The sequence below is a fragment of the Colias croceus genome, chromosome 11 (genome assembly GCF_905220415.1).
Source record: "Colias croceus chromosome 11, ilColCroc2.1".
Lineage (NCBI taxonomy): Eukaryota > Metazoa > Arthropoda > Insecta > Lepidoptera > Pieridae > Colias > Colias croceus.
Window position 1 is genome coordinate 10,963,245 of NC_059547.1, and position 288,358 is coordinate 11,251,602.

The 288,358-nt window shown below is 35.9% G+C and overlaps 20 protein-coding genes across 30 annotated transcripts in view; 8 read left to right on the forward strand and 12 right to left on the reverse strand.

Annotated features, from left to right (window-relative positions):
* The first annotated feature begins 11,263 nt into the window (after positions 1 to 11,263).
* On the forward strand, positions 11,264 to 13,889 carry LOC123695893 (peptidyl-tRNA hydrolase ICT1, mitochondrial). The gene is made up of 5 exons (XM_045641849.1): positions 11,264 to 11,512; positions 11,713 to 11,814; positions 12,201 to 12,284; positions 12,611 to 12,780; positions 13,197 to 13,889. Exons 1-5 carry the CDS (start codon positions 11,357 to 11,359, stop codon positions 13,288 to 13,290), a joined length of 606 nt encoding a protein of 201 aa, XP_045497805.1. The 5' UTR covers positions 11,264 to 11,356; the 3' UTR covers positions 13,291 to 13,889.
* A 1,312-nt stretch (positions 13,890 to 15,201) lies between these two features.
* LOC123695888 (clusterin-associated protein 1) lies at positions 15,202 to 24,695 on the forward strand. Its single transcript, XM_045641841.1, has 11 exons — positions 15,202 to 15,307; positions 15,541 to 15,737; positions 16,414 to 16,581; positions 17,261 to 17,356; positions 18,018 to 18,235; positions 18,333 to 18,465; positions 19,585 to 19,669; positions 21,013 to 21,096; positions 21,507 to 21,626; positions 22,203 to 22,283; positions 24,252 to 24,695. Exons 1-11 carry the CDS (start codon positions 15,286 to 15,288, stop codon positions 24,371 to 24,373), a joined length of 1,326 nt encoding a protein of 441 aa, XP_045497797.1. The 5' UTR covers positions 15,202 to 15,285; the 3' UTR covers positions 24,374 to 24,695.
* A 1,287-nt stretch (positions 24,696 to 25,982) lies between these two features.
* Positions 25,983 to 56,725, reverse strand: LOC123695711. The gene is made up of 7 exons (XM_045641619.1): positions 56,247 to 56,725; positions 51,283 to 51,412; positions 48,402 to 48,692; positions 47,616 to 47,819; positions 27,978 to 28,088; positions 27,474 to 27,643; positions 25,983 to 27,077 (listed from the first exon to the last, which is right to left on the reverse strand). Exons 1-7 carry the CDS (start codon positions 56,651 to 56,653, stop codon positions 26,963 to 26,965), a joined length of 1,428 nt encoding a protein of 475 aa, XP_045497575.1. The 5' UTR covers positions 56,654 to 56,725; the 3' UTR covers positions 25,983 to 26,962.
* A 2,845-nt stretch (positions 56,726 to 59,570) lies between these two features.
* LOC123695883 (glucose dehydrogenase [FAD, quinone]-like) lies at positions 59,571 to 62,436 on the reverse strand. The gene is made up of 4 exons (XM_045641836.1): positions 62,318 to 62,436; positions 61,763 to 61,900; positions 61,294 to 61,427; positions 59,571 to 61,190 (listed from the first exon to the last, which is right to left on the reverse strand). The coding sequence occupies exons 2-4, from the start codon at positions 61,890 to 61,892 to the stop codon at positions 59,658 to 59,660; spliced, it is 1,797 nt and encodes a 598-aa protein (XP_045497792.1). The 5' UTR covers positions 61,893 to 61,900; positions 62,318 to 62,436; the 3' UTR covers positions 59,571 to 59,657.
* Positions 62,437 to 63,946: 1,510 nt separating this feature from the next.
* Positions 63,947 to 81,064, reverse strand: LOC123695882. 3 transcript variants are annotated; one of them, XM_045641835.1, is made up of 10 exons: positions 81,048 to 81,064; positions 80,215 to 80,540; positions 79,795 to 79,943; positions 79,410 to 79,558; positions 79,023 to 79,171; positions 78,475 to 78,640; positions 77,859 to 78,122; positions 66,251 to 66,997; positions 65,460 to 65,638; positions 63,947 to 64,923 (listed from the first exon to the last, which is right to left on the reverse strand). In XM_045641835.1, the coding sequence occupies exons 2-10, from the start codon at positions 80,523 to 80,525 to the stop codon at positions 64,806 to 64,808; spliced, it is 2,232 nt and encodes a 743-aa protein (XP_045497791.1). In that variant the 5' UTR covers positions 80,526 to 80,540; positions 81,048 to 81,064; the 3' UTR covers positions 63,947 to 64,805. The 3 variants fall into 3 exon arrangements, with proteins under 3 accessions (XP_045497791.1, XP_045497790.1, XP_045497789.1); XM_045641834.1 differs by lacking the exon at positions 81,048 to 81,064 and adding an exon at positions 81,023 to 81,039; XM_045641833.1 differs by lacking the exon at positions 81,048 to 81,064 and having other exon boundaries at positions 80,215 to 80,583.
* On the forward strand, positions 80,389 to 85,699 carry LOC123695889 (beta-1,4-N-acetylgalactosaminyltransferase bre-4-like). 4 transcript variants are annotated; one of them, XM_045641844.1, is made up of 4 exons: positions 80,389 to 80,487; positions 82,674 to 83,157; positions 84,113 to 84,469; positions 85,214 to 85,699. In XM_045641844.1, the coding sequence occupies exons 2-4, from the start codon at positions 82,727 to 82,729 to the stop codon at positions 85,392 to 85,394; spliced, it is 969 nt and encodes a 322-aa protein (XP_045497800.1). In that variant the 5' UTR covers positions 80,389 to 80,487; positions 82,674 to 82,726; the 3' UTR covers positions 85,395 to 85,699. The 4 variants fall into 4 exon arrangements, with proteins under 4 accessions (XP_045497800.1, XP_045497801.1, XP_045497799.1 ...); XM_045641845.1 differs by lacking the exon at positions 80,389 to 80,487 and adding an exon at positions 82,257 to 82,278; XM_045641843.1 differs by lacking the exon at positions 80,389 to 80,487 and adding an exon at positions 82,268 to 82,431.
* A 3,355-nt stretch (positions 85,700 to 89,054) lies between these two features.
* LOC123695712 (DNA polymerase nu-like) lies at positions 89,055 to 101,366 on the reverse strand. The gene is made up of 7 exons (XM_045641621.1): positions 101,266 to 101,366; positions 94,508 to 94,601; positions 90,944 to 91,121; positions 90,590 to 90,744; positions 90,023 to 90,196; positions 89,636 to 89,761; positions 89,055 to 89,185 (listed from the first exon to the last, which is right to left on the reverse strand). The coding sequence occupies exons 2-7, from the start codon at positions 94,575 to 94,577 to the stop codon at positions 89,055 to 89,057; spliced, it is 834 nt and encodes a 277-aa protein (XP_045497577.1). The 5' UTR covers positions 94,578 to 94,601; positions 101,266 to 101,366.
* LOC123695895 (DNA polymerase nu-like) lies at positions 91,075 to 92,798 on the reverse strand. Its single transcript, XM_045641851.1, has 3 exons — positions 92,457 to 92,798; positions 91,951 to 92,192; positions 91,075 to 91,664 (listed from the first exon to the last, which is right to left on the reverse strand). Exons 1-3 carry the CDS (start codon positions 92,563 to 92,565, stop codon positions 91,530 to 91,532), a joined length of 486 nt encoding a protein of 161 aa, XP_045497807.1. The 5' UTR covers positions 92,566 to 92,798; the 3' UTR covers positions 91,075 to 91,529.
* On the forward strand, positions 97,311 to 100,521 carry LOC123695881 (vacuolar protein sorting-associated protein 41 homolog). Its single transcript, XM_045641832.1, has 2 exons — positions 97,311 to 97,896; positions 98,308 to 100,521. Exons 1-2 carry the CDS (start codon positions 97,461 to 97,463, stop codon positions 100,389 to 100,391), a joined length of 2,520 nt encoding a protein of 839 aa, XP_045497788.1. The 5' UTR covers positions 97,311 to 97,460; the 3' UTR covers positions 100,392 to 100,521.
* LOC123695900 (regulatory-associated protein of mTOR) lies at positions 101,023 to 118,818 on the forward strand. Its single transcript, XM_045641855.1, has 27 exons — positions 101,023 to 101,348; positions 102,965 to 103,067; positions 103,232 to 103,353; positions 104,681 to 104,800; positions 105,107 to 105,253; positions 105,587 to 105,816; positions 106,132 to 106,314; positions 106,612 to 106,814; positions 107,471 to 107,712; positions 107,902 to 107,976; positions 108,058 to 108,138; positions 108,731 to 109,094; positions 109,356 to 109,434; positions 109,643 to 109,758; positions 110,098 to 110,210; positions 110,536 to 110,662; positions 111,336 to 111,425; positions 111,756 to 111,983; positions 112,496 to 112,625; positions 112,976 to 113,122; positions 113,386 to 113,495; positions 114,543 to 114,623; positions 115,230 to 115,391; positions 116,336 to 116,522; positions 117,110 to 117,229; positions 118,073 to 118,201; positions 118,673 to 118,818. The coding sequence occupies exons 1-27, from the start codon at positions 101,172 to 101,174 to the stop codon at positions 118,737 to 118,739; spliced, it is 3,933 nt and encodes a 1,310-aa protein (XP_045497811.1). The 5' UTR covers positions 101,023 to 101,171; the 3' UTR covers positions 118,740 to 118,818.
* Positions 118,819 to 121,594: 2,776 nt separating this feature from the next.
* Positions 121,595 to 129,454, reverse strand: LOC123695894 (EKC/KEOPS complex subunit Tprkb-like). The gene is made up of 2 exons (XM_045641850.1): positions 129,421 to 129,454; positions 121,595 to 122,366 (listed from the first exon to the last, which is right to left on the reverse strand). The coding sequence occupies exon 2, from the start codon at positions 122,320 to 122,322 to the stop codon at positions 121,795 to 121,797; it is 528 nt and encodes a 175-aa protein (XP_045497806.1). The 5' UTR covers positions 122,323 to 122,366; positions 129,421 to 129,454; the 3' UTR covers positions 121,595 to 121,794.
* A 3,287-nt stretch (positions 129,455 to 132,741) lies between these two features.
* LOC123695890 (enoyl-CoA hydratase domain-containing protein 2, mitochondrial) lies at positions 132,742 to 134,845 on the forward strand. Of its 2 annotated transcripts, XM_045641847.1 has the most exons (4): positions 132,742 to 132,899; positions 133,576 to 133,786; positions 133,858 to 134,193; positions 134,286 to 134,845. In XM_045641847.1, the coding sequence occupies exons 1-4, from the start codon at positions 132,885 to 132,887 to the stop codon at positions 134,549 to 134,551; spliced, it is 828 nt and encodes a 275-aa protein (XP_045497803.1). In that variant the 5' UTR covers positions 132,742 to 132,884; the 3' UTR covers positions 134,552 to 134,845. The 2 variants fall into 2 exon arrangements, with proteins under 2 accessions (XP_045497803.1, XP_045497802.1); XM_045641846.1 differs by lacking the exon at positions 132,742 to 132,899 and having other exon boundaries at positions 133,289 to 133,786.
* On the reverse strand, positions 134,770 to 135,588 carry LOC123695892 (phosphomannomutase). Its single transcript, XM_045641848.1, has one exon. The coding sequence runs from the start codon at positions 135,586 to 135,588 to the stop codon at positions 134,836 to 134,838; it is 753 nt and encodes a 250-aa protein (XP_045497804.1). The 3' UTR covers positions 134,770 to 134,835.
* Positions 135,589 to 135,833: 245 nt separating this feature from the next.
* LOC123695885 (N-sulphoglucosamine sulphohydrolase) lies at positions 135,834 to 148,742 on the forward strand. Its single transcript, XM_045641839.1, has 10 exons — positions 135,834 to 135,988; positions 143,701 to 143,830; positions 143,926 to 144,062; positions 144,182 to 144,338; positions 144,650 to 144,824; positions 144,980 to 145,043; positions 145,122 to 145,436; positions 145,656 to 145,828; positions 146,958 to 147,087; positions 147,308 to 148,742. The coding sequence occupies exons 1-10, from the start codon at positions 135,889 to 135,891 to the stop codon at positions 147,505 to 147,507; spliced, it is 1,581 nt and encodes a 526-aa protein (XP_045497795.1). The 5' UTR covers positions 135,834 to 135,888; the 3' UTR covers positions 147,508 to 148,742.
* A 3-nt stretch (positions 148,743 to 148,745) lies between these two features.
* On the reverse strand, positions 148,746 to 150,362 carry LOC123695896. The gene is made up of 3 exons (XM_045641852.1): positions 149,952 to 150,362; positions 149,714 to 149,848; positions 148,746 to 149,618 (listed from the first exon to the last, which is right to left on the reverse strand). The coding sequence occupies exons 1-3, from the start codon at positions 150,150 to 150,152 to the stop codon at positions 149,484 to 149,486; spliced, it is 471 nt and encodes a 156-aa protein (XP_045497808.1). The 5' UTR covers positions 150,153 to 150,362; the 3' UTR covers positions 148,746 to 149,483.
* Positions 150,363 to 151,938: 1,576 nt separating this feature from the next.
* Positions 151,939 to 152,474, forward strand: LOC123695897 (28S ribosomal protein S33, mitochondrial). The gene has a single exon (XM_045641853.1). The coding sequence runs from the start codon at positions 152,065 to 152,067 to the stop codon at positions 152,413 to 152,415; it is 351 nt and encodes a 116-aa protein (XP_045497809.1). The 5' UTR covers positions 151,939 to 152,064; the 3' UTR covers positions 152,416 to 152,474.
* Positions 152,475 to 156,953: 4,479 nt separating this feature from the next.
* Positions 156,954 to 184,287, reverse strand: LOC123695879 (tuberin). 4 transcript variants are annotated; one of them, XM_045641828.1, is made up of 38 exons: positions 184,027 to 184,287; positions 183,794 to 183,930; positions 182,624 to 182,878; positions 181,833 to 181,969; positions 181,390 to 181,564; positions 180,844 to 181,065; positions 178,748 to 178,889; positions 178,319 to 178,464; positions 177,778 to 178,110; positions 174,710 to 174,940; positions 174,425 to 174,619; positions 174,163 to 174,348; positions 173,779 to 173,953; positions 173,543 to 173,698; positions 171,078 to 171,274; positions 170,620 to 170,736; positions 170,127 to 170,323; positions 169,708 to 169,833; positions 169,256 to 169,370; positions 168,944 to 169,041; positions 168,066 to 168,167; positions 167,317 to 167,407; positions 166,970 to 167,110; positions 166,465 to 166,617; positions 166,253 to 166,314; positions 165,953 to 166,015; positions 165,449 to 165,545; positions 164,851 to 164,999; positions 164,287 to 164,567; positions 164,014 to 164,099; positions 163,632 to 163,807; positions 159,198 to 159,355; positions 158,782 to 158,897; positions 158,525 to 158,601; positions 158,315 to 158,450; positions 158,011 to 158,151; positions 157,693 to 157,869; positions 156,954 to 157,592 (listed from the first exon to the last, which is right to left on the reverse strand). In XM_045641828.1, the coding sequence occupies exons 1-38, from the start codon at positions 184,097 to 184,099 to the stop codon at positions 157,374 to 157,376; spliced, it is 5,838 nt and encodes a 1,945-aa protein (XP_045497784.1). In that variant the 5' UTR covers positions 184,100 to 184,287; the 3' UTR covers positions 156,954 to 157,373. The 4 variants fall into 4 exon arrangements, with proteins under 4 accessions (XP_045497784.1, XP_045497783.1, XP_045497786.1 ...); XM_045641827.1 differs by having other exon boundaries at positions 164,851 to 165,002; XM_045641830.1 differs by lacking the exon at positions 168,066 to 168,167 and having other exon boundaries at positions 164,851 to 165,002.
* Positions 184,288 to 186,656: 2,369 nt separating this feature from the next.
* On the reverse strand, positions 186,657 to 193,792 carry LOC123695713 (alpha-1,6-mannosyl-glycoprotein 2-beta-N-acetylglucosaminyltransferase-like). Its single transcript, XM_045641622.1, has 2 exons — positions 193,726 to 193,792; positions 186,657 to 187,753 (listed from the first exon to the last, which is right to left on the reverse strand). Exons 1-2 carry the CDS (start codon positions 193,790 to 193,792, stop codon positions 186,657 to 186,659), a joined length of 1,164 nt encoding a protein of 387 aa, XP_045497578.1.
* A 16,593-nt stretch (positions 193,793 to 210,385) lies between these two features.
* On the reverse strand, positions 210,386 to 217,104 carry LOC123695884 (L-sorbose 1-dehydrogenase-like). 2 transcript variants are annotated; one of them, XM_045641837.1, is made up of 4 exons: positions 216,868 to 217,104; positions 212,884 to 213,005; positions 212,449 to 212,579; positions 210,386 to 212,002 (listed from the first exon to the last, which is right to left on the reverse strand). In XM_045641837.1, the coding sequence occupies exons 2-4, from the start codon at positions 212,993 to 212,995 to the stop codon at positions 210,491 to 210,493; spliced, it is 1,755 nt and encodes a 584-aa protein (XP_045497793.1). In that variant the 5' UTR covers positions 212,996 to 213,005; positions 216,868 to 217,104; the 3' UTR covers positions 210,386 to 210,490. The 2 variants fall into 2 exon arrangements, with proteins under 2 accessions (XP_045497793.1, XP_045497794.1); XM_045641838.1 differs by lacking the exon at positions 216,868 to 217,104 and adding an exon at positions 214,628 to 215,119.
* Positions 217,105 to 286,118: 69,014 nt separating this feature from the next.
* Positions 286,119 to 288,358, reverse strand: part of LOC123695714 (chaoptin-like) — a 5,516-nt gene continuing 3,276 nt past the window's right edge. The window contains exons 5-7 of the mRNA XM_045641623.1: positions 287,649 to 288,358; positions 287,157 to 287,242; positions 286,119 to 286,829 (exon numbers count right to left, since the gene is read on the reverse strand). The exon at positions 287,649 to 288,358 is cut by the window's right edge and continues 2,265 nt beyond it. Coding sequence (XP_045497579.1) covers positions 286,626 to 286,829; positions 287,157 to 287,242; positions 287,649 to 288,358 — 1,000 coding nt within the window. The 3' untranslated portion in view covers positions 286,119 to 286,625. The remainder of the gene's footprint in view (positions 286,830 to 287,156; positions 287,243 to 287,648) is intronic.

Below are 288,358 nucleotides of genomic sequence, written 5' to 3' on the forward strand. Positions count from 1 at the left end.
AGGTATAGTGTCTTAGAATATAATTAAATCTTAGATTAAATCTAATTTAAAAAAATATGTTGGGTAAAATAATAAATTTTGTTTATATAAAAAAGCTACCCTAGGGTGGTTCAGGTAGACTGTATTTATTATTTCTACTCTGATCACTGGGGATTTTACCTATTTTAGTTTTTCAATTCTTAATTTCCAAGCTTCTATTTAAATAATAATAAGTTATCTGTATTGAAAAGTAAAATATCTGCAAAAGGTATATCCGCTGCAAGAGCCGCGGAATATTAATTTCCATTATTTTTGTTTTCATTGTTAGCAGTTGCAAAGTGAGAGGAGATAGAAAGCATTCAGATTATACGTTTAGAAATCAGACTCGCTCCGTAAGGCAGGGGTTTATCGCTTGTCTTGATAACAATCTGTTAGCTACGCACTGTGCAGGAGATATCGCTTCAATCCTAAAAAGTATTTCAATTTTTACTTGGTACTTGGTACTTTTAATTGGTACTTGGTACCATCAACCATGCGATGGGCATATACATTTTTGTAATAGCTTTCCTGTAGGGCTGTAGCCACGCTCGCTTTAAAGTGATTATAGTATGGTCGGTATGATACAATCAGCTTTTTTAAATATTATAAAACTTTCATTTGAACATAATATGTACTTGCGAAAGATAAAACACGAGACTCCAATTTAATCCACAATGATTTTTAAATATTACATCCAATTTAACTTTGAATTATCATTTTTAATTATGTTTGTATTGTATGCAATGTTATGCTTGTAAAGTAGCAGTTTGGAGGTGATACCAGCTTGTTGTGAAAGACAGATATCTCGTTGTGTAGTGAGTAAAGCACCACCTTCACTTCCGCTGCATTTTCGACGATGGTGCGATATGATACTGCGCTTCTTTCTTTACACCGAATAAATTTTAATAGTCATCTAGTATAATTATAGAATTTTAAATATTTATATTAAAACATTTTCTAATGACCACGAATGAATGAGAATAAAGCGGCGGTCTTATTTGTTTTTTTTTTGTTTTTTTTTGTGTGGTGTCTCTCAATGTTAGCCAGAAGGGCTTCTACATTTTAACGCGGATGCGTGGGTGAACTGAAGGTTGAAGCAGTCTGAATCTTATGTTAGTTTTAGGAAATGGGTATAGCTTGTTGTATTTTTGACAGAAATAACTAGGTTACAAAGCTATTGCTATAAAGTAAAATTAATTAATCCAAGCTAACTAACTACAAGCTTTAAGGCTGACTAACTACGCCAAGTTAGTTTAAAGTTAGTAAGTATGGCACCTTCTTTATCTTGCTGACTAATATAATACACTAGCCGCTCCGCGCGGTTTCACCTCCGTGGCTCCTCTCCTGTTGGTCGTAGCGTGATGGTATATAACTATATAGCCTATAGCCTTCCTCGATAAATGAGCTATCTAACACCGAAATAATTTTTCAAATCGGACCAGTAGTTCCCGAGATTAGCGCGTTCAAACAAACAAACAAACAATCAATCAAACAAACAAACTCTTCAGCTTTATAATATTACTATAGATTATCCGATTCGGTTAGCTTAACTTGCAGCTAAGATACATACATAGATTACGGTAGATAGTTTTAATACGCTAAGCTATGGGATTATGCCTTTGTGCCACAACTGTTTACTGTTTAGTAGTTTACTGTTTATATCTAAGGTATTAGATTTTTTTTTTTATTAAAGATAGTCAGGCATTTGACTGCATCCTACCTGATGGTAAGTAGTGATGCAGTCTATGAATGAGCATGCCTGCCTAGAAAGAGCCTATTCACTTTTACCCTGAACATAGATATTATTCTTCCGAAAATGTATCGTTTAATTGTTAAAAGTTTACCGCAAGCAGATTTTTCCTACTTGACTCTTCTATTTTATTTTTTACTAAAATGGAAAATGAGCTTTAGTCTAGATAAAATTGCTCCAAAACTTTCGAGATAACCGAGTAGATTTAAAAACAGATGATATAATATGTAACCTATGTTAAACTTTAATAATAATTGCTGTATTGTTTTCAAGTTTCATATTAATTATATCGTTCATTCTAAGTACCTAGGTACGTAACTAAGTAAAGATGTAATCTATACTATAATATTATTACAAAGCTGAAGAGTTTGTTTGTTTGTTTGAACGCGCTAATCTCAGTAACTACTGGTCTGATAGGAAAATTTTTTCAGTGTTGGATAGCCCATTTATCGAGCAATGTTAGGGTTAAACCGCGGGGCACAGCTAGTAAAGTCTAAAAGACACTTCAATTAATTATTTTTTATATAACTACCTACCACGATTTTATTCATCTGTGGGTAGTTTTTTATAGTTTAGGAGTAGGATTTACGTCAAAAATCCATCTTGAGTGAATGATATGATTGTATGCTTCGTTGTAAGATGTTTATCGAGCAGCCACGGTCCAGTTAAAGCAATAGATATAAAGGTAATAGGAAAAAGTACGTTATTTATATGCATCATTGACTTCAGCAGTTTGTTCGTAAGCGCCAATAACTTGTGGTTTTATAACGTGATGACATGCTTATTGCTTAGTCGTTTATCGTATTAAATACTATTTATATTGAGAGGAAATTTCTCTATTGTAAATTGTTTGTTTTACAATATTCTTGTTCTTTATTATTTAACTCGCTTGCCACCCGCAGCATTGTCCGCGTTGTCTAAAGCTTAGCATACCTATTATAAAGATATCTACTAAAGTCTAAAACCTTCCTCGAAAATCATGATCCCAATTGAAAATCGATGCAGAATTTTTTAATTTATAGTGTAATTACTAATTACTAATCGTTTGAACTATCTGTGTTCCGCTCCCATTGGTCTTAGTGTGATGATAATATACACCTTTATATACCTTGATAAATGGGTTACCGAAGACTGAAAGAATTTTTCAAATCAGACACGGAGTTCCTGAAATTAGCGCTTCCAATACCAATTAACAAACAAACAGCTTGCAATTAATCTCCAAAAAGTAAGCATCTTCTATTATAATAGGTATATGAAGTTTCTACTTAGAAGCAAATGCCAATCTCAAATCAAATGTAAGAACTGCAGTGAACTTTGAAGAATCTCACGGTGTGACCCAAATAACACTGAATCGTGACATTTGAATTCTGTGGCTTATTGCTATGACTGCAATTTGAGTAAGTAATTACACATTTAACTATAATTTTCATGCTATGGTTTTGAACACTTTAATATAGATTACGGAGAATAAAGATATTAGCCTTATTAGCCGAAGTGGAATCGTGAAATTAAAACGTATTATTCTTTAATAAAACTTTCAAGTTATACACCTTAATTTAATTTGACGCTCTGAATATTTTTACCTACGGGTTTTTCCGTCGCGTATTCTACTTTAAAATGTACACGGAAAAATTGAAAAAAAGATAAACCCAGTAACTAAATTTATATATATTTTTTATTACTTGTTAAATAAATGTAGGTATCATTATAACTATTTTTTATATATTAAAATGATAATTATTGCAGATATGAAGTAGATAAAAGAAGTGGATGAAACAAAAGGGCCGATAAAGCCCTTTGAAAGTCAAGAACACTCAGTAGTTAAGGATGTAAGTAATTGTTGGTAGCACTTTAGCAAATCACTTAAAACTTAGCTCTTTAAAGTTTTGCTCTTCTAGTCTAGAATGACTTAACAGGGAGATTGTACCTAAATAATAAAATACCTACATTATGCTTTGTGTTTCAGAGGATAATCATGTGGGACTATTATATCATATAGGCACCTAAAAACTACTCAACAGATTTGTTTGAAATATCTATTAGAGAATAGAGATAGTTCACACATGACGAAAAATAAGAATGAAATCAGCAACACTACAAATCCATGTATCGATTTCCAGTTTTCACACACCAATATTAAATACAGACGCACCGACTGCAAATATTTACAAGTAAGTTTGTATGTATAATCTATGATTTACATTGTACACGGAGCATGTAGGAAGAGCACTTGCAATAGTTTAAATTCTAAATTGTCTAATGAGATTATGACATGATCGCGCGGAATTCGGAAAGCGGTCGGCGTCGCGTGCGCAAGCTATATTAACATAATTGATGAAAGCTGAACGCGCGTATGTGTTGGATTGCCAGATAAAACAGTTAATTCTCGTTTAAATATTGAGATGGAAACGTTTATTGATATATCTTCAAGAGACGTGCCCTCTCGGGAAGAGCGCTGCATCTTTGGCCACATGTAAGCTTAGGTATAGCTAGCAGTCTAGCAGGCGCGAGCGTAGTCAAGCGCTTCCCTAGTTTAGGTACAATAAAAATAAAAATACTTATTCCCTAAAATTTATACTATTCTAGTTCAGTACCAAAAAGAGGTTATTATTAAATCAACAAAACAACGGCTTTTTATCGTCTTAAATCTAAAATTTATGCGTTTTCTGGAATAATTTGAAACTGTACGTCATACCTACTCAAAGTCTTTGTTAAAAGAAGTAACAAACAAAAACTTTGTACAGTATTCAACACTATTGTAAACCTAAAAAGGTAAAAATAATATATTTCGCACTGCATAGTGAAACAATATGTGAGAATATACAATGTGCCTAACAAGCGCCGAGCGTTCAGTGTAATCCAGCTTAGCCTAGTTTTATATTAGTGCTCCTGAGAGGCTCTTAGCACTGTACACTAGTTCCCGATGCACATATTTGAGTGCTGTTTTAATAGATACACAGATCTTATTGGAATTAGTGGCAGGATTTAAACTATTATCTATACTAATATTATAAAGCTGAAGAGTTTGTTTGTTTGTTTTAACGCGCTAATCTCAGGAATCACGTTCAAAATAAAAAAAAAATCAAATCGCACCAGTAGGTCCGATTTGAAAAATTCTCGGTGTTAGATAGCCCATTCATCGAGGAAGGCTATAGGCTATATATTATCACGCTAAGACCAACAGGAACGGAGCCACGCGGGTGAAACCGCGGAGCGCAGCTAGTTTTAGCTAAGATTTAATTAATTTGTTATTGTTATAGCTAAGTGAAATATATTTCAGTGAAATTAACTAGTTAAGTATGTATATAAAAATTTCTGCCGTTCTTAAGTTGCGTTATTATAAGTTGTATCATGAATGAATGAAAAATTATTTAATGTACACCATATAGGACAATTTAAAACACATTATAACTTATTTAACAATGTACAGAGGGCGGCCTTATCGCTGACAGCGATCTCTGCCAGGCAACCCAAACGACTAGGACAAATGCTGAGTATGGTGGTGGTGGTGGACAATGGTGCATAATAAATTAAAAAGTGAAAGAATTTATCTATAATAATACATATAAAAATGAATCCCAAAATGTGTAAGCGCATAACTTTAGAACAGCGATTTCTTTAATTATTTTTTTATTATATTCCTTGAAGTACGAGGATGGTTCTTATGTAGAGAAAACGTGAATATATACCACGGGCGAAGCCGGGGCGGACAGCTAGTTTATTATAATAATATGTACTATCCTGTATGTATCATTGTATGTTCCCGCGTTATTTTCTTGAACAATATTGTAAATCTATTAACTACACTTACATCTAACTCTTCCTACAAATTCGCCGCATTAAAGAACAATGCATACCATATTTTCAGCTATACATATATACAATATGTATTTTATCGTAGTTTACCATATACTAGCCGAGCTGTCTGTGCCTTGAAGATCTTGCAGTAAAATTAAGACGTGCTATTCACATTATATCGGTGAACGCTCGCACGCGCATAACTTTGTTACACTTTTTGTTTGGGTGATACTTTTTATAGATTTCATTTCAATTCTTTAGAGTTATGATGTTTATGGATTAGGCGTTTAGTATTGGTAATTGGTTTTAGATTACGAGAATTATCTTTTAATTCATTTTGAGAGCAAACTAGAAACGATCATAAACAAGCTCATACGAGATTTTCGAACTTGGAAACTAAATAGAGAAGATTGATTTCAAATCTTGATTTTATTCTGATTTAAGATATTATATATATTTGTCTTTTACGTAAATTAGAAATTCATGTAAATATCCTGTTTAGTTTCATTTTCTAATGCGCTTTACCTACGTAATACGTATATTCAAGAGAGAATTAAAAAAAACTTCATATATATTAGGAACTCCGTTAATCCAGAGCTACCTAAGTACCTTTTTTTATAGTGGGGAAATCTTCCAAAGATACCCACGGCCCCGGGGAAGGAGCCGAGGGTTACGTCGGATTCCTACCGACCTAAACCCCCCGTGGGTATTGGCTGGAATTCTTCCGCGACAGAGCTACCTACCTAGAACATTCTTTAAAAGTTAAAGCCCTAGAATTTGTGCTCTAATTTATAAGGTCAATTAAAGAAATATGCGTCTTATACTGACTTACTTTCTTCGCCCAAGACAATATGTCTGTTGCTAGCCCGTCACGCTCACGCTCACGCTCACGCTGATAAGCCGTCGGCTCGCAGCTGTCAACCCATTTATCAAGATCGGCAAACTAGTGATGAAATTGCGTGCTCGTACTCTGCTTTGTTATTTTTCATTACGGAAACTTGCTTGCATGTCATTCTTGGAATTTATTGTTTTAGATTTTTTAATTTATCTGTTGCAATACAAGGTAGATATGAAGAATTAAGAAACTAATTATAGTTAAGCATTCGTGTAAGTGATAAATTATTCGAGATTGTAGATAAAAATATTGAAATCGTAAACTTCATTATGACACATTTTTATCGACTTGTTTGATTTATTAGAATGTAAAGAAAATACCCATAACAAGCAACAGGTTCTTATGAACTTGTCGCGAGATTTTTGATATAAGCCGGAAGCCCACAGAACTATAATAAGTATATAGTTCTGTGCGGAAGCCCCCGTTGGAGTTTGAAGATCCACTTTGATGATAGAGATTGTAAAAATTGAGCAGGTAATAACAATAGAATAATGAAATGTCGAAAAGAAGTAACCACCTTCATAATATGGTCTACTTACGATGTTTTACAATCTAATAAAATCAACCTACCTAGAATGCACAAGATCATAAACAAAAAAAAATACACTTTTTTATTTTTTACGTTCTCCTTTCCAATATAATGTATTCCAATAGTAAATCTTATGAAGATAAAATAATTTCTATCTCGCATTTCACAAATTTATTTGAAAGTTCTTGCTAGAAAGTAAAGTAAAACGGGTGCATTTGCATTTTATTAGCGTTTACACCTGAAGTGTAATGAATATGGTACAATTTAATTTGTAATACGTGTTCAATCTTATTAATTACCTAACTATTCTTCTATTTTAAATTCCGTTAATCCTAAAAATTAGGTACGTCGCGTCGTAGGTACAGATCACAGAAACTAAAGGGTCGTAGGCCTTTTATTTTGTAATCTAAGGTCGTAGGTATAGAGCCTAGAAAAGAAAAGAAAATCCAAAGAAAAGTTTAATGTTGGGTACCTATTCTAAAATCTAAATAAATTTTTCATTGACGTTTAAACAATGTGGAATAAAGATAAGTACATTTTTCATTGGGAATAATCTTTTTTTTTCTATATTTAATACACGTTTTTAAGCTTTGACAAGTTTGAATTGAAACATTATTACACAAATTCTTGTATTTTATCAGATAAACTATAGAATGCTGTGTAGCATGTTTGGCATTCATTCATGTGAGAGACTTTACCTCATTAGCACGACTAGATGCGTTATGCGGTACACACATCGACTTTATCTAATACATGTGGGATTTTAAATGTCAAACTCTATCTCTAATCCAACCAAAAGTACACAGTAATAGTGCAGTAGAACTTTCACAATTACTTATGAATAGATTTTATGTTCTACTAGGTTTCCGCCGCGGCTTCGCCCGCGCAGTCAAAGAAAATCCCGTATAGTTCCCGTTCCCGTGGGATTTCCGGGATTGCGTCATTTTCCCGGGATAAAAAGTAGCCTATGTCCTTTCTCGGATATCAAAATATATCCAAACCAAATTTCATGACAATTGGTTCAGTAGTTTAGGCGTGATTGAGTAACAGACAGACAGACAGAGTTGCTTTCGCATTTATAATATTAGTATGGATGAGTATAATAGTAGACGGTTTTTCTTATGGTGACGATACTAACTACGTGTACGTCATAGATACCGATTTGACAAAAAAAATCTTTATTGTTACACGTAGTGAAATTATTCGCATTTCCATTAAAAAAGAAAGTATCCAAAAAATGTAATGTAATTTAAAATCATAGGAACGTGAAGAGAAATAGGATAATTTTTCACATGAATGACAAAGGTTGCCTCAAATCTCAATATACTCAGATGACTCATGATACTGAAATCATTTGTAAATTATTTATAAGCAATAACTTCTACGGGGTTTTACTATTTTCATGACTCATCTTGAAACCCCTCAATATCTCTAACTTGTAAGAATACGTTTATTGTAATTTTGCATATAAAATATAGGTACCAAAATTCGGTACCGTGTATATGCAGCATTATAAAGTGATTGCACGCGAAAAAAACAACACTTCATTAGAAGATACATATTATAATATTATTATAATGATCATTTCGCTAAAGCAGCTAATCTGTAAGAAATCACGCAACTATAGTAAATTTGAGATACATCTTCGCATGTTTAAAATATTTCTCGCCTAATTAAACCGTGTGATTGTTCTTCAATCGCCACACTTAAATTATATCTGAAACGACGACACGCGTGGTTGTTTTATTGACAATACTTATTAAAATAATGAACTGTCGCACGACACGATACAGTATTATAACAAGTAATAAATAGGTACTTATGTACAATAATTTAATTTAATTTTTAAAATTCCTATCCTGAAAATGGTATAGGGTCAACTCATCTAATTCTGTGACAAAACAGAATATGAAAAAAAAAACAGGTTAAACTTTATAAATTTTATTTTTATTTTTAATAGGAACATTAACCAGTCTTCTATTTATCATATGGAGCAAGTGTAATCTTAACACATATGAATTAACCCAGCGTAAAATGAGCTTAATCAAACCGCGATGACTTGTCTAATTCTGTGACAATCACTATAATTCGGTGATAGTACTTCTCTAATTCTGTTATAACCGAATTATGCGAGTATTTATTATTTTTTAACACAAAAGTAACAAAAAAATAAAATTAATAAAAAATATAACATATTGAAAGTAATAATTGTATTTATTAATCAACGAGAAACTATCAAAAGCGGGGAACAATAAAAAAACAATATTGGACTTTATAAATTGTTTGCTGTGTAGTGTGTACGGACTCATTTTTGACTGCAGAATACTTTGAATTGCGGATGTCAGGGTTATTTCATTATATTTTCTATTTTTATTTTTGTCTTCCTCCATGCTGTCTAAAATAAAAAAATAACTCACATAATTATGTGATAAAAAAAAATAACGGACTTTTTTAAAATGCTTGAAAGCGATCCTACTTTTTTACCTGAGTCAAAATAAATATTTTCCGACTTAAACTACTAACGTATACGTACAGAAGACAATTATTAATACACGAATTGAAAATAATAAAAGTTTGCTTGGTTAATTCGGTGACACTGTTTTGAGTTGCAATCTTGAGAATCGTTAACTTTTTGAACCCAGGAAATAAGGTATTATGCAAAAACAAATGAAAAATTACTAAAACCTTTGTCGGTATCAACAAATATATGTTTTTAACAATTAATTGTCAAAGTATCATGAACCTAAACTCACGTTTTCTATTTAAAATTAATTAAATAATGACAGCACAGTCGCACGCTACCGGTGAAACGTCAAACATGGCGGGCGCAATGACAAATCCCGTGATTGTTACTATTTCACTCGCACGATCTTAACAAAAATTTGCACACGAAAAGAAGCTTTATTACCCTACTATAGGGTTAATTTTAATGTATTGGATTTTACTCCTATAACGCTGTGTAAGAGTCCAAACGTTGTATCTCCGAATTAAGTGAGTCACACAATTAGGTGAGTTTACCCTATCGTGTGTAGAATATGTCGCAAAAATTACAGACCATTTTTTCCGTAAATATATTATCTTTGATATTCTATAATAATTCAAGACTCTTAATGGTTTGTATAATATTTAGGTAACTATAATAAATTTTTTTGTTATATATGAATAATGCACAATTTTCCGTTATTTCAAATAATTAGGTAACTGTTTGAAATAACTGTTAAACACAAATTGCACGCATTGAAGATTTAATAATTTTAGACTTACTAATGTATATGTATTGTGTATGTACCTCACAAATTATAATACAGATATTACACCCGTTTTTCATATCAGGGAAGTTCCTAAAGAGACGTTTGTGGAGATACCTACTGCGAATCACATCCTGTTACTATATCTGCATAATATATTATATTTTATAAACAACTTGTACATTCGCTTATAGGGTCTTGTTAGAACTAGGGTCTTCTTGTTCTCTAATAGGGAACTCAAAAATTGCCGTTAAAATCGCTAACTCTAAGCACAGTACCCACAGTATCTATTTATTTGTTAAAAACTGTAGAATAGATAGCAATAACCGATTTAATCAATTAATAAAATAAGACTATAAATATCAATTAAATAAATCTGGCAATGTGCTTTAACGTCGTAAAACGAGTAAAATCAGATAAAATAGTCTAAACAGTGGCGTAGAAACGGGAAGGGAGCGAGGCGGAACGGGATCCTAATTAAAATTTTCAGACCGTGACATTTGATATTGAGCGCACATTTGTGTTGTCTTAAAAAGCGCAATTAAACTAGATTTTTTATTAGATTAGCGGACAGGAGAATATAATTTGGAATGCATATTCCTTTAATTATAACATTTAACATGAAAGTTCAGTGTAGAGTCGTACTTTTTGAATACGAAATTTAAATTATTTTTATACTTGTTTATTTTTTAATAAAACATACCAATAGAAATGGGCAAAAAATTTAATTTTAAAATTTTAGAATACAATGCAAAATTTACAACATCTGCAATTTTATCTGCTTGAATAACGTTGATTAGTTCATTCAAAAGTAATTTATACATATAATTGTATTAAGTTTCAATGGAAGCTACATTGCGTTATTTGTAATTAATTGACGGGATTGAAATAAAAAGCTACGTACAAACATTAACATAATATTTTTTTCTTCTCCGTAAGAAAAAGTATCAAAAAGACAAAGCTCATGGGCATTAAAAACTGACGATAGAACTGTCATCGATATTAAATTTGTCGTCTGTCATCTGTCACCTGTGATTATTACGGAATTGATTTTGAGGTTATAATATTATTGTGGAGTCTTAAAAATTATAATAAGACGTCGATAAATAAATAAAACAATGGCTTTTATGCCGTTAAGATTGCCGCTGTTGCGGATGATCACGCAAAGGGGCTCATACTCAACCCTGCTGCAAAGATCGATGGCATATAAGAGTGCAATTTCTTTGGAAACTCTTTACCCAAATAGTTCTTTAAAACTCACAACACCATCATTCGTAAGTACCTATATAATATAAAGCATTCACGTAATGTTAAAAACCTAAATGTAGAACACCGTAGAAGTGGAAAGGTATTATAATATACTTATTTAAAAAAAATCTGCAACATTATTAACTTATAAGATATATTATAATATAACAATAAAACAAATTGTGTATGTGTGTATAATTCTATTGTATGTGTGTATATTTTACAGACGCCAAATGAGAACGAAAAGTTTTCTGGTTACATCCCCATAGAAAAATTGGATATCACTTACAGCGCAAGTTCAGGACCTGGTGGGCAAAATGTCAATAAGGTGAGTTTTACATATTAATATATCAATAATTTATTATTTATAATGTACCTACATACTTTTACAGCGATCACAATATCTTCTATGTATAAAAATGAATCCATATTTCCCTTGGTCACGGCATGACGCGTGAATGGATTTGATAATTCTTTTTTATAATATTCCTTGAAGTATTTAGTATGAGGATAGTTCTTATGGAGAGAAAACATAAATATGTACCACGGGTGATGTCGGGGCAGACCGCTAGTTTACTATAAAACTGCTCTATATATATGTCATTACTTGTATCTCTCTTGTTTTGTAATACCTACATCACTCTTATTTTATAATACCTTTTTATGATTTAGTTTAGACTTGTATGTAATCAAATGGTTGTAAATTGTTTCCAGGTGCACACAAAAGTGGATCTCAGGTTCAAACTGAGTGAGGCTGAATGGATACCCGCTGATATAAGAGAAAAAATGTTGGAACAGGTGAGTTCTAATTAATTAAAAGCATGGAGTAATGTTAAAATTAGATATGTCGGTTGTAATAATACGGTTGTAATAGGACGAAATAAATATGAAGTAGTACAAGTATTTTACAACATTCCAATATTTCTTTACTGACTATTATAAATAAATACATCTAGTTCAAAATAAATGGGCTAGATTGTATTTCTGTTGAATATCATGTTGGCTAGCTTTAATAATGCAAAAAAAAAAATAAACGCCAAAGACAGATTCTCAGCTTAATCTCTCCTCAACAAAAAGTTTTTTCTTTGTAAATAAATAAATAAAATATCTCATTTTACTTACAGCACAGCAAGAAATTAACAAAGGAAGGTTTCATGATCGTCCGCTCCGACACAACTCGCTCGCAGCAGCTGAATCTGGCAGACTGTCTGCAGAAACTCAGGACATTGATACGGAATGCTGCTGTTAAGGAGAAGAAAGCTTCGCCAGAGACGGAAGAGAGGATTAGGCAAAGGTATGTTTTTATGTAAAGTGTGGTCGCTAATACCATAATTTGTAAATTATCTTGGCTGATAAGTGGGTCAATATCGCATATTTTATATGTATCTGAAAATTGAATGGATATTAAGATATTAATTGTCTGTGAAGCCATAAGACAGTGTGCATGTTACTAATGCACATTGCTGACACTTTCTTAGCTCAAACTAAAAGTTTATAGTCAATGTAATAGTTTTCAACCACCCATAAAATTAATTTCAATAGGATCAAGAGGCTTATGTAACACTAGGCTCCCTAAATGTCTCCATACTCAGATTGTTAATCGAAATCGCTCCATAGCAAATAGGAGGAAGAAAGACAAACAAACACTTTTGCGCTTAAAGTGCAAGGATGTTTCGATATCGTTATTCAAAAATATTAAAAACATTTCAGACATTTAAAGGCATCTCGGCTGCGAGTGGCTCTGAAGCGCGAGGAGGCCTACAAGCGCGCGGAGAGGCGGCCGCCCACCGTCATGGATTTATGATTTTTCCATTAAATTGGGCATGCTATTGAAATGTTAAATGGCAACATTGCATTGATTTGTGTAGATTAAAAATGTGTGACATGTACAATGGATTATGGATATGTAATGATGGTATATCATCTCATTGGTATACTCAGTACATAAAAATTACATGATGTAGTTTGGATTTAGCTTATAAATATTACATGATATTACCTACAATTTACAATAATCAATATAAATATCTTTCATTTTATTCTCGAACTATGCTAAGACTAACTATACTAGATTCCAAACCTAAGAGCTGTTCTCAAATTAGAAAAATCTGTCAAACATGAATGTAGGTAAGAAATGTATGCAATGTTGTTGTTTTAACGAAGTCTCATTTAATCTATAATATGATGCGGACAAATTAAACATAATATAATATTGTAGTTCCTTTATCTAAATACAATGTAGCGAGTAAACATATATTTAAGTATTTGTCCTCAATCAGTATTAAAGAAAATGATGACACATGCCCAATTTAATGTGAAAACCACTAAAATATATATTGATAATGATAAATAATATGTTGTATTAGATTAAGCTACTAGAAAATAAAAATTTAGAAGTTTTCAGTGTTCATTTTATTTGGGATTTTCCTAGGTATATCTTTAATACAAATTTCGCATTATTCCTGCTCGAAACACCGATACAGTAAAAAAATTTTGACTTTTTTGACTATTTCGGATTTCCCTATTATAATGCTTACTGCCACCTGCAAACACCAATGATATTATATATAGAAAATTGCACAAAACAGTAAAAACATTTTTTTGAAGTGAAACTTCTAAAAAATTCATTTGGCCATTTCATGAAATGAGCAAATCTACGATATGGCCACGACATGTACACTAGTACACGCACACATTTTTTCTCTGTTCTGTGGGTGGAAACAGTTCTTGCAAGTTGCAGAATAAATAACAAATAGTTTTATAATGATTTTAGTAACAATGTTAAAGTTATTTCAAATCTGCTTGTTAATTTCTATATTTATCCCGTAGACATTGTAAAGAGTAGTTATTATTAATAATAAAACATGGGCCCTCTTCACTATTGATAGCGTTGGCCCAACAAATAATCGTCAATGTTTGCCGCCTTAGAATATTTATCTGTAATATTATATTCTCTAAGTTTGCCACCATTACGGTGATTATGAGTACTGTATCTACAACGATGGCTGATCATAATTCATAGACATAGGCCCTCTACACTATAATATTATGATTGCCTCTATTCGCCCAACACTGCCCATTGTGAAGAGCAAGAGGGCCCAACAGGTATAGTATAGGCCGAGAAAAGGTACCTACATAATAGATGTAGGTACGTAGTATATATCTGTCAACTGTGATAATAGTAGCTACTATTGTATATTATGTTACGTAGGTGCTCCGTTGCTATAGCAACTTACAAAAAAACAAATGTGCGCACATGTGCATCATGAAACAAGTCTTGAAAACGCGGCGCTGTCGGCGTCTAAATAATGATGCCGGCATTGTTTAATTCAAATTCCCCAGAGATTAGGTAATTAGATGTGAAAAGGGTTATATAAAATACCGCTTCATTGTTTGTCTTGAGAACGGATGTGTATTTATTTATTTTACGGATAAAATCGAAATGATACAGAACAATTCTAACGTTTCTGTGTTATGTTTTAAGGTTTTCTATCGATTATTTAGTAGGTACCCATAGCGCAGTTGGCAGTGTGTTCAGTGTGAATTATCGACTCATATTTATTTAGTTTTTCGATGCAATCCTGCGTTTCATCATAGTCCATATTTTCTCTAGGGTTCAAGTTACAGTAGTAGGAACTTAGGAAGGCAACTCGAGACGTTTCCCTACAATATTGCCGACCCGTCAAATTTAGTTCAAACTTTCGCCGTAGGACTTCTTTTGTGGCGACTACTCGAAGCTTTCTGTTCCCGAATCAATAATTCATACTTGTTGAATAAAAGGACGAGGCTTGAAGAAAATATGTCTTTCCGGGATTTGAGAAGTAAGTTTAAAATTAAATTATTGTTTCACAATTTCCTACCTACTAAAAGTTAATTATTTTCAACTCATAATATCGAAAGCTCCTAAGAATAAATAGAATTCTATCATGCAAAAAATGGACGTGTATATCTCGTTTAATACCCTGAAAGTCTAGATAGATAGGGAAAATACATTACTCTAACTGCTGAAATTTAATAATCGACCTTATTCTAACACGAAATAAACGAAATCCAGATTTTAGCGAAGACATGCGAGCGCTAGGTTTTCCAAGACCTATATCCCTGGAGAGTTTCCGGATTCCAAATTGGGAGCTGCTGGAACTCTGTCTCCGCTGGCTGGTGGCCAGGGTGGAGCCGGAGATGATTTTACGGGGGGACAAGAATAGTATAGAACAACGCGTTATCATGGCGGCGCATGCCGTTCAGTTGTTTGTATGTACTGTTTTTATAATTATTTTGGCGAATAAACTAGAATAGAGCAAGATCCCAGGGCTATCAGACGTAACAACTTTTCTGATAGGTGAATGTTAACGATTGAGTAGATAGTGTTAGTATGTACACGATTAACGATCGTATAGCTGGGTCAAACCAACTTGTTGGTACCAAATTACAACTCAAAAATAAGGCATACATCAGGCACATACGAGTACCACTACCCACTCAATAGTCAATCGTCGATATTTCGTCCGTCAGAAAATACGTATACCTCTAGTGGCACTGGGAACTTGGCTAGAATTAAATATTCTGTATATTCGTATTTTTTTTTTCATAAAATTAGAAATAAAAAAAACAAAGTAACTAATACATTGTAAATGAAACAATAATGCCATTCTGCTTTTAATTCTCCACTTTTAAACTAAACATTTTCAAATAAAATTATTGCACTGGAAATAGTCAAACCAGGAAGTTCATAAAAAAATACGACATCTAGTCGTTACTAATAGTACATACATTATCTACAACGTATTAAAATGTTATTCAATTAAAATTTTCATGAGATTATGTTCTAGTAATCTCGTGAAAAATTTAATTCGACTTATTACAATAATTTTATCTCGTATTGCCACTACCACACCACTACCAAGTATATTTTATCTGTGCATCGCAGAAAGCCCGCGTAAACATCGAGGTGAACGGTTCAAAGCTATACCGAGCGGACGGGTGGGCGGTGCGCGAAATGCAGAAGGTGTCCTCGCTGCTGCGGGAGTCGCTGCTGGCGCCGCCGCCGGACCAGCAGGAGGCCGCCGCGGCAGCACCGTTTGATGTTAGCAACCGCGTGAGTGAGAATAGATTAAATAAAATTCCATAGACATACCACGCCATAGAGAATATACATAGATAATATCAGTTAGTACTTAACTATTTTGTTATCTGTGATTAGTTAAAACGTCCCACAAATAATTTGAATTGTGTTTGAATTTTATTATAATTTTATTATGTAAAATTTATATAATATTTTGAAACATTATTTCAATGATAACAATTAACAATGTTGATCAATGAAGCGCGGCAAGAGCGCGGCCATTAATTTTCTTTTCTAAAAATTTTTCAAATCATTAATTATAGTCATTTAATCTGAACATTTTTTACGACTAAAACAACCACTTAGCAGCTAGCTTATATTTTTTCCTACAAAAGGTGATTACAATTAAAAAAAGCCTTACAATTTTTATTTTAAAATTTCGTACAGGAAAAGAAAATAAAGATAGTTGGTACGCTATAGCGTATACAGTTTATTTGATGAATGAATACAACTGTGCCTCAATTATTTGAATACTATTAAAAAGAATATCTAATTTATTTGTATCGCTGGTTGAAGGAAATTAAAGTTGTATTCATTTCAAATCCTAAACATCTTCTGATCACAGATTTCAATATTTTGATATATATTATAATGTTCGCGTTAAAATCCATGCACGTTATTTCAAAATATGATTGTACTGTGACAATTTAAGGTTGGCGAAATAAAGGATGCGCGAACTCTGGCCACGGATATTGTTGCTGAAGGAGCTTATCTGTACGATCTATTTACCAAAGAACTGGAAAATAAGGTATTTTATTATTATTTTTCTGTAAATAGAGTAAATGCTATACAAACTCGAATTTTTAAATAAGGTATTTAATATATAATATAATATACATTTTGTTGAGAGATAAAAAATAAAATATAGTTAAATTAGGAATATGTAATTAGGTAAATGATACTTAGATCTTCTAAAATAAAATTGAAGATTCTAAATCAGTTTTTTGTTGAAATAGTTGACGAAATATACGCATCTTAAGTCGTAATAAATATCATAAGTGCTGCCTCTTCTTCGAATATCCAGGAAGTAAGAATTTTAAAAAAGTGATTGCAATGTGAAAGCTTTAGAGACTTCAAAACAACTAATTACTTCAAGACATTGGACAGGACATTAAAAATACAATAGAAGTTTAATTTTAAAAGGCATATTTATTTATTTATACCTACTGCCTCATCTTTGAAAATCCACGAATTTAAAAAAAAACAGTTTTTTAGTCCAGTAGAGTGAAGCCGCGGGCGGAAAACTTGTATAATAATTATAAGAAATTATAATACTAAACGCACTTGAAGTAATCATCAATTCATTACAGAAAAAATATTTTTGCTTATAAACGAATTTTCAAGAAAGAGTAATTCAAAATACAAAAGAAGATTTTAAGTAAATTTCTTGATACCACCATTAAACCTAGGATACCCGTTCGCGCGTGCTCTCTTCCTCCCCCGACATGGAAAAGTCAGAGGCCGCGCTAAATAGTGGCATAGAATCCGTCTCGGAGAGTGTGACGTCAGCGCGGGAACAGATCGACAACGTGGCGGCGAGCGAAGCCGCGCTCGATGCGAAGCTAGAACGGCGGCGGGCCGAGCTGCAGCGCGCTGAGAAGCGGCTGCATACCGTGCAGCAGATCAAGTGAGTGTGTACAGAGCATGTGACTATGATTGTGACTATAGACCATAATATAATGGCCTAAGAATATTTCTAGAATATATACATGTATTATTCACAGACCAATGTACCAAGAAGAGTTGTCAAGCATTCAGAAAGAGATAGAAAAGAAGTGGAACAGCTACGCGCTGCGGTACCGCGCCGTACAGACGCTCAAACACGAGCTCAGCCTCATCAATGCCGTTCAGACTGAGGTGACAACTCCATACAGATGTAGCCTGTGTCCTTATGACCGGTTACTCACGTACCTGCAGCAGGGGCAATATTGGAATTGGAAATTGCTCCGACCGCCGACCAACTGAGATTGTACCAATATCGCCCCTGCGGCCGGTACGTGAGTAGCCGGCATAAAGGACGCGTTGGTATCTTTTCATGGGCACTTTTCACATTGGTGCCATTGGCCCAACAAATGATTGGCGATGTTTGCCGTTATGAATACAAATCTACAAAGACGGTCAACAAAGACAATTAGGTCTGTGTACAAAGACATTTAGCCTTTATAGACTGGGGTAGATCCCTTTAAAAATAATAAAAATCTCTACTCTCATATGGCGTAAAAAAAATAAACATTACCATAGTAAATGTTCTCAGGAAATGCATACAAACAGTGTGAAAATGAGCTTTTACTAAATCAGGCACACTTCTCAATTTTTCACCTAAATTTTGAGGTTATGTGAAAAAATTATAAATATAAAAGTTATCTTTTTATTACCTACAACTTTGCCATTGAACTTTTTTCCGTAGGACTTGTAGTTTTGTCGGAAATCGAGAGAAACCATTTTTTTCTCTTAAAAGCTCCCCCCTCCCACTTCCCGAACTCGGATTGACCGTAATTTATTTTTCATTTTATTTTCATCGTATTCCCCTCCTTTTCTAATGGGTTTCATCCGACTGCGATTTTTTTTGTTTCAAAAATTATCTACTCTAGTCTATTACCACAGTATTACAATATTATTTAGGAAATATGGTAATACTGTGCTATTACACTATCGTGATTGTAACTACTCGCATAACGCTGCCCATTGTATAGAGAGCCCTACAGGTATATGTGTGCTAAATGCTAAGTTATGTTTGGATTGCAAGTTTGTTATGTATTATCCTGTTGTATGTAGGTACTCTTCGTCTCTCTCATATCGAGATATTAATAGTGTTGGAATAAATTCAATAAATAAATTCCTAATTATTACATTTAATACACTTTCCGGTATAATATATTGGCGTAAAACAACATCGCAGTGGAAATGGAGCCATTCCATTTGTATTAAATAAAAATATTAGAAAGAAAGCTATAAAAAAATGATGACATATTACAGGAAGCCATCAGAGTGGGTACGTCCATCATGGAGCTGATACACAAGTACGAGAGGGAAGACGTGTTTGCGGATCCCACTGATTCAGGTTGGATTTATTCATTTATTCATAAAATGCTATTTATTAATAATAAGGTTCTTTATTATTTAATTAATTGAGTCGATACATATCAAACTCCGGTAAGTCCACTCCCTGCCAAAATTGAGATAACAATGGCGCCAATTTTGAATTGTAAAACTAAACAAGTCTGTACTTTTCAAAGTTAGGTAAGTCAATCGTATCTTTATTAAAATAAGGTTTAAAGTAAATGTTTTTTTCAAACTCCGGTATGTCCGTCGACAGTGGTGTATCAAACTCAGGTAAGTCCATTTCGACCAATCACAGCGCAGTATGGCACTAAAATGGCTGCCATTTCTCTCAATTTTGTTGAAGCTAACACGTGTTACCAATGCTCATAAATCGTTTTAATTGATAAATGATGGAAGAAAACAGTTTTACTATAGAGGTGGTGGTTCTAGACAAAGCAAGGAAAAAAACAATACCAAAAGCTAAAACCGACAAGGCTCAGAAAACAGCTAAAAGATAAATGAAACTTGACGCACAGCACACGCACAGTAGTTATTCCCAGCCATGAAGCCCAGGGCCGTACTGAGATTTTTTCAACCGTTTTGATTTATTGACCCCTCTCTTTGCCCAGCAGTGGGATGATAAAGGTTAATAATAATAATAATTTGTATCTTTTAATTTACATATTTTATTTTAACGTCCAATACTTACAACGCGACGAACTATCTACCCATTTCCACCACCTCAGTACGTCCCAAAACTGAGTTCTATCAAATCCCTGTAAGTCCATTAGAGATTTTTCAAATTCCTGTAAGTCCAAGACGATGTTTTTCAAAACCCGGTAAGTTTTGCTGGTACATATCAAACGCCTGTATGTCCAGATTTAAATCTAATTTTGTGGCATAATCATCAAGTAATACATTTCTTTTTCTTCGTAAAAATAATTCTAATGTATTATATTATATTCGTCATAAATTATAAAGGTCCAAACATATTGATTTTTTAAGTTATTAAAAATACCTCGATTCCCACATTTCTGTTAGAATGGACTTACCGGAGTTTGATATGTATCGACTCAATTATTTGTCTGTGGTAGAACGTTTAAAAATTGGATACTAATGTATGGAATAATAATTACGTTTAAAATCCTGCCTAAATTATTTTATTTTTGTTCTCTTTTTATTCATATTTATTATTTGCCCATTAACCTAGCTAGAGATAAATATGCTTGTATAAATTGTTTTAGTAGCCTTTTTTATATTTTTTTACTTTTACATGAAAATAAATTGTAAATTGTAATAAATAATTTTTTTGTCATCATATTAATTGCTGCAATGATCATTCATTTTCATGTGTAATTTCAGAGGAGGAGGAGGATGTGGAGCTGGTGGAGGAGCCGCCGCGACCTTCGTCCAGACCTAACACAAGGCTCAGGATTAAAACTGCAGGTAATTAATGTTTTCCATATTTTGCATTACAGCTTAGGTATTTATTATTTCTTAATGACGTTTGAAAATGAGTATTCTTTTTGGTCCTTCAAGCCGGATCTATTTATTTATAACAATTTTACGATACTTTAATTGTTTTTTTTTAGCAGGAATTTGGCAATTATTATGATACATTATGAAGAATTAAAAGTTAATTTGGTTTTTACGAACAATTATATAATTTTTTTACCCACGGCGTGTTTCTGTGGAAAATGCTTTCCAATAGTAAGTTTTTAGAAGTTTGAGTTTCTTTCTTTGGTGGAAAGACGCGGCGTCGAATCCCGCATGGATCGAACTTTTTTTATTCTTAAAAAATATATAATTTAATCGATTTAAATATAAATAGGTGCTTATGTAATGTATTATCCCAGGCACTCGTGCCGCTGAGCCCCGCCTGTTCGTGGCCGACCGCGACTCCGTGGACGAGATCCGCGACGAGGGCGACTCGCACTCCGACTCCGACACCGAGTTCGTTGAGGAGCACTTCTTTGGTGAGTACACACACACGCATACACGGATACATGTAAACGTGCACACATTCACTCACACGTTCTTATAGATACAGATTCAGCGCGCGCGTACACATGCACACACACTGCACAGTGCACACACACGTGTAGACACAGTATACATATCTTCTAATTACATCTTTTGCTTATATTTTTCATAATTGTAATAAAAAAAAACTGTTTTAAATTAATCTCCAAAAAAGATATTTACTATGTATAAGGCATTAAGAAAGACAAATTACATTGTTATTTTGTAAGAATTTTATTGTATGTGTACAAAAAAGTTTTTAATAAAGTTTTTTAATGTTTAAAAGTATAGTGCGTACACACACAAACACAGATATACCGCATATGCACATACAAGCGCCCTCACACACATGTAGACATGGATACAGTGCACAAACACACACACACGCCCTACAACACACACATATTTTTTTCAATTTGTTTACAAATTCATTTTTTATTTCTCGTCTTTTCCTTGCCCATGTGTATATAATTAAAGATTTTTCCATAATATATGATTAAAATGAAGTAATTGAAATGTATATATATCAGCGAGCGCGGGTCGCTGGTCGCGCCCCAACACGCACTCGCGCAGGATCGTCAGCGAGCATGAGTTGGCTGGACTCATTGAAGGTATTGTTGCTTATATTTCATTTATTAAGCTATTGCATAGCTTCTATCGCGGGCCTCGAGCGCGGGGACCGAATCCAGAAATTCCGTAACGAAAAAACCTCACGCTCCCCACTCCGACGGGCATGGAGGTGTGGCTTGAACGCATGCTATGCCAGTGCCACACGTCTTTTTATTACTATACTACACTGTTATATAGATTTGTGATAAATTTTGACGTATTTAAAATGAGATTTATATATGACTAGCTGTGGTCCGCGGTTTTACCCGTAGTGCTCCGCTTCGGCTTAGTGGGATGATATATAGCCTATAGCCTTCCTCGATAAATGGGCTATCTAACACAGAAAGATTTTTTGAAATCGGACAAGTAGCTCCCGAGATTAGCGCGTTCAAACAAACAAACATACTCTTCAGCTTTATAATATTAGTATGTACTTATGTATAGACTATAGATATCCAAGTAATTTTCAATATGCTAACTGGTCTATGATTGCAAACAAACATAACAATTTACAGGCTTAGATTACAAAATAAAAGACAGATGGAGCATGACAACCGCCCGTCGCCCTTGTCAAAGAAAATACGAAATCAAAAACAAATACGTCGCTGCGCCAGTGCTATAGCGCATATAGTGTCATGCAATACGTCAAAAAGGGTTTGCAATTTTAGTAAAAAAAATGCCGTCTTGTGATAATAAAACGCTGTAAAATTTGTTCCCGAAAACAAAAAAAAAGATAAAACATCGTTTCACAGGTTTTCTGTAGATTATTTGGCTGATTTATTTCTTTAATACGAATAATAATTTTACAGATATGAAGGAATACAAAACTTCAACGTATGTTGCCAGTATTTTGAAAATGAATTTGCCATTTTTATTGGTAAAACGGTAAAATGGTTAAAGGATCTTCAGGGTAATGCTGTTGGATTTTTCGATCGTGAATGTGATTATTTGTATAGTGCACTAAAGGTTCATGATAATTATTAGATTATTTTAATAAGCATAATACATTATTTTGTTACTTTTATAAAGCTTAAAAACGTCATAGTCGTTTTCGCTAGCGATTTAATTTATGTGAACTCCATGATGGATATGATGAAAATAAAATGTCGCGTATTCTCGACTAAAAACTATCGCTATTCGTATTCATATATTATGAAAAATAAAAAATTATATAATTATTATAGTTAATATTGAAACTTTTTTTATGTAATTTATTTAATGAAAAATTGAATACAATTATTTTGTCCATATATAACTTTAGTAGGCAGGTACTTTATGTAATGAAAGAATTTAAATAAAAATTAAAACTTGACTTCTCATTTATGTATATAGCCTACGTCACTACAGCCACTAACATAATAATTCAGATCATTGCAATGAAACCTCACAACTCAAAATCGGTCCAACGGTTTATACTGCAGGGCGTGTCAAAGAAATATTATACATACATCCATAAACTCGAAAAACATAACCCTCTTTTTTCCGTAGTCGGGGAAAAATTTGGGAAATTTTTCAATATCTGGCAACATTACATGCACACAGAAGCACCGTGTACGTACAGTGCAGCGGCGAAATGACAGCACACATAGCTTTATTCAAAGAGTATAATGTATATATAGGCTTTATTGAAAATGACGATAAATTATTCGGTTTAGTTCGGCAACGCTCCATCTGTCTTTTATTTTGTAATCTAAGTTTACAGGCAAAGACTTTTTGATTTATTCTGAAGGTATTAATTGTTTTGTATAATGTGTGTGTTGACTTTACCATCATCACTAGCTTATTTAAAAGTTACGACTCATAATGTGAACCGAGTATTTTTATTAACATTTTTATACATTTATCACATTTTATTGTGACTGACAGGCATTTCTTATGACAAGTCTTACCTTAGTCACAAGAAAAGTCTCTTATCCAAAACAAAGCAACAATCATCCTCGCATTTATTATATAAAAATTAATTATTATAGGAGTAGATCACGTGATAGTGGCAGAAGAAGCGAATTCTTTGGGAAGTTCATCCGAGAGCGAACTGCGTCTCGCCAGCCCTCGCTTCGGACGGAACTCAGCTCTTAGTGATAATGAGTTTTAACTCCATTTCACTTATAAAGCTTTCATAATAATGTAAAAGATCGTGTGTAACTTGCGATTTAATCCAATTTTAAAGTTATATCATGTACCCATTTATCTACTTTGAAGTAATTCTGTATGAAATATTATGTAGCAATGATCATAATATAAAAAAAAACACAAAAAGAAGAAAAAATGCAAAAAAAAAAGTATTGTAGAGAAATCTTGTGTAACACGCGATTAAACTATGTATTATTCAATTTTAAATACCATGTATCCACTTATTCACTTTTAAGTAATTCTGTAGCTCATATTATAAGGGTCGTAAAATTAAAAAATGTGCAAAAAAAAATACAAAAATCTAATAAGATCCGTAAAAAAAGTACTTAGTAGATTAAATAATTCACTGTTCTGTATTCTAGAAATAGATTGATTTTCAGTTATATGACATGATTTTCAACTGCAATTCCAATCAAACAATGCTGTAGTAAGTATTCTATAAGTTATATCTCATATGATTTAAATAAAAGTCGGTGTATTATTAAAACGTTTATTAAATGTACAAGAAATTCATCTCAAGTTTAAAACGAATGTGCCAACAATGTAATAGATAAGTCTACATAATTACATCTCTAAGTACTTATATTTACCTAGTACTTTAAAAGCCATAGTTTTCGTTAAAACGATAAATATCTTCGTAAGTGCATGTTTACGTGTTATATATATTTACAATTACTATGTTCTAAGGTTCTTGAAAATTCTTTGTATAATTATAAGAATTTTGACTAATAAAGGACTTTTAAGAAATACGTGTTTTATTTAAACCTTAATATAGATATGTTTACATTATCAATATTAATTGGTAACGAAATTATAAGCTAGAAGACGGTTTTTAACACTTTAGCATGCCTATTCAATATAAATAGGTATATAAATTCCGCAACTATAGTATTAAAAACGTACACAATAAAATATTATAAACTTAGATATTACAGAATTGAGCAATAAGTTATATTTACAAACCAATGGGATCGCTCGCAATAGATTTGGCACCAACAAGGTACTTGGGACTTTGCAAATATACACGCCTTTGTGAACCAAATAAACGATAGATACGAATTACATTTGTTTTTAATGAATACTTACTGTATTTGTGTCTTGAGTAAAAGAACTTGGCGATCAATTACCCTATAAGTCAATCGGGTCAGAGACACTCACACAATATCACGTAAAAAACTACGATTTGCCATCCATTCATTTGATTCACAATAGAATAATGTGTGAAAATAGTTAGTGAACAATACATTCTTAAAAATATTATTAGTAAGTAGAAATTTGAGCGTTTACTTATAAGCCAAGTTTTTACAAATTTTCGAACGAATCGTAGTTACGTACAAATTATTTTTCGACTTAACTCTAATTGACTTAATTCTAAAAGACTTAAAGTACGATATAACACAGATATTTGACGATACAAAAGTTTACATTGTTTCGTTAGTAAAGTGAATGTTAGTGTTTAGTACATTTCAAAAACCTTATTTCTAGTGAGCATTTAGCTGAGAAAATAAAAACGGATAATTACAAGAAAAGAAGTTGTTTTAAAATGCACATTTTCATTGATCTTATTTTTAACAATAGCTGTATTCTTGAGAATTCATTTGAAAGTATTTGGAAATGCAACTTTAAATGTAAAATAGTAAATTATTCATCTCATTTTCAATAAGCGAAGCTAATGCGAGACACTGGTTTTTTATACTGTTTAATTTTTGGTTAATAAAGTTAAGTTAGTAAAGTGCATTGTTAGTTTTAAAATTTACTCCGAAATATATGAAAGTACCTTTAATAAATCAAGTATAAAAAGCTAATTGTATAAATCTAATGTAAGAGAAATACGAACTAAAGAGTATTACAATTCCATCGTTACGTAAAATTTAAATAAATAACAATTAAAACAAACGACTAAATACATTTCTAAATTCATTCCTAATTATAAAGAATCTAATTTTCAGATTCTCATTTTTAACTTATAAATACACATATTTAAGTATGTTTGGTTACAAGATACTGTGAATATAATATTAATCCTAACTGGAAAATGACCATATTTATATACTATATAGAAAACTTGTAAAATATAAGACTAAGTCAATCACACAAATCGGTGATGGTTCACTCCATTATAGATTACAAAGTTAACTTATTAACAATTTGTCTTTGATTGGGACTTGGGAGCCTATTTCTCAAACGTCAGGAAGTTAAACCTACAGAAAACGATTTATACGCGCGATGGATTCAGAATTATTATCAGTTCTTGAAAGAAAAACGCACGATCTCTTCAATTTAGAAACATTTGCATAGCTTTAGATCTATCACTTAGCAATAAAATATGTTCACTAACAAAAAGAGTTATTTAACTATTATATTGGACAACAAAATAATTTGAAATCACACATCAATTGAAGACTATCGCACGACTGAGATTAAAAAATCTAACTAAATCAGAATTTGGCCTACAGATTAAACTTACATCCATCATGAAATAGATGTAATAGTGTATACGTGTTAAACTTTCAGCCTATAAAACACGTGTAACGATATAACTGGAGGCAGTCTATCGCGTGTCCTGCGAGTTAGTAGAGTCGGTGGCCGAGCTGGCCAGCGAGTCGTGCTGCTCCGCCGCGTGCCGGCTCTCGTCGCACACCGCTATGAACTGCTCGGCGTAGGCTCTGTAATGATAATAAAATTATATTGATATTGAACAATTATTTATATTGTTGACTTTTATCAACACACCGTATTTTTAAACTCCTACAGTAGTAGTAAGAGATAAAGTATAGAGTATGTAGAGCTGCTTTTTTTCCATACTTCCCGAGATATTCCAAATACATGCAGCAATCAATTGAAATATATTTGCAAAATTATAATATTAAAACTGCTTGTACAACAAACAGCCATACTTATATTAATTGATTAATTGCATGTGAAATTACATAAATCAAAATATCCGATTTAAATTACTATACACATTAGCCGAAATACTGAAATTGATACTGAAGATTTTACAGTTTTTTATCAGGTGTAAAAACTTATAGAAATAAATAAATAAAATAAATAATAATTACCTGTCGAGCCCCGTATAAGTCCTCTTGAGGTCAGCGTCAGACGGTCGCTCGCGGTCCGCTCGCCGCTTGCGATGGATGCGCTCAAGCGAGCGGGTGAGCGAGTCCCGCTCACGCGCCTGCCGCCGCCGCTCGTGGCGGACTGCGCGCGGTGAGCGGCGCCGTCGCATGCGCTGCAATTAATGTTGTGATAATGACTTTAGTTTAGGTTTTTTATCACTATATTTTATGTAACTAAACCATTTTAATCATAATTTTGAGGAAAATTGCCCTATACGTAGTATTACCATATAAGTAGGTTTTCGTTTGTTTTGAAATGACTATAAACATATTCTTGAGATATTAGTTTGTACGTAAAAGTTTCGTAAAGATATCCATTAATGCAAACACACTAATTATATTTGGACTTGACACAACCATTATTTAATAAGAAGGTTTCTATCTTTACTTTCAAACGTTGAATTTAAGCAAACCTAGGTGAAGTAACTATAGCACATAAATATTTACCGTATCATGAATAGGATAGTATATCTGGGCGGGCGGCGCGTAGGGCGCGGGCGGCAGCGGCAGCGTGGCGTAGCGCGGCGACACCACCATGCTCACTGGCATGCGGCCCAGCTGCAAACAGAATTATGTATTGTTAGTTATTTGTAGAACTTAAATTTATATTATTATCACGATGAAAGGATGGATGGATCACAGGATTAAAGTGAAAACATTGATTGGATTTCGAAACTCAAAAAATAGAAAAAATCTAATCGAAAATTTTAGAAAAACGATATTAAGTAAGGAAAGATGAAAGAACATAATTTTATTAGTAATGACACACTAAAAAGTTAAAGGTAGGTTATAATGAGAAAAACATCCTAACTTTCCACAATATTTAAAAATCAGCAAGCATCAGATCAGCTTTATGTACGGTAAAATAGTTTTGCAACAAGCTATAATATAAACACTAGTCACGTCTGGGCATCGAACCCGCGGCCTTCTGAACCAAGCGACCGAGCCAAGTCGGCCACGCATTAACATATTACGTTCACATGTCACCTTACTATTCTAATACATATAGAACCTACATACTGAAAATATTTTTACCATTTTATTAAGCTTAAGTAGGTACCTAAAATATATGGCGCTCCAATTTATTTATTTGTCAAACTCATCAAAATCTTCGTCGTAACTATAACTTGTATACCGTGAAATAAATACTGTTATTATATATTCAAAACTATTTATCTATTTGCTATAGTTCTTGAATTAACTTTGAAATTACTGCTTTCTAATGTGTCACATAATTTTAACAAAAAATCCACACACCAAAACATTCATTAGGAAGTCATCTTACTCGGAACTTCGATTATGCAATACAGTGTTTTAGTGAATGTTACTGTAATCGTGCAATTAATGCAAAATACGTAGGAAACAGTGCAATATGTCAGAGAGTGCAGCCGGAGCGCATCACACGTCGATCGCTACGTGCCTTGCGAAACTACAAGATGGACTACTTCGGAAAACTTGCAAATTTCGAAATGACTTCGTAGCCCATCTTCTGCAGTGCGATTAAAATGTTCAACTACACACCGTATTTTGAACATCTAGAATAGATGACGATAAAAATTTTTGGTAGAAGAAATATTACTTATACTATCAGTCTACCACGATAGTTTTATAACCATTTCTCTTAAATATAATCATAAGATCTTGACTGTTTGACACAGATATACCGTATACTAAATCATATCAACACAGTTTATTTTGACACAAAAATTTCTCTCATATTTAATCAGTAAACTTTACTTAACTGCTTAGGTCTAAAAAGTTCGTGTGTCAATATTTGTGTGGAAACTATATTATAATTTATAAAATGTTAAATGCCCAAAACATATACCTAATATTACAGATAGGTTAACCGGAATAAAATTTATTGAAACGTGAATTATACATTGACATTTCATACGTTGTAGAAATGAAGTCTCGATTAAAGTTGATTTACGTTCGTCTCCTCTGAGCAATAAGTAATAATTCATTTTCTATATGGAGTTGAGTGGAGATATTTTAGAAATTACCTCGCGGGCTAGAAATATGTCCATCATCAGGTTATCAATATGAATGTAGATTTTCTATAATTATAGAAATATAGCTTTTACTTGGCTTTTACATACGATTACGGTTATAGAGGCGCAATATAATTTAACATGGGGCATTGATAGGATTATTAACTTATATAAATTTCACTAAATTATTATATTATCCATACTAATATTATAAATGCGAAAGTAACTCTGTCTGTCTGTGTGTCTGTTACTCAATCACGCCTAAACTACTGAACCAATTTACATGAAATTTGGTATGGAGATATTTTGATACCCGAGAAAGGACATAGGCTACTTTTTATCCCCGGGAAAATGACGCAATCCCGGAAATCCCACGGGAACGGGAACTATGCGGGTTTTTCTCTGACAACGCGGGTGAAGCCGCTGGCGGAAAGCTAGTGTGTTATATTTTCTCTATATTTTATACATCTTTCAATAGTTAAACATTTTAATAAACTTGGTGATCCCGGGACTTCATCCATTGTTAGTATATTCGAGTCAGACATTCTAATTTTATTAATCGTAATTTAACACAAATATTATTAGTTCCATTGAATTATGTTCCATATTTAGTAATTTCATAAGGCACCTACCGGATGTTGCCACATAGCCCGGCCTTACATTAACTCTGTGACATCGGCCTGACGCGCCAACAAGAATTTTCATTGCATTTTCACTTGTTATGAAAACGTTGTATATTTCTTACATGAACATTTAGATGTAGTATAAGATATTGGTTATTGGTTATTATGATCAAGTATAAATATTATACTGTATTTATTTTTATGTATTCCTTTCAACATATTGTTATATTATAAAAAAATACTGTTAGCTATGTTGCTAAACGTGTATTTACCTAAAATCGTTAGTTTGTATTGAGAATATTTATTAGAGACAAAGATGCTAAATTAAGCTTTTTGATGAATTATAAAAACTATTAAATACTGATATACTAATTTGAAAATATAAATAATTCATCCATATAACGTAACATAATATTTCGAAATACATTTGTACAATACCAAATAAATATACCTGCTGGCTGCTATGTAGCCGCGACTGGTTCTCAGCGACAAGTGCCTAAAGAGGGCAAGGAGACTCCACTCACATACCGCGTTCATTCATTGACCAATTACAAATTGTAATCAATACTAGTACAGTTTTATGCTTTTCTTTGTTTATTTATTTATTAATCTTTAATATACAAACTTATTAAATAATCATTTTGTAATACTCCTTACTCGTTATTGCTTAACAGCAAACTCTACCAGGCAATCTGTTTCTATTGTTAACAGAGTATAATTTTGATAACAATTAACAAATAACAATTTATTACAAATTTAAATTTAAATAGGTACAATTACAAAAAGTCAATTGTTTAGAAACTTACTGCAATAAACTATAATTCGCTCCAATGATAAGGATTATTGCATTGTAATAATAGGACTGGAGTTTACTTTTAGAACCTAATTGTTTATAATCTAATGATAAATTCAATTCTTAAACTAGTTAAGTACATAATAAAGATCAATCTTTATGTTTGAACGTTTTTGTTTAAAATTTCTAAAAGCCATGCAAATAGTGAAGGATGTATCAAATAAGATTGTGAATCTGGGTCGCACATGTAGAAAAGGTAGAGAAAATGAAAGCGATGTGACCTACCAGCTACAGGCTTCTATATTCACACAGAATTATCTACTTAAACATCATTCTAAAATATTTTAAATTCTGACATTACTTCCCTCTTTTCTTCTTACTATTGAAAATAATAAAAAAGTATATCTAATATAACATACTTATAACATTAATGAAAGTTGACTTTGATATACGATCTCAAATAATAATAACTAAATGTTCGTAATAATGTATACAGTTTTTTATTAAAACTATTAATAAATCAAACTAAATACAGACATAATTACAAAGAATTACAGAAAACAGATAAACCACAACAACATTTCCTTGTGTATATTTTTTACTGCATTTTTTATGAGAGTTCGCTAATATGTATAGTGAACCATGAGAGGTGAACCGCATTCCTAACTTCTTGTCATTGTTTCACATCAACTATTTAGCGACAACCGAATTGGCATGCAAATTTAGCTGTTTTGAATATCTGCATAGATAATCTCGACGATACTTATAAATAAACTTAACTAAAAAGGTCTATGCAATGCGTTATAAAAAACTATGTTTTGCTGATACAACTCTACCTATGTCAAAATTATTTATGTGATTTTTCGTTGAAATAATTGCACACTATACTTGTATTTGACCCAAAAATATGTTATTTTGTAACCAACAAGTGTGTGGCTTATTGATTTCAAAATCAGTATATATTTAAACTTTAAGAATTTCATTCGTATTAAATACTATTCATTTGAACTATGTTAATTAAACATTCTGTTTTGTTGTTTGATGTTTAGCATAGTTGATAGTTTATTGATCGTAAAGTGCATTTAACAACAGCACTACACTGCAGAGACATGAACAGTGGTTAAAATACCCTTATATATAAAACAAAAACATTATTGATTAGGTTTTATAGGAGATAAAATCAAGGAAGTGTTGTCACATTCCAAGCATCACGCGTGACTTGTTCACTTCTTGTCTTTACGGCCAACCTTCGGAATGTCTTGTATACTATTAGATAATAGTTTTGCTTTGTGTAATTATAGCTTATGTAAAGGATACTTGAACTTGTTATCCTTCCTGTAAAATCATCTTTGCGTGAAAGTTGAATGTATTGTGTTTGTAGGTTTGTAACATGGGAGGCATTCTTCCTGGACAGATGAATTTCACAACGTTTCTGTAATAAATATTTGGCGGCGAAGAATGATAATCGATAGGGAGTAATACGGATACTGTAATATGGATGAAGTATATATAGTCAGTCTTTTACGAAAAAGATATTCCTTCTATCGCTCTATGGTAGAGCCAAACATATTCGTTTAATTATTCCACAAGGACCGCAAGTTTTTGCATGACTGTAACTGAACAAGCATACTTATAAGCTTAACTATCATTAATTTGACACGAATAGGTAATTAGCAATGATAATAAAGATACAAAATATGTATTACAGATTATCATGTCAGCTGAATAAATGCAGAATTGTATAACTTGATTTACATGTAAATGAACTCTTGCAAGGATTTAACGATGATGTTAACCTAATGTTCAGTTTGTTAGTCAACAGGCCATTCAACTTGATGCTGTAAACAAACTGCACCAAACTGGCACAGAGCTGTCGTTATGTGATGTTTCACTGTTCTGTAACATAATGTTTGGATGAATTATCTAAAATTATGCATATTACAGTTACGTAACGGTCTTCCGGTCACTTTCTTTGGCATTAGATAACGCTGTCGATGTATTTCTGGCAAAATTATGTGTGTTATATGATGCTGTATATCTATAAAGTTATCAGTTGTATGATTTTATTAGTTTTGTGTGTGGCAATGCTTAGAAATTTATTTTTAAGTCGTCTCTCTATCTATCACAATGTATTCGAGAAATTCAAACGTATGGCATAGGTACGAACATATAAATATGTAATGCCATTATCCATATACTTACATATTACTTCTATAAAGCATTGACGAGATTGATGTCTAGGTCACTGACAGATTAAAACAAAGTTATTTATCACACATGCGAGACATAAACATTCCTACATATTTTATTTAGTTTTCTATAAATTATTTAGAAAAACACATATTGAGAAAGATTATTTTGAACAAAGAAAGCTTATGATAAATGTTTGTAACACAACAACATGAAGCCCGAAATCTGTTTCAAACAAACTAATCATCCATATTTTTATTTAATATTATAAATGCAAAAGTAACTCTGTCTGTCTGTCTGTTACTCACTGAACCAATTTGCATAAAATTTGGTATAGAAATATTTTGATACCAGAGAAAGGATATAAGATAGGTTTTATCCCGGAAATCCCACGGGAACGGGAACTATGCGGGTTTTTCTTTGCTGGTGGAAAGCTAGTACTCTATTATTCTATCTAAATGTATTAAACCTAACAATCTAATGTCTACAATGCATAGCAAAACAATGTTGCAACACAACCATATTTGTTCGAATCGTTCATCTAAATATACAATCGAACTGCGAACAAGTTAATGTCAATATCCATTGTATTTGATTTATTTGCAAGATAATTCTCGACAACAGGTGACCGCCGGTTGCAACACCGCGCAACAATCGATGCTTTGCGTAACCGAAAAATGTATGAATTCTCTAGAACACAACGGAAATTATTGAAGGCATGTTTATGCAAATTGCTGCTTTCAACGATACAATATTATGCTGGTTAGGAAGCCTCATAAAATATCGCACTGGCTGTACCCCGCGGTTTTACCCGCATTGCTGCACTCCTGTTGTCTGCACATATAAAGCCTATAGCCTTCCTCGATAAATGGAATAAGGTTTCGTTTTAAATCTCTCTGTACGCTGAGAAATGAAGAAAAAAGTCATAAATAAGTAATGGAAAAGTGTCTCTTTTACATCTTAATCGAAATAAATAATTTGAATTAGATTGTAACTTTGTACATATTATGGTTAAAAATATTCTTTCAACTCTCGGCTTTTTGTCTATTAAGCTTCGGATAAATCTCTATATAATAATTACAAAATAGAATGCCCTATTTCCCCATCACAATAGTATGTTGAAATACCAATCCTTAAACATACAATAACAAACAAGTCCAGTACAAAGGTCGAACGTTCACTGGTTTATCAAAATTGTCTATTATCGTAATACCAGTATTATATTATCTCTGGCAATACTATGGCGAATATCGAATCGGTTTACGGCATTTGGCCAACATGGCCGACAAAAAGCGTAATGATTACTGCACTTAAGTTATTATAGAATCGCAAGTTTTAATAGAAGCGAGTCGTGATGGATCAAGGAGACATGGTGCGCCTTGTTTACTGACTTCACTTGGTTGAGGCTAATTATAGACATGATTGCTATTACTTCATATTTAGGAATTTCAGTTAAATATAAACAGACACAGAGGTATTTGATAAATTAGGCAAAATGAGAGAAAAGCATACCAACGGCGCTATGTAGATCAATTATTAAATAATATTTATAAAAAGTCATGGGTTTAAATTTATAATTAACGAAATCTCGCCATCAATACAAAAATGTAGTTCAAGATCATCCTCCTTTACAATCTATAAATATTATTAATAACACACTAATATTTCATATTTCAGTTACTTAAATATCAATAGAAATTTAAAAAGTTCAATGTAATATCTATTTTTAATGCGATATATATTTAAATATCTATTAATCTTTGACCAAAAGCTTTAAATTTAGTAATTAAGAGCACCGTAATGGCAGGATGTTGCACAGAACACATTAGCTCAGGTATTTCACAACAAGGATCGTATATATTAAAACCAATTAAGCATTAATCTTGTTTTTATTCAATGCCATAACATGATATTTACTCATTTTTTAGTTACGGTATTTAGGACTTATTATATAATTAAAATCACTATTTATTATTAAGCTTAAAAGCTTAATAATAAACATATATTATATTATAATAATGACGTGTATTCCAGTATTTAATACTACAGGTTAGGAACTATTTTATGATACTGATTAAAACTAAATATTATAAAAGAATGGAAGAACTCGTTTCAAACCCAAATGTCCAAAATTTTAGCAACACAAAGTGAACAAATATTCCCAGAATTACAGTTATTTCGAATCAGAGATCAGTGGGCTAAGCCCGTGGGACAAAACCCAAGGCTTCAATAATATAGTTATAAACAAGATGAATAAAGATTTATTCGCGTAGTAAACAGCCCGTCTAGTTTGGTCTAGAATCCACTCCGGCGCAGGTAAAAGGGACGGCCCTACGTACATAACTTAGTACTGTTGACGACCTAGGAATCAAACGTTTACGTATTTATCATCGTTTTAAAAGCAATTATGGTAAATTACCATACGTTGTTATAAATTTTATATCATACTAGTTTTCCGCCCGCCGTTTCGTCCGCATAGACAATGGAAATTCATACACAAATGAGATGTTTTTGCACGAAAAAATAGCCTATGATAGAATCACTCCGTTGTAATGTAAAAGAGAGATAAACAAACAAACACACTTACGCATTTTTAATACGACTAAGAATTTATGAATGAGGAAAATATTTACTTAATTATTAAACACAGTTTAGCGAGTTTACATTAAAATAATTTAATACGAAAGCTAACATAGAGACGAAGTAATTAATTAACAAAATATTAAAATAAATTGATTAATCAACACAAAAAATATTTATTAAACAAAACATAACCTAAATCCATAGTTATTTGTGGTTATACTATAATATGCTAATTCATAGCTCCTGAGACCAGCCAGCGCCATAGCGCTACTCCATAGCTTAATGTTTTAAGTATAGAAAGATTCAGTTGTCCGATTAATATTTTTAACTTTTTTGCCAACCGTACCGTGAGATAATACTAGAAGCTTAGCACACAGACGCAGCGACACGCACACAAACAAACCGACTGCGTGTTTAATGAATGAAAGGTCAGCATCATAGTTTATTTAGACGATAGGCGTGTCTAATATTTACACTATTCAGATTGCAAAATTGTTTCTCACACAAATTTTGATTGATTTTAAATGTGAAAAATGACAAGCACACGCATATTCAGTCAATGCTAAACAGTAATAGAAAATAATTGAACAGCCAAGCCAAGTTTATTAAATGAATGTTTTAATATTTTTATAAGGCAAAAATTCTTTCTAAAAATTCATAGGGTCTCTTCACTTTTAGATTATAATATACACTCTTGTGTAAATAAATAGTAAATATGAATAGAATGTGACAAGTTAGCAACGTGATGTAAACTTAACAAGTTAGTGAGTCTGATTCACAACTTAAACAACTTTTCCAAAAAGAGAAAACATTTTGCTTGAATCTAGATTATACATAAAGGTTGTACAGCGATTCAGAGACAGATTTAATATAGTGTAGGACGTAGGTACATACCTATATTTAATAGGAAATATTATCGACATCAGATAGATTAAGAGCATTTCAGGGATGATAACGTGCTGGGTAAAATTACCTACTTAGTATACGCGAGAAGGAAAATTGTATCCGTCAGACCCGTCACCCGATGGTATGTTTTCATACCATCCATAAACGAATCATAAACACAAAATTTCAAATAAATCGCAAAAACATTTTTAAAATAAAGTATTTTTAAAATACAACAAGGAATCCAAATCTATTGATGCACAACAAATTGAGAGCGTCCATCGTTTTTGGGCACATCGGTCATAAATGATCCAAGATTAGTTAATTAATTCCATCAGTTCCCTTTCACTTTCAATTTAGTAAGAAATACAGCAAATTCCCATTAATTTTTTAACCGACTTTTTGTAGAACTCCTTCGACAAATACTTACGTGCTAAAATTCACTTATAATTGTAACTAAATTCTCATGAAGGTGCTATAATATTTCGTCGTCGTGCGCAAGAGTGGCTAAAAACCGCTCGTTGCGATATGCTGCTTGCGTTTCAACCCGTGTGACATTACAACAACTACGAATCGTATTACTTGAAATTGACTAATTTACGAACCGCAATACGTATATAGATATATATGTTTCGAAAATATAGAATACTAGCTTAAGCCCGCGGCTTCACCCGCGTTTTCAAAGAAAAACTCGTTCCCGTAGGATTTCCGGGATAAAACCTATCCTATGTCCTTTCTCGGGTATCAAAATATCTCCATACCAAATTTCATGCAAAATGGTTCAGTAGATAAGGCGTGATTGAGTAACAGACAGACAGACAGAGTTACTTTCGCATTTATAATATTAGTATGGATTATGTGAAATATGAAAACATAAAAAAAAACCGGCCAAGTGCGAGTCGGGCTCGCGCACAAAGGGTTCCGTAGCAGCAAATATAATAAATTACAGTTAAATCAACCTATCTCAAAAACTATAAGAGATACTTTGATCAAACCAAAAATCGTTGAAAGAGTTAATTAGCATGCATCACCTCTATTTTTTTTAGAATTTTATACCCCGTAGTTATAAAAATAGAGGGGGGGGGACATACTTTTTACGACTTTGAGAGCTGATATCTCAAAAACCGTTCACTTTAAGAAAAATGTTTTTTAGAAAACTTTATATCATTTTAAAAGACCTTTCCATTGATACCCCACACGGGTATGTACATCGAAAAAAAAAATTTCATCCCTCAGTTACATGTATGGGGGGCCCCACCCCCAATTCTTTTTTTTACTATTTAGTGTCATATTTTTGTAGCGGTTCATACAACACATATTCCCATCAAATTTCATCACTGTAGTACTTATAGTTTCCGAGTAAATCGGCTGTGACAGACGGACAGACGGACAGACGGACATGACGAAACTATAAGGGTTCCGTTTTTGCCATTTTGGCTACGGAACCCTAAAAAGTTATTTCTTAAATTCTCTCACAGTTTAGACCTAAATTACTATATAAGATTTATGTAAAATTGTGCCCGAAAAATAACACGATTTTAAAGTGAAGATTCAAATTATTTTTAAATTATGTATTAACGACGACGATAAATACTAATAAAAAAAAGTCTTTAAAATAAGAAAAAAAATCGCATACGATAAATAAAGAGCGAAATAAACTTATCAACATTCTATCAGGTTATCGATAGATTATCGGCTACATTAGAAGTCTGCGAGTCGGTCAGTTCGAAAGTTTCCTTCGTTATCACGTATTTGTAAACGAGTCGAGATATATGAATGGACAAATTACGGGTCGCGTGAACTTTAAACTGTGTCGCACCGGATGCTATGCTATCAGAAACTATAAATTATAATCTTGTATAGCTGATACAACATAGACTAAAAAAATAAATAAATTATCGCTTAGAGCCATGTACAAAGATGTGTTATCTTGTTATTATACCGCAATAATAAAACTTTATTTATATAAATAAAAAATGAAGAAACAAATTAGATTTACAAGTCTGCTTTCTTGTAAGTTTAATTAATGTTCGCGTTGGAATAAGTTTTTTTTATATTTAACACTAGCTTCCGCCCGCAACTCCGTCCGCGCGGATGTCGGTCTTCGTGTGGATGGTTATTTCTCCATTTTGAGTACCTCTGTCAATAACATCTTATAAATATCTATTGGACCCAATTCCCAAATACGGCTAGGCCTATAATAATACGCAACGTGTGTTCGCGGTTCTACGGAACAACGTCTATGGATAAAACTGAAAAATTAAGATTAATTTTTTTCTACGTATTTTTCCAAGATAAAAAGTATCCTATTTTACGCCCAGGATAATAAGGTATAATTATACCAAGTTTCATCGAAATCGAACCGCTAGTTTTCACGTGATGCCTTCACATACAGACAGACAGACAGACAGACAGACAGACAGACAGACAGACAAAATTTTTTTTAATCACATATTTGGGTTTGGTATCGATCCAGTAACACCCCCTGCTATTTATTTTTTCAATATTTTCAATGTACAGAATTGACCCTTCTACAGATTTATTATATGTATAGATACATATTATATCACTTAAAATTATAAGATAATAACTATTTTTTTTGTAAATTGCAATCTACAAAGAACAATATTAACATCTTATTCTTTCTTTTTTCAATACATATAACAGTAAATAATATATTATGTACCTATATGTATATTCGAAGGAAATATTATGTAACTGTTATCAACAGGATGCGTATATTTCACTGCAACTTAGTGAAATCCTGATTACATACCAATTAACATCAGATGAGCTATACATTTATTTCTTTAAAATCATCTCTCATAGCCTAGCTTCCAGTGGAGGGGGCACCGGGCAGGTGGTCGGACCACTCTCGCTGCAGAAACAGAAAGCGACCTGTCCCACTGAGCGACCGGTGACTTACGTCGACGTGCACAAATTATCGCTAGATCCTAACTATCTACGGAATTTGGTTAAAAGAGGTTTGTGGGAACTATGATTGTTTTCAAAACATTTGTTGTTTAAATTAAGTCGTAATCTTCACTAATAACAAGCTTATATTTCTATTTTTAATCCATTAATATCACTCATTATATAGGTAATATGTTAATCATGTGTATATAAGTTGTTTTAGCTGTTACTTCGTTGTACGCATTAAGACATTGAACGAATTAAGTACACCTATATGAAATCTTTAATTACCCACAAAACAATTATTTGTAAGCTTGTCAATCAAGGGTTGCGTAAATTGCGCAAGCGGTGTTTGTTTGGCAATCCGTGTGTGCCGTGTGTTCGAACCATCCAGGGCTGCCAGCTAGTTGTGAATGTCCTTAATGGGAAATTAAAATATTGGAGCCAAGTCTGATGTAATTCATGTACGTACAATGGACAATGTACGTACTATGTGGGTACAAGATTCAGAATACCAATTGCTTGTTAAATTTCTTTTATCTCTATTGATACTAAAAATTTAAAATTATGAAAGTAATGTTTCAAGAAAAGCGTTTCTTCCATTTTTAAATTAAACAAATTTAGTTAACTCCCATTCAACTAAAACCGCTATAAACAATCGAACAAATAGATACAGCAAATCATAAATCAAAATAACAGTTTTATGTATGACTGTTTACGTATATATATTATTAATGCGCTCCATTTTCAATCACAAGCTCATTTTCCAACATAAATATCTACACAAAAGTCGTGTAATGAATTCCAATGATACGTATTAAAGATTTAGCACCTGTCAATCCTACCGACACCGATTTGTGAAACAATGTTAGCGCTTACAGTTAGATCTTTTGTTGTTTTTGCGAGATGCAAGCGAGATGACGGTGACTATGTCTCGTGGAAAACACATATTTTGTTTAATGAAATTACTTTAGTGATTTATGATGTTTCTGTTAATTTAACAAATATTCTTGAAATGATAAGATTTAAATAAGTCGAATCGTTATTTGCGAACTCTACTTTTCGATTATGGTATTTATTGTTTTAATTATTTTTTCTGAGTGTTCATCTGTGGAACCACTATTTGATATAATGAAAAGGTACAGCTATAATATATGTGTAGTATATTAGTTATATTAGTGAGGGTAGACACAAATAATGTCACCGATCGTGTGTCAGTTTGTTGCCGTGAATAAAAGTGATTGCATCATCCTTGTGTTTCAATCTAAATTAAGCCTCAAATACCATAATATGTTATGTACTTAAAAGCATAACGTAAATTAATAATAAAAAAAACAATAAAATACTATTGATAACGGTTGTATATGCACCATACATAACTTTCCCGTCGAGGTCTTTGCACTCTATTGTTTATCTGTACCACGAAGGCTGCTGCTTATCTGTGATCGCTGATTGATCTTACGAGCAAGTGGCCACACTGACAAATACGTTAATTAATACTCTAATAGAAATTCTTTTGGATTTTTTATTATCTGTGGAGAGTAAAGATTGCATATTATTATGAATTTTTCTTGTTTCACCATCTTGATTATTGACACGAGATCGCTATGAATATGGATCTACGTTTAAATTTTGTGGGGAATATTTCTAAAGACGATAGATCTAAGAAAATGATGAAATAATAACAGGAATTCAAAATTGCACGATTTTGAGATCACGAACAATCCATAATTTAATATGAAATGTCCACTACAATTGCACATACAAACTTGCAAGGATAGTTTTCAAATTAAAAGAAAATTGACAATGAATGAATACTAAAATTTGCCGTTCATTTGCAGGTTTTTAACACCATTGTATAAACTTTAAAACATTCCTACACATAATTGCCACCCAACAAATTTCCCTCGTTTTTCCGAGCAATTCTGTGCAAATCGATAAAAAACAAAGTGGCGATTTCTCAATGGAAGCGGTTGAGAAAACTGCCCATAACTGGAGTGCAAGTAGGGCTAATTAGTCGAGGAAAAACTGATCCGCAGAAACTGATTTCTAGCGGACACCATGACATGGGGCCCGGGAGAAAGTTCCATCAATTGTATAACAGTTCATCGACTGAACATTTTTATCGCTGTGACATAAGTGACCCGTTGCGATGGGTGGGGTGATAGCCAATATTATTTAGTACACGACCATAAAATTTATACCTTTATAACCGAGATGAACCTATGCAAATTATATTAATTGTAATTAAGAATTATTATTTTTATGAAATATAGATAGGATTATGATGTGTAATGAGTTTAATGACCAAATATAGGAAGTCATTACTCGACTTCATTAGGCTTAATTAAAAAAATCATAAATAAAATTTGTCTATTTTTATAACTAACAAGAAGTCCTCTTGGCATAAATGTTAATTTTCTTGAATTTGCTTCAAGTAGGCGGGCAGCTTATAAATAATACAAATAATAAATTATCCGCAAGATACAAGAACACTAGAAAGTTGGAATTCGTAACGAGAGTGTAATTATAATTGGTAATTGCGAGAGAGTCGGGCCCTTTCAGCGAACAGACACGCGGCGGACGGGCGCGGGGCCACGTTCAGTGTACTTTCTATAAAGGGACTAGAGCTTCTTACTTTTCATAAAAAATAGCCAGTCACTGGAGTTATTACTAATTATTTCAAGCTTTTAATTGATTCAATGCGAACTAATTTCTGAAATGTTTGTCAGGCTGAAATCGCGGCGCAACTAAAGAGGTTTTGGGTTTGTAAATTGATTGATATATTAATAAGTAAGTATAGACCATAATATCATACAATTCCAAATTGAATAAAGTACAGTATAGTAATAAAGTACAGTTGCAATGACTTGACAAATATTGATCCAGAACGAGTCTTCTCATTCTTTTCTTAGAGTAGCAATTTTTATTGAAAGACCATCCCAAATCACCGATGTTACCTAACATGGTATTGGCTACAGAACAGTAAAAACTAAGTATTGGCTAACCAACATTTTTTTTTACGCTAATTTTACTGAAATGTTTATCGATAGTAGCTGGGTTCGTTTTCTATTACCTACCTATTCAATTGTGTTATCCATGTTTATTTAAATTAAATATTATTTACTGCTACTAGCTAATCAAAAGTTGCTGCTATTTCAATTAATGTTGAGTTGATAGTAAAACCTCTTCTTGGAATCTGATTAAAATGAAACAATCATGAAATGCATTCGATATTCATGAAGATTGAAGAAGTAAGAATGTTGCATTTTATCTATGTATATCTTAATTTATATAAAATAAGCATTTACATAAAGTGGTTCTTACAACAATTGAAATAAGGTTAATTTCGTGTTGTTTAGTAAAAAGATAATATATTGTCATAATACATGCATAGCATTACGTTAGAACAACTGGAGCGGAGGAGAAATTAAAAATAGATACATATTTGATATATTAAATTGTTTTGCATGCATTCATAGTCAAATATGTACATAAATACTAAGGTTTTTATGTGATTATGAAGTCTGAACTCTACCGTACAATATAAATAATATATTATAATTACACATACCTAAATTATTATAGTATATTTAGTATGTACGTGTTTTTGTTACGCTACGAAAAGATTTCGACAAATAAGACCTTCCATACGAGTTTTTAGTTCAATAAGAATTTATGATCTCATACACCGAAAAAGAAGTTATCCAACTGCAAGATGAGTAGTTAAAAATCGGCAAAAAACCACATTTCTAATTTATATAATTGCAAAACTATGAAATGACGAAAATGCTTAAAATTTTTTGATGCTCATTCTAATCTTACGTCACTATACAAATTAGTGAAGCGAATTAATTTTAAGCGACATTTCCACGCTCTTACAAGGCTTTACCAAATCAGACAACCGTAAAGTTTTCGTGTGTACCAGAAATGGGCGCACATTTCACCGCTGTGCCGAAATTGGCCCTTTGCTATAAAATGATTAGACAATGTTGTGCGATTGGTCACGCGCAGCATGCCCTGTGGTGTAACGTGTTATGAAACTCATCAAGAAGAAGTTTCTAATTATAGTTTATATTTTAAGTTGAAGAAAAAAATAGATTGAAAATTATTCGATATCAGTTGTATTTTGCCAAGTATGTATATTTACGCTTTCGCTTTTGACTTATTGCTAAAGAATTTATATCAATACTGAATCAATTACATAATCAAAAGTATTAATTTGAATCTAAAATTAATTTACGTTTGAATGATTCTTTAATACTTATTACTTACAGGCAATATTTCTTTATGAAGAAAATAAATAATTACTCGTACGCGTTGATGTCTTTTCTAAGAAGAGTATAACGGTTACATTGAAGCCGTTTTTTCTGCTCCGTTGATAATATATGAAGCCTCTCGATCTTTAGATCTACTTACGTTTGAAATGTAAACCTGTAACGGAAGTTGGTGAGCAATACTGATTCAAATTGAATATCATTATTCTTCTGTGTATAATGAACTGTACAGGAACTAGAACCTTATGTAAATAATACATACAATTGTGTATGTTATAAAAATAATAATAATATTGCTCTAAAATTATGATAAAGTAGAGCAAGCGCGTGTTTTCGTAGAAATAAGATTGATATCAGTCATACTATAAGCAAAATCTTCCATATATTACACAAAATAGAGTCATCAAGAGAAGAGAAAGTACCACAATATAATATTTAATCACTACATAAACAGTTTACTACGAACCATCATTTATGAGAACGTAGTTGAAAAACAACGGCTCTTCAATTTGCAATTTTCTTTCACATGATCATTTCTTCTTCATAATATCATTACAATGGACATAAACTATAGACCATACACCATAGACCATAGGGCATAGACGAATGTGATAATGACGCTGGGAACGCGCACCATTAGGCACATCAAAGGCGCCGACAAGTGGTTTTATTGCGTGCATTATTCCGCGCTTCCTGATCGCACAGCTTCTATAACTGTTGTAATGCCTTCAACCTACGTCATGTGATTGCAGTTCGAAACATATTAATCTTTTGATCGATTCAATTTTAGATACATTTCTATTATTGGCTTTGTTTGTTTGTAGATAGCAAATATATTTACATACAGACTAAACATGCTCTATATTTTTATAATTAAATGTATATATTGCAAATTTAAAATATCTTCTCAATTTATTCACTTTTTAGGTCATAACCAAGACGTTGAGTCTATCACTAGTTCAGAAGAATTGTGAAAAACCTTTAAAAAGTTAATAACTCAGCCCCCGGAATCACAGACACAATATAAAATCTTGTCGTGTCGTGTGGTCGTGGCCCGATCGGGCCGCTTGGGGCTCAATGGGTTAAAGGTAGAGTTTATCTCTTCCTGTCTGACCATGAAAAAACTAAACAAGATCTCTGAGAAGATCTATAAACTTAATCTTGTCGCGTACGTTTTGCGCTTAACATTTCAAGATCAGGGTTAACAGCAAGTGCGTAGTGGCCATTGTTTACGGAATAACAATACGAATTCGGTCTGTGGGCCAAGGATGGGAGGAACGGTGGAAAGTTATGTAGATTACTCTCGCACGTGTGAAATTTGAAAGAATTTGTGTGCGATACGTACAGATAATATAATATTGGTACGGATTATTTTCCAAGCTTTAGCTAATAGACCAGTAGACCACAAGTGCTAAAATGTTGTTATCATACTTATACGTTTATTATAATGAAAAGTAAATGAGTTCATAAACGGTAATCCGCAAAATAAAATCACGTGTACAAAAATATATACGTACATACTTTTTGTTTAAATGTTTAGATAATAACCAAAATTATTTTATTCTAATACTTTAACATTATTTAACATGTCAAGAATTAAATACATAAAAATTATTCACGCACATATTGCACGACGATGCGAAGCATCAGAGAGTGCTTTACGATCGAAAAATTTTTTTCGCCTCATTTTTGCAGCTATTCCTATTATTATAGCCTTGTTAGTTCACGGAATCAAGATATTTTGTATACTATTGTCGAGATAATTTAATGGAGATTAATCCCATACTTTTTTAAAATTGATTTACTTCAATAGAATTGGAAAAAAACACCGAAATAGGTCAAAAAATTTTCCTGTCCGTCATGTGTGAAACCTGAAAACACTATAACTTGTGAAAAAATCCATCATTTGAGTTAAAAAAATTTTTTAAATATTCTAATCGACGATTGTAGGTCACTGAATGCGAATGATTAATTAATTCAGTGTCGTTTAATTGCAATTAATAAAAAACGAAAACTACAAGACTGTATATTATCTATATATATTTTTTTTTTATTTTTTTTTCATAATTAAATGAGCATTATGAGTCGTGCACTTTTGGATTTTCCAAATAATATTCTTCATTATCCAAACAGCATGCAGCAAGCGGGCGAACAAAATTCAAATTTGTCTCTCCAATTATTACTTCAATTAAATAATTAACTACTACGGTCGTGTGTTTAAAAAACGCCCAAACGAAAGCGCATGGGACACTTTCTCCAGACCGCAGTACAGTGGGCCTGGGTAATCCGCAAGCCAATAATAATGATCCATGGCAACGAGAGCGTGACGTGCCGCAAAAACGTGGCGTGTGCGCCTGCCGCCTGCCTTCCTACTGTAGTTTCCGCTTGTCCGGACTGCGCCCGTACATATTTGTAGATTGATTTGTATCGGTGTTAGTTTGGCACTTGATTGGTAGAGGTTTATGATCTTAAGTATACCATGTTAGTAGAAAGGAAGACACGAGAAAATCAAACTTATTATTCGGCAACTTACTAAAAATTAATACTTTAAAACAAAGATGAAAAATAGTAAAGGAGATCAATAAACGCATTACATTATTACAAATCGTAACGTATGAACTAGAAGAAGATAGAGGACTCAAAAGTCAATTCTTACCTAGTTCCCTTTAATTCGCTGACCTCATAAGTGAGTGCACTTGCTGACCGACTGAGTTTGTTTCTAACATCCGCAAGAAATACAATGCACTTTAAATATTCAGCCCGAGTGCCTTACTTGGCTCGAATAGATAACATAAACATAACACAGAAAACGGAAACTTCCCGGAAATTTTACGCCTAAATATAGCTTGTAGGTAATTTAATTCTACCTTTATGTGTGTGTGTATTTTTAGGGAAACAATCCGCTCATAATTTCATAAAAATATGCGTGTAAGAACGTGTGTAAATCATTTCCATTAATTTTATAAATGCAAAAGTTTGTGCGTCGGAATGTTTGTTACGCAACCGTGTTGAATCTACTGACCGATTTTTACTTAGTTCTAACATAACAGATGAAAACATTACCATGATACCATCTGATATAAGATAAGAATTATTAATAATTACAGTTTTAATAATTATTGTATATAGACGTATTATTTTTTTATATATGTATGCAGAGTAACATAATAACATAAACACATAATAACATAGTTTAATATGCTGTTATCGCATAGGAGGATCTCACACCTCTTCCACGATTTTAAATTTTATTATAAGGGAGGTCTAAAAATAATTAGTTTCGACATATAAATTCGCATTAGCTATTTCATAGCTATAATAACTTCCAATACTAGCAAAGCCGTGTGCAATCAATACAATTCTTAGCAGTAATATAACAAAAGTAGCGGCTGTTTTGCAACGATCAGTGAACGTTCCATTACACGGAACGCGCTGCAATTTTGATTTAACCAATAAAATTCTTCAAATGTAGAAGCGTAAGGATACAAGTGCATTGCAATAGATAATTTTGGTGGACTAAGTTGTTAAATAAGATTTTTTGTATTACCTTAAAAATATATTATGTAACATAAAAATATTTATTTATTTATTTTTATTTTTATATATATAAAAATAAACTTGCTTGATTTTTTGGCTATGTTTTTTAACACTTATGAATTTTCACTTTTCCTGTATTTTTCGTTTAGCAAACACTTTATTGTTTCCTCACTACGGTACCTATACACCTTCCTCAACATATCTAATCTTCGCACTTCGTAGCATGCGTAATGTTCACACACACATAACCATAGAAATCGCTGAAATAACATAACACAGCATTGACTCACCGTGCTAGCGGGATGCGCGGCGTGCGCGGCGTGCGCTGGGTGCGCTGGGTGCGCGGGCAGCAGCACGAGCGGCGCGGGCGGCTTGCGGTGCTTGCGCACGCCGGCGGCGCGGCGCGGTCGCGGCACTGTGCTGGCCTGCCGCCCCACCCACCTGTCCACTAAGTGCTCCTTGCTGTTCGCACTGCCGAACTGCTGGGGCTCCTCCTGCGACACCACATGCGTTAGGGCAATGTTGTGCTATTAGTATATCAATAAATTTAAATACGTTTATTCAAGACTAGCTTTCCGCCCGCGGCTTCGCCCGCGTTTTCAAAGAAAAACCCGCATAGTTCCCGTTCCCGTGGGATTTCAGGGATAAAACCTAGCCTATGTTACTCGTGGATAATGTAGCTTTCGAATGGTGAAAGAATTTTTCAAATCTGCCAAGTAGTTTCGGAGCCTATTCAATTCATACAAACAAACAAACAAACAAAAAATCAAACCTTTCCTCTTTATAATATTTGTAGAGATAAATCTGAAGAACAAAACTAACTTCTTACTAGAACTAAACTTTTGTGTTAAACTGAATACTGTTGTACATAATATTATCATATTATTAAGAAATATGACAGTCAATCTAAAATACTCTACAATCTACATTGATATTTTTACATTGAAATCGACTATATAAACTCAACAATATGTACTGCTAAAAGTGTTTGATTAATATCTAATTTTATAACTCAATAAATAATTTGCAAAACAGAAGATTATATTAATTTATTTTATTCATACAAAGTTACAAACCTTCTTCTTCACACTATCCCCTTGCAGTTTCGCCTCTAACTCCTTACAAAGCTCATGTCCTCTGAGCCTCTCCAGATCCTGGGTCTTCTTAATCTCATCCACATGGAACACGCAGGGCGCCTTGTAGGCCGGGTCGAACTGGTTGTGGTCGAAGGCCTGCTTGGGCCGGAAGCAGGAGCACACCCGCCGGGAGAGGTGGTAGATGGACACGATGCAAACTAGGCAGTGGACTGAAGCGATGATCAGCAGCCCGATGTTCGTGAGCACTGGACTCCATGCTTGCATTTCATCCTGGGAAGGTTGAGTTGTATAATTCGGTGCAAATGTCAAGTTTACATTAAAATTTAAAGTAATTCATATTCAAATAGCCATAAATTACACTTGAAATCATCGTCTACTCTATAATAATTAAGTATTCTAAAATCTTGTACAAAAAAGGCACTCGATTAAACAACAATGATGTTTTAAAGCTTAAGTAAGCTCAGTTAAAATTATTAAAAAAAGTTAATTAAATTGCATTGAAATCCATATTATCTTAAGTAGTGACAACTTAATAACAGCAATCATTGCTAACTCAATTGAATGAATCCACAAATTATCAAGAGCTACGATTCCCAGGCCCGTCAAGGTTGCGGCGTCTTCGCAATAATTATATTTTGTACATATATAGTAATAATAGTTTCAACAGATATCGTGTACATGGTCTAAACAGTCACGCATCATGACGGACCTTGAACTGTGACCGCAGGTTTAATCAACCGACTGATTACATCTTGATTGTTTTAATCCATATTCGTGTCCAAAAAATTGTACAAAAAACCTATACATACAATAAAAACTGATAGCTCTATGACATGGAATTATCGTGTATGAAAAAAACGATTTGGCAGCTTCATATAAAACACAAAAGTAACTAATATTTTGTGAAAAGCTATTGTGTAATTTCTTAATATGTACATTGTACATGCATAGTGAAAAATCAATTTTAAAATAATAATAAAATCTTATCATCTTTATTATATGTATACTGTAAGTACTCAGTAATCGTAAGAGTACCTATGTGATCAATTGTGAATAAAGAAAAAACACCTTTTAAATTTAGTATTTAAACAGACAATTGCGTGCATTATCATGGAAACTTCGAGGCGTTTTACTTCATCGTATAAAGGTTCCATCGATCGTTGCGCGTTACAAATGAAATAAAACGCTTTACACAAGCCCCTGAAATATAAAGTTGTTTCGGTTCAATGACCCGTTACAATCTGCCTATTCGGTTCTACTTGTATGCACGAAGAAGCAAACATATTTAAAAACAGTTGATATCATTAAAAAAACAATAATAAACAGAACTGCATACTCTAAAATGGAAAAAGGCAGTACGTAGCATAAAATGCACACGATTCTTAATTATAATGATTATATTATATGTATATGCTATAAAATTGTTGGAATATTTGAATTAATAATTAATTTTACTTCCTATTTCTTTAATAAGTTTAAAAACCTTATAAGGTCTCCAATATTCAAATCAATAGGGAAATGAACTACTAAATGCAATGTGGAAATAATCTGAGTGTCTTCTTTACCACATTCACTATGTTCAGGGTTAAAAGTTGTGGCGTTTGTGTAAATTTGCAAAAACTACGAAGTTTCTCAAAGCATTGCACTTACGATTGCAACGTGTTGATATCATTCACTGAACACCGGCCGCAATGTCATCCTAACGTTGCTCAAACTCTTTTAAAATTAAGTACATTATATTTTAAATTTGTTGATAAAAAACCCTATTGAAGTATTACAGAGAATCTTTTAATTAATTATTTTACTTAAATAATAATAATAAATTGTAATCAAATATATCCTTTCATGTAAATTTCTTGAGTACAAAATTAAATTGGGCCTAACCTCCTTTAGAATATATACCTACTCTATTTATAATGTTATAACTTAAGTAAATAATTAATCATAATAACATTGAATCGCAATAATAAAATTTAAAAACCTTGTGTTCTACAAGCGATGAGTTAGTAATTTTTAAGTTTCGACAATTCAATAGATTCGTAATGTGTTTGACGTTTGAATAGAAAATCTATACATATAATAAATCTGTAGAAGGATCAATTCTGTACATTGAAAATATTGAAAAAATAAATAGCAGGGGGTGTTACTGGATCGATACCAAACTCAAATATGTGATTAAAAAAATTTTTGTCTGTCTGTCTGTCTGTCTGTATGTTCAGGCATCACGTGAAAAGTAACAGTTCTATTTCGATGAAACTTGGTATAATTATACCTTATTATCCTGGGCATAAAATAGGATAATTTTTATCCCGGAAAAATACGTAGAAAAAAATAAATCTTAATTTTTCCGCGCGGACGGAGTCGCGGGCGGAAGCTAGTTATTATTAAATGAGTTCTTTAAAGCCATAAGCCATTTGTAAAGAAGAGTTGAGAGTTTTAACGAGCAATATACATAAGTACATAACGGAACGTTAGGCAACTTGGCTATTCAAAGATATAACAACATTGAAGTTCTCTGAGTTTCCTGAAGAAGCATCATACATTAGAAGAAAGCAGGACTATAATTAGAAAATTCTAGATAAGTTTGATCTTATTCCCAAGTAGTAAGATATAATTATGGAATCGATATTCGACATTAATAAGTGAAAATGTGAAATTACAAATATTTTGTTATCTGAATTTTGTTTATAACATTTTAAGATTATAATTAATATGTAATAACTTTCACCATCAATCCCATAGAGATACATTCTTACACTCTTCTTTCATTTTATACATTACTAATTATACAATAATTTATTTTTGAATTCCTAAAGACTTGAACGTACTCTGCTCTATATGCCTTATCAACCATACTTACTTCAAAGGTGTTAAGCGGCGAGGGCGGCCGCAGTGAGTCCCGCTGCAGGCCGGTTGCCGCCAGCACTGCGGCACTATTGCCGCACGCTAGGCATAGCAAGGACAGCGCCAGGAACGCCGTCAGCAAGCCCCTGCAACACAAGTTACTTTTAAATAAAGGCAATGACAAATCTCTCTTGTAAACTGATGAGTCAAATCTTATTTCAGTAGTTTTTATTTATAAACAATGGCGCCTTCCGCCTTAAATGAGTTTTTTGCTTGGTTAGAATCGCTGTGTCACTTCCTAAATACAATATCAAATTGAAAACTATATTTTACTATTTAATATTATTCATACCAAACGTATGTAATTTCTTTGATACTCAAATAATAATCATATTAATAAAATCATACCAAATTAAACTTCCCGGCGTTACATTTATTACGACTCTAAGTACATACATTAACAGATACTTATCCAATTTGTACCAAAGCAAGCTCAACTATCAAACGAGTATATCATTTGCACTTCGTCACAAATCAATGTAGGTACACAATTTTGCACGTTTACAACATTTTATCGTAGAAACTTCAATATTTTACAATTACGAAGCATATATTTACTTTAATTACTTGTTACATGTTCAATTATTATTCCGTTAGTTCATAATAAACCAAATATACAGGGAATAAGATTGAAATTTGTGCACACTGTACGTTATAAGGTGTTGAGAAAACGGTGAAAGCAGATGCACAACGGCTCTATGGGCAAGATGGCTAGTTTTACATAATGTTTCTTGTTTATATACAAATTTACTATTGTTATTTTTAATGTAATGACTAAACACTACGCCTATGTAAATAGTTTCGTTAAGGAAGTAAATTTTAAGTATACATCTTACGACGACGAATTTCAATTTCGCATTTCTCGAAAAATGACTGTACATTTTTATTTTCATAATAATGTGTTAATTTAAAATTAATTTCAATGTTATGATACAGTTTAACTTTACGGCATTTACGATCTGTAATTCGGGGCAGAAACATGTATATTTCATGAATTTTTCGTTAAAGTAGAACATAATCAAAAAAAATACTTATATGTAAATAATGTAAATATACCAAATAATAATTGAACAAAAGATGTGTAACGCTAGGTTTAATATCGTTATATTTAGGCACTCTATTTTATATGTGTAAATACATAATTTTATTGTTATAAAATTCATGGAGATTTATTAACAAATTCATAAAAATTTATGCTTGTATTTTATGATCATACGATCAATGTAAGCCATAGATAAAATGCATTCAAGGTCCGTATTTCATACTTGCATACCTTGTAAATAAATAGATATATCTAAGGAAGAAATAATAAAAATTTCTTGAAATTCCCTTCATATTCAGATCTTCAGAGAATTAATAATATTTAAAAAAATTTACTCTATACTTAGTGCCTTGCGATGTAGAATTCAAGTATCCTAAAATTTACTCTTACTTTTAGCTAGAAACAGAGCAATGTTTTCTATGTCTTCATCATTTGTGACCATTCTCTAGTGGCTCTCAAAATTCCAACTAAACAGTACCAAAAGGGGTCATAATATAAGAGTTTTCTATAGCTGTCAGTCATTCGATTCGAAATGTTCCTAATCATCGTAACAACAGTTGGCCGCTACAAAAAATGATTTACACGTTAGTAGCGAGTGGCGTGTGTACAGCAAATTGCATTGTACAAGAGGAGCATGGTCATAAGCTGAGCGAGTAGCGATTAGGCGAGTCACAGAGTGAGCCTCGCGAAGTAATTTCGCGAAACAGATCAGTCAGTGTGGACGTTGTTCAGCCGAGGAAAATGGCACACGCACTTTTCTTGGCCACGTTTTATGCTAATTATGAAACCGTGAAAATAGCATCGGTAATATATTTGATATCAGATATAGGGATGCAGGATGGTCATTAGGGTTTAGGTTATCCACTACGCTGGTAGTGTAAAAAAACGTTCATTGGTCAAGGACGTTTAACCATTCATATAGGAATTAGAACGTGATGATTTTTTAGTAATTTCGTGATTAAAAATACAGGTAATTTTTAAGCTATTGCATAGCTTCTATCGCGGACTTTGAGCGCGGGGACCGAATCCAGAAATTCCGTAACGAAAAAACCTCACGCTCCCCACTCCGACGGGCACGGAGGTGTGGCTTGAAGGCATGCTATGCAATAGCTTTACCGCGGCAGTCCCCGAGTGCCACGTCTTTTTATTTTATTGGAAGCTTACCTATTTCTGTTTATATGGATCTTATAGTTATGTACTAGCAGAGGCGTTCAATGATGAAATAAGTATGATGAAGTATAAGTTAAGTATTAATTAAATACACACGTACAATGCATCTAAAAATGTTTAATTTGACCTAAATTGGTGAAATTTTGTCATTGCATTACTTATTCATAGAATGGTCACAATAATATTGATAAGACACGTTCCTTTTAAAAAAATACTTTAAAATTGTAGAGCATGAATATTTAGATTTTACAAAAATATACTTCTGACACAAATTTAAAAAAACACGTTCATATTTTATTCAGAACATGAATAATTTTAACTTACATAACATTTTTTTTAGTTAAAGAACAGTTTAAAATGCAAATGTGGTTAATAATAAATTAATGTGCTAAATAGTCATTTACACGTAACACATAGAATTTAAGTTTAACTCCTCAAATATAAAATAATATTTAAATGGTTTGATCAATATTGAAGATCACGTTTAATAACCGCGAAATAACAATGAATAAAAAACACATCCGCATTTGTATCAAAAACAATATAACTACTATTTTACACCTACCTATGAAACAGTACATGTTACAAACGTACTTTATTTCTCGAACATATAGGTAACATGTACTCACTTTTTAAACCTCTTTTTACTAAATCTATTAACTAACCATTATTTCTAAATCTGCACTTATTAATTAGGTATTAATATTATATTATGTTTTCATTGACAAAATGCTCACATTAGAGAAGCGTTATATGCCGGCTGCGCAAAGCTAGAGAAGAAAACATGAATTTTAAGGAAAAATTTAGCAAACAATTTTTGGCGTAATTTTGTTGTTTAAGTATTTTTACGTGATCAGGGTATGCAAGACTACAAGTCTCTTCGCGCTTAGTATACCGATAGTAGGACATCCTGTATATCATCACGCTAAGACCAACAGATGCGGAGCCATGCGGGTGAAACAGCAGAGCGCAGCTAGTCTATAATATATCGCTCTCGCCTATCACTATCACCATACGAAGTGCATGTAAGGTGCATCCCGTGCGCACGCGCCGGAACCGCTCACGCTTGGCCGCGCAACGCTTCTCCGGCCGTTGTGCTCAACACCAAAACATTCAAGGAATTGGATCAGGTATATAGAGTAAGTGTGCGTTGTTGGAAATTGATATTAATCTTTACGTAGTACCATGCTTTGTAATTATTGTGAGTACTTTAAGCTGATGATAAGGCTTAGGTATCAATTTGACAAGGGCAATATTAATTTAACTACAATGTAAAATTAGTATGTACGTCTACTAACTTTTCTGCGACTTTGTATGGTTATAGTATTGAGACCAAAGCCTTCTTATTTTGATTTTCTTTTCATTTAAATGAGATAATTCCTTCTCTAGTTTTTATGAAATGGATAGTTTGTATCGATCATGTTTTAAACAGATCTCTTTGGTTACTAGTTACTACATTTTTATAGAAGAACTAGCTTACCGCCCGCGGCTTCGCCCACTTTCTCAACAATTTGAGATTTAAACTATCCTATCTCTCAAGTTGGATCGAACTACACATGATGTGCGAATTTTATTATAATCGGTTAAGTGGTTTAGGAGTCCATTGAGGACAAACATTGTGACACGAGATTTATATATATTAGAATAATAATGATTCAAAGATACTAAGTATTATAACACAAAAAATGAACCAATGAATGAATAAATAACCCCAAAAACGATAGAAATAACACAATAGGTCGTGAAACGGAAGAAGGCGACCACGAGAAGTCACGCGTTAAGTCATCGGACATTATATTGACTAGCTTGCCTTTAGAATCTTTACTTACTTACTTTTTAAACAAGCATTTCTACATATTATTAAGATTTTTCTCTAGTAAGCTTTTGATATAGGTCATCTTTTATTGCATTTGCAATGAAATCTAACAGAAGTAGCGATTTTCTTTTGGAGAATCATTTATTGAAGAGGTATGCATAGATTGAAATACAGATTTATATTGTTGTCCAAATTAATGTGTATCGAAAACGTTACAACGTTAAAGTCTTTTCGAATGCCCAATTCGAATGAAAGCTCTTCGAAAATAATTTGGTCTGAATTTAATTATTCTATTTGCGCATTTCCAGCTCATGCTGCTTTATGTATGGTGAGATGCAGAAAACACCTACTTATTATTTTTGTGTGAAGCCAAATAATTATGATATGTCTATTCAAATTTGAAAGGCATGTATTGAAAATTGTACACCTCAATACTCGTTTGGAGCGATGTAATAAGACTCTACCTAATTAAACACCGTCGCTAGCTTCAGGGCAAATATACATTCTAATGTAAGGCAAAGACCTTCTCGAATTATAATTGGAAGGAGATGAAGCGATTACATTGCGTACTTAAAGTCTGGACCAATTAATTGCATTTCTAAATGAGAAAATGTTGAATTAATGAAAGAAGCATTATAGAGATCTTCACAATGATTTTGTAGAGCTATAAACTTAATGGACAATTTATATACACTCTAGACACGTTTAAGAATTTGTTTTTAGTTAAGGAATTTTCCCCAATATTTAATCACTGTAGGGCCTACAGTGTAGGCAACAGCGATATATAGTTTGATCAATATTAACTCTACCATTTACCATGGACCCAATAAATATCTAGATTATATTCGTCCATGCATTTACTTAACAGCCAGTTTCATGTCATTATACTAACCCAGAAGTAGGTCCATTTAATCCATAACAGTCATTAATGCCAGCAATGACTCCCACCACGCCGGCCACCACCGCGATACACCCCGACCACAATCCCGCCCCGACCCTCGACAGCGCCGCGCCCTTAACGACCGCTAGAGCCCCTCCCCCCACTAACAACACACCGAGCACCACTTGAGATAGTCCCAGAAACACTACAATCCGTCTCGAACCCCCGCCATCATCACTACCGGCTTCCACACTCTTTGAACTGACACTTTTCCCCTTTTTGCTCTTGGTGGACTTTTGCGGTGTTTTGCAAATCAACTGTTCGGTGGAATCCTCCGATTTGAGGCTGGAGACGGTTGGGAAGTTACCGGTCACCACTGTGACGTTCTCGGTAGAAGACCGCTCGAGTTCGTCACTCATGATCGCGTCGCGTACATTATTAAATAACAGAAGTGAGCGACAGGTCCGCTCGATACACGCTCTTTTTACCGACTGCGGCGCAGCCTGTGAAGATCGGCGCACGCGCAGGTGAAAGTATCGCTTTGACGCATCGGAGTTTGTTTTTGTTAGGTTATAGCACTGATATATTCGCGATTTCCGGATTAGAAAACGCAAATACATAATCGATTGATTTATTTATATTGACAGGTTTATAGTATCGGATAAACTTTTTCTTTGCAATTTATGTCCCTTATTTAATACAGCCGTAGAGATCATAATTAAAAGATAAAATCAACTGTGAATTGTCCGATACATCGTTATTATAATGTGCCAAAATAAGTAACTTAACTTAATCTAATTTAGTTATACAGATTAAATATGTAAGAAAAGTAATATAGGAGCTTTTACTTATTACAGATTTTCTCCAGAAGCAGAGCTCTAACTGCTCTACACAACATTTAAACCACATATCATATTCCAAAATTACTACCCCTTAACTATGGTATTTCAAAACATCTATACAAACACAATAAACATAATGGAAAGTTCAACCGCCAAGTCCAAGTACTCAAAATCAACGCAAGTGAATTAATATGCCATTCCAAGTTACATAAGTTGGTGATAAGTTATCAGGTATGTGGTGTGGGCAGGTGAAAGCGGATCGCGGCGCAGGCGCAGCTAGCAGATTCCCAGCTGTACTTCCTAGGTCTTAGCAAAAACGGTTAGCGAGAAATATTGAGTTTATAGACTATGTAGAGATATATGATTACGTGACACGGGAATAATCATATATTTCTTTAGTCATTATTAAATTGGTTTCATGTTATTCGAAAATATGGGCGTATTTGTGTCGTTCGAATACGCATTTGAAGTATTTTCAAATGCCCAATCAGAAAAAATCTTCATCATAATTTAAGAATTTGCATATACAAATCTTAGTACCTTAATACAAATACATTCTTTAAATAATTTATTTGTAAATAAAATGTAGAGTTCATTGTGATACTTGACTCAGTTTAGTTCAGTTGTGTATATTTTTTATAAATTTTAGCATACAACCTGTTCTCAAGTGGAATTTATTTAAATAATTTAACAAGGAAATAAAATAGAACGGAATGAATATAATATATCCATACTAATATTATAAATGCGAAAGTAACTCTGTCTGTCTGTCTGTTACTCAATCACGCCTTAACTACTGAACCAATTTTCATGAAATTTGGTATAGAGATATTTTGATACCCAATAAAGGACATAGGCTACTTTTTATCCCGGTAAAATGACGCAATCCCGGAAATCACACGGGAACGGGAACTATACGGTTTTTCTTTGACTGCGCGGGCGAAGCCGCTGGCGGAAACCTAGTTAACAATACGTATGATATTGTTTTTTTACGTCTATTATTATCGAAGTTATTTTACGCGTCAATAAGCGCTGTCAAATAAATTAAAGCGGATAAGATGCTACTTCCGAACCGGAAGGATGTGTTTGAGACTCCCCTTAGTTCTAATAACATCTGCTTTATTCGATCAATGTTTGAACGAATAAAAACTAAACAATCTCGTGCAGCTGGAATTCTATAAATGAGAAGTATTCTGTTAACGTTGATTGAAAACGAAAGAGAGAGAGAGATATTTGTTATTGAAATCTTAGTAACTGCATAATATTCCTGTGCCGTTAAAATAAAATTCTAGTGTTTCGTTACACGGAATGCTAAAAGATTTATAAGTATACGAGTATAAAATATACACTTGAAACAGTATATATTTAGTACTGATTGACTCTTAGTAAGGTAAATTTTTGTTCTGGTAGAGCAAATACAGAAGAAGCTAATAAGTATACGTTTAGTGTTACCTATTTATCTGTACTCGATGTAAGTAACCGCAAAGAAAATTGATCAATGAATGATAAATGAATGAATGTGAAATGCATCCGCTTCATCTTGGAAATAAGATATCTATACAGATACGTATACACGTTTACTGATTATCTCGTAACTGTGTTCAATATAACCTGTATAAAACAAAAAAGTTTACTCTTTCTACTCGTTTTCAATAAAAATTCCGCGAAAACGTCGAATATCACACGGTTTATTTATAAATTATAACCCATATAACTGGTAAAAAATTAATTTCTAGTTTTAAAGATTATCCTTCCTCTCGCGCGCATTAGCGTTATATAATATGTGTCCCAGTCCAAGAAATGTCCTTTTATTTCAAGCCACTACCATCATCGGCCAAAAAAATTGTGTAATAATCGTAATTATTTGATTATTTATTAAAAAAAAATGTTGTGTGGTTTTATGAAACCACGGTAAAAGTGAAACTTTTTTTTAAACTACAGACATTTAACAAAAAATTATCGTATTTGTACGATAATTGTCGTACGTATCGTGCGTCACGCGACATGCGCTACACAGACCAAAAAGTTTGAGACGCATACACCCATAAACGTATTGTATCATACATGGGACAATATTAAATAACCGACACCCCATGTCGTTGACACAGCACGTGCGACACGGTCGCGTTACGACTACGTTACGACCACGTCGCGGTACGTACCACGCCATTCCTGGGGTGAAAACCATATCGATGTCCCGTGTAAGTGATGTTGACACCATTCATTTGATTTGTTAATTATTATGTTGTATAATAGTGCGTAACTTTTCGTGCCTTACAGGGGACGAAAAAATCTGCATGCTATGTGTACCTAACAGTTCTTTATATATATTATGCAATAATGAATTTCTAATCTAACAAATCTGAATGGAACATGGAACTCCAACCTAGGAATGCTACATTTTATATCATTCGAGTCCTATGTTCTGCATATCTAAAGATAATATCCTCATCAATACACCCTCATGATTTGATTGGTAAAAAATTAAAAAGCCTTAAAATATCACATAATTTATTCAATAGAACAAACACCATGTAACATAAATAATACTGTTCTGTACAATTTGCTATCTAATTAATGTCTATACAAGTCCTTCTTTTATAAAATCGGCTGCCTTTTCTGCAATCATCACAACTGGAGCATTTGTGTTTCCGCGTATAACATTAGGCATGACACTGGCATCGGCCACCCTTAACCCTCTTATTCCTTTAACCCTAAGCTTGGAATCGAGGACGGTCCCCATTGAAGCCGTCCCAACCGCGTGCCAAGCAGATGTCGCCATTGAACGAGCTATGCATGTCAATAATTCATCACCACTTAAACCTCTACATTCTTTTACATTAAGATCTATTACTTGAGCATTCTTTTCACTAAAATATGTTGTATTTACTATAGACCACGCAGTTCGCATAGCTTCAGGATAGTGAACTAAATCTTCTTGATTACTAAATACACCGGAATATATTAATGGTGCAACTAATTCATCTGTGGATTTCAAAAGAACTTTGCCTCTTGATTTAGGTTTTAAATTGACTACTGGGAAAATGAATATTTCCTTTTCTTGATTCACCGCCGCTACTTTTTCACAAATATAAGGTTTAAAACCTAATGTTTTTACACATGGGTCGTAAAACCCCTCATTTATACCCATACATGTGGGATACAAACCGAAATCCGGTACGTTCTTCATAGAGCTATTGTAAGAAATATAGGCAGCTAGGTCACTTGATCTTACGTAGAATCCACTTTTATCATAGAGATATTTTATCATCTCAAAATAATTCTCTTTTTCGTCTACAGTGCAAGTACCTTCATCAGCCTCTAAGAAGGTTAGAACCATAACGTGATCATGAAGGTTTTCACCAACTGGTAAGTCTGCGTGTACCTCTATGTTCATTTCTTCTAAATGTTCTCTGGGACCTATACCCGATAATAGCAACAATTTTGCCGTATTAAATGTACCCGCAGATATCACTATATCCTTACTTCCGTAGAAATAAAACACATCATCATCCATTAGAACTTTAACTCCATAAGCTTTGTTTTTTTCGACGAGAATTTTAGTAACCACAGCTTCTTTTAAAATATATAGATTATCTCTTTTTGAAGCTTTATTTAGTAAGGCTGTCACAGAACTTTCCCTTTTTCCACTTCGTATTGTGTGAGAAAACCTACCAGCGCCAATAACATAGGGATTTGTCATATCTTTAACAATATTAAAACCCATTTCATCGAAAGCCTCGAGCAATTTATCAGTAGTTCGTGTAGATTCTAAAGATCCCGTAACTTCTATTTCACCAGTAAAACCGTGGAGTTCAGTAAGAAGTGGATCATTTATAATTCTTTCATCCGTAAGGTATTCTGTTTTCTTGAAGTATTCGAGTACGTTATTCCAACTCCATTCATCTCCGAGTGTAGTCGCCCACTCATCATAATCTATAGGAAAGCCTCTAGCGTAAATCATGTCATTAATAGATCCGCTACCGCCCAGCATTTTGCCCCGAGGCTGACGCTGCCTGCCATGTTGTAGAGCTTGACTAGAATAATTATCATTCGTTGTTGTAAAGTTCCAATCCACCTTGCTATTTTTCATCGAGTTCCTAAATCCTGGAATCTGAAAATTGTAAATATTAGAGCAAATAATTGGTACGTTACGTGTGTGACTGAAATTTAATAAACACCAATAATCTATTTGCACTTAATAAAATTTTACGTACGACACTTTCTGGCGGTGGATCCCCTCCAGCTTCAATTAAAAGGACAGTATAATCCCGAAGTTCTGACAGCCTAGCAGCTACCACAGCTCCGGCAGTTCCTCCTCCCACAACGATAAAGTCAAAACTGGTACCATCTGAAACATTAAATACATAAAATATTGTATACATAAAAAGCATAAAATATATTTAAAACTTGTCGCACAGGTACAAACTTTTCACTCCTACGTAATAGAATAGCAAACATGTTTTCCTATGTTATGCTAAAACAGGTTAACTTATTGCCATATCAATGTGGTTATCAGACATTCACTAATTTAATACGATCGAAACTTTATTACATTTTTAAAGTATTGAATCTTATCAATACGCCAATTAATTTAAAATTTGAAGCGCAATTCCCAAAGGTCTTAATTTCGTAACATATTTATTATCTGACACTTATCCCAATACTTTTAGAACATGAACTTACTTTCAAGATTAGCATGCTCCGGCCAGGAGTCCTGCAGCAGGCACTGGGAGGCTGCAAAGAATTGCAACGTGGCAGTGATAGTTGCACCCACCGCGCCACTCCCTAGTCCTATACAAGATGTTTCGATCATCCTGTAATCTGTCCATGTTTATTGATTTAATGATATGTTTGAGTAATTGTTATTTTTACCACATTCAACCAATTCCACTTTAGTTAATTGTAAGTTGTAACGTCTCGCAATTTTTACCTCAAACAATTTCGAATCATAGATATAGGATATGAATATCTGCACCAATACTAAAGTTTTTTCCTATCCATAATACATGTACTTATATGTTTTTTTACTTAACTTTAAATCAGTTTTTCTTTTTTTAGAAGTAGTTAAGTAAGATAACCATACATTATGATGCTTTCATTAATTCCATAGTTCCATAATCGGAAAACACTATCGTAATTTATTAGCATATCTAATTAAGTAACATAGAGGAGTGTACGATAAAAAGCAATATTTTATAAATAGTACTTAGCATACAACCACATATTGTGTACACTTACCCCGACACGTTCGATAATGTAATATCTACGTAATATTTATCACAGTACGTATGCACCTTCATGAAAACAACAACAGATGTTAACAGTCTGCTCTCTTATATGTAAGACGACCTGCAGTCACATTATCGTCCTTATCTACACGATTATGGCAAGTGGGAAAAATATTATATGCACACGGAATGATTCTATTGTGTTTTTGTTTGTTGTTTTTGTGATTAAACGTATGAATCATAATTGTTTTAATCGGCCAAGAGCGTCCCAAAATGCGCACAAACGTGCATCGTGCTCCGAAAGCAAATAACATATACGAATAAATACTCTTATAAAATAATCATCTAAACAAAATGCCAAACACAAGAAAAAACACGTTTACGTTTACTAGCAATTTTTTAATACGCTATTTGTATCGTAATTTATTCAGTAATAATTGTTGAAAATTGTCCATGTGTCGGTACAGAAAAAGAATCGTAACGGATTTCCCAAAGCACATATAATAAGGAAAAACTGTAAATGTTACCACGTCAATCCATACAGAACAAGTTCTCTTGACAATAAATAATCTACGGTTAGAATGATTATTGTTAAGTACCAATGATTTTCTCTTTTCTACTGTTTTGGACGTTGAGATAAGGCATGTTCTTGTACAGAATGGACGTTAAAGAAATACATTATAATGTAATCTTGATTTTTTCGTTCAGAGAAAGAGCTATAGAGCTTAATCTTAATGTATAACTCTAGTCGACCTTTTCCCATTACATAAACTAATCAAAAATCCCTATTCCATTGACCAAATTGTTGACTAAAAATAACAAAACGAAGTTGGCTCAACATTAAACAATCCTCTTTATCTGTAAAATGCAGAGAGTAAAGTCACGAGACACAACGAGACAAGAAAATCGCGTTATCAGATTTGATCGATTTTACATAAGGGGACGAGAGGGGCTTGACCGATAGCAAGTTTAAGGGCATTGCTGTTCGTATTGGGGTCAAGTCGGTCACGTGTAGCACCTGCATTCTATGCAAAAGAGCTAGAAGACACGGGGTTGCAAATGTTCCTAAAGCCTTAAAATATATTAAACTTCACTGTGCATTTACACATTCGTGTTCGCTTCGTCACCAGATAAAACATTCGTATACGAGTGTTGTCGCGAACCTCTATACACATGATGGTTTTAAAAGCAGAAGTTGTCTGAACACGATAACGCGAATTTCAATGCGAATTGCATGTGCACTGCTTACACATGCGTATTCGTTATTCGCCTCGCTGTTTGCACACTTGTGTAAATGCACCATAACGCGAATCTCAAGCCGATTGCTCTTTTTTGGTACGTAATATTCGTGTTAGTTATTTGCCTTGCTATTCGCACGAATGTGTAAATGCATCATAATGTACGTATACTGCTCTTATCTTTTAAAATAAAAAAAAACAAAAGCATTTGAAGATTTTTATTCGTTTAAATATTACAATCTCTCTTACATGTATCTTCCTTACATAATACCTACTTCGATATTTAGTAGTAAGTTTCACATTAAGTACATATAATTTCGTATTTCGTATTAGATTATCAACAATCGTAAACAATGAAGTCAGAAAGTCTTTATCATTATTTTATTATATATTTTTTGAAAGTATTTTAGGAACTTTTTAGTGTTTTTATGTTGGTAAAGCCCTTCTGACGCATTTACAACATAAAAAAGTTAAATCCTAACGATAACAGTTATCAATTTCTTCAAACAATTAGATTATCTGGCAATTTTGCCAAAAATTGTTAACCATAGACATTTGCAATGTATTGCCCCACTAAAAAAATTAGAAAGTCTCCAAAAGATTGCTATGTAAACAGTAAGTAACAACTAATATTTATATCCCCTACGTATTATAGAAGATAAAACTATTTCAAAACTGATATTTAACATAATAGAGCGTACACTGATAAAAACAATTATGTATTGTAATTAAGGTCGCTCGCAATCGGTCATATTTATAATTTACTGTGCGAGTTACTTATCGGTTAAACGAAGAGTGGGTCAGTCGGTACAAAGGGTTGATGAACGATTTGAGGATTCTCTTACGACATATCCACCTTAACTTTTCGTATGTATCTACATATAATATTATTGTAGTTGAAAATCTTAATATTGGGTGTTAGATTTTTTGGTTGAAATCTAATCGGTATTCGACCATAAACAAAATTTGAATGTGATAACTGCGTTTTTGAAGTTTTTAAAAAATCATACAATTTTATAATTAAGTTATCAATCATCATAGGACATAGGTAGCTGTATCTGATATTATGGATTATTTTTTTTATTAATTTAAATTACTTAAAGTCATCATATCTATTTAAACAAAGATTTTACAAACAATCAAAATTTCGCACCGTCATACCACAACAAAAATTCAATAGGGTGACCATTTGTTAAGTTTTCAAAGATGTTTTTAGGGCATTTATTTTTTTATTTTTGTACTCTTATATAATATTGTCATTTATTCTATCAACTTGTCGCAGAGGCTAAAGTGTCCGAGCAGCACGGGCCCCACGTCCAGCCCGGTACGGACACTCACTGACGTCACACACGAATTTGGAACTTCGATGTCGTAGTACCTGGAAAAAGATAGATATAGATAAATAAATACAAAAATAGTTAGATAAATAATCATTCACACAAGCTCAATTTTCAGTCTCATTTATTTTTCTGAATTCTGAATACTACAGTGATCGTCACAGAATATTTTTGTTCTTTATATTATAAGTCAAATTAATCGGTTAAATTAAAACTGGAGAAGCGAGAAAAGTCAAGATATTGTTTCCTACCAACTAATTTAATATATTTTTTATTGTTACCTTGCCTTGATGGGCATGGATTGATGGATGGAATGGAACTACATTGTGTTACTTATAGTTAAGATTTTTTAAAGAAACACACAATTCACTAAACTAAGAATAGAATCCATTCTGCGCCATTTTGTGATATCAGAGTTATCAAACGAAAATAATAAACCATGCAAAAAAGGATTTCTAAGTATAAGTTCTAAGTAGGAACTGAAAGTTAAAACGTATTTCAATGACATTTTCCACGTAATTGACATTCCTATTCTTAGTTCGCATAGCTATTAACAAAAACTCTCAACATGATGTACCTAACCACCCATCCGTACGCATTCTCCACGGGCACATAGAATCCGGGCTGGTTGAGCAACAAGTGGCGCTGCAAGTTGCGCAACTCGTGCTCAGACTCGCGTAGCGGGTACTCGTTGACCACTTCTGAACCAGACCACGCTTCGTGGTGGTGGGGGATACTTCTGCCTACTAGAACTACCTGTATATAATATAATGATAGATTAAGAAAAAATGTCTGTGTCCCAAAAATATTGACTTTTTTGTCATCTAGCAAAAAATCAAAGGATAGAAATGTTCTACCCGATTAAGCTTTTTCCTCCTACTTATTATATGGATAAATTTTAAGTAAATGTGAAATCTCTACGTAAGCGTGCACTATAAGCCCAATGTTTACCAAATGTATGGAACGTAACATCACTCCATCATACACTCTTATCAGACATTCGGATCAGGGATTAAATATCGGACATATATTCCCAGATTAATTAATATACTTACAATACAAATTACAATAGGTACAATTATGAATGAAGGTACAATTTCGGAAAGCATTTTTTTATTGAAATTATAACGTTCTTATAGTTATATTATTTTTATCGTAGTAAAATAATATTTACTACAAGCCACTCAATTCATGCCTAAAAATACTGAATCTGAAGTGTAGTGAGATAAATTTCAAGGAAACCATTATCGGTTATCATTTACAATTGAATTCTCTTAAACTTATATTACGATAACAAAAATATTATCAACAGTGTAGTGACGATAGACCATAACTTTTTTCTAAATAACGCAAATGACTTAACCTTACCTTCGTTTTCTTACCACCACATTCAACATTCAAAATAACATTCAAAAACTGGCTCTCATGTCCAGGCAGCGTCTTTGTCACGACGCAGGCTATCAAACAGTTCCTTACGTGGAAATCGCTGAAGAACAATCTAGAAAACCTATGTTCTGGTGTTACTTCATCACAAGGATTGATTTTAAGACAGGATCCACCAATAAAGCTGTCTTCATAGAACTGTTCCAAGCACTCCAGCTCATTGGCCACATAGCCTAGCGCGTACTTAGTTTTCACTTGTTTATTTCCAAGCCGTAAGTTAATAGACATCTGCACCATGGACCGGCCTCTAACTTCCATCGTGCTACTGCTGGGCTTCGAATCCTGCTCCGTTTCCTGCACTGCTGTATGTTCCCGATCATCTGTCTTCGGCGACTTTATCCTGAAGAAGTGTCGGAGCACTCTGGTCATCTTCCTTTTGACGGATTTCCTTTCGTTAACCGTTGTTTCTTCCACCACTTCTTCTTGTATATCCCCAACGCTGTCCGCTTTAAGGGCTAGGACTATTTCTTGCGTGGATTCATCAGTGTCTTGTCTGGTTTCTTCAACCGATCGTCGATATCTGAGGATGCCGTCCCTTGTTCGCAGGAGCCCTAAACGGGAGAGCCCCGCGATGTTGGCGGCGCTGGAGACCAGGTAGCCGTGCGGGCCCAGGGATGAGTTCGGTTGGTATTGCATGTGCCGTAGGTTATACCACGGTACTGGACAGATCACCTGCAACCAAGCGGTGTTGTACACATTACATTTTTGTAGTTAGTTAATGCGTCTTAAATGAACTTTGTCACCAATAACTATTGTTGTTCATAATTTGTGATTTGTAAAGGTTTTGTCAATACTAATAGATATTGACGTTAAAAAAAATTATTTCTGAAAAGTATAAAAAATAAAAAATATAAACACACAATATAATAGATTTTTTTGATCTACTGGAAATCAAATAACATTATAATACAATACAGTCTGCCTACGGCCGTTGTGTGAGCCGCTCACACGATGCCGATGGTCCGATCTCCTTCCTCTGACGTCGCGATAACTCGCGTAAATAGTACAAATAAGAGCTAGCGCGCACGAGCAACTTTGTCTCCGCAACTATTTTGTCTCCGCAACTATTTTGTCTCTCCAGCCATGGGCTTGTATGAAAGTGCGCGTACGTAGCGACGCAACTCCCGGGAGACTTTTTTGTCCGCGGGTTCGGAGACAAGCCCGCGACGCAACTGTCGCCCTATCTATTGGTTTCAATGCAAGTGCGCGCACGGCGACAAAAATGTTGCCTGTCGGCGGCCGCCGGCCAGTTGCCGCGTAACCGGCGTAGCGATAATACGTATTTATGTCAACGTATTTATTCTCGTACACAGTAGTTTTAACCGACTTCAAAAAAAAAGGAGGAGGTTATCAATTCGGCCGGTATATTTTTTTTATGTATGTACACCGATTACTCCGAGGTTTCTGAACCGATTTACGTGACTCTTTTTTTGTTTGATGCAGAATGGTGTGGGATTGGTCCCATAAAATTTATTCGGATAAGCCCAGTAGTTTTTATTTTGTGAGCATTTTTGTCTGATCTCGATGACTTAATTGAATTGTAGCAAGTAACTTTGATTCATTTCCAGGTAACCGATTGAACTGAAATTTTGTATACGTATGTAAATTGGATAGCGATGAAACATTATCATGACATAGAGCTGATTTGATGATGGAATCGGAAGGTGGCCATAGGAACTTAGTAATATATTGACTCAACTTTATCGAGTTTGGGCTCATTTGATTCGTGTTGAAAAATACACTAAAAAATATTAAATAAAAATAACTTCGTTAAAACCGTCTTCGGTTTCTAAGGACAAGAGCACAGACCACAACCGTCTCTTCGAAACCCATGTTGATAAATGCAGAAAATTTTAAAGAAAAAGTTGCGTTGCTGTCGCTTTCGTGTGCGCATCGTTCAAAACTTTGCGAGGAGACAGCGACAGAGACAAAATAGTTGCCGGGCAACTAAGTTGCTCGTGCGCGCCCGCTCTAACGTGAATCGTCAAACGACAGTTCGAAATGAGTATAAATGTATTGAATGTAATGTCGTTATAAATGAACTATTAACTTTTGTATCAAATAAGGTTGACACTCTTCCAGAAACTAGTATTATTCAGATATGTTTAAGTGCATACTCCTGTGATGAAATAGAATGTGCGAGGCAAATTGTTTATAAGCTGATGGCGCCTAATAAAAAGTTTCTAAGAAGGAAGGATGGATCGGAGCAGAAAAGCTTACAAGAAATTATAAAATTAATAAAAGAATTTGAACCTGACAGTCTACCAAAGTTTGTAGCGAGTAACTTAAATAAACTACCGCCGGTATCATTCGACCATATTGACGTTACCACATTCCTGAAGGAAATGGCATTGTTAAAAAGTGAAGTCGCTAATATGAAATCTACCTCTACCTCTTGTAATGACTATGTATCAGATATTGTATACATCAAGACAGAGTTGGAGAACGTTAAACTGTTAATGCACGAGTTGCAATCTTCACGTAACTCGGTCTCGTCCTTTCCTAAGTCTTATCGTGATGATAAGAATACTGGAAAACGAAACAATGATTATAATGACATTGGCCGTGGCAGTACAGCGGGCTTGCAAAATGATACGATGAATCATTCAACGCAGGCAACGAGTGGAATCTCACAGCACATTCATAGCGAGTCCGAACCATGTGCAGGCGGCGATAACACGGGTGCTCCGCACGGCGGCCGTTCGCTGACTGCCACAGAGTACTTTTATATATAGCTGACTGCGGCTGCGCCTATTCGTTTGGAGCGGGATTGCGACAAGTTACAGCTGACGCCTATACCTACGTATCGAGACATAATGGTTGGAGATAACGCGATTCGTCAAGAATCTAATAATTCTAATAACGATGGTTATACAACGGTTACAAAGAAGAAAAAAATATATAAATATCGTAATACTCGCGGCACTTTGCAGAGTACGTCTAAACTGCAAGCGGCTATTCCCAATTCTTATATTTATTTGTCACGGGCACAAAAACATATAACAGAAAATGATATTAAAGATTATATAACAAGTATGAATGAAGAATGTTTAGACGTGCAACTGTTGAAACAAAGTAGGGAGACGAATTTTAACTCATTTAAAATATCTATCCTGTCGACAAAACTAAATACTTTTCTAAATAATGAATTCTGGCCGCAAGGTTTAGTTTTTCGTAAATTTAAACAACCGAATGTTAACAAACCTTTGTAATGGACTGTTGGGATAAAAATATAACTATAATTTCGTACAATTGTAAATCGGTTAAGCGTTCCGTGCAGGAAATTAGGAACCTATGTAACGATGCGGATGTTATTGCGCTGCAGGAGACATGGCTGATGCCATATGACTTAGGTTTCGTGAATGAAATACATAAAGATTTTGGAGGCTCAGCCAAGTCTTCTGTAGACACATCCACACTTCTGCGTGGTAGGCCATATGGGGGTATTGCTGTCATATGGCGTACGAACCTATTTTCTGAGGTTGAAATTATACCGTGTGACAGTGATCGAGTCATGGCAGTGCGTCTAGGTAGGGGCGATAGATCTTTTTTGGTGTTTTCTGTCTATATGCCAACAGACAGTGAAGAAAATCTACCAATGTTTACTGAATGTTTGGCACTGATTACTACAATAATTGAGGCCTCTGACACCGAATGTGCATTTATATGTGGGGATTATAATGCACATCCTGACTCACGATTCGGCAGAGAAATGTCAAATTATTGTAGTGAACAGGAGCTGCAGTGTTTAGATATAGAGAGGCTTCCGCCAGCCTCATATACATACATAAGTGAATCTCACGGATCGTGTAGATGGCTCGATCACTGTCTTGTAACGGCAGCTGCCGAAATTCTAGTCACTAACATATATATTAAATATGACTCCTATTGGTCAGATCATTTACCTCTAGTCTTAAATTGTAATTTAAATGTGATAACACCTAAGAAATGTGATATTTATGTGAACCATAATATTAAATATATGTGGGGTATACGAGATGAAGAGCATACAGCTATTTATACAAAAATGTGTGAATTAAAATTTACTAATATACAAAATAAATATTATAATGAATGTAATTTTATATGTAAAGACTGTGATAGCAAGTGTATAAACAAGAATCATTTTAAACTATTGGATCAATTTTACTGTGATATTATTTCAGTTATGCAATCATCAGCTGAAAGAAGTTTTAATAATAGGAAAAAAATGTAAATATAAAATAGTTGGTTGGAATGCTCACGTTAAACATTTTCATCTACTCGCTAGGCAAACTTTCTTGGAATGGGTGTCCTACGGTAAGCCGCGTTCGGGATACTATTTCGATGCTATGTTCTCGGCACGTAAAGAATTTAAGACTGCACTAAAGTATGTTCAAAATAATCAAGACAAAATAAAGTTAGATATTTTAGCTCAAAGTCATTCTACCGGTAATTTTATTGAATTTTGGAAGGAAACTAAGAAAATGGACTACAAAAACGTTTTACCTGCATGCGTAGATGGACAACAAGACCCTAAAGCTATAGCTAATCTTTTCAGGGCACAGTTTAATACGAACCCTATAGCTAATGCAAATGGTAATGTATCAACTTCAGCTGAGACCGTACGATCAACTGAGAAACGTAAGCTAAATAATAATATCATAACATCTAAGGACGTTTCTCAGGTAATTAAAAATATGAAGCGCGGTAAGTCACCGGGTCATGATGCTCTTAGTATGGAACACGTTTTATATGCTGGTAAAAACATCTACCCTGTTCTGGCTCAATTCTATACTCTCTGTCTCAAACATTGTTATTTACCTAAGGATTTAATTAAAACTATAGTTATCCCTGTCCCTAAGAATAAAACCGGTAGTTTCTCGAGCGTGGCTAATTATCGACCTATCTCGCTGGCAACAATTGTGGCCAGGATACTTGAAAAAATTTTGCACTCCAAGTTGTCACCATATATTAATATTGACGATGCCCAATTCGGTTTTAGACCTGAATTGGGAACTGATATGGCTATATATACATTAAAAGAAATTGTTGACTGTTATAATAATCAGAATACTAGTGTTTATGCATGTTTTTTAGACTTAAGTCGTGCCTTTGATACCTTGAACCATGAGATATTATGGAAAAAAGTTCGCAGCAGTGATGTTTCTTCTGACGTTGTTGGTCTTTTTACATATTGGTATGATAATCAGACGAACAGCGTTAGGTGGGGCAGTACTCTGTCCGACAGCAATATTCTCTCGTGTGGTGTTAGACAGGGCGGAGTAACCTCCCCCGATCTGTTTAACTTATATGTTAATGATTTGATTGTGGAGCTGAGTAGGACTGAAGTTGGACTTAAACTAGATGGCAGATATGTCAATAATTTGAGTTATGCTGATGATATGGTCCTGCTCAGCCCCTCAATCAAAGGGCTTCGAAAACTTGTTGGCATATGTGAAAGATATGCTCTTTCACATAGTCTACAGTACAATGTAAAGAAAACAGAAATGTTGATATTCAGATCGGGTAAGGGACCGGATAACATTCCGCCAATCTGCATTAACGGTCACCCTATTAAAATAGTAGATAGCTTTAAGTATCTTGGCCACATTGTTACATCCAAAAGAAAAGATGATGCCGATATTGAGCGACAACGACGTGCACTCTGTGTCGTCGGCAATATGATCATCCGGAAATTTCGTAGGGCATCCAATTCTGTTAAAATTCATTTATTTAAGACCTTCTGTCAGTCCCTCTATACTTGTCAACTTTGGACTAATTACACCAAAAAAGCATACGATGGCATTCGAGTAAAGCACAATAACATCTTCCGATATTTGATGGGGCTCGACAAATTTTGCAGCGCTTCGGAGATGTATACCAACTTTAGAGTAAACTCCTTGAATGCCATCCAGAGACACAGAATTGCTACATTTATGTCCAGAGTTGACAAGTGTAGAAATAAAATTGTACGCAGTCTGGCTGACAGAAATATAACTAGTAGTATGTATAAAACTTGGATCTCAATTATTATGATTTAATTAAGTATTGGCTTTATGTGTTCATCGGTTTTTTCTGTATTAAAAATTATTAAAATTGTATAAGTACATGTAAATTATGGGACTAAATTGTTCTGAATTAAAGAATTTATTATTATTATTATGTTTCTCATCTCCATAATACTCGGGTACCACCAGAAGGACGGTACCCGGTCTTTTGGAAGGCTTACGTGGGGACACGGATCCAACACGCAGAGGCCCTTTTGAGAGTTTTAATGTGTTATGGGACACCAGCCGCAGCCTGCCCATGACTGCACTATATAGAGATACAGCCCTGGGCAGTCCGCGGCCGATGTAGGACTATTACAGAAAATGGAAATAAATGACTGGACTATGGAAGGGGTGCTATGTGGACAGGTTACTGGATCTATAGGAACTATGGCGTCTGCCTTTCTACAACAAAGTTTGTAAAAATATATTGGCAGACGGTGACTCGCCCTCTCACAGATGGGCCCTCTAAAAAGTCGCTGTAACTTAGCAACAAGAGGGCAACATGTCGTGAGCAGCTAAGGGTGGAGAGGCGTCCCTGGACTTTAAACGACGATCACGCGCTCCCTGAGGGTCCAGCATCACGTGCCCACTCGCCACTTACGCTTCGCATCCACCCTTCGAGCTAAAAGCTCTCGCGACTCCACTCTGGCCGGCCGGTTAAGGCAAGCCAGAGGTGGGGGTCCTGTCCTCGTCAGGCTTCACTCCGACCGGCCGGTGAAGGCAAGCCAGAGATGAAGACAGGGGCCTCCCCCGGGAGCACTCGGTTCCCGCGGGGTCGCTACTCCCCGACACCCCGCCACAAGGTGTCCTGCGGGTGACTGATTGCACGGGTGGAATATCTATTATCACGTAAACAATAGATATCCCAACCGTGGGCGATGGGGTCGTCACATCCCTACGCCCTTATTATTATTATTTATGTTTTTTTTATATTTTATAAGTTCTCTCATAATCGAGGACTCGAGCATTTTTGCGGGCTTTTGGCCAAACAAAGATGCTTATACAAGCTTATATTTAATGGGTGGGACAAACAGACAAACTTAATTAATCTAAAGATAAAAATTTGCGAACTATACGGCACGTGTTTAAAATAACGGCCTTTTGTAAAAGAATATGTGTGTTACTATGAATGCTTAAAGTTTTGAGGCTCAAGTGAAGTGATTTTGGTATGATTCCTGTAGAGGAGATAACTATTGGGACCGTTTTGACTGTACTGACTCGCCATTGAGTTTTTATTTCAATGGAAAGATCAGTATACTTAGCAATTTTGTTGGAGAATGTGGATGTTAGGTTGTGTGTATTAGGGATAGCGATATCTATTAAATATACAACTTTGTTTCGTTTATCTAGGAGGGTAATATCAGGTCTATTGCTTTGTATTGTTTTATCCGTGATAATCGTTCTGTCCCAGTAGAGTTTGTAGTTTGTGGAATCTAGAATTATTTTAGGGGTGTATTTATAGTAAGATACTTTTTCGGAGATGAGATTATATTTGATGGCCAGATATTGATGTATTATAGACGCGACTTGGTCGTGCCTATGCTTGTAGTCTGTCTGAGCAAGCGACCTGCAAGCCCCTGTAATGTGCTGGATTGTTTCGGATGCGCTGTGACATTGTCTACATTGGTCTGTAACTAAATTTGGGTCTTTCCGTATGAACTTCCTATAGTTTCTCGTATCAATTATTTGGTCTTGTATGGCAATCATAAAACCTTCTGTCTCTGGAAACACCTCGCCGCGTTTGAGCCATGTGTTCGATGCCAGCTTGTCGATGTCAGTATTCATCAAATCGCGTCGGTGTCTGCCATGTAGAGATTTCTGTAGCCATGCATCTATTTTCTCTTGTGGTTTTCTAATTTTTTCATTTTTTTGGGTACTTCTGTCTGATAGGTTTAGAGGTGTAAGTTTTTTGTCGGTGTGAGAGATAGCCTTGTGCAGTACGGAATCTAAGGTTTTATTGTGAAAGTATGAACGTAAATTAGTAATAATTTTATTATGTAGGTTTTGTATATCGATAATACCCCGTCCTCCTTCGGCTCTAGGTAGTGTCAGACGTTCTATTGCAGATCTTGGATGGTGTTTACGGTATTTAGTGCTTAAAGTATTTATAATTCGTTGAAGCTTTTTTAGTTGTGTTTGAGACCAGTTAATTGTTCCAAAGGAGTAAGTTAAGATAGGTATAGCAAAGGAGTTAATAGCTTTGACAATATTTTTAGCGTTAAGATGTGTATTCAATATTTTATGTAATCTAGCTCTAAAGCATTTTTCAATTTCGATTTTAACCTGTTTATGGAGAATATTTTGATTTTGGTAGAAGCCTAGATATTTATATCCTATTTGGTTGTCTACTGGCTGGATAACTTCGTCATTATGTAAAGTGTATGAATTCGATTCTAATTTACCTCGTTTAACACTCTGTATCTTACATTTATCAATACCGAAATTCATACGTATGTCGGAAGAGAAAACTTGCGTTATATCTGCTAACTTGTTGATTTCAGCTAAATTTGAAGCGTATAATTTTATGTCATCCATGTACATTAAATGTGTAAGTATGAATTGATTATTGTTGTATTTTAAACGGAAACCTACATTAGCCTTGTTTAATAAATTAGAAAGCGGATTTAATGCTAAACAAAACCAAAGAGGGCTAAGAGCATCCCCTTGAAATATACCACGGCGAATACTTATGGGCGCTGTTTCTGTAAATTTAGTTTGTGTGTGGAGTCTTAAAACTGTCTGCCAATTATTCATAATGCTTCGTAAAAAATTTATAAGTGTAGGATCTATTTTGTAGTGTTCGAGTATATATATTAGCCAACTGTGGGGGACCGAGTCAAATGCCTTTTGGTAATCTATGTACATTGTATATATATTTCTTTTCTTGTTGTATGCCTGCTTTGAAACCACTGAATCAATAACAAGCTGTTCTTTACATCCCTGAGTCCTTTTACGACATCCTTTCTGCTCTTCTGCTATTATGCTATATTTTTCTAGGTGCTGATACATTATTTGACTTATACATGAAGTGATAATTTTGTATATATTTTGTAGGCATGTGATTGGTCTGTACTTTGCGGGATTTTTTGGGTCTGATTTGTCTTTAGGTATCATGACGGTTATTCCTTGAGTAATATATTTAGGCATTGATTCGGGTGATTTAATAAAAGTGTTTATATGAGTTAATAACAAATGGTGGACGGCAGTAAATTTTTTATACCAGTAATTGTGTAACTTATCAGATCCAGTAGCTTTCCAATTGTGTGTCTTTCCTATGACAAACCGAAACAATTCAATAGGGATATCTTCATATTTCATGTCTAATACGTCGATAAGACTGTCTTTTTCATCTTTAATCCATTCTGCGGGGTTGTGTTGAATTGGTTTCGCCCAAATATCTGACCAGAAACCATGGACATCTTCAGGATTCGGTAGTTCATCTAACTCGTCGCGTGGCTCTGAAGAAGATTGATTAAAGTTCCTATAGAAAGATTTTTCATTCATAGTGAAATGGGTATTTTGAGATTTCCTCAGTGTAGTTTGCTTATACCTACGTAGCCTACTGGACAAAGCGCTAAGTTTCTGCTTCAGGGTATCTAAGAAATGTGAAAGATCTGTATTTTCATTTTCGTGCTGAGAGTGAATTTTATAGCTGCGTTTAATCGATTCAATATGTCTTTTTAATCTTGGGCTGCTGTTTCCTTTAATGTATTCGGTGAGTCTGCCAATTTTGACTCGGAAGTCTTCAATTCTTTTTTCCAATCTAACCTGCCAGAGTGGAGTTTTATGCTTATGTGGTGTATGAATGGGGTTATTTCTAATTTTCGATCCATTGTGCGTAGCGGCTGTGTATGCTGCGGAGTAAATAATTTCTTGGAGGTTGGAAAAGTCTGTATCCTCTCGACAGTACTTAGGTAGTATGGTGTGATTAATGAAGTTGACTAAATGAGCTAGTTTTCTGGTTATTTTTTGCTTAGGGATTGATGGTCTTTGTGTAGGGTCAGTGTTTTTAAATGTATCTAAAGTATTAATAAAAGTATTTTCAACATCTGAAGAAACAAACATTGAAGTTTCTTTATGGGCCTCCGCTTCATTTTCTGCGAGCAAATTGCAAGAAAGAATAGTAGTTTCATCATTTAAAACTCCTTCAATACTAGCAGCTGTATTAATATATTGATAGGAAACTGGTGTCTCATTAGTGATTTCATCTTGTGGTTGTTGCTCAAGATGCAATAGTGTACTAGCTACTTCGTTTCTTATTTCTTGCAATCGGGTATCAGATATGAGTTTGTTATTAATTATGACTCTACGTTGATCAGATATACGTTGTTCGGATACATGCGAAATATTAGGATGTTTAGATATAACAGCTTGATGCAGAGGTTGAATGTAAGACGTTCTATTGGTTTCTAAATTAGTGATTGCATAGTAATGATACATTATACTTTCGTTTATTGCATTTGACCATCTCATTCTTTGGCCTGAGTTCTCTCTGTTAAGTGAAACGGGATTAGCTGGAGTAGCAGAATTGTTTTGATTTGATAAAAATACTTCAACCTCTCTACGGATTTCCTGTACTTTATCTTGATTAAGTAAGTTGTTGCGTATAATAGCTCGGCGTTGGTCGCCTATACGTTGTCTGCTGACTTGCATTTGTGGGAACTGTTGTATGAATGATGTGTGTAATGCTGGTAAATATGTGTTCGTATCAGATTCTAATAAAGTGAGAGTAAAATATGTGCGCAAGATAAAGATATTCATTTCATCTGTCCATTTCTTGCGGGCACGTTTTTCAACGTTGGTGGGTGCAGGTATTTCGGCACAGGTTGCCTCCTGCACAACATCCTCGGTTGTTATAGAACTAGAATAGTTAGATGAGCATGATGAAGGTGAAAGATGATTGGTATAAGAGATTGGGGATGATTGGAGGGAGGAAAATAATGATTTTGGGGATGATGCAGATGATGAGGGATTTTCATTTGTTGTGTTGTTACGGAGAGGGCTTCTCCTGTTCAGCCCCCTGTCGCCGATGGTTCGCATGCTGTCACGTCCAGCATCGGCTCCAGACGCGCCCCGGCGCCCTCCGGGCAGCGACCGTAGGTTATATCTATGTCTGCCTCCTACCTCCTCCATTTTTTTACATTATGTTCCCACGAGTAGCTAGGGACGATCGGTCCACCACGGCAGAGCCCCGCGTTCACCGTGGTAAGGGTAATTTAAACCGGATTTCCCCTGGTCTCCGGAGTTCGCAAACTAGCGACTAAGCTCCCCTTAGCCATGCATCCTTTGGCGCTTGCTGTTCCACCTTGGATTGGGCTGTATCTCGCTTAGTCTGGTTTCTCGTCTTGGGCCTATCCGGCATGAGTAGCTCTACCGGCTTAGCCCCGAGAGTCATTGAAACACACAAGCCCCATCACGTCGTCAACGTAGAGATACGGTGATGGGGTTATTATTATTATTATTATAAGCATTATTTGCAGTTTAAGAATTAACTAAATAACCTCTCCATACATCCTGCGCTTCTTCCCCTGCCCCCTACAGAAGGACGTCTGGAAGGGCAAACAACTCGGCAACGTAGTATTAAGGAAGGGCCACACGCTGCACCAGAAGGCTCTGTCCCGCAGCAGGAACCGCTGGTAGACCTCCAGCTCAGCAGCATCAGCCACTGTGTTGGGGTCACCCTCCTCGTCGGACATGGCTTCATGTGTCCAGGCGGGTGCAAATATGGCTAATGAGCAGTCGTAGCTGTGGATCAATTGCACTGCCTGGGAATGAAATTGAATTATTTAGTTTATTGTTTAAAATAAAGTATTTTTTTTATCTACAGAAGAAACTTTTTTTTTTCAAATCAGATGATAATAAAAAATCAAAATAATTATCATCATGGAATCATTCATCATTATTAAAAAAAAAGCAAACGAGTGCCAAGCCAACTTAGCGATTAACTACAATTACAGAAGTAATAAATGTACAACTTTTTGAAAAATAATTAAGATAAAACGTGTTGTATAATGTAATTTATTTAAAGGCTGCCAATTAATATCTTATAAAATTTCATTTATCTCTCTGTATCTCTCACTGTAAAAAAAAAGAATTCTCTCCCTCTTTCCAACCCACCTCCTGCGTGTTAAACTGCCCCCCGCCATAGAAGTTCCGGCCCCACACATCGACCCCTACATACAGGTCGTGCCGCCTGTCCCCCGCGCCCGCCGCGCTCGCCGACACGTCCTCCTCGCGCCACGAGTAGTTCGTGAATAACCCGTCGCACGCGTCGAAGAACGCTCTGGTGATAGACCGATATTAAATATATACCCACATCAATTTTTGAGAGGATAAAAGATAAAACTGATTACGAACAACTGTTTTTTCCTATCCTTTCATTCAAATATTAATAAATTTTCAAAATATCGACGACTAATAAGCATGAATGAAAATATACAATATACAATTATACATAGTTATGATGTAAAATGAAACAACAAATTTGAATACAGAAGACATCCATCTAACAAGAATCGAGAATTTTTTGATATTTTTAAGACTCATAGAAAATGAAATACGTACTAGGGTAACAACACGGTTATATAATTCCATCAACTCTAAACAAACAGCATTTTATACGTAAGTTAACATCCAGCTTAAATCTATTCTAGAACAAAAATTACCTGTTTTTCCCGTTAAGTCCATTCTGCCAATTGAGATGCCCTTCAACAGTAACGCTGTCGTACCAAATAAGGACTGGATCGTCGAGCTCCTGGTGAAGCGTGGTGTGCAAGTACCGCACGAATTGTAGCAGCACGTCTGGTTTTGATATCTGAAGAAATTTTAACAATAGTTAATTTATATTAATTATAACAAGTTTAATTGTGGTATTGCAGTTTAGACAGATACTTTACTTATTTTATAACATCAAGGACATATCGCTAGCCAGCAACAACGAACGGGTTCGCTTTGTAATTTTAAATTTTACCGCTTTCTTCGCTTACGTAATGGAGGGTAGATCGGAAAAAGTTATCTATGGTAAATTTTCAAAAGTGCGGAAAATAAATCACCTTATTCTCAATATTGAGCAGCCAGCCGTCGAACTTTAGCGTTTTTGCGATTGCCACGAGCGCGCTAGCGAGGTTCTGCCACTCACTCTCCGACTGCAGCACTCGATCCCAAAACGCGACCCCATCGCTCCATTCCGTTATAACAGTACCTTTAACGTGATGTAGTGTTATGTGAAAAAGTTAAATTTAAAAATACACTAACGGTTCCCAATACTGATGTGAATATAATGTTAAATCAAACAAACTGTTCACCCGCAAATCCAATTTATAGGTACTGCAATTTTACCATTTATTCCAAATTTAAAAATTGAAAAAGGAATATTTAAAAAAACATACCTTTTTTATTGCTCCGATGTTGCTTGTTGAAAAAATTAAAAATAATCACCTAGTACTTTGACTCCATGCGCGTGACCCACATTGATCCAGCCGAGAGGTGGAATCGTGATCAAATGATGACTGAAGTAAATAAAAATGTCTATCCCGGCCCAGTTATAAAATGTATAAGCTTCGTAATTTCCAGTGCCATCGATAATACTATAAAATAAAATAAAAAATCTATAAGCGTTTGAAAATTTCCAAAATTTTTTTTTATATATTCACCATAATAATAATATATAAGCACAGTGCATACCTACTTTAATACATTATTATAACAACTAAGTTTGAAGCTGTTTTACAAAGTGTTAAAAAATAAATATAAAAAAAAATATTTAAAAGTCAAAGTGAATAAAACACAGGAAAAATGGAAAAGTTGATACAACATTATTGAAAAACATTAATTATAATTATACAATAATTTACAAACCTGTCATCGTGATACCCATTGGCCATATCATGGCACACCAGTGTCTTTGGTAATATTTTTTTATCTTCGCGCTTGACATTTTCCGCATCCGGATCAAAATGACAGAAGGCTTGTGGACTTTCAAGCAAAATATTATTTTCCGGACATTTATTGATGTTTATGTTCTTTATTGCTATTTCACTATGCGTCTTTAATTCCTTACAAAGTGTTCTCCAAGGTGGTGGATCTTGTAAGAATAATAAAATTTCTTCATATGAATCAAGTGGCTTACAGGTTAGTTCTCGCTGCATCCAAATTTTCTTCTCTGCCATTGTGTTAGTGTAGTTCTAATAAATAAAACAGGTACATACACTTTAACTATATATCAAAGGAGACATTTACAAATAGTTAAACTTATTCAGATAAACATTAAACTTTATCTTGTTTACATAGATCACTGACATTGACAACTACATTAACTAAAGGCGGGAATATAAAAACGCGACTGCCAATTTCAATTTCTAAATTCATAATGTATGCTGATCATTTGCAGATTTAGGGCAATAATCATACTCGCAATTATTTATGATTATACGAACTCATTATTGGCACACAACATACAAATAATAGAGACTTTATTACCATTCAGTTTTGGTTTAAAATAATATTAATAAAAAACATGCATAAATATGAATAATTGCAATTTTATTAATTCTTTATAATGAACTTCTAGCTTAATACCTTTTAAATTATTCAACTGGTTTACAAAGCACTAATATCACCATAGGGTTCAATAAATGTGTAAGTATTTATTTTTCTATGTACCCACCTACTTCTATTAAAATAACACTTACTATTGTTAAGAGAAATTTATGAATAAATAAAATAAAACTTGAACATAAGCTGTCTTTCTTTGAAACTGCAGCTGATCCTGTTATTATTGGTATTTATGTAAAAACAACAAATGGAACAAAGCACTAGTTACACTAGTTTGTCCTAGTTGTGATAAGGGCTGAGGAAGTGTGCAACATATTTTGATAACGTTTGTACTGCAACAAAGCACTTGTTTCCCATGGGACAAGGACTACTAGACAATAAAATGAAACTAGATAAGAGGAACAATGCTAATAACATTATATATTTCCAGAGACTAAGTATATCCAAAGAATGTCTCACATCCACAATTTCTCAAGAGAGGTTCTGGTAATATGAAGAAATAAATTATTCAGATCCTTTCCAGTTTTGTCAGTATTTAAACATACTTTGCTTTTTATGATCTGAATCATTCACTTAAAAATAATAAATTGCATATATTTAGTATTTACATATTAATTGTGATTTTATTCACTTGGTTTACTTCCATCATGCCATATTATCCTGTTTGAACAGGAAATTAAACTGTTATACCATCAGCAACTAAACTAGATTTTGTGGACATAATGTCTATAATAATTATCGCGTTTCTTATTATTCCAATCTTGATCCGTATGTCATGCACATTACTACAATCCATACTAATATTATAAATGCGAAAGTAACTCTGTCTGTCTGTCTGTTACTCAATCACGCCTAAACTACTGAACCAATTTTCATGAAATTTGGTATGGAGATATTTTGATGCCCGAGAAAGGACATAGGCTACTTTTTATCCCGGAAAAATGACGCAATCCCGGAAATCCTATGGGAACGGGAACTATGCGGATTTTTCTTTGACTGCGCGGGTGAAGCCGCGGGCGGAAACCTAGTATTTTATAAATTACGTAATTACTAGCTCTCGCTTAGTGCCCAGATAAAAAGTAGCATTATCTGTAATCTGCCCATCAAATAAATTTGGTACAGTGATCGATTATAATCGATCACCGTACCAAATTTTATTGCCGTTCATCTATTTTTGCGCGAAAGCCTAATAACGTATAGGTTTTTACATGGTTTTTATTAACCCGCATTGAAGTATATAATCTTGTAATTTACTACAAAACTAATTTCTGATAACTAATTTCTGGCAACACACCAATCGATAACTGTCATCGAACGTCACGCAAAGCGACAGATGACAGCAGACAGTTGTCTCGTAACTTGCTGCCGGTAGGTAGTGCTTTTGAATTTTTCATATTTTTTTATTTTTAACAATCAAAATCATTTATATATGAAAAACTCATTAACTTATCAAATTTAGTGCCGGGAGATATCCTACGATTTTTATAAAGGTGTGTTTTACAAGTTGTGCGTATTATACAGGTATAGCAATCAGGTCACATCCGATTCTCGTTATGTGTCGTGCTTTATTAATAAACGGACAATAAATAACACTTTTACAGTTAGTTTAGCAATTTCGTGATTTCTGTAAGGAGTTCCTATAGCCGTAACTAAATCGGAACATAAACGTTTCGGAAAATCAAACAAATAATTTTGAATAAGATATTATTCTTTGTTACGTGTAAAACTAATTTAAAATTCAAAATTTATTGTTCTACTTTCAGGTTTACAAGGAATGTAATCTATATAATCTAACAGAGGAGGTTCTAACAACCAAATGCTTAAATGGCTGCCTCTGAACAGGCTACAAAAAATTCGCGTCAGCAATTATATCATACTTATACTATGTCTCATTGCTATCATCCAGTTGTTTGCTTACTATGGATATTATGAATACGATTATATTCCCAAAGAAGAGATAGATAAGCATCTCTATAAGCATGTGAACCCAAATTTGGTGAGGAAGTCAAAAACTGATTGTGAGTATGCAAGTATATATGAGAAGGTGTTCCCAGACAACTGGGATGTAAGGAAGCAAGTGAATGAGTTTGTCCCCAGTGGCATTGCAAATGGGAGCTTTGTGCCGGCGGATTGTCACCCGTTGTTCAGTGTTGCTATCCTGGTTACATATAGAAATAGACAGAGCCAGCTGGATGTATTCATTCCTTTCATTCACAATTTCTTGAGGAAACAGAACATACATTATAAGTGAGTATTTTTATGCTAGTCTTTATTATAAACAAGTATTAAGTTGTAACAAGCACCTAATTAGGAATAATTGTTAATGATTATTGCATCCTGTTTATGTGAACATTAGAATAATTAATATCACCTTCTGACTTATTTGGATTTCCCTGTTACAAAAAATTCTGGGAGATAAAGCAATAATCTGATGTATTCTGCCAAAAGTGTCTGCTGAAGTTGTAATAAATTGATTTAAATTTGAGATATTTTTCATGACGTATGTCTACTCATAATGCTAAAACATTCTTTCATAAAAATGTAACAATTTCACAAGTTGATCTTTTACTGGGGAATTTTGAATGGACTTAATAAAAAAAAAACATTATCTACATTCAAATCAATATAATATAATGGCTTCCACATGTATTGAAAATACTAACATCTGAGGAGCAGATGTTAGGTTTTTTTACTGGTTTTTATTTTCATGCTTATTTCATCTTGGCTTATATTGCTCCATAATAAATTGAAGAAAATCATTACTTTTTATTTTCGTCACATTCACCACATTAGTAAATAAAAATATTTTATAATTATATAGAAAATATCTATTCACATAATAAAACCTGCATCAACAACATTTTGGACTGAAATAACATAATATTCTAGTTAATAATTCATATTGCCAAAAAAAAAACATGAACATGATTCATAAAATAAAAATGGCAACTAGCTTTAAAATGGAAATCTGTGGATGTGTTGTCATAATATCTCTCACACGATATTTGTTTTGAGATTTTGTATTATTTACTAATTTTTTATTATGTACATTTTTAATATTTGCTATTGTTTAAAATTAAGCTTTTCCTCATTTGTACAAAAGTAGAAAAAAGAGCAACTTTTACCTAAGGCCTTAAAAGATAGCATAGTTATTTACTGACCTCATAGAAATTTAGTTCTTATAACAGCATTAAAATTTCAGAATCTACATAATAGAACAGCAAGATGACAAACCCTTCAACAAAGGTCTCCTATACAACATTGGAGCTAAACAGGCCATCGCAGACAAGTTCCCCTGCCTCATACACCATGATGTGGACCTATTACCCCTGAATGCTGCAAATCTGTATGTCTGTCTGCAACAACCTCGGCACATGAGCGCTATTATTGATAAGTTCAGATTTGTTCTGCCATACAAGACGTTGGTTGGAGGCGTGCTGGCGATTAGATCGGATCAATATGTGGATCTCAATGGATTTTCTAATAAGTTTAAGGGATGGGGAGGAGAGGATGATGAGTTTGCTGCAAGGATTAAGAGTCATAATCTTGATATTTTGAGGTAAGCTTTGTTAATAATTTCGTTATTCAATATTCTCTGGAAAAATTAAATGATGATAACAAATGATTATCAAGTCTAATATTGCATGCCTATCATTACTTAGAATTTGTATATTAAAAGTATATTATTATTGTAGATAAGCACAATTCAACTGCTATCTTAGAGAATTATTATTTGTTTAAATTCTGATAATGTATGTGTTTATTTTTGTATCATAAACAGAATATCCTTTAAATAATATCTCTTAATAAATATTTGATATTTGAATATCAATTAAATATGTCACATATTCTTGCACTATAACAAGAATATAATAAAGTATTTAATATGCACGGTGAACCTTGCTCACAATATATGGATGATTTAATTAGTAGACGTTTTCTATGCCATACCATGCTAGTTCATGACATATGCAGTATGTTATCTATACATTAATTAAATTATCAATCATTTGACATGTTTTTTTTATTCACAGATTCACTAAAATAAAAAGAGAATATGTAAAATATAATTTTGTTATCCTTTTAATTTCTTCTCCGTAGAAACTGTTTTCCGAACTGGTAGTAAATTACTATTTTTCTGTATTTATTTTGATGGTTCAAAAGCACTTCTAAACAAACTCTAGTGGATGGATAAATGTATGAATTTTTAAGTTGAAAAGTTCAAATACACATTATTGTCCCCAATAAAACTGTATTTTTGGTCTACAAAAACATGATTATAAAATAAATTGTTTACTTCCAGATTCCCGCCCGACATATCGCGCTACACGATGTTAGTGCACAAGCAAGAGCCCAAGAACACGGACCGGCACCACATCATGGCGCACACGAAGCCGGCACGCGACGGGTTCGCTTCGCCCGCACACCACATCGCTTCGCTTCACGCACATCCGCTGTTCACGAGAATTAGTGTCAAGACTTGATTGTTGCTTAAGTGAAACACGAAGCAGTGAATAAAGTGTGTTTCTTGGACTTTACAGTTGTAAAACAATAATGAAGCAGTGTGAATCAAATATAATGATGTGCAAGTAAATTTAATGAAGGCGATTAAAGAACTCGATAGGCCTTAGTATGCTTTTAAAAATTAATCATATTTTGTATACTATGTCTCTCTCGTCTATTAAAGTTTATTTTTTTAGTTAAAAACTTACCAAAAACATTAAATCAAGTGAAATTATTGAATAACGTTTTTAGATACATGTCTTTAATCAAATGTGTTTTTGGATTGATATTTCTGTGCCTCCAGTGAATAAGGGAGTAAGACGAGTTATTCCCTTTGGTTTTTATTGCACCATTGGATTCAGCTCGTCAAAATACACAACATATCAAAAGGTCATATCTCTAGCTGCATCCTAACCCAGTTTTTCGAATGACCCAAACGGTATAAGTAGGGTGTGATAAACGGTATAAGTTACCTTATCCATCATTTTAGGCAATCGCAAAGGAACTATTCGTCTCGAGTCAAAATAACCCACGAACACAAAGACATATGTGTAGTTATACTTTTTGAATAAAGACTTAATTCATTTTGTTCCATCCGTGCCAACACTATTTTAGTATAAACGCATTTGTGTCATTTTTCTAACATGAGCATAAAGGAACAACTCTCAGTGTCATTGGTTCAAGTGACGACATGAGACAGTTTTGCATTAATGCCGTGTTACTATTGGTCCATTTGAATACTGCACGGAAACAACGGACACTATTCCTTTTTGCTTAATAATATTTTTCAATCTTTTTTTATTTATCAGTTAACTTGGGATACTAATAATATTTCTATGGAAATTAACTATTTTTTGCAATAGATATTAAAAATACAGTTTTAATTAACACATTAAGTGCTAATATTATACTCCTTGTTTATATATAACTAAGTACACAGAACGATAATTGAGTCATCTAAAAAAAGCCAACAAAAATGTTAAACTTATATTTTCTTCTTATATTTGGGTAAGTTTTATAAAAAATAACTAGTTTTTAATCTTTTTTTTTTTAATCTAACTACAATAATACTATAATTATAGACGCATAGAAAAAAAAAATTATAACCAGTCTTGACAATTATGAATATTGTGTTCTCTCTCTAGCCACTGTAATTTGCCTTTTTATAGGAAAAAAATCCGCAATATCGAAACTATTTTGGTCCTGCATTATCGTAAACATATTATGGATACTCTGATACCATATATTTTGAAAAAATTTGGATATTGTCACGTAGAGTCTCTTCAAGTCGTATTTGCATCCAAGGCACCTTCAAATCTGTGCTTAATTTTTTCATAAAATCTTTGCGGCTCATTGTTTTTTCTTTATTTATCTATATTATTTTGATATTATAAGATATAGAAATTGTTAAAATTCCATATCATGCCGTAAAATATTGCCACTGACCACCTGTAACTTTCCCTGTAAGGTAACTGAACATACCTACAAGAATATGGTTTTCGAGCTTCTCTTATCTCTTAATAGTGCTTGTATCCTCATTGTATAACCACCATGACATATTCGGTTTTTCTCCAGACAACATTTTCAGCCACCCAATCCTCTTGCTTGGAGTCCAAATCCAGCGGAGGACAATTATAATCGTCATTTACTAAAATTGAAGGTTTTTCGTCCTAGTGTTAAAGTTTTCTGGATCCTATTTTATACTCAATATATAGTATATAATACTATATCATGTAAAACGTGACTTGGAAAAAAAATATTCAAATAAATCAACACAAAATAATTTTTTTAAACAATCGTAAAAGTTACGAAAAGCCCAATTATACGTCAAAATGACGTACAACATCCTCTTTACTACAAAATGGCGGAATTTACTTGGATGAGCCAACTATGTACTGCTAGGTCTCGACGGCTAATGAGTTGTTTCTGGATTTCGAAGCGATTCGATGGTAAATATAGAAAAGACAAAGTTATTTCGCCGCGGTGTACATTAAATTTACGTAGATTGGACTTCTAGGGCTAAATGCATAAACACCTAAATGTTGTTTTGTTTTTATTATATCTAATAACGATAAAAAATCCGTTGATTTTATTCGTTTTTCAAACTACGTGCATGGTTGTTCCACTAAAAGGCCTCAATTGAGTCATAAAGTACACAAATTTCAAGCATAATAAGTCGCATCATTTCTATAAAACCAAAACTGGCAATAATATAAGTCATGTTATGCGACTATGAACATAGTGCATTAGGGCATAAGTCGTTATATTGCAAAGAACAAAAAAAAATTATGTGAATACATTGAGTTATTCTATGAAGTACTCGTTCATAAGGCCACAACTACAAAAAAACACGAAAAAAGTATATTTATGGGGTTGTTACAATATCTGTTCATATGTAAAACTAAAATCTAACATCATATCTTACCCATACAAGCTTAAAAATTTGAAGTTATAAAGATTTAGTGTTGATATATAGTTTTTTGTCTCTCCTGAAAAGTGCTGTTTTTGAGTTATTCCCTTATTCACTGGAGGCACAGATTTAATATGTATATTTTTGTAATTGTGATGTCTTTCGCACAGCTAGTTAAATCGAAATGTTTTTAAATTAAGTTAGCTTATTATTTATTTTAATTTTAAGAAATGGAAGACAATCTTAGTGTTGTCTTTAGGGGAATTTAATTCGTAATGTTAAACATAACAGCTGTTGTATACAAATACTCTTTAACTATTTTTTTTTTATTGAATCAGCTCATAGTTTTCAAATTTTTCCAAATTCAATCTTAAGCTTAATTTGGATACTTAAATTGTGCCCAAGTTTGATTTTTTTTATGTGAAATATTTTTTAACTTAGTACTTCAAATATACTACACATAACATTATTGGCTTCTACATTTGGTTTAACGGTCATAATCTCATAGCTTTCTAGTCTAAAATCGTATTTAAGAAATACTATTAGTATGTAAGGTTTAGGAGCTAATTGTTCAATGCTCAGATATAGTTTAAGTACACAATGAAATAAATCGTTTTCACTTTATTTTAGTTTAGTCCCACCGTTTTACGGAATATTTATTGAAATTGGCAATTAAATCAAGTGATTTTGTTTAAATGAAATTAAAATAAAATGGTGACTTTTTGAGCATGTTACATTTTTGATACATTTTAATCATAGATATCAATCAAGTCTACATTGGAACGCGTACTATTTTGTAAAAATATTTAATGCACTTAGCTTCATATTCTCAAGTGTGTATTTATTTATTTATTCTACACCATGAAAAATATTTGCTTTTAAGTGATTTTATATGGCGTGTAAATGAATTGAACGAAATATAGGAATGGGGAAGAATGTACTTGTGATTCAAAACATGCAATTTTTGATAATGTTTATCATTCATCTTTTTAATGGAATACGAATCAATACATGTATGCTACATTTTTTCGACGTTACTCTGATTATATTTAGTTAATACCTATATAGTTTGTAATTCCTTCTTTACATAAATCAGGAATATTTGTATTTGTGTATAACCATTCATAATCATGGCACTATGCATAATCCCCTTGAGTGAGAAATAAAATACATTATAAAGTCAATTGTTTTTTATTTCATATTTTTCACGTATATAAAATAAATTTATTCACTAGTGGGTAATATCGTCGAGTGTGAATTCGGTTAATTCTCCCCAACTGGGCCCGCGGTACAATGCGACAGGCAAAGGTACACTTATACCGAACTCTCGACCGCATTCCTCCATAGTGCTTTTTATTATTGCTGTATTAAAAAATACATGTTAGTAAATGTGTATCAAAAATCTTTTCTAAATATAATTTTGGACCAATGAACACATTGTAGGTGTAGTTTGTTAATTTTTTACCATATAATATATTTTTAATGTCCTTTTACCACTTAGAGCATTAAACCCCAGTATTTTTAATTACCTTATTACAATTTTAGCAAGCAAGTAAGTAACTTTGTCTGTCTGTCTGTCTGTTACTCAATCACGCCTAAACTACTGAACCAATTTTCATGAAATTTGGTATGGAGATATTTTGATACCCGAAAAAGGACATAGCCTACTTTTTACCCCGGGAAATAGGATAGGTTTTATCCCGAAAATCCCACGGGATCAGGAACTATGCGGGTTTTTCTTTGACTGCGCGGGCAAAGCCGCGGGCGGAAACCTAGTACCAAATAAATACATTAGAATAAAACAGTAACAACCAGCAGCCGTTGCCACGTGTTGGTGCGGCAGCTCCCACACCAGCTCGTCGTGTATCTGCAGCAGCGGCGCGCCCGCCACCCGCGCCGTGCGGCACATCGCTAACTTGGTTATGTCTGCCGCTAGCCCTGCCGTCATTTATTTATTTATATTTCTTGATTGTATTATGTTCGATAATGGCTATCCATTTGGTTATGGAAGTACTCGATATTTGAAAACTTTCACCAACCGAATTCATTAAAGTTTTTATCTTTTTTATTGTAGAGTTAAATTATTAAATTATCTGACCCCGGTCAGATAAAAATTAAACACTTTCTTATCGATACAGCTATATTATTTTTTCCTTTTACCGATCCTACACACATCTACCCATGGCAATTTTTCCTTACCTTGAACAACAAAATTAATAGCTTGTCTCTCCGCATGCGACTTGATCGCGAAATCCTTGCTATTAATATTGGGAAAGATTCTAGTCCGACCGCTGGCGGTTCGTATGCGACCGTTATTCTGTTCGCACTGACTTACTACCCATCGGCCGAATGTTTTCATTGCGGGAAATGTGCCTGGAATAATTAAATTATACGTTTAAGAAGTTACAACTAATTAGGAAGAGAATATGAACCATGGCACAGTCTTATTTAATGATCTAAATGGGAACTATCACAAATTCAAAATATGTAGCAAGAATAGAGTGAAGCGTTTGATAGCTTCAATATCAACTTTATTTCAGACTTGGAAGGTTTTATTAACGTAATTATCATAAATCCGTAAAATATTTAGATTAATGAAAACTATTTTTTTTTTATCATTTTAACCTTCACTTGTTTGATAGTTTAATTATTCTTGAAATCTGTTGAAATATGTTTGGAGTGTCACAGGGATCAACCTTAGAGCCCTAACTATTACTTATGTACAAAAGTGGTAAAATCCTCAAATTTTATTAAATTTATAATTACGATTAAAGCTAGAAACAATGGAGAGCGCGTGGTCGTAGGAAACGTCGAGTATCTCCATGAGCTTCCTACTGCCAGCGCCGTACAGGCTCGCGTACACGATGCGCTTCGTGCGCTCGCGCTCCTCCGCGACCACGCTCTCTGGCGTCTTGTTTAGCCTTTATAAATTATATAAATATTGAATTTATGTTGATATATAATGATAAAGTATTGAAGTAAGTGAACACTGCACCGAACTTAATACTTTCTAGTTATAGAAAATATCAATATCAATCTTCTCTTTAACTTTAAATCAATCTTTAAAATAATAAAATTAACAAATATACCACACAGCTAGACTGTAGTAATAAATCTCACCACTTAGCAGCCAGCTCTCTGAACAGATCGGGGCTAGCGAGTGCAGCCAGCAGGCCGGTGTCGGCCGCCTGGTGCGCGAACACGCGGCACTCCACGTGCTTGAAGTCAGCCGCTAGCAGTGTGCAGCCAGACCGAGCCGTGTATACTGAGCGGAACTTTAGAGTGTCCGTCTCGATTTCTTATGAATAGAGGAATTTCATGGGGTTGTTTTAAGATTGTCTAGCTGGTTTACGTAGTATGATTGAAATAAATTTGAACAATTTAAATTATGGGGACAGTTTTGATAAGAAATTAAGTTTCTGGAATGAAAGTAACAGTAAATATTAAATATAATTTAGGTACCACTATCTTTTTCCTGCGGGAAGAGAACTAAACTGAAAGGTGTTTTAGGTATTGCTTGTAAGTTGGGATTGCTGCATGCGATGCGACCCGTAGCTGCCGCTGTTTGTATCCTATAATTTGGTTAAAAATAACGAACAGCCAAAATTAATAAATAAAAATTTATTTTGGGTCATGAATATATATTTATATTGACTAAAATTATCAAATCAGGAATAAGTAGGTACTTAATTGACTATAAATAATGCTACCAAGTAGGTCTAATGATCCCATTTCTGACGTGCGGCACGATACCAGCTAAAAAAGTGGCATGCGCCTTGTGCAGGTGGCGGTACTCCAGGATCAGCCGGGGCAGCGGGTGTACTGACATCAGACTGCGCAACTACAACAGCCAAGCCAATACTAATTGATTACTACACGAATGTACAACTCGAGATAAAGAAAATAAAAATTGTTAAACTTTTTATCCGATACTACACTGTGACCAGCGTTCTGTAAAATGTTGATACTTGATAATAAATAAATTCTATTGCAAACATTTTTTTTATTATTTATAAACTGTTCATGTATTGTAGTTAATCCAAAACCAAAACTGATGTTTAAACTTTAAAAGACTTTATTAATAACAAAAAAACACGCCTATTTCAAGTCGTATCAGTATCGCTCACCATCGTTTCAGAAGTGGACTTAGCTCCCTTACATATCGTCTCTCTAATCTTAACATTGCACTGTGTGTCCAACTTGAGCTCATCATACAGTATAGCTCTGACTTGCACAGCGGAGTTCACCTGGAAGTTCTTCCCAGCTGCCTTGTGGCACTCCAGCTCTGTTGTCTTCATCTGTTTCAGTAGCACGCCTTCCATGGATTTCAGCTTCTCTAGGTCAACGCAGACACCGCGATGTTCCATTTCTTAGTAGAATTATCATAAGTAGTAACTTACTAGGTACTATAGTAACTATTTTTATTCGAACGTTACATTAAACTTATTGAAATAAACAAAAATAAAACAATGATGCCGAAACTAACTTGAGACGGTAAAGGAAGAGATTATGATTGGATCAATATATAAAAATATCTGAAAATATGCCGTCATTTCGACAAGCTACTTTTAATTACGTCTTGCTAGGCCTAGCAATAACATATTTGAAACCTATCCATTTCTTCCACTCCTACCTGCAATAACAGAAAGGACAGGCATTTCCACATCCACAAAGAGCTTCCAAAGCTCTCTCTCGACGAGTTCTATCTGTAATGTCTCCGCACACTGCGCCAGTGTCGTCATGTACCACGCACACTTCTGCAGATTACAGTCTGTAGCGATCGTGTACTCCGCCTTAAAGTTTAGTACCTTCTGCAGGTCGGAGAAGTTCTCCGGCGTATTGTCCGGTTCTATTAGACTCGCACCTATCTATTTTGAAATCATTATGACGACTATTAATATATCTAATGTTTTATTTTGAAAAATATAGTGCAGAATGTAGTATTAACCTTAGTATCAAATATATTTAAATTCAATTTTCCAATTGGAATATCGAAACTTGAAATAACGTAAATTAATACATGCTTCGCATCATAGCTGACTATTTTCATTTTCATTATATCGTTGATAAAATTTCTGAAAAAATTATAAGCATTCATTTAAAAACAAAATGCATTACTTATAACAACAGCTATAAACGTAACAAACCACTAAACATACATAAAGCTTTTATCATTCCCTTTGAAATAATAAAAATTGTTATTAATCAAAAACATGAGTCCTTCAGCTGTGCAGCTATCGTCGGTGTGGTGACTGTTCAGTTGAGAAAATCCATTGCTGAGAAGAAAATACCTTAGTACATTATGACGTATATTGTACAACACTTTCCTAATCGCATATAAATAGCAAGCGAAACGTATATCTTTTGTTAGTAATAAATAAAAATCTTACTCATATAGTACAGTTACCACAACTTCTTGTGACTCTATAGTATTAAAATGAATTGAACAATCATCTAAATTGTTTTTATTTACAATAGTTATGTCATATGTAATATCTTTTACTGGAATTTGGGATTTTATCGGCGCTATAAACTTAGCTTTAATATTTTTTTCTTTAAACTTATCATCTTTGCACTTTTTAGGAGTTTTTGTAACATTAACGTTCACTGGTTTATCAATTATAACATTATTTTCCTTTTCTATTACATTTTTATCACTTATCGTACTGATGGTGTCCTCAACGACCTTTTCATTTGTTTTATTTCTCGGTTTTGAATATTTCATGATACCACCTTTATTGGCTAATTGTGCCTGAATTGTTTTCTTTTTCTTATTATTTTTAGGTACTTCTTCTATTGTTATTTCTTTTGTGACATTTTCAATACCATCATCATGAGTATTCATTGCAATATTTTGATCAAAACCACGATCTAGATCATCAACATTACCACAATCAATATCTTTTAACCAGTCTTTAACTGCAGTTGTGTATTTCTTTTTTCTAAAATTTGGTTTCTTATCTAATGCCACATCTGATTCGACTTTTGTTTTATTATTAGTATCACAGTTTTTTACTGCAGTTTTGCGTTTAGTTCGTTTTTCTTTCACATTTTGTTCATTTTCAGAATTAATGTTTGTACGGGCCTTATCTTTAGTAAAGTGAAGTTTAAATAGAGGGGCATTGTTATTAGGAATATCCGTGATCGAATATGCATTTGAATTTATATTAAACTCTGATAATAGATCAGTATCAATGAAATTATTCCAATCCACTGTATTTGTAATATCAACTACATTTATTTTTTCATTGATATTTATTAAATTGTCACTTAAAACATTACTCGTGGTCAGTGGAATAGAAGAAGTTTCAGGAATGGCTACACCAATTGCTGGTTCTATTAGTTCCATATTCGTAGGTATTGGTACTACATCTGTACATTTTTCTATAACGGGACTAATCGTTTGAATTGTATTATGTTGATATTCGTGAATTTGTTGTTGAGAGTCACATCCACCATTGAATCTAAAAAAATCTATAATTTATTTACAAAGTTATTTTTAATAATTTTGATGTATTTTTCTAGTATCTGCTATCATGAGGCTGTCTAATAAGCGGTAAGCGGTTCGGTGCAGGCTTAGAGGTGCAGGCCGCTAAGCCAGAAATAAAAAAAAAACTATATTTATAAGTACTAAATTCCTCTAAAAACTCAGCTAGTAAACTATAAAATGCAAAAGCAACTTACGTAATAATTCGTTTCTTATGGACTTGCGTTTGGGGTTGTGTCTGTCTTCCAATTGGAGTTTCTTCAGCATACGGACGTAATTTGCGATTGCGCTCTAAAAATAATGAATAACTTATAGTGAGGAATTAAATTTATCACATAATCTAACAAGAACCATGTCCCTACCAGTTTGAAAATCAATTAAATTAGACAAAACTTTTTGACCAAACGCTGACAAACATTCGTTATAATAGGTCAAATATTTATTTCTCATATTATTTCGTTTATACATGCTTCATGAAATCAAAAGTGCACAGTATATTCGTAAATCAATGGGATTTATCTTCTGCTGAAACGTCCAAGCGATACATATAGATAGGTATATAACTTAATGATAATAATAAAATTAAACTTTTTTTTTATGAGAAAACGTTTGATTTTCCCGCTTTTTTGTCAATGTTTTTTTTAAATTATTGTTAAGAGTATAATATTATGAACATCAAATTTTATTCGTTACAGATCGTTCAAAATAAACTGCTTAAATATTGCATTTTTTCCATTGAGATAATATTAATATGGAGACGATACCGCCTACATCACTTATGTTCCACTCAACATACGTCATGTGGCGTAACTGCACTCAGTCGCTTGCTCGCTCATTGGCGCGAACGTCACGCTCATTTTTTATTTGTTTTAAAGTGAAAAGCATCAAATATGCCTACGTGTGTGTTACGATATTGCACAAATAATACAAAGAATACGGAAAAGTGCAAAGGAATAACTTTTCATCAGTAAGTAACTAGATAATAATTTTTAAAACTTAGTTAGAGCAAAATTTTTGGCGGGCGACATTTTGTCATAGATTAAAAATTTAAGATATGACATTGGGCATGAAATAAGTGTTGTTAGTAATATTTGCTGGCGTATATTTTTATAGTATAAAATAATAATTTTACATATTTAGAAAAGCATAGACTGGTTGTTAATTGAAAAAAGGTGAAATCATGAAATATGAAAATCAATTAGGTACTCAATCACCAATTTTTTTTTTGTTAATTGATTTTAATCAAGTTTTTAATTGATATTGTATAAGCTACTGACTTGAACGTATAATTGAATTATTATTTATTTATCTGCACTAATATTATAAAGAGGAAAACTTTGTTTGTTTGTTTGATTGTAATTAATAGGCTCATAAACTACTGGACCGATTTTGATGAAAGGTGAATGCCCATTTTTGGTACTGGTTTTTCTCATGCATCAAGACAACAATACTATTAAAAAAAATCTCGGCAATTTAGAGGCCTTCTTACCATCGGAAAATATATTTTGAACAGGGAATGTTTTGTAAAATCTAATAAGACATGTAATTGTTTAGACCCGTTATTATAGATTTAGTGTCCATTACCGGTTATCACGGTAACCAAGCGGTAACTTATTACATTTACTATGGTAAATAGCTAAATGTATTAATATCGATTATTGTTTTCATTGAATTACAAAAAAATCAATTAACATAAAATCACTCTTTAAGGTATTGTTTATACACTGTAGGTTGTTTTAACAAAGATAGTGAAGTAAAATAATATAAATATGTATATATAAAAAAAAAATATTATTATGACATAGCTTGGTAGGTAACCAGTTATTTCTTATTTGTTTCTTTCTTCGAATATGTAGTGAAAAAATGATTCAAACAACAACAACAACAACAACATGTTAACCGAATAAAAACTCAATTGGCATTTTTTAAGTATATATTTAGGTTTTCTTGAAATCCGTCCCGGAAGATTTCTGGTGCCTACCTACACTAGCCGATGAACAGATAGACTTTGTCTGAAAGCATAAGCTCTACGCATAGATTAAATATGTTAATCGAAAAATAACCTTTGGACGATAAAATGTTACCTAAATCACACATAAACCTAACTAAATCGGGGTTATTTAAGTTTTGAGGTTATTTCACATTTTTCTCAATATCTTGAAAACCCCTGTTTTTATCACAAAAAAATCAATTGGTAAAAATCTTTTGAATATCGAAGAACCCTCCAAAACCACTCTGGCATTGACGCAACACTGTACTGTGGTCCATACTTTCATGGGCATTCTCCTTTGGCACAGACAATCTTAAGACCCTGAGAAAGAACATAGGCTACTTTTTATTGCGAAATATGTGCCACGGGCGAAGCCGGGGCGGACCGCTAGTTCAGAGATAAGTAATTAATATTTTTTCTAAAAAAGGCTCAATTTGTAAGGAATAAAACTTCCCATAGCCCTGACTGAACCTAAAACGTCACTATTTACATCATCCTATATTATATGCCAGATATTGTTAGCCCCGCGTAGTAAAGTCAGTTTATACCTAAAATAAATATTAAGTAAGTACAAAGAAAATTTCAAGTCAACGTGCATGTAAGGAGTGGCACCCAATAAAATAGACAGAATAAAACAAAGTGTCGCCTCTATAGCGGTGAGTCAGTGACATCGCATAATCTATGACTGTCTAGCCGTCATTGGCGCGCCCCGCGCCGCCGCGCTTGGCGCACAGATTTTGTTCGTGGTGTCTGCTCCATATTAATATTATCTCAATGATTTTTTCCTTAATTTTTTCCATAAGAGGTATTGATGTAAAAAAAATCGTAAAGAATTTTACACTGTACTCTGAGATCTAAGACTCTGTGTAAATCGAAACGAAGGAGATCAGTATTTGTCAATATTTCATCGTAGTGTCAAGTGTCAAATGTCATCTGATTGTCTGATTATCAAACAGAGCAACAAGAAGCTTATATCTAGTGTATTAGAGGATATAAGCTTCTTGCAGAGCAAGTAGCAAATTGTGGTAGCAAACAGCGATAAATGTCATATTTATGTGGAAATACAAAGGCGAACACAGAAACTAGATCGTTCAAGCAAACGCATAATTTTAATCGAATATGTAATTAATATCACTATTTAGATATATATACAAAATAACATGGCGTTGAACCTGGAAAGTTGTGACAGCTTGCCTCCTGACGAGGAGCCAAAGTTAAAATATGATAGAATGGGTAATGACGTACAAAATATACTATTAAAAGATGCCGTGAGCTGTATCTGTGTGCACACAAAGTTTATATGTCTCGGTACGCAATGGGGCGTAATACACCTATTGGATCACGAAGGAAATACAGTGCCGATATCCATGGACAACAATCAGAAAGATTTACAGGCTCACGCGATCGCCGTGAACAAAATATCTGTGGATGTGAATGGAGACTACATCGCAAGCTGCTCTGACGATGGCAAAGTGCTGGTGTATGGGTTATACACAGATGATAATACTCATAATTTGACTCTAGGTCGTGTGGTCAAGTCTGTCGCCTTAGACCCCTATTATTTCAAATCAGGCTCTGGAAGAAGGTTTCTTACTGGTAATTAGACAATCAAAAAATACATATCATTTCCTATAAGATAGAGTAGAAAAAATCACCTTGTATTTCATAACAATTGTACTATAATTTGGTATAATAATGTACATAAGTAATAATGTGGTTTTTCCAATAATATTTATACAACAATTCAGCAATTTAAATCCATATATATTTTAATGTCTCATTTACAAAAAAACCTCTTGTTTAGGAAAAAAGCTTTGATTGATATTCTATTTATCTAAAAGTAATTTTTTATATAGAAGCAATTTGGGGTTCTTCACATCTTGATATTCAGGAGATTAACTTACAAACTGAATTTTACAGTAGAAAAATTCTTCAACATATTAATATGAGAATAATTCTTATCAATTATACTTTTAAGTTTTATTATATGTATTTGTTTGATTTCAGGTGATAATAAATTAACACTTTATGAGAAAACATTCTTGAACCGATTACGTAGCACTGTCCTTTGTGAGTGCGAAGGATATGTGCAAGCCATTGCATGGCATGATCGTTTCGTCGCCTGGGCCAGTGAGGTTGGAGTTCGTGTGTACGACTTAGTGCCCAGATGCTCTCTAGGTCTCATCCAATGGGAGAAAGCTCCAAATCGATCCATAGAAGACTTTCGTTGTAACTTATTATGGTCTGCACCAAAAACCCTCATGATAGGGTGGGTAGATACAGTACGCATATGTGTAATACGAAAAAGAAGCCAAATTGAGCTACAAACACGAGATGTGACTGAATACTTAGTTGATCCTGTTTACACATTTCAAACGGACTATTTTATCAGTGGCCTGGGTCCTCTCGAGGATCAGCTCGTATTATTAGGAGTGCCCAAAGAACCCGATGCAGAAAGTGGGAAAGCTCAAAGGCCTGTATTGTCAGTTGCAGATTATAAGGATTGTGACTTCTGTGAAGTTTCCACCGACAGCTTAAATATTCGGGGGTATGAAGAGTACTCATGTAATGACTATTACTTGGATATTCTGATCGAAGAGAACCGATTTTTTATTGTATCGCCAAAAGACATTGTTATAGCCAGTCCTTACGATATTGATGACAGAGTCAACTGGTTAACAGAACATGGAAGATTTGAAAAAGCGATTACCGTTTTGGAGGAAGTCGGCGGGAAGACCGCAAAGCATTCAGTGGTGACGGTTGGAGTCCAGTATTTAGACCATTTAATGTTTGAGCATATGTATGAAGAAGCTGCAATTTTGTGTGCAAGAATATGCAAAAATGACAAAGTTTTATGGGAGAACCAAATACTTAAGTTTGCAGAAGTCAATCAACTCCGGACAATAAGTCCTTATGTGCCTAGAAATCCCGATCAAGCCTTAAGTTCGCACATGTACGAATTAATATTTTACGAGTATTTAAAAGTCGATCCTCAAGGATTTCTTAAATTAGTACAAGAATGGAATCCTGGCCTTTATAAAACTGGGGTTATTATAAAAGAAGTTTTGGAGCATTTATTGACAACTGAAGTTGATAAGAATATTTATTTGGAAGCATTAGCTCTACTTTACTGCTATCAAAAGAAGTATGATAAGGCATTAACTGCATACTTAAAGATCCAGCACAAAGACGTCTTTAAGCTGATTATAAAACACGACATGTACTCTGTGATATATGACAAAATTCTTGACTTGATGAATCTTGACTGTGATACTGCTATTCCACTTTTATTATATGACAAGACAAAGGTACCCGTTGAAGTTGTAGAGAAGCAACTTCAAAATCATGATTTATATCTTTTTAAATACCTGGATGCTTACAGTAAAGTAGAACCGAATGGACGTTATCACGGAAAGCTTGTCAAGTTGTATGCTAAGTATGCTCGAGAAAAATTATTGCCATTTCTTAAATGCAGCGATAACTATCCCATCCAAGAAGCTCTAGACGTTTGTCAAAGCAATGAATTCTATCCTGAAATGGTTTTTCTACTCGGCCGAATAGGAAATACGAGAGAAGCATTACAAATTATTATTGAAAAGCTACAAGATATAAATCAAGCCATCAACTTCTGTCAGGAACATAATGATAAGGAACTTTGGACTGATCTTATAAAACAAACTGTTGACAAACCAGAATGTGTTACATTGCTGCTAAAGAGGATAGGTAATTACGTAGACCCCAGGATGCTCATACAAAACATACAACCTGGATGTGAGATAAAGGATCTAAAAGAGTCACTCGTGAAAATGATGTGCGATTACCATTTACAAATGTCTGTACAAGAGGCCTGTAAAGTAATTACATTGAGGAATTACTTTGACTTGCATGAAAAATTAATCATGAATCAACAGAGAGGTATATCTGTAACTGACGAGTTTATGTGCTGTGTCTGCCAGGGAAGAATCATAATGCGGGACCTTTCGAATGCTTCAGACTTAGTTGTTTATAATTGTAGACATTCTTTTCATATAGAATGCTTGCCTGACGGTGTATGCAACACCTGTAGTGTTTGCAGTGCTGTTAAAATGTGACCCACGATCTGCTCAAACTTAATTAGGACTCATATAATTATATAAAATAGTATTTTTCCATTAATGTACCTAATTATTGCAATATTTATGTTAATTTTAGTTTATTCAAATAAAACATTTTCTTAAATTATGGTGCTTTTGTAATGAAATGAGGTGGCTTGTATATTTTTCCTCAACAAGCATCATTAATAACTGAAATAAACCTTATCAAATTAAAAAGTTGTTTGAGTGTACCCAAAATGAGTGATTATCAAAAAATATGTATATTTCAAATCCCGACCGTCCTTATCAGTAGTAAAAATAAAAGTGATGATTTACATTCATGCGACGGAGATGGAAATTAATTAGAAATTTACATTTAAAAAAATCCAGCGAATATCAAAATATAATGTGTTACACACGTACAGTGAAAGCGCGCCCGCATATGGTAACCTAGAGCCACGCTAAAGCTATCTCCTAATCTAAGCTCCTAATAATAATATTTGAGGTTGATATTCATTCATAAACCATAAAATATACAATAAATAAATTTATAAAATAATTTATTATTTAAATAAAATATTTTATCGCGTTATGACATTTTTTATCTATATACAAATCTTGAAGTGACTGTTTGTGCGTAAATTGAAACGCGCGTTTATTCATTATTGTTTATTCCCATGTGGTGTCGAAAAATGGACGCGCACATGATTCTCTAAGGTTTTGAAAATGTTTTTCTTTAATGTTTACATGCGTTAATGGTTAAAAATTCAAGTGATTGTTTAAAAGTGTTAAGTGAAAATGACAGAAATGCCTCCTTATCTCGCAGTTAATGATGAGGAGAATAACAGTGATCAGACTGATAGTGATTCCTCGGATTATGAAGATGATTTACCTTTATGTTTTAACCAGCCCAGGCATACGGAGCCAATAATAGGTGCTGAACGAGAAGAACACACGTGGAGAGTGAAGGAGAAGGTAGGAAACCAGTAGTAGATATGGTTACTGCGTCGTAGCTGCATAACAAAACACGCAGGTTCACGATGTCATGAAAACAAACGCACATGGGGCTCCAATGTTTTGGTCTTATTTAATAACATTTGATGGTTTGCCTTTATTGTTAACACGTGAATAATACATTAATTATCTTATTGGAAAACAATAAAAAACTTCACCTATATTTTTTCGAGTTATAACTATGTAAATAATTCAATAAATGTAAATTTTACTGTATAGGTATGTACCTAGTTGTTTTTATTTTCGAAATAAATTAGAGGATATATGTACATATTTAAAGAAAATTAAAATGAGTAATAGTGCGAAAATATTAATTGTGTATTCATAAAAACTTATAATCAGATAAATGTAGGGTATGATTTATAAATTTAAAAAGTTTATTTTTTATTTCTCATTGTTTACATTGATTGTTGTCAATAATTTTCAATTAAATATGGGAATGTAGAATACAATTAATGTACATAATATGTATTCTAGACTTATGTTTGTCTGAATTTGTTATGATTTTGTTACTGTAAGCAAAAACACTTTCTTTTCTTGTTTGATTATAAAGAGTAATTTAAAAAATATCTTGCTGTAATTCATTATTTAATAAAGATTTAAAATATACCTGTAATCTGGTGGTGGTTCACCTCCACATTCACACAGGTCCCACTTAAATATTTCTGTTACAATGTCCTTCAAATACATGTACATCAAAAAATTTAAATTATATAATATAAATATAACTTATACCTATATGTACCTTGATATAATATATTGATGTAATATCAATCTATTGCACATTAAAATATAGACATTGTAAAGTACATTAATTTTGTAAGGTAATTTTATAATAAATTATATAAATTACAATTCAAGGTAAACTTTTCTTTGATGAGATAAAAGATTAAATGTAAATATAGTAAATGCATCAATATATATTTTTAAAAAGAGATTAGAACAACTTTTACTTAACTTAAATTATAGTGAAACTAAAGCATTGCTTGTCAGTGAAAAATAAAACACACATACATATATACACGCACGCACACATATACACACACACTCATACATAAACACACACACACACACTTACACACGCACACTCACTCACACATATACTGGAGTTTGTTAATATTTTGTCAATATTTTATTTTTCGTTTTTTATTATTACATTTCTTACACTGCAATTAAAAATACTTAATTTTTAGAAATTAAAAAATACTTCTGTTACATAGGAAGAGACTAGTTTCCCACAACACAGGGGATCCTAGTGTGGGGACTAGTGTATCTATTAAGTGCCCGTTATAATATTCAATTTTTACTGTACATATTCGAAACTATTGTACACTGTTTTATGAATCAAATAAACGATTTTTATTTTATTTTATTATTTTTATGAGCCGAAATCAAAAATCTGAAATGTGACATAACCCACAGCATCATTTTCAAGCCCAGGGTGAAGAATACTGTTTAATATTTTATATTTAAATCAATTGTAAAGCAGATCCAAGTTAATTATTTTACAGTATCTACTGTGCTGAAGAGGCAGTTGAGAATATATGAAATATTCATTGTTTTGAATATGTTTTCAGTACAAAACACACTGTGTGGCGCTGGTCCTGTGCCTCAATGTGGGTGTGGACCCACCAGACGTTGTGAAGACACAGCCTTGTGCGAGACTTGAGTGCTGGATTGGTATGTTATGGTGTCCATTTATTTTATCTATTTGTGTTTAACTACAACAAGATTTACAAAATTCAATAATGGTATTCCTAGCGGGTTAACCAGGGATTTACAATTTGTGTGTAATTATGTGAGAAAATTGTGAAAAATAAATAAATTTTGAATTTTATATACAGATCCAAACTCGTTGTCCCCAACCAAAGCTCTGGAGACAATTGGTCATGCGCTGCAGTCACAGTATGAGCGGTGGCAGCCGCGCGCGCGCTACAAGCAGTCACTCGACCCTACGAGTGATGAGGTGATCAGTTGGAATTAATGCTTTGATCATTTGATGAATAAATTATACAAAGTATGAATTATAAAATTTACGTAAATAATTTCGGTTGGACACATTTTTTGTGTGCCGGAGTGACAAACATTCATAAGCATAAAAATTTTAAGTATGGATTACTGATTACAGACCCTTACTTGAAATTGTACCGTAAAGCATTTTTGTAAAGATACTAGAATACAGAGAGAAATTGCCTTTATAGCGTAAATCGTGCTTGGTGCGTAAACATCGTATCGTAAAAATATAGTATGTATTCTAAAAAAAAATTCAGAAGTTAATTTAAATGTTTTTTTTATTTTTTATTTCAGTAGTTGATCGAGTTTTCTGAATAATGATTATATAATGTTCAATGAAAGTTGTACTTAGTTATCATTTTGCTACATATATGATAACCTTACTGAAAAGTAAAATGCTATCAATCAATTACATAAAGTAAACAAATGAGACAACAACATTATCTCAAATGTATAATTAACGAATAGAATTAGACAGCAGCTGTATTGAATGGCTATGAGTAATGCAAATGAGGTAATTAGCTCAGACTGAAGCACTGTGTGCCTAGTGCGAGTTTTCATCGAGTACGAAACGTTACTATCGCGTCTGCGTCACAGCGAAATTTGTATGGGGAATCAAAGCTTCCCCATACGTCCGCTAGGGGCGCTGTTCGATTTCTCATACTAATTCGGCTGTGACGCAAACGCGATAGTAACGTTTCGTACTCGATGAAAACTCGCACTAGGCACACTGAGTGCCGGCCGGAGCGACCTTGTGCGAATTGGGGCAATGTCGGATTAGCTCACTTCGCCTAATTTAACGGTACACCCGCTGATGTCATCAGTTTTGTTAGGACATTAAATTCATATGCTTAATATGAATTTGACACGCAAAAAGATGTGAAAGCTGCAAAATGATATAGATAATTTGGAGATAGGTAATAAATAATGAAGATATCTTTACTTAATTCGTGGAATTAGGACGAAAATTAAAAGTTTATCTGTTTATCACTATCTTATTCATGTATACATCAAATGCGAAAAAAAATTTCATTGTCATTAAATTCAGTCAGTTTATTTTTCAATTCTCAGTGTATGTATATCTTCAAGACTTTTATATTGTTTACGAAAATGGTGCGCGATTTTAGAATCCATGTTCAGAACCGATTGGTTTTATATGCATACAAATAATATTTTTGCGACTTACATTTCTATACTTTGTATAAGAGCAATATAAATTTATGTTAGAATAGAAATCAAATGTTATTTTAATAAAAATTATGTACTTCCGATGTTAACAGATCAAGAAGCTATGCTGCTCACTACGGCGCAATGCCAAGGAAGAGCGCGTGCTTTTCCATTACAACGGACATGGCGTGCCCAAGCCCACCACGCAGGGAGAGATATGGGTGTTTAATAAGGTAGGTGTCATTTGCTTTATAATTATGTACTTTATTTCCATGTTGAAAAGTAGAATTTGAAAATACTCAAAAGAGGTCTGCTGTAACAATCTGATTCTTAATCAGCTCTGAAAAAGTTACGATTATTATTGTTTGTGTTACTTACAAGAAAAAACATTACAATTTAAAATGAAAATTCTCTACTACACATGCATTTGATTTGAGACATGGCAAGTAGTTTTAAATTTTTTAAATCTTAAATGTTTTCATTTAAAAGAATGATCTAAAAAAATAACTTATATTATAAATCTTCATTATTTCTTATAGGCGTACACACAGTACATCCCCCTATCGATGTACGACCTACAAACGTGGATGGGCGCGCCCTCGCTCTACGTGTACGACTGCTCCAATGCTGGAGTAATTGTGGAGAACTTCAAGCAGTTCGCTGAACAGCATGAACGGGATTATGAGGTATGTGATGATTCTTACAGTATTTCTTTTATTCATTTTGATGATAATATTGAATTATCCCAGTTGAAAATTATTTAATGAAAATAATTTAATGATTCAGTACATTTGTAGAACTATCTAATTTTTTTTTTTTTTTTTTTTGTTATTATTTATTAGTGATATGCATTAGCAGCAGTGTGTAATTATAATGTTTTTATCTTCTCTTCTTTTTTTTTTGTATTGCTTTTAACAAATTTTATATCATGTTACCTGTTACCCAAATCATCTATATCACCATTTTTTGACTCATTTCTCTTATTCCAAGTTGTATAGCTATTTAATTGTTGCTTCCAGATGCAAGTGAGCAGCAAGGGCGGCGAAGCGACCGGCCCGCCGGTGTCGTACAAGAACTGCATCCAGCTGGCGGCGTGCGCGGCGGGCCAGAGCCTGCCGATGTCGCCCGAGCTGCCCGCCGACCTGTTCACCTCCTGCCTCACCACGCCCGTCAAGATGGCCATGAAGTGGTTTGTGTTGAGGAGCCGTCTCAGATCGGCGAGAGCGGATCTGATTGATCTTATAGATAAGTAAGTATGGTCCTTCGAGAGTCTCGACAAATAGTTGTTTTTAGCAATTTCATCTGTTTTAATCGAAATAAAATTAACACACTAAACCAAAATTGGACATTGACATTGTTAGTCACATTTTTAGATATTCAATTGGATTGTTAATATTTCTAAATATGACATATTTTCACATTAAGCTAAACAGTATGTGATTGTTTAGCTGAATGTGTGTATTCCTCAATTATTACTGTCATATTTATTTACAGAAATTTACATTGCACATGCTTATTATTTCATCTTTTTTACCTTCATAGCATTTATTGCCTGTTATTGCAGAATCCCCGGTCAGGTGACGGACCGGCGCACGATGCTGGGCGAGCTGAACTGGATCTTCACGGCGATCACGGACACGATCGCGTGGAGCTCGCTGCCGGCCGAGCTGTTCCAGCAGCTGTTCCGAGCTGATCTCCTCACAGCCAGTCTGTGCAGGAACTTCCTGCTCGCTGACAGGATCATGAGGTGATTGTATAGATATAGTTGCATAGGAATTGTGTCGATTGTCTCTAAGCTATTTTTGAAATTTCCAAATACAAATTTTTCTAAATGATTTTTCTGTAGATTTTCATTTTATTGCAGTGCAGCTCGCATCGATTTTTAACGAGCAGTTTCGATTTGGTGGAACTATTTAAATTGGTCTGTTGAATTTAACAGTGCAGTTGAATTTGTACATATTTTTTTAAATTTGTTTGTTTAACAAGCACTGTTATGCGACGACCGAGACGTGTTTCCATTTTAGTACACGTGTGGTTGTTGCAGGTCGTACAACTGCACGCCGGTGTCGTCGCCCGCGCTGCCGTCCCTCGCGCGCCACCCGCTGTGGGCCGCGTGGGAGCACACGCTGGACCTGGCGCTGGCGCAGCTGCCCGCGCTGCTGGCCGACCGCGCGCCGCCCTACCGCCACTCGCCCTTCTTCCGCGACCAGCTCACCGCCTTCCAGCTGTGGCTCGACCTGGGCAAGTGTACGTGTCCCCACCCGCCCCATAACACAAACACGCAGAAAGAGAGATCGTCAAAATTAATTTATTAAGCTATTGCATAGCTTCTATCGCGGGCCTTGAAGGCGGGGACCGAATCGAGAAATTCCGTAACAAAAAAACCTAACGCTCCGCATTCCGATGGGCGGTGGTGTGGCTTGAAGGCATAGCATGCAATAGCTTTACTGCGGCAGTCCCCGAGTGCCACACGTCGTTTTTTTCTATTAACTAACACTACACGACATATAATACAAATATTCACAATTCAATTCAAGAGAGATTCGTCCCTTGTACCCCGCGCGTTACTGGTACTTCTCTCAAGCTAAGCCGGGTAGATCTGACCCTTCCGTAGCTTAGGTGGTTTTGCGACCATTAAAAGAGAAGCCCGTAAACTAAAAATAACAGGTGTTATATACATAAAATATTGCTGACAGGGATATATATTAGCCGGTGGGGTTTATAGCTCATGTCACCATTATTATTTATTAAGTTACATATTATGTAAAATTGAATTGTAATATTGACATGATTTTAAAAGAGCAACTATGGAGTTTCTTGCCAGTCTAAATGATAAAAACATGTAATGACGATTCGAAAGTGGTTCCAAAAGAAGTGGTGACGTCAGTGTGGTGCGTGCGCAGGGTCGGTGTCGCGCGCGCCGCCGGAGCAGCTGCCGATGGTGCTGCAGGTGCTGCTGTCGACGCTGCACCGCGTGCGCGCGCTGCACATCCTGTGCCGCTTCCTGGCGCTGGGCCGCTGGGCCGTGCGCGCCGTGCTGGCCGTCGGCATCTTCCCCTACATGCTCAAGCTGCTGCAGGCCTCCGCGCCCGACCTAAGACCCGCCATGCTCTACATATGGGCCAAGATTATTGCCGTCGATCCGGTAATTGTTCACTTGCGAATTATTTTAATAAACCTAGATAATAATTGTAAGAAGTGAAAATACAAAACGTTATATCATTAGTTGCCACTTACTTACACACTTGTCACAAAATATTTATAAATAATTCCTTATAACAATATGTATAAAATGCACTTATATTATCTATGGATATGCATTTTTTTCTTACAGAGTTGTCAAGTAGATCTCGTGAACGCTAAAGGTCATAAATATTTCCTTGCAATTCTTCAAGACCCGTCCGTTGATGTAAGTTTAACATAGTACATATTTAACTATTTTTTTGTTGTTATTTTGACTTGACTATAATATGCATGTTTTACATTTTAGACAGAACATCGCACGCTAGCTGCGTTCGTGTTGGCGGGGATTGTGGACAATTATCCTGCGGGTCAAGAGGCAGCATTACAGGTTCGTTATTTTTTTTAATAATTGATTTTACGCGAGTAAGATTGTAACGATTATTTATTATACATCGCACACTTAAAGTGTGGTCACGGGGAGACAACAATATTTTTTTTTTTTTAATTTAGTATTTTTAGTGTTTTTGTCGTGTTGTTGTAGTGTAAAAAAAAATTGTACATTCAATATTTTTTTAAGTTACGGATAAATAATATACCTATATTTGAATAACGTATTGTCATTTGAGAGCAGTGATGGCTCAGTGGTGAGACCTCGGACTTCGAATCGATAAGTCCGTGGTTCGAGACCAGGCGAGCGCGCAGGAAATAAATTGATTTTTCAATTTATCTGCGCATGTTGTAACATCACCACTGCTCGAACGGTGAAGGAAAACATCGTGAGGAAACCGACCGCGACATGTCGAAGAATTAAAAAAAAAAAAAAAAAAAAGTTCGACGACATGTGTCATCCGCCAACCCGCACTTGGCCAGCGTGGTGGATTATGGCCTGTACCCTCATAGGAGGCCCGTGTCCCAGCAGTGGGAACGTATATGGGCTGATGATGATGATGATTGTCATTTGTTTCGTTTGTTGTGTGCAGGGCTCGATGATATCGGCGTGCCTGGAGCAGCTGCACGAGGCGGAGGGCGTCGGGGCGGGCGGCGGGCAGGGCGTGCTGCAGCAGTGGGCGTGCGTGGGGCTGGGCCGGCTGTGGCGCGGCTGCGAGGCGGCGCGCTGGGCGGGCGCGCGCGACCTGGCGCACGAGAAGCTGGCGCCGCTGCTGGGCCACGCGCGGCCCGACACGCGCGCCGCCGCCGCCTTCGCGCTGGGCTGCTTCGTGGGCGCCGCGCCGCACGCGCCGCGCTCCGACCACGCCAACGCGCTCGACCACCAGGTGGCCGTGCTGCTGGCCAAGCGCCTCGCGCTCGACGCCTCGCCGCTGCCGCGCGCCGAGATCCTCGCCGGTGAGCCGGCACGTGCACATGCACGCACACGCACACGCACCGTGCGCACAATATCACATATCTGCAAAGCTACACTATCAATAGCTTATACATGAATAAGTTCATGTTCAACAGTTTCAAACTTTGTCATTATATGCTACAAAAATACCATTATTAGAAAAAAAAATATTATTTAAAAATATATTAATTAATTAAATCTTAAAAGTTAAAATATTAATTTTAATTATTTTTGCCTTGCTTATTGTGACTTTTCATTTACAGCATTGCAATGGGTGGTACTTATATTCGAGCAACACTTCATAGCTGTTTATATACAGGAGCGAATGCGACGCAGTGATAGGTGAGTTTTCTCTAACTTATTTATAAAGTTCCGACACTTTCATATCATTCAATTAAAGCAATATTCATCGAAATGTTGGGTATCATTAAGATCGATTTTAACAAAACTCAATCTTAATTGCTTACAAAATATAACTAAATATATTACATTAATAAAATTATACTATAGGTTGTCTACTTAAATATTTATTAATAACGTGTGTGTGCAGGGAGTCGGGTCGCGGTGCAGGCGGCGGACAAGTAGACCGCGGGCAGGAGGCGCTGGCGGGGGGCCGCCCGCCCAGGCACTCCTCACCGCACCACTCGCTCGCGCTGCCCGCCATCGGTGAGCGCCACCACCACTACACTAACACAACAACTCTCACAAAGATAAACCTGTACAACACCACGTGATGCCATGTTATACCATACCACGCTACACCACGCAACGCGACACAACACTATACTCTTTGATTCATTTGTTATAATCAAACTAAAAACTGATTGCTATGTGATTTCCTTTTTCTTGTTTGTAAAAATTTTGAATTTTTATTTAGACTGTATAATCGATGATAATGTTGACTAACATCAGAAAAAAGACTACAATATAGAAACAAACAGACATGCTACTATAAACTCTAACGCCTAGAAAACAAGGCACATTGTCACTTGCATTATTGCGCAGGTTTCGGCTCGGTGTACATGAAGCTGTGGGGCTGCGTGTGCGCCATGTGCCGCGAGCCGCACCCCACACTGTCGCAGATGGCCAATGACGTCATCGGGTATATAGCCAATCAGGTAACGGGATTTTGTATTTTGTTTACATTTTGAAATAATTTAACGAAATGTTTTAATTCCATAATGAAAATGAATGATCTCGTGTCTTAAATTTTTTAATGTCTCTGGACATAGAAGAGATTTTGTTTTTATGGCGTAAATGTGAATTTTTGTTGTTTGATTTTTAGAACCCAGTGTCACTTACTGGGTTCTAAAATTATTAAAAAAAGGTATATTGCGGTTGTTTCTTGTCAAATTTTATATTTTACCTTCCTAGGGTGTAATCAAGTTTTTGTTGTTTAATTTTTTTTTGTTGTATTTTTTGAAGTACGCAATGGGTTCGCAGGTGGACAACGTGGGCCGCGAGGTGTCGGAGCGGCACTCGAGCAGCGGGTCGAGCTCGCTGCCGCCGTCGCCCAACACGCGGCCCGCGCCGCCGCCCAACCCGCACACGCCGCACACGCCGCACCTCGGTGCGTACTCACCGCAACTATACCATACCATACGCGAATCATTCCAAATTAACAATAAAAAAACGACGTGTGGCACTCGGGGACTGCCGCGGTAAAGCTGTTGCATGCTATGCGGTATGCCTTCAAGCCACACCTCCGCCCGTCGGAGTGGGGGGCGTGTGGTTTTTTCGTTACGGAATTTCTCGATTCGGTCCCCGCGCTCAAGGCCCGCGATAGAAGCTATGCAATAGCTTAATAATTTTCAGTAATTTAAAATTTTATTTGAAAAATGAAAAAAAATTTCTGTCCGGCACTGTCCGTAAATTCAAGATATAAACATGAAATTGCGCGACGTTGCGTTGTGAATTAGCGTTACGTGCGCTAGATAGTGAGGCTACAGCCAGGCTCAGCCTGGTGTGTGTAATCGATGGCGATGTCTGATCAAGCGCCGCTTCCCGCGCCTTCCGTCTCCTTGCGTGAACTTGTATAGGGTGAAATCATTTTGAGAAAAAATTGATATTTTACTTTAAAAAAATATTAATTGATTTTACGTTCTTATAAATTTGACAACTAAACCAAACGACTGGTTTCAAGGATGAAGGTTACACTGACAGCTTATACCTATGTATTATTTATTTTAACACTAAACACTTATACGCTTTTAAAATTGATGTTATATTGGCGTTGTGTGCAGGTCACCGCCGCGGCAAGTCCGGTCTGCCGCACACTATATCTGAAGATTCTGTTGCGCATCGGGACCGAGATTCCACTTCCTCAACTTCCAGTAAGTTTTACTGTGGATTGCACATTATTTTTATTTATTGGTGATAATAAATACAAATTAAACGTGTCAAAAATTTACTGATTTATTACAAATTTATTTAAAAAAAAGCTTTTGAAATGACTATATATTCCTTTGCGTTTTATTTTTCCCATTGTCTGTTTATTTTTCCATAAGAAATATATAATTTGGTCCTTCGAGCTGAATCTTTGTATTATAGCTATTTTGCATAAACTTTTTCTTGTGAAATATGAGTAGGTATATTATGTAATAACAAATTGTGTAAACTGCAAAATAACTTTAATTAATACGTCTACTGCGTGCGTGTTACAGGTCAATCAGCGAAGAAGCCTATAGTGAGCACACAGTACGTGGAGTGGGCTAGCGCGCAGTTCGCGCGCGGCGCGTGGGGCGCGGTGGAGGGGGTGGGCGTGGGCGTGGGCGAGGGGGAGGGGGGAGACGGGGCTGGGACGAGGGGGGATGATGACGTGGAGTGCCGCGCGCACCACGAGCGGCTGTGGCGACGCGCGCGCAACACGAGCATACGCAGGGAGGCGCGCGGTTAGTGAGGCGTTGTTTTTGTTTATGCTACTAAGAAAATGAAGGTTCTGATGATAAATAAAGATGTGTTGATTGGTTTGGGTGTGATTTTGTTTATGCGCAAAGCGTGATTTTTTATTGAAGTGACTTCTTTATCGGGGTTGGAAAAAAATTTAGTGTAACATTTTTTCGTTACGCGTGACATTTTTCCGTTACGCGCCATCTTTTTCTTAACCCTAGCACGCGTGATTCGACGTATTTCTGTAAAGTTGCATATATAGTAAATTATTTTTTGAAAAATAAGGTCATAAAGAAGTTTTACTTCTTACGTGTGTACACTAGTACACGCACACATTTTTTGTATATAAAAAAAGAGACTAAAAAATTTGTTTCTTGGGAATTGGATGTCAAAGTACTATAGTTGACTTTTTTTACCAAAGTTGACTTACATTTAAAAATTATATATAAGAAAAGTAAGTATTTCATTAAATTTTGAGGACAAAACTTAAGCTATGAGAATATGTGTGGTGCAGCGCTGCGCACGAGCCGCGTGTCCCGGCTGGAGACGCAGGCGTTCCACTCGCGCTGCCCGCTGCCGCCCGCCGTCGTGCTGTTCCACCCCTACGAGCAGCACGCCGCCGTCGCCTCCAAGGACAACTTCGGGTGAGGCCCCAACACATTGTAACGTTAGCAAAAAATAAATTTCAAGACAATTATCACACACGGCACGATTTGATCCCATACTAAGCTGTCGCTTGTCTTATGGAAACCAGATGGCTGATTAACATACATATATAACTTGAAATAAATACTTTTATAGATAATTAACACCCAGACAATAATTTCGAAAATTATGCAATTTATGTCTGTATGTAAAAATGAATGACCATTTCCTTGGTCACGGCATCTCGCGTGGATAGCTGGACCGATTTCGATAATTCTTATTTTAATATGGTCGTTATTGTCATGAGAATAATCTTCATAATTAATGAATGATTACATGTTTGTTGCAGGATATGGGACTGGGGCACAGCGGCGAAGCTGTGCGTGGGCACGTGGCGGCGCACGTGGGGCCGCATCACGGCGCTGGCCTACCTCAACGCGCACCACCACACGGCGCTCGCCGTCGCCTCGCACCAGGGCAACCTCGCCATCTACCGGTAACGTGAAACAACAAACTACGTATATCTTGAATTCATTCAAAAACTGTCCCTTGCGGTTGGCCCCGCCTTCGCCCATGACGGACATAATATAAAGCGTGCTTATGTAACGGTGAAAGATTGTATTAAAATTCGTCCAGTAGATCTTAAAATTAGCGCGTCCAAACAAACTTTTAAGCTTTATTTATTTTTATTTTATATTGTTATTAGAGTAATTCCTTCAATCAACATGTAAAATAACGTGTTGTTGTGGTCGTTGGCAGGCCGTCGTCGTCGGGCAGCAGCATGGAGCCGCAGCTGGTGTCGGCGTGGCGCGCGCTGGACGTGCGGCCCGCGCCCGACTACCGCCCGCCGCCCGCGCAGCCCATCTACAGTCAGTATATCGTACATACACACACACACACGCACACACACACACACACACACACGTGCGTGCAATTCATTATCAGCCGGTATACACACGCACGCACACTACGTGCTCGTACACATACGCACGCAAACAACGTGCGGCACGCATTCCATCCACAAACAGTATATGGGCGCAAAGAGAAACACACAAACACACTCCTATGGTATCAAAAATAAAAATAAAAATTCACGAATTCACATAAAAAGATGGATTTACGCACACAAAAAACACAAGAACCTAAACATAAAAATGCGCACACGGATAACTACACTACGCACAGTTTGTTGGTTCAAATAAAGAGGGCCCGGTAAAAATAGACAAATCGTAATTATTCCTAACACATTTATTAGAAACACAAGATAAAGCATGTTTGTTCATAATTTTAAATGTTAGAAGTCTTTGTGGTGTATTTACTATTAACGTTTTTGCTAAAAGTTTTTTTTTTGTTATTGTTTATCAAAGTGTAGGATATTTGTGTACTGTGTGTGTTAAAATTGTGGGGTGTGCATTGTGATCGTATTCATTTGCTTATCACTAATCGGAATGCACAATAGCATGGATCAACATTGTAACACAAATATTTGTTGAAACTTAAAGTAACGAACATTTCATATTCGAATGCCACATGACTTATTCTCCATCGATTTAGTTACTTTATTAGTTTCTGTGGTAATTATTGAACTAAAATGAAGTACGAACCTAAATCGTCCATCTTAAAGATTTTTAGTATAACTTGAAATATTAGCAAAATAGTACAAAACATAATTTATGTGCACGTCATTAATTTATGTCATATTAAATACAAGACAATATAGGCAAACATCACTGCTCATAATTTAGACTTTAGAGTATACCCTACATACAAAAAGTACAAATAGCTGATAAAGCCATGTCAGTTAGGGTACTATACTTGTAAATTAAGGCGTGTCAGGGGTACCTTATCGGCTAGGTAACAGGTACCCTATAAAGTGGGTTAGGTTAGTCCGGGTGGTGAGCAGTGTGCGTGTGCAGGTCTGGCGCAGCTGGTGTCGGAGCAGTTCAGCTCGGCGGACGAGCGGCTCGCGGCCGGCAAGGCGCGCGCAGACGCTGAGCGTGAGTGCCCACTGCCCACCCTCGCTCACACTCGCACGCTTACTTACTGACCGAACTATAAGCTTGTATTGTCCTTGGATATGCTTCGGCTTGGGCAGATGTTATCTATGTAAAACTTCATTTTCAGGTTTCCGTTTGAATTAGCAAAATGCGGGTAGTTGTGCTTTTGCATGTAGTAGTTCATTTTACGTTGTTTGCTGTAGTGCGTTATATTAACTGTTCTATTTCTCTGGCTTCCTAATTTAATTCCTACCTATAAATATTATTAGCGTGTAGTTTAGTTCATTAAATTCATCTATTAGTTTAGTGTAGGCATTCGTAGTAAACGGTTCAAAAAAGTAAATAGAATTTAGCATTTAGATAGGCGCATTCATGATTGCAGTATGAAATGTAATTATCTTTTTTTTTTCATTTTTATAAATATAACACGATCCCATAACTTCTAATTTTTTTTTAATTTTATACATTTCTAATAGTATGAATAAATCACTTATGATGATGAAAGGCCAAAATATATCGATATGTTTTGGTCCTTCGAGTCGGATTTGTACTAATCATAGTAATGTTATATAGTCAATCAACTATTAACTCTTGTGCATGTCGCAGTGGGTGTGAGCGGCGGGTCGGGCGGCGGCTGGTCGGCGCCGCCGCCGGGCACGCTGCTGCGCTGGTCGGCGCGCCGCTGCAGCCTGGCGCTGGCCGGCCCCGCGCCCGCCGTGCGCCTGTGGGACGCCGTCGCCGAGATGCTGCAGGCCGACATCGACACAGGTGCGTGTGTGTCGCAGTGGGTGTGAGCGGCGGGTCGGGCGGCGGCTGGTCGGCGCCGCCGCCGGGCACGCTGCTGCGCTGGTCGGCGCGCCGCTGCAGCCTGGCGCTGGCCGGCCCCGCGCCCGCCGTGCGCCTGTGGGACGCCGTCGCCGAGATGCTGCAGGCCGACATCGACACAGGTGCGTGTGTGTCGCAGTGGGTGTGAGCGGCGGGTCGGGCGGCGGCTGGTCGGCGCCGCCGCCGGGCACGCTGCTGCGCTGGTCGGCGCGCCGCTGCAGCCTGGCGCTGGCCGGCCCCGCGCCCGCCGTGCGCCTGTGGGACGCCGTCGCCGAGATGCTGCAGGCCGACATCGACACAGGTGCGTGTGTGTCGCAGTGGGTGTGAGCGGCGGGTCGGGCGGCGGCTGGTCGGCGCCGCCGCCGGGCACGCTGCTGCGCTGGTCGGCGCGCCGCTGCAGCCTGGCGCTGGCCGGCCCCGCGCCCGCCGTGCGCCTGTGGGACGCCGTCGCCGAGATGCTGCAGGCCGACATCGACACAGGTGCGTGCGCTGTGAACGATAAAATAAACAGGCGATATTATGTTGCATCGAATTATTTTATCGTTCTCCATCTACCCATTTCAAACGTCCCATAATTTATTATCTTTAAAAATGTGACCGTATTGATATTTAATATCGTTTGATAAAAGATTGTATTCTTTCTCAATTGATTAATTTACGTTTTTTCCCGCTCAGCTATATTGTAACGAAGTATTTTATCGCGCGTTGCGAAAGGGGGCTAGACGGAAAAAAATTTGTAACGACACTTTTTGCTTTTGTTGTGCAGCGTGCGCGTGTTTCTCTGTATCTCTCTCTTTCTCTCATAGATAAAAGAAATTCGTTCCATTCTCCCATTTGTTTTTGTTCATATACTGTGAGTATACATGTGTGTGTGTGTGTGTGTGCAGGCACCGAGGCCGCGGCGACGTCGCTGTGGCGCGGGCGCTGGCAGGCGGTGTGCGGGTTCGCGGACGGCTGTGTGCGCGCGTGGGACGAGCGGGCGCCGCGCGACGCGCTGTACGCGCTGCGCGACCACAGCGCGCCCGTGCTGGCCGCCGCGCCCCGCCACGACCACCACGCCATACTCACGGGCTGGTACACACGTCTTATTGGCCTATTCGACGAGCGATAACTGCGTTCAAAACAACCGACTTCAAACTTGCACTTGCAAAAATGCCCATAAAATAAAAACTACTGGGCCTATCCGAATAAAATTTTTATGGGACCAATTCGACACCATCCCGCATCGAACAAAAAAGAATCACGTAAATCGATTCAGAAACCTCGGAGTAATCGGTGTACATGCATAAAAATAAAAATAAAAACATACCGGCCGAACTGATAACCTCCTCCTTTTTTTGAAGTCGGTTAAAAAAATACTTACTTTAAGAAATTTCAATCGACTTCAAAAAATAGAATAATTCTCAATTCGATTTGTTATTGTGTTTGTGACGTCAAAATTTTTGATGATTTTTTTTTATTCTAAGGATAGTGTTCCGATCGGCTCTATTCGATAAATGAACCTGTATTCGTGTTCAATTAACAATTAATGAGAAAAACGCGTAAAAAATTATGAAGTATGGATACGAAACATTTATTCGCATCTACTATGAAGTTACAATTTTAAAAAACTATAAATTTCAATGTGAATGTGAATACTGTATGTGTGACTCGTGTTGCAGCATGGACGGCACGGTGCGCATCTACGACACGCGCAAGGTGTCCGCGGCGGTGGTGGTGGTGCGCGCCCCCGGCCCGCTCGCCGCGCTCGACGTGCACCCCCGGGCGCCGCTGCTCGCCTGGTACCTCACACATTATACTTTTACCATGCTAGACTTCCGCCCGCGGCTTCGCCCACGTTTTCAAAGGAAAACCCCCATAGTTCCCGTTCCCGTGGGATTTCCGGAATACAACATATCCTATGTGTTAATCCAAGTTACCCTATATACATAAATGTGTTAAATTTCATTGTAATCGGTTCAGTAGTATTTGCGTGAAAGAGTAGCAAACACACACACACACACACACAGATCCTCATAAACTTTTTACAAACATTTTTACACCACACATAACACTCTTCTACTATAGGTTCCACTGTATACACTCCACACGATATATTCAATATATTCAAACTTCGAAACCGGTATCATGTACCCAACACCTAACAGTCATATATCTTTCACCTGACGCACTTATTTTTATTTTTTTTTGTCGTTTTGTATAATATTTACAAATGACACTACAGCTCATTTAATTGCATTAAAATAATTCTACCTAGTTAAACTTTGCGGGAGCGATTTGACTTTTTTTAAAAGAAATAAAATAAAATTAAAATTAAACTTATTTAATTACTTAACTATAACAAGTGGACGATTTGGAGTCACAAATGTTAATGCTCAGAATTACATACATGGTACCATCGATACAATATTGCGAAACAAATGTTTTCCAATAACTGGAATGCTTATGTGAAATTGCAAGAACTCTCTGGTGGTCTTGCTTAGGCCAGCGGAAGGCTATTGCTCAACCTAATACAGAGGGTTGGGGTGGATGCGTAACTACCTTGTAGTGTTGATCTGTTTAACAAACACTTATGATACCACGTGGCGTGTATAAAGTTGCTAACATATTGTGTGGTGTTGCAGCGGGTCGGTGAACCAGTGCATCAGCATCTACGACCTGCGCGGCGCACACCTCAACACGATCAAGTTCCACGAGGGCTTCATGGGCGCGCGCATCGGGCCCGTCTCCTGCCTCACCTTCCACCCGCTCAGGTATACACGCATTATTTATTTATACATCAGCCCCCCTAGCCAAGTGGCTTTCTGTTAGCGTAGCGTTCAATAGAATAGACTACGAATGTATGAGATTGACGTAAGCTGTAGATTTGGCTTACTACAGCTTACGTCAATCTCATACATTCGTAGTCTATTCTATTGAACGCTACGCTAACAGAAAGACACTTGGCTAGGGGGGCAGAATACCTACATTATGAGCAAACACTAATTTTAATATAGACTTTAAAAATCATAAATCGTTATTGTACTTTGTGATAAATGTTTCGTTTGAAAAAGGTCTTGTAATATTTTAGTAATGAAGTAATCTATTTATATTTAGCTATAAATATAAATCACATATGAATAAGAATTAAATGTTGTTGGAATCAATCTTTTAAACTGAACAATTTCATCTGCCACATGCTGTTTCCACAAAAGTCACAATAATATCGTTTGTGTGTGTTGCAGGTGCGCGATGGGCGTGGGCTCGAAGGACTCGACGGTGTCGGTGTACGTGTCGGAGGCGCGGCGGTGACCCTCGCTGTACGGGCTGGCGCTGCCGCTGCCCTTCTCGCACTGACACCCCGCCCCCCGCCACGCCACGCCCCACACGCTCGCCCCGCCCCGCCTTCGCCCCGCCCCGCCACGCCTTCGCTCCGCCGCGCGCCCGCAGCGAGGACGCAATGCGCAAGCTGAGTGAGTAGCGAGTGTTTGACGATAATATAGGTCTTAATATATTGTAATATTGAAATATGTATAAGATCATAGGTATCTTATAATTTACAAAATAATAACACTACTACTACTATACTACAAGCAAACATTTATTATTGTTTTGTTAAAAATAAAAATATTCTTTGATTTCAGCTTATCAAAAGACACCTTCAGTTCGAGAGCGGAGCGAGATCATTACATCAACTATAAATACGTATATATAAAATACACTAGTCGCTTACCATAGTATCGCTTGCTGTACAACCCTTACCCTTCATTTGTGGCTAAAGGTAGGCAAAAGCGATTTTGTTCACAACTCCCTATTTACAAACTCATGTCTGCTATTTGCTATAATTTAAACGTTTTCATGTTATGGTTGTGAAAGCTTACGTTTAAGTAAAGTTTGTTTCTGTTCACTATATAAATGTTTTACTATGTTGTCTGTTTGTTAGTTCTTTAATTTTTTTATCTGTTAATCTATACGTACAGTGGTTGAACGAAAATATTAAGAAATGAAAGAAATAATATTTCGACTTAGCGAAATATATGAGGTTTGTTGGCAGCCCTAACTGTTGATACAAAAGCGAATTGTGATAGCCCTATGTTGAGTTGCCCTATGTATGATTGTTCAACTATTCACTTGTTCAATGCTTTCTGCAGTCGTTTACAAACTTCCCACCGAATAGTTGTGCCATTTAAATTTCCTTTATTTACATATAAAATAGCAGACATGATCCGGTATTTCTTATGTTATTTAACACAAAATAATTCCCACATAGTACTCATAATTAATAATATATTGCAACATTATTTAGCATTATTAAAGGATAATCTAGTAACAACATAATAATATATATCCTGCAATATATTTTAGACGGAATTTATTATTGTTAATCTGTAATTCATGATTGTAGAACTAAATCATTATCATGTCGTATCACCGAGGAAGATGTTTCATACATGAAGAAGTAATAATTAATACTTCCACTTATTCGTAAAATTTTATTTAATTTTCATATTTAACAATCATTTAAATATATTGAAATATACACATATGTACAAATATTAAAGTACATACAATCTCGTGGGGTATAAATTTGAAACGGCTTCTTATTTATATTAAATAGAATGTATAAATCGAACGAAATATTTTATATTACGCTTTAAGTTATTGTAACTATACTGTGTACATACCGCGACGTCGTCGTACCGGTCTCGCAATATTAATATCGGTACAGTCGTTTATGTACTATCTTTGAAACTTTGCAGCATTTATTAATATAATCAATAAGACATACAAATTCGTAATAAGCGGTGAACATATTTGAAAGAGAGTAGATAAACGAGTAGTGACGTATGTACGTAACACAGCGAACGTTAGCGCTACGTGGCACGTGTCAATCAGGTGTTCAAGAGGTGCTACACGATATATTATACGATTTAGATTTACTCCCAGCTACGCTCGATTGTTTGCCCTCCGGTTGTTGGATTAGTAATATAAGTTTATTTCGAGTTAAAAAAACCATGTTATAAAACATTCTAATTTATTAATTAGGACAACTTTTGCAACCGAAATTATGATTTAATTAAATGATAAATAAGTTGAGAAAATTAGTTTATACCTACCTACTTAAACTTTTGACAAGATTTATCAAATCGTATAAAGTAATAACTAATATCCAATTACCGCAGAGAGCAATATTCTTAGCATGAAATATTATAACGGTTAGGTTATTTATTATTAGTTACTTGTAAGTTTGTTTCGGCGCAGTTTCAAGTTGTTTTCGTATAGATTGTGATGTAGAAATCAGAAAGTTCCTAACACTCAATAGTTAGTAGATGCCATTTTTATGTTTAATTTAGTTTTTATTTACCAGCTGACAATGTGTTCTTTTGTTGTAGATTAATTAATTTTATTGTATCATGGGTTTCATTGTATGAATATAAGTATATGGTAATACAGCGGGGTGGCTGTGTATAAGCGGTTATCTTGCTTTTATTTGTAAGTATGTATATCGGCATTCAAGTAAATAAAGCGGTAACAATTGACCGCTAACGATTTTATACGGCACAGAGCCACAAACCTGCCACAGTCTAGCGGGTTTCATGTAACACAAATATAAATGTAAACAAATAAAAATTCGATTTTTAGACTAAGTTTATAATACATATAGGATTCATTTGTTTCTTAGATTGGAGATACAATCAAATTGTATTTTAAATAATGAAATAAAGGGGTTTAATTAAAATATAAAAGGTGTGTGATCAGGGGATCACCATCAGGAATTGCTAACTTTTTTGTTATGATCTACCTGTCAAATCCTATCACATGCACAGGTTGGATTACGAAACATGGTTACAATGTAATCGCAATAACAAAATAGGTATAACCAATAACCATGTATGCTTTCTAATGCATTTAAATGGAGTTAATAACATAAACATGTGATAGACAATCGCGTGTATATGGTCACCCAAAGAGGAACAAATTGTAAGTTGTGTCTGCACTGCTACATGTGTGGAGCTGGTCCCCACCGGACGGTGGGAGACAAGCGGTGACTCGGGCAATGTGTCCAATGACTTTTGTCTATAATTTGATTGCTTTTACATATGATATATTGTAACTTAATTGTACATTTTACATAATTACTTGTTGTTGTTAAATAAAACAGTACACAAATTGTATGGCTTTTATTTTGTATACCTCATAAAAAGAGCAAAATTATTACACATTTAAACATGATGCAGGTATTTTCTTATAAGACAAAATATTGCTTTCCATGTACCTAAGTAACAAAAAAAAACAAACACAACATTAACATATTTTGTAACTAAACATATTTGATGAAAAAACTTACGTCCTTCAGGACTAACAGCTAGTAGGTTACAAAATTCTTTGTAACCATACGGCTCACAATTATATCTAATAAATCAAAATCAGATTTTATTGTGTTTAATTTGTAAACACTTTTTACTTCTTTCATATTGGTAAACTTGTGTAAATCGCTAATAGGACATAGCTCTCCTTGTATTTGGCTTATAATATTTTCACTTTCATCTTTTTCGTTTACGAGGAAACACATTAATAAAACATTGTCTTTTTCCACGCCGAACTTACTAAGGCTCTGTGATATGTTTTTTGAAAGAGATAAATTATACAAAATTTCACCATACACTGTTCTCGTAACCATATTTCCTGCCTTTTCGGCGACCACAGCACGGTTTGCCGCCACGGCAATTTGCAGAGGATCTACTACAAGACTTGGTTTGATGGCTGTACAATTCCACACACCTTTTACAATGTTATTTCTGATTATGTAGACATTCTGTACGTTTTTAAAGAGACACATTTTCAATTTCGTTTTTGTATCAGGGTCCAGGGAATATGAACGTATCTCTCCCATATTTAATAAAAAGCTATGTAAATTAAACAAATGTAAACAAACAACTAATTCAATTCAATTCAATTTTTCGAAGTGTGGCAATTTTGTTTGAGTACAATTCTGCCAATGTCACGTTGGGAAGATAATACACGCTTGAGAAAATAACATTATTAAACCGATGTCAATCAAAACGCAGATAAACCTAAAACAAAAAGAGACAAACACAATATATAGATACACAACATAAAAATTAGTACTGTTATTTCAGACAGATAATAAATAATATGAGAGTTAATTAAAAACAAACAAAATAGGACTACTCAATATTGTAAATAAATATTATATTATATATTTATAGTAAATTAATCTAGGTGTAAATTATAATTTTAGTTTATTAGTTGTGATAAAGTTGGTAAGAATTTCAATTATAGGAGCGTTTAACATTGCTAAAAGAGTGTTCATGTTAGTGGGTCTAGGGATATCTGGAGGAAGGAAATCATATAGGGAAGGGGAGAGATTAGGACAGTTGAGGAAGATATGGTCTAATGTGCCCTCGTCTATGCCACATTCACATAGTGAGCTATCCCTTACCCGAATCTTAGCCAAATGAACAGGGGTACATGAATGACCAAGCCTTATTCGACAGATCACAGAAGTAACTGGCTTGCTTACCTTTTTGAATTTTGAGAACCAAGGTTTGGGTGGAATATCACCCTGGATTGAGGCATAAAACTTACCTTTCATTAATTGGGATGTTTTCCAGGAGGCTTTCCATGATTCAGTAAGGCGCAGTTGAGCAAGTGATATGAGATCTTGGGAATATACTAGATTGTGGAACTCAGATGCTATCCTGGAGGCAGACTTGGCACCCCAGTCTGCTGACTCATTGCCAAGGATACCACAATGACTGGGGATCCAGGTCAATGTCACACGAATATTTCTCTCATGACATTCAAATAGGAGTTCTTTTATTTTGAGGATAATAGGATGTTTGATTTTGGCTCGGAATAGGTTAGAACATAACGAATTTAAGCAGCTTTGGGAGTCGGAGCATATGATAGATTGATCCATGTCATGAGAGAGAATATATGAGACAGCTTCCAGGATAGCCAATGCCTCTCCCGTGTAAGAGGATGTCAGCGGTGGGCATTTGCGACATAGCATTATGGAGTATTTTGGGATCCAGACGGCGATTCCTACATTGTCAGTATTCGATAGCTTTGAGGCGTCCGTAAAAACAGTTGTCCAACCATGGAATTCCTCAGCTATGATTCGGTTGAAGTTCTCATTAGCACCAGGTCCTTTCTTAATGCTGAAGGAATGGATATTAGGGCGAAAAACAATTGCCTGAAACGGGATAGTGAATAGGGGATTGCAGGTAATTTGATAAGAGGGAGAAGGGAGGTTTAAGAAATAGCAGAGTGAGTTTAATAGAGGATAGGAGCTGTTGTTTCCAACCAGACTGTATAGTGTATGAAGTTTGGAGATAAGAGGATGGTCTGAGATTTGCAGGACTTTGCATAGGAATCTATCACAAAGATATTGTTTTCTTAACTTGAGCGGGGGATCTCCACATTCTACTTGTAGCGCATTAATCGCGGTGGACTTCATCGCACCTATGATAATGCGCAAACACTTAGCCTGGACCTTATCCCAACTCGTATTGCAAGATTTATTGCATGGTTCTAACAAGAAAGAACCATAGTCAAAGTGACTCCGGACTATTGCGTTATACAAAATTTTTTGGCAGAAAGGATGAGAACCCCAACTTACCCCTGACAAAGCACGCATTACATTAATACCTTTTTCACACTTATCCATAACGTACTTCGAGTGAAATTTGCCTGATAATTTGGAATCTAAGTGAATGCCTAAAAATTTTATGGAACTACAAGTGGGAAACGTTTCTGATTTATACGTTAGGAGCAGGGGAGGAATGTTCCTCTTACGAGAAAATATGACCGAAGAGCTTTTGGTGACTGAAAGTGAGAGGCCATGTTCATCCAACCATTGGTGTAGATAGAATAAAGCAGTGTTTAGTCTCACTTCAGCCTCGGTGATGTTTGGGCAACTAACGTATAAAGCAATATCATCCGCGTATTGCAAAATTTCGCAGAAATGTTTAACAGAACATTCTAAATCGTGGGTATACAAACTAAACAGGAGAGGGCTTAAAACAGATCCCTGTGGCAGACCTTTCCATACATACCTGGGAGCAGATAGAGAGTCCCCTTGATATACGCAAATCGACCGGTACATAAAGAGGTTGCAAACGTAACGTGTTATCCTCGCTGGGATGCTCAGATTTTGCATTTTCTGCCTGAGCACAGGAAGTAAGACGTTATCGTATGCTGAGTGAATGTCGAGAAAGGCTCCCACAAGGAACTGTCTTTTTTGGAAAGCTATCCGGATATCTGTTGTTAAAATAGCAACACTATCTAGTGTGCTCACCCCTTTTCTGAAGCCAAATTGGGTTTTGGGGAGTAAATTTTGATTTTCAACGAACCATTCTAATCGGTTTTTAATTAAAATCTCCATAACCTTCAATAAGCAAGATGACAGTGCTATAGGTCTGTAAGAATTGGAATCCGAGGGATCCTTTGCAGGCTTGAGGATGGGTATAATTATTTGAACTCTCCAGGGTTCAGGGATTAAACCGTAGGCAAAAAAGGAGTTAATAAGGTTTAGGTATAAAGAAAGGATTTCCGAGGGTGAATTCTTAAGGAAGGAGTAGGGAATACCATCTATACCTGGGGTTGAATCAACAAGCCCAGATAAAGCACAGTATAGCTCGTCCATGGAGAAGGGAGCATCAAAGCAGTTACTGGAAGGAATAAAAGAAGGATTTGTGGGAAAAGAATCGAAATTGGGAGCCATTGGGGGAGCAAGTCTGTTCATGAAAGAATTAAGCCATTCGGATGTATTAGATGATGATATTATATTGTTGGAGTTTAGTGAATTTCTAAATCTCTTAACTTGTTTCCAAATGAGAGATAAGGGAGTTCTTGGTGAGAGAGATTGGCAGAACCTTGACCAACCTGTCTTCTTTTTTGAACTGAGGAGCCTTCTTGCTTCAGCGGAAATTTTCTTAAAGTTAATAAAATTTTCATTGGACATGTTGGCTGTATATAGTTTTTCAGCGTCAGCTCTTTTACGGATTATTTCTGAACAATCTGAATCCCACCAAGGAGTTGAGGGTTTGAAATTATGCAAGGGTTTTAAGGGGATATGTTGTTCGGCACTCGCAATAAGGGAATCAACTAACCAGGAATAGATATTCAGAGCATTGTCCATGTCATTAATAAATGAAGCAGAACTCATTTTCAAAACCAATGATTCAGAATATTCGCTCCATTTAGCCTTGGATAATCTAAACCTAAGTAAGGGAGAAGGATTTGAGCTGGAAAAATGTTTATTAATGGACAGAAGAATAGGATAGTGATCACTGCCGTGTGAGTCAGGGAGGACAGACCATGAACTTAGTAAAGATATAGAGGGGGAGCAGAGGGAAAGGTCTACAGCACTATTAGGGTTTTGAGAGGGATTAACACGATGAGTGGGAGAACCAGTATTAAGAATACAGAGGTTAAGGTCATCAATTAATTCAAGTAAAGACAAGGAAAAGGCATCTGTTTTGTTTGAGCCCCAGCACGAATGGTGGGCGTTGAAGTCTCCTAAGATAAGAATCGGGGCAGGGAGGGAGGAGAAGATATAATATAAATCTGGGATTAGGGAAGAGTTAGGATTTGAGATATAGAGGGATATAACAGTGAAGTCTAAGACTTTTGCTGCTACAGCATTAATGTCATCATGATGGGATGGGATGGGAATTCTAGAGAAGGGGATATTTCTTTTGACAAAAAGTGCAGATCCGGCGTATCCATCACTTCTGTCGTCGCGTAAGCAAGAGTAGGTGGAAATATGAAAACGAGACTCTGGAATAAACCAGGTCTCCGATATAGCAATAATTAAAGGTTCATAATCATTAATTAATTGAATTAGTTCATGCTTTTTCGGCCGCAAGCTCCTGGCATTCCATTGTATTAAATTCAGTGGAGCCATTGTTTACTTGAACCGTTTCAAAAATTTTGCATAGCACAGATCTCACGTTGGGCGGTAATTCAGTGTCGTTGTACATTCTCAAGATGTCATAAACAAACGAAAGGCAAGATACAACCACATTGGAGTCGTTGTTAGATGAAGGAGAAGAGGAGGGAGAGGGGAGAAGAGAGGTAAGGGAAGGGGAGGGGGGGATAGCCCCAGATAAAGCACATCCATTGCCTAACACAGACTGAGGAGCCTGCGTTATCTCAGAGTGAGCGGCTTTGTCGTATGTTTTACCCAGAAGAGGACGGGGGCGGGGAGCACGGAAGACAGTTTTTTTATAGGAAATGGTATTTGGTGTCATTCTTGGGAAGGATGTTTCAGGGGCTTGGTCTCTGAAGGACGGAACGGATCGGGAAGCATCAGCGTAGGACTTTTTAGCAGGCGAGAATCGGAGAGAAGCTTCCTGATATGATATGTTTTCTTCAGACATAACCGATTTTATGTTCTTCTGCCGTATTTGTTCAGGGCATGAATTGTAAGATGCAAAGTGTGAGCCTGAACAATTAATGCAACGAGCATCTGATTCTCTCACCTCACATTCATCACCGGGATGGTCTTTTGAACATTTAAAACATCGTGGGTTTGACCTACACTGGTTTTTAATGTGGCCAAACCTACAGCATTTCAGGCACTGGATCGTTGGCAGTCTATAAAGCTCTACTGTTAAGGATGATTTGTACAGGAATACCTTGTCAGGAAGCTTCTGCCCTTGGAATGTTAGGACTAGGGAGTTTGTGGGGATCCATTCAGTGCTCTCTGTCGTACGATTTTTCCTATTTAACCTACGTGCTTTTAAGATATACCCAAAGCCCGCAGGGATTTCCAAGTTGGCAACAAATTCCTGCATAGAGATATCAGTGGGTACTCCTCTCACAATGCCCATTCGTGAATAATTATATAAGGGGATAATTGCGCTCAGGTTGTGCTGTGCCAGTATAGGATGACCAATGAACACATTGGCATCTTCACCATTTAAAAATTCGATAGCCACCCTATTGCGGCCGATTTTCTTAATGCCATCTCTGCAAATATTTTTGATGCCATTTCGTACGAGAAGTTGACCGATTTTGACGGCACGAATCGAGGTGCCTGATGAGGGGTTATTTTCTAATTTACTACAATGTACAATGTATGGACCAGAGTCAGTTACAGAATACTGTCGAATAGGGCCTTCTAGTAAGGGGTGCTTATAAACGGTATCTATGGAAGCAGAGTTAGGACAATCGATTAGTGAAGATTTCTTTGTCTTGCTTCTAATGTCATCACAAACATCCTGGTCAAGATGACGTTTTGGCCTTGGACGGGGCACATCATCACTCATAGGCTCAGGAGGGGGAGGGGGATCAGGTGGATCAGGAGGTAATACCTCCATGACTTAAATAATATGTATTAGGAGTTAAAACAAACCTCGCGTGAACCGTCACCAACACAAAAATATCAGGTTTGATAGACTTAAAATAGTAAAAAACAAAATTACACTAAGAAATATGAAAATATAAACACTCTAAACACAAAACACGTGTATACACTTACACCACCGCGAACCGACAAACCAAAGAGTATAATGTATATATAGGGCATAGAGAGCCCTCTTGAAGCATATGAAGGCAAACCTATTTGACTTTGACATGCGACAATGCGCTCTCTGGATTTTGGGGTTAAAACTAATTCTATATACCTACGTATACATATACGTAATACTAATAACTAGGTATATACCTACCTATTTTTTTTTTACTTAATAATTTAATACCTATGTTGATAGTTGAAAATTGAAATCAAACTTCAAAATATGTGCCTGCTCACATATATTTGCGTCGTTATTGAAATAGGAGAGCTAACTGAAATATCATTTATTTTCAACATTTAAGAAATAAGACTAAAGATCTAAATGATTACGAAATGGATGGTATTTTAAAGATTTAGGTGATTAAAAAAAAACTTTTCACTTATAATAATAATTACAAGATTATTAGTATATAAATTAGTTTCACTAAATGAATATTACCTACGGAGTCTATAAAAATAAGATATTTGGAAGTGCTAAATATTATTCGGTCAAATTTCTTAAAACATATTGAAGTAGGTATGTACTTACTAAGAATAATGAAGAAAACGACATTAAAAGAAATTAATACTTTATTTTTTAAATGCTTTCACTGTAATATTACATTTTATATAGGTACCTAAAACAAAACTGTCCGTGCACATAATTTTCAGTAGAAACTTTTGAAAGCCTGAACGTAGGGCTCGATTCAACGCACTTTCACCACACTCACGAGGACTAGAAACTTCACACGATTATCAACAAAATGAACTAAATAATAAGTTAATAAACTTCACGTATAGTAGCCGCCATTTTATGACAGAATTAACAAAATAATATTTTGTGATCTGCGAATTGCGATGTACTAACAAAATATTTTGTTAGTCAATGTTACCAATTAATAAATCATATTTTACACTTTTCATGTTAATTAATAAAATGTTTTCAATATAATTATTAAATCACACGCAGTATTTTTTATGTAAAATATTTTCCTGAATTAAAGTTCTATAGGATAGTGAATTAAAAATCTGAGATAATTGTTCTAATTCATTTAAACTTTGAAAATAGGGAATATAGAAAGGTTTTCATTTATCTTATTTTACTACATTGATTTCTTATAGACAACACTGAGAAGCTTTCAGAAAATGTTGCAAGTTTATTAATTTGTTACCATATGAAAATATGAAACGATTAAAATCGCAAAATTATTTAATGGAATTTAAAAAAAAAAGGTAAGCTTCGCATTCGATCTATTAAAATAAAATAATGTTTCAAGAATAACTGCCATTTATTTAAATGTCTCTATACAATTTCCGATAACTTTAGAAAGTGCGATGCCATCTTTTGGGGATTTAATATAAACTGATTTAATACGTTTTTACACGCCAAAGTATAGATGACGTCGCTTTCTTTAATAAATGTCAGTTTGTTCTAGGTGTCCCCCCCCTGCGACAAACAAACAACTAAACAAGCGATTCTATTGACAACATAACCTAAAACCTTCTTCTTCTTCTTCTTCTTCTTTTTTGTTTATGGCCTTCCCGATCCCATTATGGACGGATTCTGCCAGTGTCAAGTGTCATGTGCGCCCAAATCAAAATTGATCGTATAATTCAATGATCGGATTTAGGGTAGCAACTTGATACTCTGTGCTGAGGAAAAATCACGGAAGAGATTGAGCAGTTCAAATGAGGAATCATTCTTACCTGGATAACCAAACAGGACATATACAAAAGCAAAGCATTAAAATTTAAGATTATTGAGGTGGATAAATTTGGATAAAACATTAACAAATGAGGAGGGAACCAAGCACAATAAACATTTAAAATTAGTGGGACGGGGAACATCAGGGGGAAGGAGATCTAAAAGCGAGGAATTTCGTTTAGGGCATTCAAAAAATATATGATCATTGTTACCTTCGGCTAAGCCACACTCGCATAAGGAGTTATCACGAACATGAATTTTTGCTAGGTGCACTGGGGTGGAAGCATGGCCTAGTCGAAGACGGCAAATGGTTGATACTGTAGATTTATTAATATTGATAAATTTGAAAAACCACGGCTTGCAGGGAACCGTGGGCTGTATATCTCTAAAGTATTTAGCTTTGTTTGAGCTATTCCACAGAGAGTTCCACATACTTTCCAGGCGGGACTTAGCAAGGGGAAGGAGATCGTATGAATAGTTTAAATAATGTTCTAGGGTACCACTAGACATATGAACAATTGGAAATTGACTTGGAACAATGTCAATTGTCAACAGTCAATTGTCAGCTGACGCCTGACAGTGACAACTGACAACTGTGAGGCAGTGAGGCTCCGTCGAGCCAATGACTAAGGGTTCATACGCACTATGCGGGTAGCCGCATTGCGGGTAGCCGTCCGGCTGACCGCAAGCACAATAATTATGTACGTAATATTCATTTCTATGCGCACTACCATGCGGCTACCCGCAGACCGCTCCGGTTGCTCGGAGAGCTGCGGCCCGAGTGACGGCTAGCCGGACGGTTGCTATACGCACTGTGCGGTTCAGTCTGCGGCTGCCCGCCATTGAGTGAGTGTGTGCACGTGGTTGCAAAATGCTTGCTCTCATCTTGTGTTTGCAAATAAGGATGCACCCAGTACTTCTTTCTTTGCTTTTCTTCTTTACGTAACGTGTGTAAACTGTAAATATAGTAAATAGCTGCACCATGCGGGTAGCCGTCCGCATTCGCAACCGCAAATAGTGCGTATGAACCCTAAGGCTCCGAGCAGTGAGGCGTGAACTGACATATTGAATTTACAAGTGATTTACAACAGCTGATGCCTGATGAGCTGAGTATCAGAGTATGAATGAAAAAATAACTAGGTACCAACCTAAGTACCTACTTACTTCTTATTATTTTTTATTTTTACTTGAGCCTTTAAATTTTTTTCAAAATGTGGTGTATATTTTTTAATCTTCTTGCCACGAAGAAAGTAATTTTTAAATAATGTCATGTCTGAATTGACTTTGATTTGAGTTGAGGAATGTTTTACAATTTACTGTTTTAAGGCAGGTCAATAAAGTACAATATCATTCGTCTATCTACACTAATATTATAAATAGGAAAACTTTGTTTGTTTTTTGATTGTAATGAATATGCTCATAAACTATTGGACCGATTTTCAAAATTCTTTCACCATTCGAAAGCTACATTTTCCACGAGTAATATAGGCTATATATTATCACGCTAAGACCAACAGGAGCGGAGCCACGCGGGTGAAACCGCGCGGCACAGCTAGTACTCTATATAGTTAAATGTATCCCGCCTCCCGCCTGATATATGGGCATATGGCTCTGTGTTATAACTTAACCCCTTATTGCATGAATTATGAAGGAGATGAAATAAAAATTATTTTTTTGCAAAAAAGTGTTTATTAGACCTTACATTATGAGATCAAATTGAAAAAAAAAATATTTACTTATATGTATTATAGAAAATTTGAAACGGCGCCATATATGGACTCGTATGCAGTGTTTGCTGTATTTTTTCTGTCATATATGGCTTCGTATGCAATTAGAAAAAAGTAACTAATTAATAAAATAAAAACATATTCCGGACTAATTTCACACACACGGTTGCTAAGCCCCAAACTTAACTTAGGCTTGTATCCTGAATGTTAATTCAACAGTTGATATACTACATATACTTTACATAAATCCTATTCTAATAATATTACCTATAAATGCGAAAGTTTCTGAGGGTGGATGTATGTGTATGTGTTTGTTTGTTACTCTTTCACGCAAATACTACTGAACCGACTTCTATGAAATTTAGCACACATAATATAGAGGGTAACTTGGACTAACACATAGGATAGGTTTTATCCCGGAAATCCCACGGGAACGGGATCTATGCGGGGAAAGTGAAAATCTACATATCTTGCAGGAGTTTTTCGTAGCTTTTTTGCGGCAATTGGCGAGTCAGGAATACTGAGGAGACTTCAGAGATGCCGATGTTTCTAAGTTTTTGAGAGACGACCACGTCTTTTGGTAATAAGAGCTTTCCCTGACTTTCGCATATGCTCTGAAACGGCTAATCAAAAATCATACAGTGGCATATAGCATGAGTCTGTATTTATTGAAGATGATATAATATTTACATGCTTAGCAGTGAGATAAAAGTGTGCAGGATCGATACTGGAACAATCAGTGAAAGTATCCTTGAATGCATACCAAGCCACATATTATGACATAATATATTATGGACGGAATGCATACGAAGCCAAATATGACAGATTTGGAAAAGTACAAAAAACATGATTAAAGCAAAAAAAAACAACCTAACCAAATGTTTTACCTTATTTTAGAAAGACTAAAGAATGAAGTAATATTTTTTTTCATGGCTTTACTCACCTTTTTGATATTGAAATCTTAATTTGAAATTCAGTTTTTTCCGCGCACCCAAACCGTCGCACGCGATAGACTAAATCTATACATATAATAAATCTGTAGAAGGGTCAATTCTGTACATTGAAAATATTGAAAAAATAAATAGCAGGGGGTGCTACTGGATCGATACCAAACCCAAATATGTGATTAAAAAATTTTTTGTCCGTCTGTCTGTCTTTCTGTCTGTCTGTATGTGGAGGCATCACGTAAAAACTAACGGTTCGATTTTGATGAAACTTGGTATAATTGTACCTTATTATCCTGGGCATAAAATAGGATACTTTTTATCCCGGAAAAATACGTAGAAAAAAATGAATCTTTATTTTTCTTAATTTTTCCGCGCGGACGGAGTCGCGGGCGGAAGCTAGTCTATAATATATCTGATGGATAATATTTACACTGTATAAATTAATTACATTCCAATTCTCGATGAAATGCTGTTTAAGATGTAAGGTAGTTTTTTTAGATATTGTTTATAGTTAGCCTATAAAAAATTCATGAACTTCGTCGTCCATATATGGCTTTGTATGCGGTAAGGGGTTAAATGCCATATGGATTATGGATATGTACACCGGAGTCCGGAACATGTACCTATTACCTAATTGTAATTATTCAGTATTCACTGTTCACAGCAGCTGTGAGCTGTGATTCACAGAAGGAGTACCTACCTGTGGTACCTACTTACTAGTGTGGTACTAGTGTTCTGTGTTCACACTTCACAGAACAAGTACCAGCAAGTACCTACCACTACCTAATATCACATGTAGTTAAATAATAATATAATAATCAGTATTCAGTGCAGTGTTTTTGAAACTAGGGGATATACCTAATATGAGTTTTAACTTTCAACACTCGTAGCGTGACAATGCGTTTTATTTGAACTAGTGCGTCATTTGTTATCGAATTATATATTTTTTAAGTATAAACACGTATAATAGCACAGAGCAAGTAATATTTTAATAGAACTTAGTTATTCACAAGTGCCTCAATTTTATTTTTATTTAGATACAAAAATATGTACACATGATATTATGATAACGCAACATCCGCGATAAGATAATTTGATCAGTTATTTAAGAAATAATTCGAGATTGCTATTCAAGTTTTTTGACGAGATTTTAATTTAAGTGCTAGAGAAAATGTTAAAATTTAGCTCGCGAGTTTTAACTTACTCTCAAAGTTTGAGAAGATTGTCTACTCAATTCCAGAATGCAGAAAATATAGGGCCTGTTGTATTCCAACGTCTGACTGGCGAAGACAAGGGTATCGCCATATACGGTTTGAACAGCCCTAAGCAAAAGAATGCGCTCGGGTTTGAACTCCTCTCTGCTATGAGAGAAGTGAATTCGATTCTCAGAGAAGATACAAAAATCTCAGTTGTGATACTGCATAGCCTGGTTCCAGGTGTATTTTGCGCTGGTTAGTAATAATCTCTAGGTGTTATCAAGAAATCTAAAGGATTTTGTTTAAAATTATAAATATCTTTGCAGGTGCTAATTTGAAAGAGCGGTTTCAAATGAGTGATAATGAAGTTGCATCTTTTGTAAGGGGACTGAGGCAGGTCTTCATAGATGTTGAGGATCTTCCGATGCCGACAATCGCTGCAATAGAAGGAATAGCTGTTGGAGGAGGGTTGGAACTAGCCCTAGCGTGTGACATAAGAGTTGCAGCAGATACTGCAAAGATTGGTCTCGTTGAAACTGGACGAGGGCTTATACCTGGTGCTGGGGGCACTCAAAGACTGCCAAGAGTTGTTAACACTAATATTGCAAAAGAACTAATATTCACATCTAGAATTATAAGTGGAAAAGAAGCTCAACAACTAGGTTAGTAATTGATTTCAAATTAAATTTACACATTGTAATATAAGGTAAAATGATATAAATATTACAACTCCCATTATCTTTATATGTTCCAGGTGTAGTCAACCACTCGGTACCACAGAACAGCACAAATACTGCAGCTTATGATAAAGCTTTAAGCTTAGCTCGCGAAATTACTTCTAATGCACCCATCGCTCTGAGATGTGCCAAACAAGCCATCAACGAGGGCATCCAGCTCACCATCAAAGAAGGATATGAGGTGGAACAGAAATGCTACGAAATAAACATTCCAACCAAGGATCGGAAAGAGGGGATGCTGTCTTTTATTGAGAAAAGAAAGCCACAATACAAAGGAAATTAGTCTCACTTATATACATTTTATATAATATTATTTAAGAATTTTATGGATATTTTATATTTGTACAAGTTTACTACTGATAATGTTTTTGATATTTTGTTTTTTTAGTGTAATAAGATAATTTGTTATTCATGAATTATGATAAATGATTGCATCATATTGGGCCTTCATATAGTTCAAGTGATAATATATCTGTAATCTGACTCAAAATAAAACTGATAAACATTTCAACAATGATAATTATATTTTTATAAAAACATGTTATTTACAATTTATTGAATAAATTTTTATTCTATATTGAGGAACTTTTTTACTTGTTCTTTGGTATCCTCAGCCGAAGTCACCTTATGTCCGATAGTTCTCTCATCATTATAAATTTCATAGTCATTTCCTCCTACCATAGTTTTATCACCAAAGAAATGTATCTGTTCAAATTTAGCATCTGCAACATGGTCCAGAGCATATGTCTTGTCCCAGCCGTGCGGAAACACATCTACAGATATTTGTCCGCCCAGAGCAAACTTTAACTTTGTGTCTTTAAACTCATTTTGTAACGCTTCAACAAATTTTGCTCTTATTTTATGTTCAGTATCAAATTTAGAGAACTCATTTCTCTCAGCAAGAGTACAGGAGCGGCCCACAGGACAGATGTTGATCATACTGCTGCGGAACTCAACAAAATTGCCTCGCTTAGCTGGTAACTCTAATTTGGACATGTAACCGAGTGCAAAGTTAATAACTTTCTGTAATGTTTTTTCTCCTATGTAGTTGAGGATGCTTTGCTCACTTTTCAGCACTCCTTGCCTGTACTGCATGACTCCATTTTCACAAAATACATAGTCCAGCTGGTCTGTGACATCCTTGCCACCCATTTGTTCCAAAATTTTCTCATAATCGGAGCCGCTCACGACTCCTAAGGACACTCTCGGCTTAACTTCTTTGAGAAGAAATTCTTTTAGGTCTTCTGTTATTACTTGTCTGGGTTTTGTTAACGTTCCATCGACATCAAATAATAATAAAGTATTTTTTCGATTTGCCATCGTCAAATCACAAAGGAGAGAAAAATAATTATACTTAACGCTTACTTTTGAATTTTGGAGCTAAACCGATTGCGTCAGACAAATAATTTTGCTCCCACTGCGCTTTGCGGTCAATAACCAGGGAGCCGGCACCCGGTGTGAGCTCTGTAGTCAGTAGGTACTCAGTACTCAGTAGTCACTAGTCAGTGTGTATATAGTGTTCTGTGTTCCTCGAGTGCTAGTACTTCGTTGACACGTAGGTAGTCAGCGAACTGACAGAAAGTCAGGCACGTAAAAAACATCGATACCTACGTACTAGGAATGGCGAATGTACCGAGTGTCGTTTATGTGCTTTTATTATATGTATTTGTCACAGGAACTGTACTTTCCAATAAAAGTAAAAATGTTCTTATACTATTGGGTATGTATCTTATTTAAAATATATATATTTCCTTCATGAATTTATCGCAAAATGTGTTAGACAATGCAATTTGACAGTTGGGAGGTTATGTTTTATCAAAAAATATTTGCTGACATTACTATTTAATATTAGTCGAAATGACTTTCCTTATCAATTAATGATAAGAGATGTTCCTCGGTCCTAGACCTAAGTAGGTACATATTTTTATTTTTTTTAGAGTAGGTGTAACATTATGTTATCCATATATTTGATGTCTCAACTAGATTTATTAAAATAAAAAAAAACAAAGCATAAAGTCATAGCGAACACAAATAAATAGGTAAATAAAACAAAACTACTTGTCTACTTGTAGCCTAAGCTTGTAGCTAAGCTTCTCTCTGTTCAAATTGCAAATGCCGGTTTTTGTCCTAATTTTGAGAGGAAATGAAACCCGTGATACCGGTACTATTATTGTCTGTATAATCATGATACAACTTGGTAGATAACCAAATCTAAAGACTGTGCTAAAGACGAAAGTGTAATGGCATTTTTAGAGGGTTCCGTACCGAATGGGTAATAGGGTCCCGCCCTATTATTGAGACTTCGTTGTCTATCTGTCTTCTGTCTCCAGGCTGTATCTCATAAAACGTGATAGCTTGAAAGCTGAAATTTTCACAAATGATGGAAAAATTGTGTTGCCGCTATATCAACAAATACTAAAAAAAGTTTGGAAAATCCAAAAGTGCACGCCTCATAATCTCATCCTTTACAATAAAATTGATTATTTATAAAGGTGTATATAAGGTAAATGTACGTAATTCCGGAGTACTAAGGCATTCTTAACTTTCCTAGCAATTTCCAGTAAAGCAGGAAAAAATTGCGAATTGAAGTTCGTTTAGTCGTAAAAAGAGGTTTTCAGATAAGATATTTATATGTAACACTACTGTATTTAAACTATTTTATAATAGTAAATGTAGTTTTTCTGGACCTCGTAAATGTCCGTTATTACGGTATAAAATTTGACTCTCGAGGTAATTCCGTAAATGGGTGCTTGTAATTCCGGCATAGGCAGAAAAATGCCGTTTATCTGCAGGATTACATGAAATATTAAACATAAATTTAATGTGACGTGTTCTAAATAAAACAACTTTTTTTATTGTAGGAAAACAGTTTATTAAAATTTTTAGGTACATATAGTAACATTAAACTTTCATGAGATCAAATTGAACTTACATCTAACACGGTTTAGTAAACAATATTATATTTATTTAAATATGAAACAATTCGTATAAAAGTCTAAAATTTAATCATCAGTCTATATTTATATTTAAGTAGGTACTCATAGTAACTTTGTACTTTCATGAAATCAAAATGAACTTACATCGATTTAAATTAGAAGGGTTTAGCGAACTATTATATCCGTTTATTTATTTATATATTAAATAAAGTTAAAGTCTATAATTTAATCATCACAGTCTAAACTTTGAATAGAAAATACGCCTCTTTTATTAACCGCCATAGGAGCCTTAATTTTTTTAAGAACTTCTTTAGCGTCGTAGATTAAAATGTCATCTTTTTCAGGCCAGCGCCAGTTCACTCGCCCACTTGGCTCAAAACCGCTCATGGTCATAGTTTTTATTTTATATTTTATTTCAGATGCTTCATGTATAACTTCCATTACTATACCCGGAAAATTTTCTCCTTCATAAATAATTACAACATAATCTCCTGGAGTTATTTTCGACGAGTTACAATCAATCCTTTCATCTGAAACTATGGCTAGTGTTTCACTTTCTCTATTTTTTGTTGTTGTTCTCGAAGGCCCAGGTTCATTAATTTGATCTGGAACTTTGGATGACTTCTTTTTGTTTCTTTTGTCTATGTTCGTCGCCTTTATTTTTTCTTTGGCTTTATTTTCACGGTCTTGTTTTCTTATTTCTTTTTGCTTTAGCTTGTCTTCTTTTTCTTCTTTAAGCTTCCTTTCATATGCGATGTATTCATCAGCAGTTCCTATAATGGGAGCAAGTTTTTTTTTAATAAGTTTTTTACCTTTACTGTTCGACGGAGTTTCTGGCCACAACAAAGCATTTTTGAAGGGTGTGGGAAATGCGGATTTCTTGCAATTTTGAGAATTTTCGCTTTGATCTTGAGTAGGGGAATTTGGTTCAGTAACAGAATTCTGAATATTGGTTGAACTATCTTCATATTTTTTATTATTCTGGGACGTCGAAATCGAAGACGACTCCAATGTATCCTCAGCAGATCTAGTAAGTATCTTTTTTTTAGTCTGATTGTTTGGGGTTACGCATTTTTCGTGTTTATCAGCAGCTATATTTATATTATTTTGTATCACAGATGCTGTTTGAGAAGTTAGTGCTTCTTTGGAAATGATAGGTTTGATATTTTGTACTTTTCTATCCGTTTCATTAGGTGGTGAGAATCTTTCTTGAGGAACTGGTGAGGTCACAGAAAAAGTTGAATTGTTGGTTGGTAATGATCCTGATGGCTTAAATAATTTATCGTTGTCTCTATTTGCGACTTTTTCTTTGAGAGGTATGATTGTAGGAACATCACCAGGGTCATTTTGTTGTATGACAACTGACGATTCTTCCAGAATAGCTTCTTGTGTGAGATGTATTGTTTCTGGGGGCGGTACTATTATTAGGGGAACATTACTTACGTTGTCCTGCCTGGAAATTTTCGATATATTACCGATTATATTGCTGGAACCATCTAGCAAATCACCTGCCGCTTTAGAATTTGTTACTAACTCTTGTTGCGTCTCTTGAAAAGTAATGGTCTCAATACAACTTGGACTTTTAGGAGTAGAACAGGGCAAAGAACTAATCAAAGTTATCTCGTTAAGAAGAGCCGATTCAACTATCGTGTCATCATTGATCCAATTAAGGTCAAGATCGGCTAACGTACAGTCATTTTCCTCAAGAGTGGTGTTGCCTAGAGTCATTGAATCTGGTGTTGGTGTATGACTCGTGCAGGTCTGCTTCCAGAAATAGTACAGACTGTCGTCCTTTACATTGCCTGTCCATTCTCCAGAACATTGCCGGAACTCATTTAATTTATGAGCATCTAAATTAATCTCGAACCACTTAATAAAATCTTTAGATTGTAACTGCTTGCTGCTTTCTAAAGAGCTCAAACTTGTAGGTGTACTTGTGCCAGAACTTGACGCAATTGCCGCAGAAGATTTAGGAATTTTTTCATAATTAACTGCATTTTCATCGAAGGGATACAGGCCGGCCTTTCGAAAGCCATTTTGAATAATTTCTGCTCGCAGAGTCGTTTTGATGGCTTTTTCAAGCACGGGACCAAAATCTTCTCGCTTCAAGCGTGTACCATTGTTCTCCATCCTCCAAGTATGTACAGCTTTACTCCAAGCGTTTTTGAGGCTGTGAAATACTGCAACGTCCATAGGTTGTAAAGCATGTGTGGCGCTAGGCAACAGAGCTATCAATATGATGTTTTTTTCTTTACAAAATTCGCATACTGGGAGCGACAGATGAGAGACGTGTCCATCCAGGAACAAAGCTACAGGTCTTGTAATATTTTCTTTCGTCAAAAATGGCTCAAATTGATTGGCCACGTACTCATAAAATCCCTCTGATGTCATCCATCCCGAGTCAGTACGTCCGATGGCCCAATCCTTAGGATATTTCATCAATATATTTTGTGGTATCATTTTATATGGAAATAATGCTAATACTGGCATTAGTTTCCCGTCAGCTGACGCGCCGAGACAGAGCGTTAGATTTTCTTTATCGTCATTACCAGATCGGCAGTGAACATTTTTCACCCCCTTTCTGGCAAGGACTGGTTGACCTTTCGGACACAAAAAAAAGGCAGACTCATCGCAGTTGAACACGCGTGCGGGGTCTTCCAACACAGCCATGAGATTGTTCTCTTCGAAATATTTTCGGACTCGTTGAAACCAGCCCCTTATTTTTTCTTCAGTAGCGTTTACACGGGCAGTAGTCAATGCTTGACATACTCTCTTGCTTATCATTGGGTTTCTTTTCAGAAAGGCCTCGTACCAATGTCTGCCAGGAACTCCGTCCTTAAATGGATTTTGACGCTTCAATGCTATCAGTAATTTAGCTACCGAGTGTAGCAGTTGGTCTTTTGTAACTGGGAAACCAATTTCCGCCATATGCAATATCCATTTTACTAATAAATCTTCTTCTGCGGATGACAGGACTGTTGGAGCTCCTGCTGACTCTTGTTTTTTATATTTTTTATTAATTTTATCATGCAATGTCTGATTGGGTATGTTATATACCTTAGATGCACGATATATGGTCATGGTGCCATTTTTTATATCCTCTAAAGCTTTGGCGAGGTCCTCGTTGGAGTACTTTTTGTTTGACATTTCGACCTGAAAAAAAAATTTAAAATGCAATAGCTCACTCAGGTACTTTTATATCTACCGTAATAAGAGACACAGCCAAAAACAGTGTAGGTAATTGCGGTAGTCACATTAACATACATTTCTAACGAGTAACTCTTCTTATCAACATAAAATAACTTGAATTGTATAGGAATGCAATCATATTAGTAATAGTTACCAAAAAATATATTGGAAGATACAAGTAAATTAAACAAATTAATGATTTTGTACCGATGTTATTTGTGACGAATCTGTTGAAAGTAAAAAAAATGTTTTCTCTTTACACACGTATTTCATAACACAGAGAAATAAACACGTAATACGTAATTTGATTCCAAGAAACTCTGTTATATATTAGACCTGTAACAGCTTTTTTCGTTTACTTATCTCATCTCGTTCCTGACAAATTACAAAAAACAAAATCACCTTCCTTTCCTCTATTCCGTAATTATTACGTAATAAGGGACACGGTTGGTTTTTGGGGTAGGTAATTGCGGCAATCAGAAAATTTAAATTTACTCGCTAAATACTAAATGAAGTAACTTGAAACGGTAATCAATCAGTTTGTTTTAAAACCTTTAAAAATAATTACATTACTGAGTTATGAAAATACTTACATATCACTCGCAATATCCTTATGAAAATCCGCGCGGTAGCTTACGCGTACGCAATAAACACACTAGCTTTATGGCGGTTTGGCGCAGACTGACCAAGGGAGACGTGACAACTGAGCCGACGATGGTTACTGTTCTTTTTAACGCGTGTAAAAGACGCTCTACTATACACACATAATAGATAATTTTATAACATTTTGATACAATTAGAAGTTTTCTTATTTTTAGGCCTAAACAGAAAACTTACGGAATTTCGTACACTTACGTAATATGGTACATCTACCTTAATATAAGTATGTAGATACACTTGTTCTCATGTGCCAATGCTCTTGTACTGTCTCAAAACAGTTGGAAAAGTAAAGAAAGCGGTACCGTAAAAATTGAGCTATTTTTCTTGTGGCCCCACCTAGATGTGAAACTGCGCAGGTTTAAGGGACTGACTAATTTTTTTAAACCTTGGCTTATAGTATAAAGAATCGAGTTTATAATGTTGAATTTTGAGTACACTATAAATATAAAAAAAGTCGATTTTTTTTTTGTTTATTTAATAACAATTAAACCACATCGAATCAGACCCTGAAAAATGAAAGGGTTCTATTCCTGAGCATACTCAAGCGTAAGAGAAAAAAAAAGACTCGATTAGTAAAGTATTTCGGTCGCTATCGTGTTAACAAGAAAATCCTCCGCACATACAGACACACGGACGTCCAAGACAGAACTTTTTTAAACTGTTTTTTAACTAGGTTAAATAACAAAAATGACATCAAAAATATCATGAATGTTAAAAATAGTGTTTTTTCTTAATATGTGTGTGTATGTATTATCTTACAAGTGCAATGTATGATACATAAAGACATTTTAAGTTTGAAAAATCAGATGTTTTGCGCGAAGTGACAGTAGTACCCACCTCAACGCTTCGCTTATGAGGCGTGCAATAAAAAAGTAAAATCCCCCATAGTACGGAACCCTTCGTGCGCGAGTCTAAATCGCATTCAAACCTACGATTCAAACACTTCAATTTTTTTGAATTAATATCTGAATTCTATTTTTAATATAACTAATCACTACATGGTATTGCTCTGTGCATGGTATAAAATAAAGTCGCTTTCTCTGTCCCATGTCCCTTTGTATGCTTAAATCTTTAAAACTACGCAATGGATTTTGAAAGAAAGAAGAAAGAAAGAAAATACATTTTAGCTTACAACTAATACATTTTAAGAACAATCGAAAATAAAAAATAAATATTACATCAGATATATTCTAGTATTTGGTCAGTATTTGTGATAATGTGGACTACTCAGCATTTGCCTCTCCGTATTAGTGGAGAGGCGCCGGTTTTCAGTAGTCCCCTCTACTTGCTACGCTTGAAGCACCAGCAGAACGGTTTTTTTTGGGTGGTAAAATAAATAGCATAAACGCTTATTATAATTTTGAGATAGGTGAATAATAGAAAAGAAACAATATATTATATTATGTCTAATTATAAAAATGAAATGTACATACACATATAAATATATACATAATGATAAGAGCGTATACATTTAGCGCTACTAGGGCTGGTTAAGAAATTGTGCAAGAACAAATTTTTTGTAAGTACTTAAATTTAAAATTCTGTAGTGTTTTACAATTTCTCATTGGTGGAGGCAAATTATTCCAGCACCTAGTAGCGCTGTATGTGAAGCTTCCCCTGAATGCCGCTGTGTAATTTCTGGGAACTGAGAGCTTATACAAAGACGCCCGTGTTTCATATAACCGATTGCCGTCATCCATCCACTTGAGTTTGTTGTAGTGTAGAGGTAGGCGGGAGCTTTAGTCAGGATCACGCATTTTGATGCGGTTTTTTTATAATAGGTAAGTAGGTAGATGATACAGTGATTCAAGAGGAAGGTTTTAGTATATAACTTATTAAGGTGACTAGTAGAGCAAAACGCGAGTTTGCTGCTAAATTATTATAATGCTTTAAAGTATATGATTAACTGCAGTAAAAAATCTCAGATAAATATATGATATTCTTCAGGAGATAAACTAGTTACCTCTAGATAGTGTGTTGAAAACACAATACAACTTATATTTTACTCGATAGAAAAAAATCACAAAGGTACCTCTAAAAAAATCTTTTGATGCTTTAAAACCATACTAAACAGCATGCAATCATTCTGTTTTTTCGGCAAATAATTCTACAAGCACCATACTAAGATAAATACTGTGTTATTTTTTTAGTTTAATCAATAGATTTCGTGTAAATCGCAAATTCTTATTCCCAAACCAAAAACGTACGCATGTGTGCGTGAACGCCTGTGTACCGACACTACCGGCCGAGGCCCGTTCGTAATGATGCGCGTATGGCGTCGGGCTGCAGCTGTGGCGCGGCGCGGCGTGTGTGTGTGAGTGGAATGAAATGCTTACTCAGGGCAGCGCCTTAAGTTTTAGACAAATCGGGCGAAGCCGCGGGCGATAAGCTAGTTTCACTATACATATTTCAACCGACTTCAAAAAAAAAGAAAGGAGTTAGGTATTCGACTGTTTTTAGGTCTATTGTCTCAGCTTTCGATTGAGTGAACGGATTTTGATGATCTTTTTTTTTCTATAATATATTCTGACCATTTGAAAAATATGTAGAATAAAGAACACGATTGTATAAATTAGGGAACTTTTATTAAACCTGAAAATAAATACCTATATGTAGGCTCTAAAGCCTTTTTGACTTTCTTCTCCAGCGGACGATGGTGGGTTCGAACTGGGAGTGTACGGTAACAAAATTTGTCAGACACCAAACATCGATGCCCTAGCGCGGCGCAGCGTCATATTCAACAATGCTTTCACTTCTGTCAGCAGCTGCTCGCCCAGGTATGTCGCATTGTTTCATAAAAATTATAAAAAAATGTGATAACAAGATTTTCTCTATTATATTTTTTTTATTAAAATTTTATTTGAATTCCTAGTCGCGCGGCGCTATTGACTGGGCAGCCGAGCCACCGCAATGGCATGTACGGGCTGCACCACGGCATCCACCACTTTAGTTCTTTCGACAACGTCACCAGTTTACCAAATCTGCTTAGGGATCATGGAATTTACAGCGGTATGTTTAGGACAAAGTTTCACTTAAATACTTAATTAAAAAAAAAACCTGGTTATTATAGTTCAAAAAGAAGAAGAAATAAAGTAGGTAGACGGATGAAGTATTTGTATAAACTGCAGGCATCATCGGCAAGAAGCACGTGGGGCCGGGCAGCGTGTACCGGTTCGACTACGAGCAGACGGAGGAGAACAACCACATCAACCAGGTCGGCCGCAACATCACCCACATGAAGCTGCTGGCGCGGGAGTTCCTCAAGCAAGCCAATGACAAGAACACGTGAGTGCTGTTGTTGCTACAAATGGCAAAGGATTGCTTTCCATTCAGTGTTCATTATCTAGTAATTAATTTAAAAGGCTCAAAAGTCAACTACCCCACTTGTAGATTTAATGCAGTCATTTTATGAGTTGAAGATGAATGGGTTAGTCATTAAGACGTAATGTATTTTTTTGAAAATAACTTATCTTAAATAGTATCCTTATCCAAAATCTTGATTGCCAGATATCTTTAAACAAAAAGGCTGCCCTCTACATGCGTCTGAAGTGTATTGACTTGTGTGGCAAATATTTTTGATTCACATCTACTCTCAGGCCGTTCTTCCTATACGTGGGTTTCCACGACCCGCACCGGTGCGGGCACAGCGAGCCGCAGCTGGGCGCGTTCTGCGAGCGCTTCGGGTCGGGCTCGCCCGGCGCCGGCCGCATCGCCGACTGGACGCCCTGGTACTACCAGTGGGACGAGGTGCAGCTGCCCTACCACGTGCAGGTGAAACACGCTCTTGTTCCGAATCTTCGAATAATTTTCTTGTTTCCAGAAAGTAGAAACCATGCCATTTTTTTTCTTCCATGTAAATTTTGCTCACTGGTCCGAAATAAATGCTAAAGTTTTATATCATATTGTTTAAAGTAGAATTGTTACAGGACACGGAAGCCGCTCGGCGTGATATTGCAGCGCAGTACACCACAATGTCAAGACTCGATCAGGGTAAGATGATACAAGGAAATAAAAATTTAGCTTGTTATTTGACGTTTTAAAAATATATTTTTTCTTTAATTACAACAGGAGTAGCGCTTATCCTCAAAGAACTAGAAGCAGCGGGTCACGCGGATGATACACTGGTAATCTACACGTCGGACAACGGCATCCCATTCCCATCCGGTCGTACAAACTTCTACGACCCTGGTGTCCGAGAGCCGCTGCTCATTTCCTCGCCTGAAGCTGGTGCGAGGAGGAATCAGGTCTCGTACACCATGGTCAGCTTGCTGGACATCTTCCCCACGGTGCTGGACTGGTTCGGCCTCCCCTGGGAGGAGGATAGCAGTAACGATATCTGGCATGATGATAAACCCAAGAGCTTGCTGCCTATATTGGAGAAAGGTATTTTTATATTCCTTTTCAAAACTTAAATAAGTTGATGGCACAGTAAATTAATTCACATCAATTGAAAATTTCCTTGAGTTAAATAATTGTATGTTTGTATTTGACCACGTACCTACAAATCAACATAATATAATTTTGTTTAAAGTTAAAAAATAATATGTTAGAATAAATACTTTAACTTTGAATCCAAATAAAATATCGTCTTATAACTTGTAGAGCCGCCGGCGTCCCCAAGCGAGGCGGTATTCCTGTCGCAGACGCATCACGAGGTGACGATGTACTTCCCGATGCGCGCGGTGCGCACGCGCACACACAAGCTGCTGCACAACCTTAACTTCGCCATGCCCTTCCCCATCGACCAGGACCTCTACGTCTCACCTACCTTCCAGGTACACACACACACACACATAATATAAAGAAAATATTTATAAAAATTGAATAACGTATTTACTAAAAATTTACGTATTTGGCAAGTTCGTTTGATTCAAACTAAAATTAAATTTTTGCGCAGAAACTTCATTTTTTTGGTATTACATATAAATTTTAACTTGTTCACTGGGATAGCTTCACGATCTAGACTCACGCGGAGAGCTCACGCGGCAGCGTGTCAAGCCGATTCAAGCGAAGAGAACTGGCGAGCAGCAGCCGTGTGTATATTTACACGAACCATTTCGAGCCACTTTTCACCCCCTTATAACTCGAAAACTATTTAAGTTAAATAAACCAAATTTGGTACATATCAAGAGGACCTCAAGATAAACAAGAGCCTTAAATTTCATAAATACAGATTAAACAGTTGCGTAGATATTAATATCCAAAAATCGCAATTTTTAAGACTGACTGACTTATAGATATATACAAAACCTAACCCACTTCCAGATGACCTAGAAAGTTCAAATTTTGTAATCAACTAGTGAGTGTACAAAGGAAAAAAATCAGAAAATACTGAATTTATCTGTATTTATTTTTTTTTTTCAATGACATAATTTTTGTTTGTATGGAAAAATGGAAAAGTTTAAAAAAATAGAAAATATTATATTCACCTTGCTAGTCTTAAAAAACTAATCAGTGGCCGAAAAAAATTTTGAAATCCATCAATAAATGACTGAGATATAGATTATTGAAGTTTACATATTTTAGCACGAAACATCTGTAGATTCGATGCGATTATGGGGTTCAATAGGTCATTAGTTGTTTGCTTTGTGAAAATAATTATATTATTCAAATTAAAAAAGTTATATTTTGGAATATAAACATTGTTCTATAAGGGAAAATAAAACAATTGAGTTTTCAGTCAACCTAAGAACTTAAATTACATCTTTGTAAATAAATTTCTGGACTGTCTGCAGAACTTGGCACACATTTAGATCTCATTTCTTTTTTGGCAAATTAAGTCAACGATTGAACTCGGCTCCAATTTTTACATTTATGTTTTTGGTGGGATATATGAATACATAAAAATTCTTAAAATAACTTTATTATAAAATGTGAATGAATATTTTTATGTTCGCACGGTAGGACATCCTGAACCGCACGCGCAGCAAGCAGCCGCTGGCGTGGTACAAGACTCTGAAGCAGCACTACTACCGGCCGCAGTGGGAGCTCTACGACCTGCACGCCGACCCCGAGGAGCTGCATAACCTGCACGGTAACACATGGCTCTAAAATCGCCCTTTGTCAGCAATCAGAACATATACGTTATAGCTACTTAATAAATATTTCAAAAATTGTACCGTAGTCCCTACTGTGAGTTGTGACTCATAATAAAATCAGTGGTAGGTACTATTTTTAGCTAGTTTGCCTGCATAAAAGAAGGCATTAACAGCAGTGAAGAGCTTCACCGTAATTAAATGAATTGGTGATTGCAGGTAAGCCGTCAGTAGCGCAGCTGGAGCGCACACTGCGCGAGCGGCTGCACAGCTGGCAGCGCGACTCGCGCGACCCGTGGCTGTGCTCGCCCGGCGCCGTGCTCGAGCGGCCCGCGCCCGACCACGCGGACCCCCGCCCCGGGGACAGCGCTGTTTGCCGCTCGCTTGACAACGGACTCATGCACTATCACAAGCACTGATCATAACAGCGGGAATCATGACGTTTCGTTCGTTTTTGAGTTCGCGTAATAGGTACCTACTACCTACATAATGCACACTAAAAATATTTAGGACTTTTTCTCAAAGAAAATAAGTTTCATTTTTTATAATTAGGAATGTTGCTTGGTGCACAAATCTAGAGTCATTGAGCTATTCAATATCTAGACCTAGAGTATACATTTTTACAAAATTGCACTATGGTGATAGGTGAACAAGGTTTAAGATTTTAGAATTTAGTAAATCGTTGATTCAAATATATTAGAAGAATGTATTATTTTGAAATAACGGTATTGACTTTCTCATTATTAGATACTTAATAATATACTGATGTACATTCTAGTGTGTGTTTTCTTATTTCTTAGATTTTGCTGACGCTTATAATTATTTTCGAAATGACTAATACGTTTTTATACCTCACGTTCTAAACTCTATCTTGCCTTGATTATAATTTAATTGGTGACCGAATTTATCGGTGCCTGCAGCCTACCATATGAGTAGGTACCTATGGTACCTATATATTGAGAATCTATTAAAATAATTATAATTAGAGATGATGCATTGATATAATAATATTATGTCTTGTATCAGAATAGTAATAAGAATAGTGATTAATTTATCTCGTATTCAATTCTTTATGAAAATAACAAAAGTTCTAAATCTCAGTTAAGACTTGTCATATTATTTAGGTGTTTATAGAAAATTTAAACACTTTATATGGATGTAATGTACCCAGTGTACCCACAAATAATTATTGTGATAATAAGATTTAAAATAATGAACTTTGAAAATGGGGACACTTAGTTTTCGTTATTATTAACATTAGGTATATTTTATTGTAGATACAAAATGGTTACTTATTAGATATTTTATTTTTTACATTATCAACTTGTGAAGTTTCATACTATCCATAACCCAAGTAATTCATTAAAATCTTGCTCCCATTGTTAAAAATGCTACTTATACTGTATTTTTTATTTTAGTTCATTCATCTGCGAATGTATGTAACTGCGAAAAACTACATATACGATGATCTATTTCATAAGATTCGAATTTGTTATAGATTTGGGAAAATTACGTACCCTACTTATACTATGTATAAAAGATTGTTAATTGTTATAAGTCGATATATCTCAAATTTTAATTAGAATAAGTATTCAACATTATATTGTTAACACTTTTTATCATGAAATTAAATAAAGTTAAATAATTAAAACAAGTGTGAGTTTCCATTTATTTATTTCTGAGATTACATACAATAACACACATCAAGTACATTGCGGACAGTTCTTAACATAATCCAAAAAGCAAACACAACCCTCAATAATAATGAGATCAATATAAATATATCTAATTTAGAAAAGCTGTACTTACTTAAAATAACGTCACAAAATAGAAAGTCCTATAAAACTATGCAAAAAGTAAACAAAGTATTCTTAAGTCATTTGAGTCTTCAAGTCTTATAAATTCTCATACTAGTTCCTACACCTAGGTTTACATAAAATACATTCGTATGCATCCCACATTCAAGAATAACAAATCAACATTAACAAAAGTATACAATAGTAAAGTACTGCACCTCATAATATTATAATTGGCAATAAAGACAGACTTATGTTTGCCTTTATGATTTTAAAAATGTAACCCTGTTGTCTTTTGTATAATTTGGGACCAGGGCAATAGTCCAGCCTAATGGCTAATTTAGAAAGTAACTAATAAGTGGCAGCCAGCTGCCTCCCCAAGACCAGCAAGGTACCTATACAATATACATGTAAAAAAATTAATACTGACTACAAATAATCATGCTGTACATATTTCTATCACCCACTTATCATGTTGTTGCTTTTTCTCAATTAACAATAAGAAATTCATATAAAAGCTGCAAGACAGACATCAATAAGTTTATAGTTCTCTACCATTTAGCTTATTCTTAGACACACATATTAAAATTATGGAATGCTTAGTCATATAGCTGATCTTCTGGTGGCAAGGGCCGGTCGTACAAGCTGTATGAGTTAACAATTAAATCCACCTTTTTGGCGACGTTTTTATCCATCTCATATAATGCAGCAATGATGGGCTTCATGCGATTAATCTATTGAACAAAATATAATAAATTAGGTACGATATTTGTTCATGTATAATTAAAGTACAAGTAAAGGATAAAGCTGTAACAATAACAATTATTACCATGTGCTGGACCTGCCTTATTCTCTTGATCTCATAGATGAGGCCTCTGACCAGGAAGCCGATGTAGACGATAACAAATATTATCAGCAGAGTGAGCTTCAGTTTCTCTTGCCAGGTCAAAGTTATGTTCATGTCCTGGAATTATATGGAACAATATTGTTATCTACATGTACATCTATTTCTTCAAACGTATGAACAAAAAAACAATAAACAAAGATTAGAAATAAATAGAACTTACTATTCGTATTGGTACTGGAATCGAAGGATCATAAATTTCAACCACCGCCTTTTCAGGTTTCACGTTGACTTCCATTTTATCAATATCTTGCTTTTCAGGAAGCTTATTCGCCTCGAGCTCCTTTTCCACGTTCTTTCCAATAATCTCCACATCATCCAACTCTTTCTGAGCTTTCAAATTCAAGCCGATGTCGATTTTCATTGCGATTGCTGGCTGATAAAAGCTTACAAATTAGTTTTGACCGACAAGTTCTCTATGCAGTAAATCCGGAGAAAAGCTGAAACGATGTCTTTATTTGCCGATAATGCGTAGGTGTATTACTTGCTCTGTGGTGTATGCAGTATTATATTTATGTTATGTATGAAAACAATATTGATTTAATAATATGAACCGTCACCAATCAGGGATGTCCAGTGTTGTCAAAGAGTAGGGCAAGGTTGTTCACAAATCACAGTTCAAAATTCAAATTTTAGGACGGTAATCAAACTTTCATAAACTCTACATTAAGCTCTACATCAACGTCGTTGCTCTACATAGTCACATTTATACATTATTAAATTAATCCGAAAATTATTATTTTTTTTTTATAATAAATAAAATAGACCTATATTATGCATTTTTACGTATACAATATTTAAAAATTAATGTAGACGAATACTTAAAATGCAAAAATACATTTTAGTAAAAAAAAAGACGTGTGGCCATGGAACTATAGTCATGGCACTCGGGGACTGCCGCGGCCGCGGTAAAGCTTGGGTAAAGCTACTACTGGCTAGCGCCTAGTGGCTAGTGGCTATTGCATAGCATGCCTTCAAGCCACACCTCCGAGCCCGTCGGAGTGGGGAGCGTGAGGTTTTTTCGTTACGGAATTTCTCGATTCGGTCCCCGCGCTCAAGGCCCGCGATAGAAGCTATGCAATAGCTTAAAAATTGTATTATTATGTAAGAAGCTTTTTCAGGTGGGTAATGGGGTCCCTAGACGATCATTTTTGACTGTCTAGAACGAAGCTTGATGTGCTTGACAAGCAAACTCGATGCTTGATGAAAAATTATATTTTTGCAATGCTTGTCAAGCATGCTTGATCGTTTAGAACATGCTTGTCAAGCAACAAATTCAGTGTACTACAGAACGTTATGGAGAGACCACGCGACACGAACAGCGCCGGCCGCGGCGCCAGCGGTGATGATGGCGGCAGCGCGTGATCGTGATTTTACTTTGTTGTTGATATCATTAGGTATACAAAGATGCGACGATATTGTGGGACAGGACTATAAAGACAAAAATAAAAAGAATATGGCTCTCATGAATATGGTGCATATTTTAAAAAGATATAAGAGTAATTTCTTGAGGAATTAAAAAAAAATTAATAATTAATAATAAGCGCAAGTTCAACACTGGGTCACTCTATCCGACAAAATGATGCGAATGCTTGACAAGCTTTTGACAAGAATGTTTTTTGATGTCGTGACCTCGTCAAGCATGCTTGTCAAGCACGTAAATGCTTGTCAAGCAATTTTGATCGTCTAGGGACCCCATAACAGCAATTTAGGCAATTTCGGTAAATTATGTTATTTAGGTACTCACAGATACTGTTCTGTGCTCACAGACTACTTGATATTTGTAACGTTGATTCTTTCATTAACCGACTTCAAAAAAAAGGAGGAGGTTATCAATTCGGCCGGTATATTTTTTTTTTTTATGTATGTACACCGATTACTCCGAGGTTTCTGAACCGATTTACGTGATTCTTTTTTTGTTCGATGCGGGATGGTGTCGAATTGGTTCCATAAAAATTTTATTCGGATAGGCCCAGTAGTTTTTATTTTATGAGCATTTTTGTCTGTAGGTATTTGTAAATTTTGCAAGTGCAATTTTGAAGTCGGTTGTTTTTAACGCAGTTATCACTTGTTTTAGTCACATTAATTATTGGGTGTAAACTCATCTGTCAGAAATTCATTATTCAAGTGTCAAAAGTCAAAACTCAAAATAGGTACCTATGTACCTATCGCCAAAGAAAAGTTAGAATTTTTATTCGTATTCGTATTTAAAATAAAAAAAAGCAAAGAAATCGTGTATGTAAAATTTAATTAATAAATGAACTTTGAATATTAAAATGGCAACGAACTACGTAAAATATGCCCAATTAATAAAAGGCACCAGTAACTATGCCCGAAGAATGCAGAGGTTATCCAATCGTATTTTCGGAGAAGTAGCAACGCAAACGAACCCTAGCTCTTTAAAGGTAGTAAAAATGTTTGCGGCTCGACCTTTACATACAAACGAAGAGATCCTTCACTATTATCCGCGCCACATAGAGACACACGCACTCATGTTGAAGCTACGAGAGTATGGTTTGTTCCGAGACGAGCATCAAGACTTTGTGGAGGAAATGAAACGACTTCGCGCGTTACGTGGAAAAGTTAAGGTTTGGAGGCGACATATGAACAATGAAAATAAGGAATAATGTCAATTTAATTTATAAATTTAGTTAATAGCATTAGTCTAATAAACAATTTTACTGAATGTTTATTTTTATTGACGACAGACCTAAGATTATTAACACTATAGAGTGATGGTTTCTTTTTCTAAATAAAACAGTAATCAATTTTATGAACCTGCATTCTGCTCATTAGGAAATCAAATATTTGTGGATATTAAAATAAAACAAAAAAAATAATAGCCATCATTTATTTTGATTACAAAATCTTTTGTCAGGAAATAAATTGCTACATAAAATATTTTAACAAGAAATGCCTCAACGCTTTACAAGCAAACGGCAGAGAGTGATACATCATAACCATGTTATGCACCTTTCCATCACAAGTGTAGACATTTTACTGACTAATTGAGGTTAAACTCCTAATATTTTCAACATTTGAATTCCACTCTCTGCCATATACTTTGTTTTGTTACATATAATACAGGAGCTAAGCACTCTTGCTAGCTCAAGTTTTGACAAACTGCGACACCATTTCCACAAGCAGGCCACTAGTAGTTTATGTGTTACCAAAAGAGCTGCGAATCTGGACTAGACAATACAGCCATGATTACCAACTTCATTTTATTACTTAAACTTAAAAACACCTGCTTCTAGAAATAGGATCGACATGGCAATAGGACATCGTTTAAAACCTTAACTGTATATCATCAAATTATACCTAGAATAATAGGCAACAATGTGTATACATAGTCCAAAGGCAGTACAGAAACTCAAGACTCGTTTACACATCAATATCAATATCTAACATAAAAATAAACACCTAAGCCACAGACAACTCTGACAACAAACCGAAAACTATGTGTACTCATTAACATTCAATAAAAATTAGTGCAGTGTAAGCTCCAGATCACTTTGGTCAACTCGCAAGGCTACCCGTTCGCGAATTGCGATGTACCGTTTGTGTCTCCAGTGTCTCGTGGCCACCGGACAGACAAACTCAGTTACACAATGGATCGATTATACAATATTCAGAGCGAGGCATGAGCGCCAGTCTGTCGCCTCCGGTCGGCCACTGCGCGTCTCGACCTATCTGTACAAGCGTAGCGCTAATAAAACCGGCTAAGCGAATCGTAGAAAAAGTGTCAGCTTTATAGTTATTTATTATATGTATATAGAATTATCGCTAAACTATTATCACATGTCACAAAAATTTATAAAAAATTATGTAATCGTCGCGGAGACGGTGTGCGTCTGCGAGTACGAGATGTCGGGCGAGCGCTACTCGCGCGTGAACAGTTTGGGGACAGAGCCGGCCGGCGCCGTGCCGTGTGCCGACTGCCGGTGCCCAGCTGGGGACGTGTGACCGCGACCGCACGGCACGACTGCACCCGCACGGCGCGTCTCTCGGGCGGCGCACTTACTCTTTACAACATTAATTACACCATAAACACTAAAGAAACATATATATCGTTGATTTATCGGACTCTTGTCCTCTCCAATTTACACGAGTGTATACACGATGAATATAAACAAACGGTGTCACGATAACGTTCCCTACTGCGGTGAAGGTGCCCTTACATACGGTAGCGACAAGACGTGAGAATGTCCCGGTGGTTCAGTCGGGAGGTCGAGCGCCATGGCGGCTCACTTGTACTCAACACCGATAGCAGATAAGCCACAGATCTACGAATCACAACGAGCGTATAATACAGCACATACATAACTATCTATCCTAATTGTATATGTGACTTCAGTCTAATTTATATAATTAATACTTTAGCTGCCGTATGAAGGATGTACCATACAAATTTGCGAATATATCTTATAACAACTAAAAATTGTAAATTGAAAACATAATACATACTTTGGAAAAAGGCAGTAAAAACAATGATGAAGGATGAATAAAAAAAAAAAAAACTAACAAAGAAAGGAGAAATACAGTCACATATACAATAACCTTCTTTTCAAACCCGCTTGGTATTTATTAAGCTTTACATTTCAAAATTTTCTAAATAGGTAATCGTTTTTTAGCGATCTAATTCATGATGTCTTGAATACTCCTTAGTCGATACACAATGATTAACAATGACGTATTTTGCTTACTTTATAAGTTTTATTTAAATCATTAGAGATCTTATAACCTTAACATATTATTCCTCAATTCATAATGATGTAAAATTAAAATGAAATTCAAAAGTTATATAATTTTGTTAAATTATTAGTTTTCGATATTATATATAGACAGAGAGCGTCAAAAAAATTGTTATATTATATATAGATAGGGAGGCGAATAGGGGAATTTTCTGTAATACTCGAGCGTGACAGTTTAAGATATGAGAGATACCTTAGACCTAATAGAACAACCTTGTTAACTATTTAGCTCTATATGTAGTGACGCGCGCCTAGGATAGACGATCAGATTAGTAAAAAAAATCGATAGTCTGAAATACTCGAGCGCGTCAGATATTGGGGGTTGATTTTAGTGTTTTAAGACTAAATTTAACTAATCTGACCATAAGTCCTTGACGCCGCCGAGTTATAGGGTCGCGAAATTGTAAAAAAAAAGTTAATCCGGCATTCTCGAGCGCGATTTTTTTTATTTTTATTTTGAAGAATATAATCTAAAACTTACTAAAAATACAAAATCTGCCGGTTTCCGCATGACCGGGAGTCTGGAGGAGCCATTACGTATTCCGAAAAACGCGTTGCAGCATAAAGTCGCGAACTTTACTTTGTCCAAAAAAAAAAGTTTAAATAAACAAAAAAGGTAATTTTATTTTACAAAAAAAAGGTCTCTCTTCATTTTTGTCCAAAGTTAAAACTTTTTTTACTTGAAGCATCATAAAAACTCAAACTCCCGGTTTTTTGAATATATCTCGAAAACTGAGGGTGTTAAGAAAAATTGATATGAAATAACGATGATTAAAAAAAGATACCCACAAACCTTTTTCGGTCAGATTAAGAAAATATGCTTTCAGGATAGCGAGATAAACCTCGCCTATGAAAATCTGACGCGCTCGAGTATTTCAAAAGGACTTTTTTTTTCTGCATTTTCAAAAATTCATCGTCACTTATCGTCACGCCTAGGGCATGCACCCGGGTTTACCCGGTTCCGAAAAACCCGGGTAAACCCGGGTTTTTTGATGATCTGGAGAACCGGGTCTGAATAGTATGAAACCCGGTTCTCCCGGTTCCGACCAAAATATTAAAATATAAAAGATTAGAGATATTTTGCTGCATTATTTTAACAAATTTATTCTATCTGGCAACGTCAGACTCACGTGCATCGCGAATTTTCGTGCCCCGCCTCAAGCGTGGCTCTGATTGGTTGTCTATGCTATAAGTTTCCTACGGGTGTATGACAAAAAAAAAGATGTGTGGCACTCTGGGACTGCCGCGGTAAAGCTATTGCATAGCATGCCTTCAAGCCACACCTCCGAGCCCGTCGGAGTGGGGAGCGTGAGGTTTTTTCGTTACGGAATTTCTCGATTCTATCCTCGCGCTTAAGGCCCGCGATAGAAGCTATGCAATAGCTTAAAAATTAGGCTTCAAAAATGACAAAAATTAGGCTACTGAAATATTTTTATTAGAATTGTCGTGAATTTGAAAAAGCTGTTGATTTTACTGTTTCATATAATGATCCAGTCATGTTTTTGTTATTGGTATCAAGCTGAAATTTATATCGAATACTCAAGTCTCCAGTCCCTTGATGCTGTGAAAAAGTCAAACTCACAAGCCAACGCATCAAAAGATACAGCCGTAAATGCCGAAAATTTTAGCGAATTTCGACATTCGCATGGGACTCAAAACCAGAGCCTTTAAATTTGGTAAAAGTAACGTCTTATAACACAGATAAAGGAAAAATTGCTAGAAACATAAATTTTAAAGTTACCACATTATAAAAAAATAGGTTTGTTCGGAGCCCTCGGAGCGCGAGTCCGACTCGCACTTGGCCGGTTTTTTGTTTTACAGTTTGCAGTTAATGAGTAAGGTTTAAGTTTATATATATTATGATAACAAGGTACTTTTATAAGACTGATAAATAAAGAGAAACTGTATTAAAATTTTGTTTCTTTATTAATTTAATAAAAAAAGACAAAAGCCGCGTAAAATAAAAGGCCCATCAGGTACTTTTACAGTTACTTTTGTTTAATTTCGTATTTTTTCCGAGGTATTATAAAAGAACCGGGTAACCCGGTTCTACCCGGTTCCGAGCTCGATTTGGAACCGGGTTTCAGAAACTTGGAACCGGACTCGGTTCTGCATGCCCTAGTCACGCCGTAATCGTCAGTTTTTTTAAGGGGAGCTTCCTTGGGGCCTACTAAACACCCCTTCCGAAAATCTGACGCGCTCGAGTAAATTTTTTTTTGTGCATTTTTGACGAATTTATATGCCTAGCCCCACCACGCAAACCGGCAGATTAGTATACCGTTGTTATCAGAGGCACTTGGGGCATACGTAGTATGAATATCTGACGCGCTCGAGAATGCCCAAGTAACTGTTTTTTTTCTTACATTTTTAAAAATCCGTACACGCCAAACCCACCGCTAAAATGTTTTTTACCATAGAAGCTTTTCTTTTTGAAATTATTTTATCTATCGATTTTGATAAGTCTCGACGACGCCGTTGAATTACGCCATTTAGCTACCTCGCCTCCCTATCTAATAGAACGCATCCTATAAACTGAACAAAAAAATAAATTTAAAGAGACCATACATGTTGAAACAATTTCAGTTTTAATCATTGTTATGTTCTCACCCATACACCACATACGTGCTTACAGCTGTGTATGGGTGTCACATGTGTATTCAGTTCACTCCGTACATTAGCGTTAAGTTTACAACTATTAGAGCCGGCGTTTCCAATTTGTTACTGCGATAGTGACAGTAGCAACGACAGTTTGTTATGCCGCGTCGTCACAGCGCGTGTGTCACGTCCAGTGTTGGTGGTGGTGGGGGGAGGGGGAGTGTGTGGGGGTGCGGCTACGTGTAGTCGTTGAAGTCGTCGATGGCGACGCGCCGCTGGGCGTGCGCGGAGTGCGGCGAGGCGTGGTAGGGGGGCGGCGCGCGGGCGGCGGCCGAGCGGCGCTCCGCCTCGATGCGCGCGCGCAGCCGCTTGATGAGCCGCAGCCGCTCCAGGCAGTTGGACGCGTACGGCTGCCCGCCCGCCGTCTCCAGCGACTGGCTGATCTGCGACGCCAGCTGCACACACAACACCAGAGGCGTCAATAATTTGTATTTTAGCCAGAAGTGGATACATTGATTGCGCGTTGGGTCTGTGGAAGTGTGCGGGTGTGCGTACCGCGCAGTGCAGCGCCTGCTGGCGCGCCAGCAGCGGCACGCTGGTGTCGGAGAGCGCGGTGGGCTGCAGGTGCGCGAGGAACTTGCTGCGGATGCGCTCGTCCTTGGTCTTCACCAGCACGCGGCTCATGCCGCACTCCATCGGCTCCACCACCACCACGCACAGGTTGAACTGGCCCTGCAACACCACAATGCGAACCATTAACCTTTATCATTACTATACATAAGACCTCGAATGACAGTTCAAAATTTTTGGTCCTTCGAGTCTCCGATTGATTATTTTCATTATGGATGAAAACGGTGTATTTAGCAGGCTCACCTTAATAGTGAGTATGTTGAAGTCGTGTCCCGAGTCGTTGTACACGATGGACACGAAATCGTTGCCGATGTATTTGCGCTTCTCGTTGCAGTGCGGGTCGCGCGCGCAGCTCGGCATCGCCGTCGCCACGTGGAACTGCACCTGCAGAAATTAAATTACAATTTACATTAGAACTCATAATGAGTCTAGGAACATTTCACAAGCTTTTATCCCTTACAGATAGACTTTTTTCAAATATTGAAATATTATACAATTAACACTCGTTTTTTATATGACATGTGGGGTTTAAGAATCGTGTAGGTACCTGCATTATGTCGTCTGTCCAAACGTAAGTGTATCGGCCGTCTTTGCCGCCTTTTTCTAAGTTCAGAAATAGGTTAGGTTCGTCTGCACCTTCTAGCGGTACTAGTGTACCAAGAGCGCGCAGGAATTCTGAATATCTGTAAAAATAATCAAGTTTTTAATGTCATCAAACATTGAAGAACAATTATTTTAAAGGAAATTAATAAGTTACCTGACGCTGCCATATTCATTTTTCAAAATAGCGACCTCGTCATCTTGTTGTCCCGGACCTACATACAGCACGCCAACCTGAAAAAGTAATACATACATATTTTGTTTCAATTTAAAACACGCTCAATACAATACAACAATAAGGAATAAATAATAGACATTTCGTACAATTCTTTAATTTTTTTTTAAATCAACCTAACGTCCCATTCCATTGAAAACTATGCATGATCCGGCTCGAAGGACCAGAGTCTCCAATACCTTGTACGTCTCCAAGGGCGGCATGAGATCGATGTTCTTGAGCGTGCGCTCGTGCTGCGCGCCGCACACCTTGAGCGGCCGCTCGCAGCCCGCGCTCAGCTGCGTTGGCACTTCCCCTGTACATACAGAACACAACTTCTAGCGTATCTTATTGCTGTCATTATTTGAGTACATTTCTTTCTATTCCGATTTACTATTCAAACGCGAGCGAAGGACAAAATCTTGTATAAATTATAAGAATGATTTGAGATAAATTTTTGCCCTCATTATTGTTACTTTCTAAAATTTTCATTAACTGTGAATTTCTACCTTATCACCGTCTACTGAAACTACTTATTCATGAAAGAAAAGTTTTCTTTTATGAATAAAGAACTGTGCTATGTTTGTGTGTGCGTGTGTGTGTGGTGTATGCGTACCGGGCACGGGCGGAGAGATGGGATAGGTGCTCATGTTGTGGTAGAGCTGCAGGAACACGAAGGAGGGCGAAACCCCCCCACCCGCGCCTCCTGCACCGGCACTTCCCCCACCCCCTCCGCCGCTCGACGCGTTGTTGTTCGCGCGCGCTGCACCGTCCCTACTTATAAATAAAATGTAAATGTTAAAAATAATATTAAAAAAAATAAGTTTTTTTACCCATCACACATTTTTTAAAAAATAACATCATTAAGGTGGATGTTCCGACCGTCCCTCCATACATTTTTGATTACCTCTAAACACTTAACACAGACACTATTTCTTTAAAACTAATCATTTTATCACTTCTCTATAATGAAATGTGTGCGCGTTCGACCTTTTTAATCAATAATTTACAATATTTACTTAGAAAAACAACAGTAAAATACCGGAAAAAATTGACACTTCTACAGTAGTGTGCGTGACTTTTGCCAAGCGAAACACGACATAAAGCACGACATCTAGCGCATAGACTATATACTTATTACAGATCTAGCGCGTCAATGTCTAAACGAAAGGCGATGTTTAGACATAAGACGCGCTAGATGTCGTGCATTCGCGTTCGTTATCTTATACATAATGAGCATAATTCTAATAAATCAAAGTTCTATGTAAAAATTGAGTAATTTCATTTCCAATCGTTCAAAGAAAATAACAATAAAATAAAATAAAACTAATGACCTTAGAAACTATGTTTTTTTTTGTAAACAATTTATTACTCATTATTGTTCGTCCGTCGTAGGTCTGTAAACTGTATTGTACACTGAAGGTAAATGGTACTGTAGGTACTTTAGTTCGGCGTCGTCGTCGGCTTGATATAAATTACATTCTTGATTTCATTGACACGCGCTATGATTTGCGCGCGGAATTTCTTGTGTTGTGAATTTATTTTTGTATGCTATGCATTTTAATTGATTCAAATTGCAATGTTTCTCTAGTATGCATTTGAGACTATATTGTAAATTGTAATAATTGATCGTGGGTATAGTAATTAATTATTCTAATAACGCAATTAGTAATATATGTATTTTCGGTGGGATTCAAAACAAAAAATTGGCCCGTGATTTTTATGAAATTTCACCACATTGCAAATCACATCAATCATAGTTCATACACATGTATGACGAAAGTGATTAGTATTGTGGCTAACATTGACTCATCAGTTCATCACTGAAACCAGTGATAAATCAGTACCTATATCATATTGTGTTTGAATATTTTTAAACAATGATATAAGTATACAATTATTATAAATCGGTAAACTATCAAAGTAATCACAAACTTGCAAACATTGGTAAAATGTCCAGTAGTTTATGAGCCTATTCATTACAATCAAACAAACAAACAAAGTTTTCCTCTTTATAATATTAGTGTAGACAAACACTATGAATACGATCACGAATGCAAATTCGGGGATTTTCTAATTATTGCTAAATAATAATTGAATTCGTTTTGAAATACTCTATAATCTTTAGTGTATAAATATTAAATAGACATTTATAATGTGGTGCTCATTTTTTTTGTACTGCTAACGCTATTGTAGGTACCTATTTTCGTTGTTTTATTTCAAGTGAACACGGCCATACAATTTTGTCACGAGCCGCCTATGATTGTAGGTACTTTTGTTAGGCTCCTTCGTCGTCCGCGTCGCGTCCGCGTCGGCTCGAAAGTTCTTGATTTCATTGTCACGCGCTATGATTTGCGCGCGGATTTTCTTGTGTTGTGAATTTATTTTTGTATTATTATTATTTTTTATTTTTTTTTATTTTATTGATTCAAATAAAATATTTCACTAGTATGCATTTGAGACTATATTGTATTATGTATAATTTATCGTAGGTATAGTTATTCTTATAACGCAGTTATATTTTCGGTGGGACAATTTGACCCGTGATTTTTCTGAAATATCACCACGTTGCAAATCACATCAATCATACACACGTATGACGAAAGTATAGTGGCTAACATTGACTCATCAGTTCATCACTGAAACCAGTGATAAATCAGTATATCATATTTTATTGTGTTTGAATATTTTTTAAACAACGATATATACAATATTATTATAAATCGGTAAACTACCAAAGTACTTCCGAATTTTCAGACAGACAAACAAGTAGTTTGAACACGCAGTTTTCTTATACTAGTAGCAAAAATCAAAACCATAATATTATGTTTACCTACTATATTTTACTAAAAGTCGAGTGCGTCGAAATCGTAAATAATAATATAATGTTTTTCACCTTCCTGGTTATTTTCCCATAGTAAATAGTGTTTTAGGTTTGTTGTTGTAGGTAGGAATAATAATAATTATTCTTACTTGTTGGTTATGAAATGTATATTGAAATAATTTACTTTTACAAATCATTAGTGATATTAGTTTTGAGTGAAAATGCTTGGATCAGCATAATATTATATGGTACTTCAAATACATGTTTTGATAAAAAAACAATAGTGTAATAAAATAAAACTGCGTTTTATTGTAATCAATGTTGACAGTTTTAAATTCCAAAATTATTGATCAATAAAATAGTTTACACCAACAAATATAACTTTTATTTTTATAACCATCGTTCATAATATAAACCGTAGCAGGTGGCGTTTTGAAGTTCTGTCTACTCATACAGAAAAATGGAAAACTTGTTTTTTTTGTAAACAATTTATTACTCATTATTGTTGTTTGGCTGTGTGTTTGGCAACTCGAAGCGTGGTCGTCCGTCGTAGGTACTTTTGTTCGGCGTCGCGTCGTCGCTCGTCCGCGTCGGCTTGATATAAAACATTCTTGATTTCATTGACACGCGCTATGATTTGCGCGCGGAATTTCTTGTGTTGTGAATTTATTTTTGTATGCTATGCATTTTAATTGAATCAAATTGCAATATTTCTCTAGTATGCATTTGAGACTATATTGTAATAATTGATCGTGGGTAGGTATAGTAATTAATTATTCTAATAACGCAATTATATTTTCGGTGGGATTCAAAACAAAAAAATTGGCCCGTGATTTTTATGAAATTTCACCACATTGCAAATTATATATTATACAATTACAATTACAATTATTATAAATCGGTAAACTATCAAAGTAATCACAAACTTGCAAAATATGCTTTTCCGAATTTTCAGACAGACACACAATTTTATTAGTTTGTTTTAGCAAAGTAGGTACCTATACCTATTATACGCTTACGTCGCGCATCGCGTCGCGTCGTCGAAAACGGTGCGCCCAGAAACAAACATACCTACCTAATTCAGTTACAATCCTTTTTTTGTTCCGTAATATATTGTATTCTAATACGATTTTTTTTATTCGTCGGCCAGTTCTACTAGGTATAAAAAGATAAAATTGAAATATAATTATTGTAGCGACAGCCATATGTTACTATGTTTTCGTAAATATGTTTTTCACCTTCCTGGTTATTTTCACATAATCTTATATACATATAAATGAATCGCAAAATGTGTTGGTAAGCGCATAACTCGAGAACGGCTGAACCGATTTCGATAATTCTTTTTTTATTATATTCCTTGAAGTACGAGGATGGTTCTTATGTAGAGAAAACGTAAACATGTACCACGGGCGAAGCCGGGGCGGACCGCTAGTCTAATATAAAAATGAATCGCAAAATGTGTTGGTAAGCGCATAACTCGAGAACGGCTGAACCGATTTCGATAATTCTTTTTTTATTATATTCCTTGAAGTACGAGGATGGTTCTTACTTCTTATGGAGAGAAAACGTAAACATGTACCACGGGCGAAGCCGGGGCGGACCGCTAGTAAATAATAAAATAATAAATAGTGTATTAGATTTGTTATTGTATCTTGTATACCTACGAATAATTATTCTTACGTCTTGTTGGGAAATGTTCAAATACCTACCTATTGAAATAATTTACTGTTACAAATCATTAGTGTTATTAGGTAGTTTTGAGTGAATAGGCATGGATCAGAAATTCAGAATATAATATGCTACTAACTACTCAAATACATACACGCCAAACTTGTTTTACATTCACGCCATCTAGAGTTCAATCTTTATCATTTTTGTATACGTCTGTGTGTGTAAACGACCCTGTATGCAATGACAGATGTTAAAACGCATGGTTTTACCGAATTGGGTGGATTTTAAGGCAATGATATGACATATTTAAATAAAATATAATATTCAGTAATCGCCATGACTATTCCTACGACCTTAATCTTTTCCAATTACGCAAAAAATCAAATAAACTAGAAATGTAGAATTCAGCGCCATCTAGCGGGACATTGGCTGGGAACAGATCGTAGCAATCACCTTAACAACGTATGCATTAATATGCGTGTTATTTGTGTACATGCGCATGTATTAATATGTGTTGGTGTATATGCGTAAAGCTACGCGTGTGTGGTTGCGTACCGTGCGGTCTGGTAGCGCGCGCGCTCGGTGGGGCTCATGACGGAGATGGTGTTGGAGCGCTTGGAGCGCGCCAGCGGCGGCAGCTCGTCCCGCGCGCCCCCGCCCCCGCCCCCGCACCCGCCCGCACCCGCCCCGCCCGCGCCCGCGCCCGTCGTTACCGTGCTGTCGCTGCTTGTCTGTTAGCATACAAGCTTATTATATGAAGGTTCTACTACAAATGAACATAAAAAAAATCGAATTTTGGTCTGCTCTTAAGAAAATACTTAGATTCTGGTGAAAATTATGGTAAAAGAGAAGAGAGAAGAAAAATTACGATTCTTGTTGTGGCAACAACAAGAACTACATATTTCAAATGACCTTTTAAAAAAGAAAAGTTATTGACCTTCTGCAATTGATGGTGTGCGTGTACAACGTTCAGTCCGTCCGAGTTTGAGTTATCGTCTACTTCTGTGTCTGACCCCACCGCACCTACAACAGTACAATCTTTTGAAGTGTATTGTTCTATAACCGGCTCGAAGGACCATGTACAAAACTATCGACGATTGAAAATTTTTAAGATTATTTTATATTTAAAAGATTTTAGGACACAAAATAATGGTGGTGGTAAAATATAATGTATTATTTTGAACGGATAAGGTCCATCTAATAATCTTACCTGGATCTGAATTGTAAGTTATGAGGTGCGGATGCGGCTTGTGGTGGTTCTGTGTTCCCTGAGGCTGCTCGACCGGCGCTTGCTGGTTCAGCGTCTGAGAGTTATGCGGCACCGGCGGGTTGAGCGGCACTTGCTGGTTCTGTGGCACTTGCGGGTTGTGCGGCGCCACGTGGTGGGGTTGTGGTGATGTGCCCGTCTCTTCTGGGATGGCTTCGCAGGATACCCGCATGTCGCTTTTTTTGGCTGCTTTCTTATTCGCATGCATTGCCATTGATGTGCTCCTATTGTAAAAATAAACAATAATGTTTTAGAACTTTTTGCCGTTTTTGTAACTATTGCGTATGTAAATTAAACTAAAGTAATAGGAAGCCGTCCAATATTTAGAAAGTTTACATCACGTCATTAAAAATCGTTCTTTTCTGAAGTAGGATTTATTACGAGTATATAAAAATGAAAAATGAAGTGCTTTTGACCGGCTTAAAAACAAGTTTTGATCAGACACGGTAGATCTACAAAGCACAGATAATAGATTTATTTTAACAAACGTGTTATTGGTCAACATACGTGGGCTCACAAACAGGCAGCAGGATCATCTCATCCACATTTGGCGGCAGTTCATCATCAGGCGCGGCGGGCTCCCGCACGGGCACCTTCCACGAGGAGGACATCTCCGGCGACGAGTTGGAGCGCCGCACCGGGTGCCGGCTCTTGCCCTGCGGGGGGGGGGGGGACCTCTTACTTATACATTACTTCATAGCAATAGGAGTACACCTTGATGGCTTTACTGTAGATTTGTATACCAGAGTATAGTCCGTAAGATTACGCTGGTAATAATATAAACGGGTATTTGATAAACTTAGACTGATTGAAGATATAACGGACCTTATATTATATAAAATATCCTGATCTATAACGATGCCAAATTAAGGGTCATGGAGATAAAAGTAAGGAGTATTAAAACATGTGTTACAAAACGGACTATTTCAACCATGTATTCATTAACCAATTATTCATTAGGTAAAAGACGCAGGTTCAATTCCCGTCCCGTAATAGACTTTTTCTATTCTTTATTTTTTTATTTTATTTATAAAGCATTTTAATGCTGTAAAACTAAAATATCAAATTCAGTAGAATCATTTTTATTGATGGTATAAAAACTCACTTCAGGTACAATAAGTAGCATATCATCATCTCCCGTCGTACTGGACGAGCTCTGTCGCTGCGGCGACCCCGGGATGTTTATAGGTTGTGTGCTCATTCTGATAAAATTTGTTCTTTATATATATATATTTTTTTGTTATTTCACTACCGTTCCTTGTAACATTAAAAAATGATTGAGGCCAAAAATTAAGAAAAAAACAGTGTGAAAAGCCGTATTTAAAGTTGAATGTTTTTGTTAGACATGAAATAACTATATCACTACGCGATGGTATGATTTTACTTTTGGTGTTTAAGTTTGATAAAAATTCTCATCACTCAAATTTAGTAACATCCCCACGACCAACATTATCGATTTTAGATCTTATACATATCCGTTGCTAGTAGAAACATAAGTTTAATACAATAAGATAGTAAGCAAATTTTAAAATTTAGTTATTGGATGTTTTATTAATTAGAAAATGTATGGATGAGAATATTTGTAAATGTAGATCGTTCGCAGCGTTACCTGGCGGGCTGGTGCGCGGAGTGCGCAGGCGCGCGCCGCTCGCCGGCCACCACCGTGTCCGAGCTACATCACACATACATTGCTCACTTTGGACTTTACTAACGGATATCATCAAATACACATCCAACGATCTATTATCAATAATCCTATCGGAATTAACGAGACTTTGATTATACTATAACGTTGTTTTGTATTCTTTATTAAAATTGTATAATATACTATAAATACCTATACTGTATAACAGATCAGAAAATAGGAAGAAATATAAAATCATCTAGATATGTGTAATTATGCACGAACCTGGATTTGTGCAAGTCGGCTGCGTGTTGCGATCGACTCGATCGTGATGATTCTTCTGAAGCCTGTATACGATAATAGTAAGTTAATGAGGAAATAATTGGACATTTGAAAGTTGAAATAACGTTTTAGTACTAGTTTGTTTCATGAAAAAATCTAAATAAAAATGTAAGTATTATTTGTTAGATGGAAGTAGTAATCTCATCTACACTAACCAGGTCAGTAGCAGAGGCGGCATGTGAGGCTTGTGAGGCGTGTGCGGCTTGCGTGCTGAGTGCGGCGCCGGGGTCGAGGCCGGTCGCCAGCGGCGGGGACAGCAGCGCCAGCACGTCCTGCAGCGGCCACTCCTGTAGCTGCGCTGAGTTTATCTGCATGTATATATGACAATTTTGTAGTCACAATTAGCATCGAAAAGTATGTGTGCTTCGCCCGTGGTACATATTTACGTTTTCTCTACATAAGAACCATCCTCGTACTTCAAGGAATATAATAAAAAAGAATTATCGAAATCGGTTCAGCCGTTCTCAAGTTATGCGCTTACCAACACATTTGGGATTCATTTTTATATTATAGAAAAGAAGATTACATAATTTAACAAAAAGAAATTAGTTATGTATTTCAAACGTTAATGTTAAATGGAGAAGCTGTGTTATGTCTTGCAATCGTGTTCTGTCACATGTGGTGTGTGTGTATAATATTTGAGGAGTGACGTGTACGCACGTGGTTCTGCATGCGCAGCAGCCAGGACACGTCGCCGGTGGGCGAGCGCACGTGCAGCTGCGCCCAGCGCGCGCACCAGCACGGGCACGCGCCCGCCTCCGCCAGCCCGCCCACGCGCCACCACAAGCCCTCCTCGCTATCCTGCCCACCACAACATAACCATTGCATTCATTCAGAATCAACAACATTCCCTTCATCATCATCATTTTAATTTTGAAACTTGGAAAGTTACAAAACTTTAAAACATTTCAACTAACAAATTTCACCAAAATAACTGAAATCACCATAAATAACGTTACTATTCGTATTCTGACTAATTTTATTTTTGTCAAAATGTCTTCACTTACCACTTCTTTGGATATCCTTTCTATTCGTTGTGTGAACTGATTGAGTACTTCTGCTAGAGGGTCTGTCGATTTATTCTCTGACGAGTTTTGCCTGCAATTTTATTTGCTATAAAAATAAAGCTCAATGTTCATTTGTGAATCTACATTTTATACGCTTTAGCAAATAAACATAAAGGTAGCTCTATAATAGTGCATTCTTATCTAAACAAACGTGAACATCAAGAAAATAATTATTTTACACATTTGGACGAGCATAACCCACACTTATTTATTCTATTCGCGGAATAATAAAAATGGTAATATTTAAACAAATTTATAGTACACTTGAGATATACGGTGAGTAACATCGACCTAGAAAGACCACTGATATGCATAGCGAAGAGTTCGTTCAGCGCACACGCACATACACTCGTAAAGCCACCAGGTACACAAGCGAAGGCAAAACTATAGCTGCAGTAACTTAGCGTTAGTAGGCATACAAAGAGGTAGCTGACATTTGTTTGGGGGAAAGGATGGACAGGATAGTTAAAGATTGACTAGAAGAATTTTTCTTTTTTACAATGAACATAAATTGTTTGTATGTGATAATGCATCTGGAAATTAATTTGAAAAACGGAATAACGATAAAATCTCTCCTCTAAAAGGGAAAAATCTCAATATAATCCAGTCACTGTAGAGAATAATATTCAGGGAATAAACAAAAACAGTAGGATATTTCGGAGGCGGACATTTCGGAGTTGGGGTCAGACCTGGAGACGTGTCCGCTGGAGGGCGGCTGCAGCTCGGAGATGGAGAGGGAGGAGCAGGACGTCTCGGTGGAGCGGCTGTGCTGCAGCGACCACTTGCTGTACCTGCACACGCGCGCTCGTCACCCCGCGTACTCACCGCCATACACCCGCCCATAGCTCCCATACGTAACGTGCAAGTATTTGATAAAGTTGTGTATATAAGCGTGCTTGTTATAGGCTGGGCAGGCCACACAGAACACACGTACGATTTTTCTTTGTTAACCCCTTGTTTTTTTATAATTAACATGAATGATGTGAAGATTGTCAGTGATACCGGAAATGATAGGAACTTTTTTATTTGTCAGTCACCAGACCTTTTATAAGCTTCCCGGAATGTTCTTAAAGTTTTTCAAGTGATCATTATTTACCCGCTAGCTTAATCGGAAATAGTGTATAGCTACAAAAACCTGCCCAATTGGATACACTGCTCAAAGCACAATTCACATACATGTTAGTAGGCAAAATCCAGCATACCGTGTTAGTTTTCAAGCAAAAATTTGGAAGTATTATTTTTGGTAAACAAAAAAGACTAAAGAAAAGTTGATTAAATTTATTTCAGGAAGCATCGAAGCTTAATATACGACGTGCAAACTATCGAACGCAATTCTTAGTTGATAATAATTTACCAATCGAAATAAACTTTAGTTACATACATTAACTATTCTTTTAAAACGTATACGGTATAAGTGAAAAGTATTGCGTTTTTAAATAACATGTTGTATAGTAAATGGCTGGAAAAGAGATTATTCAGGTTTACAATCACTATAGATCCCCACCCCGAGTGTTTTTGTATTTTCATATTTTAAATATTTTTTATAAAATACAAAACAAAATTATACCTTTTGACTTCCGGTTGGTTATTCTGTCCGTGTGAATTGACTTGCAGGTGATTGTTCGACGACGAAGAATTACTTTCTGAACTGTCTTTAATTTGTACCTGAAATGGTTTTATATGGAACTTAGTTACTTTTTAACCAAGTTCGACATTCCTTTTTGTGAAAAATTTGTCTTAATTTGTTATACTCAATTTTATACTTTTGTTTTTTTTTTAAAGATTTTATAGATACTGAAGTAATAAAAATGGGGGATTCTTTTGACTCAAACGCAAATAATATTTTAGAATTATCATTTGTGTGTAGGGAGGGGGTTACCTGCGGCGGCAGGTCGGCAGGCACGGGCGGTGCGGGGGGTGCGGGTGCGGGTGCGGGCGCGGGGGCCGGCGGGCTGCCCGCGCTCTCCGCGTGCTGCCGGCACAGCGACGCGCACCTGCACACACACACACACACACACACATTTATATTTGTAGCGATCTACAGCCGATACGTGTAAATATGTAGTCGCTGCGGTATTCTATACTTGTCACTTTCTATTTGAATATTTAATATCTTCTGTCTGAAAACCAGAATGTCTGTGTCTTGTCGAAATTTGCTATAAAAAATTGCATACACAACAAATTATTAAACAAACGATTAAAACAATGTGAAAACTATTATAATATTGGTAGGTAATATATTTCATATGCATGTGCAGATAGATGCATATGAAAATATATTACCTATCGATATATTAGAGTGATATAAGCATGTATTGTGTAGTGTAGTACCTTTCGCAGAGGCCTTGTTTGATAGAGTTCTGTAAACAGCCAGAAGTGGTGATGGTGACCAGCTTGTGGCCCACTAGCCACGTTGTCGACTGTCCGCCTTTAAACAGGAATTCTGCCGTATCACTTCTGAAACAATAGTTTATGAAATGCTTTTATTGGTTTTACATATTATTATGAAGTTAATATCTCAAGTTTTGTTCGTTTTTTCAAATTATGATCGAAATTTTCATTAGTCAGTTATAGCTAAATTCACATTGAGTACCATATTTTTCGTTAGACTATTTTCGTTAACATACACAAATTATAACCAATTCCAATAATATTGCAATAATAATTAATAGACACACACAATATAATGTACAGCGTGTTCATTTCAGCTGCAAAGTTCGAACGAGTTATGTTTGCAAGTGGTGGCTCACCTCTGCGGCTTGACGCTGCAGGGCGTGAAGGTGTATCTGGCGAGCAGGTCGACGCAGGTCTCGGTGAGCTCCACGTGGAAGGCGGCGGGCGCGCTGCTGCCCCCTCCCCCCGCGCCGCCCCCCGCCCCGCCCCCGGCCCCGCCCCGCGAGCCCCCGCCCCGCCCCGCTAGTGGTGCGCGCGATACCGCCTTCGAACCCTGCACGCACACAATGTGAAGATAGAATATTAGCCTTACCAATGGTAACCATGCAATATGACGGGCAATTTAAAGTAGCTGAACTGATCTGTAAAATATTTTTCTCACAATGAAACCAAACAGAAAATGTAACAATAGAAAATAGTTCCTAAGAACAACCTTTATCAAATTAAAAATTAACAAAACGTGATACTGGAAATATGATGATGGAAATTTAACTTATTTTGACGTAATATTTCTACGTAAAATATCTCTACGGAATACCAAGAGTGTATAATAAAAACAACAGCACTCACCAAACTGGAACTCCGTTGCCTGTTCGACGAGTCTTCATTAACAGAGTTCTGGTGGAAGTTGTTCGTTTTGTGTTGAAGCTGCTCTTCGAACGGCATTATTATGTAGTTGTGTAAACCCTGCAAGATAAAGTTTATTGACTTTTGACGAATTATCAATTGAAGCAACATATTTGTCACAACCACGATGATTTTGATTTACTTTTTGCTCACAAAAATATTTAAAGTTGAAAAATAGAAAATATGTGGGTAGTGTGAGAGAATACTCGGGATCCTAAAATAATAAATGTAGCGCGACGGGTTGGTGTTCGGCAGCAGCACTCACGTGTATGATGAAGCGCACGAAGTTGCGGCGGTAGGACAGGCGGCACTTGAGGAACCAGGCGGCGATGACGTGGTGCGCCAGCGACACCACGTAGTGGTTGTAGCGCGACGGGTTGGTGTTCGGCAGCAGCACTCACGTGTATGATGAAGCGCACGAAGTTGCGGCGGTAGGACAGGCGGCACTTGAGGAACCAGGCGGCGATGACGTGGTGCGCCAGCGACACCACGTAGTGGTTGTAGCGCGACGGGTTGGTGTACGGCAGCAGGATCGCGAACACCGACATGTACTGGTCCTCCACGAACGACGCGAACACGCGCGGCAGCCGCGTCAGCGCTGCAACACCACACCGCACAGTTACATCCGGCTCGAAGGACCAATTCGAACACAACTAGCAATTTTGTTATAATGGAATTTGAAATTTTGCAAGTCAAGAGACGATGACGACATTGAAAGGGAACGACGGGCGCTGGCAGTGAGCGCAAATACATCGTAGCTCGTAGGTTCGCACGATGTTCTAATGAAGTAAAAAAACCTTATTTCGTGCGTATCATCTTTTTACACGTGCAGCCTATGGGCTAGTCATGCTCGACATTCTTACAGCTCGCTTCGTGTTCAATAAAATAATGCGTTCCGGGTGTTAATGGGCATGCCCCGTTATTGCAGCGCATCAGGGATGTTTGCAGAAGCTCTTATAGACTGTTTTTACGCTACAATGCGAAAGAGATGCACATCCCTGGTGCGCCGTGTGCGAGACAGCCCCAATGTAATCATGCGCTGTATAGCGAGTCGGCTCGACTGCTGATATGTAAACATAGAAATCTAAATAACAAGGCACTAGAAGTCGTAAGCGCGCGTGACATTGTCGCCGCTCAGGTGGTCACCATACCACCACTGCGTTCGTCGCTGTTCAGTTGTTCTTGACACGTACGTGAGTAAACATAGTGTGTTGCAGCATTTTCCAGTGCGGAAATTCTTCCATAAATTGGAATTATACTAACAAAGGAATAATATTTCACAGGTAAGTATTTTTGTTTATAAATATTGCCGTTTTTCCATAAAATTAAACAATATTTACAAGTAATACGAATGACACAGTTGACCGTTCCTCTTATCACGTTTAGCTATGCATTGCCTTTTACTATTGTCAACATCTGACAGGTCGGTTGTTATACCTGCCAGATGTTATCAAACAGAGGCGGCTCGTGACAAAATTGTATGAGTGTTCACTTGAAATAAAACAACGAAAATACAATAGCGTTAGCGGGATAATTTATTACAAAAAAAATAACTCTGTCTGTCTGTCTGTTACTCAATCACGCCTAAACTACTGAACCAATTTGCATGAAATTTAGTATGGAGATATTTTGATACCCGAGAAAGGACATATGCTACCTTTTATTGCGAAATATGTACCACGGGCGAAGCCGGGGCGGACCTCTAGGAGGTAATATTATAAATACGAAAGTGTGTTTATTCGTTTTAATGTGACATGGCCATGGGAAACTTTTGACAGCGGTGAAACGACTCATACTAATGCGAATTTAACATCAGGGGAATCCGCGGGCAAAGAAAAATATATGAATATTGTTTTAAATAAAAATGATGATGATGATATTATTCATGAAATTAATTCCATAATTCCAGGGCCCTGGTGAAAGCGCCCAACGAACGGGCGAGTTTATACGTTCGCTAGCTATGCAGATACTGAGCTATTCTGCGCACGCGCGGCCTGTGGATAGAGAGCATAGCGTACGGGATGTGGGTGGGAATAGGTGGGTGGTTTACTTTAATCAGTCGTAAAAATTTTCCAATTTTAGGAAGATTAGAAAAATGATTTTAACAATACATGTAGTGAGGGAAATTTCGATTGACAGAAAAATTACGATAAGTCAGGAAAAATGTATATAAATCAGGAAAATTTCCATAAGACGGGAAAAATTCTATAAGCTGGAAAATTTCCATAAGAATGGAAAATTTCTATAAGCCAGGAAAATTTCCTTGTATTTGAGACAGGAAAATTTCCATAAGTCCGGAAAATTTCTATACGTCAGGAAAATTTCTATACGCCAGAAAAATTTCGATAAGACAGGAAAATTTCTATACGTCAGGAAAAATCCATAAGTCTGGAAAATCTTAATTAAACGCCAGGAAAATTTCCGTGTATTTGAGACAGGACAATTTCCATAAGTCCGGAAAATTTCTATACGAGAGGAAAATTTTTATACGCCAGGAAAATCCATAAGCCGGGAAAATCGTAATTATACGCCAGGAAAATTTCCGAAAATTCAGAAAATGTCAATAAAATTTCTATAAGAAAGGAAATTTTTATAAGCCAGGAAAATTTGTATAAGTCAGGAAAAATTATATACGTCAGGAAAATTTCTATACGTAAATTTGTATAAGTCAGGAAAATGTTTATAAGTCAGGAAAATTTTTATACGTCAGGATAAGTAAAAGATTGTAAAAAAATTTCAAATTAAAAATTTTGAACAATGCCTGTTAATATATTAAAAATGTAGTGAAGAAATTGAAACGAATTAGTGCACTATACCAAAATAAATGAAATTGAGATTATTGAGGTTTTTTTGGCATTGCACTTACTGGAGAGGAACTCGAGCATGGGGCTGGCGATGGCCTGCGTGTCGGAGATCTTGGACAGGTCGAGCAGCACCTCGGGCAGCATCCGCACCATCGTCTCGCGCGTCTCCAGCGTGAACAGCGTCAGCGCGTTGATGTACGGCTGCGGCGTGCGCAGCACTGACAACAAACATGCGTTCAAACGTCATGGGAAGTTTAGATGGAGAGAAAATATGTGTGTGCGTGTGTGTGCGGCTCACCCATGCCGTGCTTGAGCAGGCAGCGCACGACGTGGCGCTGCGTGTTGGGCTCGAGGTACGCGTTGTAGGACGCCATGGCGGCCAGCGGCGGCAGCACGGCCGCGTGGAACTCCGACACCAGCAGCTTGCTGTTGGCGCGCGAGCACTCGGGGAACGTGGCGCTGCGGTCCGACACCTGACACGCAAACCGACGTGAATAGCACATTTTATAGATTTATGATACAGTAATTTTGTAAATCAAATTTAAATAAAATAAAAAATATCCCTATCATGGTTTTGACGGAATTATTACAAATACATTTATATTTTAAGTATTTTACTCAATTATTTTTAATAAGTGTGCATCGTGGCATGTCCTCCAGCATCTATTCTAAAAAAGTTTACCATGGAGCAGAGCGTGGCGGCGAGCTGGTCGATGTCGTGCGCGCGGCGGCCCAGCACGAGCGCGCGCGCGGTCAGCAGCTGCGGCAGCGCGCGCAGCACGTGCGCCAGCACGCCCCACTCGCTCTCGCGCGTCAGCGCCAGCGTCAGCAGCCGCGCGAACCGCCCCACCGGGATCACGCACGCGCCCTGCATAGACAGCTCGCGTTACGTGTGTGTCTGCCGGCGTGTACGTGTGTGTGCGTGTGCGCGCGTGTGTAGTCACCGGCGGCAGGTCCGCACGAGGCGGCGGCGGCGCGGCGGCCCCGCGCGGCAGCGGCGGCTCGGCCAGCAGGAAGGGCGAGCACGTGGGCCGCACGCGCAGCGCCGCCGCGCCCCACACGCACGCGCCGCGCGAGTCGTAGCAGAACCCCACGCAGTTGGACGCGTTCGCGCGCAGCCCGAACAGCATGTCGAAGATCTGCAAACGGACACGTACAAACGATTATTGAAAGAATCGGTATGAATTATGATGATCATTGTAAAGTAACATTATAGAGTTAATAGGCACCTTGAGTCGGATGTCGGGGTGGTGCCGGCAGAGCGCCGGGCGGCGGTAGTGCAGGTCCAGGTGGTCGAGCAGCACGAGCAGCGCGCGCGCGGCGGGCGCGGCGGGCGCGCGCAGCAGGCGCTCGTGCAGCAGCTCCAGCAGCCCGCCGGCCGCCGCCGCCAGGTCGCTGGTGTCCGCCTCCGCCGGGATCGGCACGTCCGACACGTACATCTCGAACGGCCGGTTCAAAATCTGCGACACGCAACCACTTACGTCACTGAACGCAGGGAACTTACAGAGCAATAAATGTTATAACGTGTAGTGTAGTATGCGACTCATGTAATGCGGGGAGCCCTATACGGCGTGTTATGTGCGTGTGGCGACGTATTATAGCGTGTGGCGACGTGTTATAGCCAGAGGCGGCTCGTGACAAAATTGCATGGGTGTTCACTTGAGATAAAACAACGAAAATACAATAGCGTTAGCAGGATAATTTATTACAAAAAAAATGAGCACCACATTATAAATCCATACTAATATTATAAATGCGAAAGTAACTGTCTGTCTGTCTGTTACTCAATCACACCTAAACTACTGAACCAATTTGCTTCATGCAAATTGGTTCAGTAGTATTTGGTATGGAGATATTTTGATACCCGAGAAAGGATATTTTGTACCACGGCCGAAGCCGGGGCGGACCTATATTTTATAAATGCGAAAGTGTGTTTATTCGTTTTAATGTGACATGGCCATGGGTAACTTTTGACAGCGGTGAAACGACTCATACTAATGCGAATTTAACATCAGGGGAATCCGCGGGCAAAGAAAAATATATGAATATTGTTTTAAATAAAAATGATGATGATGATATTAATCATTAAATTAATAATAATTCCAAAAATAAATTTTAGGAAGATTAGAAAAATGAACAATAGTTAGGGAAATTTCAATTGACAGAAAAATTACCATAAGTCGGGAAAAATTACTATAAGTCAGGAAAATTTCCATAAGTCGGGAAAATTTCTATAAGCTGGATAATTTCCATAAGGAAAATTTTTATATGCCAGGAAAATTTCTATAAACAAGGAAAATTTCTATAAGTCAGGAAAATTTCTATACGTCAAGAAAATTTCTAAACGTGAGGAAAATTTCTATACGCCAGGAAAAATCCATAAGTCGGGAAAATTACGATAAAATTTCTGTCAGGAAAATTTCCATACGTCGGGAAAATTTCTATGACCTGGAAAATTTCTATAAGAAAGGAAATTTCTATAAACAAGGAAAATTTCTATACGTGAGGAAAATTTGTATAAGCCAGGAAAATTTGTATATGTCAGGAAAATGTTTATAAGCCAGGAAAATTTCTATACGGCAGGAAAATTTACGCCATAAGTCGGGAAAATTACGATAAGTCAGGAAAATTTCTATAAGAAAGGAAAATTTATATAAGCCAGGAAAATTTGTATAAGTCAGGAAAAATTATATACGTCAGGAAAATTTCTATACGTCAGGAAAAATTATATGGATAAGGATAATTTGTATAAGCCAGGAAAATGTTTATAAGCCAGGAAAATTTGTATACGCCAGGAAAATTTACGCCATAAGTCGGGAAAATTACGATAAGTCAGGAAAATTTCTATAAGAAAGGAAAATTTGTATAAGCCAGGAAAATTTGTATAAGTCAGGAAAAATTATATACGTCAAGAAAATTTCTATACGTCAGGAAAAAATATATAGATAAGGAAAATTTGTATAAGCCAGGAAAATGTTTATAAGTCAGGAAAATTTCTATACGCCAGGAAAATTTCCTTGTATTTGAGACAGGAAAATTTCCATAAGTCTGGAAAATTTCTACAGGGTGACTGGTAAGACGTCAGACGAATTTTGACAGGAGCTTCTTCTCATGAAACTGAACAACTTTTGTTCTACAACTTTGCTGAATTCGTAGAAAAAAATTGGACTTTGTATGGAAATCTGTCAGCTGATTAGCGAAGTTTCCTTACAAAGTCCAATTTTAATTACTATGCGGGTTTTCCTTTGAAAACGCGGGCGAAGCCGCGGGAGGAAATCTAGTAAAAATGATAAAGTATTTCAAGACAAATTCAATTATTATTTAGCAAAATCAGAAAATCCCCGAATTTGCATTCGCGAGTGTATTCATAGTGTTTGTTTATAATATAGGAGTGGCAACGTCGCGCGCAATTGCTGCTGTCATGCGATGCGCAACGTCGCTTGAGAGCGGCGCTCCGAAAATGGCTATTTTTCCATAGTAAATCTTTTGTTTCACGCGCAGGACTGTGGCGAAATTTCTCTTTCACTCTTATTGGATTTCGTATGTAGGCAATGTACTGAATGTTGTTTCATAGTAAGCTCCTTTTCGCGCGTTACTTATTAAATGAACAAGAGTGTATGTAATGTATTTTATTTGTATTTGTAATGTTTAAAGGTACTTATTTTATTGATATTAGTATTGGAGTTTTTTTACGATAGATTTTAAATAATGAGCAGGTATAACTTTATTATAATTATTTATGGAAGTTCACTGCACCAGCGCTCCTGAGGACGAGCCGCCTCTGGTTATAGCGTGTGTCAGTATGTTATAGCGTGTAACGGTGTGTTATACCATGTGAGGGCGTGTTATAGCGTGTGAGGGCGTGTTATAGCGTGTGATGGCGTGTTATAGCGTGTGACGACGTGTTAAGTATAGCATGTGACGGCGTGTTATAGCGTGATAGCGTGTGATGGCGTGTTATAGCGTATAGCGACGTGTTAAGTATAGCATGTGACGGCGTGTTATAGCGTGTGGCGACGTGTTATAGCGCGTGGTGACGTGTTATAACGTGTGACGGTGTGTTATAGCGTGTGAGGGCGTGTTATAGTGTGTGAGGGCGTGTTATAGCGTGTGTCAGCATGTTATAACGTGTGACGGTGTGTTATAGTGTGTGAGGGCGTGTTATAGCGTGTGTCAGCATGTTATAACGTGTGACGGTATGTGATAGCGTGTGGCGTGTGGTGTGGTGTGCGACACACATTGTGTTGTAGTATGCGGGGCAGTGTGCGTGTGGTGGGTGCGAGAGTGGTGGGGGTACCTTCTCGAGCTGGTCGACGAGGTCGATGGCGGCGTCGGCGGAGCAGGCGCGCGCCAGCAGCGGCAGCGCGCGCGCAGCCGCGGCCCGCAGCGCGCACTCGGCGTCGCCCGCGCACGCGGCCGCCAGCGCCGCGCCCACGCGCTCCACCGCCTCGTCGCCGCCCACGCTGGCGCGCCGGATGTAGGCCAGCACGGTGTGCAGCGTGTGCAGGCGCACGGGCAGGCGCGGCTCCAGGCGCAGGTAGCGCTCGGCCAGCGCCAGCGCCGCGCCCGCCTCGCCGCACCCGCCCAGCGCCGCGCCGCGCAGCGTGATCACGCGCATCGTCGACGCCTCCTGCGGACACGATGCGTGCAAACATTACTGTCCCAACGGGAATAGCAGTGGAAAAAGAGCAAACATTCTAAATTAGGATCAAATTTTATGGCATAGTGCATTTTTTGCTGCAAAGTTCGAAGTTATATATGTATAGGAATAGATACGCATTTGCGATTTTTGCAACATGAATATTGTTTTTAATTTCAATGTGTGGTATGCAACGAACCGGTCGGTCGTGTCCGCAGTAGTCGAGCAGGTCGAGCAGCGCGTCGGGGTCTCCCTGGAACTGGCCCGCCTCCTGCAGCTGCTCGATGCTCGTGATCAGCGCGTGCACCTGCTTGTGGATCAGCTCGTTAGGTGGCTCCAGCGTTTCTGGAAAATTTGTTGAAACGTTATTGTATAGAACTATATTATTCTCGACAAACATGTTGCCAATTTGATTGAGTAATTTGATTTGAAAAAAAAAAATTAATAATTTGACGAAGTTTTTTTGTGAAGGAAATTACTTCCGTTAATAATATAAGCTTACAAAACCACCACAAAGGCGATAGTGTAGATGCCGAATGGAAAGAAAAGCAAATTGATCAATATTTAACAAAATATTGTATTTTTCCAATCCATGAAACACCATTTTTCAAATATCACGTGTACTCACTATCCTGGTCGAGTATCTCGCGCACGATGCGCAGCAGCACGTCCCAGGACACCTCGTGCAGGTCGAGCGGCATGCGCGACACCAGGCTCTGCAGCGCCACCACCACCTCGTACGTCACCACCGGCTGCCGCGCGTTCAGCGCCTGCGAGTGCATACAGCGGAACGTTATAGTAAACCCAGGCCAAACATAGTCAATATTGTAAATCGCAAGTCTTTTCGGATACTTTTACTTCCAGTTAATACAGATAAAATTATTCGGCTAAGGGCCGATTTTTCAATGCCCAGATAAACAGCTAGATAGACTTTATTCTTCAGTTAACAAAATATTCAATTTTTCAATAGACGAATAGGACTTATCTATCGAATAACTACGTTATTTGATGAATAAATCTATCTGCTGCTCCAACGGCCAGATAGCGTGCTATTCGACGATTAGACGTTTGAGTTGACAACTGACGCGTCAAATTTGGGATATTTTCGTATGTAATAACATAGAGCGTAGAAGTTTTACAATAAAGCCTCTTTCTATAAAATAATTATCAATTAAAATCATATTGAAATTGATGTTTTTGATAGTACCTACTGATGATCATGCCATTGAAAATTTGCCGGACGCTGCCTTTATGTCATTTCCATCGTAAAATATATAAATTTTAACACAAATTTAATCAAAACTCTTTACTCGAATCAAAACAATAATCAACAATCATAGAACACAAGATAAACTTAAAATGCACTCCTGACGTGAGTCATAATGACGGTTGTTGATATATTGCAAGTTGACTCTATCCCGCTCTAACCTGACTAATTTAATATGTTTGTTTCGCCACTCCAAGAGCAGAGCTGCCAATATGGAAATATTTGGTTAGATAGTTATTCATCAAATAAATCACGATTGAAAAATAGGCGAGCCGTTATGAGTTAGATAAGCAATTGAATAAATCTATTCGAGGGGTAGTTATTAGACTGTTTATCTGGGCATTGAAAAATCGGCCCTAAATAATATTACCGTAAAAGTTATAGTAATAGAGATGTCAAATATTTTTGTTTTTTATCTTGTCAAAAATTGGCAAAAGCACTTTTATTCCTCCACATCACAATCAATCATTTTTTTATCATTTATTTTTTCTTAAAATATGCTAAAAATTCTGTGGTCACAACAGAAAAGCAAAAAAAACAGCATTTTTTTTCTTGGTGTTAAAAAAATTTAATGTTTTCAATGAACAGAATTTGATATTTTTATAGTCCTTTTTACCTATGATGATTCCTGTGACACTTCATTGTGTTCCGAATTACTTATTTTATGTTTAAAAAGCAAAAATAATTTTATTGTATAATATTTTAATTTTAAGGCGGCATTATTACCAAAAATACAAAAATGAAACATCTTAAGCCTTGTTTCCACTTGAGCATGCTCAGGCGAATGAGCGGCTCATTTGGCCGAGCCGCTCAAGTGGAGACGTCTGAGCACGTGTGGCCCGAGCATGCTCAGGCGTCTCCACTTGAGCAGCTCGGCCAAATGAGCCGCTCATTCGCCTGAGCATGCTCAAGTGGAAACAAGGCTTTAAGCTACTAAAACCAAAACAGTATTGTTTAGTTTAATATAACGAAAAATAAAATAAAATACATAACACAAAAAATAATATCTACGCAATTCGTGTACATGAAATCGAACGTTGAAAAATTATAGAGTTGGAAAATCATATAATCACAACATCTTGTGATCGTTTATCAATCGCGTCAATCATCTGTACGAGTCCGTCAGCCTTGTATACAAGTTGCATTTTTAATTTTTATATTGATACTTTACGTGGTATTCTGTTATTATATTACTAATTGTTATTGTTCACTTTTTATCGCTGTTGTTTGCTAAGATTCCTTAGGTAATTTTTGGCGAAATGCCGAAATAACTAATTTTGGTCCTTTATTCAAATCGATTTCATTTCCATATAAAATATTATCGAATATTGGAAACAAGTGATACGATTTCAGTAAAGGCAATCTCTACTACGTGTCAACAATCCATATGTCACAGGAATCATCTTAGGTGAAAAGGACTCTACCTAATTGTTATGTGTATGTATGAGTGGGCGTACCTTGAGGAAGGCGGGCAGCACGGCGAGGTGCGACACGTGCAGCGTGAGCACGCGGCGCGGCCCCCACAGCGCCATGTTGATGTAGAACACGGCGCCCCGCGCCAGCCCCGCGTCCGCCTCGCCCTCCGCCCCCACACCAGCCTCGCCCGCCTCGCGCACCATGTCCACCATCGCCTGCAGCGCCGCGTGCCCCATGTCCGCGCCCACCACGTACCGCATCAGCTGCGACACACGTCACATGTCTCAATAAATAGTACAGAGACAACGCTTCTTCACAACGTGCAAATTTCTAACCAATTTTAGTAGGGTTGTTACCAAATAAACAACTTATTGGAAACCTTTTGATGATTGAATAATGATATATTTTTATTTTTTTAGATATTTTTCATAAGCACAGTGTAAAGAACAACCATTATTAATCAAAAAATACCACATTTTTCCAGAAGTGTATACAAACTTGTAACTGAAATAACACACAACTATGCTATTGTTCAACTGGCAAAATGTGTATGGCATGGAAAACTCGTTATTTACAACGACACGCACCTTCCAGCTGTTCTGGCAGTAGTGCTCCAGGTTGACGGTGCGGCAGAGCGCGGCGACGAAGGTGCGCAGTGCGGCGCGCGGCAGCAGCGAGTACGACAGCACGGCCTCCAGCAGCGACAGGCAGCCCTGCACCACGCCCGCCTCCGCAGAGTACACGCACAGGTGGCACGCGTTGCTGGGAACGAAGCAACCAGTATTCATATGTCGCCGTCGTTTGGTTGAATCTGCTATTTGATTGAATGACTGGCGCATTCATTGAATAACATTCAATTAAATGACTAAGCCGAACAATGATTTGTCCATCTAGTTAGCAGATTGTAACATAGCCCTTTGAACAGAACAGATATTACGCTCGGCATATTGTTGAATGAGCGCGTTCATTGAATGACCACAGAATTTACTTACAAATCAATTTGTAAAATAAATTAATAAATTATACATACTTAACAATTCCATGCACAATTTCTTCATCGAGATACACAGCATTAAACTTGACAACATTGGTGATGAGCTGTACGAAGTCTATGATCTGAGCGGGCCCCGGCAGCTGCGGCAACCACTCCAGGAGAAAGGGACCAATCTGAAAATTATTTATTTTCCTTGCATTATGTAATTGTAAAGTTGTAGATATTCTACAGTAAGGTAAAAGTATTATAATTTTTGGTAAAAAAATGTCTAATGTGGTAAATTATTGCAATTCAAAAATTAAGCAAAAAATAAATACTTTCTCATAAATTGTTACCTTCAGCATGCTGCAAGGGAATCCTTGTGTTTTATCCATACAGATAATAATTGCACATAGCTATATTTGATAACTAATGTAGAATTTAGAAATTAAAGACTTTTTAACGGATTTTAAACGCGATTTATTCATTATATTATTTTCTCAGTCTCCCCGTGACCATGCTCGCTGTAAAGTGTTCGAAACGTCGGGAAAATAATATAATGAATAAATCGCGTTTAAAATCCGTTAAAAAGTCTTTAATTTCTAAATGTATAATACTCGCGTAAAATCAAACCCTAGAAAATACTAACTAATGTAGAATTTCATCATGATGGACTTACATGCATCCCATCCAAGCTTTCCCAAATCATATTGTCAAATATTACATCCCTTTGTGTCAGTATTATAACAAATTCACTTTAATCTTATAAATGATAATGTTTAGTGCATATAGCTATACAATGTTACTATTATATATTTTTACAGCTTTAACTACAGAAAATTAGTTACCTCTTCTTCCAAGCACTTAATATCTTTGCCAGTGTTAGTCAAAGTGTGTAGCAGTTTGAACCGCAGCTGGTAGTCCTCTGGGTGGTGCGAGGGTCGCGTCTCTTGCAGGTACCGGAAAAGGATGGTGCGCATGATGAGCAGCTCTGTCTGCCCCTCAGCGATGCAGCGGAGGAGACCCAGTGCTGCGTGGCGAGCCTCCGTTGATGGCTCCTCTAGGAGGTCTCTAGTGGTGGACCATATTTTTTCTACTCCACCCTGAAAGATTTATTTAATGTCTATGTATGACATAATTATTATTCAATATAGTCATGTCAGGTTACAATTTTTATGAAAATATAAAAACAATAAAATATATCACAACACATATCATTTGCTTGTATATACAATGTAAAGTGTATTTGTACTGCATAATCTGCATCTGCTTTTTGACTGATATTAAATATTCAGGATGAGATATTTTGAATGTGGGGATTGTGAGAAGACACCTATTTAAATAATATTATTTTTTCTTAAATTTGCATAAATTATTATGTAACTAAAATCTAAATGTTGCTAATCATTAATATTTGATTATGATAGTATTAGTTATTGTTGTAACATTTATATCTAGCATTCTGTAATTATTATGTGAATGATTAAAATACATACAAATCCTTGCATAATGTTAACAGTTGATTTTCATAGATACATAATATTATATGCAACAACATGAGCTCTTAATAACCAAAATGTTAAAAACAATACAACATAATGCTGCATAAAGAAAGGCTGTTTAGATTATACTATAAAATCTTAAATATACAAAAAATTTGTATTCAAAAATATTGTTTAGGAAATATACTTTATTAAAATGAATATAAGAGTATGTAAAAAAGGCAAATGGAAATTTATGTACAAAATGCAAAGCAACATGTAGTTAATACAAAATTAAAAAAGGGGACAAAGAAGATAATTCATAGTATCACCATAAGGCTCATCATAGAAATTTAAGGGAGCAATACAGAGTACTAGAAGATATTTAAAACATTTAATTTGCAGTGCTTTGGTTATTGCATATGTTTAAGTACCATGGAATAACAATATTGGTATATAAATATAGAAACATTTTTTGTGTAAGCAAAAATATACTGTCATCAAAGGCAACACTCAATGTAGTCAGCAGACACTTACTTCCTGCACACGAATATGAAGCACTTTTTCACCCAATTCCTTGATAGCACGGAGACGTCGATGTAACGGGACCTCAGAGCTGAGTTCCCGTCGGAGTTCTGGTGTTACCACCAGCTCGTTTTGTGCAGCTACGGGCGCTGCATATTGAACAAAAAAAAACGTAATTAAAGACTACATTGTTTCTGTGCTATATCTACTTCAACCGTTCTATAAATCACATAAAGGATACGTACCAGAGCCACCTTTCTTGAATAACACTTTCAACTTGTCGTGAAGGGACTTAGTGTCCCTATCCCTGGAGCCCATTTTGCGGCAGCTCCGGTGCTGGCTCCCGTTCTTGATTACCCTAAAGCTTAATACTAGGTGCGGCGATTACCTATGTGTATGATATTGAAAATAAAAACACATATTTGTTAAAATAATTCTCACTACCGCTCCGCTTTGCTATTCACCATCTGACAGCTTGATAGCCCTCCCTTCATAGTTCATACAGCTGACAGATATCAGTTCAATACAACAATAACTAGGTACCTATTACCATTTTTTGGTCAAACTAATCGTTATAAAATTCTTATATATTATAGCATAATCAAGATATGAATACTAAAGATGTAAATGTGGAATATTTTCAAAATAAAAATAATAATTTTGACCACTTTAAATTGTAAACAAATTACGCAGTTTTCCGAACGACTACAAAGTATTGCCATATTAAAACTGTGTGTTGGTTATTATTGTGGTTATTATGTTAAATTACATATCGTAAGTTGATCATTTATTTCATTTCAAACTTTTAAATTACATATTACGTTTATTAGAAAATATTTATTGCCACATGTTACAGACACGTAACAACTACTTATGTTACTGAAAAAAAAAATAGAATAGTTTACATGGCAATCGTCAGACCCAGCCGTAGATCGTTATTAATTATTATTATCTGTGATCTAACTTATAATAATAATATATGCAGACTTATATCACATACTTATATTAAACAGAACTTATAATATAAGACCTGTGAATAAGACGAATTATTAATAGAAAATTCTGTTTAGTGGCTAGGTAGGTAGGTACTTAAATATTGCAGGTACTTTTTAGCATACCTACAAGATTTTTTACTCTATCAAACGCTGTTTTCAGTCAAGTTCAATTATCAATAGGTAATTTAAAGATCTTTAATAAAATGATTTGTCTGTGGTTCCGCTTTCAAACGACCGAACCGATTTTGATAGAGTTTCACTCAAAGAGAGCAAAGGGATACCTACTATTTGTCGTGAATAATACTTGAAGGCTGAAGTTAATACTTGGATGATGTTAAATTTATGGTGAATTTAATGAAAAATGGTTAACACGCGAAAACGTGGCGTGAGCGGAAACCCAGTCGACTCTAAAATTAAATTTAATGATAAATTAGTTTTATTTTTTACGACAACGTGATTACCTTAGAAGCCTGTTGTTAGAAAAGGTTTGAAAACAATTTGGAACTTTAAATAATAAGACATAGAATTTGGTCAATTTCAGGTAATTACCTATATGGGTATACCCTCGTCATTCGAGGTTTAACACGCTACCTCATGCGAGATCTTAACTTGACAAGTACATGGGTAAAGGCCGTGTTTTGTTTTAATTGTTGTCTAGGACAAATAATATATTCTTGTGAAGCTGAATTTAATACCTTCATTGCTAGAATCTACGTCTGAATTCTCGACATGAATTTTTTTTTTACTAGATAAACTTTGAAATAATGTGTTAAATTTAGGTAATTCTAATTGATAAATGATAATGATACAAAAATTATAGTCCTTTCCACATATGATGATTTCTAGTTATTTTGTAATCTAAGTTCTAGATGATTTCTGTGACACATCGATTTTTGACACGTGTAGAGATGTCTGTACTGAAATCATATCAATTGTTTCCGATAATCGATAATATTTTATATGGAAATGAAATCGATTTGAATAATGTACCAAAATTAGTTATTTCGGCATTTCGCCATCAATTAACTAAGGAAACTTAGCAAAAAACAGCAACAAAAAGTCAACAATAACAATTAGTAACATTAACAGAATACCACGTAAAGTATCAATATAAAAATGCAATTTGTATAAAAGGCTGACGCACTCGTACAGACGATTGACTCGATTGACAAACGATCACAAGATGGGCGCCGATTATATTATGATTTCCAACTCTATGATTTTTCAACGATCCATTTCATGTACACGAATTGCGTAGGTATTATATTTTTGTGTTATTTTATTTTATTTTTCATTATATTAAACTAAACAATACTGTTTTTGATTTATAAGCTTAAGATGTTTCATTTTTATATTTTTGGTAATAATGCCGCCATAAAATAAAAATATTATGCACTAAAATTATTTTGGCGTTTTAAACATAAAATACGTAATTCGGAACACGATGAAGTGTCACAGGAATCATCATAGCTGAAAAGGACTTTAGATTACATTGCTATACATTTTTTGGTTAAAATTACTCATCTAGTTCATGTGCGCCAATGTGCGCTAGATGGCGCTAGTGAAAGCTGAACGTTACTTGGTTACGACGAACGAACGTTTAATGCAAGTGCATTAATTTATATTATTTAGTGCACAATCATAGTATTTATTTGTTTAAGTATATTATATTGATAATTATGTATTTAAATTTACTACTTTTATGATAGGTACTTAAAACCTTTCAAATATGTAAGTATTAAAATTAATAAAAAAAGTCTCATCCTGTATAATAAAAAAACCAAGATAAGTTTTTAATATTAGATAATTTTTCAGATTATTCACAAAATATATAAAAAAAAATGTTAAAAAAAAACATTATAAAATACATATTTACGAAATTACGTTATAGTTTCATTTACATTCGGTTTATGCTCATAATTTTCTTCATAATACCGTGACTCTTCAGTGGTGGTGACGGCCAGCACATCGAGGCACAGCATCTGGTCACGGATGTCGGCCCAGCCGCCCACGCCGCGCCGCGGCACCGACAGCTCCGGCTGCACGCGACCCTTCGGCCCGAACACGTACACCGCCCGCACCTTCTCTGGAAACCATTCCACATTCTCCATAATCTGATTAATATTCTTCAGGAAGTGCTTACTTTCGAATTCTCTCGTCGACAGCACTCGGGGAGTCTGACAAGCGATCATATCCGCGTGACCTTTCAGAAACTTGTGGAACATGTTAAGCAGCGAATAATTCCAATTGTAATCGTTATACATACAGTAATCTCCGTTTTGAAACTTGATTCGCTTCCAGACACTCGCGTTGAAAGCCAGGCCGACGTGAAACGGGGGCTGCCACGGCTCTAGTATCAATAGATCACTTCTCGAACCCCGTCTATACGGCTTCCCAAATGACACTACATCTATATGAGGAAAATACCAGAACGACTTTTGTATATGTCGCAGCACGTGTAACAAGTCAGGTGCGACATAATTATCTTCCTCCAAAAATAGCACTAGACCTTCATAATATTTACTTGACCATTTCATCTGCTCAAAGATAAAGTTTGCTTTCCACCACCAGTGCTGCTTCTTCTCCGCTATTCGCGCGTCGCGGTACTGGCAGTATTCTGTGACATTGCCGTTGCAGTCGTTCGGATCAACACCAGGAAACCTATGTGGATGTAATTGAACGGAATGTGGGTAGAATATCTGCATCACTTTACAGAAGTCGATGCTCCTTATGAGTTGATTTATGGCATCGTCGTAGTAGCTGTGTGAGAAAACAACGAGGACATCCTTTATGTCCCGCACCCGAGCCAGCGACAGCACTAAGTACTGCAGCCGCTGGATATCTCTGTGGACTTGGACCACCAGCACGGGCGTGTCGTCTTCGACGCTTCGAAAATTATCCGAATTGAAGATATATCGCTCCTTATTTAGCAATTCCAATTTGGATCTTAATTTATGTACATTAATTTGAATGTTATCTGAAAGACGTGTGTACACAACGTACTTTTGTAATTTACCGGGAATTCCGTACAATGGGTTTCGGTAGAGCGAATTTAATTCGTAAATTAAATATGCTAAAAATAGATAGGCGAAAATAATTCCGCTGAGACGGCATAAGGTCAACACGCATGTCTTAAATTGAATTTTAGATTTGAGTAAATTACTCATTTTGCAATTGTCATCTTTGTTATGTAAAAAATGTCAATTTGATACATCCACTTAGAGCCGATTTTTCAATGCCCAGATAAACAGTCTAATAACTACCCCTCGAATAGATTTATTCAATTGCTTATCTAACTCATGACGGCTCGCCTATTTTTCAATCGTGATTTATTTGATGAATAACTATCTGACCAAATATTTCCATATTGGCAGCTCTGCTCTTGGAGTGGCGAAACAAACATATTAAATTAGTCAGGTTAGAGCGGGATAGAGTCAACTTGCAATATGTCAACAACCGTCATTATGACTCACGTCAGGAGTGCATTTTAAGTTTATCTTGTGTTCTATGATTGTTGATTATTGTTTTGATTCGAGTAAAGAGTTTTGATTAAATTTGTGTTAAAATTTATATATTTTACGATGGAAACGACATAAAGGCAGCGTCCGGTAAATTTTCAATGGCATGATCATCAGTAGGTACTATCAAAAACATCAATTTCAATATGATTTTAATTGATAATTATTTTATAGAAAGAGGCTTTATTGTAAAAATTCTACGCTCTATGTTATTACATACGAAAATATCCCAAATTTGACGCGTCAGTTGTCAACTCAAACGTCTAATCGTCGAATAGCACGCTATCTGGCCGTTGGAGCAGCAGATAGATTTATTCCTCAAATAACGTAGTTATTCGATAAATAAGTCCTATTCGTCTATTGAAAAATTGAATATTTTGTTAACTGAAGAATAAAGTCTATCTAGCTGTTTATCTGGGCATTGAAAAATCGGCCCTTAAATTGCTACAGAGGTTTGCGGTTTGGTTTAAATTGCTACCTAAATAGTTTTTACCACAGGTTTTTACTTACTAAAATGCTATTCTCGTCTAGACATGTTTCCTTGTTTCCTTTGCTCATAGCCAAGAGCCACTAAAGTTTCAATACCTACTTAAACATTTATCAAAAAAGTGTCTCAATATAGTAAGAAAGCGCCCAAGACACTAACACTTAACGAAATAATAAAAACGTTTCCTAGTTACAAATTCATATTTCATTATTCGCGCTCACAATGTTATGTCTATGAATAAATTGAGAAAACTTCAGTCGATCATCTTCGACTTCGCACGGAGAGACAAACAAACCATTCGCGGGAAACTTTCTCGACTTAATTTCAACGAAAAAATTCAATTTGTCTAAGTACACCACTTAAGTACTTTTCGCATTATGGGCTTACGATTCTTATATTCTTTACGACTTTGAATATCTTGGCGAAATGGGGACAGAGTATATCTCCGGATAATAGGCTCTATCGGCGGTTATGTTTGGGCGAATGACGGATTGGGCGCTGGCAAATGCGATTAACCGTAATAAATAATATTTATATTGCTATTTTGTCCAATAAGGACGGATAATAAGATTCCTTTAGTGACAGTTTATAAAAAAGAAACCCATATTAAGATCATCATCATTGTTATAAATAAAATTTAATATTGAGTTAGTTACTAGTTGACCGGGCGAACTTCGTAGGTACCGCAGGGAAAACTTTGTTTTATATATTATAATCGATTGGAAATCTTAGATAATGTAAAAAAGCAATAGATATGCAATTAAAATTTCTAATTGTTGTAACCGCTCTAATATATTCCCGGATTGGCGAGGATTAGTATTGCAAGCAAGATTTAACACATCCTCGGACCACGTATCTGACCATTTAACTCGAAATAATTACAACGTTTATTTTACTGTACTTCCAACGAGTGTGTTATTGCAAGAATTATTTCCGCGCGAACAGATAACGTTTCTAATAAATATTATTTCGAATTTAAATTTAATAATTTAAGCTACATTAAGTTCCGAAGCTAAACTGTAAATATAAACAGCGCAACGGAGAACTAGGAAATATATAAAGCTGTCGTTTTGAACATCGAGAAATGGACCGTCAGCAAATAAAACTGATACAGTAATTCTATTTCTTGAATTATTTTATGCACTGCGCTATCATAATATATGACGGCGCCGCCACCATATATATTCTTTCAATAAGAAACTATTCTAATTCAAATATCTATTGTGTGCAGAATTATCTTATAAGACGATAACTGATTCTACTATGTGAAATAATACAAATTTTGGGTAACTATTTGAAAAAAAAAAAATGATTTTTTTTATGTCTTATAATATTGATATTTAATGCACAAAAAATAAAATAGTTTTGTTATAAAACTAATATATAATCGTTCCATATTTATCACAAAAAAAAAAAAATATTCAAATACCCAATTAGTGAACAAAGAGCATCGATAGTATCAATTTAATCGTTCACTTATAACAAAGTATTATTAAAATATTAACAATATCTTGAGCTATTACGACTACGAGATTGTATAAAAGTTATTTAGTAAACACAAACTAAGATAATGTTCTGAAACAAGTAAATACGCGAAGCTGGCGCGGAACAAATCTACCCGGCGCTTTCTGCCGACTGTACCAACAATGGAAACGCAGTGACAGCTTAAAAAGTGCTGTGTCGCAGTGCGAGTGTTTGCTCGCCTGCAGTCCGCCGATGTTTTGTTCTGCTGATTTATCGACGCGCCGGTTAATGGCCCTTATTCAGGAGACCGAATAAACTGTCCGACTGCACCTGCCTGTACTTCGTAAATATCCGGCTCTATTCAATCGCTGTTCCTATTTTCTTTGCTCTTTTACGAGATAGTTTGTTTGGACTTCAATTGATTAGTTTGTTCTTTTGTGGACTTGAGTATTTTGCAGATTGTAGAGATTTGTTTGAAAGCTTTGTGTGGTAGTGTTTAATTAAGGATGAATATTAGCGGTAATATTGTGGTAATATGCTGGATAAATATCGTTTGGATTACACGTATTTTAATGTGAATATGTTCTGACTATACAAAAGTCCATTTTATCTTAGGTTCTTGTAGGATTTTTAGAAATTTTCATTGTCTACACGGAAATTAAAATTTTCTTTACCTTTGAAAGTAGACAATTGCAACATTTTAAAATGTATTTAAAAATATCATAAAGAAGACCGCTTGAATTTTAGAATCTTTTAAAGTTAACCTAAATGGATACAGGTTTGCCCATTTAGGTCAACTTATACGTGGAAAACGTGCAAAGAAAGTGAATAGTCGCCCTCTGGCCGCCCGCCCGCCGCCCGCTCGCAACTCGCAGGAGCAAATTTCCACGTTCCCTGGCGTTAATACGTAAATGTTTGCGAACAACTTGACCATATTATTTTGTAACTCTAGTTTTCTATTTAACGAGAAATTTAGTTACTTTGTTTGAAACATACGAAGGTTTAAAACTTTAAAAGTTAATTTAATTAAGAAAAAAAATTGCATAAAAATATAAATCAACTAACTACTCTGAAGCTTGTTAATTTTAAAGTCGAAATGTAGCTACATTTTACATTAGCTAGCTCGTTTGTAAAGCTTAAACACATATTAAATGATCAAATTCAATGTAGTATAAACAATTTGGTTAAAGCCTGGCCGCCAGCCAGCTCGTCTCCACCGTGTTTATAAATATTGCGATTTGGCGCAAAGGCTGTGTTACTGTTAATACTAGATATAATATAATGAGCCTAGTGAATATTGAAAATTATCTTTCATTAAAAATTTAACTTTATACCAAACATCGGAAGGTATTTCTTAAGATAACCTATGCAGATTGGTGCCTTGTGAGCATTTGAACTTAAAATATGATTTCTTTTTGAGCTGATTGCAGGTAAATGTAGCAAACTGGAACAATTAAAGTTGCTGTTGGCATGTCTGGTGAAGTATCAACAGATCATACGTGTGAATTCTTATAAAAATATCGTCATCGTTAATGAAGTTGACCAACCAATCATATTTTTTTGTTAACACCATAACACAAATTAATAAATTAAAACGTTTCGGAGACCGATCATATACAAAATGTCATGTCTTATGCAAATCAATTGTTCTAGTAACACAATCACACAAGTGATTTTAATTTAGTACAATATTATGTTGTGAGACGCAGATGAGCGACATGCCCTGGGGAAATCGACTCCTCATGTCTTGGTAATGACGGTAATCTGCTCGAAGCTCAATATCGTACATTAATTTGAAATCTTCATTGATTGTGTGGAAACGTTAATCTTGCTCGACTGAGCTGGGAACTTTGACCTCATAAGTCTGAGCCATCTGAGCTATCCAGATACACTTATGAATATCCGACCGATCGATATTGCATGGCGTGTAATGCTCACTAATAAATTATACTTAAGTAGTACAGTATAAAGTGTAGGTACGAGGCCATAACTGTGCAATAAGTTTTGAATTTCGCAGTAAGGAAGTCTGCCAGCTACGACGTTTGTTTATAACTTACAATTTGTATTAAAGAGATAGCTTTCGCAAGAACAAGGAAATGGATGCTAGATGTAGGAATAAATATCAGTCGTATAGTTCAGTCTTTGTTTATAATTCCTGTCATAATGTTTTTCCTGCTATTATAGAGCCTCCAGTAAAGTACGACTCTTATGCATCACAGTAACGATATTTTTACGATAACGATAGTTTTGTTCAAGTTTCGCGCTATGCTGATAGAAAGCTGTTGCAATTTCAATTTTGAGTTTAAAACTTAGCCGAATGCGGAGCATCCCACTCTGAAAATTCACGTAAAGTTAATTTTACAAGAGGAGGAAAAGAGGATAATTCAAACACAATGAAATTCTCGAGTGAAAGAAAATTGTACATGAATTCGAAAATCTCAAACAAGTTTCATAAGAGCGAGTTAAAAAGTTGGTTCGCAGCACGTTAGCAGGCGGGGAGCGGCGCACAATTGAAAAGTTAACATTCGTTTAAAACAATAGTTTTGTCCACTCGGCACTAGCCTCCGCGATGCCCGCTGCGCGCTGGGCCAGCCCTCGCGGCCATAAAGCACAGGTCTAAACTTCAGCTGAAATTGTTAATTAAATATTTCTTATTTTTGTAGTTATTATTTATATTTAAAAAAGGTCCATAGTTAAGTTTAAAAGTTCGATGGTATATTACTAACAATTTTAAGATTCATACTATACAGAGTGGAATTTTGTAATGCTACATGATGGGAAAGCACTTTTAAATCTAAATACTGTGACATCTATTTTCTGTGTCTAATGACATAGTTTTTATCATAAAGAAAATCATAACATTTCCCATGGCGCGCGTTTCGCAAGCGCCGCGGCCGCCGCGCTCTACCGCGCTGCAGCTATGTGACACAAGTTTAGCACTGGCGCCAGTGCACCGAAACTTATTAAACGCGCAACATCCGCCCAACTACTTAACTGCCGCCTAACTGATATTACACCGTCGTTAACTCGCGAATTTATTCGAGAAAAGTTTCGATTGTTTGCACTTGTGCGACGGACCCCGTTACTGTTTGTGCCTGCTAATTGCGGCGCATCTTGAATACTAATATTGTTACAATATCGAATGCAGCATCGTTTGTTTTCAGACAAGTAGCGTTTGGAGAACTTGCTTTGACTTGAATGCGCCGATTTAACGATGTCCAAGTAGATGATTATCTTTGTCTAAACGTTCCATTTGAAAACAGCATTCAAAGCAAAAAAATATCTGGGAATATAAAGAATACATTCCCGGTCGGGTCAACCAGGGCATTTCAATGGATACAATCCAGTAAAATTGAATATTTTCAAAAAACGCAAGTTACAAAAAAGTTTGATAGTTGGACTGAAAAATTGTGGATATTCCAGGTCAGGGGTTTACACAAAAACGGTGGCCGGCTCAAACCGCGGCCGCGTGTGATTTACCTCTGCCGTGCCTCTGCGGCTGAATGGCCGACCTTACACATTTGTTTTCCTCTGGACTTACATTCATGCATACTTACCACAGATAGGGAAAGACTCATTCTTCAAAAGCCAATTTATTATCCCGAATAGTTGAAGAATTTTATTTTTAACCGACTTCATGTTTGTATTCAAAGTTTTTAATTAAATTGTTATTTTGACTCAAATTATACAAGATGTTCATAAAGTCACACAAATCGACGATGAGAGCAGTGTGTTTTTTAAATTAAAAATTTGCAAGGCAATAAATTAAAGAAGTTAATGGGACGAATAAGAAAAACTATAATCCATGAATTATTATTGGAGGTACCTACCTCCGTTATTAATTAAGTACATTATGGTAACTTTATACAAACTTTATAGAGTAGAAAAGTTTGTTGGTTCATAGTATACATATCCATTATCCAACAAGAGACAGTGAATATAATCTACACTATCTACACTATTATATAATATTATAAAGAGGAAAACTTTGTTTGTTTGTTTGTAATGAATAGGCTCATAAACTACTGGACCGATTTTAAAAATTATTTCACCATTCGAAAGCTACATTATCCACGAGTATTATAGGCACGCATTATCACGCTAAGACCAACAGGAGCGCAGCCACGCGGGTGTAACCGCGCGGCACAGCTAGTAATAAATATTATAAGATAATAATGTAACTTACCTTGTGCTAAAATGTACAAAATCTTAGAACACATCACTATTAATTATTGTTGCTTGCGTTACTAATATACCTATAACTATTTACATGCAAAGTAGCAGATCGTAATTACAACATAAGAATTAAAATAATAGATATTGAATGAGGGTTTCGTATTGGTAATTATCATAAGTATTTACATCCACCGACGCGACGGCGGCACTCCTTTCAAATTACTGTGAGTATTATTAAAGTATTTAAAGGAGTATTTACTAAGTAATTCAAATTATCATACATTAATTTTTATAAAAAAATTGGTTATAGATAATATAATAAATATTGAATCCCAATCGCTGCGTCATGACTCATGTAATATCATACCAATACATGCCATTCGATATGATCTTCTAATGTATAATGATAATATACTATGCCATTTCGAATAATAGCCGAGTTTGATCTATAGGCAAAACCTCTATTATATATTTGATCGTAGGTTTTTTTAACTTTTCATTCAAAATTACATGAAAATCGATAGTAGCCGTATAAGCGAAGCAGAGAGAAAGACACACATCTGTTTATATAATGCTTTAGATTATCACTGTAATTGATTATAATACTTATACATATTCTCAAGGAAAACAAGATACTAGCCTAATTGCTTCACAGTTAAAAGAAATGATAGTCTATACATATAATGTATATTTCGTTTTTGCATACAGGCACATTGTCCATTGCAAACAGATTGTTAACACAACGATTGACTGGTATTATGTAAGTAATTAAAATAATGCTATGGTAGAAAATAAAATGTATAGAATTATATTGAGTGATTAATTGAACAATTACATTAATCGTTTTATCAGTTTGTGCGTCATTGCAGCAGTAAATTATTGACGAATCGTACTTATTTTTTTGCGTAATTCTTTCGAAGGCACTACAGACGAAGTAACTATTCTCTAATCTGTGCTACAGGGTTACGAAGTAACTATTCTCTAATCTGTGCTACAGGGTATCGTTTATTACGTCTATAACAATTGTGAAACATAATTTACCTACATCCTCTTGTTCGAACCAAGGCCTGCCACCCACTGTCTCTCGGGAACGATTGAAATAAAACAACGGTTCCAATTGAGCAACAAAAAATATATTCTTCTAAACAAATATATGTTTTTACAAAACAATTTCAATAGCGCGATGTAAAACACACGTTTTCGGTACAGTGACATCTAGCGACAAATAGTTACAACTTCTAACTAATCAGAGCATTTAACATTCCGCCCACCATGGACAGAATGTCCATCACTTAAAACTACATACATTGATAACTGCGTTACCGCCCACCATGAAACAGTAAATGGCAGTAACGTCTTAAGACACAATACATCATACATGTCTTAGAATAGAGTAAGTGGACTGTAAACAATAATAAAAAAATCAAAATACATAAAAGTAACTCCGATACAAAGTACATGAATAACTACGCGTACATAGTGACTGGGAGCACAATCAGCCTTGAGGTGGGGCGTTTAATGATTGAACCCTTGCAACGCAAGACACAACTCTTGTGACCTTGTCCGAACCAGCAAATTTATCCAAAAATTCCCAAAATAATGACTCTGACATACACGAATACACGACATTAAAGCCTCATGAATTTGGAAAACCTTAAATTAACAGAAAATTTTGTTTTAGATTTAAATTTTAAAAACCTTGGCAATGTGCAATAATTCTCGTAAGCCTAATCAATGATGAAAATCTTTTAATAAGTTCATTTTCTCCATCTCCTACATTAACTACGTTACACATAAATTTTGTCCTTCTTCTCTTCAAGATGTGTTTTTATAACTTCATTCTTGCTATATTCAATGACCTTAATTTTGAGCCAACTAGGTCCCTTTATCCATGACTCAAGTTCCAATAACTCCATCGGACTAACACCTCGCGAAGCGCAATCTGAAGAGTTGTCTTTCGGTTGAATATGTGACCATTGATCCATAATGGTGAGCATTTCGGAAACACGGTTTCCGACAAAGGTTTTCCAATGGCTGGGGTGCCTTGTCAGCCATGCCAAAACTACCGAAGAGTCAGTCCACGGATGTAAATTATTTTTAGAAGCGCCTAATGTGACTGAAACTTCCCTTAGAGGTTTCGCAAGCAATACGGCGCCACACCACGCCAACCGAGGTATGGACACCTGTTTGACAGAGGCTACCTTGGTATTAGATGCTATGAGACTAATATGAATATTGCCGTTGGAACCAACTGAACGCAAAAAGACCACAGCCAAGAATGCCCTATTGGAAGCGTCACAAAAATCTTGTAGTTCGAGCTCAATATTATGTCGACTAGTGTGAATACACCTGTTCAAACGAAATTGGGTGAGTTTATGTAAATTGTCTCGATATACGAGCCAATCTGTTAAAGGCTGCTGAGGAAGTTCCTCATCCCATTCAATACCCGAAAGCCAAAGTCGGTGTATAAACACTTTAGCCGTTATAGCAACTAGGAAGATCCATCCGAGTGGGTCAAATATAGGTGCTATGTCCGATACCACTCGTCGTTTGGTTACTGGAGTCTTCAAAGTAGATAGATGGACGGTGTATTGAAATTCATCAAAACTTCGATCCCATGTTAGACTTAAAATGTTCATAGCATGGTTGCTTTCGAAGATAATGTTCACATTACCATCACACGTTCTATCTCTTATCTTGAGTAACAGTTCATCACGATTGGCGGACCACTTCTGAAGTTGAAAACCTCCACGACTCAACAACTCGGAGATCTGACGATGAATCTGTTCGCCTTCAGAAATAGTCTCACAACTAGGCAGAAAATCATCGACATAAAAATCTGGCAAAACACGTTTTGCTACCAAGGAAAAATTATGTCCTTCGTCATGAACCAATTGCTGCAAGGAACGCACAGCTAAGTATGGAGCCGAGGATGTACCAAAAGTTACACGCAACAAACGCAAATGTTGTAACTCAGTCTGCGTGTTGTCACGCCACAAAATGCGTTGATAATCTACATCCTCGTCAGCTATTTTTATCTGCCGATACATTTTAATTATATCGACCACTAAAGTTATTGGATGACAACGCCATCGCATGATAATATTACGCAAATTAGGTTGCAAAGTAAAAAATAAAAAATAAATATATAAACATATAAAATATATAAATATATAGTAAATCATCAATCCAGAGTTCAGCGAAACACCATTTCTAGCTGGACAGGACGCATGGAAAACCACCCGGACCTTAGAAGTGCTTTTATCAGTACGCACTACTGCGTGATGGGGTAAATATACAGAATCTCTTGAAACTTCTAATTCAGGTACGACCTCAGCATGCTCTAGGTCAAGATATTCTTGAATCACAGCCTTATATTCTTTACCAAATTCAGGACCGCGAGTTAATTTTCTTTCCAAATTACAAAAACGTTTACCAGCTATATCCTCTGACGTACTAATCTTGCATTGGGGATTGTCTGTCTTAAAAGGCAATCTAGCGATGTAACGACCCGTGTTGTCTCTTTTGGTAGTTTTAGAATAAAATTCTTTGCATTTCTGTTCTTCTTCAGTTAAAATAACCCCCAAATGTGAAGAATCTTCCGACTCTTCCAACTCAAGATCATTGATATTCACTTGTGTATTAACAACGACGCCGTAACAAGCCGGCTTTTGAGTTACGGTTTGGACTTCGCCAGACAAAATCCAACCGAGCTTAGTCCTTTGAGCAACTGGTGCTCCCGGCGGTCCTCTTATCAGTCCTTCCTCCAGAACAGCGCCGACCACTCTAGTGCTCAACAGCAAATCAATATTGCCTGGAGTATGGAATGAGGGATCCGCCAACTCCAAGGACGAAACCAACGGCAAAGCCTGAACGATCCTTCGCTCAGGAAGGTGTGAGGTTAGCCTTGTTAAAACATACGCGTCGACATATAAAACAAAATTGGGGTCTAGGCGAGACTGCAATTTAAACTTAACTATCCACTTGGAAGGCATTGAAATGCCTTCGTCATCGCCTAGGCGGAGTATGTCGGTATGAGCAGGTAACTTTTTCAAGCCAAGAAGCTGGACTGCAGATTCCGTGATAAAGGAAACCTGAGAGCCTTGATCCATCAAGGCTCTTAAAACAAAGGCAGCTCCAGATCTCGACTCGACATTGACCAAAGCTGTGGCTAATAAACCTTGACTATGAGTATTTGCATAACAACAAACAGGGGTGGTTGACTCACCTTGATAAGATGTAGAAGCTGTAGTAGCAGCTACTACATTTACATCTGCTGGACTATCAGTCACAACAGTGTTGACAGTTTCAGGGTGCAGAAGTGTGTGGTGTCTTTTCTTACACTTATGGCAACGGGTAGATTGACGGCATGAATAAACATTGTGATTTCTATTAAGACAATTAAAACATATTCTACTGGTTCGGGCAAATTCACGACGAGAGTCAATGTCCTTTGCGGCGAATACCTTGCAGTGACACAGTTTATGATCACCAGAACATAGAATACAAGACACAGAAGCTACATGAAACGATTTAGGATTGTGTGAACGAGTAACATTTTGTTTAGGATCTAGATATTCTAGGGAACGAAATCGGGTTTCCAAAAATTCCTTCATACTATCAAAAGATGGTAACTCATCTTTCGAACTAACTCTCACCTCCCACAACTTACGCGATTCGGAATCTAATTTTAAGCTGATTATGTATATTATGATTGTGTCCCATGAACTCACATCTATACCTAATGTACGCAAACCGTGTAAACAATCAAGTGTCGTATCTAAAAGGTTCTTAATTAAATTTGAAGATTCTTTTAAAATCGTTGGCTGATTCATAAATCGTTTCAAAATGCAATTAGACAAAAATCTCTTATTGTCATAACGCTTAATAAGAGTTGCCCAAGATTCCTTGTAATTAGAAGCCGTGACAGGAGTATATCTCAATAATTGTTCAGCTTCTCCAGATAAATGTGTTTTCAAGTAATGAAGCTTCTCAACGTCGTCCAAAGTTTCATTTTTGTGAATGAGTGAAACAAAAAGATCGCGAAAGGATGTCCATTCGTTATATAAACCGGAAAAAATAGGTAAACTAATTTTGGGTAACTTTACTTTAGATGTGACTTGAGATGCCTTACTACAATTATTACAATTTAAATTATCTTGTTGTGTATTTAACAACTCTTTTAATTCTGATTTATAAGTAAAATAAATTTCTTCTGTTTCGTCGTAGACATCAGCCGTAAAATATGGGATAGTGGTTGCATCCTTGTCGGATGCCTTTTCTACGATAGACTTATGAGTATTAATAAAATTTGACCATTGTGACTCGAGTGCTTCTAATCGAGTTTCAATATAAAACTGCGTTAATCTCTCTTTAGGAGATTTTTTGAAGTTGATCCTGCCTTTATAAATAATATTTTTGTTGTTTAGTTGTACTTTAACTAATGACTCCATGTTAAACAATAACAAAATAAATGTATGAAACAAAAAAAAATATGAATCAGTAGAAAAATTCTAAGTCTATGATCGAACTTGAAAAAATTACAAGTGTATGAAATTGATTCACTTAGAAAAATTTAAACAAATACATTATAATATTATGAACTTAAAAACAGTACAAAAATTTTCTAAGTCCAAGAATAAACTTGAAAAATTTACAAGTGTTTGAAATTTATTCACTTAGAAAAATTTAAACAAAAAACAGTACAAAAATTTTCTAAGTCCAAAAATAAACTTGAAAAAATTACAAGTGTTTGAATTTATAAACAACTTAGAAAAAATCGGGCATGGATTCCCCGTCTAATCACTTTTTGCTTAATTATTCTAAGTCTAAATTAACTCTAAATTTTAACTAAGTACAATGTTCTAAATATACGTAAAATAATTAAAGTCCCAAACACTTCACTAATTGTAACTTGATAGAAGATCGAAATGAAATATTTTTACTACACAATGTTTACTCACAGTTGTTTCTTCAAACCATTCATAATATGTTGCCAGTCGTAAGTGGCGCCCTCTATAGTTGGTCGTGCCCAGTTGCTGCTGTGTGGAAGGCCCGCCCTCTGCTGGAACGTAGCACTAGACTGCGAGTGCTTGCTGCTTGAACTGGTTCCCATAGGCTGGTGGCGCCCTCTCGCGGAAATGCTGCAGCTTCATAAGCACACTCCTTATAGATGCGCTTACGCCGCTCACCACAATGGCGCTTCAGTAGCAATCCACTACCGGTTTGCGCGCCGTACTTTTGATACAAAAATCCACTGGTCTAGGTTCTTAATATTCGCGCTCGAAGACCAAAAAATGTTCGAACCAAGGCCTGCCACCCACTGTCTCTCGGGAACGATTGAAATAAAACAACGGTTCCAATTGAGCAACAAAAAATATATTCTTCTAAACAAATATATGTTTTTACAAAACAATTTCAATAGCGCGATGTAAAACACACGTTTTCGGTACAGTGACATCTAGCGACAAATAGTTACAACTTCTAACTAATCAGAGCATTTAACACCTCTTTTTAAATAAAAAAGATGTTTTATCTACAAAAGCATTTCCATTGTTTATATTATGATTAAGGTAAAAGCACCTAATACGGAGGTATTTCGCAACATTTGAAAGTAAGTATCAAAAATAAGCATTTGTAAGTCTTTCTAAAGGTGCCAAACCACTTTATCGTTAAAAGTGGAACTTAAATTTTGTATTGCTGTTGAGTCTATGTTTATTTTCATGATATTTCTTATTTTAAAAAAATATTTAAAGAGTCAGGTCGATTTTCCCTAATACGGAGGTATGATTTTGGTCAGAGCCTAATACTGCGGTAGGCGGCTCCTATTACGGAGGGTCAGAAATTATATTCATTGAAGTTCCGTACAAATAATATTTGTTAAATAATAAGAATGTGTTAGTAAAGTAAATTGTAAGTTTTTTATTCATTGACCATTGGTTTGATTACGTTGATTCACTTTTAATGTGTTTCATTTATGACAAAGACACAAAACTTCTTATTTATTTACGCTACCCTAAATCTGGTAATTTTAAGTTCTATGAATAGGGCCGTAATAGGAGATCATATAACCTAATACAGAGTTACCTGGAAATATCTACCACCGTAATAGGAAAACTACTCGTGTTTTTAATAATCCTAATTCTGACCCATCAAAAATTCGATAAACAAGAGAGTGTAAATGCTTAATCAAATGATAACAGTTTTTTGGCTCAGATGTGTAAAACTCAAATCAACAGTTATACAAAATAAATGATTTGTGATACATTAAAATACACCTTCCTATTTTTACACCTTCTAAGAAACAAACATTTTGTAATCAACCGTTTTCATATTTAAGTGGATTTCTAATTAAGGACACATACCGCAGAATATGGTTTCTAATTTATCCGATTAATAATTATTTCAACTAATCTTGGAATTAATTCAATAAGTAAATAAAATGAAAGTTATAAACAATTAAACATGCCCAGTATTTTTCCTATTTCGGAGTTATGCCACCGTATTAGGATTAATCTATAAAATTTGTATCGTATTACGGCGGTATTTTATTTCTTATTTTTTGGGTAGAAAATGACTTACAAATATGAAACAAGCTATTTAAATAGTGAGTGTAATAGTAGGAAAATGCAATAAACAATACATATACAAACTTGAACGGCTTATTAATACGAAAAACTTAGTTTATAAATATTAGTGTACTTACTTTTGTTGTTTCGCGTTTGTATGGAAACACCTCTCATGTCGATGCCGTTACACAGATTGATTGATCTTATTGTGTTGTCTATGTGCTATACTTGCAAACGTTAGTTAAGTCATGGAGTAATAAATTTGGAATAAATAGTTTACGTTTTGGTGTACTTAAAATTAATAAAACAGGAATAAAACTCGAAAATAGAAATACCACCGTATTAGGAAGCGATTTTGACTACCGCCGTATTAGGAGCCTTTACCTTAGTGATTATGAGTCTTCTTTTGTCGTATGAGGAGGCTTCGCTCTTTTATGCAGGAATATTTATTTTATAATTTAGTGTAGTAATATAATTACTATGTAATATATTCAATAATCATTTTGTGTGTAATAAAGTGTAACCAAATCGTCATTTAAAATAGGAATTTGTGCCATTATATTCTTACTTGCCGGTCACTTTATACAATAATATGATGAAGTACTATGTTTGAAAATTAAAACAAATAAAATATCTATACATAAGTATAATAAATCTGTAGAAGGGTCAATTCTGTACATTGAAAATATTGAAAAAATAAATAGCAGGGGGTGTTACTGGATCGATACCAAACCCAAATATGTGATTAAAAAAATTTTTGTCTGTCTGTCTGTCTGTCTGTCTGTCTGTCTGTCTGTCTGTCTGTATGTGAAGGCATCACGTGAAAACTAGCGGTTCGATTTCGATGAAACTTGGTATAATTATACCTTATTATCCTGGGCGTAAAATAGGATACTTTTTATCCTGGGAAAATACGTAGAAAAAAATTAATCTTAATTTTTCAGTTTTATCCATAGACGTTGTTCCGTAGAACCGCGAACACACGTTGCGTATTATTATAGGCCTAGCCGTATTTGGGAATTGGGTCCAATAGATATTTATAAGATTTTATTGTCAGAGGTACCTACTCAAAATGGAGAAATAAACCATCCACGCGAAGACCGACATCCGCGCGGACGGAGTCGCGGGCGGAAGCTAGTAAACAATAAAATATGTGATTCAAAATAGTCCTTACACTTCTAGAACTAATTTAGCTCCGGTTATCAAGAGTGACACGTGGTTTATCCAATTCCACAATTTTTAAATTTCGCCGAAGCTAGCTGTTCCGGGCAGTGTTCTTGCAAAACGCTCTCGCAGCAAGTTTTCAACGACGAAAGCGATTGTTCTTGTGATTACGAGTCGATAGCTAAGCGGATTTTAATCGCATCCTTTGTATCTTGCCCTCAGTCTGTTCAGATAATAACATCACACGCCGGCTGCCGGGACCGGTGAAAGGCATACGTGATCGTGGATAAGATTTAATAAAAGAGCTTTGGCTCACATGTCCATAAAGGGTGAAAGGATAGAACATGCCGGTATTGTTCGTTGGACAAAAACACTTCACTGTAAACTTTTAATAATAAACCTCGCTTGCAATTTAATTAATTGATCCTTTGTTTTACCTTTAGTTTGTTAGCTCTGATATTTACTGCTAATGTTAATGTATGTCTGAGTCGATAACATTTTCATAAACTTCTTAATTGATTTGATAAAAACTGCCATGCAAGTTGACAATAATTCTGCATGAAAAAAAATTCCCCTCTTATAAAATACTAGCTTTCCGACCGCGGCTTCGTCCGCATTTTCAAAGAAAAAGCCGCATAGTTCCCGTTCCCGTGGGATTCCGTGATAAAACCTACCCTATGTGTTAATCCAAGTTACTCACTCTTTAATTTCATTGTAATCGGTTCAGTAGTAATTGCGTGAAAGAGTAACAAACACACACATACACATCCTCACAAACTTTCGCATTTATAATATTAGCAGGATCTAGGCTTTTCAATACCTGGTTTATAACGTTGCTCTTTTTTTAGGGATAATTTTTGTAGTGCTACATATTAATTCTCCTAAGAAAAATAACCGAAAGAAACAATATAATAGATATAAACAAATAGATACTAACAAAACTTAGTTCGGATTGATGATAATATAATTTGCAAGTTGTGCTCGCTGTGTGATGCAGTCAGCAGTGCGCCAGGCTAGTTCCGGCAACCAGTTCCACTCGGAGCAACAGTTTGTGAATCAGTTCACAGTCCAATTGGGCGCAATCATCTGCTCTACAGCTACGGTACTACGGACGCTGCAAGGGTTGCCATGCTGATCATATTATGGATACTAATATTATAGAGCTGAAGAGTTTGTTTGATTGTTTGATTTGAACGCGCTAATGTCAGGAACTACTGGTCCGATTTGAAAAATTATTTCGGTGTGAGTATTTATTTCGGCTATATATTGTCACGCTTAGACCAACAGGAGCGGAGCAACGCGAGTGAAACCACGTGGCACAGCTAGTCATGGATATTGTTTGCTATCAAACAAGGAAAATAAATAGAAATAAACTAGCTTACCGCCCGCGGTTTCGCCCGCTTTGACCTTCTTCTTGAATCACTCTATCTATTAAAAAAAAGACGGGTTGCACTCCGGGAGTGCCGGCAGAAGTGAAAACGCGCGTAGTAGAGAGGGGATAGCTGTCTACTCTCCATCCGTCTTAGGGTGATACTATACGAGCGGTTTTCCCGCCGCGGGAATCCGCTTCTGAACCGCACTAGTCACAATTTAATATGAAAGTTGTATGCTGCATACTACACTGCGCGGTTTCCCGTCGCGGTTCACAGGCGGGACAAATTCGACCGCCGCATGCAGCGTCAAACCGCCGCTGATAACCGGCGCTTTAAACTACACGGGCGGTTTCCCGCTACGTTACATCATTCGGCGCGGGACCTTGGCGCTCGCTCGTGATGTTCAAATGAACAGAAAACAGCGATAAACCGCGTCCCGTGTAGTTTAATGGTCTGCGGCAGCTTTGGCGAGCGGATTCCCGCGGCGGGAAAACCGCTCGTATAGTATCACCCTTACGCTTTTTCGATCAGGTCACGTGTCCTGACGCGAGTTTAAGATTTTATACCCATTACAGAAAAAGTGCTCAACACCGCTAAAGAAGTTTTCACTTCAAAAAACCGAATCAAAATCCGTTGCGTAGTTTTAAAGATTTAAGCACACAAAGGGACATAGGGATAGAGAAAGCGACTTTGTTTTATACTATGTAGTGAAGAAAAATACCTAAATAGAAAGAGACACCGATTTTATTCTTGACAAATGTGGCATATGCAGCTGGTATGCAGTACAGTCACGTAGAGTAGGATACATTTATAAACTTTTTTACTTTTTTGACACCGTTACCTACTATTCATTTATATGTTTAGCAGTAGCAGTACCAGAATTATTCTGATAATAATATTGTTTGAATGTTCTTAATTCTCATAAGTAAATCTAATAAAGAAAACGTCCTACATTATAAAGTAGGAATTTTTGCTCTTCTCCACTTTGAAAACCCTACATTGCATAGGTACTGTAACTAAATCTCCAATCTCATCGATATGCAATACTGGAGATTGACTGCAACGTTAAAGGTATTATTACATATAAAACCTATTTCTTAACGATTGTTATTGGGTTGTACTATTATATATTATGTTCTTTCTAACCTAATTCATAAACCTTCGTATTTTTTATCAAGAATAGCCTACACCTGTGATATTTCAATGTGTTGTTACTTAATAAATGATTTGTATTTTGTTTGTATTAAGATTAAATCCTAGTGCATTATTTTCAACATACTCTTAGTTTAATAACATATAATAATATATAGAGCACGGTGTATCAGCATAGAACCAAAACTCTAGATCAATCTGACCTCTATTTAGAGGTCAGAAAAATAATATATTGTGATTCCACCCGAGTTGGTTGGCAAACTCACTTACTACCACAATGGACTATGAAACCTGTGAATTCATTAGCGGCAGTTGGATTCAGTTAGCCTGCAGTTAGTCAGGTGTGGGGGAAGCCCCGCTTAGCCCCGAGATGTGCACTTAACAGTCTCCTACTCCAACAGTTATCTCACTGGCTTAAGATTAAGCCGATCGCTAAAGTGCACGGATTGCAATACAAACGGCTTCGACAATTGGTTTACTGAGCCATTGTTACTTTATCGCTTTCGGTTGAATGTTAACTTAATTAGTTTATCATTATTAACGTCGTTTAACAATTGTGTGTCGAGATGTTTTTCTGAAACCTATACCTGTTACAATAAGATCTTATTATCTGCTTACTAATTATTATATTCAAAAATTTTAAAGAAACACAATAATTTAGATCATAATTTGATTACATAACACGTACACAATGATGGATTTTTTTCAATGTAGACACATTCAATAGAATCTCATCTCAAGAGGTTTATTGTTACAAATGGGACGTTATTGTTAACTTTATATGGTGAACTTAGTGACTATAGGACAATCCAAGCGCCATGTTTGCCTTACAAATGAGGCATTTAAAACGATGATTAATACTATAGGTACGACTTGAGTGCATATGTGCATTTTATTCTAAATCATAAGATGTTGCGGTTATCACATAGAGTTGGGAATACCGGCAGTAAAATGCAGTCTGCTCATCTTTTATCTTCTCTGGTCAAGAGTCGCAAATTTGCTCGAAAAACTGACAACGTGAAGCCGCATAATGAACAGACACTCTACTAAACAAATGGCCAGCGCTCGGGACTAAAAGATTTGTTTGCGTCAAAGCCTTACATCGCATCTCAAATGCATCTCATTTTTGATATTGTGTCTACAGGACTCTCGCCTCTATTTCCTGAGTTATAGATGACAAAATCCCGGGGATATATTCCTTTATTGGACACGAGCGCGGGCTTTTGTGCTTTGAAGTATGATGTTGGGGTTATACCCGAAATCTAAATAAATATACTCTATATACAGGGCTGCCAACTGCTAGAAATATCGCTATGTGACATGCAAAACTTTACTTATGCTTACTATGGACACTTTACTTATGCTTACTAACGAAATAATAAAAAAATATAACGATGTATTGAAAATTGGTTACGGGCCCACTTTTTGCAACTGTTGAATTTTTTCCCAGTTCACATTAAAAATAAAACGAAAATTTTCCAAGGGCTGCCGTCTTCAACAAATGGCGAAATTTAAGTAAAGTGGATATGCTTCATAAAACTAGATGGAGTTCAGTACTTTGGCAAATCATAAACAAAAGTTCAGCAGCCCTATTTATCTAGAAATGTTAGTCTTTGACACAGCTCTGTAGAGCTTACACTTTGAGACATTGATGTAACAGCCAACAGGCTTGCGGCTCACAGTGCGGCGCGAGCGGAGAATACATGGTGAATGCTCACTAACTAAAGTTATATATGTATAGATACAGTGATTTTTTGTTATTATAACCTTCTATTGGATCATACAGATTTATTAAAATTTAGATAAAAGATAATCATTTTACAAATTATTTTAGATCATACTTCAGCCTAGATTTAATGTTGCTCTAGTTTAGGTCGCTCTCTGACTTTAAAATCTGTTCATAGCCCTCGCTACTTTGCGGGTATAGACCCGTGTTATTATAATCATTTTTAACACTTCTCAAAAATATATTAATGTTTTTATCACTCCCTATGATAATATGGGATTCCCCGTGATATTCAAATGAATTTGAAATTTGAAATTATATTACTTCTGTGGTTTCATACGATGAATGTAATTTATATTTAGGAAATAGGAATACTTTAATATATATTTAAGCACGATCTTTAGAGATATTAATAAGAATGAATATAATGCGTACGTACTTTCAATGTAAAGATCACGGTCACAATTGGAGCGTGCCCTTTATTATATTTAATTTTAATTACTTTACTTTGACTTTACTTCAATGTGATATGTATAACGTATCTATGTAATAAACCTTCATTTTTATAGATATATTATAAAAGTGTTTACTATTTCTATCATAAAGTAAACATTCTATGATACAATAAGTACCTACCTAATAAACAAATTTCAAGGTTCATTCAAAATTCAACATTTATTGTCGAAATGTTTAAATATTATACATATTTAAGTGAATGTAATGATCTCTTCAGTTATTTCCTGTACTTTGCGATTGGCCTTGCTTTATAATGTTACTAGCTGCTCCGCGCGGTTTCACGCCCGTGGCTCCACTCCTGTTGCCCGTAGCGTGATGAAATATAGCCTATAACCTTCCTCGACAAATGGGCTATCTAACACCGAAAGAATTTTTCAAATCGGACCAGTAGTTCCCGAGATTAGTGCGTTCAAACAAACAAACAAACAAACAAACTCTTCAGCTTTATAATATTAGAATAGAAGAATAGATTAGGCCGGGAGATACTGACACAAAATTTCGGGTCATTTGTAACAGGATGGCGGTTCTAGAGGGGTCTTAGTACGCAATGACAAAAATAAAAATGATGGTCAGAACGCTGGTACCGGCGGATTAGTCGCGTGGGCGTTAGTTGAACTCGTCGGATAAATAGCGAAAGTCCAACGATTTATAACACAAAAATTTTATAATTTACCGATAGCCCATAAAAAGATGTAGGCTGTTGTGTCATGCCATACTTTTCCAGTGTGACTTACAGTCCGCCATACCGACGTGAATGCGTTGATTTAAAAAAAAAACAATTCAACCATTTGTACCTGGCTAACTTTTGCACAGGTAACCATCGTCGTGCAGCCATTTACGAAAATCGCCATGCCATACTTTTCGGACGATTCCAAATGGTCGCCATACCGCCGAAAATCTGCAATTTTTTTTTCTCGACAAACGATTTGTACCAGACTATTTTTTTTCAACAACTCTTGAATGATTATAAATAGAAGTGTGATAATGCCATACCTGTGGGAGGTGGCGAATGTGTATAAGATTTTTTTTTAATTGTAAGATTTTATTCGTATTTTGAACGATTTGTAGCAGTATGGCACTTATTTTTCCCTCTATTAAAAGTATGACAAATACAATAATGGTCACGTTGAATCATATACTTTCCAATAATCCAAATGCCGTACTGGTACAAATCGCCAATTCTATTCTTTTTTTTACGTCTTGGCTTAAGTCTTACAATCATCCGCCCCATGTTTGCAATCTGTGATATTTTTTTCTAGGTAGAATTGTATACAAACAAACAGAATATAATGATCCCATACTGTAAAAAAAATATTTTACGTATTGTACAGTCGTATTTTTGAAACGTGACGAAGAACTTAATTTTTCAAGTATGGCAGCACTTTTTCCCCCTACTATAAGTATGGAAAATATAATAATGGTCACATTTTATCAAATTATACTCTCCAAAAATCCAAATGCAATACTGGTACAAATCGTTTGGCAAAAAAAAATTGCAGATTTTCGGCGGTGTGGCGGCCATTTGGAATCGTCCGAAAAGTATGGCATGGCGATTTTCGTAAATGGCTGCACGATGATGATTACCTGTGCAAAAGTTAGCCTGATACAAATGGTTGAATTGTTTTTTTTTAAATCAACGCATTCGCGTCGGTATGGCGTGCTGTAAGTAACACCGGAAAAGTATGGCATGACACTACCGCCTATATCTTTTGTGGGCTATCGATAAATTATAAAATTTTTGTGTTACAAATGGTTGGACTTTCGCTATTTATCCGACGAGTTCAACTAACGCCCACGCGACTAGTCCGCCGGTACCAGCGTTCTGACCATAATTTTTATTTTTGTCATTGCGTACTAAGACCCCTCTAGAACCGCCATCCTGTTACAAATGACCCGAAATTTTGTGTCAGTATCTCCCGGCCTATATTATTTTATTATGTAATAATCAGAATATAGATAAAAAGTATTAATAGCACGTGTAAAATGAAACTTATTTTATTAGTTTGCAGTAAAGAAATAATAACTAGTTTTGTCTTTATAAGTCCTACTAATACCTATTATAAATTTGTACCAGTTTGTGAGGATGTGTGTGTGTGTGTGTGTGTGTGTGTGTGTGTGTGTCTGAACCGATTACAATGAAATTAAGCACACATATAGAGGGTAACTTGGATTAACATATAGGATAGGTTTTATCCCGGAAATCCCACGAGAACGGGAACTATGCGAGTTTTTCTTTAAATACGCGGGCGAAGCCGAGAGCGGAAATCTAGTAATATATTATGGCAGAGTGGAGTAGGTTGTTTAAGAATATTTACTGTGTTAAATGTTTATAATAAAACGGAACTTTTTCTTTAAAATAAATATAATACTTAGTTAAAAATGTTGACTGTAAGTATGGCGTATAAGTACACTGGAAAAAGGGATTTCAAATTACAAGTGTGATGTCTGTTTTAAAATAAAACATATTTTAATAAATAATCTGTAATCACTAATATATGTAAAATATATTATAAATACATTTACAACACATACTTAAGGTAAATTATCACTTATGATACGCAAATATAACTTCACAAATGCAAACAACGGTGGTCTCTATTAATAAAATCGGCCGCCTTCTCCGCAATCATGATGACGGGCGCGTTGGTGTTCCCGCTGGGCAGGTAGGGCACCACGCTGGCGTCGGCCACGCGCAGGCGCCGCACGCCGCGCACGCGCAGTTGCGCGTCCACCACCGCGCCCAGCCGGCACGTGCCCACGTAGTGGTACATCGTCGTCGCCGTGGCCAGCACGTAGCAGCGCCAGAATTCCGCGCTGCCGTACTCGTACTCCGAACACGTGGGATACGACAAGTCAGCGAACTCCGCATTGATGCTCCTCATGTAAGTCGAGTTTAAAACTTTTGTGTAATCTTCGACGTATCGCGCCAAATCATCGAGGTCTCTTTCATCTGAGAACGTTCCGGGTTCGACTATAGGCGGATCCTTCGGATCTTTGCTGCGTAATTTCACGCGACCGGTTGATCTTGGATGTAAGACATTGAGATTCGTAAAGAGTGTGTTTCGACCGATGCTCGCGTTGAACAGATTGTTGCATATGTAATCTTCGAATCCGAAATTAAACGCGCACAGCTGCAGCGGCGCCGGGCTATCGTTCGGCACGTCGAAAACTGAGGCTTGATATTGTGGACACCGTTCGTTATCGTCGAGCGATACGAAACCAGCGAAAAGAGGAAACGGGAGCTTATTTATATTTAAGTCAGGCGGCGGGGCGTGGGACTCCTCCGTCTTAATCGATATTACAGAGATAACGTGGTCCTGTAAGTGGTAGCCGACTGGGAGCTCGCTCTTGATGGGTATGCCAAGCGGCTCGAGCTGGTCGCGCGGGCCCACCCCGGAAAGCATGAGGAGGCGAGCGCTGTTGAAGGAGCCCGCCGACACTATCACTTCTCGCCGCGATAACGCCCGCAACTGTTTTCCGTCCTGCGTCTCAAACTCAACTCCAATTGCCACGTTGTCGTCGTCGATTATTATTTTAGTAACGAAGCTGTTCTTCCGGACCACCAAATTCGGCCTACGCTTCATTCTCGGTAGAAACGCGTAGGCTGTTGATTGTCGAACTTCATCCGCTATGGTAAACAAGGCAGGCGTGTAGCCCTGCGTGAACGGGCCGTTGATATCGAAGACGGACGGTTTTCCGATTTCCTCGAAACTGTTTATAAATCTATAAATGCCCTGATCCGTCTCTCTCGTAACTTTTAAAGGGCCTTTAAATCCGTGATATTGCACGTACGGGGAGTGGCGCAACTCGTGACTTTGCAGATTTTCGCTCTTGATGAAATACGGGTAGACGCCGGGCCAGTTCCAGGTGTTGTCCTGCGCGGCTTGTGCCCAGCGCTGGTAGTCCCCCGGGCAGCCGCGCACGTACATCATGTAGTTGATGCTGCTGCCGCCGCCGAGCACGCGCCCGCTGGTCAGGTTCAGGGCTTTTATTTTGTGCGTTTGATAGGCAAAGTTGTCATTTTCTGAAGTATAATTGTAATCGTAAGGTGTTCTGGGCAAGTAATTGAATAACCCTGGTTTCTGAAATAAAAATTACGAATATTAATTTATTATGACAAAATAAACTTCCGTCTAGGATTTATCGTTGTTTAATAAAGCAACACGTTTGTAATAAAAATGTAATAGCACCAAACTGGACGAAACAAAAATGTTTACATAAATTCTTTAATATTGAAATATTTTATTCGTAATCTCTATTCTCTATTAAGTATTAAAAGTCATTATGCGATCCAACTAAGAATAGGAACGTCATTGACCCTTAACTGTCAAAGGTCATAATATGATGAAAAATACGATTTGCTCCAATACCAATTTGCATATCGTTAGCGCTTTATCTTGTCTGACTCATACATAAAATTAAAATAAAGAATTAATTGCTTAACCTATGCTATATTCTTATCTATTGGTTTGTCTTTGAATATACAGCTTTATGATGTCACAAGGCGCTAACACGTGGGTACACTCACAACGGACTCGAAGGGCGGGTCGTCGCCGGCCTCCAGCAGCAGCACTCGCCGGCCGCACGCGCTCAGCCGGTCCGCCAGCACGCAGCCCGCAGACCCCGCGCCCACTATTATGAAGTCGAAGTCGTCTAGATCTAAGTATTACAGAAAATATAATATAATCGCTTGCAGAAACGTTGTTTTTTTATTAATCAAAGGGTATCATACATATATTTAACAATAATATGTATCTTGCAACAGTTTGAAGATGAGAGCAGTCCCTCAAATAAGTAATTAAAATCTGAAATTGATTTAAGTAGTTCTAATAATGTGCATCACATTTAATAATTACTAATTAGCATCGTTTCAATACACTGCTAATTATATAGGCTGATGATAATTTTAATTTTTCGAGTTGATTTAAAGTAAAATTAAGTATCGCTAATATTGAAAACGTACCCGATACTTCCCCCTGTCTAGGGAAGAGGTATGCTGTGAATGCTAAGGTGGAGAGCAGGGCGAATGCGTTCTGCAACTTTAGCACGCCCGCGACCGCGGTTGCTGCGTCCATTCTTCGTTACCTGTAGCATTAATAATATAAGTATGTAGGAACAAAAGTAAACCAGACACATACATTTGAATTTTAAACATAATAGGTATATTGTGAAAAGTAAGTGAGGCGCATTCGTGCATAAAAATTAAAATTATTCATACACAAATGTCGGCCTAAACTCTTGTCTTAGAAGTGACATAGGTAATTTAATTTTAATTTGTTCATCAATAAATTTCTACAAAGCAGAAAGCTTCAAACTTAAAGATATTTATCTACATAAAAGAATTATAACATTAATTAATTTCAGTAAACATAGCGAAATAGTTTTTAAATTTTGATGTTTTGCGAAGTGGAAAATATTTATTTAAATAAATATTGAAAGATGATACTATTTACCATTACGCTTATATTTATTAGAGCAAGCATCTATTTCTATTAAGTATTTGTTATTATAACAGGTGAACATAGCTGAGGGGTAAATACTTCATACTTGCTGTGTAATAGTCAATAAACGACAATTAAACAAATACTTAGTGCTTGCTACTGAAATTTTACTATTTGTTTTAGAATATTTACCTTCTTCGTTATACGATTCGTTGTTGTTGAAACTGTTATCATACCCATGACTTTTTTACTTTTTCCAATCCTTGTGAGTAGGTAAGTGTAGTTATTTAATCGAAAACATAAAAAATCTATAAAAAATTGGAATATAACATAATCTATGACTCCTTGTTACTTTTAACACGTCTTAACTTTAGAACTCTCAACTTTAGTTTCACCTGTCTGTATGTGTGTATGACTATACGTACCTATGTAACCGACCGCGACCCCTTTACACTTGAGAATCACAAGATCGGTAACAATAGTATTATTAAATGAGCTTATCTCACTAAAGCGTGTTTTTTAGTTTGTATTATATTTTTTTAGGTAGTAGCAATTAGCAAGAAGATTATTTAATTTCCACAAAAAAGAGCGGGCAGTGGGCACAGCCGTGTGAAAATTTATCAGTTTTCACAGAAAAGGTTTAGTAATTTATAAATTTGGATTACACGAGTTTTTCCATATTTATGTATATCTTCTGTCATCTTTATAATTTTCTGGTCGAAATGATTCGTTTTAAACTTAGGGCACATAATATTATGATTTAATAGAACAGCTATACTTGATACTAATGGTTAATTTAAATTTGCACAACATTTGTTGTGACAACGCGACAATCTATCTATCTAATAGTATAAAATAAAGTGGTCATAACATTATTATAACTTAAGATCTTATTTTATTTGTTCAATTTGCCTTTATATCATAACAAGGAATATATTAATAAAAAAATAATTATCGAAATCGGTCCACCCGTTCACGCGTGATACCGTGACCAAGGAAAACGGGTTTCATTTATATAATATATATATTTATATATATATACATAGATTAATATAAAATATGGAATATATTATATAATATGAAAAAATTAACATCAATAGAACATGACACTAATTGACGATACAAGATATCTTTACTTGCGGGAAGCCTGTTACTATAAATAATAATAAACAATTAATAGTTATTTAAAAATGTTTTAATTACCGTCTGTTTATTGTATTAAGTTTAGACTATACGTGTTGCAGTTACAAAGTGTTTATTAAATACCTTAATCAGTCGTCGCGTTGTGTTATCAGAGCCTCTTCACTTTCACTGCCACACCAAGTCGAAACACATAACAATTTAAACTATTATTATCAAATACGCACGATAATACTATACGGTAATTTCCGCCCATTTCGGCGAGCGTTTTTCAGTCCTGCGCGCGCGCCACCAGCACGCGCAGTAAATCACAAGAACGTTCAAAAAAACGACCGTCGAAATGAAATAAAGATCGTCCAGCAAAATGTATGCCATTGTTATTCAAGTGCGAAAGGGATAATGAAGCTGATTTGCTTTAAAAGCCTCCACTTGGAACTGGTTTAAAAATGACGACATATAATATATCTGCAAAGCTCGGAGTAGTCTAGTGTGACATGTATTTAATTAATGCTTAGTCCTTGCCCTAATGGAGACAAGTTATACGTATCGACCAAAATATATCCATTTAGTTTCCTTTTTTATAAAAATTATCTGCGTTAATTATTCATATTGCGTGGAATGGTGAATAATTTAGTTAAAACATGTATGATAATAATTAACCGACTTCAAAAAAAAAGGAGATGGTTATCAATTCGGCCGGTATATATATTTTTTATGTATGTACACCGATTACTCCATGGTAACCGATTTACGTGATCGTTTTTTTTTGTTTGATGCGAAATGGTGTCGAATTGGTCCCATAAAAACAAGCACTTAGTATTAAGCCCTTACACCGACATCAAACCTTTATATTACATAGCACATATAAATAATATTATGTAGTAATTAATAATATCAAATCTTTTTTATTTATTCGTTTTTGAAGTTGGTAATCGGTTGTTTTTAACGTAGTTATTTTTATCTATTTACGTCAACACGGTTATTATGAATAAAACATTTAATGTATCCGAGATTTTAGCAAATCGTAACTTTTCAAGATGTATGGTGAGCATATTACTTCCCAGCTCTAAATAAAGCACAACCGAAAAAACAAACATGCAAATTAACTTAATGTGTTAATCCAAATGCATAAATGAATAATTATAATTAGGTCCAAGGCTGTTTACGGTGTGCGAGTGGTAACAGTTTGATCAAAGGAAACACTCTTGAATCTCTCAAGGTTTTATTTTATATCTATTTAACTATCATATTACATCGTACTACGTTGATGTTATAAAATTACATCAAGGTCATTGAAGTAAATTTAAAAGGAGCATCATATTCAAAACTGGAACTTCAATCGGATAGGTTAGTTAACTGTTATCTACCTAGGTATCTATACTAATATTATAAAGCTGAAGAGTTTGTTTGTTTGTTTGAACGCGCTTATCTCAGGATGTCCGATTTGAAAAATTATTTCGGTGTAAGATAGCTCATTTATCCAGGAAGGCTTATAGGCTTTATATCATCACGCTAAAACCAACAGGAGCGGAGCAACGCGGGTGAAACCAAGGGGCGCAGCTAGTCTGTCATAAATTTATTAGCTACTAGGTTTCCGCCCGCGGCTTCGCCCGCGCACATAAAGAAAAACCCGCATAGTTCCCGTTCCCGTAGGATTTCCGGGATTGCGTCATTTTCCCGGGATAAAAAGTAGCCTATATCCTTTCTCGGGTATCAAAATTATACCAAATTTCATGAAAATTGGTTCAGTAGTTTAAGCGTGATTGAGTAACAGACAGACAGAGTTACTTTCGCATTTATAATATTAATAATTAGAGTATGGATATAAATCAACATATTTGCTCTGTATGGAGAGATAGGTTTTACTGATAACATTAAGTGTAAAGATTTGATGTTTGCAGAAAGCTTTTTTTAGATCATGGTATTTATTAGTAACTGCTATGGTGCAAATCAAGTGCAAATCACATTGCCTATCTTATAGATAATTATTTATTGAAAGTTCAACTGTATCACCTTGTTAATATATTATGTAAAGTATAAATTAGGAGTATCTAATTAATTTTAAGTGTACGTGTTGTGTTTTAGTCATAGGAAAGTTGTCGTTATTCGTAGTATTACCTACAGAACAAAGCTCATTAATTAAATTTCGAATGATGAGAATGACGGTGCTTGATTTTTATAATATTTTAATTAGTACTTGCACAGATTGTTAAATGTAAAATGATTTCAATATCTGTAGATATTGAAATAAATCATAAAATTTTATTATTTTAAATAAAACTTCTGACACGGAACTTGACGTATCAAAAAAGAAACAATAACATGTTAATAATATGTTAATAATGTAAACAATGTTTTTAACTTACCGAATGTCCGTGTCCTTCCTCAAAGATATAGTTTATAAATAATTAAAAATTAGCATCATAATTGGTTTCTACTGACGCAAAGGTAATAGATAAACTCAAATTGAATCTAACACCTAAATAACTGACAGGTAAGGACTAAAAATTCGGTTAAATTTTATGTCGATGATATTTAAATTATTATGAATGATACAGGTATTGTATTCGGCGGGATGGGAAACCTAACTGAGCTCGCTTTGCAAAAGAAGCAGGTCAAATGATTAGGTACAATTATTTATATTATTATCTTCCATTATAATCTTTACGGACATAAAAATGCAAATTGAATACCTGAGTATTGTGTTGCTTAAAAAAAATTAAAAAACACGACGGAATTTATAATTCTTCATTTGAAACACTTTAAAAGCCTTAATTTCGATTCTGTGTGTATGAAGAAAAGAGAACAATTTATTATTATCAATCTTATTAATCTATCTATCCAAAGATATAATGTATAAAAGATATAATATATGTTTGTACATACAAAAAATAATAATAATTTAAATGATTCAATCTGTGATGATGTAAAATAAAATGTCAATTGCTGTATTCACAAACGACTTTCCGAACAGAAATGTTTTCAATAAAAGTATGTTTTAAATGTATAAAATATATATTTATTTAGATACATTTATTTTTGCATAAGAATTCATTTCAATTCTCACGCAATTCACGTTTAAGGAACAGTTTTTATAGAAAATGATAGCCAAAATCTTATCTTAGATATTAAGCTGATTATTATAAACAAGTAATTTTTATTTGGCATTGAGCATTTGGCATGCCTAAACTACCCCGAGAAATAGCAAAATTCCAGGTCTTTTCCAAATTATACCATTCGAAGAACCCAATCTGACATAAAAGTGAAATTTCTTTTTCTTTTTTTCACGTAGTCACCATGAGGAAATTTTTAATTCCTGCCGTAGTTAGCTACATTTCATACGTATATTAATTGTTAATATAATATAAACATTGCTGTTGCGACGATACTTGGGTAATATAATATTATCATGTTAAAAAGTTTAATTAAAATGTAAATGTGCGTCTACAAGTCAATATTAACTGTACATAAAACGTGTTAACTAGTACATTAACAAGACGATTACTTGATATCTTTTAAATGATATTGATAAAAACATAGTAAAACACATTTTTAAAGTGTTTTAATGTTGCTAATATTCTTGAGAAGTAGCTCTACATAATGTTTATCTGTACATATCATATTTTTATTTTTACTGGTTGTAAAATAAAAATAAAATTGTAATTATTTTTTTATTAATGAACACATTTATGTTACGCAGATACTAAGTATCAACATCTACAATCATATTTACAATTCACAGAAATAAATAGAAGATGTTTGTCAGTTAAAGGAAACGATACTGGAGCGCGAGTAGCAGTAAATACCGCACAAATATTATTGTTAGGGCTGCAGTCACATGCTCATGTGCTGCAGTCGCGTGAAGGCACGGCAACATTTTATTGCAGCCGCTATCAGTGACGGTGATCGCGAAAGTAATTGAAAACATTCAGCTTCTTGGGTTATTCACGAAAAGGTAATGAGGTGCAGCGCGGTGCTAGGCCGTGCCAGCGCGCGGCACTACCCGGCATTCGACACGACTGCGACACGACACGACACACGACGCCACACGCGACACCGCCGCGACGCGACACGACACACGACGTTTCGGCAGCATCTAATCTAACTATCGTGTAAAAGAAAGATCTAGTGAAAAATACATGTTTAACATAATGGGCATAAATCATCATCTTAATAATATCCAAAATTTTAACTTACTACAGCTGGGAACTTGGATTTCAAAAAATATCTTCAAACTAACTTTCTGTATTCATGATTACTGTTAATGAGTTTTTGTTGCAAGTAAAGAGGGTAGAAACGTTATCTTATTACATCGTTATAATGACAAAAATCTTGGGTACTTAATATTAATTTGCACGAAGGAACTAGGAAGGAAACTTTAGCAAAGACTGTAGCATGATTATGCGAAAAGCGACGTCTTGCTGTATGTATCTTTATGTAGTGGAATTACAAAATTCAGGCTTTATCGTGAATCAGTCGTGTCGTTACCGTGCCGCGTCACGCTTTGTGTGATGAGCTCCACGATATAATCTGCGGTAAATTAACTGCCAATACCTTGTTTGCCTATAGATTTTGGATCTATATAAATACTTATATATTAAAAAAAAAAACGTATGGCACTCGGGGACTGCCGCGGTAAAGCTATTGCATGCTATGCCTTCAAGCCACACCTCCGCCCGTCGGAGAGTCCCCACTAATAAATGTTCCCACGCATGAGGTTTTTTCGTTAGGGAATTTCTCGATTCGGTCCCCGCGCTCAAGGCCGCGATAGAAGCTATGCAATAGCTTAAAAAAAGGTATAAACGCATAATTTAAAAAAATCTATCTACATGTGGGTATTGTATATGTTACCGGAAATGTATGTAATCCGTCATTGTATACAATTCCTAGGAAATGTATGTAATTCCTAAAATCACACGGAAATGTGTGAAATAAATTATTTTATACACATTGCCTAGGAAATCTATACATTTCCTAAATAGCAATCGGAAATGTAAATTATCTAATATATTGGAAGGTACGCGGGTCGATGGGGGAGGGCCGAAAATCCGTAATCAGAATTTTTGGTTTGGATAAGGGGGTGGGTTAGGTTAGGTTCATGTTTTTTAAAACTAGATAGAAATAGGAGCCCCACGAAGTGCTCACGACCTCTTTGCAGAATTTTGGAAAAAGACGAATTTCGGCATATTAAAAAATGCCAGCCGTTTGTAATACGGCGGATTATACAATCCGACTGGGACGTGTACAAGGAGACAGCGGGACGAGGGGACTGATTACTAAACAAATGAAAATTTGATTTGATTGAATATAATTTGATTTAAGAAATGTTAATTAGTAAGATAATATGAACATATTATTGTTATTTTACGGTAAGACTGTTACCCGATACAGTGTTTTATTACAGAAATCATTTATTTTATACATTTCCTAATACGATATTGGAATTGTATACAATTCCTAGGAAGATTATACATTTCCTAGGATATCTATGCATTAAATAGTTTAATAAACAATATTTTATACATTTCCTAAATGGTATCGGAATTGTACACATTTCCTAGGATTTGTATACAATTCCTTGATTTCATACATTTCCGGTAACATATACAAACCTCTATAATCAACGCGAGCGAATCCGCGGGCGAAAAGCTAGTTAATAATCTGTATCTATATATTTTTTACGTGAATTCCATTTTCATTGTTGAAGGTGTTGATAAATCTATTGTCATTTATTATCTTGAGCGGTTAAAAAGTTTTACTATAACTGGTTTCTTTCTCTATAAAAGTAAGAAGAATCTTGTGGATACCCTGATAAAGTAAGCAAAAATAAATCTTTTCATATCGTAATGTGTTTAATTTCTAAATTTTGTACGAAAATAATTTTGGCCGCAAAACGAAGTTTTTGAGTAGGTATCTCATTTTTTCCCCGAGCATCAATTGTACATTTATTATAATAATATCGTTTCTGTAAATTTTGTTTTTGTGTGCAATAAAGTGTTTTCTATCTATCTATCTACAAACACAATGTGCCCTGTCGGTAGCAGATAGGTTAATTATCGCAAGACATTTTGACTTTTTCGTTAAAATAACACAATCCTAAGCAGGACATCAGCAGTGACGTCACGTCCGCTCGAGCACTAACGAGAACAATATTATATTTAAAGGAATCCTGCCAACAGCGTGTAGTGAGAGAAAATTGCCAATAACGCTTTAATAGGATTTTAATTATAAACAACTTTAAAAAATAGGAAACGTCTGAATCTCTATTTATAAAAATCTTAAAGTTGTATGTAAACATTATCTTAAAACTTAGTATCGGCTACTAGTTATTATTCTGTGGTAAGTATATAGGTAACTAGATTTTTCATACACATTCAAAAATTTTTGCTTGGGTTAATTACTTTTTATTTTCATTCTGTGTATTAAACTTAGAGTGTTTGTAATGACTACTATCTTGTTCTGTGTCGACAATATCTTTCTAGTGTTAATAGCCTTTCATTATAATGAGCCAAGGCCTTTTCTGTTTGATTTACGTGAGTTTAAATATTCTAAAATCTATTGTATTTTGAAATAGTTTGTTTTATGTCAGTTACGAAATGTTGAGGTACCTATATATTTTCTAAGACATTTCTAAAAAAGATACATAATACCTATATTTCATACAATGAGGGGTTGTTCTTTAGCACGGGCAAAGCCATAATATAATAAAATTTTACACGAATGTTTACTCCTCGTGTCTAATAAATCAATCTGTAGCCGACGGGGCATAAATAATAGATAGATGTTCCGTTGAATTACGCGCCAGAATATAAAACTACAATATGTACACCTTTTCTACGTTTTTAGGGTCCATGTGATGTAAGATATATGATAACATTTCTGACCCAAGCTATAAACATCCTGAATTTGAATAAATAAATAAATATTTCAGGACAATTTTCACACTTCATTAGGTGATCCACCTGCTCAGTAGTACCTGCTCTTATATAATATATAAAAAAAACACGTCACGATGTGATCCCATACTAAGCTTTCGCTTGTGTCATGGAAACCTGCAGATGGCTGATAAACATACATACATATATAATTTTAAATAAATACTTATATAGATAAATTAACACCCAGACACCGTAATTTGTAAATATATAGTTTGCAGGTTGATTTAAATTAATTAATATTTATTACCTATTGTCGAATTCCTGCCAATTTGTCAGTGTAAAATGAGATTCTTATGCGACTTCAGATCTCTATCTAATATGTACCCGTACTTACTTTTTATATAAGAGATCTATAAGTGAGGTCTCGTCAAAAAACGTTCAAGGAAGATAGTTAGGTACATTTTATAAGGAGATACTTTAGTCTCATAATAATATATAAGTAGTAGTTTATTCAATTTTCATACAATACTCTTACAAACTTGTTTGTATCCGTTTGTCAAATGCATTTGCTCGGATGCTGAACCCGACCGGCCGAGGTCAGTACAGTAGCGCACGCAAAACAATAAGAGCACATCAACACGATTCATCTCGCAGTCTCGCAGTCCACAGTCCACAACTCAGGCATCTCGCGCGTCACGTCCTCATAGCAATATAACTTGTTCAATTCGCGCTCGCCTGTACCTGCCACTTGCCACAATATTATGCCGGGAAACTGACTTCATAGTCTAAGTTTTTCAACAATGTAAAACCAATAAGATATTTCCCTGGTTTAATAAGCTCATGCATTGTAGAAGAGCATAGATTAAGTACCTACTGTAGTTAGTATAAAAAAAGGGTCTACTTTGTGACCTGACAGATTGAAACAACTTATGTTTTAAACACCTTGGAGGGCACGTGTATCTGATTGTTTTCATATTGATCTTTATTTTCGCACAATGAGGGCTACATTAGGAAATGCCACTGTATGGATTTTTGCAATATAAAATATCTCGTGCAGTACGCAGTAAAACCTTATTGGTTACAGGACATTCACACTTCACAGGTCTAGTAAAGAATTTGAATGCCATAAAACCAAATATCAAATTCGATAAAAATTATACATATATCAAATTCGACTTTTATTGCGTTGCGTTTGCGTTATAGACTACAGGCCCGTGTTGAAAAAATTATCGGTCATTTGACCCACCAGGTGACCTATCTAGAACGATATAAGAGCACAAAATAATAAGATTCAGCATTATGACGTCACTTGTAAGCTGTCCACCTGAGTGCAGATGAGAATTCGAAAGTTCAGGTAGCAGCAGTTAAAAGCAGTATAGAAATAGTATGACACAGATGCCGTACAAAAAAGATGGTCCACAAAGTCGGAATTTATTTAGCTATTAAATAAATGTAGTTTTCTTTTGGGGCCTCCGGCTGCGGGAAATTTAATTCGTTACAAAATATTTAGTTTTACTATCAATTTAATATAACTTATATCTTACCATGGGATTCATTTCTAATCGATTACCAAATCCAATCCAATCGGAAAAAACACTATATTAAGCTTTCGATTTTGTGACTGACTTCTTCAAATTTATAAGCGAAAGCGTGTGCAAGGCGGAAGGCGAGCGTTCCGCGGCGGAAGCGCGGCGGAAGCGAAGCGGAACCCACGCCGTTCAATTTCCGCGCTCATATTTATGACGAGCTCTTACAAGTTTTACTTTTAAAACGCAATAAATTATAAATTGTTTACAGTATTCAGTATAGCTACTTATAATAAAAAATGTAAATTGATGTACCTACCTAAGTTCTGCATAAGTTGCATATAATAATTATTCAAGATTAATTATTCAAATCAATTCAACAATACAGACTTCATAAGATCGCGGCTGTTTTCTCGTTTAAGTATATTTTTATCTAGATAACTTAGTAAAACTGGAGATTAGGTAATTGTTTGTTGTCCCAGTTTCATGCAAGAGCTGGACGGATTTTGATGCTTATTTTGTGCTGTAGCCTGTAGGTAGCTATCAGACCTCGGAAATAAAGGCTAAGTATAATGATTTTTTTTTTATCTGAATTTTGCACGCGCGACCCAAGTCCCAGGGCACAGCTAGTAACAATATGGAATCGTGGATAAACAACTAATAAGGTACCTAAAAGAAAATATAAGTTGATAAAAGTAGTTGTATTTGCATGTAGATTCATTATGCAAATGAAAATGAATAATAACAATTTAATACAAAATAATGAATAATAATAATTTGTAATCATTCATAAATTATGTTTGATGATTGTAATTAAACCAAGGCTAATTATACGATTATTGTTTGCAACGTTGATTTTTGTTTCAAATGACTGACCTCTGTAGGTACAAGGAGAGGTCTGCTGTCAGAGTTCTACATTCGCATTGAATAAATGTATTAAATATAAACAAAAGAAGTGTAAAAAAGTGATCAATTACTTAGGTTCTTTATTATTGTAATTTATGAGATTCCAGAATATAATATGTATATTCCATAATATCTTGGATCTTTTCTATCATAGAGTCTGGGTGAAAGAGTTGTTTCCCTTAATATTTCTTTCTTATTACATTCAAGTATTAAGATAATTTATTTATTTATTGTGACAATATTTTTTTTTTCATTATGATCCAAAATCTATTGTAAAAATAAATATTAATTAGATACCACATGCAATTATGGAACGACAAAATACACGTACGAAATACAAAAATATCGTAAATTCATGTTCTTAAAGGAAAAATTATCTATGAAATTAAACAAAGCTGTTAATAAAACATTATAATATCTACACTACGCATTATTCATTCAGCAGATTTTACAAATATCTACTAGTCTGCCTTATTATGATAAAACATATTCCATTTGATGCTAATAGTCTTGTAATTGTTATATTTTTTTATAAATAACATTAATTATAGATAAGACGCTGATATAAATTGCGAATTTAACTTAAAATGATGATTTAAATATTTTAAATGACTATAGTTTCTTCACTTTGTTAGACATCCCGTTTCAGAAACGTAATTGCTTTTTTAGGTACCTACCTCTATAGATACGTGCAAATTTTTATCGATATAAATAACATTTAAGGTGCCTTTGTTAGAATAATTCATATAGCGCCTTCCCTACCCAGCACTTCATCAGTATAAAACCTTATTATCGTGGTAAGCTCTTATGCTAAAATACTTTAGTACTCTTCCGTTCGACCTGTCAAAAGCTCTCTACAGGGTGCGAGCTTGTAGGGCAGGGTCTATGTTTCTATCGACTGTATTCCCTGGGCTCAGAGGTGATTATCGGCGGGCAAGGTGCGAGCGCTTATCACCGCAATATCGGCTAATATATCGATGGTATCGGTCGCCCGGGGGCGGAGCGCCCGTGAGCGCGCCTCGTTTGTTAAGCGAACATTGAATTACGGCATCAAGTGCCCTGTATATCGGAATTCATTTTAGCACTGATACAAAGTACCAAATAGATTTGAGCACAAAAGCCGTGGTGAGCGGCAAATTGGTAAGCGAATGGTTGTGATTATTATGTTTGGAATTACTATGACGCACTGCTTTTGTGCGTTAATTTCATTTTATACAAAAAATAACTCAATAATAACGTTGTAGTTAACAGCTCGTATTTCTATAATGTAATTAAATTTGGAATGTTGAGGAAATGACGATGCAATGTAAAATCCGTCTACCCTCAGTAGTAGGTATATTCTCTTCATAATTTTCATGTGTGGGCAAGTTTTGTGTGAAAAACTATTGAATTAATCTCACACATATATTTGATTGGAACCCTCACGCACTTTTCATTATACGCTTTCCAGGCTTGCAGGCTTTCCATTTTTTCTATCGCAATATACTTATTTTTGTAACTTTGTATTGAAATAGTTGTTTTAAGCGTTTTATCAAATACGGCCTAGCGGATACGGATAGTATTATTTATTTGTGGGTTAAATTTAAAGCTAGGCGTGTGTTAGCGAATTTATCGCTTATTACAAGAATGCGGCGCGAGGGCGGCACTATAAATCAGTGCAGGCCGCCCCGGCACAAACTTGCACGGAGCCCACCAGGGACTTCGACTGCAACCTAGGATATTTATTTATTATTTTTTTTTATTCAACATACAAAAAATAATATGGGTCATATCGTTTAGAATAGTAATGTTACCATATTCTAAGAAAAGTAGCATTAACCGAACTATAACGTCGATATACATATAAACACTGAACGATGTGCCATTTTACGAGCTCTTATTTATTTTATGATCCATTATTTGCATTTACGGGTCAATCTGGTTGAAAATTTATGTTTCAGCTGAAGTCATCCATTTGAGATAGGGTATATAATGCCGTATACAATAGTTATGCGTAGGCTGCAGTACCTATAGCATGCGGTTCCATGAAGCAATGTTTTTCACATATTTACTTGTAATATACGACTTGAACAATTTACCTTAATTTAATTTGTGGCCATTATGTTTAAAGTGGGACCGAAAAATATTTTAATTTTTCATATTTTACTCCACCTTCTACTGGATGTCCCTTCTTAAAACTAAACTTATTGCGATGACCGGGCTTAACTTTCTGCAAAACGACAACCTCTCAGCCGCTTGCTGCTCGCCACTCGCCACTCGCCGCTCGCCACTCACCGCTCACCACTCACCGCTCACCCGCTCACCCGCTCACCCGCTCACCGCTCGCCGCTCACCGCTCACTCGCTCATCGCTCACACGCTCGCCGCACACACGCTCGGGCGTCAATTTAAAATTGAAACTCGTTTGAGGAAATTGGGAAATATGTAACAGCTTTTCGGTTCCACAAGATCCGGAGCAAAAATAAAACTGTGTTGGCATTGTGTAACTCCTTTAATATTCTACGGATGTAAATGTAATCTTAAGCGAATAGTTATTACAATGAAGCTATTTCTAATAATTAAGCAATTAATTTCAGTGCAGAAACTAAGCGTTGTGTTATGTGTAAAAAATAATAAGCTAAAGAGCAGTTGCACAAAAAAAAACCGTCACCCATCTAATTTATGTCTATAATTTATTTTTTGTTATATCTCTGAAAATTTCAAATATCTATGTATCACGGTTCATGAGCTACAGCCTGGTGACACATAGGCGGCTCGTGACAAAATTGTATGGGTGTTCACTTGAAATAAAACAACGAAAATACAATAGCGTTAGCAGGATAATTTATTACAAAAAAAAAAAATGAGCACCATGAATATTACAAATGCGAAAGTAACTCTGTCTGTCTGTCTGTTACTCAATCACGCCTAAACTACTGAACCAATTTGCATGAAATTTGGTATGGAGATATTTTGATACCCGAGAAAGGACATATAGACTGGGCCTTTAAAAATAATAAAAACGAAAAACATGGTTTTTTGAATTTTTCACCTTAATTTTGAGGTTATGTGAAAAAATTGTTAATACAAAAGTTGTAGATATTTTTATTACCTACAACTTTGTCATTGAACGTTTTTCCGTAGGACTTGTAATTTAGTCGGAAATTGAGAGAAACCATTTTTTTCTCTTAAAAGCTCGACCCCTCCCACTTCACGAACTCGGATTGACCGTAATTTAATTTTCCTTTTATTTTCATCATATTCCCCTCCTTTTCTAATGGTTTCATCCGACTGCGATTTTTTTTTGTTTCAAAAATTATCTACTCTAGTCTAATAGGCTACCTTTTATTGCGAAATATGTACCACGGGCGAAGCCGGGGCGGACCTCTAGTAATATTATAAATGCGAAAGTGTGTTATATTCGTTTTAATGTGACATGGCCATGGGTAACTTTTGTCAGCGGTGAAACGACTCATAGTAATGCGAATTTAACATCAGGGGAATCCGCGGGCAAAGAAAAATATATGAATATTGTTTTGAATAAAAATGATGATGATATTATTCACGATATAGAAATTTTCCCGGCTTATAAACATTTTCCTGACTTATACAAATTTTCCTTATCTATATACATTTTCCTGACTTATCGTAATTTTCCCGACTTATGGATTTTTCCTGAGGTATAGAAATTTTCCTGACTTATACAAATTTTCCTTATCTATATAAATTTGTGGCAAAGAAATTTTCCTCACGAATATAAATTTTCCTTGTTTATAGAAATTTTCCTTTCTTATGGAAATTTTCCAGCTTATAGAAATTTTTCCAACTTATGGCAATTTTTCCTGACTTATAGAAATTTTCCCGACTTATTGATTTTTTGGCGTATAGAAATTTTCCTAACGTTTAGAAATTTTCCAGACTTATGTAAATTTTCCTGTCTCAAATACAAGAAATTTTCCTGGCGTATAGAAATTTTCCTGGCTTATAAACATTTTCCTGACTTATACAAATTTTCCATATCTACATAATTTTTCCTGACGTATAGAAATTTTCCTGACGTATATAATTTTTCCTGACTTATACAAATTTTCCTGGCTTATAGAAATTTTCCTTTCTTATAGAAATTTTCCAGCTTATATAAATTTTCCCGACGTATGGAAATTTTCCTGACTTATCGTAATTTTCTCGACTTGTGGCGTAAATTTTCCCGGCGTTTAGAAATTTTCCTGGCTTATAAACATTTTCCTGACTTATTCAAATTTTGCTGGCTTATACAAATTTTCCTCACGTATAGAAATATTCCTTGTTTATAGAAATTTCCTTTCTTATAGAAATTTTCCAACTCAGAAATTTTCCCGACGTATGGAAATTTTCCTGACTTATAGAAATTTTTCCTGACTCATCTTAATTTTTCCTGACTTATCATAACTATCCCGACTTATGGATTTTTCCTGGCGTATAGAAATTTTCCTCACGTATAGAAATTTTCCTGACTTATAGAAATTTTCCTGAGGTATAGAAATTTTCCCGACGTATGGAAATTTTCCTGACTTATCGTAATTTTCCTTACTTATGGCGTAAATTTTCCTGGATTATAAACATTTTCCTGACTTATACAAATTTCCTGGCTTATACAAAATTTCCTCACGTATAGAAATTTCCTTTCTTATAGAAATTTTCCAGCTCATAGAAATTTTACCGACGTATGGAAATTTTCCTGACTTATAGAAATTTTCCTTTCTTAAGTAAATTTTCCAGCTTACAGAAAATTTTCCGACTTATGGAAATTTTCCGACTTATAGTAATTTTTCCTGACTTATCGTAATTTTTCTGTCAATCGAAATTTCCCTAACTATTGTTAAAATCATTTTTCTAATCTTCCTAAAATTGGATTTTTTTACGACTGATTAAAGTAAACCACCCACCTATTCCCACCCACATCCCGTACGCTATGCTCTCTTTCCACAGGCCGCGCGTGCGCAGAATGGCTCAGTATCTGCATAGCTAGCGAACGTATAAACTCGCCCGGTCGTTGGGCGCTTTCACCAGGGCCCTGGAATTATGGAATTAATTTCATGAATAATATCATCATCATCATTTTTATTCAAAACAATATTCATATATTTTTCTTTGCCCGCCGATTCCCCTGATGTTAAATTCGCATTAGTATGAGTCGTTTCACCGCTGTCAAAAGTTACCCATGGCCAATGAATAAACGCACTTTCGCATTTATAATATTACTAGAGGTCCGCCCCGGCTTCGCCCGTGGTACATATCTCGCAATAAAAGGTAGCCTATGTCCTTTCTCGGGTATCAAAATATCTCCATACCAAATTTCATGCAAATTGGTTCAGTGGTTTAGGCGTGCCGCGTGATTGAGTAACAGACAGACAGAGTTACTTTCGCATTTATAATAATATTAGTATGGATTTATAATGTGGTGCTCATTTTTTTTTGTAATAAATTATCCTGCTAATGCTATTGTATTTTCGTTGTTTTATTGCAAGTGAACACCCATAGATACAATTTTGTCACGAGCCGCCTCTGGTTGCAATACACGGTATACACCTATTAATTTTTACAATAAGTGGAGACGCGGTATTTCAGCCGGCCGCGGCCCCGCAGGCCCGCAGTCCACAACAAGACAATAATATATTGGTCATTTACGTCAGCTCCTTCTATTAATTATAACTTAATTGCTGCTGTGTTTGAAGTCGACACTGGAACCATTGTTTGATTGCGAATATTACTTCCACACAAATGCTAAGAAAATTTGATAAAGGACTTCGAAATTAAATGTATAGCGATAATGAAGAACAAAAGCACCTCAAAATTGACCAAATCATATTGTATTGTAGACATCGTTTAATAATAATGAGGATTGAGGTGCCATTTGAATCTTTATTTATTAAATTATTCTTATAAGATACACAATTCATTTTGTTATTTCAAAAATAATTAGCGCTACAGTCTGTATTATGTAGGTATATGACATATTATGAACAAATAACAAATAGCAATTCAAATTAAAAGTTAGTAGCTATCGGGATGTTAGAACCATACAAAGAAAATAGTTAGAAAGAAAATAGTATATTACTATGCGAAAACGCAAAAGAGATACGGAGGATGAGATCTCTCGGTCAGAAATAATTGAAATGTTTTCTATTTTAAAAAACGAGCAGGAGCAAAAATTTACGGCTCTCATGAAAGAAATTAAATCTGGAATCAACAGCCATACGGAGCAAAATAAAGAAATATCCGCTTCAATTGAATTTCTATCGGTAAAGTATGATGAGCTGATTTCTAAAATTGGAGTTCTAGAACAGGAGAAAGCCTCAGATCGAAAATATATACAGGCTTTGGAAGGTCGTCTGGAACAACTGGAGCGTCATATCCGTAGTACAAGTATCGAAATTCGTAACGTGCCCAAAAAAGCCGTAGAATCGAAAGCAGATCTGATTGGCATTATATATAAAATGGGCAGTTCACTGAATGTGCCGGTACAAGAGACTGATATTCGTGATATATATCGCATAAATACAAATAATAAAAAGGATGTAAACCAACCTATTGTTGCAGAGTTCTCGAGCGTCCCACTCAGGGATAGGATAATAAGTTCCGTCAAAACATACAACAAGAAATATGCATCTAGTAAATACAGTACTTCGAATTTAAAAATGGAAGGACCCGTTAAGCCTATTTTTGTGTCGGAAAGTTTGACTTTTAAAACTAAGAAAGTATTTTACATGGCTAGAGAATATGCAAAAAATTATGGATATAGATACTGTTGGACGTCTCGAGGAAAGATATACTTACGGAGAGCTGAAGGTACACCTCTCATAAAGATTAATAATGAGGATGATATAGAGAACCTTAAGTCTAAGTGACTAATTTTAAGTTTTTCTTATATTTTTAGATGTTGTTTCATGTTAGTATATAATTATCAAAATGTTAAACCTTTATTTAAATTTAAGTTTGTTATCAGAAAGCGCATTAAATATTTAAACATTACCTATCATTACATTACATCTACACACAACACACACACGATCATAGATCCTTTGCGACAAAATAAAAAAAATCAGATAATAATATTTATTAATAATAATATTTGTTATACCACCTGTATAATCATGTTATATTTGTCGGGTTACAAAAACTGCTTACGCTTACGACGACTTATAATATTCCTGTTGTTTTTATTCATTTTAAAAATAATCTTGCACTATATTAATATATACCTAAATAATGGATAATAATTATATCACAGCAGAAGTAGATAATTCAAATAATATAGAATGCTTTTTGGTTAGTGATACAAATGATTGTCAATCTCTTCTGAAATCTGATATAAGTGATAAGGCTTCTTTTTTTGTTTTGACTGTTAACATCAGAAGCATTAACTGTAATTTTGATTTATTTCTGGCTTTTATTTCTACCCTAGAACTTACTATAGACATTTTTGTTTTAACAGAATGTTGGACTAGTGTTGTAAATCCACCTCCTAATTTGGATAATTATCAAGTTTTTTGGACGAAAAACAGTTTAAATCAAAATGACGGTGTGGTAGTATACGTTCGTCAAGACATCAAAGCCTCGGCTTACGAACTCTTATTTTCGGAGGGGAACTGTTTAGTTGTTAATATTGTACCTGACTATACTATAATATGTTCTTATCGACCTCCGTCATTTAGAAATACATCAAAATTTCTGGAATCGCTTGATAGAACTTTAAAAACTATCTCTTCTAAAAACGTTATATTTACAGGCGACATTAATATTGATACATTGTCTAGTAATTTGGCTACAGTAACACAAACGTATCTGAATCTGTTAGCCATGCATGGCCTAAATCAAGGAATTAATGTACCAACAAGATTGACATCGTGTCTCGATCACTTCATGATCAAATGCCAAAATGTTTGGAAAACATTTGTTTTTGAACAAATGCTCACCGACCATTCACCTATTCTGCTATGTATTACTGGAGTAAATATTAAAAGATGCTTTGCGGAAAACAAAACGTACCATAAAACAACTATAGATTTTATGGGTATGGAAAAATCATTATCAGAGGAAACATGGCAGGAGTTATATGTAATTAGTGATGCAAATGTTGCTGCTGATTTGATGATTCAAAAACTCTCGTCCTTTATGAATCAAAATACGCAAACAAAAATAGTAAACAGGAAGCTTCAACCTTTGAAACCTTGGATTACTATAGGTGTAGTTAGGTCGATAAGGAAGAGAAACAAACTACACATGAAGGTCAAAAAGGCACCAGATAATATAAATCTTAGAAATAGGTACACTAAATATAGAAATGTCTGCAATAGTATCATAAAATCACTTAAAAGGGAATATTATAAGGATCAACTTCTCAAAAGTAAAGGAAATATAAAAAAAACATGGCAAGTAATTAAAGATGTCTGCAATTTGTCAAAACGAAAGGATCCTTCTAGAGAACTTCTACAAACAGATAACAACCCAATTGGGTCATTGAATAATGTAAACGCTTATTTTACCTCTGTTGGTAGCACGCTGGCGAATCTTACTCTGCAAAAATTAAACACGACACAATATGAACTTTCTGCACACTGTAAAAAATCAAATTCACCACTCAATTCCATGTCGTTTCTCCCCACTGACCCAGTTGAAGTGAGAAATGTTATTCTAAGCCTAAAACCTCATAGCGCACCCGGCTGGGATAATATTCCCGCTAATATACTTGTAAAATTTGTGAATTTTCTTGCCGAACCCTTTTGTTTTTTGTGCAATTTGAGTCTGGAAACTGGAGTGTTTCCATCAGCCTTTAAAAAAGCTATTGTAAGCCCAATTTTTAAAAATGGAGATAAAACCAATCCATCAAATTATAGACCCATTTCTTTAATTTCAACGCTATCTAAAATCCTAGAGAAACTTGTGAAAAAAAGACTAATGAGGTTTTTGACGAGCAACAATGTTCTCAGTGTCAACCAGTTTGGCTTTAGAGAAAGAACTTCAACTGAAGATGCAGTCTTGTCGCTGAGTTCAAAAATTGTTCAATATCTAGACAATGGGTATAAGTGTTTGGGTGTATTTCTCGATCTGCAAAAGGCGTTCGACACAGTATCCATTCCCATCCTTCTGAAAAAGCTGGAGAATGTAGGCATAAGGGGAATCACGCTTGATTGGTTTTCTGACTACTTATTGGGGAGACGGCAGTCAGTAAAAGTAGAGGGCCATAAAAGTGACTATCTAGATTGCTCATATGGCGTCCCGCAAGGTAGTACTTTGGGACCTATCCTTTTTCTTGTTTATATCAACGAACTATGTGATATCACCTTACCTGGATTAGATCTTCTTATGTTTGCCGATGATACTGTTTTACTAGTTCATGAAAAGTCTTGGAGAACTGTGGCAGAGCTTGCTGAAAAGTGTCTTTCTGTTGTGACCTGTTGGCTCGAAAATAGTCTACTGTCAATAAATACTAGTAAAACTAAATACATGTGCTACAGTATGACATCTAAAGGTGCCCCAAGTCAAGACATGATTATTAAAATACATACCTTTCCATGTAATCGTAGTAATTATGTGGCCCCCTGCAACTGTTCTACACTCTCACGGGTTAATACAATTAAATACCTCGGTGTTGAGATAGATGATAAATTGAATTGGACTTCGCATATTTCAAAACTAACTTCCAGAATACGTCAGCTAATTTATATTTTTAATAATTTACAATCTGTGGCAGAACAAAAATTGGTGATATCTACGTATAAATCTTTGTGCGAATGTATTATAAGATATTGCATTTGTGCTTGGGGTAATGCATCCAAATCCCTCCTAATAGCAGCAGAGCGTGCACAGAGAGCATTACTTAAAGTTTGTCTAAATCTTACGTCGCTACCATAAAAATGATGTTCCATACTTACCCAAAAGTAACAAACGTGTCGATCGGTGTCCGTTTCCTATAACAAAATCAAAATTCGCACAGAAACACTACAAAGTAGTTGCACCTCTACTGTACAATAAAGTTAATAAGGAAATTAAAGTTAAACTATTGAATAATCATAAAATAAAAAGATGTATACTTACGTGGCTAGAGAAGTTTGATTACGACGAAATTGAAACCGTGCTAAGGGATTTATAATTTAAAGCGTGCTATAAGAAAGGATAAAAAAAAAAAAATTATAAATATATAGATATACTACACATTTTTTTTTCTTTTTCACATATCCACACATAAAAGCAAAACTTACATGAAAACACACACACACACACACACACACACACACACACACACGCTCACACATATACACACACAAGCATTTAAGCGCTTTCCACTTACCTTTATTTGTTATTTTTAAAATTTTCTTTTGTATAACGTAGGTATCTATACTGTTTCGAATTAATGGGAGAAGCCACTGGCTCCTGAGACACAGTATTTAACTAATTCAGGAGCCTATGGATTCATATATAAGCTGTACCTATTTTTTATGACAATAAAGTTATTTATTTATTTATTTATTTAGTTATAGAACAAAGAACGTAATAACGAGGGTGCCCCGTGTGTCGCTTAAAAGCATCATCGCTCACAGACAATTTCACGGCGCCAGGCGTCAAACGATGCAGGACATCCATTTATCAACATTTTTCGGAAAGAGCGCGAAACAATGGTCGCGCTAAACACGTATTGTGTAGGGCAGTGCAATTTGTCGCGTGTTTGTTCGACACAATGCGCTCGTTACTGCCCCGACTCGGCCCCAGGTGCCTCCGCCTCGATACAAACAAATTTTCGGACGAACAAAAATGGCAGTGAGTTTTATATGACTATTTTTAGAATAAAAAGTTAATCGAGACATCTTTAATGATTTTGTGCATAATTGATTTGATATAAATAAGCCATAATTGAAACCAATTTGATTAGTTGTAAATAAGATTGATGACCCTTTTGGCTCTAACGTTGGCTTGCATTTTGATTATCATATTATTATATTATATTATTTTCTAAAAGTTGGGCTTGTGAATTCTTCATACATTATTCCGTAGTATATTATCAATATAATAGAATAGTTAAAAGAGAAAACTCAGTGATAAGTTTGAAGAGTCTGTCAGACTGTCACGTGCAAGATGGAAGCTTTCCAACTATTTTTACGGTCCCAAGTTTAGGCTCTCGACTGCGATACTTGAACTTAATTAATAAACGTTTGTCACGCAGATTCGAGACCATTTACATATTATTAGAGCCAAGATGGTGTTCTGCTATTTGTAGGCTGGTCACAGAAGCGATATTCTGAAATGTTGCATTCAGCATTTCTGAATGCTGCAATCAAGGAACTGTCATAAAATTTCTATGAAATTGGCTTGTTTATTTTCATAAAGTATGTAGGTACCTATTATTATTAATATTTAACAAAATAAAATTTTAATGACATTTTAGTGCCGTCATAATATAACTAGGATTTGGGACTAAAAATATTTATTAATTAATTTTCAATCAATCTTTAACGAATAAAAATCAGGAATAGATTTATTGATAATTGAAAAGCAAGTTTCAGAATCTTGATGAAAAGCTCGAGGGTAAGCTTATCATCTTATCACACATCCAAAATTCCTGAGCTCGGTCAAAGTTTGAAAATGTTTGCGACAAGAAGTCTCCATCGATAATAACTGTAAATTAAAGTTAAACGAACTAGGACAGTGATTTATGTCCAGTTCCCCGCCGCCCCCGCCGCCCCCGCCCCGCACCGCCCCGCACCGCGCCGCCCCACGCTCGCCGCAATATTCGCGAATTTCTTGCTGACGCGAAAATGTTATAATAAATCTATTACATTCTCTCCGAACGTGGGTACATTAAAATAGATTTGAATCATTATTGAGATGAAAAAATGAACCACCTATTTTTCAGTCCTAATTGTGTGCAAAGATTTTCAAAGTAAAGGATACAATTATATTGTTGTGAAGATACGATGTGCTCTAAAATTTTATTTACAAAAACCTAACCCAGTAAACCGCACACAGAGTTTAGAATAGATATGTGGCTAACTGGGAATGAGGGAGTGAAAGTTTGTTGAAATAGTTGTGTAATCTTAATTTTTTACAACATGATAGAGTTGATTTTTTCCTTTAATTTTCTATATTATGTGTTTATAGATATTTTTGGAGCTGCAAAATCGCGAGCCGGCTCGTGAGTGTGGACGAGGCAGGGTGATAATGTGCAAGTCGCGTGCGCGCGGCGTCAGGTGCGCGCTCCCACGCTCGCTACGAGCTTGTAAATCGCTTGTTTAAACTATTCTTATTTTTATTTCTCCATCATTTAAAGCAAATAACTCTTATTGTGCGGGTATTTACTGCCTCCATTTTTTCAAATCAATTCCCAGTAATAGAGAATATAAAAATATTGTTCTATCAACTATTATGAGTATTCGTGTTTACTACTAATTGATTGATTTTATCCAGAATTGCTTTTTATTATAAATATTGATGAAATGTAAATATGATAATATAATTAATATTATATAGCTTAGGGTTAGGTACTGGATTATTTCGCACCATGATTATAAGTTATTTATATATTTATATAAATTAACACAGTAAGTAACATACCAAATACAGGAACACCAAGTCGAAAAACTTTACCATAAAGTCTACGTGACGTAGTTAGAGGCACCAGCTATACAGTTAATAAATAAATAATCACAGCAGCATTCTGCAATCCAAGAAGGGTTGGATGAAAGAATAAATCAAGTGATTTGCTGCGGCGAGCAAGACAGTCAATTATCTATGCACAAACACAATCAGTGGAACGAACGCAGCGCCTGCAGCAAACGATTAAGCACAAAGCATTATTTAAAGCATCCTCGTAAACCACGAGCCGGCTAAGTGAATTCGTACTTAAATTGTAAATTCCGGCATCGGGGCTGGGGCGCAGGTATCTAGCGCGAATATATTTGTCGACGTAAACAACGGGCGGGCGTCAAAGCGATACAATTTTCCCAGTTATCCGGGCGGGGGCGTGCGCGGGGAGATGAGAGGAGTGCGCGGGGGGAGCGAGCTGCAATAGCTTAACCGTTGCATCCTTACGGCTTAACTTGCCCGAATGCATTTCTCTGCCGAAGTGGCCACGGCTGCAGCGACTCTATGTATCTCATTATTTACGTGAATCGGACGGTGCGAGATTGGAAAATGCATAATCACAATCTTTATCCCCTGTCTATTGAGACAAGGTGCAATTTCATCATCTCTTTATTTTCTGTTACTGCCTACCTATTACTATCACAAATAATACGAACTTCAAAATCGAAAAAAGTGTATGTAGGTAATTCTATTCGAACAATTTTATCTCATCAAAATTTTATCAAGTGAAACAGAGATAAGTATGAACACGCTCGTTTAGTGGAAGCACAGTTAAGCCAGACGTAAGCTAGCGGAAGGCTCGCGTGCTGGAGCGAAGCCAGCTCGCAGCGTGGCGGGGGGGGGGGGGGGGGAGGCTCGGTATCCGTCGCTGCTAATAAACAAATAACACTCGCAAGGCGCTACACCTTAATCCAGCCGACGATCGCGACACCTTGTTGCACACATGCGCCGGCGTACCCACACAGGCTCATCCACCTCGTGCACACACGTGACAGGACACACACTACAACAGTCACGCTGGTTTATCGCTTCCGCTCGTCACTTGACCGATCTGATTATGTCAGCACTTTATGTGGTAAAGCGGTTAGGCATCTTTTATATTTTATTTTGTGTTATTGTATGGTTAACTTTGTATACTTATAATCGTTTTATTTATTAAAATTTGGTGAATGCTTATTGAGTTATAATATTTTGTTTCTCTTCTTTTGCTCGAGCGCTTGCCGTGATAGTTCCCCGAGTTAGTGAAGCACATGAATCCAGTTGTATTGCTACAGTTTAATAGCATTCCGCAATTATTATTTTCATTTTGGTTTATTGTAACACCAATCAAAATATCTGCACCAATTTATATAACATTTCGCAGTTCTTCGTTGAACAAAATGAGGGTGCATTAATAATAAGTTTCATTGCAATTTGTATAAATAAAAGTTGGAAAATTGTTATTAGTTATGCGAGCACTCATGCTATTAATATTTAGTATCTCTTGCGTACGAATGGGCGACATTAAAAAGTAATTTAATATAAATCCAAGCGTGATTCATGCAACAAATATCAAGCTGTGCGACAGAAGTGCGATAACTAGCGTCCGCGTGCGGCGCGGGCGTGCTGCACGAATCATTTTCCTCTTCGTTTAAACTTTCTAAAGTTTTTAAATTTGTAGTAAAATTCATAAAGTTATGCACTTCGTCGCTCCGTGCGAAGCGCTTTAGTGTGAAATGAGTGTGCTGTTAACACTAGACTGTTATTGACTCTACGATTTTAGACAAGCAGTGGCCAGCATATTTCGTCATGTACTTTCTGAAAGATCACGAAACGAACGAACGAACGATCACGAACTGATTAGCATGCCACACATCACATGAGAATGCTTAAATATTTTCAGACGTGGTCCACCTACATAGGCGATATTCTTCTCTGAATATTTTTATTAAGATTACATGGACGAAAGGTTAACCCACATTTTCAACATAATTGTTTGAAACCAGGTTGAAAGGAGGTATTTTATCGTGTTATACCTATATAGAACCACAGAAATGTTTGCACGAAAATTATATAGATGGAAATAAAAAAATCTATTTTACACAAGCTAGGAGTCTTGAAAGTAAATAAAGATACGGCATAAAATACACGTATTCTGATAGAGTCACGTTTCTTTTGAGTTAACCTTTTACTTTTTTTAGTTATATTAATTTGAAGAAAGCAAAGTTTCCCAATTAAATGGCATAACATTAACTTCCCGCACGCTGAATAACTGTTTTTGTAACGAGGCGAATGTTCTTAGAACTTATAACGAGTGTTGTTGGGAGCGAACTTGGCCACAATAAGTTCGCGTAATTAGGATGACGGCTGTCTCGCGGGAGATCAAATATGAATACGGGGAGTTGCGGAACGCTAAATGGCGGGATCCCCGCGTGGGCGCTCCGAAACCTAACTTATATCCCACAGCTTATATCGCTTGTGTAGCGCAGTTGCTACCACGAAAACTAGTTTACTATCAGAGTATCAAAAAAGTTAAAATCCCAGAGCTATGTGAATGCATATCACATATTAATTGACCAACTTTAACGGAAATTTAGCCGAGATAATATGAATTCAGTCCGTTTACTGTTTTAGTGTATGTCAGAGCTTATATATTATATTTTACAATTTACTGTTTCACAAAATGTTCACATTTATGATTAAACAAATTACAAAGAGGCAAAGCGTAAGTATATCATATTTAACATTTTCTGCACGAGCAAAGTTTCGTCTCATTTAACTCGACTGTATGGTATGATACATGATGTATGAAATCCTTTTAATTTATGTTAATCCTTTCTTTTTTTATTCAGTTTTACGATTATTACGTTTTATTGCTGCTTTGAAGATCTTCATACGTATAAATCCGTATCTGATGAATCAATCTTTTTGTGTCTTGTACCAAAAACGTATAATTCATTAAACGATTCAAGTATATTTTGGAGCAATCACAGAAGCAACCATACGAAAAACATTCATATCTCGTCTATGTCAAATATTGCGCACCATAAGTAATTTATTAGACTTCTGAAACAAAATACCCGTTAACAGAGTCTTGTAGCGAGTGGTAGAGAAGTAGAGAGCAACAGAGCACTTTGTACGCCAACACGTTCGTTGTTTGCGTTTCCCAGACGCGTGTCTTAATTAGAGCCCGACCCGATACGCCGGGAACGGGGAAATAAACAAGAAAACCGACTGCAATTAGCGCACAGACATACCATTATAGCTGTTTATATAGCTATGGTAATCATCAATCTAAGAAAGAAATTATTCATGTCGGAAGTTATCAATTCTTTACTAACGACGGTTAAATAATATTGTAATACTGTGGTTATATTATACGCCATGACTACATGTCATGGTCACCCTTCAAGGATTTTCTTAAAAAGAAGTGTATGTGATTCTTGTAGATTAAATTTTTCTTCCAAGAAAAGCCCTCACTTATGTCACCAGTTCTTTGTTTGAAAAGGTCATGTTATCAATTCGTTATTATAATTTTAAGTGTTTTCCTATAAGGATTTCTCTTAACTGACATCATGGTGACTATGAATTAACGTATTTCAAAGCTACTATACCATGAAAGTCGAAATTCAACCACAAAAAGACACAAAGCGAATTGGCCACTGTTTAACATACTCTTAATGAACTCTACCACTCTGAGAGCAACTCTTTAGCTAATTCAGAAAGAGGTCAGTGGTGTGGTGCAGACAGTGCAGAAAGTGCAGTCACAGAGCTTGCTTGATGTTCATTCATAAAGAAAGTATACTTAAGTGATGGGACGAATATGGTTAATGGGTATACTATAGATACGAGTAGCGGTATCTGTGGTATTTGCAACGCTTAATAATATCATTGCTAGGTAAATTATACGACATATTGAATATTTTTTTTTACATTATGTATTTAATAATGCTTTCATATTTTTGAGAAATAAATAGTAACGATAACAATAAGAAGATTTAATAAATAAAATACAAAACTAATTCTTTAAATCTTCGACTTTATGGCGATATCTGTAAAAAAGTTCAGAAAAATCCCATAAACGCGAGACTCATGTAATACTTTAAAGCTTCCGTGAAAATTTCAACTCGGCTGGCTAAATTGCCGAATAAATAAGTAGAAAAAACAATTTCCGACCGTGTATCGGCAACGGCGGCTTATATCGATTGAGACTTGCCAACTGAGGAGATAATTCATAATACAATAAACGACTTCATATACAAAAATGCAGTGGTGGCTCAGTGGTGAGGACTTCAGACTTCAAATCGTTAAGTCGGGAGTTCGAGACCAGTAGAGCGTGCAGGAAATTAAGTTGATTTTTAACCGACTTCAAAAAAAAAGGAGGAGGTAATCAATTCGGCCGGAACAAAATCTCATCAAGATAAAACTTCCTACTTCCTAGCTCATTAATGTATTTAATAGCCTTAACCTTATTTACTTTCACCTTGTGGTTTAAATCCTTTTTAAGCTAGTCAATATAAAACAATTCGAAGGCATCACAAACACGCTGTCTCGACGATATTAATTATAATTCACACTACGAGCCATAAAGATAAGCCCTATGAATAAGACGTAGACTGTATTTGATGTTGGATTTATTTATTTTCATTTAACGCCGTGGAATTATCTATACTTATAATAAATCTGTAGAGAGGCCAATTCTGTACATGAAATATATTTAAAAAAAAACTATGAAGGGGTGATAAGGGATCGCTACTGATGCCAAAAATGCAATCAGTAAAATTTTTGTCTGTCTGTCTGTCTGTCTGTCTGTCTGTCTGTCTGTATATTCGTTATAGAAACAAAAACTACACGACGGATTTTAACCAAATTTGGCACAATTATTCTTCATACTCCTGGGCAGGTTATAGTAAAAGAATCATGTAAATCGGTGTAGAAACACCAAAGTTATACATGAAATACGCTATAAGTCATCGCGCGTGAATACAGAATCATGCAGCCATAAGGATTATTTTTGTGTATCAGTTGCCGCGTTCGACGCGCTTCGCGGCGGGAGCTATAAAAAGGCGGCGGGTCTGCACCCGTTTCGCGTTGTCATGGCATCACGTGTGAACGGCTGAACCGATTTCGATAATTCTTTTCTATTATATTCCTTGAAGTACGAGGATGGTTTTTATGTAGAGAAAACGTAAATATGTACCACGGGCGAAGCCGGGGCGGACCGCTAGGAAACTGACCGATATAAGTTGCGTTGCTACCCCAATCTACAAAACTTTTTTGGTCTTACATTAAAGACAAAAAACGCGCTTCGTCCGTTCCCACGCTTACTCTGGGTAATCGTTCAGCACATACAGATATTGAAAATAAGTAATATGTTCGCAGAGTTCTTTTCATCTGTCTGGGAAAAAGACTCATCAGAACGTGCACTTAGCCATGGCAATTAAAATAAAAATAATTTCGTCATCAGATAATGCAAACACGTGTTTACGTGAGTCATAAATTTATTATGGTATAGTCCTAAAATGTTTTCTAAGAAACAATAGTGTACTTACATTGTCGGCAAGTTTATTTTATTTTATTTTATTAAGGCTCATTAGCAGCTGTACATCGATTGTTTTACATAAAAAGTACACAAAAAAGTTCAAGTTCTTAAAGTCGGCAACTTATTTTTGTTCGAACAATAGAGATAATAAATTCCAAATGATCAAGTTGTAGATAAAGGTTGTAAAATAAAACGTTGCTATGGTCGAGATACAAAGGTGAAAGTTAATTTTTCGAGTTATTTTATTTTATTTTATTTTCTTTATTAGGGATAATAAACAGCAGAACAGTGGTTAATTGTACAATAAAACTTAATCTAAATACAGGTATAACTGTCCAACCAACAACATTATCCACAGTTTGGATACATACATTTTTATACGTGCAACAAATGCGAATAAGAAAAAATAAATATAAACGTGCACTTAGCCATGGCAATTAAAATAAAATAAATTAAGAATTGGAGATAAAAGTAGAGGGACGCAAAATAAGATAGGTTATTGCATGTTTAAGAGCAGATCAACTAAACTTCTTCGAACGGTTAAAGAGTGAAAATATGTACCAAAATGGCTTGGAGGGACTCGGTGATTATTTCAACTAATAGAGGGTCAAGATTTCAAGTAATGGAGGTTTTGGTGTTTGAGGGGAAGGGAACAAAACATTTTTTCTAGATTTGGAGGTATTTGACTTATCGAGGTTCGACTTAACGAGGTGCTACTGAACATGAAATACGCTATAAGTCATCGCGCGTGAATACAGAATCATGCCATAAGGATTATTTTTGTGTATCAGTTGCCGCGTTCGACGCGCTTCGCGGTGGGAGCTATAAAAAGGCGGCGGGTCCGCGTGCAAACAGTTCCGCGCTTGCCCCATCCTACTCCCGCCGTTGTGTTAATTGGGAGTTATTTGCGAATACGCTTGAGCGCTCTACGCCCTCACGCGCGGTTTCAAGCGCCGAGGACGTGGAGATATTCGCGAATGGCTTGCATGAAGCACTCAAGTCCGCTCTTTCCCAAGCCACGACACTTAAACCGTCCACTTCCATACTCCCCCCCATTCCCGCTCACATCAAAGCCCTCATCCAGAAGAAGCGAGCTCTGCGACGGCAGTGGCAGCATTCGCGCTGTCCCACCCTCAAGCGGCAACTTGCTCGCTTGCGAGAGCAAGTTAGCGATGCGCTTGAGGCGAACAGGATCGAGGGCTGGCACCGTGCGATCGACTCGGCCGCCGAGGACTGGCCCTCGCTCCACAACCTCTGTCGCAGGCTTAAATCTTCAACTGCCCCCGCGCGCCCACTCACCGATTCCGCGGGTAATTATATATACGCCCCTCAGGGTCGCGCTGACTTGTTCGCCGAACATCTGGCACAAGTTTTTCAGCCGAACCCCCTGACGCCGTCGAGCGCCGCCCACGCAGCAGTGGTGAACGAACACCTGTCAGGTTTTCTAGCATCACCGATACCGCCCGCTGAGGAAGTATTCTTCACCTCCCCGTCCGCCGTCCGCCGTGCGATTTCGCGTACAAAGTTGCGCAAAGCGCCCGGTGAGGACGGCGTGACGAACGAATCCCTCCGCCACCTCCCCCGTAAAACAGTCGCGGCTTTGTCGCGGCTGTTTAACGGTATATTACGCACCGGCCATTTCCCTTCAGTGTGGAAAACCGGTCGCGTAATAATGATCCCGAAACCCGGCAAGAATGCCTCCTTAGCGGGCAGTTATCGACCCATCACCTTGTTGAGCACAGTCTCCAAGGTGTTCGAGTCACTACTGCTGCCTATGCTGCGTCCGTACGTGTCGCCGCGCGCTGAGCAATTCGGCTTTCGCTCGGCACATAGTACCACCCTTCAGATATCTAGAGTATTGCACCATGTTAGCTCCGCCTTGAACAGGAATGAGAGAGCGGTCGCAATATTTCTAGATATCGAAAAGGCTTTCGACCGCGTCTGGCACGAGGGTCTTATATATAAGATCCTTACCACTACCCAGTGTCCCGCGCGGCTTGTGAGGATATTGCACTCCTTCCTCACGGACCGCTCCTTTCACGTTTCCGTGTCCCCCGCCATTTCCCGAAACCACTCTGTGCAGGCGGGTGTCCCGCAGGGCAGCTGTTTATCGCCCGCGCTTTACTCCGCCTACACAGATGACTTCCCTTCCCCCGCGCTAAATTCTAATCAAATCCTCGCACTATATGCCGACGATGTAGCTTTGATCGCCGCATCGTTGAATACAACGCATGCGATGGTTAAGGCGCAACGCTGGCTCGATGAGTTGCCTGCGTACTTCGAGCGTTGGCGGATATCTGTCAACGCGCGAAAGACACAGGTGATTCGGTTCGGTGGTTTGACCCCCTCCCACCAACTCACTTTGGCTGGTGAGCAGATCCCATGGTCCGATACCGTCCTTTACCTAGGTGTAACTATTGATTGCAGGCTTCGCTTTAACAGCCACGTGAAGCAGGTAATCAACAAGTGCAAAGCCGCCCACGCCATACTTCGTCCGGTGTTATACGCTGAACTCCCGCTGCGTATAAAGGTAAGCGTTTATAAAACCTACCTACGGCCGCTCCTCACGTACGCTGCGCCCGCCTGGTATGTGTATGTGTGTGAAAGCCTGCGCCGCAGAATGCGCGCGCGGCAGTCACTCGCATTACGCGCTATCGCCGGCGCGCCGAGGTATGTGAGAAACGAGCTAATACGTAGCGATCTCGGTGTAGAAACGCTGGATGAGTTTATCCTTCGTCTCTCCCAAAATATGTTCTCGCGGGCGGACGCTTCCTCTCATCACCATCTCCGAGAGATTGCTCCGCACCGCGCCATTCCCGGGTCGCGTCGTCCAAATCCGCGCGACCTACTACCACCCCCCTCTCCTAAGGCGTCCACAGCGCCCTCCCACCAGCCGACGTTGGAAACAGCGTCGGTATCCAATCTAGCGCTTCCAGCGCCACCTGCCGCCCACGCACTCTGTGCGCCCCTTACTATTCCCTCCTACCAAATCCACTCCCACGCGCAAATAGCGCAATCCCTTATAATACCCCCACCCACGCAAGCCCCGCCTGCGACGGCGCACCCTACCGCGCCGTCTGTCGCCTCACCCTGCATAACTCCTACACAATCGGTACACAACGTACCCAGCCACTCCCACGCCTATCCCCACGCGCAATTGGCGCTTCCTACCTCACCAATCGGTTTTGTGTCGCTCCCGGGTTCCTTGTCCGTCCCCGGCCTAAAAAGTTCTGGCCGGGCTCGTAAAACCAAACACAGGTCGGTCGAGTCTTCGCAAAATGCGAAAAGGTTTAAAGCTTCCGAGTCGGGCACAGTCTCCTATACTGTGCCCCAAATATCTAAACAGGGCGGCTCGCCCCCACAGTAACCCGCCCGTATTAGCGGGCGGCGCTATATACCTGCTGCAGGGGGCTTCCCGCCCCGATCAGCATTCCCCACGCAGCCTCCTAACGGAGGCCGCGTGTGTGAAGACCCACTCGTCGGCGTGTGTGAAGACCCACTCGTCGTGCGAGGTTCATACAATATTTGGCTGTTGATGCGAATAGACGTTCAGAGTGTTCGACCTTATTGACAGATTTCTTTTGTTGTTGTTGTTGGTTTTAGTAGTGTTAAAGCATATTATTAGTTTACATTTTATTTCTTTATAAGTGAAGTACCAGTAGGTACGCATTTTAGTTATTTTGGAAGTGTTTAATTATATTAATAGTTTTTTTTCGTAATTATTTGTTTTTCTATAGGTTTTGGTAGTGTTTAAGCATATTATTAGTTTACATTTTATTTCTTTATAAGTGAAGTAGCAGTAGGTACGTATTTTAGTTATTTTGGTAGTGTTTAATTATATTAATAGTTTATTTTCGTAATTATTTGTTTTTCTATAGGTTTTGGTAGTGTTTAAGCATATTAATAGTTTACATTTTATTTCTTTATAAGTGAAGTATCAATTGGTACGTATTTTAGTTATTTTGGTAGTGTTTAATTATATCAATAGTTTATTTTCGTAATTATTTGTTTTTCTATAGGTTTTGGTGGTGTTTAAGCATATTATTAGTTTACATTTTATTTCTTTATAAGTGAAGTAGCAGTAGGTACGTATCTTTGTTATTTTGGTAGGTATTAATAGTTTATTTTCGTAATTATCATATATTTATTATAGTAGTGTTTAACTATAATTATTATAGTTCATTTATAGATTTCTTTTGTTGTTATTCTATAGGTTTCGGTAGTGTTTAAGCATATTATTAGTTTACATTTTATTTCTTTATAAGTAGTAGTAGGTACGCATTTTAGTTATTTTAGTAGTGTTTATATTATATAATATTAATAGATTTCATAAGTGCAAGGTAGCTTCAGTTACTGTTGATTAAAAATACACAATGCCACCTAAAAAAAGACCATCTTTATCTCGAAATTCTAGAGATGCTAAGAGGATGAGAAATGCGCGTTCTCAAGAATCGGCAGAGGAAAGAGCATATCGGTTAAACTCTATGAGAGTTAGTGCCTCAACTTCTCGAGCCAATGAAAGCTCTTCAGAGAGAGAGATGCGATTAGCAGCTGACAGAGCGAGACGAGCTACATCACGGGCGTCTCAAAGCTTTTCTCAACGAGAGCTAAGGCTTACCATTGACCAAGAACAACATGTGTTATCCCGAGCAGCTGAAACTGCTTCACAACGAGAATTGCGTCTCACAGCTGACCGCGAACGACATACATTATCTCGCGAGTCCGAAACATTTACTGAAAGGGAATTACGTCTCACAGCTGACCGCGAACGGCATACATTATCTCGCGAGTCAGAAACCTTCACTGAGAGGGAATTACGTCTTACAGCTGACCGCGAACGTCATATATTGTCTCGCGAGTCAGAAACCTTCACTGAGAGGGAATTACGTCTTACAGCTGACCGTGAACGTCATATATTGTCTCGCGAGTCAGAAACCTTCACTGAGAGGGAATTACGTCTCACAGCTGACCGCGAACGTCATATATTGTCTCGCGAGTCAGAAACCTTCACTGAGAGGGAATTGCGTCTCACAGCTGACCGCGAACGTCATATTTTATCTCGAGAATCTGAAACTTTTACTCAATATGAAGACCGTTTGACAAATGATAGGGTGCACCATAATATTGTTCGATCACTCGAAGATGAACATGAGCATGAACAACGACTAGAGTCGGTACGCGAACATTACAATTCTTTGACACAAGAACGATTAATAAGTTTGTCTAATGAAAGATTAAGAATCGAAAATATTCGGTCTCTTGAAACGGACGAACAGCGAGAGGCCCGTCTTACTGCAGACAGATTTCGTCATAGTCTTAATAACTTAGATGTACACATAGAAGATCAATCTAGAAATACGGTGGCGTGGTCAGACAAATATAAAAGTGGGTTTGCTTATAATTTCACAATTGATTACAGATCATCTTCTGTAATAGGCGATATGAACGTGGTATGTTCTTTTTGTAATGCTTTAAAGTGGAGTAAGGAGTCGGCTGGATTCTGTTGTTCTGGAGGTAAAATAAATTTGCCTTCATTCGAAGACCCACCGGAACCTTTGAAATCATTACTTTTAGGGGAACATGTGCAATCTAAACAGTTTTTCGACAACATTCGCACTTATAATAGTGCGTTTCAGATGACATCCTTTGGTGCTCAACAAATCTCCGAAGGTCCTTTCATGCCTACTTTTAAAATACAAGGTCAGGTTTACCATTTGATAGGATCTCTTTTGCCTGAAGACCAACCTAAGTTTCTTCAAATATATTTTGTATCCGACTACAACGAACAGTCGAATATAAGAAATCAATATTTCCCAAATTTAAATGCTGAACTCATTTCACAACTTCAGAACATGTTGCATCAGATTAATTCGTATGTATGCAGTTTTAAATCGGCATTAGAAGCTCTTCCTCGAGATGATGATAACAATTATAAAATTGTTATAAATGCCGATAGGCGTCCAACGCAGGAACACCCTGGGCGTTATAATGCTCCATCCACGAATGAAGTTGCTGTGGTATTGGTCGACCAGGAATGTGATAGGCGTGATATCGTTATCCGTTCCAGAGACAATCGTTTACAACGTATTTACGAAACCCACAGGGCTTACGACGGTTTGCAATATCCTTTGATATATTGTCGAGGGGAAGATGGTTATAATTTTGCTTTATACCAAACTGATCCGCATACAGGCGCACCTATTTATAATAAAAAGATTTCATGCCTTCAATTTTACTGTTACCAATTGCAAGTAAGACGGAATAGGTTTGTATACTTGCAACGTTTTCGTGGCTTATTCAATCAGTTTATTGTAGACATGTACGCAAAAATTGAAACCGAAAGATTAGTTTATATACGATCTAATCAAAGGCAGCTGCGCGCTGAAGAATACGTGCACCTTCGCGACGCCATGCAGCAAGATAATGATACGGTGAATATGGGCCGTTTAGTTATTTTGCCCTCTTCTTTTACTGGTGGTCCACGCTACATGCACGAACGTACTCAAGATGCTTTTTGTTACGTAAGAAAATATGGACGTCCCGACTTATTTATTACTGTAACTACCAATCCTAAGTGGGATGAAATCACTCGGGAGCTTCTTGAGGGTCAAGCACCGCATGACCGCCATGATATCATCGCAAGAGTTTTTCATTTAAAATTAAAATCAATGATAGATCTATTTACCAAAGATAACATTTTTGGAGAAGTATTGTGTTATATGTATAGTGTTGAATGGCAAAAACGCGGCTTACCCCACGCACATATCCTGCTTTGGTTAAAAGATAAGGTTCGACCTAATGATGTAGACAGTTTAATCAGTGCCGAAATTCCAAGTCCGATTGCAGATTCCGAGTTATACGACATTGTTAAAACTCATATGATACATGGTCCATGTGGTGCATTTAACGTGAATTCTTCTTGCATGCAAGACGGTCGTTGCACTAAAAGATATCCAAAAGCCTTAGTGGAAGAAACTGTAACAGGACATGATGGATACCCGAAATATCGTCGCCGTTCAAGAGATACTGGTGGTTTCACTGTTGAAAAGCGAGTGTCTGGACAACAGGTTATTTTAGACAATAGGTGGGTCGTTCCGTATTCTCCTGTGTTGTCCAGAGCATTTCAAGCTCACATAAATGTTGAAATGTGTAATAGTGTAGAGTCAATAAAATATATTTGTAAGTACATTAATAAGGGCAGTGACCAAGCTACATTTGCTTTGAGAAATGAAAATGATGAAGTTACAAGATTTCAGTCAGGCAGATATATAAGTTCTTCAGAAGCTGTGTGGCGGATCTTAAGTTTCAACATTCATGAAAGATATCCACCTGTGACCCATCTGGATGTTCATCTTGAAGGCGGTCAACGTATATATTTCAACACCGAAAATGTCACAGAACGGTTAGAGAACCCTAGACAAACAACTTTATTAGCATTCTTTCGACTTTGCCAAACTGATGATTTTGCAAAATCTCTTTTATATGAAGAAGTTCCATCGTATTATACCTACGATAAGCAACGAGGTGTCTTTAATCGTAGACGCCGTGGCAGGCCTGTAGATGGCGAGTCAGGTATTTTCAAAGAACATGTTCTTGGTAGAGTATACACCGTTCATCCTAACAACGCTGAGTGTTTCTATTTGCGATTATTATTACATACTGTGCGAGGACCAACCTCATTTATAGATTTGAGAAAAGTAGACAATGTTGTTTATCCCAGTTATCATGCAGCTTGCCAAGCGCGTCATTTGCTTGAAAATGATCAGCATTGGGATGACGCTTTAGCAGAATCCTGTGTTAGTGATAATCCAAGACGGTTACGTCATTTATTTGTAACATTACTTACATTTTGTAATTTGTCAGATGCTGTACAATTATGGGAAAAATATAAAGACAAATTTTCAGAAGACTTTCTTAGAAATATATCTAACAATGATGAAGGCACAACTAATGATAATTTCCGTGATCTTGCCATAAATCAGTGCTTATTAGCTCTTCAGGATGAGTTAACAGCAGTTGGCGGTAAATCACTATGTGAATATGGTTTGCCAACACCAACCTCAGTCGGAGAGGTAACTAATAGGGAATATTCCGCAGAGATTGGTTACAACTTAATGGAACTGCTGACAACATTAGAAAACGGTGTCCCAATGATGACTGCAGAACAACGTTCAGTTTATGACCGTGTGTGCGGAAGTGTTCAAAATAATTTGGGAACAATATGGTTTTTAGATGCACCTGGAGGAACTGGGAAAACCTTTTTGACTAAATTAATATTGGCTTATGTTCGAAATCAGCGTAAAATAGCTCTTGCCGTAGCTTCATCTGGGATAGCTGCAACATTGCTACCAGGAGGTAAAACGGCTCACACTATGTTCAAAATACCAATTGATTTAGATCGCACGGAAAGTCCAACCTGTAGTATTTCAAGAAATAGCGACAAAGCAAAGGTATTACGCGAGTGTAATTTAATCATATGGGATGAATGTACGATGGCCCATCGAAAAGCAGTAGAAGCGGTAGATAGAACTTTAAGGGATATAAGACAAAATGATCGACCAATGGGCGGTATCACGGTTTTATTTTGTGGTGATTTCCGACAAACCTTACCGGTAATACCACGGGGAACCCGAGCTGATGAGGTTAGGGCTTGCCTGAAAAGCTCTTATTTGTGGCGTGATATACAATCGGTGCATTTGACTATAAACATGCGAGTGAGAACTGGAGATAACCCGGATGATAGTCAATTTTCTGATTCATTATTAAAGATTGGTGAAGGTACCTATCCACAACTACACCAAGGAAAACTTATTCTGACGCCTGAATTATGTTGTATAGTGCAATCTCAACCACATCTTATATCGTCGGTTTACGGTGACGTAACAAATATATTAAATAGGGACAATTCCTGGCTATGCGAAAGATCTATTTTAACTCCTCGCAATGACCAGGCATCTGAGATTAATAACAAAATACTGTCGAATATACAGGGGGAAAGCAAAGTTTATAGATCAATAAATAGAATGGTCGATGAACAAGAAGCAACTAATTACCCGATAGAATTTTTAAATTCTTTAAATATGCCCGGACTTCCTTCTCACGAAATTTGTTTAAAAATTGGCATTCCGATTATTCTACTCCGAAATTTAAGACCACCACAACTTTGCAATGGAACTCGACTAAAAGTAACCCAGTTGCAACAAAATATAATCGAGGCTCAAATTTTAACAGGTTGCGGTGCAGGAGAAACCGTCTTTATCCCCAGAATACCCTTAATACCAAATAATTTTCCATTCCAATTTAAAAGGACGCAATTCCCAGTATCGGTGTGTTATGCAATGACAATAAATAAGGCTCAAGGGCAGACTTTTCATGTTGCCGGAGTAGATCTCGGTGTCAGTTGTTTCTCGCATGGTCAGTTATACGTTGCTCTTTCCCGTGTTAGCAGTTCTAGAAATCTTTATGTTCACGTGCCGGACGGGTCAACTTTCAATATAGTTTACCCGGAAGCTTTGCGCTAAAGTATTTTGATTCTATAGGTCCTTAAGCCTCATGTGAACCTGATGTAAATAATATTACCAATACATTTTAAATTAATAATACACAAGGAGTTACACGCTGACGTAGTCGCGGGCACAGCTATCTATACTTTTCTGCCGGAAGTCACTATTCCACGCGGACGAAGTCGCGGGCAAAAGCTAGTATGTAAATATTTAACGAAGATAAACCGAGGAGGCACAAGGCGCGGAATGTAATCACATATGTTACGAAAACACAGGCTTTTGCACAAATATTAGTTTAATATTACCATTCCATACGTTTGTAGGCGCTCGCTGCGAGAACGAACTCGCAAGAATTCCTTCCCGCAACATTTCTTCATTTTTTCAGGATATACAATTATCCTTGTTCAATCCATACTAATATTATAAATGCGAAAGTAACTCTGTCTGTCTGTTACTCAATCACGCCTAAACTACTGAACCAATTTGCATGAAATTTGGTATGGAGATATTTTGAAACCCGAGAAAGGACATAGGCTACCTTTTATTCCGAAATATGTACCACGGGCTAAGTCGGGTCGGACCACTAGTATTAATATATTTTTGTGCGAAAGTGTGATTGTTTATTTCGTTTCAATGATTTATCTGAACTATTTTTAATAAAACTTCCATTTGCGAAGATAAAACATGAAGAGACTGATATAGCGGATGGAAATTTGCCGCGCGACTGCGTCAAGTGAACGTGCGCGGAGATAATGACTCGGATGGAGGAAATATAGATGATTTCATCTCCTATATTCCTCGCACCAAAAAACTGGGAAAAATTTAGATGTAGGTAGTTGTCTTACTGTCACCGCTCTACTGTGGCTCTACTTTAAGTTATTCAAGCTTATAAAGTCTATGTACAAAGTATATACGTAGAACATAATCACAATAAGGACTTAATTTTATTTTACAACATTATGTTCGCCACATTTAATACGACGAATAATTTAATTGAATCAGACGTTCTAGAGAGTAGACAATCAGCCTAATTTACCCGACACACTAAGTTACGTATCTTCCCCATAAGTAGGTACATACATACTATACTAGCACAGTAGCTGTAATTGCTTATACGAGTTCGTCTCCATTTTCTTTAATTTGCGTAAATGCTTAGTTTGTTAATGTTAATAGAATAGTGTGTTTTATCACTACACACAGGCTAAATGTATAGATTGAAAAAAGCTTTGTGTCCATCTACTTATACATACTTATTGTAATTTTTATTATTAAATGTAAAACATTTCACTAATTGTATTACATAATATTTAGTATATTGTCTGCTAAAATAAAACCTCTACAATTATCTTCCTACGCTACAAGGACACTTAACAAATCACGTTATCTGACAATCTTTTATTCTTTTTTTTGTGTTATATGGTACTATTTTGTCCTGAATTTATTTCCTATTTCTATATTTCTTGACAAATCTTTCGCCCCAAAACCTCTCAATATTCCTAAGAGAACATTTCATTTTAATAAAGTAGTTTCAGCGCCGTTAGACACAATTTCCTGAGCTAACATTTTACATCGACAGCATGTGTTGAAGTCTCAAAGAAGGCGCAAACAAAGCTGCACGTAACACAATAAGGCAGATGCGCCGTTTGCAGCGCGCCCCGCCCGCGCCCTGCCGACGAGCCGCTTCTGCAGTAATTACTTACTTCATGTGTTTGTCTGAATGCCCCGACCCCGTGTCGCGTAAACACGTGCGAAAACGTATGAATATACTGATCAAAATATTCATTCATATTTTTTATCCTATGTTTAAACTTTAATGATTTCATATTGAAACTATATAGGTAATAATTTCCATTACTACGAAAAGGCAGTTCATTTGTTTCCAAATACTTTTAAGACTATATCAACAACAATATTATTCATAAACTTAATTAGAACAACACACCTTATAGCGTGTTAAGTATCTTCATTATCCCCAAGTAATTATCATATAAATCCTGCTAATGAAGGAGCCAGCGCCACGTCAGCGCGCTAAGTCGTCGAGACGATATCGTGTCGTGATCGTGAGTCGTGCCGTCGCGTCACATTACGGGCCATGCGGAAAGCGGCGTGCTCAACGATTATCACGCCACTGCACTGTCATACAGCACACTTTCAATATAAATTTAGTTTATACCATGGACCCAATAAATATCTAGGTTTATACTATGTATATTTTGCTATTCAAATCAAAAGTGTATGGGGTTCATATCCTTTCATCATATAGAATAATTACCCTGGGTTATTTAAAACTCTACCGTAGTGACTTAAAATTGCGTGCATCAAAGCCACAATCCAAGTATCAAACAAACAAATATATTATATATCTTTAAAACTTACGAACAAATAAATTCTCCATTGGTTTTAAAACTGAATTTTAGCTTTCAGCCTTAAGCGATACGGTTACAGAATTCAAATATTGTGAAGTGTGGTTGTGTGTGTGCGTGTGTGGCTGTGAGCCAGCCGCCGGCTGTGCCCCAGTGCTGTGTCGCCGCAAGCTAACGACCCATCTGCTGGATATATTACACGACATCCGTCATGGCCAGCTCGAGTTTTATTACGAGAAATAAGTAGCAACACTTCTCACGTCCATCTTAGTTTATGACTTGCAGTGTCTCTCTTTATATATTTGTCATATGGAAACTAAATTAAATTATTTTCACAATAAGTTGTAAGTATGTCCTAAGCCTAATAAGTCAGATTTTTTAAAAAGATTAAATTTAGTTTTAGTTTTAATACCCTTTATCTTTGTAAAATGTAGAGCATTGCATGGGTGAAGATTTACTAAAAAAGTATTCTTGTAAGTTCATTTTTGAGGAAACATAAAACTTTATAAAAGCTTTCCATCGAAAAGTAACTAACTTCCTCACACTTAAAAAGAAAAAGTTTGCATCAGATAGTATCGTTAGTGAAAGATATTTTTTGCTTGGTTTCCTTTCCTTCATTTTACACTTTCCAAGTTACCATTAAACTATCTACATATACACGTTTAGCTTGTATGTGTTGAAACGTTTACAGATGTAGAGAAAATATAAAGGGAATTATAATTTGCCTGATTACTCTTTGGTTGACGCAGTAACGAATATATTATTTGGTTCTATCTGGTAAAGTGCCTTTGTAGCTTGTACTCAATCTAAATTGCATTGTATTTTTTTCTTAACGGTAGGAATAAGAAATATGCCTATTACAGTTAACAGATCTCGAAGGTTGCAATCCCCCGCCCGCGCTGGGCTGTTATGTACTTGTGTAGCTCGCTGTAATCGGATAGAATACATCTGAATTTTGATAACGCTATGAATATATTGCGGCCGACTTGCATACATTGTCTCAGCTAATATGTACATGTGTGATGTACAGACTGGCTAATATAACGCAGTGGATACCTACCACATACCTACATAAATATATCGGAAAAACATGCTGCATATTCTAAACATATTTTGAAATTTGGAGTTCATAATTTGACCGGAAGGAAGTTAGCGCGGAAAGTTTTTTTTTTTTAATTATTAATATCTCAAAAAATTGCTCCTTAAATGCTCCATCAGAATCAGTAATTGCTCCACTTCTATAATTATTAGTTTATTTATAATTAATTTTTTAAAAAATCCAAATACTGAAAACTTGATTTCCCTATAGAATGAAAAATTTTCACTTTTCATAAAAAAATTTTTTGCAAAAAAATTGCTCCTTAAATGCTCCATCAGAATCAGTAATTGCTCCACTTCTATAATTATTAGTTTATTAATAATTAATTTTTTAAAAAATCCAAATACTGAAAACTTCATTTCCCTATAGAATGAAAAATTTTCACTTTTCATAAAAAAATTTTTTGCAAAAAAATTGCTCCTTAAATGCTCCATCAGAATCAGTAATTGCTCCACTTCTATAATTATTAGTTTATTTATAATTAATTTAAAAAAAATTCAAATACTGAAAACTTGATTTCCCTATAGAATGAAAAATATTCACTTTTCATAAAAAATTTTTTTGCAAAAAAATTGCTCCTTAAATGCTCCATCAGAATCAGTAATTGCTCCACTTCTATAATTATTAGTTTATTTATAATTAATTTAAAAAAAATCCAAATACTGAAAACTTGATTTCCCTATAGAATGAAAAATATTCACTTTTCATAAAAAATTTTTTTGCAAAAAAATTGCTCCTTAAATGCTCCATCAGAATCAGTAATTGCTCCACTTCTATAATTATTAGTTTATTTATAATTAATTTTTAAAAAAATCCAAATACTGAAAACTTGATTTCCCTATAGAATGAAAAATATTCACTTTTCATAAAAAGAATTTTTCCAAAAAAATTGCTCCCGATTTGCTCTATCAATTACAAAAAAAATTATTTAATTTTGATAATTTTTACAATAATTAACTGAAAAACTATGTTTGCATAGTAAACTACTGCGCTGTGACATCATCAATTATTGTCGTTGCGACGCATAAGGGCCATATTTACTGTATCAGCACTGCAGCGATGTGTATAGACCTTAATGTTTATGTTTTCTTATTTATATTATTCACTAGATTTCCGCCTGCGGCTTCGCCCGCGTTTTCAAAGGAAAACCCGCAAAGGTAGTTCCCGCTAACGCAAACGATAGCAACTTGACACCGAAAGATGAAACAAACGACTGAAACACAAATTAATTGATAATTACTTGAAGTTTTAATAATACGAATAAACGTACGAGTTTAGGGATGGGTAGGGAAATGTTTATAAAAATACCTATAATAAGAATGATTTAAATAGGTACATAATAATATCTGTTCCTTGAAATTTTGCTAGATGAAAACTCAATAATTAAAATATGGCGCCTAGATATTCTTAGAGTATAATTAATAGCAACATAAGGTAAGTACTAAGTATTAAATAATAATATTATTATTCCCAGCATAAAACTTATTAATGTCATTTTAAGGTAATTAATCATATTAAATAGTTGCTCTTTTAAAATCATGTCAATATTACATAATCTGTAACTTATATCTAACTTCATAATATATCATTTTCATCTTCCATATATTCCTTAATGCTATAATAGGCTCTCTGAACTAATATATTTTTTACATGAGTTTTACCTGAATTTAGCACTACCAAACTCTTTAATACAATGTGGAATTCTGTTGTAAAAGCGTATACCTAGACCCATAAATAAATTTTTAACTTTGGCTAACCGGTAAAATGGCATTTCAATTTTATTTCTGTTCCTTGTGCCATAACAGTGTTTATCTCCTACTCTTGTGTGTAAGTCGGCGTTTTTGTGTACATGCAAAATATTATTAAATATATACTGTGATGGTACAGTAAGGATACCAGTATTCTTAAAGAGATCTCTTAGCGAGTCCCGAGCACGTAAATTATATATAGAGCGAATGGCTCTTTTCTGTAAGATAAATATAGTTTCTATATCTGCTGCCCTGCCCCATAGTAGAATTCCATAGGACATAATACTTTTTATACACCATTACAATTAATCTAATATTGATTGTGTTCATTGGTTACATTTTTAAAATCTTCGTGTTTTATAAATTTATAAATAATAGAAAAAATTCGATCACGAGGCGGGACTCGAACCCGCATAATTTCGTGATCGAATGTTTATATTCTTTATATTTATAAATTTATATTTATAAAGCATTTGAATATCATAAAACCAAAAATATCAAATTCAATCTTCGTGTTTTGTGAATTATTTAATAAATCATTTACGTGATTCTTTTTTTGTTCGATGCGGGATGGTGTCGAATTGGTCCCATAAAAATTTTATTAGGATAGGCCCAGTATTTTATTTTATGAGCATTTTTGTCTGTATTTGTAAATGTTGCAAGTGCAAGTTTGAAGTCGGTTGTTTTTAACGCAGATGTCTTGTATGTAAAACCTTTTGTCAAAAATAAAATTCTTTATAATTAGCACATATTTTATTATTTATACTCTAGTGAAAAATTTTCAGGTGATTATATAAAAGTAGGGCTCAATTTTTTCGCGAACCCTACTTCTAAATAATTACCACTCTTCAATAATTTAAAACTCCTTGACTGAATCCCTTCACACCCTAAAATAAAAAGTGCCTATTAATTTTTCTTATAGTAAACAGAAATTCAAATTCAATTATAAAAATACTTATTACCGATTTAATACTTTGATGATAATTGATAGTAGAAATATTTATTACTAACCTTGATATTGTTGTGGACATGATGAAATGTCTCCATATTATGTTATATGTAATATATACGATGGTATACAAAAATTATTATCATTCGAACCTGCAATCCTAACTTGAAGACTCAATAAAACAAAAATTATAATTATTTCTTATTATTCTTATCATCAGAACCCTTTAGTTTCTGTGATCTGTGATCAGAACCAAATAATTACATGATAATAATTAATAACCTTTTAAGTAATACCATCCTACTAATCTATACTTCTATACTAATATTATAAAGAGGAAAGGTTTGTATGTATGTATGTATGGTTTTCACGCATAAACTACTATACCGATTTTGATGAAATTTGGCACAGACAATCTTTAGACCCTGAGAAAGAACATAGGCTACCTTTTATTGCGAAATATGAACCACGGGCGAAGCCGGGGCGGACCGCTAGTAATATAATAAATGCGAAAGTTTGTGAGGATGTGTGTGTGTTTGTTACTCATTCACGCAAATACTACTGAACCGATTACAATGAAATTTAGCACACATATAGACCGTAACTTGGATTAACACATAGGATAGGTTTTATCCCGGTAATCCCACGGGAACGGGAACTATGCGGGTTTTCCTATGAAAATGCGGGCGAAGCCGCGGGCGGAAATCTAGTGAATAATATAAATAAGAAAACATAAACATTAAGGTCTATACATATCGCTGCAGTGCTGATACATGTAAATATGGCCCTTATGCGTCGCAACGACAATAATTGATGACGTCACAGCGCAGTAGTTTACTATGCAAACATAGTTTTTCAGTTAATTATTGTAAATATTATCAAAATTAAATAATTTTTTTTGTAAATGATAGAGCAAATCGGGAGCAATTTTTTTGGAAAAAATTTTTTTATGAAAAGTGAATATTTTTCATTCTATAGGGAAATCAAGTTTTCAGTATTTGGATTTTTTTTTAAATTAATTATAAATAAACTAATAATTATAGAAGTGGAGCAATTACAGATTCTGATGGAGCATTTAAGGAGCAATTTTTTGAGATATTAATAATAATAAAAAAAAAACTTTCCGCGCTAACTTCCTTCCGGTCATAATTTGAAACCATATAAAATAATATAGAAAAGTATCGTAGATATGCTTATTGCGTTACGAATGCAGAGAGAAGATATAATTTTAGGATATTGTTAATTTCAAATTAATTAAATTGACACAGTTATTAATATCCAAACTGTCGAATAGATTTAGTTGTAAATCCTCTATTTATTAAAGAAATAGTACATTTATTTCTTTACACTAAGGGTTGATTTAAAACTATTGAAAAAGTTGGAAAGCAGATGTTGGGCATACAGCGTACTGCGATGTAGAGCTTTATATAAGTAGGATAGAGTATCGCTTCCGTAGTCGAAATAACTTGATATATTACACCTTTGTAAACAAATTGGCAAATTTAATCGCGTTTACTAATTACATATCACGAATGAACAAATAGATGAACTGACCGGCATAATTACGGCGCGCTTGCGGCCGCGGTCGGCTTTGTGAATCGATTCGCAGACCGTTACGTTTATAACCAAATTGTAAACACAAAAATGGCGTCGATTAACTCAATTTTAATTAAAATGTTTCAATTATATAAACCAACTAGCAAACCGGGCGATCTGTTTCACCACCAGAGACAACTTTTCTTTGCTATAAACCTCACGGAGCCCGAGACCTTTCCAACGAATGCAAAACCGTGGAATTCGGTTGGTGCGTTCTGGAGTTACCTATAGCGTCAGGAAGGAAAACCCGACTTATTTTTATATATTAGAGAATATCTAATAAAACGTATTGATATGTTAAATTTACAAACATAACATACATGTCAACTAGATTTACAACAACAGTAATATTGGGATACTTTAAATTACATATCTGAGGAATAATTAATAAGCTGTAACCGTTTCCGGGGGAGGTTGTTACTTGTTGGTAAGCAGGTAGGCGGCGGGCAGATGAGACTCCATCAAGAGCAAACTTTAAATAAAGTGCAGCGAAATTGAGCGGCGGCCAAGTAACGTTCACATAATTTATTCCCTCTAAAGGACGGTTGAAATATTAAACTTTGTAGACTTCGTTAAGGCTGCAAGTGCTCTAGCGACAACATAGTATGGAGCTTATTTAAACATACTTTCACGGATTGGTTTTGACTTTTCGGGTATTTATTTATTCACAGCAATGTTCTTTATTTTTAAAGTTAACTATTAATATATATAAAATATTAGGTAACATTATATTAGTTTTAATAAAAACTATTGCTCTTACATTATTTCAAAAATGCTTATCTGGCTGACATAGTAAACACAGATATTACAATTATGTAAAATGTGGTCGTATGCAAGCCGCCTGTACGCCGCGGCCGGAGCCCTAAATATGAAACTCTATATTCTTCGGCGCCTTTGACAAAGTTCCTTCGGTCGAAATAATTTCGCAACTATGTCCAAACTCCCAGTTTGTCAGGAAGGCACTGTTCACAATTGATCTGATTGCATCTCTCCTTTATTTCGGCCCGACTTCACGAACAATAACGTCGCTTAATTAATATTTCTCTTTACCGGCTACATTATGAGAATTTGAGTTTAACAGCCATTTTAAAATTTATCTTTTATGCCCGAATCGTAATGAGATCGTTCAAAATTTATTTCAATACGTGTAATTTGCATGAATGAGAGAATTTGAATGGTTAATTATGTTGTTCGTTTACGAATAAATTAATATTAAATAACTGATAATTAATCTAATTTGTACACAAAGCAAAAATTGTTACAAAATGTACTAGATAGGGAGGCGAGGTAGCTAAATGGCGTAATTAAACGGCGCCGTCGAGACTTATCAAAATCGATAGATAAAATAATTTCCAAAAGAAAAGCTTCTATGGTAAAAACCATTTTAGCGGTGGGTTTGGCGTGTACGGATTTTCAAAAATGTAAAAAAAAAATAGTTACTTGGGCATTCTCGAGCGCGTCAGATATTCATACTAAGTATGCCCCAAGTGCCTCTGATAGCAACGGTATACTAATCTGCCGGTTTGCGTGGTGGGGCTAGGCATATTAATTCGTCAAAAATGCACAAAAAAAAAATTTACTCGAGCGCGTCAGATTTTCGGAAGGGGTGTTAAGTAGGCCCCAAGGAAGCTCCCCTTAAAAAAACTGACGATTTCGGCGTGACGATAAGTTACGATGAATTTTTGAAAATGCAGAAAAAAAAAGTCCTTTTGAAATACTCGAGCGCGTCAGATTTTCATAGGGGAGGTTTATCTCGGTCTCCTGAAAGCATATTTTCTTAATCTGACAAAAATGTTGGTGGGTTCTCTTAATCTGACCGAAAAAGGTTTGAGAGTTTCTTTTTTTTAATCATCGTTATTTCATATCAATTTTTCTTAACACCCTCAGTTTTCGAGATATACTCAAAAAACCGGGAGTTTGAGTTTTTATGATGCTTCAAGTCAAAAAGTTTTAACTTTGGACAAAAATGTAAAGAGACCTTTTTTGTGTAAAATAAAATAGTTTTTACTGTTCTGTGAAAATTACCTTTTTTGTTTATTCAAACTTTTTTTTTGTAAAATGTATCGTTCGCGACTTATATACTGCAACGCGTTTTTCGGAAGACGAAATGGCTCCTCCAGACTTCCGGTCACGCGGAAACCGGCAGATTTTGTATTTTTAGTAAGTTTTAGATTATATTCTTCAAAATAAAAATAAAAACAATCGCGCTCGAGAATGCCGGATTAACGTTTTTTTTTTACAAGTTCGCGACCCTATAACTTGGCGGCGTCAAGGACTTATCGTCAGATTAGTTAAATTTAGTCATAAAACACTAAAATCAACCCCCAATATCTTAATCTGACGCGCTCGAGTATTTCAGACTATCGATTTTTTTGTACTAATCTGATCGTCTATCCCGGGCGCGCGTCACTACTAAAGAGCTAAATAGTTAACAAGGTTGTTCTATTAGGTCTAAGGTATCTCTCATATCTTAAACTGCCACGCTCGAGTATTGCAGAAAATTCCCCTCTTCGCCTCCCTATCTATACTTTCAGATTGAAGCAAAATTAATCATGAATTAATTTTTAAAAGGTTTCCTCGACCTCCGAAGTCCCACTGCGAAAATGAAATACTTTTATAGCTGTTGACTGTATGAGTCTTCACTTATAATATAAGAATTTTGTCATTTTTGTAATCTAGTTTTCAATTAGAGGTTTATATTATGATATAATTCTACTCTTGCCTTCAGTGTTAGGTCTTTGTTGGTGAAAGGTTAACAAATTCTTTATAAAGCTAATCAGTGCGGATTGGAGTAATGAGGTAAGGTAAAAGAAACGGATGAAGATAAACGCGAAGCATGCAGCATACACGCAGATGCGCTGGCGGCGCGTCAGGCGGTGCCGCCCTGCCGTCGGGTGCCTCGTCATTTCTCATTAAATTGAAATGTTTTAATATATTACACGTATAAAAAACATATTCTACATAGATTAAGCCAGTGCACATTAAAAGCAACGCATTTTAATTTACCCCATCTCATTCTCACAAATAAGAGGAATTTAACGAAATTTCTCCATCTTTCGTATTCTACTAGAATCTGTTTATAATAGAGCGATTTTAATATCGAAGAGCATACGTAGCCAATTTTAAGTATATAATGGTCACATAATTAAATACGCAGCAACATTCTTATTATCTCCATCTGTTCGAACAATCTAAAGTTAACCTGTGTTCCGATCGGAAACTGCAAGAGAGCTTGGAAAAGTTGTAATTCGCTACGAACTGCGAACTTGCGTCTGTCGTACCTACTCGTACGTTGTGGCACTTGGCCTATTACTGACTATAGGTACCAGCGCTACGGGGCCACGGAGGTACGGGGCCACCTATCATTGTACAAGTTTTTTTTTTGTTTTTTAGAAAAAAGTTTTTAAACAATTTAATTGAAATAAATTTCAATAGTTTTCAATACCATTGTAATCTTAATTGGACACGGGTGAAATCTATACTAATATTATAAAGAGGAAAGGTTTGTAAATATGTAAGTATGTATGTATGGTTTTCACGCATAAACTACTGGACCGATTTCAAAAATTCTTTCACCATTAGAAAGCTGCATCTTCACTGAGCAACATAGGCTATATTGCATTTTCAAAAAAAATAGAGATCCTTACCAAAAATGCAATAATGTAACCCAAGGTGTAAAAAATTCCTTAATAAAAATTCTGTCATCGCGTGCGCTGCGGAATCTATTGAAGATAGAACAAAAAAATGTTCTACGGTATTAAAGAATGGATCAATCTACAAGAAAGTCCGCGATACCATAATATGTCCATCTTCAGTAGTTATGTTACTACAACAACTTTTTTACGTTTTCAAAGTAAATAGAAGTGCCGACAGTAATCAAACCATGTTATCCATACACATATATTAATCCTTATCCCATTAAATGATGTTTTATTATAGACTGTTTTAATACCAGCAAAATACTTTTTAAATTAAAAAAATTGGATATTCCATTCAAAAGATATAACGAATTTTTAAAAGTGTCATCTACAGAAAATAGTAGGTATACTGTTTAATACAATGAGCAGGCGTAGCGCGGGACGGGGTGAAGGTGATTTTCATATGATTAAAAATTAAACCTATAGTCCGACCTATAGTAGACTTTTCACTGTCACGATATCGCTATCTATGCGGGTGAAACCGCAGGGCATTGCTAGTTTGTTATATTTTAGTGTTACGAGTGTTGCACGCTTAACATTAGGTGGCTCACCTGCTCCTTTGCTTGTACTCTACAATAAAAAAATGTTGAAAGCGTTATTAAATTGTCATCTTTTGTAAAGACAATTTCGCCTTTACTCAATGCTTCATGTAAATAGAATATCAGTGTCTGCTCAAGTGTCAAAATTATATAAGAAATTCTGTATCACAATATCTAACAAACCGCATACATTTAGTATAAAAGTCCCAAAATAACATTGCCAGCGTATCATACAGTGACAAGTGTAAAACGTACAAAGCGGGCTCCTTTAATGTGCTGAACCATGCGAATGGCCACTCATCTCCCACACACATGCACACACACACACACACACGCACACACACGCACGCACACACACACACCCGCGGCACGTGCGTTAAGCCGCCACGGGCTGATACGTACTAAATTGTGTCACTTTATGCCTTTGTGGCCTGAAAAGCGGAAAAGTTTAAATGCTGTAATATGTACTGGCAATACTTACGACACCACTGCGATGTCTCATCTTTTCAGCTGATACTTGAACCTTGATTTTCATTGTTGTTAAGCTAACATTTTTGGTTCTGTAAATATTAAGTAATCTTAAAGTTTTATAAAAATAAAGTTTTGAACAACAAAAAAGCAACTACCCGGCCGGAGCCGGGGTGCACAGTTGTATAGAACAAAAGAATTGAATGAGAATAATTTTTAAGTAATGAAATAATATGGAAGAGAGCCAGAAGTCCAAGCATCTAGATTTTTTGCCGGTAATTAGCATTTTCATTAATTATATAAAACGAAGTGAGGTAGCTCTAGCTAGCTACAAAAAATGAAATCTTTAATTTTTCGCTTCAAATTCCATTATTGACTGATCAGCTCGAATATCGCTTGGGGTGCAGTTTTTCGGAACTCTTCAGAGGGTAAATTAAAACTGAAAACTCCGAAATCCGCTAACGAGGTCAGCGCGAGCGAAGGCGCCGGCCGTCCACCCGCCGCCGCACCGCACCGCCCGGACAGGACACTCGCCATGCATTATTGTGGATAATTATCTCCACAGCGGATTTTGGAGATACACATAAAACACATTTAATGTTTTAACGTTTTACATCGTCGACGATAACATCGTGGTTGTTTACACTGTGATGCTCTTCGTTTAAACTAATTGAACACAATGTTTAATGTCCCTTATAAATATCCTGAGAACCAGATCTAGTTAATATATAACCGTAGAATCGGTCCCGGCTTTGATATCAAATGGACACGTAAATTATTATTATAAGTTACACCTCTATTAAAATATAAAGACGACAGAATTCGTTTTTAAATATATTTAGGTATTTCATTTGAGTGAATTTTGAGTTTTGGTTACGCACGACCTTATGTTAAATAAATTAACAAAAACCTAGAGCAAACTCAATTGCTTATTTCGAACATATTATTATCCCAAATTCGCAATACTTTTCTACAGAGATAGCAAAATGCGATAAAAGAAATCCAGTATAAGCAATTTTTAAACAACACAATTTTCAGTCGTTTAACCGAACTGTAATAGAATAGAGTGCATAATTCTACGTAAAGGGTAAACAAAACGCTCCATTGGCCCCGGGGACTGTCCCGCGTCCCATAAGTGCCCGTTATGTGCGTTTGGGGCACTGCGGTCCAAACCATCAACCTCGCAATCTGCTATCTGATTCTGAACTCTATCTTTATTATTTCAGGGTATAAAATTGAAGTAAAGCTGTGTTTTATCGATATCGAGGATCCCAATTCTAAGAATAAGTGGAAGATAAAACTTTAGTGCGCGGAGTCGCTTCGCAGATTTTCCGAACTGATATTGTTTTGTTAAATGTAAGAGCGAGGATTGCTTTAAACCATTAAAAGGCTTTTTACTTTTGTCATATTTTTACCAAGATATTTTATGGCCTAGTTTTGAACTTCATAGCGTAGGGATAATCGAAAATATTTATAAAATTTTAAATATAATTTAGTTTGAAGATAAATATTTACTAATAATTATTAATATGTTATGTCCCACATTTTTTAATTTTCCATCTTTACTGATATGTGTACTAAAATACAAATGATATAAACAAAGAATAATATCTTATATAAATTAATATCGATAACCACATCGATTTTCAACAGCTAACAAGAAAAATTATAGCTTATTCCAAAGCTTTCCGAAGTGGTGACAATTTCCATGTATCTGGAAAATTGTACTCAAAAATTATGATTTTAATTCTCCTCTTGTTCCCCAAATTTCTATAGGATTGTTCTTTCCCGGACCATTCGTTCCCGCCTGACGTATTTTATGACTCGCCCGCCACACTTACCGACATCGTCTATCTTAATAAAAGCTCGCTATGAATAACATTGATATTCCGAACCTGCGCCAGACAAGATTGAGGTTTTGAGATAAATCACATTGTACACACAGGCCGCGGGGGTGCGGTGCCTAGGGGAGGGGGGGGGACGGATTACAAGTATCACTTGTTGATTGTTCTCGCCGCCTGAGAACTGGTCGCTGCAGTCAGCTAAATGGGGACACTGAATACTGACACTGTGCTAAAACGCTCGCTACCCCAATACACGTCATCAAAATATATTGTGAGATGTAGGTATTTTAGAGGAGAGTAAGTCTTGTGTCCGTTTTTATGTAGATATATTAAATAATAACTTTGAAATGTACTAATTAAATACAGATTACGTATGACTGTACGTAATCATCATCGTAAGGTTGTGCATATTATCATCGACAGATGATAATATGCGAAAACTTATAATCTTATACAGCTCAATTTAGTGACCGAATAAATGAAAACACATTAAAACAAAATTATACGTTTGTGCAGTAATAAATTCTACTTACAGCTCTACATACGGGTTCCAATTCACTAAGCCTAACACAAACATATCGGAATACTAATTTGATCGCGTCTCCTAATTATCTGCTACATGCAATATTAACGAACCGCCCACGCGACATTCCAATTTGTTACTGTTCACACAGATTACTTACTTTATCTTCATGTTTATACTTTTCGATTTTCTAACTAAATTGAACAAGTATTATAAACACATGAGTAACGACTAAATATTCTTTTTAAATTGGCGAAAGTGAGCCTCGTCAAAAACCGTTCTTTCAACATTGAAAATGAAAGTAAGAAAATAATGTAATCTTCACTCATTGAAAAAATATAAGTCAATATGATAGAACTCATAAAATTTTAATTATTAAATTATTAACAGAATATTTCCAGCTTTCCAGGTATTAAAATATTACAAAACCAATATCAGATATAGCAAAATTGATAAACATGAAAATGCATAAATAATTGCTGCGAAAGCCGTGTTCCTGATCAGTATTCATCAATTAAAAATGGCCGGAGGCATTTTCAATTATAATAGATTAAATGATTACGATATACAGGGTGTAATCGTTAAGTGTGCACAGGCGATTATTCCGTAACTATTACAGATATCAAAAAACTTTAAACTGATATCGAAAGTATTTAACCTAATAAGTAAAATGGCCATAATAATTTTTTAAAAATAAAACGAGAAATATCTAAAAAATTAACTTGAAACCCTCCCATACATTTAGTATGAGATACGAATATCCCATGTACATGGGTTGATCCAAAAGTAATGATAATCAATATTAAACAAGGTCATTAGAGTTATAATAATTATGTAGTTCTCTAGATAGTCTTCTAACTAGAAAATATACTTCAAATTTTTTTTTCCTAAACTTAAAAAAAAAACTTTGACTTCATCCACAAAAACCCCTCCACGCGGCCATCACTTCGCTGTCGTCTTAAAATAATTTATTGCTAAGAAAGTGTTTTTGTGCCGAGGAAAGAGATAAAAGTAAATAGGAGCTAGATCTAAAAAATAGGGTAGGTGTTCAAGCATTTCGAATGCCGATTTTTGAATGGCAGCCATCGCAACTGACGCTTTGTGATCTGGTACGTTGTCTTGGTGAAACAGCGTTCAGGTCCGCAGTTTGCCATGTCTCTTTTCCTTACTAACCTATTGCAATCTTTTAATTTGGTCTGTTTAGTAAGAGCCCAATAAAGTGGCTACCTTTTTAAAATATTCCACCATAATTATTCCTTCAGCGTCTCAAAAAACTACCGCTTTAATCTAACCTACTGATTTTCACTTTGAATTTCTTCATCGTCACTTTGTAAGCTCGCATCCAGAACATTGATTGTTTTTTGGTTTCAGCATAAACATGGTGAACTCGGGTAACGTCCATGATCACAAAACGTGACAAAAAATTATCCTGATATCATTAAAAATTTAGAAATTTACCCTCTACATGTCGAATCGTTGTTTCTTCTTTTCGTCGGGAAACATTCTGGCACGCACGGTTCACATTCAAATTAATGTAAATAATTGGAAACGTGGCCTGTTGATATGATTTTTTTGTGATTACTTAGTGAATACATGAGCAAGCAAAAAACATTTATTTTATTTTTTTATGTGCACAGGAAATACCCAATTATCATTACATTTGGATCAACCTAGTACATTTTATATGAAAGATTTTAGCTTTTTCTTTCTTTTTTTGGTTTTCTGCTTTAATTACTTCGCAAATTTGAAGGGAAGTTCATTTAGAATCTGTAAATAGAGCTCCTTATTGTATTGCACAATGAGGACATCACTTTGAAAATCTGCTATGAATACAAAATGTATGGGAAATAAAATGTATGGGAGCGTTTAATGTAACATTTTTGGATATTTCTCCTTTTATTTTTAAAAATTTATTATGGCCATTTTACTCATTAGGTTAAGTACTTTCGATATCAGTTTAAAGTTTTTTAGTATCTGCAATAGTTACGGAATAATCGCTTGTGCACACTTAACGATTACACCCTGTATATGGATTAAAATTAAATAGTAATAAAAAATTTAAATAGTATTTATCTTAAAAAAATCGGAATTTTTAGAATATAAAATTAACGAATAAATATTTACCCAGGCAAGCATTACTAGACACCCATGTCCTTTTTTTTTTTTTTTTTTTTTTTTGTAAGGTGTTTCTCAATGTTAGCCAGAAGGGCTACTACATTTTAACGCGGACGCGGGGGTGAACTGAAGGTTCACCCTGGTAGCGACATGCACAAGGGCGTCCCCCCTTGACGGGGACCACGAACCTCGGCTTGAGCTGTCGCTTGAGTGGAAGAGGCCAGAAGGGCCCTAATCGGACGGGACCCATGTCCTAGGTAAGTACATTATAATATTCTTTTAAAAGTTAGGTAAATTTAATTATGAGATATAAGAATTTGTTTGCCAATTATGAGTCATAATAGTTACAAACAATTTTGAAATCATTGTATGATTTTTAGAGTGCACACTCAAACGGGCGGTCGCCAGTTCATTCCCGGAATATGTAATGCGTCCCCGAGTCCCGGCGTAATCTGCGGCGCTCCGCGGGGAAATTCCGCAGCCCACACACTTGCACTCGAATCAAATAACATATCGACTCGCTTTGATGTGGAAATATTATGTTCCACTCTAACCACGTGCTCTAATGAAAAACAGGCGCACTATTTATGAGCAACCTTCAGAATTCTCGGGAGATGTGGCAGGATGAGCTTGAGTATTAAATGTTGAGTATTAATGGTAACAAGTCAGTCTCCAATTAAAACTCTATTATTAAATCGAAAAACTTTATTAGAAGTATTATACAAGCATCGACATGAAATAATTGAGTCAGGCGGGACTGAGTAAATTGAATAATAGACCGGCCGCACCGCTGAGATATCATAAATAATATTGTTATTTATCAATTTATCTTAGCTAATTAATACCACATTAATACGTCTATCAAACGGCGCCCACACTCGCGAGCCAATTACAGCTGTATTGTAGAAACGTCAACATTCAGCTTTACCTTTGTGTTTCAAATTACCAGACGATCAAAATTCAGACGAGGTTGCAATTAAAAGTTTTCAATAGCTCGCTACCGATGTGTTTTCTTTCAATCTAGCTGTGCCCCCCCCCCGTTGCTGCGCCCCTCTCCCCTCGCCTCTCCGCGACCACAAACAGCGCTTAGGACCTACCTGCAGCGAGGGTACTTGTGCAGCCAGCGGCCATTGCATCCATGTAAATTTGTAACAGTGGATCTTCATGCATTTGCTGTTTCTTATAATTATATAAAATGTACTTGAAAGGTATAGTTGCTTGGATTAGGAACAATTTTTATTATTTCGAAGGTTAAAATACGAAAAATTAATTGGTCGATTACCTAGGACGGAAAATAATACAGAAAACTATATATGTATTGTACAAGTTTGGTATGTGAGATTAAAATAAATCTATAAAACACATTTTTTATTGAAAACATTGGGCCTCTATAAACGAATATAGTTCAGAGTCCTTCAATAGTGACTGGTTTGTAAAGCTGGTGCCGCGGGCGGTAAGCCGGTAAGTCTCGGCTCCGGACGCGGATAATATTACAAAAATAATATCGAAGCTATTCTTTGTCCAGTTTCGATAACTAGTTTAAAATTCTATACGTTATGGCTGCCATGTAAGCTGAGACGCTGCTACAAATTCATTGTAAATTTTATTGGATATGTTTTCAAACAACTGTGCTATTCTTAGCTTCGTATAATAATAAATGTATGAAGAATACCGTACATTTCATAGTAAACCGGTTTCAATAAAATTATATTTATATAAGTTATTCGTTTCCATTCGTTATTTAAGACGATGATTGTGTAAATTTAGGAGATATAATAAAGTAATAAAAATGTTTGAATAAACTTTATTTAAAATAGAAAAATAATCTTCTAAATCAACAATTCAAAATGTACAAAGAGTTAATTAATTATAAGTCGGTTCAACAGTAAGTTTTATCACTTAGGTTAGGTATGCCGCTGTCGTAGCCGGCAGCTACGCCGCGCTACGGACTACCGTGTCGCGTAGCACGACGATGCGATGCGCTCGCCGGTCGTCCACGCGACACGAAAAATGACAATAATTTACATCACATTCCCGATTTCACCCGTATCGATTTCCACACACACACACACAAGCACACATGACAACCACATCCGCGCAAGAATAAATATAAAAGCAATAACTTCAAACTTCAATACCGCGCACGGACACTGGAAACAGTACTTTATTAAAAGCATTAATAACGAAAACTCGTATCTATGAGCGCAGAGAACATTCAGTACGTTGCATGTGGACTGTGGAGGGTGCGCGGAATTCGCAGCTTTATGGATACGGCGCGTGGTGTGCGGCAACAGATAGCACCCGTTTATACGCTCCGAAATCGCTGTCTATTGCATTATGATATAATGAGCTTTTAGGGAAATAGTCTGAGTGCTTAGGAATATGGAAACAATTCGATGTGAGACTAGAAAATTGAGTATTAAAATACCAGAGTCATGCGTGTAGTTCATCCTGAATTGAATTGTGTTGCCATGTAATTGAATTGTATAAATATCGGAACTTGAATGGAAGTCTGTAGAAATTTTGACGACATACACAATCACAATACGAGATACAAGGAAGTGAATATATGCCGCATATATTATCTGCTTGAGATTGAGCGTACATACAATTGATGTTTGCTATTATACTCCTCGTGTAAATGCATATTTGTGATACTGTACTAATTTTTTAATAAAGTAGGACTTTCGTAATTCTCTCTTTTTAACTTGTTAAGTATATGTTAATTTCATCAGAAGCTAAAGATTTAGGTCTAAACCCTAATGCAAATTTCGTTGCAGATAATAATTAAACAGTGCCAAGATCCTCAAGTGAAATTACTGCGAATGCTTGTAATCCTACACGGGTGCCAAGAGCGAGCGTTGCAGCAGCGGGGCGGTGAGCGGCGCGCGGGCACGGGGCGGGCGGCGGGCGGCGGGCGGCGGGCGGCGTGCGGCGTGCAGGCGGCGAGCAGCGTGCGGGCGACACAAACAAACTTTAATTAACGACTAATGAGCCTCGCCCGCTGTGACACACTCACCCGCTAAGAATTTCGTTCTCGTATTTGTTCTGTTAAAGACTAGGGCCTCCTTCAGGCACCGATCCAATAGGTCGAGATATAGAATAATAATAGAGCTATAAATGTGCATTGTTCATATTATTACAAATGGCACACACTTCTAAAACACAGCTAATCTATTTGAAGAGTAAGATGAAGGATGATTTTTTTTAAATATTTTAGGTATAATATAGAAATATTTCTTTAGAGAATATTAAAAATTTCTAAAAGAATAGAAACGTTTTTATTTCCTTTTTTACACACTGCGATGTATTCACAGAGAAACTTTATACAAACAAGAATTCCTAGAACACGTAGTCAAAGCTAAAGCAAACTGCATTTAGATATTCAAATATCATTTTTAAAATATGACACGACTTCTAACTACGTTCCCATTAGAGATAATTTTCTTCGCTTACACAAAGTTTTCTCTTTATTTTACATAGTTAACAAGCTTCGCTGGGATAATATTATTTTTATTTAAGCATTCACAACAGTTTAACTAGCTTCACAGTAGAGTCGGAAGTTTGACGGTTTCGTAAAGCACAGGTTGGGACTGGAGGGCCGCACTTGGCCCCGCGGGGCCGCAGTCCGCCCGGTCGCCGCCGCCCGCCGCCCGCCGCTGCCAGCGGCCAGGAAGCTCGTAAACTAGAGGATTTACTCGGCCAATGAGTCGAACCGAGGCTCGCGCAGTGTTCCGCACCAATATACTTTTATACGACATTCCGCGCAGAGGGCCCGCACTATAACAAATCGTGCTCCTCTTAATGGACGATGCTTTTTATTGCTTACAAATTGATTGCTTTCTTTTGTTGAGAATTAGTTCTACTTTCCTAAGATACATTACACCCCATTTTAAATTATTGTTAGCTTTTTAACTTTTACTGTCGAGTAAATAAGAAAGAAAGAAAGAAAATAAATTTATTGCCAAAAACATTACATACATAAGAAGTGTTGTAAAAACCTTTATCTTCATCCTGTGTACCTATGCAAATTTGGGTGAGTATATTTAGAGTAGATGTCACTGGCAGATTCACTACTTTACAATATGTGTCTACAGTACTCCAAAATTAATAATGCGCATGCAGATTTTCGCTAATTGTCGTAGGTATTTCCGTATACACCCGAATCATTGAATCGTAAGAGCCCTAAACAATGCACTTGCAGTTTACACCTTGTTCAAAAGAAATAGAAGTCAATTCGCGGTCATATTATACAATCGAAACACAATTCGGGCGGTAGGTGACGGTAGCCTGTCAGTCAAAAAGTTCAAAAATCCGTCAGTCGTCTTTATATATTGGTGATGACTGCACGTGTTCTCTCTGTGTTGAATTATATAGAGCTGCTATTACATACCCTTCTTGGTTTTGTTTTATAAGGTGAATTTTTCGATGAAATGATTATTTACACAGGTGAAAGCAGTAAAGAAATTGAAAATGAAGAAGAACATAATGAAAGTTCCTATGTATCTAGTTACAATGTCATAAATAAAGATAATCCCTCTGGTTGTTTTATTTTTAATTTTTTGTAATTGTAATAATATTGTGGAATGATCAGTTCTGTAAATACTTTTGAACTGAGATTTTAGTGATTATATTTCTACGATTTAAATATGTGTTTGAAAACCGTATTTTATACAATACTAGCGGTCCGCCCCGGCTTCGCCCGTGGTACATATTTACGTTTTCCAGGATAAAATATAGCCTATACGGATTCGGAACAATCGGAAGAATCCCTCTAAGTAATGGTAAAAGATATTTTGAAATCGGTCCAGTTGCCTATTCAATACAAACTTACAAAAATACAAAGGTTTTCTTTTTATAATATTAGTATAGTGTATAACCTTGTGTTATTTTAACCGTATTTTCTACCATTACACCAGCTTCAGTAAGACACTTTAAAAGTACTACAAAATTTTCCAATTAAATCGATCCAATAAAGATAATATATTCGCAATCATGGGGTTATCCTCGCTATTTACATACTTACAAGATAATATCGAAACAAAATCGTTACTTACAAATAAATATTAATCTCTTTTAGCACAAAACACATAATTTTACTAAATTATGCATGAAGAAAATGCATTTAACCACTCTATATACATATCGTCTTCGGAAGCTCCAGGAATATGACAGTTGCCGAACAGTGACGAAGATTTCTATGCGCAATATTACTTTTGGAGTACTGTAATAATAAACTCATTGAACCAAATATTAGTTACACTCATGCAAAAGAAACGAATTAAAACACAAAGGAATTATGATTTTGTTTAAGAACAATAGTCGTAGTAGTACCAGTACTAGTACGTAAGTAGTAACATCATAAAATATTATATCCAGATGGATACCCTGTTGCCTACTCGCATATTATATGTAAGCTTAGTTCATTTATAATATAACGAAACAAACAATTCCCTCTATTGTATCTCTTATTTTTATAAATTTTCCGCATAACGTGCATCACATACGAAGCGCAGCAAACACAATTCCCGTTATAAAGTCCGGTCATTGTTATGCAGATAGGCGGAGCTGTATAAAGCAGTTGTAATCACGCAGAGCGGTCGCGAGGCGCGAGGCGCGAGGCGGAGACGCGCGGCGCACTCGCGAGGAGCAGTATCTAAGCTTGAACATAATTAAATGTTGACGTCACACACTCCCGTCATGTGGAGCACCCGTATGGCACCCGCTGAATTCCGACGGATCGGTTTCAGCCGCAATCTCAATATTGCTGTGCGTGAAATGTTTCCATAGTTGTACTGTTTCATTAAGATAACAACATACATTTTACAACGCGCCACTATTTCCTTATGACACATACTGAACAGGCAGGTGTGCCTTGTGTGTGCTTTGCCTTCGCCCTAGCATGAGAAGACCCATTAGGTAGCTCACAGGTAGCTCATAGCTGTTGTTCCAAAAGCTATTCTGTAGAGTTAATAATAAAAATTAAAAAAAGGTTAACCTTAGCCTTATTTTATATTTTGCAGAATAAAATATTCCGAATGCGATTATTGAAACAAAACAATAAAAGAAAAGAAACGCTGTGTATTAAATTATATAGTAAATTAAGAAAAACACCACCGTATACGCAAAAACGGAACATAAAACTTAATTTGCTTCGTTCAATTTCATCCGAAATTCGTTTATCCGTGTTACTGATGATTGCTCAAACCAATGCATTCGAAAATTGAGATTTCATTTCAAAATAACGCGCATCCCATTCATAACCAATGTGTGTGTGTGTGCGTGTGCTCACTGCAGCTTTGCTACATAATATATTTTATACTCGTAAGATTTTAAAATTGACAATTAAGTAATTGAATCAAGATTAAAACTTCTGTCAAAAATTCTGTCACAGCCACTTCATTATTTATGTACATTTCCATAGTCGACTCTACTTGTATTGTAAACTAGCTTCCGCCTGCGACTCTGTCCGCGCGGATGTAGGTAGGTCTTCGCGCGGATGGTTTATTATTTTGGTTGTTAAAATCCGACTTTCGGCGCTACAGGTTACGGCGCTGAATCCACTGCGGGTAACGCAACGTGTGTTCGCAGTTCTACAAAACAACGTCTATGGATAAAACTGAAAAATTAAGATTTTTTTTCTACGTATTTTTCCAGGATAAAAAGTATACATTTACACCCAGGATAATAAGGTATAATTATACCAAGTTTCATCGAAATCGAACCGTTAGTTTTCACGTGATGTCTTCACATACAGACATACAGACAAAAAATTTTTTAATCACATATTTGGGTACAACACCCCCTGCTATTTATTTTTTCAATATTTTCAATATACAGAATTGACCCTTCTACAGATTTATTATATGTATAAGATAATTCTAAATCAGAACCTCAAAGAAAATACGGTTAAATTGAACATTCAATTCAATGAAAAAATTCGTTAATGCACTCAATTTATGATTTCCCTGCAGTTTTCCATTTATTTTTCTGCAATTATTTCGTGATACAATGTGGTAAAATATAAAGGGTAACGACCGTTCGTGTTCACGTTGACATCATGTTGAGTAAGAAACCAGCACAAATTAGTTGGATGTAAATGCTAATTTGTAAGTAATTATGTAATTAGTAGCACGTCCGCACCCCGCACGTGCACTCCCCCCTCCCTCTCTCCTCCCCGGCGGAATCACCAAAGCGCAATTTGCTCGCATTCATATTCATAAGTTTTATAAAGTTACCATGATCGTTTTCAATTACCTGCCTGTTGGCTGTAACACGAACATATTCACGACTAGTAATGCAATTTTCTTACGATCTAGGTTCAGTATAAGTCAGCGTAATTGTTAAGTTTATACACAAGCGATGTGCAACTAAGAAGGTTCATGGCTGTTCTTGTCCTCTAGTCTAAAGGCCAATTTGACGACTTGCTGATGAAGTCTATAAAAGTGATAGCTTTGTGTAATACTTTTTGACTGAAACATAAGTGGTCATTTTTAGCACTTTTTACTCATAGGTAAACTCAAACAAAACTAAATAAGTTAAGAAACTCACTATAAATATTATCATTTTCTAAGTTTTCTTCAACTAGTTATAGTTCTGTATTATTGAGGAAAAAGACGTATAATTATATGGAAGGCTATTAGTTACGTCGCTAACTTATGTTCAAATAGTTAGTATTTTTACCTGAACTGACTCTATAGCCTGGTTCTTTGTTCGCTTTATGATAAATGTTCCGTACAAATTCAAGGACTTGCACTACAACCTGAACTAGAACTTTTAGTGCTTGTAAAGGTAAAGTAATTTATCAAATTACTAAAGTACTATGAATAAGCGACATCGTAATATTACACCATTTATTTTTACTTTTATTTGCCCCAAAAGAATTTGTTGTAAGTATTGTATAGAAAATAGAGTAACTAACTGTACCCACATTGTTATATCGAAATATATTTTGAATTGCTCCAAAATAAAAGCTATCTAATTTCAATTTGATTGTCAGTCATGAAATAATACTTTTACTAGATGAGTAATAGATTATTGCAATAGAATTGGGCTTGGGGTTTGATCTTCAATGCACGGTGACTTCAATGCACGGTGACTTCAAGCAGTTCTTATCTTACCTAGTTGCATGCAAGGTTATTGCAAGTTGATACAATGAGCGTCACACACGTCGGTCGGTGACAGCGCGACCAGCATTCGACACATTGCAGAGGAAGAGGGGAGGGGGGGTTTTCTGGCGAAAGGCCAGCTAGACTGCAAATTGAATGCAGTCCCTAAATCTACTCTCCAGACTCGCGAATCATGTAAAATTCATCGTGCATCGGTAAAATAAGTTAAAGTTACGAATTTAATCCCAATGCCCCATGTCTCAATTTCGTTCGTTGTGCTTGTACAGTACGAATCCACGGAACATCGTACGTTACGATGCGCAATACGCAATTATAGGTATCGGTGGGATTGTCAACTTGACTGTTCCTGCGCGCACCCGCACTCACAGCTAACTTCCGAAACGCCACAGTAATCACGCGCAGATATACATAAGTGTTAATTATTGATATATTATATTATAAAATACGAATCAACTTAGAGGTAGAGATTACAATTAAGTGGTAAAGTTGTTTCATAATTTTGCTAAAAATGTAAATACAAAACGCGCTTGAAAGTCCTCCAAGTTGGGAACACTTCAACAACACATCAACACAAATCTCGGATAATACGAGACTGCTTCGAGCGAGTGCATCGCTCGGGCACCCGGCGCTGCTGCGGAATTTCTCTCCCGTAAATATTGTCTGCGAGTTTATAGAAAGAGCGATTTAAATTCCCAGTAACTTTTGTACAAAGCAAATAATTGTGTACCGATGTGTATTTACTTCTCTTTTTACTTCTATCTACTTTGAAGTTTATTTTGTTTACAGCTTTCATAATTTTTGAAGAATTCATATTACAATAATTTACTAGTTCTTTGAAGTAGTTAAGTATCTACTATTGCTATCACTATGCTAAGATTACATTTATCTAAAAATCTATATTTCAAAACTTGTCTAATATATTGATGTCCAAGATCCCATAAACGTCAAATAAGTGAACCGGCATGGCGCCGCGGGCCGCGGCACCGGACAGCTAAGCTCGGTCACAAAGTGGGCGACATATCGCGGGCGCCGCGCTCTCCTGGGAAATCTGCCGCCTTCGCTCTCTTTAATGCATAACAAGGTAGCGCGATACCTTAACAAAATAAACCACTTTATGAACGTATCACCTGCTACTTTCCTCTTGAAAACGTCACCTCTTATATTTGTAGCAACTGTAGATGATATTGAATCCAACAAAGTTAATTAACGAACATCACACAGTTAATGATTGTAAGCAGCGCGTAGGATCATGCCTGCAGCCGACTACACAATGTAACGACGCAGTTTTGTCGGTCAATTTACGTATATTACAGACTCCATTGAACCCCCACTGTAACGTATGACCGCTCCGTTATATGCATGTTTGTTTATTAAGTTTACAATGCGACAAACTGAATTTTGGCGCTCTACACCCATGTCAGTTAAAGCAACATGGCGCTAAACATTAAGCATTTTGGATATAATTTGAATGAGACTTTATTTTTATAACTAGAATGAAACATCACAGTTAGTGTTATTTTCCAGTGTATGCTGATCCGTGCTATTTCATCTTTCGCATTTATAATATTAGTAGGATAGGATTTTATATCGATTCGAAAAGAAAGACCAGAGAGACACTAGACAAAAATTTAAAATCGAAATTCATAATATTATGAAGTTACCCATCAGTGAAAACAATATCTATTAGTATTACCTATTTGTTAAGTTAACTCTAAACACAAAATGGCGCTAAACTTTAAGCAAAGTGCGCTAAAGTAAGCGTATACCTCCTTATCACATGAAACAAGTTAAGTTTAGCAACAATATTTGCGTGTTGAACTTCGCTCATAACTTGGAATCTAATTTATTGAGTTAAATCTTATCAAACATTATAAATCGCCGTATTTTATTGGTGACATTCCCCGTCGAAAGCTACGAAGTGAATTGAAAGAAAAACAACTGTGTAGAATGAGGAACACGGCGTGTTTGCGGAGTCAGTGGCACGTGAACTCGGGTAAAACTTGAAGAGAGTTCCAGCGCTGTCCGCGAGTCTAGTGCCTGCTTACTGCGAGCACTGAGCGCTGAGGAGTGTCGTGTGTCGAGTGTCGAGTGTCGAGTGCCGCAGTCGTCTCAGGATCAACACAGGCGTCTAGGAGCCGCACATGAGGGCTCTAACTTTCTTTTATTTGTCTACATTAATGGAAACTTTATTTTTATTTGATTTCAAACCACTGCTGTGTCACTGCTCTATTATAAAATTATTATTTTATAACTACTATTAGTTTCATTTCATTTCAATTCATATTACCTAATTCATTGTAAAGTAATAAGTATTGAAGTAATAATAATTAATGACATTTTTCATTTAGTTTTTCAATTTAATGTTTCGGCTTGTAATGTTCGTACTTTAGCGTGTCTTTGACAGCGAATTTAATAAGTTTCATGACATAGCGGCTGGCGCGTAACCTCTCACCAGAAATAAAATAGTTGGAATGGAAGTGGAGAGCTCTGTTGTGTTTTATGGCACGATTATTAAAAAACTTCCCGCGGCTTGCGCCCGACGCCCGATCGACGGCGGCGGGCCGGAGGGCACACGAGCTTCTTTTTTGAAATATGAGCTTATAGATAATACTAGATCTGCCCGTATTGGTTTAATTCGTATGCACTTCGATGAGGTGCGGTCGTCAGATTTCTATTTTAATCGCTTCAAGTTTTACTTTTGCAATGGAGTGAAGAAGATTTTATTTTATTTTATTTTATTAATTTCCTTTGGTGTGTACAATAAAACTTTCACTCATTCATTATATCCAATAAGATACTTAATTAGGTATGTGTTGTTTATATTGTTCATCATAGTGACAGATTAGACCGTAGGAAGTATTGTGATTTTTGATGTGGATACAAGGCGTGTGTGTGTGAGAGGGCTACGGCCCGGGCCCCGGAGCCAACGAGCGGACGCGGCCGCAACCGGTACCGTGAAACTTTGCTCTTTACCGTGTACAGATTAAACACAACGCCGCTAAGTCTAACAACTTCATGTTTAAAACTTCGTTGGCTATTAGGTATGTTTATTCTAAACAAAAGGTGATTATGAAATTTAATATGTATATTTATGATAATTCGTCAAGGTAAGTATATAAAATATAAATGTAGCGCAGTTTGGTTTTTAATATAAAAAATTAACAATGGTAATATAATACATATTATATTATGTGGATTTTTTTGGCGTGATGATGTTTTTTTCTTAATAGATCATAAAACTATTAATTTTGGTAGCATGTTACTGAAATAGAGAATTTTAAATTTAATGATTGCTTTACATGATATAAGGTGCAGTAAATAGTAATGCGAGCGAAGCCTGGGACATAAGCTAGCAAAATACAATCCCGATGGGAGGACTTTATGAAGCACTTTATAATACATCGAACGCCTCATAAGACACACATGTGTACGATACGGGAGAGGGTCAGGAACTCAGGAGCGCTGGCTTTCCGATAAAACAATTTAACTTTTACGACTTACAACTTTGTATCGCCGCGCCGTTATCCGAAACTACGCCGTGCGACTTCCGCTAGCTACGAGCTTTCAACTACAATGAATAAGGAATAGCGATCCACAAGTACATAAATCCATACTAATATTATAAATGCGAAAGTAACTCTGTCTGTCTGTCTGTCTGTCTGTTACTCAATCACGCCTAAACTACTGAACCAATTTTCATGAAATTTGGTGTACATATATTTTGATACCCGAGAAAGGACATAGGCTACTTTTTATCCCGGGAAAATGACGCAATCCCGGAAATCCCACGGGAACGGGAACTATGCGGGTTTTTCTTTGACTGCGCGGGCGAAGCCGCGGGCGGAAACCTAGTCAGTTATAATTAAGATATGGATTTTTTGTATAGTAGGATTAACTAAGTAATTTTCTTATCGTAACTCAATGCTGCAAGAGGCAATTAGGTAAGGGAGCGTACGTTGCACGTTGTTAGGAACGAGCGACCGTGAAGCTCTGCACTGGACTGGATCTGATTTGAATGCTAAAAATTATCACTATTATGTAGTTAAATAGAACAATGTATTAAACAGGATAGTGTAATCTAAGGTGTATACTTTTAAGTTCTTACATGAAAAGGAATGAAATAATTAAAGAATTATTGTTTTTCGTTACGTAATTGAACAAATGAAAAAAAGTGTTTTATGTTTGAAGATAATTGTTTGTCTTTAATGAGATGAAAGGTATAAGTACAAATGTAGAACGAACGATCTCACTACTTTAAATTTAAAATTTAAGTTTAATTTAGCATTGTAAAAATGTAACTTCTTTAATTATTTATCTGTTGCTCGGTTATTATATTATGATGAATGAATGCTGGTTTTTATCTATAATTGTCTTACATATAAGAACCATTTACCAAAAGATACTGCTAATGTCTGTATATGTTGGATATTGATGAATCAATAAACAATAAATAAATAAACACACACTACGTCGGGGGCAACAGCTTGTACAGAATCAGCGGATGCGCTTAGCTTATCAGAGCGTGAGATGAGTGAGGACTGCGGCCGCTCAGCCTCCTGACACACATCTCTAACCTCGACGAGACTATACTCTAGCCTCTCTGTCTATACTCATACATTGACCCCATGATCATTCATTTATAATAACCAGAGGTAGACTTTAACTGGATGAAGTTTTATCGTAGTTTGATGATGATCGTATGATATCGTAGATGTACTTTGATCTATTGGCCACATCATGATGTGGTTTGAAGAGATCAATGATAAGAAATCGTTTCTCGATATCGGCATCTAAACGCGCGCTTTTTTCATGAAATGATCAAAATTGTTTGATCATATCGTAAAGTAGTTAAATTAATCATTGGTAGAGACGCCGCAAGCGCCGTATTTATGTGTGAAGATGGCTGCCGCTGACGAAAATTTTATTATTCGCAGTTAAAATCTTCATAATTCGTTTAATTACAATATGAAGAAATTCATAGCAAAAAATTTACGACGAAGAGAGTTCGAGTACTATGGAAACTGCGGATATCTTATATTAAAGAAAAAATGCGTCTAAAATCCTATAACTATATGGGAACTATATTTTCTATCAGCAAAATTTATATTTGTCATCAAGTTGTATCACCTAAGTAATAAATAGATCTATCACCACGAAATATTTTCGTTCTCAGATAAACAAAAATTGTTCCCAAGTATGAATTATCAAATTAATGTTAATATATGTGTAAAATAAGAGATCGTTAACCAATAAAATTATATTGCATTACATGAATATAAACTTCGTTCTTATAATAACAGTTTTGTTACATAAATAATAGGTCTGTGCTCAAAATGGTAGATCTGTCACCAAATAAATCGATTTTCGATCCCTGACTGCGACTCCTTTTTATTTGATACTAGCTTCCGCCCGCGACTCCGTCCGCGCGGATGTCGGTCTTTGCGTGGATGGTTTATTTTCTCCATTTTGAGTAACTCGGACAATGACATCTTATAAATATCTATTGGACCCAAATACGGCTAGGTCTATAATAATACGCAACGTGTGTTCGCGGTACCTACTACAGAACAACGTCTATGGATAACTGAAAAATTGAGATTAATTTTTTTCTACGTATTTTTCCAGGATAAAAAGTATCCTATTTTACGCCCAGGATAATAAGGTATAATTATACCAAGTTTCATCGAAATCGAACCGGTAGTTTTCACGTGATGTCTTCACATACAGACAGACAGACAGACAGACAGACAGACAGACAAAAATTTTTTTAATCACATATTTGGGTTTGGTATCGATCCAGTAACACCCCCTGCTAGTTATTTTTTCAATATTTTCAATGTACAGAATCGACCCTTCTACAGATTTATTATATGTATAGATTTTGTCACCAATACAGTAGTAACATTTTATTTCGTTCAGATATTAAATTAATAGTATTCGTTATCTAAATTGATACATCAATTTATAATTTTAATGAAAAAATGATCAAAGGGGCGGAGACAAATTTTGGCGCTCTAAAAATTGACATGTGCAAACATATTATCGGATTAGCCATACGCTTAAAGCTGGCCAACCCCCCACCAGAAGCAAAAAATGTGCTTATCGGCCAGAATAGAAAAAGGAATCGAAGGGCGCCCCCCTTCGAAATCCAAACCAGCGCTGATTATTCAGTGATTATTGTTTTTTAACAATAAATATTGATTCTTTAACTTTAATTAAGTGTTTTATCTACAATTATGCTAACCATTAGCCAGCTATTAAACCAGAGCTGATTATTCAGTGGTTATTATTTTTAAGAATAAACTACTAACTTTTAACTAAATTTTAACTTTTAGTAACATAATATGATTGATTGGTGATCTCTTTAAATTAGTTTGCTTAAATACTTATTAGGATACACCTATTATAATACACACAAAAACATTTATTTGGTACTAGACCTTATATCTCAGGATTTTAGGTGATTTATTGTGGAACTGATTTTGAATTGGTTGGTGACTACATTTTGGTGACAGATCTACTATTTTGAGGACAAACCCTATTATTTAAGAAACACAAAACTAATTAAATTGGTGATAGCTTAAATGATACCCTAACTATATTTATATATCCTACTATGTTATTATAATTGTTTCTTTTCTAAAGAGCGATTCGCTTCTGGCACTCGCCGGCCGCTGCGGTGGGACGCTCGCTTTGCTCGCTCGGCACGTGCGTTGTTTCTCAAAGTCTAACCTAACCTAACCTATTTCCTATTACATAAATGATTTGCTTCTGGTACTCGCCGGCCGCTGCCGCGGCACTAACTTAAATGACAATAAACAATTAGTTCTTAAAATATTTTGAATTTTTTAAATATTTTATGGACTGCCAATATTTTATACGATCTGGCCAAAAGACTATTACACATCATGAAATGCGACCATTTCGTGAAAATTTGATCAATAATTTCATGAAATGAGCAAATCTACGATATGGCCACGACAAATACTTGATGTTATCGTAATTCGTAACTAGGTGCTTCGAAACAACTACGTATAACCACGGTTAACTAAATCCAAACTACGTGTATTAACTATTTTTAAACCTTCACTGACTGCAACATAAGCTACTTAAATACACAATTTTAGCATTATACTCAAACTGTATAATAAATCAAACGTTAAACTGCCGTTAGAAAAAGTTGCCTTTATTAAGTTAAACGTTGAATAATTAGCGTTCAAGAGCTGTCGTATTCATTTCTAATGTAAAAAAAAAATGTATACAGCAGTTATCGCGGTCGGTGTGGCGAGTGTCGAGGTGTCGAGGTGGCGACTTGCGACACATTTGCATAATTGTCGCGTTCAACGCCGCCCACGCGATCGCACCTAGCGCCTGTTTTACATAGGTGACTATACTAGAGGTGTAAAATTAGTTTTCTTACTCCAAACGGAGCAAATCGAGGGAACTACAAAAAACCGTTGTGTCTCTGCTATACAGAGAGGCATATGCTGTAGTGGACTACTAATCACGAATACGGATTTAATATTTTAATGTATTTATTATATTTTAAGTTTTAATTTTTTTTAATGTTTATTGTTCTTAAAAGTGTATTAACTAGTTATAAGTGAAAATTTGTAAAAGTATTTGTGATTAAAAGTATTTTCTTTCTTTCTTTCTTCTTTCTTTCTATATTTGACAGTTTCATATGGGTTGACATAAAATTAATAAATAATTTTTCATGAATTTTCGTATAAAGAGTAAATATATTAATTATTGTACAAAACCCGCTTAAATATCTGAAAACTCAGCGAAACAATTTTATGTTTTGAAATACTTCATGTTAAAATAATTGAGGAACAAAAAAATAGAGAACATATCCAAACAATTACAGCGGACAGAGACTTAATGATCGATCGTTTAATGTAATGGTTGCTCGTGTCAGCGTGTAATTAAACTGCACTTTGTAGTCAAAGCGGTGAGCAGCGCGGCTCTCCAGTCTCCGCGCTCGTGGGCCGGCGTGCTACGCGTAGACAGCTGCGTAGGCATGCTACGAACTGGGAGTTGTAGTGGCTACGTAGTCAAAATAATAATAGAGTCATGGGAAAGATTGGGTACCTTAATAATTAATTACCATAGATGATAATATAATACTATACTAGGTATTAACATTTTCTTTTTTTATTATTATTTTATTTATTTATAAATTTTATTTCAGCTGAATTAATGCGATGAGTATAAGTACCTAATACATAATATTAACATTACAAATTATAAGAAAATCGAAATGACCAATAGACCAAAGTTCTTTAACTTTTTTGAATGTGGTAACTAATTCAAATAAATATACAGGGTGACTGGAAATTCGACGTGATCCTTCAAAGGGGTTATACTAGAGGTCATTTGCAACAAATTAAGTCCAGTTAACCAGGGGCAAAAATGGATGGTTATTGAGCTGACGGTTTTTTGATTTTTTAGAAATTTACTGCCTTTTTACCAAAAACAATTAATTATGAAAAAACTACTACACTGTTAACATTCAATTGATATTTTTTTGAAAGCCGAAGAATGAGCGATCACTTTAAAAAAAAAACTTGCATCACATTTTCTTTTTAAGGTTCAGGTTTTAGCTCAATAACCATCCATATTTGACCCCTGGTTAACTGGACTTAATTAGTTGCAAATGACCTCTAGTATAACCCCTTTGAAGGATCACGTCGAATTTCCAGTCACCAGTAGAATGAGTGTTCTATGCTGTTATTATCGGAAAATAAGTGTAGATTTGCTATAAAACAGCGACTATATCCAGAAGGGATCAGGGAAACTTTTGTAGGCGCTATCACGGCGCTATTCATATTACATATTGAGCTTGCTTTTTTAAAGCTTGATATTAATTGCATGTGATATTGAATGGTCTGTTGGTTACAAAAAATTCAACAGTCCGTAAAAACTAACAATTAATCTTATTTTTTTTATATTTATGAATTATCTAGCTGATATACAAAAATCAAGATGTTTGTAGTGCGCGCTGCGGTGACGTCACAGCGGCTGTCCGTCACCTGCGCCGCACCTGCCGCGTGTCGCGACTCGGCTCTCACACTCCATTCATAGCATGTTATAATAATATGTATCGTGGTATTCATTTAATAGCCTCATAAACAGTACACAAACTATATATATTTTTATCGAATAAAAAAAGTATCAGAGGCATTACGGACATTACATAACATTAGCATTTATTATCCTAATCCTAATCTAAGTAAAGACAAATTCTAAGACCAAAAATCAATAAAGTTCGGTCAGCATTTTTTGCAAATGATAAATATAAAAATATATAAATTGATAAATCCTGAGATATATTTATAGAGAAAGAGAATAGAGATTAGTAGGTACTTATTGCTGAGTAGGATTTTTTTATCTGTGCAGTAGCAGTTTCTGCACTTTTATGTGCGAAATGGACACAAAACGTATTTAATATTTCAGAATACAAAAAAATATTTAATTGCTTCACTGTAATTAACTTTTTAAATTTATAAACAAAAACAGCGATCGTTTTCAAAACATCGTCGTCAGGTGTAGTTTGAACGCTGTAATATAATATAGTTTCCCAGGTAATGCAATAAATAAAAGCTCATTTTATTATGAAAATATTTAATTCGTCTCTTATAATAACCAATTTCAATATTTACATCTTATTTACATCTATAGTAATACTGCGAGCGCGCGAGCGGCGCCGCAGCATCATTGACTCATCAAAAAGCGATTTTGTGTGATATTTTGTGTAAAATGTCGTTCAAAACGTTTCGTTGTTCGTTTTAGAGTCCAAGAACGTTTTCAGAAGTTAAGTATTTATTCATACAACTCACAAAAAATATGAAGAAATGCTAAATTGTATAGTTTACAATTCAAGTTTTTGTCAAATACAATAATTATACAGATACAGCCGAAAGGCAGCGTTTATAAGCAAAAAGTAACTAAAAAGAATGGAACATATTTAGATAAAAATTAATTTAAAATCCGCACGAACTTGCTATAGAAATAGCATTATTATTTCAAACTTAACAGGAAAGAGTTATCACAAAGGTTCTCATTACGAACACACGTACAGTCACATCGCACGCTATCACTTTAGAACGTAGATTTTTCATTATCTGACAGAATGAACGACAACCACGGCCGGAAGTATAGAGAGAAGTGTGCAGGGGAAAGTCCTCTTGGAGGGGCTGGACAGGGCGCTGGCGTGGCACTCGGCCTCGTCCACGTGCTGAGCCAGCAGCGGCAGCCGGCGCGCGCCGCTCGCGCACGTGCTGGCGCCCGCCGCCGCCCGCGCGCCGCGGCTGTCCCCGCCCACCTGCTTGCCATTACCAGCATTCATTGATATATCACGGCATATCATTATGACATCAATTTATAAATATTAAAGAGCAAGGTTACTTTTATAATATTACTAGCTTACCGCCCGCGGCTTCGCCCGCTTTATCTAAAGCCTAATAAATTACTATTAATACTAAAACCTTTCTCTTGAATCACTCTATCTATTAAAAACAACCGCATCAAAATCCGTTGCGTAGTTTTAAAGATTTAAGCATACAAAGGGACATAGGGACAGAGAAAGCGACTTTGTTTTATACTATGTAGTGATAGTGATTTTAAGGAAAATATTGTCCGAGTATAATACCTCCGTAGTCCAACGTCGCAGCCAACCTCCCACCCAAGACGAGGAACATCCGCATCGAAGGGGATTCCCGGAGAGAGACAAACCACCTGGTTAAAACTTAATATTTGATAATCATATACAATCTCAAAATCTTTGAGATGTATTTAATGTTAATGAACCATAAAAGTTGTTTGCCTTTCTATTAAATACTAGCTGCTCCGCGCGGTTTCACCCCAGTGGCCCCATTCCTGTTGGTCGTAGCGTGATGATATATAGCCTATAACCTTCCTCGATAAATAGGCTATCTAACACCGAAAGAAAAGAAAGAAAGAATTTTTCAAATCGGACCAGTAGTTCCCGAGATTAGCGCGTTCAAACAAACAAACAAAAAAACTCTTTAGCTTTATAATATTAGTATAGATATATATAAAAGTTGTTTTTACATAAAATAGAATTCCGTAATTCATTTTGATAAACAGACATATAACCATAATATTATACAAGTACAATTACCTGGTAAAAGTCTCGTAGCGTATCGGTTCCAGCCCGTATGGTTCGGATAAAGCACAGCTGGACTAAAAGTGGTAAGCTGGTTATCGCTAAAGTCGAGCGCGAGGTGCGGCACGCGCGCGAGCGGCGCGGCCAGCCCGGCCGGCAGCGCCGCCAGCTCCGAGCCGCTCAGCCGCAGCGCCAGCGCCCGCTGCCTGCCCAGCCCCGCCAGCGCGCCCGCCGCCACGCGCCGCAGGGCGCGCCCGTGAACCTCCACCGACCGCAGCTTCGGGACTGCCACTTCCAACAGTTGCTTGTCTAGCGTTCCGTCTTGTATGAACAAATTTAACGCCTCCAAGTGTGGAACGGCCGAAACTATTTCGGCGATAGGCAAATTACGACCCGGAATCACGGGGGACTCGAGACTCAATGACCTCAGGGAGACCAACGGTCGAAACGCTTTAGGCTCTATCGCTTCTAAATATCGCAGACCGTACATTCGTAGATGTAGAAGATGAGATAGACTATCGTAAGCGCTTATCGGTATCCGTACTACGGGATTGCGCGATACGTCTAAGGAAATCAATCGAGGCAATCCTGCCCACATCGCCGGTCTCAAGGACGTGAACTTATTGGCGGAGATGTCGAGCGCTCGCAAATTAAACAGATGACGCACGTCACTTTCCCCGTACGATGCGATATAATTGTTACTTAAATTTATTTCAGTGAGATAA

Coding starts and splice junctions, on each gene's coding strand:
- LOC123695713 (XM_045641622.1), bottom strand. CDS start 193,792: ATGAATGTAAGTCCAGAGGAAAACAAATGTGTAAGGTCGGCCATTCAG. Junction 187,754..193,725: donor GCCGCAGAGGCACGGCAGAG/GTAAATCACACG, acceptor CACGTCTTTCAG/ATAACATTCAAATTAATGTA.
- LOC123695897 (XM_045641853.1), top strand. CDS start 152,065: ATGGCAACGAACTACGTAAAATATGCCCAATTAATAAAAGGCACCAGT.
- LOC123695894 (XM_045641850.1), bottom strand. CDS start 122,322: ATGGGAGAGATACGTTCATATTCCCTGGACCCTGATACAAAAACGAAA.
- LOC123695881 (XM_045641832.1), top strand. CDS start 97,461: ATGGCGTTGAACCTGGAAAGTTGTGACAGCTTGCCTCCTGACGAGGAG. Junction 97,897..98,307: donor TGGAAGAAGGTTTCTTACTG/GTAATTAGACAA, acceptor GTTTGATTTCAG/GTGATAATAAATTAACACTT.
- LOC123695712 (XM_045641621.1), bottom strand. CDS start 94,577: ATGCTGAAGAAACTCCAATTGGAAGACAGACACAACCCCAAACGCAAG. Junction 90,745..90,943: donor AGAGAGCTGGCTGCTAAGTG/GTGAGATTTATT, acceptor TAATTTATAAAG/GCTAAACAAGACGCCAGAGA. Junction 89,762..90,022: donor TATTAATTTTGTTGTTCAAG/GTAAGGAAAAAT, acceptor AAATGACGGCAG/GGCTAGCGGCAGACATAACC.
- LOC123695884 (XM_045641837.1), bottom strand. CDS start 212,995: ATGGACGCAGCAACCGCGGTCGCGGGCGTGCTAAAGTTGCAGAACGCA. Junction 212,580..212,883: donor TAGACAGGGGGAAGTATCGG/GTACGTTTTCAA, acceptor TGTAATACTTAG/ATCTAGACGACTTCGACTTC. Junction 212,003..212,448: donor ACCCGCCCTTCGAGTCCGTT/GTGAGTGTACCC, acceptor TTTTTATTTCAG/AAACCAGGGTTATTCAATTA.
- LOC123695895 (XM_045641851.1), bottom strand. CDS start 92,565: ATGACGACACTGGCGCAGTGTGCGGAGACATTACAGATAGAACTCGTC. Junction 92,193..92,456: donor TGTCCTTTCTGTTATTGCAG/GTAGGAGTGGAA, acceptor AATTCTACTAAG/AAATGGAACATCGCGGTGTC. Junction 91,665..91,950: donor AGTCCACTTCTGAAACGATG/GTGAGCGATACT, acceptor TGGCTGTTGTAG/TTGCGCAGTCTGATGTCAGT.
- LOC123695882 (XM_045641835.1), bottom strand. CDS start 80,525: ATGGCAGAGAAGAAAATTTGGATGCAGCGAGAACTAACCTGTAAGCCA. Junction 79,944..80,214: donor AATGGGTATCACGATGACAG/GTTTGTAAATTA, acceptor TTTATTTTATAG/TATTATCGATGGCACTGGAA. Junction 64,924..65,459: donor GCGTACGGATGGGTGGTTAG/GTACATCATGTT, acceptor ATCTTTTTCCAG/GTACTACGACATCGAAGTTC.
- LOC123695885 (XM_045641839.1), top strand. CDS start 135,889: ATGGCGAATGTACCGAGTGTCGTTTATGTGCTTTTATTATATGTATTT. Junction 135,989..143,700: donor AAATGTTCTTATACTATTGG/GTATGTATCTTA, acceptor TTTCTTCTCCAG/CGGACGATGGTGGGTTCGAA. Junction 145,829..146,957: donor ACGTCTCACCTACCTTCCAG/GTACACACACAC, acceptor TTCGCACGGTAG/GACATCCTGAACCGCACGCG.
- LOC123695890 (XM_045641846.1), top strand. CDS start 133,507: ATGTTAAAATTTAGCTCGCGAGTTTTAACTTACTCTCAAAGTTTGAGA. Junction 133,787..133,857: donor TCCAGGTGTATTTTGCGCTG/GTTAGTAATAAT, acceptor ATATCTTTGCAG/GTGCTAATTTGAAAGAGCGG. Junction 134,194..134,285: donor AAAAGAAGCTCAACAACTAG/GTTAGTAATTGA, acceptor TATATGTTCCAG/GTGTAGTCAACCACTCGGTA.
- LOC123695900 (XM_045641855.1), top strand. CDS start 101,172: ATGACAGAAATGCCTCCTTATCTCGCAGTTAATGATGAGGAGAATAAC. Junction 111,426..111,755: donor TTCCACTTCCTCAACTTCCA/GTAAGTTTTACT, acceptor TGCGTGTTACAG/GTCAATCAGCGAAGAAGCCT. Junction 111,984..112,495: donor CATACGCAGGGAGGCGCGCG/GTTAGTGAGGCG, acceptor TGTGTGGTGCAG/CGCTGCGCACGAGCCGCGTG.
- LOC123695892 (XM_045641848.1), bottom strand. CDS start 135,588: ATGGCAAATCGAAAAAATACTTTATTATTATTTGATGTCGATGGAACG.
- LOC123695883 (XM_045641836.1), bottom strand. CDS start 61,892: ATGATCGAAACATCTTGTATAGGACTAGGGAGTGGCGCGGTGGGTGCA. Junction 61,428..61,762: donor GGAGCATGCTAATCTTGAAA/GTAAGTTCATGT, acceptor TTAATGTTTCAG/ATGGTACCAGTTTTGACTTT. Junction 61,191..61,293: donor ATCCACCGCCAGAAAGTGTC/GTACGTAAAATT, acceptor TACAATTTTCAG/ATTCCAGGATTTAGGAACTC.
- LOC123695888 (XM_045641841.1), top strand. CDS start 15,286: ATGTCTTTCCGGGATTTGAGAA. Junction 21,627..22,202: donor CGTTGAGGAGCACTTCTTTG/GTGAGTACACAC, acceptor TATATATATCAG/CGAGCGCGGGTCGCTGGTCG. Junction 22,284..24,251: donor GTTGGCTGGACTCATTGAAG/GTATTGTTGCTT, acceptor TAATTATTATAG/GAGTAGATCACGTGATAGTG.
- LOC123695889 (XM_045641844.1), top strand. CDS start 82,727: ATGCTTAAATGGCTGCCTCTGAACAGGCTACAAAAAATTCGCGTCAGC. Junction 83,158..84,112: donor AAACAGAACATACATTATAA/GTGAGTATTTTT, acceptor TTAAAATTTCAG/AATCTACATAATAGAACAGC. Junction 84,470..85,213: donor CATAATCTTGATATTTTGAG/GTAAGCTTTGTT, acceptor GTTTACTTCCAG/ATTCCCGCCCGACATATCGC.
- LOC123695711 (XM_045641619.1), bottom strand. CDS start 56,653: ATGAGTGACGAACTCGAGCGGTCTTCTACCGAGAACGTCACAGTGGTG. Junction 47,820..48,401: donor GGGATAGTGTGAAGAAGAAG/GTTTGTAACTTT, acceptor GTGGTGTCGCAG/GAGGAGCCCCAGCAGTTCGG. Junction 27,078..27,473: donor ACTTATACGGGGCTCGACAG/GTAATTATTATT, acceptor TTATCATTACAG/AGCCTACGCCGAGCAGTTCA.
- LOC123695896 (XM_045641852.1), bottom strand. CDS start 150,152: ATGAAAATCGACATCGGCTTGAATTTGAAAGCTCAGAAAGAGTTGGAT. Junction 149,849..149,951: donor TTCCAGTACCAATACGAATA/GTAAGTTCTATT, acceptor ATATAATTCCAG/GACATGAACATAACTTTGAC. Junction 149,619..149,713: donor TAAGGCAGGTCCAGCACATG/GTAATAATTGTT, acceptor TTTGTTCAATAG/ATTAATCGCATGAAGCCCAT.
- LOC123695879 (XM_045641827.1), bottom strand. CDS start 184,099: ATGGGCTCCAGGGATAGGGACACTAAGTCCCTTCACGACAAGTTGAAA. Junction 173,699..173,778: donor CCTGCTCAAGCACGGCATGG/GTGAGCCGCACA, acceptor GTTTGTTGTCAG/TGCTGCGCACGCCGCAGCCG. Junction 165,003..165,448: donor TGCTACTTATTGTACCTGAA/GTGAGTTTTTAT, acceptor CCCCCCCCCCCG/CAGGGCAAGAGCCGGCACCC.
- LOC123695893 (XM_045641849.1), top strand. CDS start 11,357: ATGGCTTTTATGCCGTTAAGATTGCCGCTGTTGCGGATGATCACGCAA. Junction 11,513..11,712: donor AACTCACAACACCATCATTC/GTAAGTACCTAT, acceptor TATATTTTACAG/ACGCCAAATGAGAACGAAAA. Junction 12,781..13,196: donor GAAGAGAGGATTAGGCAAAG/GTATGTTTTTAT, acceptor AAAACATTTCAG/ACATTTAAAGGCATCTCGGC.